The 288,358-nt window shown below is 43.4% G+C and overlaps 10 protein-coding genes and 2 long non-coding RNA genes across 16 annotated transcripts; 7 read left to right on the top strand and 5 right to left on the bottom strand.

The window, feature by feature from the left end:
* The first annotated feature begins 44,701 nt into the window (after positions 1–44,701).
* Positions 44,702–48,751, top strand: LOC112246762. Its single transcript, XR_002952970.2, has 6 exons — positions 44,702–45,492; positions 46,030–46,372; positions 46,669–46,722; positions 46,926–47,006; positions 47,161–47,235; positions 47,810–48,751. It is a non-coding gene; the product is annotated as an uncharacterized LOC112246762 (long non-coding RNA).
* Positions 48,752–51,887: 3,136 nt separating this feature from the next.
* acp1 (acid phosphatase 1) lies at positions 51,888–66,548 on the bottom strand. 2 transcript variants are annotated; one of them, XM_024415292.2, is made up of 6 exons: positions 66,360–66,548; positions 65,186–65,259; positions 62,420–62,533; positions 59,147–59,208; positions 57,092–57,197; positions 51,888–52,200 (listed from the first exon to the last, which is right to left on the bottom strand). In XM_024415292.2, the coding sequence occupies exons 1-6, from the start codon at positions 66,400–66,402 to the stop codon at positions 52,123–52,125; spliced, it is 477 nt and encodes a 158-aa protein (XP_024271060.1). In that variant the 5' UTR covers positions 66,403–66,548; the 3' UTR covers positions 51,888–52,122. The 2 variants fall into 2 exon arrangements, with proteins under 2 accessions (XP_024271060.1, XP_024271059.1); XM_024415291.2 differs by lacking the exon at positions 62,420–62,533 and adding an exon at positions 62,237–62,350 and having other exon boundaries at positions 66,360–66,500.
* A 26,906-nt stretch (positions 66,549–93,454) lies between these two features.
* LOC112246767 (putative GPI-anchored protein pfl2) lies at positions 93,455–94,326 on the top strand. Its single transcript, XM_024378699.2, has 2 exons — positions 93,455–93,848; positions 94,044–94,326. Exons 1-2 carry the CDS (start codon positions 93,501–93,503, stop codon positions 94,050–94,052), a joined length of 357 nt encoding a protein of 118 aa, XP_024234467.1. The 5' UTR covers positions 93,455–93,500; the 3' UTR covers positions 94,053–94,326.
* Positions 94,327–96,064: 1,738 nt separating this feature from the next.
* Positions 96,065–98,036, top strand: fam110c (family with sequence similarity 110 member C). The gene has a single exon (XM_024415296.2). The coding sequence runs from the start codon at positions 96,302–96,304 to the stop codon at positions 97,364–97,366; it is 1,065 nt and encodes a 354-aa protein (XP_024271064.1). The 5' UTR covers positions 96,065–96,301; the 3' UTR covers positions 97,367–98,036.
* Positions 98,037–118,162: 20,126 nt separating this feature from the next.
* Positions 118,163–139,090, top strand: fbxo25 (F-box protein 25). Of its 3 annotated transcripts, none has more exons than XM_042300840.1 (10): positions 118,163–118,257; positions 118,679–118,807; positions 127,955–128,058; positions 128,258–128,307; positions 128,502–128,594; positions 128,763–128,856; positions 129,835–130,019; positions 132,139–132,321; positions 132,607–132,750; positions 138,348–139,090. In XM_042300840.1, the coding sequence occupies exons 2-10, from the start codon at positions 118,680–118,682 to the stop codon at positions 138,435–138,437; spliced, it is 1,071 nt and encodes a 356-aa protein (XP_042156774.1). In that variant the 5' UTR covers positions 118,163–118,257; position 118,679; the 3' UTR covers positions 138,438–139,090. The 3 variants fall into 3 exon arrangements, with proteins under 3 accessions (XP_042156774.1, XP_042156773.1, XP_042156772.1); XM_042300839.1 differs by having other exon boundaries at positions 118,169–118,257; positions 118,618–118,807; XM_042300838.1 differs by having other exon boundaries at positions 118,169–118,257; positions 118,577–118,807.
* Positions 139,091–139,440: 350 nt separating this feature from the next.
* On the bottom strand, positions 139,441–161,793 carry si:ch211-225h24.2. Of its 2 annotated transcripts, XM_042300841.1 has the most exons (5): positions 161,424–161,793; positions 154,497–154,604; positions 151,281–151,334; positions 142,978–143,093; positions 139,441–141,725 (listed from the first exon to the last, which is right to left on the bottom strand). In XM_042300841.1, the coding sequence occupies exons 1-5, from the start codon at positions 161,508–161,510 to the stop codon at positions 141,296–141,298; spliced, it is 795 nt and encodes a 264-aa protein (XP_042156775.1). In that variant the 5' UTR covers positions 161,511–161,793; the 3' UTR covers positions 139,441–141,295. The 2 variants fall into 2 exon arrangements, with proteins under 2 accessions (XP_042156775.1, XP_024234000.1); XM_024378232.2 differs by lacking the exon at positions 154,497–154,604 and having other exon boundaries at positions 161,424–161,787.
* A 5,723-nt stretch (positions 161,794–167,516) lies between these two features.
* Positions 167,517–172,177, bottom strand: LOC112217737. Its single transcript, XR_002948502.2, has 2 exons — positions 171,831–172,177; positions 167,517–170,054 (listed from the first exon to the last, which is right to left on the bottom strand). It is a non-coding gene; the product is annotated as an uncharacterized LOC112217737 (long non-coding RNA).
* Positions 172,178–175,413: 3,236 nt separating this feature from the next.
* On the top strand, positions 175,414–194,343 carry cmtr1 (cap methyltransferase 1). The gene is made up of 24 exons (XM_024378234.2): positions 175,414–175,867; positions 176,352–176,459; positions 176,586–176,740; positions 176,881–177,039; positions 177,356–177,448; positions 177,539–177,610; positions 177,725–177,819; positions 182,860–182,932; positions 183,073–183,271; positions 183,379–183,497; positions 183,608–183,704; positions 183,777–183,909; positions 183,997–184,176; positions 184,250–184,306; positions 184,414–184,471; positions 184,626–184,694; positions 184,929–185,060; positions 185,194–185,319; positions 185,429–185,520; positions 186,708–186,776; positions 186,889–186,936; positions 187,043–187,155; positions 192,486–192,594; positions 192,933–194,343. The coding sequence occupies exons 2-24, from the start codon at positions 176,354–176,356 to the stop codon at positions 193,066–193,068; spliced, it is 2,490 nt and encodes an 829-aa protein (XP_024234002.1). The 5' UTR covers positions 175,414–175,867; positions 176,352–176,353; the 3' UTR covers positions 193,069–194,343.
* Positions 194,344–194,574: 231 nt separating this feature from the next.
* Positions 194,575–197,436, bottom strand: ccdc167 (coiled-coil domain containing 167). The gene is made up of 4 exons (XM_024378236.2): positions 197,039–197,436; positions 196,675–196,769; positions 196,552–196,604; positions 194,575–196,414 (listed from the first exon to the last, which is right to left on the bottom strand). The coding sequence occupies exons 1-4, from the start codon at positions 197,084–197,086 to the stop codon at positions 196,308–196,310; spliced, it is 303 nt and encodes a 100-aa protein (XP_024234004.1). The 5' UTR covers positions 197,087–197,436; the 3' UTR covers positions 194,575–196,307.
* On the top strand, positions 196,765–209,037 carry kif25 (kinesin family member 25). The gene is made up of 16 exons (XM_042300837.1): positions 196,765–196,895; positions 199,685–199,954; positions 200,221–200,286; positions 200,705–200,833; positions 202,063–202,204; positions 204,143–204,246; positions 204,377–204,462; positions 205,868–205,907; positions 206,018–206,085; positions 206,210–206,284; positions 206,628–206,771; positions 206,958–207,134; positions 207,308–207,462; positions 207,616–207,873; positions 208,018–208,172; positions 208,297–209,037. The coding sequence occupies exons 2-16, from the start codon at positions 199,886–199,888 to the stop codon at positions 208,447–208,449; spliced, it is 1,821 nt and encodes a 606-aa protein (XP_042156771.1). The 5' UTR covers positions 196,765–196,895; positions 199,685–199,885; the 3' UTR covers positions 208,450–209,037.
* Positions 209,038–209,960: 923 nt separating this feature from the next.
* hebp2 (heme binding protein 2) lies at positions 209,961–217,289 on the top strand. Its single transcript, XM_024378238.2, has 5 exons — positions 209,961–210,110; positions 210,288–210,423; positions 210,546–210,681; positions 216,408–216,588; positions 216,772–217,289. Exons 2-5 carry the CDS (start codon positions 210,346–210,348, stop codon positions 216,953–216,955), a joined length of 579 nt encoding a protein of 192 aa, XP_024234006.1. The 5' UTR covers positions 209,961–210,110; positions 210,288–210,345; the 3' UTR covers positions 216,956–217,289.
* Positions 217,290–222,386: 5,097 nt separating this feature from the next.
* nhsl1b (NHS-like 1b) lies at positions 222,387–257,174 on the bottom strand. The gene is given in 9 exon segments (XM_024415288.2): positions 222,387–225,058; positions 231,735–231,858; positions 234,516–235,444; positions 235,447–237,901; positions 239,932–240,063; positions 241,365–241,560; positions 243,727–243,851; positions 251,684–251,836; positions 256,747–257,174. Coding segments are annotated over 9 exon segments (4,836 nt in total). The 5' UTR covers positions 256,802–257,174; the 3' UTR covers positions 222,387–224,391.
* Positions 257,175–288,358: the final 31,184 nt, after the last annotated feature.

Below are 288,358 nucleotides of genomic sequence, written 5' to 3'. Positions count from 1 at the left end.
AAGGTGAGAAGAGGAGATTGCGTAGATGCGAGAAGGAATGCTACAAAGAGCAAAATTATATTGCTGTTTGTATGTGACTGCTATAAATGACTATCACCCCATAGCACTCACTTCTGTCATCATGAAGTGCTTTGAGAGACTAGTCAAGGATCATATCACCTCTAGCTTACCTGACACCCTTGACCCACTTCAATTCGCTTACTACCCCAATAGGTCCATGGCAATCGCCATCGCAGTGCATACTGCCCTATCCCATCTGGACAAGAGGAATACCTATGTAAGAATGCTGTTCATTGACCATAGCTCAGCATTAAACACCATAGTACCCTGCAAGCTCATCATTAAGCTTGAGACCCTGGGTCTGAACCCCGCCCTGTGCAACAGGGTCCTGGACTTCCTGACAGGCCGCCCCCAGGTGGAGAAGGTAGGAAACAACAACCTCACTACCCTGATCCTCAAGGGTGTGTGCTCCCTGTTTACCCATGACGCCTTCAACTCAATCATAAGGTTTGTAGATGACACAACTGTAGTAGGCCTGATTACCAAACAATGACAAGACAGCCCACAGGGAGGAGGTGGAGGCCCTGGGAGTGTGGTGCCAGGAAAACAACCTCTCGTCAACAAATCAAAGGAGCTGATTGTGGACTTCAGGAAACAGTAGAGGGAGCACCCCTCTATCCACATCGACGTGACCGCAGTGGAGAAGGTGGAAAGCTTCAAGTTCCTCTGCGTATACATCACTGACAAACTGAAATGGTCCACCCACACAGACAGTGTGGTGAAGGGACAACAGCGCCTCTTCAACCTCAGGAGGCTGAAGAAATGTGGCTTCGCACCTAAAACCCTCACAAACCTATACAGATGCACAATCGAGAGCATCCTGTCGGGCTGTATCACCGCCTGGTACGGCAACTGCTCCGCCCACAACCGCAAGGCTCTCCAGAGGGTAATGAGGTCTGCACAACGCATCACCGGGGGCAAACTACCTGCCCTCCAAGACACCTATACCACCCGATGTCACAGGAAGGCCAAAAAAATTAATCAAGGACAACAACCACCCAAACCCCGCTATCATCCAGAAGGCGAGGTCAGTACAGGTGCGTCAAAGCTGGGACCGAGAGACTGAAAAACAGCTTCTATCTCAAGGCCATCAGATTGTTAAACAGCCAGCACTCACATTGAGTGGCTGCTGCCAACATACTGACTCAAATCTCTAGATACTTTAATAATTAAAAATTGTATGTAATAAATGTATCACTAGTCAATTGAAACAATGCCACTTTATATAATGTTTACATACCCTACATTACTCATCTCATATGTATATACTGTACTCTATACCATCTACTGCATCTTGCCTATGCCGTTCGGCCATCACTCAACCATATATTTATATGTACATATTCTTATTCATTCCTTACACTTGTGTGTGTATAAGGTAGTTGTTGAGAAATTGTTAGATTACTTGTTAGATATTACTGTATAGCCGGAACCAGAAGCACAAGCATTCCGCCACACTTGCATTAACATCTGCTAACCATGTGTATGTGACCAATAAAATTTGACTTGATTTGATTTTGCCGCTCTGACTTTGTTCGTCCAAATATTTATATATTCTTAATTCCATTCCTTTACTTTAGATGTGTGTATTGTTGTGAAATTGTTAAGTATTACTTGTTAGATATTACTGCACTGTTGGAGCGTGAAACAACAAGCATTTCGCTACACCCGCAATAACATCTGTTTAACACATGTATGTTACCAATAACATATTATTTGATTTGATGAAAGTGAACTGTGTTTGGCGTGTGATCAGGGGTGTATTGATTCCGCCGATTCTGTTGAAAAGTGTTTCTTAAACGGAAGCAAACAGAACGAAACATGGATAAACATACCTGAATTTGTTTGGAACTGTTGGACTAATGATTACACCCCAGATCAGCTAGATGCAGGCAAGTGTGTGCAAGGCGGTATTGAATGTGTCAATGTCTGTCCCCTTGATTACTCTTAATTCTTCTCTCAGCCTGTGTGCACCTACGTTGTAAACTTTCATTCATAGGCTACGTTGTAACAAACTCATGATGGGTACAGGGAAATGTTAGTATCATGTAGTAGCCTAAACCTATCAATGTTGCATTGAGCTGGGTGAATGGAATATGAATGACTGTCATCCAATATGTTGTAATAGAAATAAGCCCATGCTCATAAAAAAAAACATTCTCTTAAACATCACTGACCGCCACAGCCGACCCCGCATAACTTATAAAGCAGAATCAAACTTGTAAATCAAACAGTAATTTTTGAATCCCAATGTCACGGTAGATGTACAGTATATGTAATGGGTAGGGCTGGAAGAAGCTGACCTATGGTATGACTTGTAATTCAAGTCTTATATTCAAGGTGCAAATGCAGGCACTTACACAGTCTCAGCAATCATTAGGTAATTGACACATATGCACATGTAATGACCCAGGCAACACAGTTCAAACCCTGTCAGTCACATTGGTGCCGGGACTCAGATCGGGTCAGTTGATGCCTATCAGCTGTAACAGGTGATAGGTTTTGCACTAATGAGAGCATTGAAGAGTGTACAGCATTGATGGGTGTTGCGGTATTAAAGTGGTGTTCAGAGAGAGGCCGTCTCGGTCTAATGGTCCAACGTGCAGCTGAAACATGTGAACTGATGAGATCTGTTACAGAGCTATGAGTATGAGTCATAGATCAGGGGAAGATGTGTGAGACAGTTCTGTGTGGGAGAGAGGGAGAGAGAATAGCCCATCATTATAGACTTCTCTGTTCCAAAGCAAGGAGGAAATGTTTAAAACTCCCTTTGATACTCTAACTCTTTCTTTCTCTCTTTTTCTATCCCATCTCTCTATTCCTCAAATTTCCTTCTGTCTTATTCTATCCCCATCACTCTATTCCTCAACATCTTTGTTTTTCTCTCTCTCAGGTACAGTGCTTTCAGAAAGGATTCATACCCCTTGACCTATTCCACATTTTGTTTGGTTTACCGCCTCAATTGAAAATTGATTACATGTATTTTTCTTCTCACCCATCTACACACAATACCCCATAATGACCAAGTAAAAAGATATGATACCCAGTGTACATAACATACATATACAGTGTCTATGGAAGGTCTACACCCCCCTTGGATTTCTTCATACAGACACACACACATAGACAAAGTGAAAACACACACACAGACAAAGTGAAAACATACACAATGACAAAGTGAGAACATATTTTTAGAAATGTTTGCAAATGTATTGAAAGTGAAATACACAAATATACCATTTACTAAGTACTCACGCTCCTGAGTCAGAATCCCATTTGGCAACGATTATAGCTCTGAGTGTTTCTGTGTAAGTCTCTAAGAGCTTTGCACACCTGGATTGTACAATATTTGCACATTATTCTTTTTTAAATGATTCAAGCTCTGCCAAGTTGGTTGTTGATCATTACTAGACAGACATTTTCAAGTCTTGCCATAGATTTTCAAGCCAATTTATGTCAAAACTGTAACTAGGCCACTCAGAAACATTCAATGTCGTCTTGGTAAGCAATTCCAGTGTATATTTGGCCTTGTGTTTTTGGTTATTGTCCTGCTGTAAAGTGAATTTGTCTCCTAGTGTCTGTTGGAAAGCAGACTGAACCAGGTTTTCCTCTAGGATTTTGCCTGTGCTTAGCTCCATTTCATGTATTTTTATACCAAAGAACTCCCTAGTCCTTGCTAATGACAAGCATACCCATAACATGATGCAGCCAACACCTTGCTTGAAAATATGAACAGTGTACTCAGTGATGTGTTGTGTTGAATTTTGCGTCAAACACAACGCTTTGTATTCAGGACATAAAGTAATTTTTTGCAGTTTTACTTCAGTGCAAACAGGATGCATGTTTTGGAATATTTTTATTCTGTACAGGCTTCCTTCTTTTCACTCTGCAATTTAGGTTGGAACTGTGGAGTAACTACAATGTTGTTGATCCATCCTCACTTTTCTCTTAACCTAGTTAGGAAGGACGCTTGTATCTTTGTAGTGATTGGGTGTATTGATACACCACCCAAAGTGTCATTAATAACTTTACCAGGCTCAAAGGGATATTCAATGTCTGCTTTTTGGGTTTTATTTTCACCCATCGACATTAGGTGCCCTCCTTTGTGAGCCATTGGAAAACCTCCCTGGTCTTTGGAGTTTAATCTGTGTTTGAAATATACATTGCTCTACAGGGACTTTACAGATAATTGTATGTGTGGGGTACAGAGATGAGCTAGTCATTCACAAATCATAGTAAACACTATTATCGCGCATAGAGGGAGCCCATGCAGCTCATTATGTGACTTGTTAAGCACATGTTTACTCCTGAATTTATTTAGGCTTGGCATAACAAAAGGGTTCAATAGTTATTGACTCAAGACATTTCAGATTTTCATTTTTTATTAAGTTGTAAAACTTTCTAAAAACATAATTCCACTTTTTATACCAAGTTGAATCCATTTTAAATTCCGGTTGTAACAACAATATGTGGAAAATGTCAAGAGGTGTGAATACTTTCTGAAGGCACTGTATCTCTAAATCTGTCTTTCTCTATGTTCCTTTATCCTCTCTATAATCCTTCAACCTGTCTCTGTCTCTCCCTCACCCTCTCACCATAAACCAGATGTTATTCTTTGTAAAATAATCAGCCATATGTCTGTTTCTAACATGTTCTGTAATGTATGTCGTGTAAGTGAGTGCAAATATGAACCGTGTGTGCTTTGGCTTGCATCTTGGTTAATGCTGATTTAATGATATTCAATTAAGTAATAACATGTGGATAGAGGTCTACTTTTCTCCCTCTCCAACCCCATTACTAGGCGATGGCTAGTTCCTCTCACTCAGAATAGGAGTGAAATACAGTGGATGTGTGAGTTATGTGAAGGACTTATTAAACTGCACAACATTTACAGCAGTTTAATCCCGAATCGTTAATTTTCCTGATTTCTTGACATGAGCTTGGTGAGAGAGTTGAAAGAGTCCAGAGGCGGGCCTGTCTGATTTAGAAAGTTGTTGACTCAAAGTTAAGCTGAATCATATTATAATTTCGTAGCCACATTCATTAATACTTTCCAGTATTAAGGTGTGTGAACCATGGTCACTGATGTTCAGCACGGCTGACTAGAATATTCTCACGAATCAGAACACGTTTCATCTCTCTTATTGCATACAGATCCAGGCAAATCTCTGTTTCCTCAGGACCATCATGATAGATAGAATAAGCTGTAATGTAGTCTCAGGGAGTCAGGAAGCAGGTGCAGTTAGTGAGTTTAACTTCTTATGGCTGGGGGGCAGTATTGAGTAGCTTGGATGAATAAGTTTCCCAAAGTAAACTGCCTGCTCCTCAGTCTCAGTTGCTAATATATGCATATTATTATTAGTATTGGATAGAAAACACTCTAAAGTTTCTAAAACTGTCTGATTGATGTCTGTGAGTATAACAGAACTCATATGGCAGGCAAAATCCTGAGTTGAAATCAAAACAGGAAGTGAGAAATCTGAGCTTTGTATGTATTCACCAGAGTCCCCAATGAAATCCCCTTGAGATAGTAATGATGTTGCACTGCCTAGGGGTTCCACTAGATGTCAACCATCAATATAAATGTTAATGAGACTTCTACGGTGTTGTGGGAGTGAATGATAGCAGAATCTATCAGATGTCTGGCAGTCAGCCATTTTCTGATCACGTGCATTCCTCCATGGTATTCACTTGCGTTCCATTGCTCATGAAGACAAGAAGGAATTCTCCGGTTGGAACTTTATTGAAGCTATATGTTAAAAACATCCTAACGATTGATTCTGTACTTAGTTTGAAATGTTTCTTCGACCTGTAATTTAATGATAACAAACAAAACAAGAAAAGCGTCTGACATGGAAACACAAACAATACTACCTGATGACTGACAAAACAGAGTGCTAGATAAATGGTAAGTAATGAAGCTAGTAATGAAGTCCAGGTGTGACTGATGATAGGGCCCGGGTGTGCGTAATGATGGTTGCCAGGTGTGCGTAAAGATGGGTTGCCAGGACCGGTGGTTAGTAGATCGATGATGTCAAGCACTGGAGCGGGAATAGGTCCCTCCCGAGGACCTTGAACAGCCCCACAAACTCATCTTCTTACAGGGCAGGCAGAGCGGAAGATTCCTGGTGGAGAACCAGTCTGCTCTTTCTGACGGTGGACGGCGCGCTGGAACCCAGCTCCTGGTTCATCCTCTCCACCTGCCGTTAGACTGAGGCCGGTACTCGGAAGTGAGGCTGACCGTGACCCCCTAGCTTCTCCAAAAATACCTTCCATAAACATGATGTGAATTGGGGGCCACGATCGGAGATGATATCCTCCGGAAGGCCATAGTGGCAGAAGACCTCCTGGAACAGTGCCTCAGTGACCTGGATAGCGGTCGGGAGACCAGAGAGAGGGATGAAATGGCATGATTTAGAGGATCTGTCCCCTATCACAAAAATGGTGATAAAACCATCAGAAAAGGGGAGATCGGTAACAAAATCAATGGACAGATGAGACCAGGGACGCTAAGGAATGGGAAGGGGAAAGAATTTCATAGAGACAGAACAGGGCATCGGCTTTGATGTATGTTTTAGCTGGGTGATAAGTCATTGTGAAATCGAATCTGGTGAAGAAAAGGGCCTACCTGGCTTGGTGCAGGTTCAGTCACATCGCTGTCCAAATGTACTCCAAGTTGAGTCCTGGGCACCCTACAGCCAGTGTCTCTTCACCGCCAGGAGCTCCCGATCGCCAACATCATAGTTCCTCTCTGCAGGAGACAGCTTTTTAGAGTAAATGGATACAATTCCTGTGCATTACCTTGACGTTGGGACAGGACAGCCCCCACACCTACTTCTGAAGTGTCCACACCTATTTCTGAAGTGCACACCTCCACCGCGAAGAGCAGTGTGGGATCTGTATGTTTGAGCAACGGGGCAGAGGTAATAAGACCCTTCAGTAGGTGGAAGGCTTCGTCAGCTGCAGGATTCGACCCCAACTTCCGGAGACCATCCTTGAGGAGATGCGATAGAGCTAAAGTTCTTATTGAATTAGCAGGTGGAAGTTGGCAAATCTCCAAAAATGCTGTAACCCCTTTATGATGGTTGGGACTGGCCATGACCTGACAGCATCCACCTTCTTCTCATCCATTATGACTATTTGCGTGCATATCTGGTAAACCAACATGGAGACATCCTCCTGAAGGAATTGGCATTTCCTCACTTTGACGTACAGGTGGTTGGCCAGGAGGGGGTTCCAGGAGTCCTCGGATGTGAGCAACGTGATCCTCCAAGGTAGTCGAGTAGACCAGGATGTCATCGATATACACGACCACCTGGCGTCCAAGCATGTCCCACCTGGCGTCCAAGCTAAGCGTCAGTATAGAGACAGAGTAGAATCGCAATTCAACAGCTCAGACACAAGAGGTATGTGGCAGGGTCTACAGTCAATCACGGATTACAAAAAGAAAACCAGCCCAGTCACGGACCAGGATGCGTTGCTCCCAGGCAGACTAAATAACTTTTTTGCCTGCTTTGAGGACAATACAGTGCCACTGACACGGCTCGCAACCAAAACATGCGGACTCTTCTTCACTGCAGCCGAGGTGAGTAAAACATTTAAACGTGTTAACCCTCGCAAGGCTGCAGGCCCAGACGGCATCCCCAGCCGCGCCCTCAGAGCATGCGCAGACCAGCTGGCTGGTGTGTTTACGGACATATTCAATCAATCCCTATCCCAGTCTGCTGTTCCCACATGCTTCATGAGGGCCACCATTGTTCCTGTTCCCAAGAAAGCTAAGGTAACTGAGCTAAACGACTACCGCCCCGTAGCACTCACTTCCGTCATCATGAAGTGCTTTGAGAGACTAGTCAAGGACCATATCACCTCCACCCTACCTGACACCCTAGACCCACTCCAATTTGCTTACCGCCCAAATAGGTCCACAGACGACGCAATCGCAACCACACTGCACACGGCCCTAACCCATCTGGACAAGAGGAATACCTATGTGAGAATGCTGTTCATCGACTACAGCTCAGCATTTAACACCATAGTACCCCCCAAACTCATCGTCAAGCTCGAGACCCTGGGTCTCGACCCCGCCCTGTGCAACTGGGTACTGGACTCCTGATGGGCCGCCCCCAGGTGGTGAGGGTAGGTAATACCATCTCCACCCCACTGATCCTCAACACTGGGGCCCCACAAGGGTGCGTTCTGAGCCCTCTCCTGTACTCCCTGTTCACCCACGACTGCGTGGCCACAAACGCCTCCAACTCAATCATCAAGTTTGCGGACGACACAACAGTGGTAGGCTTGATTACCAACAACGACGAGACGGCCTACAGGGAGGAGGTGAGGGCCCTCGGAGTGTGGTGTCAGGAAAATAACCTCACACTCAATGTCAACAAAACTAAGGAGATCAAATCAAATCAAATCAAATTTATTTATATAGCCCTTTGTACATCAGCTGATATCTCAAAGTGCTGTACAGAAACCCAGCCTAAAACCCCAAACAGCAAGCAATGCAGGTGTAGAAGCACGGTGGCTAGGAAAAACTCCCTAGAAAGGCCAAAACCTAGGAAGAAACCTAGAGAGGAACCAGGCTATGTGGGGTGGCCAGTCCTCTTCTGGCTGTGCCGGGTGGAGATTATAACAGAACATGGCCAAGATGTTCAAATGTTCATAAATGACCAGCATGGTCGTATAATAATAAGGCAGAACAGTTGAAACTGGAGCAGCAGCACGGTCAGATGGACTGGGGACAGCAGGGAGTCATCATGTCAGGTAGTCCTGGGGCATGGTCCTAGGGCTCAGGTCCTCCGCGAGAGAGAGAGAAAGAAAGAGAGAATTAGAGAGAGCATATGTGGGGTGGCCAGTCCTCTTCTGGCTGTGCCGGGTGGAGATTATAACAGAACATGGCCAAGATGTTCAAATGTTCATAAAGGACCAGCATGTTCGAATAATAATAATAATAATAGAGATGATTGTGGACTTCAGGAAACAGCAGAGGGAACACCCCCCTATCCACATCGATAGAACAGAAGTGGAGAGGGTAGTAAGTTTTAAGTTCCTCGGCATACACATCACAGACAAACTGAATTGGTCCACCCACACAGACAGCATCGTGAAGAAGGCGCAGCAGCGCCTCTTCAACCTCAGAAGGCTGAAGAAATTTGGCTTGTCACCAAAAGCACTCACAAACTTCTACAGATGCACAATCGAGAGCATCCTGTCGGGCTGTATCACCGCCTGGTACGCAACTGCTCCGCCTACAACCGTAAGGCTCTCCAGAGGGTAGTGAGGTCTGCACAACGCATCACCGGGGGCAAGCTACCTGCCCTCCAGGACACCTACACCACCCGATGTCACAGGAAGGCCAGAAAGATCATCAAGGACAACAACCACCCGAGCCACTGCCTGTTCACCCCGCTATCGTCCAGAAGGCGAGGTCAGTACAGGTGCATCAAAGCTGAGACCGAGAGACTGAAAAACAGCTTCTATCTCAAGGCCATCAGACTGTTAAACAGCTACCACTAACATTGAGTGTCTGCTGCCAACACACTGACTCAACTCCAATCTCTTTAATAATGGGAATTGATGGGAATTGATGTAAAATATATCACTAGCCACTTTAAACAATGCTACTTAATATAATGTTTACATACCCTACATTATTTATCTCATATGTATAGGTATATACTGTACATGTATGTAATACATGTATCACTAGCCACTTTAAACTATGCCACTTTGTTTACATACTCATCTCATATGTATATACTGTACTCGATACCATCTACTGCATCTTGCCTATGCCGCTCTGTACCATCACTCATTCATATATCTTTATGTACATATTCTTAATCCCTTTACACTTGTGTGTATAAGGTATTAGTTTTGGAATTGTTAGCTAGATTACTCGTTGGTTATTACTGCAATGTCGGAACTAGAAGCACAAGCATTTCACTACACTCGCATTAACATCTGCTAACCATGTGTATGTGACAAATAAGATTTGATTTGAGAAGACCTCATTGACGAATGCCTGGAAGACTGATGGAGCACCGGCTAATCCAAAAGGTATCACCATGTACAAGTAGTGACCTGACATTGTGCTGAAGGCCGTCTTCCATTCATCCCCCTCCCAGATGCGGATCAAATTGTAGGCACTCACCAGGTCCAACTTGGTAAAAAAAAAATATCCCAGCAGAGTTGTTTGATGGTGGCCGTCACCAACGGGAGAGGGTAACAGTACTTTGTGGTAATGGAATTAAGATTTCTGTCATTGATGTACGGTCGCAACCCTCCATCCTTCTTGGCCACGAAGGAGAAGCCTGCCGAAGCAGGGTAGGTATACGTGCAAATCAAATCATGTTGGAGAGTCTCCTCGATGTAGTCCTCCAGAGCCTTGGTTTCAGCCACCAACAGAGGGTAGATGCGGAGGCGGAGAGCCTGCAAGCAGGTAGATGGCACAATCCCAGGGGCGATGAGGAGGGAGACAGGTGGCACTGGTCTTGGGAAAAAAACTCCCGAAGAGCCTAGTATACCTCTGGGATGTTGGGCTGAAGCCCAACCACAGGACTCTCGACCGACGTGGAACCACAGGGAAAGGAAAAGACGTTCTTGCGGCATTCGGGTGCCCAGTCTGTGATTTACATCCTCGGCCATGAGATGGTGGGGATGATCTTATGTACGGGTGCACTGATGAAGAGGAAGGGAAGGCTTTCTTGATGTATGGATTCCACGGTGAGGGTGAGTGGAGCTGTGATGTATGTGATTGTCCTGGATCCTACTGGTTGACTATCCAGCGTTGATGATAGGGTGCAGGTGTGCGTAATGATGGTTGCCAGGTATGCGTAAAGGTGGGTTGCCAGGACCAGTGGTTAGTGGACAGGTGATGTGGAGCACCGGAGCGGGAGAGCAGGAGTAGACGTAACATAAGCTGTCTCTCATACACTGTTCTACTGTCCTGTTTGAACTTGACATCTTCCAGCTAGTGTCCAGTGAAAATCTAACTTTTAAAAGCTCATCATGTTAACTTACACCCAAATAATGTTGTTGACTCATCCTATACTTGTATTTGTGGCCAAAGCATACATTTCACTCATATTGTAATTAATTATAGGTTCAATTTCAAAGAAATCTGGAAACACTGGACAGTTACTTTAAGCTCCTGTCTTGTGCTCCCCTCTCATCCTGTATGGACCGTACTGTATTCAGTGCAACCAGGGTGGTGTTGTGTCTAGATCCAGCCCAAACAGCTGCAGGATGGAGGGGTCTCTATGTTTACCGTCTAACCCCCCTGTGGACATCACCTCTGGGTCTCCAACGTGATCGAAGAGCACCAACACCACCCTTCAAAACTTCCACCCATCCACTCATCGCAGCACAATAATCGCAGACTGTCCCCAGACAGGACCTGTTACAATGACATTTGCTCCCACTCAGGTTGGGCCTATGAATCATGGTGTATCCAGAAGACAAGCAGCTTGTGGAGTTAAAAACCAGTGTAATGTAGAAGATGTCTTGTTTTGCTCATTGGTAGTGTTTGTTTGAAATAATAGGGGTGTCACATTAATTGGTTGGAGAATGGTGCTACTGGTGTCTTGGCAGTGAGCTTGTTCTCTGTGGAGACTATGAGACTTGTAGGGACCTCGACACAAGCCTCTGCTAGCTAAATAACTCAAATACAATGAAAGTAGTAATGTCTTGCTTGCTTAAAAGGTTATTTGTTCAAACAAAGATAGATTGAATCATCCCTCAAAAACAAAAGTCAATATTTCAAACATCATCGTGACACCTAGATTGATGTATTATGCAGTATTATCAGTACCAGGGAGGGTACAGAGGGTAAGGAGAGATATGTCTAAAGTGAATGATATGGGCTTCTCTCACTCCCTCCACCTCTGACTGGACCATGAGGAAATGACACGCACAGAGAGGAAATTAGTCGTATCTGATCTGAACGGACAGGGTTCCATAATTCCTCACAATCTGAGGAATGAGTCGTGCGTTTCAGACACAAGCCCAAATTGGCATAAGTAGAGGCACAGACTCTCACTCTCAAGTAGACAAAGTGTCCAGACCGACACAAATGTGTTAGAATGGAGACTAACAAGCTTATTTCATTCAGCAAACCTGTCACTCTATTTTTTACTTTTCTGTCTTCCGGTTCCCTTAACTTAACCTTCATGCTTTTCAAACAAGCATGACTGGTGATACAATCGTTCACTGAGTTTCCCTGTTGAGAATCAACTCAGATAGACTTTAGAGTACACAATGTACAGCATTTAAATGTAAACTTACTAAGTATTCAGTTTGTCTCGTAACTTATTTGTCGCCATCTACAGTATTTAGTAAGAACAACAACTGGAGACCTGAACAGATTTAAGTGGGGTTGCTATAAATTAGTCAAGCAATTCTCCCAGGCAAGATAAAGGTAACGGATGAGCCCAGAGTCAGACATAATATTGTGTGAGGTAAGGGTGTAAGTGTCTGTGATTAATGGCTCACGCCTCACAGACATGTTTGATTCAGTGAGTTCTGTGATCTGATCTGGGTCGGAATTGAATACACTCCCTTTTGAAACACATCCAACACAAATGTTGATTTGTCTGCATCATTACGTGTCAGGGGCACTCTTTAACACCCAGGAGAAAACTTTTATTTGCTTTTGTATTTTGAAGTATTTAATTTATCATATTTTTACGCTGACTTCTGTTCTTATCGCCGACTTGATATGTATCACACAACCCAGCTATCCCTCCGTCTGTTTGTCTTCTGACCCATGGGAGATAGGAACCCGGCCAAATTCACATGGAGCTACGCAACTCTGTACGCATACCCGTCTGGGATTGTCCTGAAACCACACCCAGGCAAAAAAAAACACCCCATAGCACACCCTTAATTAAATGTAAAAAAATATTTTTTACCTCTCTCTTTCTCTATTCTCCTTTCTTTTTCTCTATTTCTCCTTTTCCATCGCTCTCTCTCTTCAGCTCTCCCTTATCCTTCTCTTTCTTTCAAGCCACCTCTTTTTCCATCTCTCTCCCTTCATCTCCCTCTCTTCCTCTTTTTCTCTACCTCTCATGATCTCTCTTTCCCTGTATACATCAATCTCCCCCTCTCTCTCCAACCATGACATATTTACCTCCCCTGCACTTCTTCTGAAGAGATCTATTTCTTGGCGTGAGACAACAGTGATCTTTCAGAACATTTTGTCCAGCCGTGATACAAACGTTTTTACAGATCTTATATGAGGAAACACTGGTTCTTCGAAAGCCAACCACATGAATTTGAAAGCCATCCACAAATGAAAAGAGAGGGAGACAATTATAGCAGTAATCATATCTTTTTAAAGCAGCACCATGGTAGACTTAATATAAAAATCAATTACTTGTTCCGTGGTGACACTTAATTGTTTGCATACAGCCCTCTTACCTTAGACATGAAAGCACTCAATACACTATAAGACTGGTCATCAGTGTTAGGACATTTCTAATTATTCTAAGTTTGATCTTTCACCTGCACCTATCAAACTAAGATGTGTACACTGTCACTGAAATGTGCACATTTCATAGAAAGACATCTCTATTAGACTAATGTGAATGAAACCAGTCTTGGAATCAATAGTTTGTGCGGCTCATCATCGCGTGACAGTGACTCAGTGAGGGACTATACAAACACGAAGACCTATCAGCAAGCTCGTCACTGACATCATCAACTTCTCAAAATGCCCCTCTCCTTGTCTGAGGGAAACCAGCTACTGCTGACCTTTAGGATCACAGGGGGAGAGGGGGCGTCACAATTAGTCACCCTGCAGTGCCATTGACGCTATCGTTCACACACGCACACACGCACACACACACACACACACACACACACACACACACACACACACACACACACACACACACACACACACACACACACACACACACACACACACACACACACACACACACACACACACACACACTATTACAAAGTGAAACCATGTTTTTAGACAACAATATCATATTTCCATAAGTAGTCACACCCCTGAGTCAATACATGTTGGAATCCCCTTTGGGTAAGTCTGGGTAAGTCATTAAGTGCTTTGCACACTTGGATTGTAAAATATTTGCACATGACTCTTTTTTAAATTCTTCAAGCTCTGCCAAGTTGGTTGTTGATCATTGTAAGACAGTCATTTTCAAGTCTTACCATAGATTTTCAAGCTGATTTATGTCAAAACTGTAACTAGGCCACTCAGGAATATTCAATGTCATCTTGGTAAGCAACTCCAGTGTATATTTGGCCTCATGTTTTAGGTTATTATCCTGCTGTGAGGTGAATTTGTCTCCCAGAGTCTGTTGGAAATCAGACTGAACCAGGTTTTCCTCTAGGATTTTGCCTGTGCTTAGCTCCATTCTGTTTATTTTTATCCCAGAAATATCCCTAGTCCTTGCTGATGACAAGCATACCCATAACATGATGCAGCCACCACCATGCTTGAAAATACATGTATGAACAGTGTACTTGTGTTGTGTGTATTTGCGCCAAATATTACACTTTGTATTTAGGACATAAAGTTCATTTTTTGCAGTTTTATTTAGTGCCTTATTGCAAACAGGACGCATATTTTGAAATATTTTTATTCTGTACAGTTTTCCTTCTTTTAACTCTGTCATTTAGGTTAGTATTGTGGAGTAACTACAATGTTGTTGATCCATCCTCAGTTTTCGCCTATCACAGCCATTAAACTCTGTAACTGTTTTAAAGTCACCAATGACCTCATGAGCGGTTTTCTTCCTCTCCGGCAACTGAGTTAGGAAGGACACTTGTATCTTTGTAGTGACTGGGTGTATTGATACACCACCCAACATGTCATTAATATTCAACGGTCTGCTTTTTTCTTTTTTGCCCTTCTTTGCGAGCCATTGGAAAACCTCCCTGATCTTTGGAGTTTAATCTGTGTTTGAAATTCACTGCTCTACAGGAACCTTGTATGTGTGGGGTACAGAGATGAGCTAGTCATTCAAAAATCATGGTAAACATTATTGTTGCACAAATAGTGAGTCCATGCAACTTATTATGTGACTTGGTAAGCACATTTTTACTCCTGAACTTATATAGGCTTGGCATAACAAAGGGGTTGAATACTTATTGACTCAAGACATTTCCCCTTGTCATTTTTTAGTCATTTGTAAAACTTTTTGTAAAAACACAATTCCACTTTGACAGTATGTAGGCCAGTGACACAAAATATCACATTTTATTCATTTTAAATTCAGGCTGTAACACAACTAAATGTAGAAAATGTCAAGGGGTGTGAATACTTTCTGAAGGCACTGTATCTCTAAATCGGTCTTTCTCTATTTTCCTTTATCCTCTCTATAATCCTTCAACCAGCTACTGCTGACCTTTAGGATCACAGGGGGAGAGGATGTCACAATTAGTCACCCCGCAATGCCATTGACGCTATCGTTCACACACACACACACACACTCACACACTAACACACAGACAAACACAAGTGGAAGTGTGAAAGGTTAAGGACATGAAGCATTTTAAAGTGGGCCGCAAAGGAAGGATAGGGTGCTAATGTTCTCACCTGATAATAGGTGTGTTAAGACTCAGTGACCGACTGACATGAGGTTTGTTGTGGTGGGTTCTACTGATGTTTATTCATATTGTCAGGAACCAACTTTGATCAAAGCTATTATTGATGATCTCTGGGGTCAGTGTTGATGTTGGTCACATCAGAGTCACAATGTGTTGTACTGTAGGTCATGCTATGATGTGCTTGTTTGTTATATTTTTACCTGAAGAATACAGCATTATACACTGAGTGTACAAAGCATTAGGAACACCCTCATCGGGGCATGGACTCAACAAGGTGTCAAAAGCGTTCCACAACGATGCTGGCCCATGTTGACTCTAATGCTTCCCACATTTCAAATCAAATCAAAATGTATTGGTCACATACACATATTTAGCAGATGTTATTGCGGGTGTAGCGAAATGCTTGTGTTCCTGCTGTAGCTCCAACAGTGCAGTAGTATCTAACAGTGCAGTAGTATCTAACAATTCACAACAATACACACAAAGCTAAACGTAAAAGAATGGAATTAAGAAATATATAAATATTAGGATGATCAATGTCAGAGTGGTATTGACTAAAATACAGTAGAATAGTAGAATGAGTAAAACAGTATGTAAGCATGAATAAAGTGACCAGAGATTCCATCTCTATGTACACAGGGCAGCAGCCTCTAAGGTGCAGGTTTGAGTAACTGGGTGGTAGCCGGCTAGTGAAGGCTATTTAACAGTCTGATGGCCTTGAGATAGAAGCTGTTTTTCAGTCTCTCGGTCCCAGCTTTGATGCACCTGTAGGGGATGAACAGGCCGTGGCTCGGGTGGTTGATGTCCTTGATTATCTTTTTGGCCTTCCTGTGACATCAGGTGCTGTAGGTGTCCTGGAGTGCAGGCAGTGTGCCCTGGTGATGTGTTGGGCAGTCCGCACCACCTTCTGGAGAGCCCTGCCATTGCAGGCTGTGCAGTTGCCGTACTAGGCGGTGATCTAGCCCGGCAAGATGCTCTCAATTGTGCATCTGTAAAAGTTTGTGAGGGTCTTAGGGGCCAAGCCACATTTCTTCAGCCTCCTGAGGTTGAAGAGGTGCTGTTGTGCCTTAACCACACTATCTGTGTGTGTGGACCATTTCAGATTGTGTACACCGAGGAACTTGAAGCTTTTCACCTTCTCCACTGCAGTCCCGTCGATGTGGATAGGGGAGTGCTGAAGTCCACAATCAGCTCCTTCACTTTGTTGACATTGAGGAAGAAGTTATTTTCCTGCCACCACTCCGCCAGGGTCATCACCTCCTCCCTGTAGGCTGTCTTGTCATTGTTGGTAATCAAGCCTACTACTGTTGTGTCATCTGCAAACTTAATGATTGAGTTGAAGGCATGCATAGCGACATGCTCATGGGGGAATAAGAAGTACAGGAGGGGGCTGAGCACGCACCCTTGTGGGACTCTGTGTTGAGGATCAGCGTAGTAGAGGTGTTGTTTCCTAACTTCACCACCTGGGGGCAGCCCATCAGGAAGTCCAAGACCCAGTTGCACAGTGCGGGGTTCAGACCCAGGGCCCCGAGCTTAATGATGAGCCTGGGGTGTACTATGGTGTTGAAGGTTGAGCTACAGTCAATAAACAGCATTCTTACATAGGTATTTCTCTTATCCAGATGGGATAGGGCAGTGTGCAGTGCGATGGCGATTGCATCATCTGTGGATCTATTGGGGTGGAGTCACGGTCGTCCTCCTCTTCATCTGAAGAGGAGAGGCGAGAAGGATCGGAGGACCAAAATGCGGCGTGGTATGTGTTCATCATTAATTTTAATAAAGAAAACACTGAAACACTATACAAAAACAGTAAACGAAATAACAACGGTGAAGCTAATGCGAACTGTGCTGAAACAAGCAATCAACAGACAATCACCCACAAACAAACAGTGCAACCCAGGCTACCTAAGTATGATTCTCAATCAGAGACAACACCTGCCTCTGATTGAGAACCATACTAGGCCGAAACATAGAAATCCCCAAATCATAGAAAATCAAACATAGACTGCCCACCCCAACTCACGCCCTGACCATACTAAATAATGAATACAAAACAAAGGAAATAAAGGTCAGAACGTGACAGTACCCCACCCCCCCCCAAAGGTGCGGACTCCGGCCGCAAAACCTTAACCTATAGGGGAGGGGCTGGGTGGGCTGGGTGGGCGTCTGTCCGCGGTGGCGGCTCTGGCGCGGGACGCGGACCCCACTTCACCATCGTCTTAGTCAGCCTCATTGTCCGCCTCCGTGGCTTCCTAAGCATGGCAACCCTTCTCAATGACCCTACTGAACAGAGGGGCAGCTCGGGACAGAGGGGCAGCTCGGGACAGAGGGGCAGCTCGGGACAGGCGGGAGCCTCCGGCAGCGCCAGACAGGTGGGAGACTCCGGCAGCGCCGGACAGGCGGGAGACTCCGGCAGTGCCGGACAGACAGGACCACCTGTAGGGAGGAGACAGAGAAACAGCCTGGTGCGTGGGGCTGCCACAGGACCCACCAGGCTGGGGAGACCTCCAGGAGGCCTGGTGTTAGGAGGAGGCACCTGAAGGACCGGGCTGTGGGGAGCACTGGAACTCTGGTGCGCAGCCTTGGCACCACTCCCCCAGGCTGGATCACTACTCTAGCCCGGACCCTCCAGAGTGCAGGCACAGGTTGAACCGGGCTGTGGGTAAGCATTGGAGATCTAGTGCCTACTACGTGCACCTCTCCCTTAGGCTCCACTCCCACATTTGCCCGGCACGAGCGGAGCGCAGGCATAGGACGCACTGCACCCTCCCAGCGCCCCGGAGACACAGTACGCAGAGCCGGCGCAGGATACCCTGGACCAAAACTGCGTACCGGCGACCAGACACGCTGAGCAGGCACCATACGCCCTGGCTCGATGCCCACACTCGCATGGCACTCTCGGGGTGGCTGCCCTATAGCGCACCGGACTATGGGCACGTACTGGCGACACCGTGCGCTTAACCACATAACATGGTGCCTGACCAGTAACGCGCTGCTTATAATAAGCACGAGGAGTGAGCTCAGGTCTGCTACCTGGCTTAGCCCCATACGTCGTCTGCCCTCCCCCCCCAAAATTTGGGGGCTGGCTCTCGTACCTGTCGCGCTGCGGTGCTGCCTCCTCATATCGCCGCTGCTCAGCTTTCGCTGCCTCAAGCTCTGCTTTGGGGCGGCGATATTCCCCAGCCTGTGCCCAGGGTCCCTCTCCGTTCAGTATCTCCTCCCATGTCCAGGAGTCCTGTGATGCTGGCCGCTGTTGTTGCTGCTGCTGCTGCTGTCGTCGCTGTCTTTTACCACGCCGCTTGGACCAGGATGTCTTGCTCCCAGGCAGACTAAATAACTTTTTTGCCCGCTTTGAGGACAATACAGTGCCACTGACACGGCCTGCAACGGAAACATGCGGTCTCTCCTTCACTGCAGCCGAAGTGAGTAAGACATTTAAACGTGTTAACCCTCGCAAGGCTGCAGGCCCAGACGGCATCCCCAGCCGCGCCCTCAGAGCATGCGCAGACCAGCTGGCCGGTGTGTTTACGGACATATTCAATCAATCCCTATACCAGTCTGCTGTTCCCACATGCTTCAAGAGGGCCACCATTGTTCCTGTTCCCAAGAAAGCTAAGGTAACTGAGCTAAACGACTACCGCCCGTAGCACTCACATCCGTCATCATGAAGTGCTTTGAGAGACTAGTCAAGGACCATATCACCTCCACCCTACCTGACACCCTTGACCCACTCCAATTTGCTTACCGCCCAAATAGGTCCACAGACGATGCAATCTCAACCACACTGCACACTGCCCTAACCCATCTGGACAAGAGGAATACCTATGTGAGAATGCTGTTCATCGACTACAGCTCGGCATTCAACACCATAGTACCCTCCAAGCTCGTCATCAAGCTCGAGACCCTGGGTCTCGACCCCGCCCTGTGCAACTGGGTACTGGACTTCCTGACGGGCCGCCCCCAGGTGGTGAGGGTAGGCAACAACATCTCCTCCCCGCTGATCCTCAACACTGGGGCCCCACAAGGGTGCGTTCTGAGCCCTCTCCTGTACTCCCTGTTCACCCACGACTGCGCACACGCCTCCAACTCAATCATCAAGTTTGCGGACGACACAACAGTGGTAGGCTTGATTACCAACAACGACGAGACGGCCTACAGGGAGGAGGTGAGGGCCCTCGGAGTGTGGTGTCAGGAAAATAACCTCACACTCAACGTCAACAAAACTAAGGAGATGATTGTGGACTTCAGGAAACAGCAGAGGGAACACCCCCCATCCACATCGATGGAACAGTAGTGGAGAGGGTAGCAAGTTTTAAGTTCCTCGGCATACACATCACAGACAAACTGAATTGGTCCACTCACACAGACAGCATCGTGAGGAAGGCGCAGCAGCGCCTCTTCAACCTCAGGAGGCTGAAGAAATTCGGCTTGTCACCAAAAGCACTCACAAACTTCTACAGATGCACAATCGAGCATCCTGGCGGGCTGTATCACCGCCTGGTATGGCAACTGCACCGCCCTCAACCGTAAGGCTCTCCAGAGGGTAGTGAGGTCTGCACAACGCATCACCGGGGGCAAACTACCTGCCCTCCAGGACACCTACACCACCCGATGCTACAGGAAGGCCATAAAGATCATCAAGGACATCAACCACCCGAGCCACTGCCTGTTCACCCCGCTGCCATCCAGAAGGCGAGGTCAGTACAGGTGCATCAAAGCTGGGACCGAGAGACTGAAAAACAGCTTCTATCTCAAGGCCATCAGACTGTTAAACAGCCACCACTAACATTGAGTGGCTACTGCCAACACACTGTCAATGTCACTGACTCTACTCCAGCCACTTTAATCATGGGAATCGATGGGAAATGATGTAAATATATCACTAGCCACTTTAAACAATGCTACCTTATATAATGTTACTTACCCTACATTGTTCATCTCATATGCATACGTTGATACTGTACTCTATATCATCGACTGCATCCTTATGTAATACATGTATCACTAGCCACTTTAACTATGCCACTTGGTTTACATACTTATCTCATATGTATATACTGTCCCGATATCATCTACTGTATCTTGCCTATGCTGCTCTGTACCATCACTCATTCATATATCCTTATGTACATATTCTTTATCCCCTTACACTGTGTATGACAGTAGTTTTTTTGGGAATTGTTAGTTAGATTACTTGCTCGTTATTACTGCATTGTCGGAACTAGAAGCACAAGCATTTCGCTACACTCGCATTAACATCTGCTAACCATGTGTATGTGACAAATAAAATTTGATTTGATTTGATTTGATTTGATTTGGTTGGTGGGTGATTCTGTCCGCGGTCTTCCTCCTCTTCATCTGAAGAGGAGAGGCGAGAAGGATCGGAGGACCAAAATGCGGCGTGGTATGTGTTCATCATTAATTTTAATAAAGAAAACACTGAACACTGAAACACTATACAAAAACAATAAACAAAATAACCATGAAGCTAATGCGAACTGCGCTGAAACAAGCAATCAACATAGACAATCACCCACAAACAAACAGTGCAACCCAGGCTACCTAAGTATGATTCTCAATCAGAGACAACTATTGACACCTGCCTCTGATTGAGAACCATACTAGGCCGAAACATAGAAATCCCCAAATCATAGAAAATCAAACATAGACTGCGCACCCCAACTCACGCCCTGACCATACTAAATAATGAATACAAAACAAAGGAAATAAAGGTCAGAACGTGACAGGCGGTATGCAAATTGAAGTGGGTCTAAGGTGTCTGTTTGGCCATAATGACCATTGTTATGTTTGGAGGGAAAAGGGGGAGGCTTGCAAGCCAAAGAACACCATCCCAACCGTGAAGCACGGGGGTGGTAGCATCATGTTGTGGGAGTGCTTTGCTGCAGGAGGGACTGGTGCATCATGAGATAGGAAAGTTATGTGGATATATTCAAGCAACATCTCAAGACATCAGTCAGGAAGTTAAAGCTTGGTTGCAAATGGGTCTTCCAAATGGACAATGACCCCAAGCATACTTCCAAAGTGGTGGCACAATGGCTTAAGGACAACAAAGTCAAGTTATTGGAGTGGCCAGCACAAAGCCCTGACCTCAATCCTATAAACATTTGTGGGTAGAACTGAAAAAGCGTGTGTGAGCATGGAGGCCTATAAACCTGAGTCAGTTACACCAGCTCTGTCAGGAGGAATGGGCCAAAATTCACCCAACTTATTGTGGGAAGCTTGTGGAAGGCTACCCGAAACGTTTGGCCCAAGCTAAACAATTTAAAGGCAATGCTACCAAATACTAATTGAGTGTATGTAAACTTCTGACCCACTGGGAATGTGATGAAAGAAATAAAAGCTGAAATAAATGATTCTCTCTACTATTATTTTGACTTTTCACATTCCGGTCAACTGTGTGATCACGCTCTCCGTAGCCGTTGTGAATAAGAACTTTAAACAGGTCATTCACATGGCCGCAGGGCCAGACAGATGACCAAACGTGTACTCATAGCACTGACCAACTAGCAAGTGCCTTCACTGATATTTTCAACATGTCCCTGACCATGTCTGTAATACCTACATGTTTCAAGCAGACCATCCTAGTCCCTGTGTCCAAGAACACCAAGGTAACATGCCTAAATGACTACTGACCTATGGCACTCACGTTTGTAGCCATGAAGTGCTTTGAAAGGCTGGTCATGGCTCACATCAACACCATCATCCAAGAAACCCTAGACCCACTCCAATTCGCATACCGCCCCAACAGATCCACAGATGACGCAATCTCTATTGCACTCCACACTGCCCTTTGCCGACAACACAACAGTAGTAGGCTTGAGACAGCCTATAGGAAGGAGGTCAGAGACCTGCAGTGTGGTGTCATGACAACAACCTCTCCCTCAATGAGATCAAGACAAAGGAGGGCCGAGCACACTCCCGTTCTCATCAACAGGGTTGTAGTGAAGCAGGTTGAGAGCTTCAAGTTCCTTGGTGTCCACATCATCAACAAACGCTCATGGTCCAAACACACCAAGACAGTCGTGAAGAGGGCACGACAACGCCTATTTCCCCTCAGGAGACTGAAAAGATTTGGCATGGGTCCTCAGATCTTCAAAAGGTTCTACAGCTGCACCATCGAGAGCATGACTGGTTGCATCACCACCTGGTATGGTAACTGCTCGGCCTCCGACCGCAAGGAACTACAGAGGGTAGTGCGTACAGCCCAGTACATCACTGGGGCCACGCTTCCTGCCATCAAGGACCTCTATACCAGGTGGTGTCAGAGGAAGGCCCTAAAAATGGCCAAAGATTCCAGCCACCCTAGTCATAGGGAGCTTCTACCTCCAAGCCATAAGACTGCTGAACAAGTAATCAAATGGCTATCAGGACTATCTGCAATGATTGACCCCTCCCTCCGTTTTTATGCTTCTGCTACCTGCTGTTTATTATCTATGCATAGTCACTTTACCCCTACCTACTGGTACATATTACCTCAATTACCTCAACTAATGTGTACCCCGGTACATTGACTCGGTACCGGTAACCCCTGTATATAGCCTTGTTCTTTTATTGTATTGTTCTTCTCACATTTATTTACTTTACTTTATTTAGTAAATATTTTCTTTACTGTCATTTTTCTTAAAACTGCATTGTTGGTTAAGGGCTTGTAAGTTAGAATTTCATGGTAATGTCTACACCTGTTGTAATCGACAAATGTGACAAATACATTTGATTTGATTTGGCTTATACCTATTTTTCTTAATGGACTATTAACTATTGGTGATGTCACCAGACAAGCCGACTCTCCATCCCACCAACAAAGGCAATATTTTCAAACAGCTCTTATACTAAAAGGGCTTTATCATCATTTTCACAATTTCACAGTATTATTCCAACCTCATAGTGTGGAAGAGCAAGAGATTGAAAAACAGCTTCTATCTCAAGGCCATCAGACTGTTGAACAGCCATCACTAACTCGGAGAGGCTGACCACATTGAGACTCGATCACTGGACACTTTAATAAATGGATCACTAGTCACTTTAAATAACGCCACTTTAAATAATGTTTACATATCTTACATTACTCATATCACATGTATATACTGTATTTTATACCATTTACTGCACCTTCCCTATGCCGCTCGGCCATTGCTCATCCATATATTTAGGTGCACATATTCTCATTCACCCCTTTAGATTTGTGTGTATTAGGTAGTTGTTGGGGAATTGTGAGATTACTTGTTAGATATTACTGCACTGTTTGAACTAAAAGCACAAGCGTTTCGCTACACTCGCATTAACATCTGCTAACCATGTGTATGTGACCAATACAATTTGATTTGATTTGACTTACCGGTAAGTCGTTTTTGGGGAGATTTGTATTTTACTTTACTAATTCATATTTTTGACTACTTTTACTCCACTAAAAATTACTGAAGAAAAGGCGTACTTTTTACTCCCATACATTTTCCTGACACCAAAAATGACTTGTTACATTTAGTATGTTTAGGCAGGACAGAATTATGGTCCAATTCACGCACCTATCAATATAACACATTGTCATCCCTACTGCCTCTGATCTGGCAGACTCACTAAACTCAAATAAATAGCATTGGAGTGTTCCCGTTTGTCCATTTACTCAAATAGTATTTTACTAGGTGACCTTTACTTTTACTTGAGTCATATTCTCTTAAGGTATCTTTACTTTTACTCAAGTATGACAATTGAGTACCTTTTCCACCATTACAAAACATTAAGAACACCTGCTCTTTCCATAATATAAACGGACCAGGTGAATCCAAGTGAAAGCTATGATCCCTTACTGATTTCACTCATTGAATCCACCTCAATCAGTGTAGATGAAGGGGAGCAGACAGGTTAAATAAGGATTTTTATGCCATGAGACAATTGAGACAGATTGTGTGTGTGTGCCATTCAGAGGATGAATGGGCAAGACAAAAGATTTAAGTGCCTTTAAACAGGGTTTGATAGTAGGTGCCAGGTGTACCGTTTTGTGTCAAGAACTGGAACGCTGCTGGGTTTATCACTCTCAACAGTTTCCTGTGTGTATCAGGAATGGTTCACTACCCAAAGGATATTCAGCCAACTAGACACAACTGTGGGAAGCATTGGAGTCAACATGGGCCAGCATCCCTGTGGAATGCTTTCAACACCTTTTAGATTCCATGCAACTCAATATTAGGAAGGTGTTCCTAATGTTTGGTACACTCAATGTATATAAAACACAGGTTTTTGACTGCACTTGTTCTTTAAAGAAATGTACAATGTAATTAATCTCTGAGTCAGAAAGTGTTCACTCAGCCTGAACGTTGACAGTGATGCTGCTGTATCATATCCCAACTCATCCCTCCCACCAAGCTAGCATTAAACAATGGCAGAACAAGGAAATGTTGGCTCAAGCACAAACAGACTGGCACCGAGAGAACCCCCAAGCAGTCCATAACAGATGGCGGAAACATTTGGTTGATATTCATTATTAAAGTACATGCTCATACAAAGGGGAATCATTGTAGTTTTCCACAACAAGTTCTTCCAAACCAGCTTCAATTTGAGGGTATTTTAATCCATATCAAGTGAACCGTTTTGTACATAGTCCGCATATTTTAGGGCACCAAAAGTATTGGGACAAATTCACTTATATGTTTATTAAAGTAGTAAAAAGTTTAATATTTTTGTCCCATATTCATAGCACGCAATGACTACATCATGCTTGTGACTCCACAAATGTGTTGGCACATTTGCTGTTTCATTTGGTTGGTTCAGATTATTTTGTGTCCAATAGAAATGTCTACACTTTAACCTTATAGTCATCGTTTGATTTCAAATCCCAACTTTTGAAGTATAGAGCCAAAAGAAGAAAAAATGCTTAATTGTCACAATAAATATTGAGGGCACTGTATACATATGTGTATTAAAGTCGTCAAAAGTTAAGTATTTGGTCCCATGTTCATACCACACAATGACTACATCAAGCTTGTTACTCATTTGTTGGATGCATATGCTGTTTGTTTTGGCTGTGTTTCAGATTATTTTCTGGCCAATAGAATAGAATTGTAAATAATGTATTATGATAAGTATTGTCCCAATTCGTTTGGAGCTCACTGTATGTTCAAATACTTTCAAACACTTCAGCTGTGCTTGAGTTGGTATGTTTGGTAAAATTGAACCAATGGAATAGTCCCAAAAGTGCAAAGTGCATGTACTTGACTCAGGTCTAGATACTGTTCTATGTACGGTTCAGGAAGAAACCCTTATTTGTGACTTCAGCATTCTTCCATAACTGTAGAATCTGGGGGAAGACAGTCAGAGGAATGTTCTTTTTATTGTCATGGTGATTTTGGAGTTCAAATCCAGCGTTGTGGAATGGAATGAAGGGGCTATTTCACTTCTGGCATCTCTCTTGCTCTCTGCTCTCTCTCTTTCTCTTGCTCTGTCTCTTGCTCATTCTTTCTCTCTCCCTCTCTCACACACACAAACACAGACACACTTTATCCCCACTTTGTTGCATGCTGTTTCCACCCTCTTTAGAGTCTGCGTCAGTGCTTATTTGGTAAGGGCAGCCAAATATTGTTCATGTTGGGGGGCTGAAAGCAGAGCTGGTAAGCCTCCTTAACCTCAACCCTTTAGCAACAGGAGACGGGCAAGACAGAGAAACTGTCTGGCCTCTAATCGACTGATCCAATTCTTCAGAACACACAGCATATAACAGCATCAGACAAAACAAACAGGAATCAGGTAAAACAGGTGCTTAGTGCTCACACACATAACTATGGCATAAACATGCTTCCAATGTCTGTAAGTTTTAGGAAAGGAAGACAGGACTTGACAGGGGTTAAGATCTGGTTTGATTTCCAAGGTTATTATCAAACCAGATTTTTATTTACAGTCAATCTGCTAAAAAAACAAAACAAAAAAACAAGGAGAAGATACAATTCAGACTTCACGTGGACTAAAGATTATTTTTAGACTAGGTAACGGCCTTTCACAACAGACAACTCATTTACTTATAACTCTTGGAATGTCTTAAGCTTTTGCTTGTCTTTTCATTTTCAGTAAACACCCAAGAGTGTAAACTTCCAAAACTTTTGGACAGGGAGACAAAATGACCAAAAACCAACAAATCCAGACTGTTGTCTGATTTGTTGCAGGATTGTTTTACTGCACCAATAACCAGTCTCCCCATTCAGCAACCCTTCATTCCTTACTCAGCTCCAACCACTGTCTCCATCTTCCATGCAGATGTGAGAAAAACTTCAAAGACTCCACAAAATAGCGTGCAAACACAAAAGATGTCCGCCAATGACTGCGTCCTAATCACGTCTTCTTCATCAAAGCTTGAGGAGGCTCTGACACCTGAGGCCCTGCATGACAGGCAACAATGTTCTGATGACTAACACATCTTAAGAGACATTATAAACAACACAGTCACATAATCATATTACCATGATCAAAAGATTTAGTCAGTTGATTTTGGGCAGTATGATGAAAAACAATGATGACTGAGTACACAGGCCCGATTTCCCAATATTTGAACGCACAGTTTCCTGTATAAAACATCATAAATGTGGTATGTGGTCTGTCTTTTAGCTTTTCGGGTGGAATTTCTATCCTTTAAGTTTTTCTTGCGTCTGCATTTCTGTTTCTCCGCACCCACTGTGTATTTATCATGGAGCCTAATGGACTCAGTTTTTGCAGTGTCATTTGTCCTCACATTTGCCAGTTGGGACAAGAAGACAATATTTAGGGGGGAAAGGCTGCCAAGGCTTTCTCACATCTATCTCTCTTTAAAAGCCTCATCATTGTTTTTCTTCGCTCAACACCAATGCTGAATTGAAATCCCTTTCATTCTTGTAAACAAAACTTTTTGTTTAGTCTTTGCGGCCGCCCCCAGTCTCTTAGATGGTAAGTGTCGAGTTGAATTGACAACATGCTGTCGTAACACATGTTTCCTTTTTAACTACACGCCTCTGTGTATGTTTCTGCACTTTCCAGGTCACTAAACTAAAGCCGCAAAGCCCTCAATAATGACAGTATCACAGCCTTTGTGTCCTGTGTGCATGCTGATGCTGTCAGTGGCTCATACCAGGTGAGTGACTGTGTGTGCATGTGTGTGCGTGTGTGTGTGTGTGTGTGTGTGTGTGCGTGCGTGCGTGCGTGCGTGTGTGTGTGTGTTAGGAATTGAAAACTGGTCAAGGTGTGGAGAATTGCTGAATGCAAGAGATAAGATGTAAACTTATACTAAACAAAGATGTGCACAGGGAGACAATCTGCCAGAGGAAGGGGCGGACCTAAATACTCATCTGTTTGTTGTTTCATCCTTCCGTGCCTAGTTCCAAAGCATTGAATCAAGGCTGAGACCTTGGGGTTAAATAGACTATACATTTGAAACATCTTAATCGCTTAAGGACACCCATGGACGATTTTATGGCTCAAGGGCCCAGATATCAGTTTCTAAGACCTGCTTTATGGTGATCTCTGGCCTTAGAGAGGGTACCTGGAGGCCAGAATTCCAATATCAAATCAAATCAAATCAAATCAAATTTTATTTGTCACATACACATGGTTAGCAGATGTTAATGCGAGTGTAGCGAAATGCTTGTGCTTCTAGTTCCGACAATGCAGTAATAACGGAATAACTAACAATTCCAAAAAAAAAAAACTACTGTCTTATACACAGTGTAAGGGGATAAAGAATATGTACATAAGGATATATGAATGAGTGATGGTACAGAGCAGCATAGGCAAGATACAGTAGATGATATCGAGTACAGTATATACATATGAGATAAGTATGTAAACCAAGTGGCATAGTTAAAGTGGCTAGTGATACATGTATTACATAAGGATGCAGTCGATGATATAGAGTACAGTATCAACGTATGCATATGAGATGAACAATGTAGGGTAAGTAACATTATATAAGGTAGCATTGTTTAAAGTGGCTAGTGATATATTTACATAATTTCCCATCAATTCCCATGATTAAAGTGGCTGGAGTAGAGTCAGTGTCATTGACAGTGTGTTGGCAGTAGCCACTCAATGTTGGTGGTGGCTGTTTAACAGTCTGATGGCCTTGAGATAGAAGCTGTTTTTCAGTCTCTCGGTCCCAGCTTTGATGCACCTGTACTGACCTCGCCTTCTGGATGACAGCGGGGTGAACAGGCAGTGGCTCGGTGGTTGATGTCCTTGATGATCTTTATGGCCTTCCTGTAGCATCGGGTTGTGTAGGTGTCCTGGAGGGCAGGTAGTTTGCCCCCGGTGATGCGTTGTGCAGACCTCACTACCCTCTGAGAGCCTTACGGTTGAGGGCGGTGCAGTTGCCATACCAGGCGGTGATACAGCCCGCCAGGATGCTCTCGATCTGTAGAAGTTTGTGAGTGCTTTTGGTGACAAGCCGACTAGCCTCCTGAGGTTGAAGAGGCGCTGCTGCGCCTTCCTCACGATGCTGTCTGTGTGAGTGGACCAATTCAGTTTGTCTGTGATGTGTATGCCGAGGAACTTAAAACTTGCTACCCTCTCCACTACTGTTCCATCGATGTGGATGGGGGTGTTCCCTCTGCTGTTTCCTGAAGTCCACAATCATCTCCTTAGTTTTGTTGACGTTGAGTGTGAGGTTATTTTCCTGACACCACACTCCGAGGGCCCTCACCTCCTCCCTGTAGGCCGTCTCGTCGTTGTTGGTAATCAAGCCAATAGGGAATAATCATCAGGAAATTATTCTTAACAGTATGTGTGAGGGGGTCGAGTTCACACAGGTTATAACCAGGAAGTGGTGAGAAAGTATCAGTGAGGACTGGTGTTGACAGGACCACTGAAGACCTCTGGAGTAACTGGTCTGTTAGACAGGTGTGTTATGGAGATGAGTTAAGCCTTGTTCACATTAGCAGTTTGAAGTGAATCCATTATTTTTGCATATCCTATTAGAATCGGTTATTTTTCCTGCAGTCTGAACTGCCAAAAAACACATTGAATTGGACATTTGAAGCCACATTTTAAACCACCTTCGTAGGTGGTTTGAATTCAGATACAAATCTAAGTCCTGGCCATACTACTTGTGTCTGAACAGTTAAATCTGATTAATTTGACCTCAAGTGGTTTTTAGACTGTTGACATATCTTGTTGCTTGATAGCTAGCTACTCTGTTGACAGTTTGACAAGAACATGTGGTAGCTAACTAGCTTTTTAATTGTTTACAAACAAATTAGTGAATGTGCTAGACAGCCAAACAGCTAGCTAGTTGACTGCTGCAACTAGCCAACGTTAAAAGTTGAATCATCCTTTGAGGCTTTAAAAGTATAATAAAACTATGATTTTGAGGTTCTCCCGGGTGGCGCAGTGGCACTGCATCGCAGTGCTAGCTGTGCCACCAGAGACTCTGGGTTCGAGCCCAGGCTCTGTTGCAGCCGGCCGCGACCGGGAGGTCCATAGGGCGACGCACAATTGGCCTAGCGTCATCTGAGTTAGGGAGGGTTTAGCCGGTAGGGGTATCCTTGTCATTGCGCAGTAGCGACTCCTGTGGCAGGCCGGACACAGTGCACGCTGACCAGGTCGCTAGGTGCACAGTGTTTCCTCTGACACTTTGGTGCGGCTGACTTCCGGGTTGGATGCGCGGCTTGGTTGGGTTGTGTTTCGGAGGACGCATGGCTCTCGACCTTCGTATCTCCCGAGCCCTACGGGAGTTGTAGCGATGAGGGGGATGAGACAGGACAGTAACTACTAACAATTGGATACTATGAAATTGGGGAGAAAAAGGGGGTAAAAAAACCCACAAAAAAACGAAGATTTTGAACATTCAAATCAACAGGGAAACATCCATGGTAGGCATTGGTGTCACCTCAGCTTGCGACATAACTTTTGAGTGATAGGAAACACAAGCACCACCACCAATCAGCCTACACCACTGCACACACAGCCACTGTTACAATGTTACTAGCGTAGCTAGTCTGAACTGCTGCTGTCTGAACACACACAAATCCGATTTGGTCAATTGTAACTTGATGTTTGGACAGTCAGTATTCCAAAACGAATTTGAAAAACAAAACTGATTTGAGCATTAAGGTCTGCATTGTGAACAAGGCTTTAGAGAAAGTTAGAGAGAGCATTAGATCACATTAATGTTACTTCACTTCTGAAGGAGTGACTGATGGTTAAACCATTCATTTAGATAAAGGAGATAGATATTTTTAGGAGTCTATATTTGACTTTGACTGGACTAGACTAGATTGAGAATAGAATAGAACGAAATAGAAATCTAGAAACCAACTGGAGAACTGTAAAAAAAAAAAAGACGTATGAAATAAAATCTTAATAATCATTTGTTTGCTGTGAAAGGGAGATCTGCTGTGATTGGTCAGACTTTTGTGGTATACACTGGCCTGTGGATTTCCCCATTGCAATTTAGGGAGGTACTCTCTTCACAGCTATTCCCCATATGCCTCTCTGTCATCATTAGAAACAGATAGAGAATCTGTCAAAGGGAAATAGTAAAAACACTCACAGAGAACATAGAAAGAAAGAGAGAGAGAGAGAGAGAGAGAGAGAGAGAGAGAGAGAGAGAGAGAGAGACCACCAACAGAGTGATTACACACACACACACATTTAGACAAACTGTCAGCCCTTCTCCTCAGTTTCTTCTAACAGAGCCGGTCGGTGCGATGGGAACAACTCAAAGCCAGTTCCCATTATATCTTCTTTCCTAAACACAAACCTCTGTTTTTGTCATGTAACATTTCCTCTAGATGACATTAATGTTGAAGATTTCTGTTGGGAACAAACCCTTCCAATCCAATGAAGAATAGCCAAGGAGTGTCATCATGCTAATACTGAGGAGCATGTTCTGAATCGGTCCAAGCTAACCGGGATCCAAGGGACGTCCCTACCCCATTGAAGTTGACATTTCAAATGTTTTAGGTAAGAGTTAAGGTTAGGGTTAGGTAAGGTTTCTGGTTAAGGTTAGGGTTAGGTAAGGTTTCTGGTTAAGGTTAGGGTGGTGGTTCAAGTTAGGGTTAAAGGTAGGGACATCCCAAGGATCCCAGATAGCACATAGAGTTCTGAATCCCATCGAGGCATTATGCTAACATGGGGATGATACAACCTTCAATAATAATACAACAGAGAGCTGGGACTGGCTGTATCTACACTACAGAATCATCTCAATCACTGTTCTGTTCTGGTTTCAAAGTGTACTGTCTGGAAACTATTACCTCCTTGAGTGTCATTTTAACTGGCGTTCACTGCTCCAAGTACAAGCCAAATAAAATGAAGCAAAGGATTTGGACTTGGATTTTGTTTAAAAGAAAAGCAGATACTAGTGGCATGCTCACTGAGGGAATTATCACCTGTCAAGGTGTAAGCCTGATGAATTTACATCTCAGAAATGACTTCCACTTTACTTTCTGAGAATTTGAACTGTTCACCTTTTAGCCCCAGGCCAGCCCTATCTTGGTTTGTGGGTTGCTTGTGTGGGAGAGGGATTGTGTGAGGTTGGTATGGGGGCGTTGAAACTGTGAATAACAGCAGATTTAATTTATCTCTGAGTAAATCGTGCTTTAGACAGGCTGCGGTGGGTTTCGTCGCCTGAAAACAAAGATGTCATGACCGAGTGAAGGCTGGTCTCCACCTCCTAAAGGTGCCAGAGGTCACCGCAGCCATTACAACGCACACAAATTCCAATTCTACTGACACTTACAGCCACAACACCATCTGTGATATGTGAGCTTGGTCGATTGGAGGAGAGATTGTAGTCGCTTCCACATTGATAACCTCTCTTTCTAAAAATCAGTAGCGCCTTTCATTACACATAAAAATCCCCCCAAAAGGATGGGCCATGATACTTTGTGTTTACAGCAGGATACTGCATGTGTTTACAGCAGGATACTGCATGTGTTTACAGCAGGATACTGCGTGTGTTTACAGCAGGATACTGCATGTGTTTACAGCAGGATACTGCGTGTGTTTACAGCAGGATACTGCATGTGTTTACAGCATGATACTGCGTGTGTTTACAGCAGGATACTGCATGTGTTTACAGCAGGATACTGCATGTGTTTACAGCAGGATACTGCATGTGTTTACAGCAGGATACTGCATGTGTTTACAGCAGGATACTGCATGTGTTTACAGCAGGATACTGCATGTGTTTACAGCAGGATACTGCATGTGTTTACAGCAGGATACTGCGTGTGTTTACAGCAGGATACTGCATGTGTTTACAGCAGGATACTGCGTGTGTTTACAGGGATACTGCCTTGTGTTTTTACACATACTGCATGTGTTTACAGCAGGATACTGCATGTGTTTACAGTACTGCGTGTGTTTACAGCAGGATACTGCGTGTGTTTACAGCAGGATACTGCATGTGTTTACAGCAGGATACTGCGTGTGTTTACAGCAGGATACTGCGTGTGTTTACAGCAGGATACTGCGTGTGTTTACAGCAGGATACTTTGTGTTTACAGCAGGATACTTTGTGTTTACAGCAGGATACTTTGTGTTTACAGCAGGATACTGCGTGTGTTTACAGCAGGATACTGCGTGTGTTTACAGCAGGATACTGCATGTGTTTACAGCAGGATACTGCATGTGTTTACAGCAGGATACTGCGTGTGTTTACAGCAGGATACTGCATGTGTTTACAGCAGGATACTGCGTGTGTTTACAGCAGGATACTGCGTGTGTTTACAGCAGGATACTTTGTGTTTACAGCAGGATACTTTGTGTTTACAGCAGGATACTGCGTGTGTTTACAGCAGGATACTTTGTGTTTACAGCAGGATACTTTGTGTTTACAGCAGGATACTTTGTGTTTACAGCAGGATACTGCATGTGTTTACAGCAGGATACTTTGTGTTTACAGCAGGATACTGCATGTGTTTACAGCAGGATACTTTGTGTTTACAGCAGGATACTGCGTGTGTTTACAGCAGGATACTGCGTGTGTTTACAGCAGGATACTGCGTGTGTTTACAGCAGGATACTGCATGTGTTTACAGCAGGATACTGCGTGTGTTTACAGCAGGATACTGCGTGTGTTTACAGCAGGATACTGCGTGTGTTTACAGCAGGATACTGCGTGTGTTTACAGCAGGATACTGCATGTGTTTACAGCAGGATACTGCGTGTGTTTACAGCAGGATACTGCGTGTGTTTACAGCAGGATACTGTTTACAGCAGGATACTTTGTGTTTACAGCAGGATACTGCGTGTGTTTACAGCAGGATACTTTGTGTTTACAGCAGGATGTGTTTTACAGCAGGATACTTTGTGTTTACAGCAGGATACTGTGTTTACAGCAGGATACTTTGTGTTTACAGCAGGATACTGCATGTGTTTACAGCAGGATACTTTGTGTTTACAGCAGGATACTGTGTTTTACAGCAGGATACTGCATGTGTTTACAGCAGGATACTACGTGTGTTTATACTGCATGTGTTTACAGCAGGATACTGCGTGTGTTTACAGCAGGATACTGCGTGTGTTTACAGCAGGATACTGCGTGTGTTTACAGCAGGATACTGCGTGTGTTTACAGCAGGATACTTTGTGTTTACAGCAGGATACTGCGTGTGTTTACAGCAGGATACTGCGTGTGTTTACAGCAGGATACTTTGTGTTTACAGCAGGATACTGCATGTGTTTACAGCATGATACTTTGTGTTTACAGCAGGATACTGCGTGTGTTTACAGCAGGATACTTTGTGTTTACAGCAGGATACTGCGTGTGTTTACAGCAGGATACTGTGTGTTTACAGCAGGATACTGACAGCAGGATACTGCGTGTGTTTACAGCAGGATACTGCGTGTGTTTACAGCAGGATACTGCGTGTGTTTACAGCAGGATACTTTGTGTTTACAGCATGATACTTTGTGTTTACAGCAGGATACTTTGTGTGTTTACAGCAGGATACTTTGTGTTTACAGCATGATACTTTGTGTTTACAGCAGGATACTGCGTGTGTTTACAGCAGGATACTTTGTGTTTACAGCAGGATACTGCATGTGTGCATGTGTTTACAGCATGATACTGCATGTGTGCATGTCTTTACAGCATGACTGTTTGCACAGTTTAATTTGTTCCATTTTGCATATGGTCTAATAAAAAGCATGAGCTGGCGCACACCCAGATACATTTATTTAGTGTAGAGGTACTGACTAACAGTGAATTAACTGTAAGCTACAAAAAATAAAGAGAGTTACACACTCTTTATATAAACTCCCAGTTATTTATTGTGTAAAACACCAACGTTTCGGCATCACTGTGCCCTGTCCAGGGTATTTTGCATATGGAACAGGCTATTGCACATCATATGAAATGCAGTTGTATAAAGTGTTTATCATTTACGTATGTTTCTCCTGAGGCTGTTTCCTTTTTGTTTTACACACGGGCAGAGTTAGTTCTGCATGGTGGATGAGAGGGTACAAGGCTGGATCCAGACAGAGGGGACTGTGGCTCATGGCATCCAGTCGCCCTAGCCTCCCGTGCAGGTTGCTGTGCCCGGGTTTGTATGAGGACACCAGGGCGCATGTGAAATGCATTATGGCCAATTCACCCGCATCCTACACTTTCTCTAGCTTTTTCTCTCCCGGTCTCCAAATCCTGATAACAAACATGTGTGTTTAACATGGAAGAAAAGCATTTGTTTCATGTCAAGTTTTCTTTTTTTTGGGGGTGTGGGGGGTGAAATATGTATTCCATTAATTCCTTATCGGATAGTAGTTAAACATTGATCATTCACTATATCCTATTGAGCATTATCCTTCGATTTCTTGAATTCTTCTCCCAGTGTATTATTCTCCAATATACACTACATTACCAAAAGTATGTGGACATTATATGCTGTAGTGTTAAGATTTCCCATCAGTGGAACTAAGGGGCCTAGCCCGAACCATGAGAAACAGCCCCAGACCATTATTCCTCCTACACCTAACTTTACAGTTGGCACTATGCATTGGGGCAGGCAGCGTTCACCTAACATCACCAAACACAGATTCGTCCGTCGGACTGCGGGATGGTGAAGTGGGATTCATCACTCCAAAGAATGTATTTCCACTGCTCCAGAGTCCAATGGCAGTGAGCTTTACACCACTCCAGCCGACGCTTGGTATTGCACACGGTGATCTTAGGCTTGTGTGCGGTTCCTCAGTCATGGAAACCCATTTCATGAAGCTCCCGATAAACAGTTCTTGTGATGACGTTGCTTCTAGAGGAAGTTTCGAACTCAGTAGTGAATGTTGCAACCAAGGACAGTTGATTTTTATGTATTTCAGCACTCGGAGGTCCCGTTCTGTTATCTTGTGTGGCCTACCACTTTGCGTTCCTAGACGTTTCCACTTCACAATAACAGCACTTAAAGTTAACCGTGGCAGCTCTAGCAGGGCAGAAATCTGATGAACTGACTGGTTGGAAAGGTGACGTCTTATGACCGACCGTGCCATGTAGAAAGTCACTGAGCTTTTCAGTAAGGCTATTCTACGTCCAATGTTGTCTATGGAGATTTCATGGCTGTGTGCTCAGATTTATACATCTGTCAGGAATGGGTGTGGCTGAAATAGCCAAATCCATATATTTTGAAGGGGTGTCCACATACTTTTCGTGATGTAGTGTATTAAAGTTAACATTATAAGTACTTATATGATCATACATGGAGAATATTGGATGTGACCTTTACAGCAGTGAAGTATGTCTAGAGAGAACATGCAGGGTCACAAGATTCTATAGTAATACTCAGGACCCAGTTAAAAAAAGTTATCAATCTGGATGTCGCCTATTGGATAGGATTAAATGCATATACATGTAATTAATAGAATGGGAGTCTCCATTCAGGACAATTATTTGTCCGTTCTATTCATACTATTTCTATGCATTTAATTCAATCGGATAATCTAACTTTGAAAAACTGGGCCCAGGTGATTGACTGTTCAAATGCCTAGTTGGGGAGCCCACTACCCCCTACCCTCAGCCTTCATGCACACTCATCTAGTACTCCTGCACATTGATCTGGTACTGGTACTTCCTGTATATAGCTCCATATTGATCTGGTACTGGTACTTCCTGTATATAGCTCCACATTGATCTGGTACTGGTACTTCCTGTATATAGCTCCATATTGATCTGGTACTGGAACTTCCTGTATATAGCTCCACATTGATCTGGTACTGGTACTTCCTGTATATAGCTCCATATTGATCTGGTACTAGTACTTCCTGTATATAGCTTCATTCTTGTGTATTTTATTCCTCTTGTGCTACTATATATATATATATATATATTTCATTGTAATTTTTAAACGCGTCATAACTGGAAAGGGCTGGTAAGCAAGCCCATTGTATACGGCACATGCGACAAATACAATTGGATATCTACGAATCTAATCCCCCCCACCCCCACTACCCTCATATATGTGATTCAACTGCTTAAGATGTGAAGAAAATGTACATCAGAGGAAAGCGTAAGAGTGACCGGTGTGCGTGTAAGCACACCTCACACACAAAAATCAAACTCCTAAATAGCCTGAGATGACAGTGCCAAAGACAAACCCTCCGGAAGAGTTACCTTCAGAGGAACTTCTTGACCCAAAAGAGAGGGCTTAGTTTCATTATATATTCAACCAGAGGTGTGGACTCGAGTCACATGACTTGGACTCGAGTCAGACTCGAGTCACAAATATGATGACTTGCAACTCTACTTTGACTTTAACACCAATGACTTTTGACTTGACTTGGACTTGAGCCTTATGACTCGACCTGACTTGATACCCTCCCCAAGCCCAAATATTAAAAATATGCTATTAAAAAAAGTGTGCAGTGCATCAAATCTTCATTTAAGGGATTACAGTTTGAATCGGACAGCAGCCAATCAAATTGTGCCACTGCGTGGCAGTGCAAAGGAATGTCGGCAGGTGAATTCAGATGGAGCCCTTGGAAAGATGATACCAAAAAGTATTATTTTCAGATATAAAGACGACGCTGTATCAACAAAAAACGGATTGTAACTTGCAAAACATGCGGGAAGAAAATGACAGACGGAGGCGCAACAATTTCCAACTTAGTTCGACATTTGAAGCTGCACAAAGAACAGTAAGTCGTGGCTAATACAGCCGACAGCTATATATTTATCAACTTAGTTCGACATTTGAAGCTGCATAAAGAACAGTATGTCGTGGCTAATACAGCCGACAGCTATATATTTATCAACTTTGTTTGACATTTGAAGCTGCACAAAGAACAGTAAGTCGTGGCTAATACAGCCGACAGCTATATATTTTATTACTTTACTAGTGTATCATGTAGGCTAACGTAATGTTAAATCAATGAGCCTCCACACAGTCAGTCAGTGCGGGAACGTGATCATTGCACCCAAGATTGAGCGGGAACTGGCTAGGCAGTTGGTAGCCTAAATCCTGCCTGATGTTACTGCTGTTCCTAAAACCATTGACATACGTTTGCCTACTGTAACCACACAGAGAGAGAGAGAGTGTGTGTGTGTGTTAAGATTGGGCGATTGTGTACAAGCCTACATCGCCCAATTGCGCCCCATAGCGATTATTGGGAGGGTCTTTCTCATGGCTACCCATGTATTTCCATGGAAATATAACGTTTATTTAAAAGCATTCATGATTTGCATAAATGTAATATACTAACTATTGATCTTGTTAAAAATATGAATAGGACTCGAAACTCAAAGTTTAGGACTTGAGACTTGACTTCATACTTGACGGCCTTGACTTGAGACTTGACTCGGACTGGCCTGTCTTGACTTGGGACTTGAGTGCTAAGACTTAATTGTGACTTGTAAAACAATGACTTGGTCCCATCTCTGTATTCAACATCTTCTCTACAACTTCTGTGAGTAACTGAACAGGGTTGATATATACATTCTTTTGCCTGTGTTTTGAGTGGACATAGCATTGAGTACATGTAAATAAGACCTTTCAACACAATTCCATATTTTCTTTTCAACGTTATTTTCATTTTGTTGGAGAATTTCTTTGCATAACCCCCATCCACGTCCCTGGAGTGAAAAGCACATTTTTTCATTGGCACGTTGGTGTGAACTCTGCAACTGAAAACCTGCAATTTTGCAATCAGGAAACATTTTTCATTTTCTCATCAGAAAACAAAGACGCCTCACAGTTGATTGATATTGAACAACACTTTATAAAGTATTAGGACAACTGCATGTTTGACAAGACCAGCGGTATTCTGCGAGAGGATGTGAGCTGAAGGATGAAGCTAATTGGTTGCGATGTATGGTTGTTGGTGTTTTATAGAGTCTGTTAACCATAAGTACAGTACACACTCAAAGCAGAAACATTTCAGCTCAAAGTATTGGTTTACTGTCATTTCTTCATCTGAAAAATATTGCATGGAACAAATCATATCCAGCATAACTGTGCCATGATTAGACATTATTGTTTTTCACAGGGGACCATAAACAATGAACAAAATCCAGAAACACTCAAGACAAAGTTGCTCACACTCTGTCTCCAACTCTTACCCAGCTCATACTATATTTTGATGTGAGAGGCCAGAGGCCCGATGTGACTCAGCTAAAAATTGTAAAACGTACAATCAATATGAAACAATTAACTCTCCTGTCAGACCACAAGAGGGACCAAGTTGGTAGGACTAATAGGGGATTTATTATTAGAGAAAAATCATGTCTCAGTGGTTCCCAAGTGTTTGTGTTGAGACCCACCAATATCCACTGCCCGGTCCCCTGGAGGGAACAAAATGCAATGAGAGACAGTGGAATTCTGAAGCTGGCAGCGGGAACAATTTGTTCCACCATACAACTGATGAAAATTGAAGAGGTGAAGGGAAAAGAGAGACAGAGATTAAGATACTGGCATGGAAACAAGAAGGGCATGTGTGTGTGTGTGTGTGTGTGTGTGTGTGTGTGTGTGTGTGTGTGTGTGTGTGTGTGTGTGTGTGTGTGTGTGTGTGTGTGTGTGTGTGTGTGTGTGTGTGTGTGAATGAGAGAGACAGAGAGAGACAGAGAGAGAGACAGACAGAGAGAGAGAGAGAGAGAGAGAGAGAGAGAGAGAGAGAGGGGGGGGGAGGGAGAGAGAGAGAGAGAGGGGGAGAGAGAGAGAGGGAGAGAGAGAGAGAGAGAGACTGCTGCACCTGGCCTCACCCTACTAGAATCTGAAGTCAAATGTCTACTGTTTGCTGATGATCTGGTGCTTCTCTCCCCATCCAAGGAGGTCCTACAGCAGCACCTAGATCTTCTGCACAAATTATGTCAGACCTGGGCCCTGAAAGTAAATCTCAGTAAAACATAAATAATGGTGTTCCAAAAACAGTCCAGTTGCCAGGACCACAAATACAAATTCCATCTAGATGCTGTTGCCATAGAGCACACAAAAGACTATACATATCTTGGCCTAAACATCAGCGCCACAGGTAACTTCCACAAACCTATGAATGATCTGAGAGACATGGCAAGAAAGGCCTTCTATGCCATCAAAAGGAACATAAAATTTAACATACCAATTAGGATTTGGCTAAAAATACTTCAATTAGTTATAGAACCTATTGCCTTGATGGTTGTGAGGTCTGTGGTCCGCTCACCAACCAAGAATTCACAAAATGGGACAAACACCAAATTGAGACTCTGCATGCAGAATTCTGCACAAATATCCTCAGTGTTCAACGTAAAACACCAAATAATGCATGCAGAGCAGAATTAGGCCGATACTAATTATCAAAATCCAGAAAAGAGAAGTTAAATTCTACAACCACCTAAAAGGAAGTGATTCCCAAACCTTCTATAATAAAGCCATCACCTACAGAGAGATGAACCTGGAGAAGAGACCACTAAGCAAGCTGGTTCTGGGACTCTGTTCACAAACACAAACACACCCCACAGAGCCCCAGGACAGCAACACAATTAGACGCAACCAAATCATGAAAAAAACTCAAAGATAATTACATTGGAAAGAATTTACAAACAAATTAGCAAACTAGAATGCTATTTGGCCCTAAACAGAGAATACACAGTGGCAGAATACCTGACCACTATGACTGATTCAAAATGAAGGAAATCTTGACCGTGTGCAGCTTGAGTGAGCATAGCCTTGCTATTGAGAAAGGCCACCGAAGGCAGACCTGGCTCTCAAGAGAAGACGGGCTATGTGCACACTGCTCACAAAATTAGGTGTAAACTGAGCTGCACTTCCTAACCTCCTGCCAAATGTATGGCCATATTAGAGACACATATTTACCTCAGATTACACAAACCCACAAAAATTCTAAAACAAATCCAATTTTGATAAACTCCCATATCTATTGGGTGAAATACCACAGTGTGCATCACAGCAGCAAGATTTGTGACCTGTTGTCACAAGAAAAGGGCAACAAGTGAAGAACAAACACCATTGTAAATATAATCTATATGTATGTTTATTTATTTTCCCTTTTGTACTTTAACTATTTGCACATCATTACAACACTGTGTATAGACATAATATGACATTTGAAATGCCTTTGTTCTTTTGGAACTTTTGTAAGTGTAGTGTTTACTGTGCATTTTTTATTGTGTATTACACTTTTGTTTATTATCTATTTCACTTGCTTTGGCAATGTAAACATATAATTCCCATGCCAATAAAGCCCATTCAATTGAAATGGAATTGAGAGAGAGAGAGAGAGAGAGAGAGAGAGAGAGAGATGGCTGGCTGGCCCAAAAAGATTTTCACCTAAGCAGAGGACCAAAGCAGGAATTAAGGAGAGATGATGGGATCCAGAAGGAGGAGTGGGAACGGTTATCACAGTAAGAAACCAACATCTGGGGGTTATGGATGATTTTAAGAGAGGATTACTAGTGTGAACAATGAGTGGAAAATGTATGAATAGATAAGATGTAATGAGAGACAGCGCGAGAAAGAGAGATTGAGAGAGAGCTGTATAGAGGGTGAGGAAGGGAGACAGAGTGTGAGGGAGGGAGGGAGGGAGGGAGGGAGGGAGGGAGGGAGGGAGGGAGGGAGGGAGGGAGGGAGGGAGGGAGGGAGGGAGGGAGGGAGGGAGGGAGGGAGGGAGGGAGGGAGGGAGGGAGGGAGGGAGGGAGGGAGGGAGGGAGGGAGGGAGGGAAAAGACACAGCAACAGGAGTCTGTATTATATCTGAACAAGATTAAGACTGACCAGAAACACATGCAGAGAAGGTCTTGTAATGGTTTACAATGGTGTGTACAGCAGTTTGTAATTTGGGATAGGAAATGGGGCTAATATTTAAGATAACAGGCGTACGTGTGGAAAGGGGGAGGAAGACATCCCAAAAGCACACATATGTTTTAGGGTGGATGCCATTCTCCTTCCTGCATTTATCAGAGCTTAAGAGCCCTATTCAATAAAAACGAGGGGGGGGCGACAGTTTCTTTTTTGCACTGAATTACTAAGAGGATGAATGTGTAATTTGTTATCTAGATTAATTTCTGAATTACTGTTTTGCTTTTGTAACAGTTTCGCTTCTGCCCTGAACCAGGGACCCTCTGCACACATCGACAACAGCCACCCTCGAAGCATCGTTACCCATCGCTCCACAAAAGCCGCAGCCTTTGCAGAGCAAGGGTTACAACTACTTCAAGGTCTCAGAGCGAGTGACGTCACCGATTTGAAACGCTATTAGAGCGCACCCCACTAACTAGCTAGCCATTTCACACCGGTTACACATTCACACGTTTTCAAATCAGCCTGGAAATCCAGTTACCGGTTTTTGAGTTGGGCCCTAACATAACAGTTAGTGGATTCCAAAAGCCAAAATCTAAAAAGTGTCACCAACCCGCACAACTGAAGATATTCCAACATTCCTGATTAGGACAACATTGGTTCCTTTGCTGTGGCGCCAAGTGCAGAGGACATCTCATTCATTATTCTGACAAAGAACAGAGAATCATCTCAAATATCACCTTGAGGAAGTAAAAATCAACTGATGGGACACCCTGAGGAGAACGGTGCATGACAGAGGTATAATGTATAATATCAAATGTATTATATCATCACCCAGGAAGAACACACACAGCACAGAAAAGGGAGAGGGGAAAAGGGAGAAGAAATTAGAGACCTCCCACAAAACCCACCAGACAGAAAATCAGGTGACCAGCAGAGGTCACATATTGTGAGAACGGAGGTTAATCATAGTGATTTATACATTCAGCATGTTCTGGACATGTAGGTCATCACTCTAAAAGAAGATATAAAAATCATTCATCACTGTGGTATGAGTATAAAAAAACAGATAAGTTGAGAAAGGGAACATTTGTGGGCAAGTAAGGTGAACAATGACTAATCCTCATGTGAATATGTTTGTTCAGGGTCACTAATTCCCAGGGGTGCAACTTTCCTTGGGACGGGAGGGACATGTCCCCCCCCACATTCTGAAATTACATTTTTGTCTCCCTGCATTTTTATCATTGGAATGTGATTTAAAAAATGAGGCAACAGTGTGCTTTAGGACCATGCGGATGCCTCTGGGCAGCCTACCGGAGGCTGTTTGGAGTGTTAATCAGACTGGATAAAATGCCTTTTTTTTTTACAATGCCCCCCACTTCTAAAACCAAAGTTGTGCCCCTGCTAATTCCTATGAGTCAGAAGAACGTTTAAGAGTTTAACCTTAACAGGGTTAAATAGGGTATTTCACTACAGGCAAACACTCCATGATAGGCTACTTTAATTCATTAAAATCATAGCAGACTGAGACACCAACTGCCTAAATTGACCTCTATATTCCATCTCTTTATGCATTGACAAAGGCCTTGTGACTGAGACATGGCATGTGGCTGGCTGTATGTGTCGTTTTTACTCCTTATCACTCACTCTTCATCAGGACAGGTAGTTGTCACATTGTGATATGTGGTGGGTCTGTCGCCTGGCCAAAAGTTCCAGCGGAATGTGACATGAGATGTGGTGTTATCAGCGCGTGTAAGGCATATTTGTGGAGGGAATATGAAGACGACATTTTGTTATAGGGAAAGGCACGAGGGCTCACACAGAGAAAGGCTAAACGCACTCTTCGATTGATTGAGTTGACTCGCTGTGGTTGTTGGTGGTGGTAGATACGCCCAGTATGCAAGGTGTTTCAGGATCGCATGAAAGCATTCAGCGTTTCTGTTTCAACGCCCGCCTTCGTTTATTATAGACCTCACTCGCTAGTCACAGACTTGACACAGCGTTCACAGCAGTAGATTTTAGTTTTAGTTTAGAACCGATTAACGTTATATATTAATGTTACCTCCACAGATGCACTCTCTATATCTCTGACACACACGCTCTCTCTTTCAGAACTCTCCTTCCCTCCCTAGTAGATCGATAGCCTGTATCTGTATGCCCAAAGAGATAATGCCGGTGTGTGTTAAAGGTATAGTGTTGATGTCATGCCAGTGAGTAAGCTATAGGGATGAAGACGAACGGAATGGACACTCAGACATGTTTGATTGATTTACATTGTTGATAATAGGCAGAAAGATTGAAAGTGATAAATTAAGTGAAATATAATAATAACAATATATTATTATACACAACCCTCTAGCCAATTGTATGATTACACACCAGTCCCCACTCCCTTCTGGTATAGCAGCAGCTACTCTCGAAGGTGCGCACTGCAGGTGAGCGCTGTCCTTTCAGCACCACACCGTCCTTATGCACGGCAGTAACGTTTAACCTGGGCGTTGCCTTTATCGAAAGACACCAGATATCGTGTCAATTATCGTTATATGGGCCTGCTATCATTTGAACATCCGATAAACGAAGGAGTCTTGGCAACATGTGTTACTGGCTGTCATGAAGACCCCATAAACACAAATAAAGAGACACATGGGGAAAGTTTCAAACAGGGGAAGGTTTTGCAGCAAGTTGATAAGTAGGCTATTGGTCATCATCTAACAGATCTCAAATTCCATCCAACAGATTGAAACCAATTATGAGCGTTCAGGGGGAGGCAGGTCAGTGAAACCAAGCCAATTACACAATGAGGCTTTACTTAGATGGAGTTGTACCAACGAAAGTAAACTAAACGAATCTTAAACCGGGCGAAGGCTTCAGTTCACTTGTTCCTCTCAGTCCGTTGACACCTATTCATGAATCGATGTTGGAATTACGCAAATAATATAATAATTACGAAAGCTTGTGTCATGGTGGGCAATTGTATTGTCTTTCAGTTTATTTGTTATTGATTTGTAAAGTGACGAGGTTATTGGAGGTTATTATGAGTATATTCAAGACGAGATGCGGTTATCTGCAAACGTTCACATCGGTCATTTGGAATTTCCGTTCAAGGAAACAATTTTAAAAAAGCTTCCTGGTAAGCGCGTATTGCAAATAGGCTATAAGTGGAGTGACGAAAAAGGGAGAGCGCAAAGAAATTGACAAGGCAGAGCGGATGATCGGGAAATTTGAGTGATATTTCCTATTTACGAGTGTTCATAACGCCATTCTAATTGAAGACATGGTGATCCTCGAGGGACAGCTCCTTACGTATGAGAGCGAGAATAAAAAGTGAGTGGCACCCTGGCAAACAACCTGAGACTTCATCAAGGCGCACACAGAAGTTAGCCTCTAGGCTATATGGAGCAGACCTTTTAATTACTTTTCCATTCTCTCCCATCAAGTCGGTCAAGGAAGGATCAGAAGATGACCGCACTTGCAGCCCAAATACACTTCTTATAAAAACTGATGATTCTCTCCTTTCCTATGTGGTCGTGTTTTAAATCGTGGAATGGTATGGGGCAGAACAGTGCCGAAGACTGAGTTATCCGGCGCGGTTCAATAGCGTTGACATTAAAACATCGACGGATTTACTGGAGGATATTAGAAACGGAGACAAAGCAGGTAATTTCACAGTTTTCCATCGGACATTTCTCTGACACTTTCTCAAGTGGACAGCATTCTGATTAACTATAGCACTTTATTTCATAAAGGCAACATTACTGTCCAACATAAGCAGAACTATTGGAATTGCTTTAAGGAATTGTAAGAAAAAGTGTTGTCAACTTGTTTGGAACTAACCTACAAAGTTGACCGTCTATTTTGTTTGAATTAACAAATATCGATCGATTTGATCAATGAAAGTTGGTTCGTCGCCTGTTAATCTCCTATAGAAAGTAGATATCGTATTGGCTTGCATGAATGGGTGTGAATAGGTCATATATAGTATAATACAATTGTAGTTTACATGCTTCTTCAACAACAGGTGTAGACTAACATTGAAATACTCTGTCTAAGAGGACAGGATATATAGGCATGGTAGATGTGGGGTTATATAATGTAATAATTTATGTTGGAGAAATGCTGAAGATAAGAACACAATGTAATGGTTCTGTGCGTCAGAGGGCTTCATTTATGACCCCCAAGTCTTAACTCTTGCAGGGGTCTCGTTAAACTCACCGCAGCGTCAGAGAGGGAGATCCCTTTCCTCAGCCCGCGGTAGCAATGAGCGGACTGTGCAAGCCTGTAGTTATGGGACTCATATTGCTGATCTGCAGTACTACCAGCCACTGTGAGGAGAGCGCGCCAGCCACGGCTCCCACGGTCGCGAGGAACGACAAGAGCCTACTCAGGCGGATTGCAGACATAGTGAGGCACGTGGAGGAGAGCCGCGGTGAGAACGGCACGAACGCAGCATCACAGTCGACTTCTAGGAGAGAATCCCCAGTTGAAACAAAAAGGGATTTACGAAACCTCAAAACAGATAGTGGCGATCAAATTATTGGTGAGTTCGCACATTGACAGCTGGGCGTTACCATGAACTCAAAAATATGTTGTATAACAGTCTTAAGTGGTGGAGTAAAAAGACCACCACGGAATGTAACGCGCTATGAGGGTACTGGGTGCACATCATTCAAATATGTTATGCCTGGGGAATTTTGAAGTTGCTGAATCTTAAGAAAGTGATTTACATTTGACATTTGAGTCATTTAGCAGATGCTCTTACCCAGAGCGAATTACAGTTAGAAACACACTTTGATCTCCTGTTCTCACCCCCTGCCTTCTTTTTTTGTCTTTCAGAAATATTTCCTAGAGATCTCAGAAAGAAAGAAAAGTTTTTAAAACACTTAACAGGTGAGATATACATCATATGATCTGTGTGTGTGTGTGTGTGTGAGAGAGAGAGAGAGAGAGGAGAGAGAGAGGAGAGAGGAGAGAGAGAGAGAGAGGAGAGATTTGAGTGCGGTGGGTCAGGATGTAAAGGACAAGAAAGGGAGAGAAAGGTGATAGTAGTTGGACTGCTCAGCTTTAATTCAAAGGCTTTCTCTGTCCCTCAGGTCCTCTGTATTTCAATCCCAAATGCAGGAAGCACGTATACAGACTATATCACAACACCAGAGACTGCACAATACCTGCATGTAAGTTCCTCAACCTCTTCATATGGCAAAGAATACATTTTCCCTGGATTTAAAGCAGTGTTTATAGGCACATCACGTGTTATGTATAAGGGGAGGCATAGTACTGTCTCCCAGGCATTCATTCATCCCTCTATTTCCTTTCTTTCCTTTTAAGACTTCAAAAGATGTGCACGGCTTCTCACACGCTTAGCAGGGAGCCCACGATGTACAGAAGGGTAGCAGAAATCAAGTAAGTGTGCATATCATTTTTTTAAGAGTTTTTCCTAGTCAGGTCACATGGTCTGGTAGAACGCAGGGCCCTAAATATTGTGTATGTTTGTTTATGGAGGTCCTTGTCTATTCAGTGAAACTAATAACAGTCTAATGGGCTTTACACAGGTCAAACAGAAAGTGTTAATCAAATACACCTGTTACATGTGTAATAATATGCATTGTTAAACCTGACACAAATCAATAGTACTTTTCCCACATAAAAAATACTTGTTGCAAAAGTGAAATGTAACCTAAAACACCTGGTAAAGGTGAACTGCACCTCACATGGTTTCAATTTACTGCGTAGAGTCATAGCATTAAGTTGAAAGGAAGAAGTTAAGTAATGTTAAAATGTATTTCTCAGCCTAATAGGTAGATCTAATCAGTGCCATGCACGGTGTCCACACAGTTTTTGGAGCACAGCATGAAATACAGATCTGTAACAAATCATGTTTCTTTCTCCATTTTTCATGGTACTTTTGGAGAGGAAAGAATTTCTGGGCGCTGCCAAGTACGAGAGAGCACTAAATTTCACTTCCTCTCTCTCGCAGGTTGAAGCCAAACCAGAGCTGTCCAGAAGACAGAGCCCTGAAAAAAAGTGCCTTAGACAACAACAGGGAAACCAAACAAAGTGGAACCAGTCACGTCCACCATTACGCAGTGTCCGTCACCAGAGTTCACTATTTTACAAAGGCATGGATTACCACCCACAGGCCTGCCTGGACCCGACAGTCTGTGGTCACTGCGGGTCTGGACAAGAGACTATACAGAAGATACAGAAGGTGAAGGGGGAAACATGGCAGCAACCACAGATTTCAGGGTTATTATTGTCCTGCTGGCTGGACAAACTCTACTTTCTTCTTTCTTTCTTGGTTTTTACCAAAAGAGAAAAGGGATTGCTTTTGTTTGTTTTTAACCCCCCCCAAAAAAAAAAAAAAACAACAACCAACAACAACAATTGAAATCAATCAAATCCTTTGGTTGGGTTGCGACATGCCTTTTTAGGTTGTATTTCTGTTGTGGTTCGGCGTCATACCTTTGTCAGCAGCACTACCTATTAGTGGATATAAGGCTATCTCGGACATTCTCTCACCGACCTGTGACCACACTGAAACGTATGATTCAATTATTAACTGCGTGACAATTTCCTTGCCTTTTGTCTTTGTAAGACATGTATTAAAACAAGAGACACTATATATTAGGCACTGGTTGCAGTCAGAAGTTGTGTGTAAGAAGAAACCCTCCTGTGAGTCTTGAGTGTGGTACATAGTATATTTATATATTCAAGTTGTCATATGTTTTCCTCTGTATACATACAGTATGTATAAACATTCTAACCTGAGTGCAATATGTACATATTGTAAAAAGCATAAAAGGAATCCACATAACAACCATAAATGAAAGTGTTTGACGTATATTAACTTGGTGTTAAAAAATATATATCAAAAACATGAAATATATTTAAATAAATTATAAGATTGGTACAAACATGAGCGGCCTCTCTCTGTTGTTTCTTAAAGTACGTGGTGTTGTTCATCACTGACTATAACAGGCAATATGATTCAATTGGAATCTATAGGAATCCAGTAGTTTGCACAGGTCTCTGGCTTCCTTACAGGTCTAGATTAATACACTGAACTCAAATATAAATGCAACATGTTAATTAAGTGTTGGTCCCATGTTTCATGAGCTGAAATAAAAGATCACAGAAATTGTTGTGCACAGATTTGTTTACATCCCTGTTAGTGTGCATTTTCTCCTTTGCCAAGATAATCCATCCACCTGACAGGTGCAGCATATCAAGAAGCTGATTAAACAGCATGATCATTACACAGGTACACCTTGTGCTGGGGACAATACAATTAAAAAATGTGCAGTTTTGTCACACAACACAATGCAACAGGTGCCTCAGGTTTTTAGGGAATTTGCATGCTGACTGCAGGAATGTCCACCAGAGAATTGATTGTTAATTTCTCAACCATAAGCCGCCTCCAAGATCATTTTTCAGAAATTGGCAGCATGTCCAACCGGCCTCAAAACCGCAGACCACCTGTAACCACGCCAGCCCAGGACCTCTACATCCCACTCCTTCACCTGCGGGATCGTCTGAGACCAGCCACCTGGACAGCTGAAGAAACTGTGGGTTTGCACAAACAAAGGATTTCTGCACAAACTGTCAAACCGTCTCAGCGAAGCTCATCTGCGTGCTCGTTGTCCTTGACCTGACTGCAATTTGGTGTCATAACTGACTTCAGTGGGCAAATACTCACCTTCGATGGCCACTGGCACGCTGGAGAACTGTGCTCTTCACAGATGAATCCCAGTTTGAACTGTACAGGGCAGATGGCAGACACCGCCATGTGGGCGAGCGGTTTGCTGATGTCAACGTTGTGAACAGAGTGCCCCATGAGGGCGGTAGGGTTATGGTGTGGGCAGGCATAAGCTACGGACAATGAATGCAATTGCATTTTATCTATGGCAATTTGAATGCAGAGATACTGGTGACGAGATCCTGAGGCTCGTGCCATTCATCCGCCACCATCACCTCATGTTTCAGCATGATAATGAAACAGCCCCATGTTGCAAGGATCTGTACACAATTCCTGGAAGCTGAAAATGGCCCAGTTCTTCCATGGCCTGCATACTCACCAGACATGTCACCTATTGAGCATGTTGGGATGCTGTGGTTCGACATGTACGTGTTCCAGTTCCCGCCAATATTTAGCAACTTCGCACAGCCATTGAAGAGGAGTGGGGGAAATAATCCACAGGCCACAGATAACAGCCTGATCAACTCTATGCGAAGGAGATGTGTCACGCTGCATGAGGCAAATGGTGGTCACACCCAATACTGAATGTTTTTTCTGATCATATTAAAATCTTTGAAATGCTTGCATTTATATTTTTGTTCACTGTAGATTAAAAGACAAATAAAACACTTTGCAAAGTCAGTTATCTAAAATTCACATTACTGTAATAGTAATGGACATTAAAGGGATAAAGGGATTTTGGCAATGAGGCCCTTTATATACTTCCCCAAAGTCAGATAACGTTGTGGATACTATTTTTTTTATGTCTCCGCGTCCAGTATGAAGGAAGTTAAATGTAGTTTCACAAGACAATGCTAACTAGCATTAGCATGCAAGTTCCTCTGGCTCTAGGGAATTTTTTTATTTTACCTTTATTTTACTAGGCAAGTCAGTTAAGAACAAATTCTTGTTTTCAATGACGGCCTAGGAACAGTGGGTTAACTGCCTGTTCAGGGGCAGAACGACAGATTTTGTACCTTGTCAGCTCTGGGATTTGAACTTGCAACCTTTCGGTTACTAGTCCAATGCTCTAACCACTAGGCTACCCTGCCTAAAGCCAAGTAGTTTTTGCTTAATGAGCATTGAGTGAACTTGCTGTCTGGGAAAATGTATTCTGTCAATGGAAGTTCTCTTTACCTAAGAGAGAGTAAATATTTGTCTGAAAATGTCTATTTGGTTAAGTTCAAATGACAAAGTCACCAAACAACCAACCATTTGTTGTACTGCAGGATTTATGCGTTGTGGATCCCATTCCCCCGTTCCAACATATGTTTGTACAAGCTAGCAGGCAAAGTGATCAACTCTAAGTAACACTTTTTTCTCAGCCTGATACCACAGTAAGAGTCCTACTCAATCAAAATCAGACGCTCAACTTTAGATTCATTCAAATACTCTCTTGTGCAATGCTGAATAAATAATTCACCATGCTTTGGCTTTACCCTAGTACGGCAAACTTCTGCTTGCTGGTTTGGATTGAGCACAGTCCTAAGAGGATAGACTGGACCACACTAGCAGGGAACAGTGTGTGGAGGGACATTCCTTTGGTCGTTCCACTCTAGCACGATATATCAATGCCTTCATCTACTTCATCTGGTTTATTATGTATTACCACTCCCAATTTCTGCCAATCACAGCCTAGGAACTAAATCCAGTGAAATACACCTGAAAACGTACAATTCAGGGTTATTTTCACGGGCAGCATTCTGCACTACCTTGGGCTGCCATGGTTTGGGATTTTAATCATATTTGACATAAGGACTATGTGAGGGTCCAAATCAGACTTAATGGTGGAGGTGCCAGTGGTAAGAGAAAGAGGCTAAGTAGCATCATTAGCTAGTTATGAGAACAAAATCACTGCAGACTATTTTTGTCCTCTCATTTCTCTAAAATACCAATAGCTGAGCCAAAGCAATTACTCATTAAAAGTGATTTTATAGGTTTTGTTTTATCAAAGCCCTGATGTTCGAATTAGGATGTCACGGGAGTACAAATGGAAGAATGACTCAATTTAAAAAAAACATTGTGACATGAAAGTAACTAACTAAACCCGTGTCAAATACCCAACAAGATTATCCTTTGGGCAAGCATTAACTTTGACCCTGGTCTCAACCTTTAACCCTTCCCCTCTGAACCCTAAAATGTCTGGTCATGCCATAATGCATCCATATTAATCTCTATAAACGTTGATGGCTATGTTAGACTAGATTAGACTAACAATTTACAAAATGTAAAAGAGAGAAATAAGATAAAGATAGAATAGTGCATTGTTAGTTCTGTTGAGTATGTATTGTTTATTTGAATGGACCAGACAATCTGCAAATTCCTCAAAAAAAGCATTTTATTTAGGACACAGTACAGTAAACCGTTTGTTTTACAGACATATTGTAGATTGTGACAATCAACTGATTGCTACACCATATTGACGGGAACTACTGTTAGTGTGACCTGGCAGATGTGTATTGTAACTGCACAACTATGGACGATAACGGAGGATCGTTTCTTTACTATCCATCTAGTGTTTGGGTAGATGTTCACCGGTCAGATCTTGGGTCTGGTTACGAGTTGTTTTCCAAAAACACTTTGCAGCATCTCACACATTGTTCGTACACATTTTCAAAGTCTTCCTCATGCCCCTATAAAACAGGAAAAAGGGAAATCAATTCATTTTGCCCCAAAATATTGTATGAATAAAAGAAAGCTATAAAATAAAAGTTGATGTGTTCACCAATATTGTTTTTATAAGGCATTTAAATAGTGCCATCAAACTAAGACAGCAGGAAAGAGCCTTTTCCTTGAGCAATGAAACAGTTAATCTTTCTCCAAATCTGGATCAGAAAGCCTCTAGTTACTAGCTCAATCATTTCCCAAACCAGTAGAATATAGAGCTGACATTGGATGGGGGGTTTCTTCAGTGACGTTTCCCCCCCCAAAACCCACACAGTTCTGGCTAATTGGCTCGTGATTACGTTAGCCAATAATAGAGAAGGAAACAGCCCAAGCCAACTTTCCAGGCCCACCATAAATAACGTTACACCTTTCAGAGACCTGTAACACCAATCCAAAGTGCCAAAAGGGCATGTTTTGTCCTTTGAATGTTCAGCATTTCTCTCTCCTGTTGTGTGGCAAACTAATTTAAAACTCAAATTTACACTGTGTGAATAGTAATGTTAAAACATCAAGAAGAGACTCTTTCCAGAAAAATATACCAAACAGAGAGAGATGCAATAAAAAACAACAATAGATGTAATATCTGTCCACATGCATTGGTAAAACACAGACAGTCCATTGTAGAGGCCGGTTGGGGACTCCTAAAGCGAAGATCTCATATTCATAAAAAATCATATCTGTAACAACCAGGGAAGATGGCCGACAACGGCATGTAACACTAACTTTAAAAACTTCATCCAAAAATGAAAGATATTTTCTTTCCTCAGAAATGGTCTAGGAGTAGAGTGCAAAGTGTTTTTTACTTGTTAAGGCCATTGTAAAAGGTAAAAGCCGTCTGAAAAATTTTATTGTTTTTTATAACGACTGCTCGTTTTATACCATACTGGAACTAAAATCAAAAGCAGAAACGTTCAGAAATGAGTCCCTGTGCAAAATGTACTTGGACACATTTGACAGTTAGCCTTTTAATATACTCCTTCGCTGGCAGGAGAACAGCCAACCACACCTGAAGACTCTTAACACCCACCCAGTTCCTCCACCCCCTCCAACCCCCAAACCCAGTCTCTGATCCAAACAAAAAGGCTCCAAACGAAGTCTTTGGAACCCCATTCAGCTACGTCCTCCTCAGAGCTTGTCATCGGCTCTAAGGTTGGACTGAATTTATGTCTCAATTTATTTAAAAAACAGCCGTCTGGCTCTAGTCCTTTACTGTGCTTCTCTGCCATGCGTTGTGGCGACGGATGACGGACCACAGCCCAGTGCTGTCAACACGCCAAAATATTTATTTACTCGCCTCTGAAACCATGTTTAAGGCTAAGCTCCCTCTGGCTACCACACACTCACAGCTGGTGTTAAAGGTCCACTGCAGAAATTTTCATCTCAATAGCAAATCATTTCTGGGTAACAATTAGATACCTTACTGTGACTTTCTAATTGAAATGATCAAAACAAAACAAAAATAGCTTCTTAGCAAAGAGTCATTTCTGAAGCAAGAATTTTTCTAGGGCTGTTGTAGTGGTCTAAGTGGGGAGGGGAAAACGGAAAACTAGCTGTTATTGGCAGAGAGGTTTAGAACTCTTATTGGTCTATTAACTCATTTACTGCCTGGTGAAGCCAAAACTCCATCCCACCAAAACAGGCTGAAATTCCAGGCGTTTTCTTTTTTTTTTCAAACAGCTCTTACACTAAAAGGATATTATCATTTTCACAATATTTTTACAACCTCAGTGTGGAAACATATATAAAACATAGGAAAATCACATTTTTGACAGCACTGAGATTTTAACACACAGGGACAGACAGCCAAGAAGAGGGACACACATGATTGAGCCAGAGTGCACACAGACACTTCATTTTGGTCAACCACAACCATCGCAACATTAATAATTTTACCGCCATTATTCTATCAAAAGGGTATTTCCTGAAACCCTAATAGAAACATCTCAATTACCCACACATAACATTATGCGATCAGAGGTCTACCCGCAACATGCATGTCCCTAGTCAAGACCACACAACAAATTAATTCATTTATTATTTTAACAAGAATATAGGACAGGGGATATGATTTATGTAGCATTCCTCATCAAACCAAACATGCAGTTTGCCTGCATTTTCACATTCCTGAAAACATTTCCCTCCTTTTTTCTAATTATCTTCCTTTGCGACCAACAGCAGAGACCGTAGTAGACCAACAGCAGAGACCGTAGTAGACCAACAGCAGAGACCGTAGTAGACCAACAGCAGAGACCGTAGTAGACCAACAGCAGAGACCGTAGTAGACCAACAGCAGAGACCGTAGTAGACCAACAGCAGAGACCGTAGTAGACCAACAGCAGAGACCGTAGTAGACCAACAGCAGAGACCGTAGTAGACCAACAGCAGAGACCGTAGTAGACCAACAGCAGAGACCGTAGTAGACCAACAGCAGAGACCGTAGTAGACCAACAGCAGAGACCGTAGTAGACCAACAGCAGAGACCGTAGTAGACCAACAGCAGAGACCGTAGTAGACCAACAGCAGAGACCGTAGTAGACCAACAGCAGAGACCGTAGTAGACCAACAGCAGAGACCGTAGTAGACCAACAGCAGAGACCGTAGTAGACCATCAGCAGAGACCGTAGTAGACCAACAGCAGAGACCGTAGTAGACCATCAGCAGAGACCGTAGTAGACCATCAGCAGAGACCGTAGTAGACCAACAGCAGAGACCGTAGTAGACCAACAGCAGAGACCGTAGTAGACCAACAGCAGAGACCGTAGTAGACCATCAGCAGAGACCGTAGTAGACCAACAGCAGAGACCGTAGTCCAACAGCAGAGACCGTGTAGACCAACAGCAGAGACCGTAGTAGACCAACAGCAGAGACCGTAGTAGACCATCAGCAGAGACCGTAGTCCAACAGCAGAGACCGTAGTAGACCAACAGCAGAGACCGTAGTAGACCAACAGCAGAGACCGTAGTAGACCAACAGCAGAGACCGTAGTAGACCAACAGCAGAGACCGTAGTAGACCATCAGCAGAGACCGTAGTAGACCATCAGCAGAGACCGTAGTAGACCATCAGCAGAGACCGTAGTAGACCATCAGCAGAGACCGTAGTAGACCAACAGCAGAGACCGTAGTAGACCAACAGCAGAGACCGTAGTAGACCAACAGCAGAGACCGTAGTAGACCAACAGCAGAGACCGTAGTAGACCAACAGCAGAGACAGTAGTAGACCAACAGCAGAGACCGTAGTAGACCAACAGCAGAGACCGTAGTAGACCAACAGCAGAGACCGTAGTAGACCAACAGCAGAGACCGTAGTAGACCAACAGCAGAGACCGTAGTAGACCAACAGCAGAGACCGTAGTAGACCAACAGCAGAGACCGTAGTAGACCAACAACTGGACTTCAACTATCAAACTAACTGTCCTTCTCCTCCCCCAGTATCAGTCCCCCCCTCCCTACCTCGCTCATCACATCCATGTACAATTCTATCTACTCTGCACAAACCAACTGGCCTCCACTTCCGATGCCATTTGGCAGGACTTACGAATGCATAGGAAGCATTTAAAGCTGGGAAAAGTTAACAAAGCCATTAAACATGTTGTGAGATGGTAAAGGAGGGGCTGTAGAGAGACTTGAGGACACAGGACATTAGTGATGGGGAACAAAAATCGATAGTTACAGTACCAGTCAAAAGTTTGGACATACCTACTCATTCCAGGGATTTTCTTGTCTCATTGTTTTGTTGAAAAACAAATGATACTCCCACTAAGCGCAAACCAGATGGGATGGCGTATCGCTGCTGAATGCTGTTTCCATATGTGTTATTTCATAGTGTTGATGTCTTCACCATTATTCTACAATGTAGAAAATAGTAAAAATAAAGAAAACCCCTTGAATGAGTAGGCGTCCAAACTTTTGACTCGTACTGTATATATCAGGATATTATTTTTGACAATATATTTGCGCTAGTTGGCTGTAACTGAACCAAAACTCCAGTATTTTTCCTTCATAGCTTGTTCTCCATGTTTTTAAGTAGGGAGACAATTTGTTTAACAGTTTTATTTCCTTAACTGATCAAAACTTTCTCATGGCTCTCTTGTCCCTCTGCAGCAGACATATGTGAGCAATAATGTTTGGAACATCAAATTGCAATAAAATAAAATGATTGAATCACAATACATCTAGAATTGTGAGAATCACAATATATATATCGTATCGGCACCAAAGTATAGTGATAATATCGTATCGTAATAATATTGTATCTCAGGACATGAGAGGAAGACAATATTTTGCTACTGTTTTCCCATCAGAAACCAATTGTTCCATACAGTGGTTTTAACTGGGGATGACTTTTTTACACGAGGCAAGTTAGTTAAAAACAAATGATTATTTACAATGACAGCCTACCGCGGCCAAACCTGGACGACGCTGGGCCAATTGTGCACAGCTCTATGGGACTCCCAATCAAGGCCGGATTTGAACCAGGGATTGTGACGCCTCTTGTACTGAGATGCAGTGCCTTAGAGCGCTGCGTCACTCGGGAGTCCAGAGTGAGGCTTAGGCATAGATAGTGCTGGTGTGAGGACACAATGACTCTGAATTATGGGAGTTAACATGGAAACTTACCCTGTAGAGATCAGGACATTGTTCTACTGAATGTGTTACCTTATCTCGCTGTAAGTGTATGGATTCATGTAGCCTACAGTACTTTAGAATAATGTTGGTGGGTTAAGCCATATGCAGTCATGTTGCTTTTTTATTCACAACGCGAGCAGCAGAATAGTTTTTTTGTCTAAACCTAGTAACCCAGTTGTGATAGGCTCCTTAGTACTGGTGGGAAAACGCTGTCAGTGCAGTAGACTTACGTAGTATGGGTCTTTGATGATCAGTTGTTTCTCTGGGTCGTACGAGCCCAGCAGCTCAATCTTGGCTTTGCTGTTTTTCACAGAGTTTGCCTTCTTTTTCAGGTCACTGTAAAGAGAGAGAAAAGTCAGAGACGGTTAGGATGTGTTCCTGTGACAATACTAAAATCAAATACCACCAGTGCTATTTTGGACCATATATCTGACAGACTTTTACAAATGTAACTACCCATTTCATAGAACAACTTTTATTGTTGTATAAATGGCCATCTGTCCATAACAAATGGAACCAAATAAAAAAGGTTTAATAAGTCTTAAACACCCATTTTGTTGGTTTGGTGTTTCTGTTACACGCATGAGCCTATCACAGACAACACATCTATTCTATTCCAAGTTTTCGAAATGGCTCACTGTGGTATACGCTATCAGTGCAAAACAAGTCGAACTCTGAAACCAAATATCAATATATGAGAATTTATTTGTGACTAAATCGTTTTGACAGTTACTTAAAGGCTACACAACTTCTTCAAACACGTCCTCACAATCCAACTGTGGAAATGAGTCTTTTATTGACTTTACTGGTTTCTTTTATTTTGATGCTTGGGTAATTGGGCTTAGAAATACAACAATACACTCAGACAGTAATAAAAGCAGCTAGGAAGGATCCATGCACCAAGCCTGGCTGGAAACCAGACCACAGGGGTTTAGAAATGTAGCGGATGGATATTAAAAAAAACTATTACTAACCCAGGCACTAAAACAAAGCGGTTGCCAGGTCCTTCCCATTGTAAGTAGTGTAACGGCTCAAATGAAATGGCCAGCCATACTGCTTGGACCGAGAGGGGACTGACTCCCCCACAGTGAGGGTATGGGGCCAAGCTGGGAAGCTTCCAATACTGGGAATGGGACTCAAAACAGGGAACTACCGCCCCACTGCCACCTCCCGTGCCTAACCCTGTGGTAGAGCAACGCCCCCTGACGCTTTCATTGGGGGGGGTTTAAGGTTAGTTCTATAGCACTGCATTGTAAATGTAGAATGCAGCGGAGCTGAAAGGGCTCCTGGTTCCCACTGACTAAACTGAAATGTAAAAGCACTATCATCCAACACAATAATAACACATGTAAAACCTAACCGGTGATGATTAATTAGGTCATTGGTAATAATTGGCGGGGAGTTAAGGTTAATCTCTTTCTCTCGCTAGCCAACCAAATACTTGGAGAGAGAAACAGAATGGAGGAAGGGAAAAGTCGCCCCCAAACAGAAAAGACGAGGCATCCAAAGACCTCAGTAAGCTGCTTACAGACCGCACCGCCTTAGGCATGTGATCTCTAAATGATCCCTGAACGTTCAAAGTAGCAAGAAATATCCCTCCCCCTGCCCAGGCTTCACATGCAAACAGCTTAGGGACACTCACTTGTTAGACAGACTTTACCCCTACACTTTACATAGACCTTGAGGTGTACATGTCTGCCTGTATGTCACGTGTGCATCTGTGTGTGTGTGTACACAATATACGTCTCCACAATCGCCAAGGCATCGCCTTACCTGACCCGTTGCAGGGAAAGCCTAACTTTAACATACAATGACATTTTGAATGGACAACAGCCATCCCGAGTTCCTGATATAAAGTTTGGATCTGACAATTACCTCGTTCCTATTGTACTTTTATTGCTCGGTCTGTTCTGTCTATCTCAATATCCCGGGCCATTTCTACACTCCGCATAAGCTCTTCTCTGACTTAGTTTGTGACCCCGTTAATCATGTTTGGGTAAGTGCCATAGGGTCATAGAACAAGTAAACCCCAGGATGTTACTTACTTAAACATTTTTCTTTTTACTCCAATAATTTTGAATGGCAGCCCGGAATAGAATAGACTTGTCATGATGTCATGGCACAGAACACCGTTCTGTGAGTCAAGAGTGTCCGTGCAGATGTTGCAAATTGTGTTCACCCCCCTCTTGAACAAAGGAAGCAGACCGAGCACACACACACACATATATACGCATGGACGGACACACATGCACTCACACATGAACATAGGGTTAAGATGCATATACCTCAAATTGCTCTCATCCATGCACAGAATGTAGTCAAATGACATAAAATCCTCCTTTGTCACCTAGAAGAAAAAAAACACAGAAGACAAAATGTTAACATTGGTACTGGTGTGTGTTGACAACAAAAGACTGGCTGTTGTGATTTCTCTATAAAGTTTAACTGTCAGGCACTAGGCCCTATATAACTTCTGCCTGGTATATGTGTTCCATTACAGTGGTAAAGACCTTTCCCTGGTTCTTGTTGAGTCAAATTGAGAGGTTCTAGAGAACTCAGAGAGAGAAGAGGAAGGAGAAAGAGAGGGGCAGCGAGAGAGAGATGGAGAGGAGCGGTGTCTGGGTACCTCCATGTTCAGGGTTATGAAAGGGATCAAAGCAGTACATCTTCCAAGTACAGTGCATTCAGAAAGTATTCAGACCCTTTCACCTTTCCACATTGTGTTACATTACAGCCTTATTCTCAAATTGATTAAATGAATCATTTTCAATCTACACTAAATACCCCATAATGATAAAGTGTAAACCAGTTTTACATTTTTTTGCAAAAGTATAAAAAATATAAAACAGAAATACCTTATTTACATAAGTATTCAGACCCTTTGTTATGAGACTTGAAATTAACCTCAGGTGCTTCCTTTTTTGGGACCATCCCTAAGGTGAAGCATGGTGGTGGCAGCATCATACTGCGGGGATGTTTTTCAGCGGCAGGGATTGTGAGACTAGTCAGGATTGAGGGAAAGATGAACGGAGCAAAGTACAGAGAGATCCTTGATGAAAACCTGCTCCAGAGCGCTCAGAACCGAAGGCAAAGGGTCGCCTTCCAACAGGACAATGACACAGCCAAGACAATGCAGGAGTGGCTTCGGGACAAGTCTCTGAATATCCTTGAGTGGCCCAGCCAAAGCCCGGACTTTAACCCGATCTAACATTCTGGAGAGACCCCATCCAACCTGACAAAGCTTGAGAGGATCTGCAGAGAAGAATGTGAGAAACTCCCCAAATACAGGTGTGCCAAGCTTGTAGCATCATAACCAAGAAGATTCGAGGCTGTAATCGCTGCTAAACATGCTTCAACAAAGTAATGAGTAAAGGGTCTGAATACTTATGTAAATTAAATATCTGTTTTTATAATTGTAATGCATTTTCACAAATTTCTGAAAACCTGTTTTTGCGTTGTCATTATGGGGTAGTGTGTGTGGATTGATGAGAAGAAAAAACGAATTTAATCAATTTTAGAATAAGGCTGAGCGTAACAAAATGTGGGGGGAAAAAAAAAATCAAGGGATCTGAATACTTTCTGAATGCACTGTATGTGAATCTTGCAACACTTACTCAGCAGCCATGACTCAGGAGAGAGTGAGGCCATGCCTCACTTATGGTTTGAAAGGGTTTCTAGGGTGGGACTTGGGAATGGAGAGGTTAAAAGAGTGAAGAGAAAGAAGTAGAGGGAGTAAAGACAGAAAGAGCAATTTACATGAAAGCTCGCCAAAACATGGCCATTCCAGATTTGTATAATAAGAGTATATAATAACTAGGTGTTGTGTATGTAGTATCCAAAAACCCTTGCAAAATCAAAGTTAAGTTGGCAAAATGTCAAATTCCATCCACTGCTATTTCAACTGTGTAGTTCCCCACTTGGGCTTTACAGCACAAACACACACAATATTTGTCTTCTCCCTTTGCAATAATCTCTGGTCAAAATCCTCATGTGAACCCCCTCCACAATGCAGCGATAGAGCCTAGTTGGATTTCTGGAATTTTTGACTGACAGTCAGGGAGGCTGTTATATGAGGAACGGGTAGGAAGGGAGAGATATAAGGAGAAATAAGGGAGAACGATGACCCGGTCTGAGGGCAGACAGATAAAAAGTTCAGAAACCGCGTGGAGTTGTTGAGTTATTGTATGACTCTTGGTGAGCAGTGAGTTTGAGCAGGGAACTGTCTGCTTACAAGAGCTCAGTCTAAAGCTACAGTAAGTAAAATGTGGTGATGGGAATTGGGATGACTGAACAAAAATTATGCTTGATTCTGACAACTTGCATTCATGGCAAAAAATCATATCGCTTCAAACCCCTTGCAGGGCCCTTTCCAATCAAATCAATTATCTGGGATTTCCAGTGTTAAGACTAAAATAACTTAATCTTTCTCTGTGACGATGCACTTATGGATTCATTAACTAAAAATGTTTTTAAAAACGAATAGTCCCCATTCTATCCCCTTGCGGTTATCTCTCAATAAAACAAAAACTCCCGTTTTTGATTAAACAGAGCACCCTTTGTCTCTAAACAGTATTTTCTGAGGCAAGCCGAGACATTACATTAGAGGCAAGAAACAGTGAGTTAAAGTTCACTGAAATTAGCAGGGAATGGGGGGAACAGAGAGCGAGAAACTCAGAGCTTGTCAAAGTTCATTGCGTGGAGACATGGGTGGCTCAGAGCCAGGGCAGCGTTGAGCTCCCATCCCTAATTTCTGGAGATTAGAACGGGGTTGGCCTCTATCCGTTATGAGAGACAAACCAACATGACGGCAGCTCCCCTTCCCAGCATTGGGTCAGGGAGGGCACCAGAGAGCTGGCAGGAGAGACAGGGAGAGCTGGAAAAACTTGAGAGAAAAAGACCAGCAAAACATGAGGCCCACTAACACAGTTGGCAAATATGGTTGGGGTGAAATCCATTTAAATTCCAGTCAATAAAAAAGTAAACCAAATTACACATTTTCCAAAATGAAAAAGGGTAGACAAGAATTGAAATTTCAGTGTACTTCCTAAATTGACTGGAATTGAAATGGAATTAACCCCAAGCTTGTCTCTTTCAATAGACTGAGTGGATTTGGAGAGCCTAGGTACCAGACTTCATAACATCTTGGTGTGATTTAGCAGCGTCTATCAGGATGCAATACTAAGCATTGGCAATAAAAGTTAGTACGGCTAGGAAAGTCATTGTGCTCGAGTGTTTTATTCATGGGATTTAGGCTAATACAGCCAACTCACACACACTCTCCCCCCCCACACACACACTATCCATGCCACACACATTTTTATACAGTCTCCAAAGTGACCCAGCAAGGACCCCAGGGTGACTGATGTATCATATACCTGTCGGGCCCTGTGTTTTGTTTCAATGCCATGTGTCCTCAGGCAGGCCAGACCACGGGCGTCCGGGGAGCTGCCTGTGTTCCAGTCAGTCGTGGCACCACTGTCTATGACCCACTGCAACAACAGAGAACACAAGAGCTAGCTAGCTAATGCTAACAGGAAGGATAAAGGGGTTGGTCGTACCTGCCTGGCTACATGCCTCATGGGCACCCCGTGTTTCTTCATGCAGGCTTGACCACGGTGGTCTGGAGGGTTGCCTATCTCATAGGTGGAGGTGGCAGCACTGTCTATCCTCCACTATGCAGAGCAGGAGAACAGCAACAACAAAGCAAAATGTATTCATATGCACACAATGACTCAGCACATGCAGCACATTAGAGCAATCTAATAATAGGTTGAAAGAGTTCAGTCTAATTTGTTTGTTTCCTTAGCCTATATGCATCTCCGTCTCTAGAAGCAGAAGACTACAGAGCTGGTCATCTCCGTATACCCGTCGCAAGATCCACTGGTTGATGCTGATTTGCAAAACCCTCTTAGGCCTCACTCCCCCTATCGGAGATATCTAATGCAGCCCTCATCCTGCACATACAACATCCGTTATGCCAGTCACATTCTGTAAAAGGTCCCCAAAGCACACACATCCCTGGGTCGCTCCTCTTTTCAGTTCACTGCAGCTAGCGACTGGAACAAGCTGCAACAAACACTCAAACTGGACAATTTCATCTCCATCTCTTCATTCAAAGACTCAATCATGGATACTCTGAGAGTTGTGGCTGCTTCGCGTGATGTATTGTCTCTACCTTCTTGCCCTTTGTGCTGTTGTCTGTGTCCAATAATGTCTGTACCCTGTTTTGTGCTGCTACCATGTTGCGTTGTTGTTATGTTGTGTTGCTGCCATGCTGTGTTGTTGTCTTAGGTCTCTCTTTATGTAGTGTTGTCTCTATTGTTGTGATGTGTGTTTTGCCCTATATTTGTATTTAATTCATTTTTATTTTGAATCCCAGCCCCAGCAGGAGGCCTTTTGGTAGGCCGTCATTGTAAATAAGAATTTGTTCTTAACTGACTTGCCAAGTTAAATAAAGTTTTTTAAATATATATATATATATTTTTTTAAACAGTTTGGAATATGATGCAGTAGGGGAACAAAAGTTTATCAATCAAAAGAGTACAGTAGCTCAACAAACGTGCAACATATGTGGAGCAAAGTCTACACAAAACAAGTTATATAATACAGTGCCTTGCGAAAGTATTCGGCCCCCTTGAACTTTGCGACCTTTTGCCACATTTCAGGCTTCAAACATAAAGATATAAAACTGTATTTTTTTGTGAAGAATCAACAACAAGTGGGACACAATCATGAAGTGGAACGACATTTATTGGATATTTCAAACTTTTTTAACAAATCAAAAACTGAAAAATTGGGCGTGCAAAATTATTCAGCCCCTTTACTTTCAGTGCAGCAAACTCTCTCCAGAAGTTCAGTGAGGATCTCTGAATGATCCAATGTTGACCTAAATGACTAATGATGATAAATACAATCCACCTGTGTGTAATCAAGTCTCCGTATAAATGCACCTGCACTGTGATAGTCTCAGAGGTCCGTTAAAAGCGCAGAGAGCATCATGAAGAACAAGGAACACACCAGGCAGGTCCGAGATACTGTTGTGAAGAAGTTTAAAGCCGGATTTGGATACATAAAGATTTCCCAAGCTTTAAACATCCCAAGGAGCACTGTGCAAGCGATAATATTGAAATGGAAGGAGTATCAGACCACTGCAAATCTACCAAGACCTGGCCGTCCCTCTAAACTTTCAGCTCATACAAGGAGAAGACCGATCAGAGATGCAGCCAAGAGGCCCATGATCACTCTGGATGAACTGCAGAGATCTACAGCTGAGGTGGTTGTCCATAGGACAACAATCAGTCGTATATTGCACAAATCTGGCCTTTATGGAAGAGTGGCAAGAAGAAAGCCATTTCTTAAAGATATCCATAAAAAGTGTCGTTTAAAGTTTGCCACAAGCCACCTGGGAGACACACCAAACATGTGGAAGAAGGTGCTCTGGTCAGATGAAACCAAAATTGAACTTTTTGGCAACAATGCAAAACGTTATGTTTGGCGTAAAAGCAACACAGCTCATCACCCTGAACCCACCATCCCCACTGTCAAACATGGTGGTGGCAGCATCATGGTTTGGGCCTGCTTTTCTTCAGCAGGGACAGGGAAGATGGTTAAAATTGATGGGAAGATGGATGGAGCCAAATACAGGACCATTCTGGAAGAAAACCTGATGGAGTCTGCAAAAGACCTGAGACTGGGACGGAGATTTGTCTTCCAACAAGACAATGATCCAAAACATAAAGCAAAATCTACAATGGAATGGTTCAAAAACAAACATATCCAGGTTTAGAATGGCCAAGTCAAAGTCCAGACTTGAATCCAATCGAGAATCTGTGGAAAGAACTGAAAACTGCTGTTCACAAATGCTCTCCATCCAACCTCACTGAGCTCGAGCTGTTTTGCAAGGAGGAATGGGAAAAAATGTCAGTCTCTCAATGTGCAAAACTGATAGAGACATACCCCAAGCGACTTACAGCTGTAATCGCAGCAAAAAGGTGGCGCTACAAAGTATTAACTTAAGGGGGCTGAATAATTTTGCACGCCCAATTTTTCAGTTTTTGATTTGTTAAAAAAGTTTGAAATATCCAATAAATGTCGTTCCACTTCATGATTGTGTCCCACTTGTTGTTGATTCTTCACAAAAAAATACAGTTTTATGTCTTTATGTTTGAAGCCTGAAATGTGGCAAAAGGTCGCAAAGTTCAAGGGGGCCGAATACTTTCGCAAGGCACTGTATATGCATTACTTTAACGCATTACTTCTATGTAACAGAGCTGTCAATATGTTCCTGTGAAGATCTACCCACACATATACATTTAAGTCTTTACCTTGTCAACAACACCAGCATCTGTCGCCATTTTCCTGAAGACGGCTTCGGCGATGGGGGACCTGCAAATGTTCCCTGTTCAAAAAAATGACACATAATAAGCTGACTACCATTAGAGTGCTTGGCTAAATTAGGTCACGCTGCTTGCTTCACCAGTACCACTTCCTCATAACTGAGCTCATACAGAGGCTCAAACCTAGGACCTCTGCCTCGCAAACACATATGACCACCCTCCTGAAGCGTCTTACCCAGTCGAGCCACAGAAAAGTTAGCTATTTGGCAGCGCTAGTGGAGATACCCATCTGCTACACTTGCATCAGCAAAAACTGATTATCTCACAATATCCCCTGGAGTCTTGGTGAATATCTAGCCTACATTTCTGAATGAAAAATAATAATTTAACTTGTTGAGACCCAATTGAGTCAGCTACAGTGTTTGATTGGAGGTATTACATGGCAATGTAGTCACGTTTTACATTATGCAATATGAACAATGGAACGTCGTTGAAATGAAATTTCAAATTAACAGTTCAATATAACATATTGGAAACATGAGAAACTTTTGATAGCTGGCTGTTGACTACAAAATTAATTCCCATAATCACATTAGCCTGCCTGGCTATGGCACATGATCTTCGTACATAATTTTACATTGGACTCTACTGTCCAAAGGTCTTACGCCGTGGTATAATCATTGAGCAACCTTTTCATTGCCTTTGCATTTCAGATAAAGAGAATCTGGTGATATAAGGGATATTAGGCAAGTTTGATGAGTAGTCACTAGTTTTTCAAAGATGTGAAAGATCTGCGTGGCCCAACTGTATGAACTAATGGACAGATTCCAAACTAAATCATGGCAGTGAATGTAAGGTTTTAGTATTGCAAGTTGGATACAGAAATTGATATGTGCAATTTAGTTAGCTGGCTAACTAACTACAATAGTGGTTGCAATAGTTATTGTACCAACGTTTTCAGTGGTTTAGCTAGCTAGTTACTCAGTAACTACTGGAGCTAGCATAGCATACCACCCGTTAGCATCACTTGCCATTCACGTACAAACTGCAATCAGTTCCAAGTGTATGACAATTTGTTGAATGTATTATCACCTTGACACACCATTGACTCGTTATGTGCATGAAATCAGAGACTATGGTCTTTTTCTTGGTCGTTTCTTACCCAGACACACGAACAGAACAGATTTTCCACTGCTGGCTGCCATTTTGCTTTTAGGGTCTTACGTCAGTATCACTCGATTTGTCTAGAAGGGATACAGTTTATGTCAGAATTGATATTTCGGAGCAGGTTAGGAGAATTTACGCGGCAGGTTTACGTAGCAGTTTGAGATAATTGGGTTAAGGTCAGAAAAATAGTTAGGGTTAAAATCAACTTTTGACGTTATTTTGACATAGAATGTATCCCATCTAGCCTTGTTCACATCACTAGCACGGTCTTCTTCTTCTTCTTCTAGTTTTCAGGCAGACAAGACGCTTTGTTGCATATTGCTGGCGTTTACAGGTTGGAGTGTGAATTTCACATTTGTTCACAAAAACGGGAAAAGGAGAATGGGAAAAATACATTGCACCGCCATCTAACCCTACTGTACATACATTTGAAATCGGAAGCTTACATACACTTAGGTTGGAGTCATTAAAACTTGTTTTTCAACCACTCCACAAATGTCTTGTTAACAAACAATAGTTTTGGTAAGTCGGTTAGGACATCAATTTTGTGCATGACACAAGTAATTTTTCCAACAATTGTTTACAGACAAATTATTTCACTTATAATTCACTGTATCACAATTCCAGTGGGTCAGAAGTTTACATACACTAAGTTGACTGTGCTTGGAGGTTGGAGGTGTACCTGTGGATATATTTTAAGGCCTACCTTCAAACTCACTGCCTCTTTGCTTGACATCATGGGAAAATCAAAAGAAATCAGCCAAGACCCCAAAAATTGTAGACCTCCTGGTTCATCCTTGGGAGCAATTTTCAAACGCCTGAAGGTACCAAGTTCATCTATACAAACAATAGTACACAAGTATAAACACCATGTGACCACGCATCCGTCATACCGCTCAGGAAGGAGACGCGTTCTGTCTCCTAGAGATTAACGTATTGTGGTGCGAAAAGTGCAAATCAATCCCAGAACAACAGCAAAGGACCTTGTGAAGATGCTGGAGGAAACAGGTACAAAAGTATCTATATCCACAGTAAAACGAGTCCTGTATCGACATAACCTGAAAGGCCACTCAGCAAGGAAGAAGCCACTGCTCCAAAACCTCCATAAAAAAGCCAGACTACGGTTTGCAACTGCACATGGGGACAAAGATCGTACTTTTTGGAGAAATGTCCTCTGGTCTGATGAAAGAAAAATATAACTGTTTGGCCATAATGACCATCATTATGTTTTGAGGAAAAGGGGGGAGGCTTGCAAGCCAAAGAACACCATCCCAACCGTGAAGCACGGGGGTGGCAGCATCATGTTGCGGGGATGCTTTGCTGCAGGAGGGACTGGTGCACTTCACAAAATAGATGGCATCCTGAGGAAGGAAAATGGTGTCGATATATTGAAGCAACATCTCAAGACATCAGTTAAAGCTTAGTCGCAAATGGGTCTTCCAAATGGACAATGACCGCAAGCATACTTCCAAAGTTGTGGCAAAATGGCCTAAGGACAACAAAGTCAAGGTATTGGAGTGGCCATCACAAATCCTGACCTCAATCCCATAGAAAATTTGTGGGCAGAACTGAAAAAGTGTGTGCGAACAAGGAGGCCTACAAACCTGACTCAGTTACACCAGCTCTGTCAGGAGGAATGGGCCAAAATTCATGGGCCCAACTTATTGTGGGAAGCTTGTGAATGGCTACCTCAAACGTTTGACCCAAGTTAAACAATTTAAAGGCAATGCTACCAAATATTAATTGAGTGTATGTAAACTTCTGACCCACTGGGATTGTGATGAAAGAAAGAAAAGCTGAAATAAATCATTCTCTACTATTATTCTGACATTTCACATTCTTAAAATAAAGTGGTGATCCTAACTAACCTAAAACAGTGAATTTTTACTTGGATTAAATTACAGGAATTGTGAAAAACTGAGTTTAAATGTATTTGGCTAAGGTGTATGTAAACTTTTGACTTCAACTGTATACGCCACTATCCCCAACAAACCCTACACCACTTCCCACTACTTTTGCCCTAACAGATCCTACACCAGGCTGTCGGCCCGGGAGGATGGAATCTCTTCTCTCAAAACCCCCTGTAGATCTTCTGCACTAAAATCTCTGAGACCCAAAAACTTCTCAGCTGCCACCAAACCAATCTTCTGGGATCTCCGTTCCATCTGTGCGGTACAATTAATGACCATAGCAATAAATGCCAAGATGCCAACCTTACTAAAGCACAAACTGTTTGGGTCACTCTGTACTGGCCTACTACTACTCATAGGGATCCTCTCAGGCTCTCTCACCCTTTGCCCATCATCCTCTACTTTCCACACTGCCTAGCATATCAAACTGTCTCTCTTGCACCCGACATTTCTGATCCCCAGCAACATCCCAGCTAACAACAAATGTTCCAACAACTGTATAACATTCCCTTAAGCGTCTAATTCGTTCAGTAGCTAAGATTTTTATAGGAATGTTCCCATGTGCATGGAATGTTTCCAAGAGACCATTCGGTTAATGTCAAATATAACTTACCCAGAACGTAGTTACCATGTTATCAGAACTTTAATGTTCTAGACATGTTTCGTGGGAACATTGCAAGACATTCATATGTCTGGTTTTGTTTGGGTTAGGAGAATATTCCATCAACGTCCCACCAAACATACACAGAACATGGTTGCCATGTTCTCAGAATATAAGATATTGTTGTAGACACGTTAAATTATAAAATAAATGTTTTTATTTAACCATGCAAGTCAGTTAGGATAAAATTCCCATTCACAATGACAGCCTACCCCAGCCAAACCTAGGCCAATTGTGCGCTGCCCTATGGGACTCCCAATCACAGCCAGATGTGATGCAGCCTGGATTCAAACCAAGGACTGCAGTGACATCTTTTGCACTCAGATGCAGTGCCTTAGACCACTGCGCCACTCGGGAGCCATTGCAACAACATTTACATGTTCAGTTTTCTGAGGATTAGGAGAATATTCCATCAACATCCCACCAAACATATGCAGAACATGGTTGGTATGTTCTTAGAACATAATATATTAATGTTCTAGACTCTTTTCATGGGAATGTTTGAAGAACATTGATGTGTCCAGTTTTCTGAGGGTTAGTAGAATATTCCATCATAGTCTCACCGAACATACACAGAACATGGTTGCCATGTTCTCAGAACATAAGATATTAATGTTGTAGACACGCTTCATGGGAACGTTGCAAGAATATATACAGTTGAAGTCGGAAGTTTACATACACTTAGGTTGGAGTCATTAAAACTTGTTTTTTAACCACTCCACAAATTTCTTGTTAACAAACTATAGTTTTGGCAAGTCGGTTAGGACATCTATTTTTTGTATGGCACAAGTAATATTTCCAACAATTGTTTACAGACAGATTATTTCTATATAAGGTAGGCCTTATTTCAACTAAGTTGACTGTGACTTTAAACAGCTTGGAAAATTCCTGAAAATGATGTCATGGCTTTAGAAGCTTCTGATAGGCTAATTGACATCATTTGAGTCAATTGGAGGTGTACCTGTGGATGTATTTCAAGGCCTACCTTCAAACTTCATGCCTCTTTGCTTGACATCATGGGAAAATCAAAAGAAATCAGCCAAGACCTCAGAAAGAAAATTGTAGACCTCCACAAGTCTGGTTCATCCTTAGGAGCAATTTCTAAATGCCTGACAGTACCACGTTCATCTGTACAAACAATAGTACGCAAGTATAAACACCATGTGACCATGCAGCCGTCATACCACTCAGGAAGGAGACGCGTTCTGTCTCCTAGAGATGAATGTACTTTGCTGCGAAAAGGGCAAATCAATCCCAGAACAACAGTAAAGGACCTTGTGAAGATGCTGGAGGAAACAGATACAAAAGTATCTATATCCACAGTAAAACAGTATGTGTCCAAAGAAAAAATAACTATATATTCATGTACATACTACTTCAATTGGCCCGACCAACCAGTACTCCCACACATTGGCTAACCGGGCTATCTGCATTGTGTCCCGCCACCCACCACCCCTCTTTTATGCTTCTGCTACTCTCTGTAACCGGTGTCTGTATGTAGCCTCACTACTTTTATAGCCTCGCTACTGTACAGTGCCTTGCGAAAGTATTCGGCCCCCTTGAACTTTGCGACCTTTTGCCACATTTCAGGCTTCAAACATAAAGATATAAAACTGTATTTTTTTGTGAAGAATCAACAACAAGTGGGACACAATCATGAAGTGGAACGACATTTATTGGATATTTCAAACTTTTTTAACAAATCAAAAACTGAAAAATTGGGCGTACAAAATTATTCAGCCCCTTTACTTTCAGTGCAGCAAACTCTCTCCAGAAGTTCAGTGAGGATCTCTGAATGATCCAATGTTGACCTAAATGACTAATGATGAGAAATACAATCCAACTGTGTGTAATCAAGTCTCCGTATAAATGCACCTGCACTGTGATAGTCTCAGAGGTCCGTTAAAAGCGCAGAGAGCATCATGAAGAACAAGGAACACACCAGGCAGGTCCGAGATACTGTTGTGAAGAAGTTTAAAGCCGGATTTGGATACATAAAGATTTCCCAAGCTTTAAACATCCCAAGGAGCACTGTGCAAGCGATAATATTGAAATGGAAGGAGTATCAGACCACTGCAAATCTACCAAGACCTGGCCGTCCCTCTAAACTTTCAGCTCATACAAGGAGAAGACTGATCAGAGATGCTGCCAAGAGGCCCATGATCATCACTCTGGATGAACTGCAGAGATCTACAGCTGAGGTGGGAGACTCTGTCCATAGGACAACAATCAGTCGTATATTGCACAAATCTGACCTTTATGGAAGAGTGGCAAGAAGAAAGCCATTTCTTAAAGATATCCATAAAAAGTGTCGTTTAAAGTTTGCCACAAGCCACCTGGGAGTCACACCAAACATGTGGAAGAAGGTGCTCTGGTCAGATGAAACCAAAATTGAACTTTTTGGCAACAATGCAAAACGTTATGTTTGGCGTAAAAGCAACACAGCTCATCACCCCGAACACACCATCCCCACTGTCAAACATGGTGGTGGCAGCATCATGGTTTGGGCCTGCTTTTCTTCAGCAGGGACAGGGAAGATGGTTAAAATTGATGGGAAGATGGATGGAGCCAAATACAGGACCATTCTGGAAGAAAACCTGATGGAGTCTGCAAAAGACCTGAGACTGGGACAGAGATTTGTCTTCCAACAAGACAATGATCCAAAACATAAAGCAAAATCTACAATGGAATGGTTCAAAAATAAACATATCCAGGTGTTAGAATGGCCAAGTCAAAGTCCAGACCTGAATCCAATCGAGAATCTGTGGAAAGAACTGAAAACTGCTGTTCACAAATGCTCTCCATCCAACCTCACTGAGCTTGAGCTGTTTTGCAAGGAGGAATGGGAAAAATTTCAGTCTCTCGATGTGTAAAACTGATAGAGACATACCCCAAGCAACTTACAGCTGTAATCGCAGCAAAAGGTGGCGCTACAAAGTATTAACTTAAGGGGGCTGAATAATTTTGCACGCCCAATTTTTCAGTTTTTGATTTGTTAAAAAAGTTTGAAATATCCAATAAATGTCGTTCCACTTCATGATTGTGTCCCACTTGTTGTTGATTCTTCATAAAGAAATACAGTTTTATATCTTTATGTTTGAAGCCTGAAATGTGGCAAAAGGTCGCAAAGTTCAAGGGGGCCGAATACTTTCGCAAGGCACTGTATATAGCCTGTCTTTTTAATGTTTTATTTCTTTATTTCTGAGGCTCATTGTCGTGCCATTCATCCGCCACCATCACCTCATGATCCAGCATGATAATGCATGGCCCTATGTCGCAAGGATCTGTACACAATTCCTGGAAGTTGAAAATGCCCCAGTTCTTCCATGCCCTGCATACTCACCAGACATGTCACCAATTGAGCATGTTGGGATGCTCTGGATCGACCTGTATGACGGCGTGTTCCAGTTCCCACAATATCCAGCAACTTTGCGCAGCCATTGAAGAGGAGTGGGACAACATTCCACATGCCACAATCAACAGCCTAATCAACTCTATGCAAAGGAGATGTGTCACTCTGCATGAAGCAAATGATGGTCACACCAGATACTGTTTGGTTTTCTGATTGGCGCTCCTACTTTTGTTTTAAAAGGTATCTGTGACCAGCGGATGCATATCTGTATTCCCAGTCATGGGGAATCCATAGATTAGGGCCTAATTCATTTATTTCAATTTCCTTATTTCCTTATATAAACTGTAACTCATTAAAATCTTTGAAATTGTTGTGTGTTGCATTATATTTTTGTTCAGTATGTGTGTAAAAAAGAAATACACATGTTACCGAGCCAAAGAAAGCCCTGATTGGTTAGCTCTTTGTCTGTTGGTAAGATTAGGGATATTCACACACAGTGTCCTCAACACATTTGACATGTTTAGTTATACAGTAATTATTATTCAACATGTCCTCACCTGGGTTTTGAACTCACAACCGCTTGGTTCATGGTACTCTGAACTTCCTGCTACACCACAATGTCAGGTATCAATTCATCTGAGTATTTTCATCATTTGAAAGAAATAACTTATTTCAGCAGCTGTGTAATGTTGGTGGGGTATATTAGCCTGTTTTAATGACAAGACACAACGTTATTAGTCCCCACGAGATGGAAATGTGTCTTCTGCTTTTAACACACACACACGCTGTGCAGTGCCCAATGAACAGTTTAGGTTGTTAAGTTCGTTAACCCTGGCACTTGAGGATTGATGCCAGCTCCCCTCCAGTTGCTGGCTCACTCCTCACCAATTTCTCCCCACCTGTCAGCACTGCTATTTGAATCACTATGTTCAATAAAATATTTTCTTGAATGTACTTTTAACAAAACTGAGATTTACTTCAAAATGCATTGACCCTATTGCTTACACCTACAATATCAAGTTGTTTCAGATTTACACAATTGCCTAGGAAGGAGGGTTAATGGTTTCTTCTGGACAGGGCTTAACTACATTGTCCCAATAAGCACATTCCCTAGGGATATCCCATATTGGGACAGTAGGTAGGGCGTTTGTCATTGGTGCTGGTGGCCTGGTTTCTAGACCTGTTAGGTGAGTCACCTTACTCTCACTGCCAGAATGTGTTGTCACTGAAAAATGCTGTTGCCTGCAACTGTGATACAGCAGGTTAAAACAATGTACAGTAAGTGTTTATTTTGCGTTTGTGAAATTATTTTGATGTGACATGAAAGTAAAGGGCTTTATGTTTATAGAACAGTGTGGCAATTGAGAATCGATTCACATTTAGATGGAGTATTTGGCCGTTTTAACTGTCAGAGCCAGTCTACCTCTGAAAATAACATAAGATCCTTGGACCTTAAGGAGTAAAAGTAGTCTCCTTAACTCTTAGAAAACTGGACACATTAATGTTCTTGCAACGTCCCATAAAAAGCATCTAGAACATTCATGTTGTATATTCTGAGGACATTGTAACCACGTTCTAGATAGGTTCTGCTTGACAATAAGGCAATGTTATCCTAACTTTAACACCAAATCATGCTAAAAATGTTTAATTTAATTCAATTTAATGTTCTGCTAACAAACTGAAAACTGGACACTCAAACATTAGGGGAACATTATGGGTAACATTACATAAATGTTCTCTCTACCTATAATTGTTAGCTGGGCTTGTATTTGGGAGATGTCGTTTTGTATGGTTTGTACTAATGGCAGGTTAACGTGCTAATCCGAACTAGGCAACTCCGAAATTTCCGATTTGCTAATTGGTTGTACAGTCGTGGCCAAAACTTTTGAGATTGACACAAATATACATTTTCACAAAGTCTGCTGCCTCAGTGTCTTTAGATATTTTTGTCAGATGTTACTATGGAATACAGAAGTATAATTACAAGCATTCTATAAGTGTCAAAGGCTTTTATTGACAATTACATGAAGTTGATGCAAAGAGTCAATATTTGCAGTGTTGACCCTTCTTTTTCAAGACCTCTGCAATCCGCCCTGACATGTTGTCAATTAACTTCTGGGCCACATCCTGACTGATGGCAGTCCATTCTTGCATAATCACTTCTTGGAGTTTGTCAGAATTTGTGGGTTTTTGTTTGTCCACCCGCCTCTTTGAGGATTGACCACAAGTTCTCAATGGGATTAAGGTCTGGGGAGTTTCCTGGCCATGGACCCAAAATATAAATGTTTTGTTCCCCGAGCCACTTAGTTATCACTTTTGCCTTATGGCAAGGTGCTCCATCATGCTGGAAAAGGCATTGTTCGTCACCAAACTGTACCTGGATGGTTGGGAGAAGTTGCTCTCGGAGGATGTGTTGGTACCATTCTTTATTCATGGCTGTGTTCTTAAGCAAAATTGTGAGTGAGCCCACACCCTTGGCTGAGAAGCAACCCCACACATGAATGGTCTGAGGATGCTTTACTGTTGGCATGACACAGGACTGACGGTAGCGCTCACCTTGTCTTCTCCGGACAAGCTTTTTTTCCGGATGCCCCAAACAATTGGAAAGGGGATTCATCAGAGAAAATGACTTTACCCCAGTCCTCTGTCCCTGATGTTTTTCCTGGAGAGAAGTGGCTTCTTTGCTGCCCTTCTTGACACCAGGCCATCCTCCAAAAGTCTTAGCCCTCACTGTGCGTGCAGATGCACTCACACCTGCCTGCTGTCATTCCTGAGTAAGCTCTGTACTGGTGGTGCCCTGATCCCACAGCTGAATCAACTTTAGGAGATGGTACTGGTGCTTGCTGGACTTTCTTGGGCGCCCTGAAGCCTTCTTCACAACAATTGAACTGCTCTCCTTGAAGTTCTTGGTGATCCAATAAATGGTTGATTTAGGTGCAGTCTTACTGGCAGAAATATCCTTGCTTGTGAAGCCCTTTTTGTGCAAAGCAATGATGAAGGCATGTGTTTCCTTGTAGGTAACCATGGTAGACAAGAGGAAGAACAATGATTCCAAGCACCACCCTCCTTTTGATGCTTCCAGTCTGTTATTCGAACTCAATCAGCATGCCAGAGTGATTTCCAGCCTTGTCCTCGTCAACACTCACACCTGTGTTAACGAGAGAATCACTGACATGATGTCAGCTGGTCCTTTTGTGGCAGGGTTGAAATGCAGTGGAAACTTTGCAATAATTGCAATTCATCTGATCACTCTTCATAACATTCTGGAGTATATGCAAATTGCCATAATCCAAACTGAGGCAGCAAACTTTGTGAAAATTAATATTTGTGTCATTGTCAAAACGTTTTGCCACGACTGTATACTGAACACAAATATATTTGTGTGGGGGGGGGGCATATGCCCACACACTTGGCAGTCAGGCTGGTACCCTGGCGCTTAGTGCGTTGGGCCAGAAACCGAAAGGTTGCTGGTTCGAATACCTGAGCTGATAAGGTGAAAAATCTGTCAATGTGTCTTTGAGCAAGGCACTCAACCCTAATTTGCTGTAGGTATGCTGTCATTGTGAATAAGAATTTGTTCTTAACTGACTTGCTTAGTTAAATAGAATGAGTTTGAGAATGAGTTTTTCCCCACAAAGGACTTTATTACAGACAGAAATACTCCTCAGCACCCCAGTCTGACATTTCCAAGATCCTAGTTCCGACTAGCACGTGAACACGGTATGTGTGCTATTCTTTCTGCCTCAAGTCATCCTCCCACCTCCCATTATGCTTCTGGCTCCTTCTGTCAATGTCACTTTCACTGGGTTGGAAAATATCATGCCTGATTGAAAATCTAGGAAATCCTGCTTGCTGTCACCCGTGGGTGTGTGCGTGTATCTGCAAATAAAGAGGCGCGCTCTTTTCCAGCGATATTCTTGTCATTTATGTTTATTTGGGAAATGTGCTTATGAGAAATGTAACCGGTTGAATTGTAAAGGCCCATTATAGTCAGGCCCATTATAGTCAACTCACATTAAAGCTATGGTTTAGCCGGTCATGTCTAGACGGGATACAGCTTTTCTCAAATTGAGAATTTTAGCTAACCCTAACTCTTTCCCTATTAACCTTAACCTAATTCTCCTAACCTGCTGCGTAAGTGACCTGCTATGAAAAGTCCTTCTGACCTGCTATGAAAAGTCAGTATCCCGTCTAGATAAAACCAGTTTAGCCCGGGGTGGTGCTAGGTGTATAAACACTGAGTATACAAAACATTAAGAACACCTTCCTAATATTGAGTTGCACCCCCCCTTTTGCCCCCATCGGAACAGCCTTAATTCATTGGGGCATTGACTCTACAAGGTGTCAAGCGACTCCAATGTTTCCCACAGTCGTGTCAAGTTGGTTGGATGGCCTTTTGGTGGTGGTCTATTCTTGATACACACGGGAAACTTTTGCGCGTGAAAAACCCAGCAGCGTTGCAGTTCTTGACACAAACCGGTGCGGCTGGTCACCTACTACCATACTCGTTCAACAGCACTTAAATCTTATGTCTTGCCCATTCACCATCTGAGTGGCACACATACACAATCCATGTCTCAAATGCCTCAAGGTTTAAAAATGACCTCCCCTTCATCTGATTTGAAGTAAGATCTGATCTGATTGAAGTAAGATTAATAAGGGATCATAGCTTTCACCTGGATGTACCTGGTCAGTGTATGTCATGGAAAGAGCAGGTGTTCTTAATGTTTCATTTACTCAATGTATACCTGTGTAATTACATTATTATGTAATCTGTAATTTGTACATTTAGTTTGAGATCATCTATGTGGGTAGGCAGCCCATTGACCACAGTGCCTGCAGCCTGATTGTAGGGCAGAACCACCTTGAATTCATTTGAAGATTTGATTTAGATTTTTGACCCTGTTTGGCTGTTTTGTGAGTAAATTATTGTCATTTTTGCCAGCCTTTTAATTATTACATACCCCTCCTACCACTACTTCTAGCCTACCTAATAAGTATTAACATTTTTGCACCTTAGGCTATACTTGGCCTTCCGTCCCAAGGTGGAAGTGGTGAAAGAGATTAGCTTTTTTATTGAATTCATCAACATTTTGTAGGTAAATAAAGTAAATGTAATGTGATGCTCAGAAAAGAGAGAATGTTGCTGCACCTGTTGTGGTTCTGAGTGCCGAGATTACACCTGTTGTGGTTCTGAGTGCCGAGATTACACCTGTTGTGGTTCTGAGTGCCGAGATTACACCTGTTGTGGTTCTGAGTGCCGAGATTACACCTGTTGCACCTTCTAGTGGACAGAGTGGACAGGGTATCAACTCAGTGAAACAAGAGGATATTACAGATGTAGGATCTTAACTTGATCGCCCGGTTGCAGGAGATTTTAAAAATGTGTACTGTATTTGAGGTTTTAAAAAGACTTCCGAAGTCTGTTATTTCCACTTTAAAAATTATAACTTGATTTTTCCTTAAGAAAAATGTACCAACCCCTAAATAAATGTAAATTAATTAAAATCCACATAATAATTCACATGTCCTGTTGCTGCAGGATTATTTTCTTGTTGTAGCAAACTGGCTCAAATTAAGATCCTGCATCCGTAACTAGCACATTTTTATTCAAGTCAAATCTATTTACAAACTAACCCAAATATTTTGAGTATGACTCAATCAAAAGTCACAGTGTTAAATGTTGATAGTGATAACAGAGGTGACTGAATCTGTTCAGTGGTAAAGAATGTGTTCAATAATGCATTTCCTGTGGCTGACTTTTGACTTGGTTCTATCCCAAGAATGTACTGTGAAGGAGTATAGGCGAGCCTACCTTTACTCCTTAACGTCCAAGGACCTTATAAATTATGTTGAGGTAGACTTGTTCTGGCTGCCAAAACAGCCAAATACTCCATCTAAACGTGAATCAATTCTCAATTGTAATACGGTTCTAGAAACACAAAGCCCTTTCATTTCATATCACGTCAAAATAATTTCCCACAAGCAAAATATACACTTACTGTAGACAGTTTTAACTGGTTTTGACACAGTTGCAGTCGACAGTCTTTTTCAGTTACAGCACTTTTCTGGCGTCCTTCTGTTACATATAAGTGTTCGGAGGATACTAGATAGATAATTAGCACAAGTGGGTGCCTCTGTCTCCCGTCTGTCTTCCGTAAACAAGCGATGTAATATGGAAATATGGCCTTGCGGGAAACCTAACCCTATAAAGGTGTGTAGTAATTTAGTATTTTGTTTTTTGAAGAAAACAAATCTCGTGATATGAAAGTTAAGTTCCAAATATTTCAAAAACCATATTGCAAGCGAGACGTATTGATGTTTAGACAGAGCTTCAGGACACCGTCGGAGTGTTGGGGCTCTGCCCTTTGTGAATAGACGTAAATGTCTAGCATCACCATCTATGAATGGGCAAACTTGGTTCATGACCCAATAGTAAGAGTGAGTCACTGTGATTATTCATATTCTATTGATAGATTAATAGGAGTATATCCCACTTCTCAAGAAAATAAGATGTTGCCAATGTAGTCTGGATGCTTACATTTTCACATGTAAAGAAACCTGTATAGGCCTACAGTAGGGTCAGAAAGGTCAGCTAGAGCAAATCATCTTTTGTCACCTCCTGTGAGTCTTGTTCGGCCAGCCTGTATAAGCTTTGCAAGACAACCAGGTTCCTTTCCTCTAAAAATCCATGTTTGCAAATATGAACCCAGTTTAAACACATTCCAGATCCGTATATGACGTTCAGCTCAAGCACAGACCAATCCCACTCTTCTCCTCAGGTTCACCCCAGATTGCAATCTCCTTTACCATACCTTTTTATTGTCCTATTTTTAACGCCACTATATTTCCCTGAAAAGTTATGCTTGCTTGAGGTACAGTATGAACTATGAAATCGGTATGAACCACCTGCAGTGTCCGCGGACCACAGGTTGGAAACCACTTGTAACGACTATCGTAGGTGGAAGAAGGAGAGGACCAAGGTGCAGCATGATACATGTTCATGATCTTTTAATTACACTGAACACTAGAGCAAAAAAATAACAAAACAAAACAGTCCTGTCTGGTACAGAGACAGAAAACAACTACCCACACCCATAGTGGGAAAACAGGCTGCCTAAGTATGGTTCTCAATCAGAGACAACGATAACCAGCTGCCTCTGATTGGGAACCATACCAGGCCTAAACATAGAAACACGACACCTAGACATACAACATAGAATACCCACCCACATCACACCCTGACCAAACGAAAAATAGAAACATACAAAGCAATCTACGGTCAGGGCGTGACACCACTGCCCTCGGCTGTACTTTGCCTGCCGTCTCAACGAGATGAGCTTTTCATACCCAAAGGTAGGCTATTTTATTGAATTCCTCAACGTTTTGTAGATAGCGTAAATGTAACGTGATGTTCAGACAAGAGAGACTGTTGCTCTGAGGTACAGTAGGAACTATGCAGGTCACAAGGAAATCCTAAGAAGTCCTGACTGAATATGGAGTTTATTTCAACAGGCTGTTGTTCTTTCTGGCTGTTGTACAACCTGTTTACCATGAACTTTCCTCTCACATGCAGATTAGACCTATAGGCCTACTCTGTGTTATTCCCCACACACTTATAACTGTCAGATAAAAAACTAAGAGCTCTGATTTCTGAGGAGTGACTTTTCCAAACTCTCTCTGACTCTGATACTCCATCAGGGAGTTGGACCGATACTGAATACAATGACCAGAATGGTTTTCAAGTCTTGTAATTGGTTGTCATGAGGTTCTACTAGACAAATGGGCTATCTTTAGGGCTCTGTGATTGGTTGAGGCCATTGGGGATCTCGCATCACCTCGTTTCTACCAGGCAGTCTTGTTCTGTTTGGATAGAGAGAAATACAGCATCAGAGCCAGGGTGAGTCAACCATTTCTGAGGCTGTGCAGAAAACCAATACTCAGTGATTCATGTCATGCTGCTTTGGAGAGCCACACATGCAAGAATCTTAATGGATAAAAGTAAATATGTGCATATTTTTAAAGGGATGTTTGGCTCTTGTTGAGAATTAGGTTCACAGCTTCTCTCCCTGACAGGATTTGGCCCTGTCTGACTTGGGCCAGTCATTTTCAACATGGTTTAAATGTTATTTACTTTGATTCGAACAAGGGAAAATAAAACAGGAAATAGACCCATAACTCAAGCTGCCCTTTGGTAATTTTTACAAAAAAATACACTGTATTTCCCATTAGTACTGGTTCACATAGATCAGCATTATCTTTTTCATGTTGTTCTAGAGAGCTCAGAGATTCATGTGGGAGAATACATTAAGGGATCGGTGTCCCTTCCACGGGACGGTTGAGCTAACGTAGGCTAATTCGATTAGCATGAGGTTGTAAGTAACAAGAACATTTCCCAGGACATAGACATATCTGATATTGGCAGAAAGTTTAAATTCTTGTTAATCTAACTGCACTGTCCAATTTACAGTAGCTATTTCAGTGAAATAATACCATGCTATTGTTTGAGGGGAGTGCACAATTTTGAACATGAAAAGTTATTAATTAACAAATTAGGCACATTTGGGCAGTCTTGATACAGATTTTTTTACAGAAATGCAATGGTTCATTGGATCATTCTAAAACTTTAGACGTACACTGGTGCCATCTAGTGGCCAAAATATTAATTGCACATGGGCTGGAATAATACATTATGGCCTTTCTCTTGCATTTCAAAGATGATGGTACAAAAACATATTTTACCAGATCTATTGTGTTATATTCTACTACATTCCTTTCACATTTCCACAAACTTCAAAGTGTTTCCTTTTAAATGGTACCAAGAATATGAATATCCTTGCTTCAGGGCCTGAGCTACAGGCAGTTAAATTTGGGTATGTCATTTTAGGAGAACATTTTAAAAAGGGGCTAATCCTTAAGAGGTTTTAATCTATAATGGTATTAATAAAACTCTAAGAACATAAATCTGAATTATCACATTTAGACCTTTCATCGCTTTTTAAAACATTTGACCAGGTGTTCATCCATCAGTTTGTCTGTTCAAGTGGAATAAAGAAAACATGTGTTCTTTCCACATATCTTCCAATGGTCTATGCCAGCCATGCGAAGATTATTATGCTTGGCACTGATCTGTACATTTCCTCAGCACATTCAAGTAATTATTGTTCAAGTGCATGATAATGATAGCTACCTCACTAAATTAGCTGTCTCCGGGACGTGGGCTAATTTACTGCAAAAAAAATTAAGTGTACTCGTCTGCCTGAAATGGCAGCCATTTTGAAAGGGAGAGTTATTCTCTTAGTTGATATTTGCTAAAGCAACAAAAGCCAAACTAAATAAAAAACACTATCCTCTGATCCAGTGTTTGGACTACAATGATTGGAGGGCAACAGGTGGTCAGAAGTCATAATTGACATTGTGCAATTGTCCTGGGGCATTTTTGTGTGAAAATGCTTTGCAAAGCCTAAAGGAAATGTTTAAATGTATGTTTTGCAACTTCTTACTTTGTTTTGCTACCGTAGGCCTACAATAAGAAACAAATAACCATTATAAATGACTGCACCTTACATTTCAACCGTTTTTTTGACAATTGTGTTGTTTTGCGTACATGCTCTTAAATTATTCCACTGATGATGTTATTAGTTGACAATTAGTGTAAGAAGATAAACAGTGTTTATCAGCTGCTGAATGACAAGGAAGTGACCTTAGGCCTGTTAATTAGTGCTGTATGCATAACGGCTCATTAAAGATGGGTTACACGCAAAGCTGCTTGTAGCAATTACATCTTGCAATTTGTGAGACGGTTTTAATGAATGACTCAAAGGGGTTCATTCATGCCTTAAAGAGTGCTGTTAATTGTTGTGAATGAATCACTAAAACCACAATTAATAGATGATGCACACAGACAGTAGCACATTAAAGGGTAGAATGTATTTTTATAACAAGCAGGTAGAGATATGATATTAATTGCAAGAAATATAATGTTCCAGGTCAGGAGGAGATAAGTGGTTTGGGTTGATAGACTAATATTTGTGCTCATGACCTTACTCTACCCCTATCTCTTTCTATCTACCCCTGTCTCTTTCTATCTACCCCTATCTCTTTCTCTCTACCCCTATCTCTTTCTCTCTACCCCTGTCTCTTTCTATCTACCCCTATCTCTTTCTCTCTACCCCTATCTCTTTCTCTTTACCCGTGTCTCTTTCTCTCTACCCCTGTCTCTTTCTCTCTACCCCTGTCTCTTTCTATCTACCCTTGTCTATCTACCCCTGTCTCTTTCTCTCTACCCCTGTCTCTTTCTCTCTGCCCCTGTCTCTTTCTATCTACCCTTGTCTATCTACCCCTGTCTCTTTCTCTCTACCCCTGTCTCTTTCTCTCTACCCCTGTCTCTTTCTCTCTACCCCTATCTCTTTCACTCTACCCCTATCTCTTTCTCTCTACCCCTATCTCTTTCTATCTACCCCTGTCTCTTTCACTCTACCGCTGTCTCTTTCTATCTACCCCTGTCTCTTTCTCTCTACCCTGTCTCTTTCTCTCTACCCTGTCTCTTTCTCTCTACCCCTGTCTCTTTCTCTCTACCCCTGTCTCTTTCTCTCTACCCCTGTCTCTTTCTCTCTACCCCTATCTCTTTCTCTCTACCCATGTCTCTTTCTCTCTACCCATGTCTCTTTCTAACTACCCCTATCTCTTTCTATCTACCCCTGTCTCTTTCTATCTACCCTTGTCTATCTACCCCTGTCTCTTTCTCTCTACCCCTGTCTCTTTATCTCTACCCCTGTCTATTTCTCTCTACCCCTATCTCTTTCACTCTACCCCTATCTCTTTCTCTCTACCCCTATCTCTTTCTCTCTACCCCATCTCTTTCTCTCTACCCCTATCTCTTTCTCTCTACCCCTATCTCTTTCTCTCTACCCCTGTCTCTTTCTCTCTACCCCTGTCTCTTTCTATCTACCCCTGTCTCTTTCTCTCTACCCCTGTCTCTTTCTCTCTCTACCCATGACTCTTTCTCTCTACCCCTGTCTCTTTCTATCTACCCTTGTCTATCTACCCCTGTCTCTTTCTATCTACCCCTGTCTCTTTCTCTCTACCCCTGTCTCTTTCTATCTACCCATGTCTCTTTCTATCTACCCCTGTCTCTTTCTCTCTACCCCTGTCTCTTTCTCTCTACCCCTGTCTCTTTCTCTCTACCCCTGTCTCTTTCTCTCTACCACTGTCTCTTTCTATCTACCCTTGTCTATCTACCCCTGTCTCTTTCTCTCTACCCCTGTCTCTTTCTCTCTACCCCTATCTCTTTCACTCTACCCCTATCTCTTTCTCTCTACCCCTATCTCTTTCTCTCTACCCCTATCTCTTTCTATCTACCCCTGTCTCTTTCACTCTACCCCTGTCTCTTTCTATCTACCCCTGTCTCTTTCTCTCTACCCTGTCTCTTTCTCTCTACCCCTGTCTCCTTCTCTCTACCCCTGTCTCTTTCTCTCTACCCCTGTCTCTTTTTATCTACCCCTGTCTCTTTCTATCTACCCCTGTCTCTTTCTATCTACCCATGTCTCTTTCTCTCTACCCCTGTCTCTTTCTTTCTACCCCTGTCTCTTTCTCTCTAACCCTGTCTCTTTCTCTCTACCCCTGTCTCTTTCTCTCTACCCCTGTCTCTTTCTCTCTACCCCTGTCTCTTTCTATCTACCCTTGTCTATCTACCCCTGTCTCTTTCTATCTACCCTTGTCTCTTTCTATCTACCCCTGTCTCTTTCTCTCTACCCCTGTCTCTTTCTCTCTACCCCTGTCCTTTCTCTCTACCCCTGATCTCTTTCTCTCTACCTCTGTCTCTTTCTATCTACCCCATCTCTTTCTATCTATCCCTGTCTCTTTCTATCTACCCTTCTCTATCTCTACCCCTGTCTCTTTCTATCTACCCTTGTCTATCTACCCCTGTCTCTTTATCTCTACCCCTGTCTCTTTCTCTCTACCCCTGTCTCTTTCTCTCTACCCATCTCTTTTCTCTCTACCCCTGTCTCTTTCTATCTACCCCTATCTACCCCTGTCTCTTCTATCTATCCCTATCTATCTTTCTCTTTCTCTACCCCTGTCTCTTTCTCTCTACCCCTGTCTCTTTCTCTCTACCCCTGTCTCTTTCTCTCTACCCCTGTCTCTTTCTCTCTACCCCTGTCTCTTTCTCTCTACCCTTGTGTCTTTCTCTCTACCCATGACTCTTTCTCTCTACCCCTGTCGCTTTCTATCTACCCTTGTCTATCTACCCCTGTCTCTTTCTATCTACCCCTGTCTCTTTCTCTCTACCCCTGTCTCTTTCTATCTACCCTTGTCTATCTACCCCTGTCTCTTTCTCTCTACCCCTGTCTCTTTCTCTCTACCCCTATCTCTTTCTCTATACCCCTATCTCTTTCTATCTACCCCTGTCTCTTTCTCTCTACCCTGTCTCTTTCTCTCTACCCCTGTCTCTTTCTCTCTCTACCCCTGTCTCTTTCTCTCTACCCTTGTGTCTTTCTACCCCTGTCTCTTTCTATCTACCCTTGTCTATCTACCCCTGTCTCTTTCTATCTACCCCTGTCTCTTTCTATCTACCCATGTCTCTTTCTCTCTACCCCTGTCTCTTTCTATCTACCCTTGTCTATCTACCCCTGTCTCTTTCTCTCTACCCCTGTCTCTTTCTCTCTACCCCTATCTCTTTCTCTATACCCCTATCTCTTTCTATCTACCCCTGTCTCTTTCTCTCTACCCCTGTCTCTTTCTCTCTACCCCTGTCTCTTTCTCTCTACCCCTGTCTCTTTCTATCTACCCATGTCATTTTCTATCTACCCCTGTCTCTTTCTATCTACCCTTGTCTATCTACCCCTGTCTCTTTCTATCTACCCTTGTCTATCTACCCCTGTCTCTCTACCCCTGTCTCTTTCTATCTACCCTTGTCTATCTACCCCTGTCTCTTTCTATCTACCCCTGTCTCTTTGTACATTATATATCTGTCTTGCCTCTATTTCTCATCTCTCCCTCTCTCTCTCTCACCATTAAGCTATTCTTGCTCATAATCACAAACAGACCTCAGAAATCTCTATTTCATGAATCAGAGACTACAATGTGAGCCAGTCTATGGCGGGTGCCAAGACTGCTATTATAGTGGGCTCCCATGCTGACAGGCCGTATGGAGGGGGAGTGGTGGTTGGCCCAGGGTGTGTGCCGGGGTCATCTTTCAGTGTGCCACCCATTTTCCTTTCACCAATATAACACACTAATGAGGTTGTGTGTCTGAATCTGTTGAATTCTTTGGACCCCTGTCCCCGAACCATTATGAGATCCAGAATGGAGGGAGTGAATGAGAGAGAGACGGAAAGAGAGGAAGAGAGAGAGCGTGTTAAAGGGAAAGGTGGACGGGCGTATAATCGGTTTGAATAGATACTTGTCACATCTGGATTTCACATTTAAGACACATCTGAGCCAAGGATCTGCTTAGGGTTCAGCAGACTGTGTCTGTACTTTGGCGCAGGTCACCCAACAAAGTGGGACCATCAGATATGATGTTCAATTCTCTTTATTTATTTAGGATACGCTCACAGTGCAACACATCCCTCATATGTTTCATCCACCCCTAAAAGCATTTTCTGTATATATCTATTGGCCTACGACAGTGCCAATGAGTGATGCATGGGATCTTGTTTTTTCATTAGGCCTTTCTTTTGAGATTTGTCAAATGTATTAACAGGAAGGATCGTCAGGGAAATATTGCCACGTACTGAACTTTTGTGGCTGTTGTGCAACAAAAATAGTAATTTCCAAAGAGATGAATCCCCAAAAGCCTGAATAAAACACTTTTCAATTTTCTTTTGAGTTCCAAATGCCCCCCTATTGTGGCCAAGATCCTCTATCATGTGAACCACATGTAAATCTATAGGCTTATGTCTCCTCGTGGCATGATAAACGGTTGACATACCAAGCCTAACAAAAATCTTATGGGGGGAAGGATGCGTTTGATTGATTGGTTATCATTTCTACTGACAGCACATCTGTGTGAGGAGGCAAGTTTAACTACATAGAGCCCATTATTATAGGGTGGTCTTATTACCAGTTTTTAGATTGGCAAGGAGGATGATGCTGTGGTCTGAGCTGCCTCCCTGCAACACGCTCAATATCCCTTTCTGGGCATCTTCACTCCAATGGCACGCGCTCATGTGGAATGTGCTTGGCTCCGCCAGTGTTAGCAGAGTGGCTAACCTCTCATCTTATCCTCTAGATTTCCAGTATTTTTTTATGTTTTAGAGGACATTGTTAAATTACAGTAGATTATGAACAGTTTTCACTCACTAAAGCTTTGTTTTTCTCCACAGGTTGTCTGGAAATTGAGGCGGTTTGTGGCTTTGCGATTGGTCTAGAACCAACCCTGTTAAATTATGTTGGGAGAGAAAGTGAGACATTTAATTTAGTTTTGCAAACATAAATAGGTTGAATACTACAGTAATTACCAACCAAAATAACTGTGCAGCTGAGTTTTCTGTGAAATCTCATTGCAGTAAATTGGGAGCTTTGATGTGGATCCATGGGCTTATTCAGTAGGGCGATAACATTACATACAAAGTGTTCAAATATTTAAATGACAGTAAAAACCGAAAAATTACATATGCTACATATCACAATGTCTCTATTGAAGAATACATTTTATATCAAAAAGAGAAGCCAGGAGAATATAGAACCATCTGGCTGTCAACACAAAGCCAAGAAACAACATTATCTTTTTTTAAATTATTATAAATGAAAGTGGATGTTATTATTTTATTCACAGTCATCACTGGATTCTAACTCTGTAATCCTCTAGATGGTGTGTGTGTGTGTGCGAGCATCTATAAGCATGTTTGTGTCATACTCTATGGAGTCTCTGGCCATTTAATTTGATGGTTAACTACTAAAACAACATTCAAAGAGTAATAGATTAAAGCCTTGTTATGAGGAGGCCCCTGTGAGAAATCACACACTTCTCATTGCTGTACATTGTCCTCGCCAAGGACTACATGTTCTTGGGGATTTCTTCAGGACAAGGTCATTATTCACGGGGAAAGTGAGGACACAGTACAGAGGAACACCAAAAACCTCCAATGAATAGTGAGTGAGAGTGAGGCTCTACAAGCCAAGACAGCCAATCAAGTGAAAGGGTGACTGTAATTGTAACCAATCAACTGCTAGCTAGAACATGTAGTACAAGTCAATAGACTTTTTGAGAAAACAATTATTTTACATTCAGTTTCTCTAATTGAATGAGTTGAATGAAATAACACCTTTACATTTTTTGATTGATTCCTCTCAATGACCCTGTGTGCAAACTGAGCAGGCAGCAATTTTGTAACAGGCTGTTACAACAATGACCTAATGCAAAATATACAGTAATGTGTTGTAAGCAGTTTATTATTGAAAGAAAATAGGAAAAATATGTGTCCTCCCTAATGTTGCTCTTGGGAAGGTATTCCGTCAGGTGAACAGCAAACAAACATTACATCCTGGCCAACATCAGATAATGTCTTTCAACTAATCATAATGCAACAACACATTAATGGTTTTCAAACTATGCAAACCATGAACATGCTGCCATCTACTGTTTTGACTGTTAATTCAAGTCTGACAGCCTATATCTCCAGCTTGACTCACACATACACATGTTTGTGGTTAAATTGATTGAATCCATGTTTTCAATTACAGGAGGGTGAAAGAGTTTTTGTCTCCTAACATAATGGATGTAATAGTGGATGTAAATGCCAATTTCCTTTTAAATGTCCAGACATTACATTTAGAGGGTGAAAGCAGGATTTATCACTCAGGGTACAGTGCTTCACTAGGCCTGTTTGTGTACCCACATAGGTCAGAGGTTAAACAAGCAGGGAAATCAGAAAGTAACAGTGATTCCTGGAAATACTTACTGCACATTACAAAATGAGTGAATCGTGTTCAGTTTTTATTACATTTTACAGGCAGGTTCTGGCGTGAATAGGATTATAAACGCAAACACACAAATACAGACAAAGAAACACACACTACAAACACACACACATACACACAGAGAGTTTCCAGATCTCCATAGGGAGTGCATGAAGGTTTACTGGCATCAAACAGACGTTCACTGGAATGGGTCAACGCCCAGAGAAAGAGAGCCAGAAAGAAGAACTCCATCTTGTCTAACAAGGGAGTGCTGAAATTCATCAGGGGGTTAGTCAGTCTGTTTTGGTGGCTCCCTCCTGGACTCGTTTGTTTTGACCTCAACAACGTTCCCATCGTATCATGGTGAGGTTTTGACCTCTAGAAGGGATGGGAAGAGATATGACCTATAGATGACCAGTCAGAACTATGCACTATTGTTGTACAGTACTCAGTAGTGGTGCATGGGTAAAATCACTAGGGAAGTCAAGGCAGTAAAAAAGCCATATTACAACCTATGTTGTGATAATTGCATTGTTTGCCCTATAACGCATTCGTTCATACGCCACCGTGATATACAATAAGGCAGAGACAACAAAAAGACAACAGTCACACAGTGGCGGAATAAATTCAACTACACATATGTCTGTTTCATCACAAAACCGCAAAGCAACATCTGGCCCCTTGAAGTCCACAAAGCAAATATTTCATACCAACAGTTAAATCATGCGTAAAAAATACACATTTTGACTCGCCCTACTTGTAGACTAGTTGAACTCCAATGCCATCCTCCTCTCTTTCATGTTGTCAAAACGATCTATGGCTCTGTCATACAGTACACTTTTAGTTTTTGTTGTCATAAGCTACCTAGCTAAAATGCTTGCTAGCCTGACTTCCTCGCATTGGCAACAATGAACCAGCTAAGCTAGCTAGCTACATATTGAACTTCAATCGTCTCAGGCCAGTGGCATAACATATTCATTTATGGTTCAGATCAGAATCGGCATCATAATCATTGGCCTGTACAGAGAATTAAGTCCAAATCCCCATCTCCATCCATGGCTTAGGAAAGGGCTGATTTAGCAAGCTAGCTACTGCAGGACATCAACACAAGCTAGCTACTGCAGGACATCAACACAAGCAGACCAGAAACAGATACGCTTTTCTGGAAATGACATTTTGCAAAGGAAGTGATTTGATTGGTATGCAGTCAATTCCAAACTGACCTCCCTTGGGGGGCGTTCTGCTGCAACCCAGGGACAACTGATTGGCTAATTATGTTTTATTTCTTGTATCAAGGGAGACAAATGCACGCTGGTATCAATCAATCAAATGCTACAGTGGCAACTCCTTTAGAGTCTCAGTATGTATTATGACACAAGATAATGGGAAAACATGCATAGGCATATGACATGAACGTTGTGTTCATCTGGAAAACATACTGTATTACTGCAATAGAAATACCTGTCATTAAATGTAGGCCTTTACTACTGGTAAACAGAAACGTTATTATAATATTTGGCCATCAAATTGTCATTGCATACTGTAACAAAGAGACTATACACTGTGTCAAAGTCCCAAGCTGTGATCTTGTCAACCAATAACAACAGGTTGAGGAAAGTTCCAGAGAGCGCTAGCGTTCATCAGCCCTTGACTTCCGATTTCAGGTGTTGGGGATGAGCTGTTTGAGTGGGCTGGGAGATGGTGCAGTCACCAGCAGGGGACTTCCTAACTCAGGCTTCCTTATGTACTGTTACAGATAGAGAATTGTACAATGCAGGTTCGTGGACAACTCTGCTAGGGGAGAAGCTTAAACAACATGTATTCTCTTTTCTGATTTACTGAAATTAGATACCATACTGTAGTGTTTGTTGTCTTTGTATTCCCCCACCCCTATATTTGAAGCACGACTCTACCAGGGGACCTGCTGGGCCAGCACCCACAGTTCTGCCAGCGCCTGCTTCTGGGTCTGCTGTTCAGACTACTCCATTGAGGACTGCATTCAACTTGTTGTCATTGGTAAATATAAACTTTGTCACAACATTTTCCTCAACTACAGTGGCTCTGCCGCAATGATAGAACACCGATTCCGAGAATCATTTTGACAGGGGACTTGGTTACCTCTGTTCATTGTGACTATGAGTTTTAAAAATATATATTTTGCAGTTCAAAAGGCAAAGTTTTGGGGGCTCTCATGTGACTGCAGCAAGAACAAACCTTAACTTGGCAAGGAAGCCTGCTCGGGTAAATTAAATGCAGGCTAACTTGTCAAAAGCTTGGTTTGTGGCCTCCCAAGTGGTGCAGCAGTCTAAGACACTGCATTATAGTGCTAAAGGTGTCACTACAAGCCCGGGTTCAATCCCTGGCTTTATCACAACCGGCTGTGATTGGGAGTCCCGTAGGGTGCCGCACAATTGGTAGAGTTGTCTACAAACTCTGTGAGTGCCTTAACCCATACTCTGGCCTCTGTGATTCTGATATTGTGCCTACTATATCTTGCACTGTTGTCATTTTAGAACTAATACCTAGAACTTACAGTGCCTTCAGAATGTATTCAGACACCTTGTCTTTTTCTCACTTTGTTACGTTAGTCTTATTCTAAAATGTATTAAACATATTTTTTTCCCTCATCAATCTACACACAATAACCCAGAATGACAAAGCAAAACAGTTTTTTAGAAATAATTTGTCACGTCCTGACCTTAGTTCCTTTTTTATGTCTCTATTTTAGTTTGGTCAGGGTGTGAGTTGGGGTGGGCATTCTATGTTTTTGTTCTATGTTTTGTATTTCTGGTTTTGGCCTGGTATGGTTCCCAATTAGAGGCAGCTGTCAATCGTTGTCTCTGATTGAGAACCATACTTAGGCAGCCTGTTTTCTCACTATGGGTTGTGGGTAGTTGTTTTCTGTCTTTGTATTAGTTACCAGAAGGAACTGTTTCGGTTGTTCTTTTAGTTGACTTTGTATTGTAGTGTTCAGTTCAGTTTAATAAAATGACGAACACTTACCACGCTGCATATTGGTCCGATCCTTCCCACTCTCCCTCAGAAGAGGAAGAAAACCGTTACATATTTGCTAATTTACGGATGGAAATATTACAATTACATAAGTTTTCAGACCCTTTACTCAGTACTTTGTTGAAGCACCTTTGGCAGCAATTACAGCCTCGAGTCTTTTTGGGTATGACGCTACAAGCTTGGCACACCTGCATTTGAGGACTTTCTCCCATTCTGCTCTGCAGATCCTCTCAAGCTCTTTCTATAAGGGCACAAGGCGAGACCCAGATGCAGACACGAGAGGCAGATGGTTTGAGTCTTGATATTTATTAAACAATCCAAAAGGGGTAGGCAAGAGAATGGTCGTGGACAGGCAAAAGGTCAAAACCAGTCCAAGAGGTACAGAGTGGCAGGCAGGCTCAAGGTCAGGGCAGGCAGAATGGTCAGGCAGGCGGGTCCAGAAAACAGGCAAGTGTCAAAACCGGGAAGACTACCAAAAGAGAATAGAAGCAGGAGTACGGGAAAAACGCTGGTTGACTTGAAAAACAAACCAGACGAACTGGCACAGAGAGACAGGAGAAACGGGGATACAATACACCAGGGATAATCAACGACACCTGGAGGGAGTGGAGACAATCAGAAGACAGGTGAAACAGATCAGGGTGTGACACTGTCAGGTTGGATGGGTAGTGTCGCTGCACAGCTATTTTCAGGTCTCTCCAGAGATGTTCAATCGAGTTCAAGTCCAAGCTCTGGCTGGGTCATTCAAGGACATTCAGAGACGTGTCCCGAAGCCACTCCTGAGTTGTCTTGGCTATGTGCTTAGGGTTTCCTGTTGGAAAGTGAACCTTTGGCCCAGTGTGAAGTCCTGAGTGCTCTGGAGTAGGTTTTCATCAAGGATCTCTCTGTACTTTGATCCGTTCATCTTTGCATCGATCCTGACTAGTCTCCCAGTCCCTGCCGCTGAAACACATCCCCACAGCATGATGCTACCACCACCATGCTTCACCGTAGGGATAGTGCCAGGTTTCCTCCAGATGTGACGCTTGGCATTCAGGCCGAAGAGTTCAATCTTGGTTGCCTTTCAACAAACTCCAAGCGGGCTATCATGTGCCTTTTACTGAGGAGTGGCTTCTATCTTGCCACTCTACGTTTAAGGCCTGATTGGTGGAGTGCTGCAGTGAAGGTTGTCCAGCTCCACAGAGGAACTCTAGAGCACTGTCAGAGTGATTATCAGGTTCTTGGTTACTTCCCTGACCAAGGCCCTTCTCCCCCGATTGCTCAGTTAGGCCGGGCGGCCAGCTCTAGGAAGAGTCTTGGTGGTTCTAAGCTTCTTCCATTTAAGAATGATGGTGGTCACTGTGTTCTTTGTGACCTTCAATGCTGCAGAAATGTTTTGGTACCCTTCCCCATATCTGTGCCTCAACACAATCCTGTTATGAGCTCTACGGACAGTTCCTTCGGCCTCATGGCTTGGTTTTTGCGCTGACATGCACTGTCAACTGTGGGACCTTATATAGACAGGTGTCTGCCTTTCCAAATCACGTCCAATTGCATTTATCATATGTGGACTCCAATCAGGTTGTAGAAACATCTCAAGGATGATCAATGGAAACAGGAAGCACCTGAGCTCAATTTCGAGTCTCATAGCAAAGGGTCTGAATACTTATGTAAATAAGGTATTTCTGTTTTATTGTTTATACATTTGCAAAAAAAAATCTATAAACCTGTTTTCACTTTGTCATTGTGGGGTATTGTAGATTGCTGAGGAAAAAGTTGTTTTTTTTAGCCTATTTTAGGGTAAGGCTTTAACGTAATAAATTGTGGGAAAAGACAAGGGGTCTGAATACTTTCCGAAGGCACTGTACATCAATCAAAACATGATGGAGAAAGAAAATTGTCGGTATTCATATCAATATTCTTCTGTATTTCCTTCATCATTTCAGCACGATGTGCCTAGAAAGCCTGTTCGTGTAAATGTTATATAGCTTAACCTGTCAATAGGGGGCGGCAGGTAGCCTAGTGGTTAGAGCATTGGACTAGTAACTGAAATGGTTGCAAGATCAAATCCCCGAGCTGACAAGATAAAAATCTGCTGTTCTTCCCCTGAACAAGGCAGTTAACCCACTGTTCCTAGGCTGTCATTGAAAATAAGAATTTGTTCTTAACTGACTTGCCTAGTTAAATAAAAATAGCTTTTTTGATTAACTATATATTTGTTTTTAATACTGTTTACTCATTTTTATATTAGGTTATATAATAATCAGCCATTTGCACTTTCTACCGGCCCCTCTCCAGCCCTGCTTACGGGCCTCTATGAAGACCACCTCACCTTTCTCCCAGACCCCCTCTGCTACAGCCTCTATGAAGACCACCTCACCTTTCTCCCAGACCTCCTCTGTTACAGCCTTTGTGAAGACCACCTCACCTTTCTCCCAGACCTCCTCTGTTACAGCCTTTGTGAAGACCACCTCATCTTTCTCCCAGACCTCCTCTGTTACAGCCTTTGTGAAGACCACCTCACCTTTCTCCCAGACCCCCTCTGTTACAGCCTTTGTGAAGACCACCTCACCTTTCTCCCAGACCCCCTCTGCTACAGCCTTTGTGAAGACCACCACTGTCTCTGCTGTCTCTCAGGGCACCGCCAGCTCTGGTAGAGCTTCTGTAAGTGCTCTCTTCTGCTATAGCCTTGAAGAGGAACCTCAGTACATAACACACTGTCATTTCTTAACGAATAGCATTACATCCATTAAAACATGGCAGAAACAAAACTATGTGTCAGTGTTTTGATGAAGATATTGTAATCATATTCATTTATTTTTGTCTCGTTTTGCATTCTGTTGTCTTTTTCATTTTCAGGAGAGCTAATTGGTGTATGGACTATCTGCTCAGGCAGACTGAGAAGGCCATGCAGGACATGGACCCTGACTCGGAGGAGACTGATTTTGAGTACTATGCAATGGACCCCACAGTTGGTAGTCTTCTGGATGACTTCACCACCACTACTGCCGACTTCTCAGCTGCAATCCCCACCCAGGCTGCTCCCACTGCAGTCCAACCTGCTTCCTCCAGTGCCAAGTCTGCTGCCACCAGTACCTGGCCTACTTCCCCCACAGCCCAGTCTGCTGCCACCAGTACCTGGCCTACTCTGCCCCCAGTACCTGGCCTACAGCCCAGTCTGCGCCACCAGTACCACCAGTCTGCTGCCACCTGGCCTACTTCCCCACAGCCCAGTCTGCTGCCACCAGTACCCAGTCTGCTGCCACCAGTACCTGGCCTGCCACCAGTTGGCCCCCCACAGCCCAGTCTGCTGCCACCAGTACCTGGCCTACCCCCACAGCCCAGTCTGCCCACCAGTACCTGGCCTACTTCCCCCACAGCCCAGTCTGCTGCCACCAGTCCTGGCCTGCCCAGTCCAGTACCCCCACAGCCCAGTCTGGCCACCAGTACCTGGCCTACTTCCCCCACAGCCCAGTCTGTACCTGGCCAGCCCAGTCTGCTGCCAACCTGGCCTACACCCCATCTGCAAAAACAGCCCAGTCTGCTGATTGGTTTTTGATCAGTGGCAACGCGTCACTAGTTTCCAGTTTCCTTTTAATCTTTCTAAAATTAGGGTCTTGATTCAATCAGATTGAGCGTTACCCCGCGGTTGCTCTTGTGTGTCACAAACCGCTCCCTTCCTTCCCACTTGGCACACACTGGTTGAATCAACGTTGTGTCCACATCAATTCAATAAAATTACGTTGAACCAACGTGGAATAGACGTTGAATTGAGGTCTGTGCCCAGTGGGTTATTATTCCTACCAAGTTAGAAGTTCAAAACGATGTTATGGGGGGGATTTAAAACCTGTCAATCTATAGCCTACAACAGAACATCACGCCTTCAAGTGTTTGAACTTGTAACATGGCTGCAGGAACTTCTAATGTCGCTGCATGGGATTTGCCGGATATAAAGTCGGGTGGTTTCATTGCATCCAATGGCAATGTAGGTGATAACATTTTCACAGAAAGAGTGAAATTGCTTTCAATACCTCATGCTAATTTGCATTGCGTAGCAGTGGGGGCAATAAAGCAGAGGCATCCTATTAGAAGAGTTGGAGGCGTGGCTTTCAGTGTGTGAATGTCATTACAGTTAAAGTGTTATGTTTTAATATTATCAAGCTTATACCTATACTCTGCCAGCACTGAATCCCAAATTATATTTGTATAAGTGCATGTGATATGAAAGACCATGGAAAGGTTTCCATTTGGTTACAATATTGTAGCCAGCAAATTTGAACTATTATAGAGAATGTATTTGGTAAATCGTGAAATTAGTTCATGTTATGGAACCAATTTAATATCTTTATTTACAGGAAATGTATCTAATTGCTTGCAACCCAATTAAAGAAATGTGGATAGGTAACTCCAAAGTGAAAAATCTACTTTTATTTGTTTTACTTTGATTTATTAACCGTTATTTAACTAGACAAGTCAGTTAAGAACAAATTCTTATTTACAATGAAGGCCTACCAAAAGGTCTCCTGCTGGGATTAAAAATAAAAATACATTTAAAAAATATTTTTAAAAATGGGTTGTATTAACATGAAATATTAGTTTGTATCTATGTTGTTAGTTAGGTTTAACCAAATGGGAAAGCAAGTTGAGTGTTGAAGGAATAGGTTGCAACATGAAATATAGATTTGTTAATAATAAAATACAGTTGGCATTTAATCATAAATTTGGTTTCAACAAATGTAGTTAGGTTTACTCAACAACAAAAAATAACTTATTTACTTGTAACCAGTTTTTTAAAAATTGGGGGGTACATATCAAAAACTCTGGTGATGATCAGGTGTACTTTGCATACCACTTGTTTGGTTGAACCTGGTCTTGCGCAAGACGGGATGGGGTTGTGTAATGTGCTTAAGCAGAAAGGTGAACACTCCCGCTTTAGTACGTGCTTGGACAAGGCACGAGCTTGTTTGTACAGTAGAACATTGAATTGTTCTTACTTCGAGCTTCTGGACATTTGAGGACTGCGCGAACATGGATTGGTAACGTGGGACCCATTTACATCCTGAATACAGTTTTGGAATGCCTGCTAGGGTAGTGTTTTGAAAGCAAAAACCAACAATATGACTAACAAAGGTGTAGATGCCACTAGAATTCTAGAGAAGGGTCCGGAATACCTTCGGAAACAGATGGAACTGGAGAGTGAAGAGACGGGACGCATGAGCGCAGTGGAGATGCTTGCCGCAAGTAAAAAACAGTATGTCAAAAGTCAACAGGTGTTCAACTCGATACAGGAGCCCGTGGTTAGTTTTGGATCTGCCTCTGTTAGTAGTAACGGATCGTCTAATCGGAGCTCCAACATGAACTGTAGGAACAGTGGGAGGAATTCGCCTGCGGGTACAAGCAGTGTGCAAGGAGGGCCTTCGCCGCCGGAGGACAAAAATACGGTGCATCGGACGAGCTCCAAAAGAAGAGACTCACTTTTACTGTACCGACAGAAATGTGAACTTGTGAAAGCATCGACGCGTGAGAAAAATAAACTGAATTTGGGGCGCAGGTTGTTTCTCAGCTCTCTGGATAAGGCAAGTTTACTACCTGAGGCATCAGGTAAGGAATGTGAGGCAGAGGAAATGTATACCAAATTTACGACACCCGAAGGACTTGCCAAGGAATGTGATTCAAAGGCTGGCTATTCGAAACCCATACAGCCAGAAACACAATCTCTATCCACAGATGAAGAATGGACGGACATAAAAGTGTCCCCAGGTGTGATGCAGAGACCCACTCACAAAAGAGTAGCGGAAGTTCAGAGGAGGACTCGCAAAGGGGTCGGCCGTTCTCACTCTGACATCAGCTCAAGATATTCCAAAAACTTTGCCGACTTTGATGCCTTCTTCAAATACTGCGGACTGAATGGCGAAGTCATAGAGTCCCTGGGCAAAGAGAACTTTTCCGCATGTTCGGATGAACGTGTCAATAAAATCCGAAGCGTCAGCATCTCGACGTCAGATGACGGGTTCACACGGAATAGTGGCGAGGACAGTAACGAAGGATTACTGGAAGAGGAGATGCATGAAACTGTTCGACAGGGGACATCGGTCATTGAGCGCAATGCCAGGATTATAAAATGGCTGTACAGCTGTAAAAATGCCAAAGAGTCTGGGAAGAAATTACGAGATCTAAACTGACATTTCTGTATTCAACGCCTACATATAGGCTTATTTAGCAGTGTAGGCCTCTCTATTAGGTTCTGCCTATAGGCTGCCTGTTTTAAGCCTAGTCCTACAACACAACCTTAGCTATTCCTTACCCACTAAAATGTTAAACTGCGTCTGCCTCTGAAATACTACATGACATTCCTAGCCTTCACACAATGTTTTCTTGGCTATTGCACAATAGGTTATATGTTTGTGTGTGTGTGTGTGTGTTTGTTTTACTATCCTTGTGCGGAACAGAAGTCCTCACAAGGATAGTAAAATAAGGACAATTCGGATAAGTGGAGGAAATGTTGCTTGTTCCCACAAGGAAAAAGGCCATTTTAGACATAGGTGTTTGGGTTACAATTAGGGTTAGGGAGAATCAATTGTTTGGTCCCACCACGGATAGTAAAAACAAACGTGTGTGTGATTTCACTGATCACTACTTCTCTGATAAAACACGTTTATTGGTTGTGTGTGAACACTTATGTGTTAGTACAAATGTTACAAGTCCAAATAGTCAACCAAGACAATCTGTGAGGTCTATCTTTGGACTAGGTTTTATTATTGCTGTTCTTTTTTATAGACATGACCTGTATTTCTGGTGGAAATAGACCTTTGTATAGTATGTGTTCTTATGTCAATTAAACCGTTAACCTCTTCCGGATTACAATTTCATGAACAGTTCTATTGGAATGCCAAAGCACATCTAGTTACTGCCACATTGTAGAATCATTAAACAGGTCACTCAATACTGGGCATAAATCTCATTGTCTGAGCTCGAGGCAACCGGAACAAAAGTTTCTTGTCTCTCGGCAGGTAGTCATGAAGCAGCCATGAGAGAGTGCACCTGGTCATTTGAAAATGTATTAGGTTAAAGGTCAATGATGGAATGTAACTGAATATCTCTTCCTTTTTTTCTTGCACATTCCGTCACTAGCACTCGTCTCAATTTCCCTCTCTGTTCTCCCCTCAACCCTACCTTCTTCACTCCCTGTAATTACAGCTCACAGGCAGTAACATGACAGGAAGAAAAGTGAGGGGGAGAGAGAACACAGAATCACACACTCCTGTGTGTATATGGATTATACATTCTTTATACACATGTCCATCTGTTAGCACACACATCCCACTGGGCACAAGCTGGTTGAATCAACGTTGTTTCAATGTAATTTGTCAATGTATTGTGATGTGGAATCCATGTGGAAAATACATTTGATTTAAAAAAAGTAATCCACGTTAACTGTTGTTTTGAGGGTGAAATTTCAACCACAGAATTATGTCATCATGGTAACCAATTTTTAACATAGACAAACCTTGTATTAAAATGTTGAAGGTGTACATTTGAAACAACATCAGATCTTCAACATTATATCCACTATCAAAAAACTAAACAATAGGCTGAGCAGTACCTCCTACTGGAGATTTGAGCTATCTACATCTATCCATTATGTCCCCCCTCCAGGGTTTTAACCAAGCCCTGCCCCACTTATCTTTGATATTTGTCACCCACTACTACCAATGTGCTATCGTGAGAATGATTATTGAGAGATCTCTTAATAAGTGGGCGACAGGTAGCCTATCGGTTAAGAACGTTGGGCCAGAAACTGAAAGGTTGCTGGTTCCAATACACCAGGTGAAAACTGTCAATGTGCCCTTAAGCAAGGCACTTAACCCTAACTGCTCTGATAAGTTACTTAGTCTGTTAAAGGACTAAAATGTAAATGTAGTGACTAGATTCACTGTAGCTATCAAAGTCATTCTAAAGGGAAGGCTTAACAGAGCAAATGAAGTGTAAGCAGACTTTACAAATCATCCAGTATATCATCAATGATACTATTTAGGCCTATATACTGTAGCATTTGCAAAGTCATCAACAGCTCTTGTTTTAAATTGAACCCCAGGGTTCAACTAAAAAGAAACAATACATATACAGTGCATTTGGAAAGTATTCCGACCCCTTGACTTTTTCCACATTTTTGTTACGTTACAGCCTTATTCTAAAATGGAATCAATTGGTTTTTTTCCTCATCAATCTACACACACATAATGACCAAGCAAAAACAGGGTTAGACATTTTAGCAAATTTATTACAAATGAAAAATAACACATTTACATATCACATTTACCCTTTTCTTTGTACTTTGTTGAAACACCCAAGATCTCTGGCTGGGCCACTCAAGGACATTCAGAGACTTGTCACTCCTGCGTTGTCAAACGGGCTTTCATGTGCCTTTTACTGAGGAGTGGCGTCCGTCAGACCACTCCACCATAAAGGCCGGATTGGTAGAGTGCTGCAGAGATGGTTGTCCTTCTCGAAGGTCCTCCCATCTCCACAGAGGAAATCTGGAGCTCTGTCAGAGTGACCATCGGGTTCTTGCTCACCTCATTGACCAAGGCTCTTCTGCCCTTATTGCTCAGTTTGGCCAGGCTGCCAACTCTAGAAAGAGTCTTGGTGGTTCCAAACGTCCTCCACTTAAGAATGATGAAGGCCACTGTGTTCTTGGGGACCTTCAATGCTGCAGAAATGTTTTGGTACCCTTCCACATATCTGTGCATTGACAAAATCCTGTCTCGGAACTCTACAGACAATTCCTTCGACCTCATGGCTTGGTTTTTGCTCTGATATGCACTGTCAACTGTGGGACCTTATATAGAAAGGTGTGTGCCTTTCCAAATCATGTCCAATCAATTGAATTTACCACAGGTGGACTCCAATCAGGTTGTAGAAAACATCTCAAGGATGATCAATGGAAACAGGATGCACCTGAGCTCAATTTCGAGTCTCATAGCAAACAGTCTGAATACTTATGTAAAATAAGGTATTTCTGGGGGTTTTCTTGTAATAAATTTGCTAACATTTCTAAAAACCTGTTTCGTTTTTTAATTATGGTGTATTGTGTGTAGATTGATGAAGATTGCATTTTATTTAATCAATTTTAGAATAAGGCTGTAATGTGGAAAAGATCAAGAGGTTTGAATACTTTCTGAATGCACTGTAAGCCTAGGGTTTTCATGCTTTGATTGATGTCAAATGTAATCCTCATGTTAATAATGAATATGTTGGATTCACATCTCCATTTCAACCAAAAATCTAAGTTAAAGAATAGGACTAAATCAATCAAACTTTATTTAAAATGCAGTTAAAGTTTGATTTGATTTATTCATATTCTTTAACTTAGATTTTTGGTTGAAATGGAGAATCCAACTTATCAAATATTATTTTGTAAACAAACTGGAATTAAAGTCAGACTAAGTCAGTGGCACATAATATACATCTTCTTCTTATGTTGATATTTGGTTGCGTTGACAACCAAACACAATTCAATATCCCTTTTGCAATTCAGTAAACAGCTTATTAACTTGTCAACAATTTAACAAATAATATGTTGGATTAACGGTCTCCAACTAAACCAAAAATAAAAGTGAAAGAATAGAATTAGGCCAGTGGCTCTGATGAAACTATTCAAGCATAAGATACATTGCCTTTAAATGTTGATATTTGGTTGTGTTGTAAACCTAGTGATAACACATTGGGAATTTTAAAAACTTCAGTCTTTTTGAGTGAGTGAATAAAGGTTTAAATCTTATTGATCAACATCTCAACCACAAATGACACACATTTTCACTTTAAAATAAAGTGGTGTGCCAAGTGGGATGTTATTACACACGTTTATTTGCCAATTGTCCTAATCAGGCCATCATTAACGCCCCCCCCTCCACTCACAAACGTGCTGTTTCCTGTCTGTTGTAGGCAGGTACACACTTTTCAGCCTCACCTATGTTATGGGCACACCCATGTCTCCTCCAGAGTTCCCTAGAAGGGGCTGACAGCAGCACAGGGACAAGTATCATCCTGCCTCTACACTCCCAAGCATTCAGAGGACTGCAACACTACTGTAAAAAACAATCCCACTTCCCTCCACTGTACCTGCACCCCACCATACCCCTGGCTGTACATTATGCCCTGAATCTATTCTACCACGCCCAGAAATCTGCTCATTTTATTCTCTGTCCCCAACCTCACTAGACGACCAGTTTTGATAGCCTTTAGCCGTACCCTCATCCTACTCCTCCTCTGTTCCTCGGGTGATGTGGAGGTTAACCCAGGCCCTGCGTGTCCCCAGGTACTCTCATTTGTTGACTTCTGTAACCCGAAAAAGCGTTCGTTTCATGCATGTTAACATCAGAAGCCTCCTCCCTAAGTTTATTTTACTCAATGCTTTATCACACTCCGCCAACCCTGATGTCCTTGCTGTGTCTGAATTCTGGTTTAGGAAGGCCACCAAAAATTTGGAGCTTTCCATAACTAACTACAACATTTTCCGTCCAAAAGAACTGCCAAAGGGGGAGGAGTTGCAATCTACTCCAGAGATAGCCTGCAAAGTTCTGTCATACTATCCAGGTCTATGCCCAAACAGTTCGAGCTTCTAATTTTAAAAATGAATCTCTCCAGAAATAAGTCTCTCACTTTGCCGCCTGTTATAGACCCCCCTCAACTCCCAGCTGTGCCCTGGACACCATATGTGAATTGTTTGCCCCCCATCTATCTTCAGAGTTTGTACTGTTAGGTGACCTAAACTGTTATATGCCCTAAACTGTTATATGCTTAACACCCCGGCAGTCCTACAATCTAAGCTAGATGCCCTCAATCTCACGCAAATGATCAAGGAACCCACCAGGTACAACCCTAAATCCGTAAACATGGGCACCCTCATAGATATTATCGTGACCAACTTCAAAATACTGTTTTCAATCAGGATCTCAGCGATCACTGCCTCATTGCTTGCATCCGCTATGGGTCCACGGTCAAACAACCACCCCTCATCACTGTCAAACGCTTCCTTAAACACTTCTGCGAGCAGGCCTTTCTAATCTACCTGGCCCGGGTATCCTGGAAGGATATTGACCAAATCCCGTCAGACGAGGATGCCTGGTCGTTCTTTAAAAGTAATTTCCTCACCATCTTAAATAAGCATGCCCTTTCAAAAAATGTAGACTAAGAACAGATCTAGCCCTTGGTTCACTCCAGACCTGACTGTCCTTGACCAGCACAAAAACATCCTGTGGCGAACTGCACTAGCATTGAATAGTCCACTGCGATATGCAACTTTTCAGGGAAGTCAGGAACCAATACACGCAGTCAGTCAGGAAAAGCAAAGACTAGCTTTTTCAAACCGAAATTTGCATCCTGTAGCTCTAACTCCAAAAAAGTTTTGGAACACTGTAAAGTCCATGGAGAATAAGAGGACCTCCTCCCAGCTGCCCACTGCACTGAGGCTAGGCAACACTGTCACCACCAATAAATCCACGATAATCGAGAATTTCAAGAAGCATTTCTCTACGGCTGGCCATGCTTTCCTCCTGGCTACCCCAACCCCAGCCAACAGCTCCGCACCCCCTGCAGCTACTTGCCCAAGTCTCGCCCGCTTCTCCTTCACCCAAATCCAGATAGCAGATGTTCTGAAAGAGCTGCAAAACCTGGACCCGTACAAATCAGCTGGGCTAGACAATCTGGACCCTCTCTTTCTAAAATTATCCGTCGGCATTGTTGCAACCCCTATTACCAGTCTGTTCAACCTCTCTTTTGTATCGTCCGAGATCCCTAAAGATTGGAAAACTGCCGTGGTCATCCCCCTCTTCAAAGAGGGTGACACTCTAGACCCAAACTGTTATAGACCTATATCCATCCTGCCCTGCCTTTCTAAAGTCTTCGAAAGCCAAGTTAATAAACAGATCACTGACCATTTCGAATCCCACCGTACCTTCTCCGCTGCTCAAACCGGTTTCTGAGCTGGTCACGGGTGCACCTCAGCCACGCTCAAGGTACTAAAAGATATCATAACCGCCATCGATAAAAGACAGTACTGTGCATCTGTCTTCATCGATCTGGCGAAGGCTTTTGACTCGGTCAATCAACGTATTCTTAACGGCAGACTCAACAGCCTTGGTTACTCAAATGACTGCCTCGCCTGGTTCACCAACTACTTCTGTAAAGTGTGGAACACACTCAAACCGGAGGGCCTGTTGTCCGCACCTCTGGCAGTCTCTATGGGGTACCACAGGGTTCAATTCTCGGGCCGACTCTTTTCTCTGTATATATCAACGATGTCGCTCTTGCTGCTGGTGATTCCCTGATCCATCTCTACGCAGACAACACCATTCTGTAGACATCTGGCCCTTCTTTGGACACTGTGTTAACTAACCTCCAGACGAGCTTCAATGCCATACAACACTCCTTCTGTGGCCTCCAACTGCTCTTAAACACGAGTAAAACCAAATGCATGCTTTTCAACCGTTCGCTGCCCGCACCCGCCCGCCCGATTAGCATCACTACTCTGGACGGTTCTGACTTAGAGCATGTGGACAACTACAAATACCTAGGTGTCTGGCTAGACTGTAAACTATCCTTCCAAACTCATATTAAACATCTCCAATCCAAAATGAAATGTATAATCGGCTTCCTATTTCGCAACAAAGCCTCCTTTACTCACGCCGTCAAACATACCCTCGTAAAACTGACTATCCTACCGATCCTCGACTTTGGCGATGTTATTTACAAAATAGCTTCCAATACTCTACTCAGCAAACTGGATACAGTCTATCACAGTGCCATCCGTTTTGTCACCAAAGCCCCTTACACCCCCCACCACTGCGACTTGTATGCTCTAGTCGGCTGGCCCTCGCTACATATTTGTCGCTAGACCCACTGGCTCCAGGTCATCTATAAGTCTATGCTAGGTAAAGCCCCGCCTTATCTCACCTCACTGGTCACGATAACAACACCCACCCATAGTACGCGCTCCAGCAGGTATATATCACTGGTCATCCCCAAAGCCAACACCTGCTTTAGCTGCCTTTCCTTCCAGTTCTCTGCTGCCAATGACTGGAACGAATTGCAAAAATCGCTGAAGCTGGAGACTTATATTTCCCTCACTAACTTTAAACATCAGCTATCTGAGCAGCTAACCGATTGCTGCAGTTGTACATAACCCATCTGTAAATGGCCCACCCAATCTACCTACCTCATCCCCATATTGTTTTTATTTACTTTTCTGCTCTTTTGCACACCCATATTTCTACTTGCACATCATCATCTGCTCATCTATCACTCCAGTGTTAATTTACTAAATTATAATTACTCCTTTACTATGGCCTGTTTATTACCTTACCTCCTCACGCCATTTGCACACACTATATATAGACTTTCTTTTTTTCCGATTGTGTTATTGACTGCACTCTTGTTTATTCCATGTGTAACTCTGTGTTGTTGTTTCTGTCGCACTGCTTTGCTTTATCTTGGCCAGGTCGCAGTTGTAAATGAGAACTTTTTCTCAACTAGCCTACCTGGTTAAATAAAGGTGAAATATATATATATATATATATATTAACTCCAGTTTAGAGCAAAGGCAGCACATTGCTACTAGTAGCAGCCTATTTGTGGTTTGATGTACATTTGAAGGTAGCCCCTAGGAGGCAGCATCAGATTGGAACTGTGTCTTGCTCTCCATAACAAACCTAAACAATATATGTGGCCAATGTCTTTCCTACTGTTTGAGCTGCTTATCTGCGTGAAGTTAGTTCTCATGATACATCCCATAGTAATATCTGATTTAAGAAAATCTGACTAAAACGAGATCACAAAACAAACATATATTATGTGAATTGCATCAGGACATGCTTGCGGTCCAATGTAGAATGTTACTCACTCTGTGGAAGTGCCCTTACAACAAGGTGCCTGCTTGTGATCTGCTTCTCTGTCTATCTCTCTCTCTCTCTCTCTCACAACCACGTAACCATGCACACACACACACACACACACACACACACACACACACACACACACACACACACACACACACACACACACACACACACACACACACACACACACACACACACACAGAGAGATAGGGCCATTCTTTTATGTATTTAAAAAGGCCCGGAGATTGTGTGTGCATGTGCCGACACCTAAAAAAAAGAGACAATGTTGATGTAGTTCATCAAAATATTTATTGATTTAAATGTGCAGTAGAAGAATAATACACTTTAAGGGGGCACGAAGCCCCCTTAAATCTGCAGGAATGAGTCTTAGACAGTTCCAGACGATGCCATAGGGTGGTACTGTGGTGTCATGTCAGAAGTCAACTCCCACTCGCAATGGGTCCTAGTGCTGTCTGATGTCTGGCAGCACTCTTCACCAAAGCTTACCAGCTTTTGTCCACTTTACTTACCTGGTAGAACTTTGTAGCGGAATCCCAAATGTACCTTAGGGAAGTAAACACCAACTTACTATTGGAGCAGCCTGGTCCCAGAACTGTTTGTGCTCTTGTCAACTCCAATGATGTCATTGTCAAGTGAGCCAAACATGCTTGGAATGACATTGAGAGACAAGGAGCTGGCATGATAACATAAACAGACTCTTAGGCTACTGTTGGAGACCCACATGAGAGTGAGTCTGCCGAGACAGTCGCAAACTGGCTGTTCATAATGTTAGGACGATGTACGTCATCTAAGCACAATGACGCAATCTACTGTGGCGTTTTGCTGTCGTCACATTGACACATGTTTTGACATCATAATCGTTTAATTTACTTGACAAAAAATGTTCACGTCCACAAAAAAATAACACATAATTTAAAGCTACTTAACTATAGCTTCACCAATGGTTACTACTTATTGGCAAATAAAAACATTCGAAAAGTATTCAGACCCCTTCCCTTTTTCCAATTTTTGTTACGTTACAGCCTTATTCTAAAATGGACTAAATAAAACAAATTCTCAACAATTTACACACAATACCCCATCGTGACAAAGCAAAAACAGGTTTTTAGAAATGTTAGCAAATTTATTCAAAATAAAAAACAGAAATACCTTATTTACATAAGTATTAGGACCCTTTGCTATGAGACTCAAAATTGAACTAAGGTGCATCCTGTTCCCAGTGATCATCCTTGAGATGTTTCTACAACTTGATTGGAGTCCACCTGTGGTAAATTCAATTGACTGGACATGATTTGGAAAGGCACACACTTGTTTATATAAGGTCCCACAGTTGACAGTGCATGTCAGAGCAAAAACCAAGCCATGAGGTCGAAAGAATTGTCCGTAGAGCTCCGAGACAGGATTGTGTCAAGGCACAGATCTGGGGAAGGGTACCAAAAAATGCCAGCAGCATTGAACACAGTGGCCTCCATCAGTCTTAATTGGAGGTTTGGAACCACCAAGACTCTTCCTAGGGCTGGCTGCCCAGCCAAACTGAGCAATCTGGGGAGAAGGGCCTTGGTCAGGTAGGGGGCCAAGAACCCAATGCTCACTCTGACAGACTTCCAGAGTTCCTCTGTGGAGATGGGATAACATTTCAGGCCTTTATGGTAGAGTGGCCTGATGGAAGCCACTCCTCAGTAAAAGGCACATGACAGCCTGCTTGGAGTTTGTCAAAAGGCACCTAAAGGACTCTCAGACCATGAGAAACAAGATTCTCTGGTCTGATGAAACCAAGATTGAACTCTTTGGCCTGAATGCAAAGCGTAACATCTGGACGAAACCTGGCACCATCCCTACGATGAAGCATGGTGGTGGCAGCATCATGATGTGGGGAAGTTCTTTCAACGGCAGCGACTGGGAGACTAGTACAGAGACATCCTTAATGAAAACCTGCTCCAGAGCGCTCAGGAATTCAGACTGGGGCGAAGGGTCACTTTCCAACAGGACAATGACCCTAAGCACACAGCAAGACAACACAGGAGTGGCTTTGGGATAAGTCTCTGAATGTCCTTGAGTGGCCCAGCCAGAGCCTGGACTTGAACCCGATCGAACATCTCTGGAGAGACATGAAAATAGCTGTGCAGCGACGCTCCCCATCTAACCTGTCAGAGCTTGAGAGTATCTGCATAGAAGAATAGGAGAAACTCCCCAAATACAGGTTTTCCAAGCTTGTAGCATCATACCCAAGAAGACTCAAGGCTGTAATCGCTGCTAAATGTGCTTCAACAAAGTCCTAAGCAAAGGGTCTGAATACTTATGTAAATGTCATATTTCCATTTTTGTTGAAATTGAAATTTGCTAAATATTTTTAAAAAACTGTTTTTGCTTTGTCATTATGGGGTATTGTGTGTAGATTGATGAGGATAAAAACTATTTAATCCATGTTAGAATAAGGCTGTAATGTAACAAAATTTTGAAAAAGTCAAGGGATCTGAATACTTTCTGAATGCACTGTAGCTGTCAAGCTGTTATTTTCATCCTATAGCTTACATTGGCTAGTTGTAATGGTTGGTAGGTTACTCAGAGTTAAAGATGCATTTGAAACAAAAGCCCAATGATGAGTGAGTGACACGAACTGTCCCACTTGGCAGTGTTGTGCATGATGCTATTGTTTGGTGATATCTCGCAGGTCCCCCCCATCCCCCCTACCCTCCTATGTCCTGTGTGTCCCGTGCCCGTGTCCCCTTCACAGATGCTGAGCCCACATAATGGGTCACTGTCCTCAGTGGTCACAAGCTGATGCTTCAAAACAACTCAGAACCGCCAAGTTAAAATTTGTGTTTGTTTTTTTCCCATAAAGCTTCCAATTGAGTCTGAAACTTTCCAAGTTGGAAAATCTGAGTTTATTGGTTCCTTCAAGACAACTCGTAAACCTGGGACCGCCGAGTTGAAATGTGGGTACGTTGTTTTGCGTAGAACTTCCTATTGGTTGATTCTGATACTTTTCAAGTGGGAAACTTGGAGCTCATATTTCTTCAACGATTTTCCAAATTGGATGCCGAGTTCAAGACCACTGGGAACTTGGAACTCTTGCGGCATCTGATATATGACTTCGTTCAATGGTGCTTTAAAGACAACAAAGAACCTCAGAGTTAAAATTTGCACATGTTTTTTGCGTAGAGCTTCCTATTGGTTGATTCTTATACCTTCCAAGTGGAGTAGTGTAGTACTGTAGTAGTAGTAGAATGTATTTGTTTCTCGCAGTCATAGACTGAATTATACAGCAATTTACAATCATAACACAAATCATAAATCATTTTCAAATAGTAAAATCCTAACTTAGCAAATCACTTTTAAGATAATACAATATTAAAATATGCAACATACACAGAGTGAACAAATCATTAATAACACCTTCCTAATATTGAGTTGCACACACATGATCCATGTCTCAAGGTTTAAAATCCTTCTTCAACATATTTCTTCTCCTTCATCTACACTTATTGAAGTGGATTTAAAAAGTGACCATAGCTTTCATCTGGTCAGTCTATGTCTACGACCTGAAGATCACTGACGTCACGATTTGACCTAGTTTCTTTTCGAGTTCACAGTTGTCTTGAACACAGCAACTGTCTATCCAAGGTCTCTCTCGGCACACAGGTTGCCATTTCGAGACCTTCGACTGTAAGATTCTATCTGCGCAAAGCATAGTTCTGAGATATTTGAGCATTGATGTTTTCATATCCCAGATCTCAGAATAGTTTTTTTGTAAATTATTATTTCATAAGATCCTCACCTTAAAGGTACCTAAAGTGCAGAGTTCCAAAATCCTAAGACATTTCTAAATCAGTCTTTTTGTTTTTTGTTTATGTTTAATTGTCACATACACCGGATAATTTTAGTGAATTGACTAGATTGACTAGATTATGCCAATATGTGCTGGACAATGAAAAAAAAAATGTTTACAAATAAACAATAGAACAGGAGAATGTACACTACAGGTCAAAAGTTTTAGAACACCTACTCCTTCAAAGGTTTTTCTTTATTTTTACAATTTTCTACATTGTAGAACACTAGTGAAGACCTTAAAACTATGAAATAACACATATGGAATCAAAAAGTAACCAAAAAGGTGTTTTAAAAAATCTAAATATAGTAGCCACCCTTTTCCTTGATGACGGCTTTGCACACTTGGCATTCTCTCAACCAGCTTCTGCTTTTCCAACAGTCTTGAAGGAGTTCCCACATATGCTGAGCACTTGTTGGCTGCTTTTCCTTCACTCTGCGGTAAGACTCATCCCAAACCATCTCAATTTGGTTGGGGTTGGTGATTGTGGAGGCCAAGTCATCTGATGCAGCACTCCATCACTTTCATTCTTGGTAAAATAGCCCTTACATTGTCTGGAGGTGTGTTGGGTCATTGTCATGTTGAAAAACAAATGATAGTCCCACTGAGCCCAAACCAGATGGGATGGCTTATCACTGTAGAATGATGTGGTAGCCTTGCTGGTTAAGTGTGCCTTGAATTCTAAATCAATCACTGACACTGTCACCAGCAAAGCACCTCCACACCATAACACCTCCTCCTCCATGCTTTATGGTGGGAAATACATATGGAGAGATGATCCGTTCACCCACACCGTGTCTCACAAAGACATGACAGTTGGAACCAAAAATCTCCAATTTGGACACCAGACCAAAGGACAGATTTCCACCGGTCTAATGTCTCCTCTGAACAGTTGATGTTGAGATGTGTCTCTTACTTGAACTCTGTGAAGCATTTATTTAGGCTGCAATTTCTGAGGCTGGTAACTCTAATGAACTTATCCTCTGCAGCAGAGGTAACTCTGGGTCTTCCATTCCTGTGGCAGTCCTTATGAGAGCCAGTTTCATCATAGCGCTTGATGGTTTTAGCGACTCCGCTTGAAGAAACTTTAAAAGTCCTTGAAAATAGTCTTAAAGTAGTGATGGACTGTCATTTCTCTTTGCTTATTTAAGCTGTTCTTGCCATAATATGGACTTGGTCTTTAATCAAATAGGGCTATCTTCTGCATACCACCCCTGGCCTAAAATCAAATTTTATTTGTCACATACACATGGTTAGCAGATGTTAATGCGAGTGTAGCGAAATGCTTGTGCTTCTAGTTCCGACAATGCAGTAATAACGAACAAGTAATCTAACTAACAATTCCAAAAAACTACTGTCTTATACACAGTGTAAGGGGATAAAGAATATGTACATAAGGATATATGAATGAGTGATGGTACAGAGCAGCATAGGCAAGATACAGTAGATGATATCGAGTACAGTATATACATATGAGATGAGTATGTAAACCAAGTGGCATAGTTAAAGTGGCTAGTGATACATGTATTACATAAGGATGCAGTCGATGATATAGAGTACAGTATCTACGTATGCATATGAGATGAATAATGTAGGGTAAGTAACATTATATAAGGTAGCATTGTTTAAAGTGGCTAGTGATATATTTACATCATTTCCCATCAATTCCCATTATTGAAGTGGCTGGAGTTGAGTCAGTGTCATTGACAGTGTGTTGGCAGCAGCCACTCAATGTTAGTGGTGGCTGTTTAACAGTCTGATGGCCTTGAGATAGAAGCTGTTTTTTAGTCTCTCGGTCCCAGCTTTGATGCACCTGTACTGACCTCGCCTTCTGGATGACAGCGGGGTGAACAGGCAGTGGCTCGGGTGGTTGATGTCCTTGATGATCTTTATGGCCTTCCTGTAGCATCGGGTGGTGTAGGTGTCCTGGAGGGCAGGTAGTTTGCCCCCGGTGATGCGTTGTGCAGACCTCACTACCCTCTGGAGAGCCTTACGGTTGAGGGCGGTGCAGTTGCCATACCAGGCGGTGGTACAGCCCGCCAGGATGCTCTTGATTGTGCATCTGTAGAAGTTTGTGAGTGCTTTTGGTGACAAGCCGAATTTCTTCAGCCTCCTGAGGTTGAAGAGGCGCTGCTGCGCCTTCTTCACGATGCTGTCTGTGTGAGTGGCCCAATTCAGTTTGTCTGTGATGTGTATGCCGAGGAACTTAAAACTTGCTACCCTCTCCACTACTGTTCCATCGATGTGGATGGGGGGTGTTCCCTCTGCTGTTTCCTGAAGTCCACAATCATCTCCTTAGTTTTGTTGACGTTGAGTGTGAGGTTATTTTCCTGACACCACACTCCGAGGGCCCTCACCTCCTCCCTGTAGGCCGTCTCGTCGTTGTTGGTAATCAAGCCTACCACTGTTGTGTCGTCCGCAAACTTGATGATTGAGTTGGAGGCGTGCGTGGCCACGCAGTCGTGGGTGAACAGGGAGTACAGGAGAGGGCTCAGAACGCACCCTTGTGGGGCCCCAGTGTTGAGGATCAGCGGGGAGGAGATGTTGTTGCCTACCCTCACCACCTGGGGGCGGCCCGTCAGGAAGTCCAGTACCCAGTTGCACAGGGCGGGGTCGAGACCAGGGTCTCGAGCTTGATGACGAGCTTGGAGGGTACTATGGTGTTGAATGCCGAGCTGTAGTCGATGAACAGCATTCTCACATAGGTATTCCTCTTGTCCAGATGGGTTAGGCAGTGTGCAGTGTGGTTGAGATTGCATCGTCTGTGGACCTATTTGGGCGGTAAGCAAATTGGAGTGGGTCTAGGCTGTCAGGTAGGGTGGAGGTGATATGGTCCTTGACTAGTCTCTCAAAGCACTTCATGATGACGGATGTGAGTGCTACGGGGCGGTAGTCGTTTAGCTCAGTTACCTTAGCTTTCTTGGGAACAGGAACAATGGTGGCCCTCTTGAAGCATGTGGGAACAGCAGACTGGTATAGGGATTGATTGAATATGTCCGTAAACACACCGGCCAGCTGGTCTGCGCATGCTCTGAGGGCGCGGCTGGGGATGCCATCTGGGCCTGCAGCCTTGCGAGGGTTAACACGTTTGAATGTCTTACTCACCTCGGCTGCAGTGAAGGAGAGACCGCATGTTTTCGTTGCAGGCCGTGTCAGTGGCACTGTATTGTCCTCAAAGCGGGCAAAAAAGTTATTTAGTCTGCCTGGGAGCAAGACATCCTGGTCCGTGACTGGGCTGGGTTTCTTCCTGTAGTCCGTGATTGACTGTAGACCCTGCCACATGCCTCTTGTGTCTGAGCCGTTGAATTGAGATTCTACTTTGTCTCTGTACTGGCGCTTAGCTTGTTTGATAGCCTTGCGGAGGGAATAGCTGCACTGTTTGTATTCAGTCATGTTACCAGACACCTTGCCCTGATTAAAAGCAGTGGTTCGCGCTTTTAGTTTCACATGAATGCTGCCATCAATCCACGGTTTCTGGTTAGGGAATGTTTTAATCGTTACTATGGGAACGACATCTTCAACGCACATTCTAATGAACTCGCACACCGAATCAGCGTATTCGTCAATGTTGTTGTCTGACGCAATACGAAACATCTCCCAGTCCACGTGATGGAAGCAGTCTTGGAGTGTGGAGTCAGCTTGGTCGGACCAGCGTTGGACAGACCTCAGCGTGGGAGCCTCTTGTTTTAGTTTCTGTCTGTAGGCAGGGATCAACAAAATGGAGTCGTGGTCAGCTTTTCCGAAAGGGGCGCGGGGCAGGGCCTCATATGCGTCGCGGAAGTTAGAGTAACAATGATCCAGGGTCTTTCCACCCCTGGTTGCGCAATCGATATGCTGATAAAATTTAGGGAGGCTTGTCACAACACAACTGATTGGCTCAAACGCATTAAGAAGGGAAAAGAAATTCCACAAATTAACTTTTAAGAAGGCACACCTGTTAATTAAAATGCCTTCCAGGTGACTACCTCATGAAGCTGGTTGAGAGAATGCCAAGAGTGTGCAAAACAGTCATCGGATAAGGATGGCTATTTGAAGAATCTCAAATATAAAATATATTTAGATTTGTTTAACACTTTTTTGGTTACTACATGATTCCGTATCTGTTATTTCATAGTTTTGATGTCTTCACTATTACTCTACAATGTAAAATAATTGTAAAAACTAAAGAAAAACCTTTGAATGAGTAGGTGTTATAAAACGTTTGACTGGTAGTGTATGAGGAAGTCTTCATAAAAAAATTGCCTTCACATTTCTAGGGTAGGATTTTGTCGATAGGCTACTTTGAAGCAAGGTAAGACATGCCTAATAATATGAAGTAAAACATCCAGGTTTCAAACAATGAAGGAACAGGAAAAATATAGTGATGCTAATGATAGGCCTAACCGTCTTCTGGTAGATGGAAAGGCTTTTTCCCAGAAACCTTCTTAATGTTAACAAAGTAGCCTACCTGGCAGAACGATATCATGATTATTTGCATCAATCCAGTGGCCATTTGTTTCACGAACTCCATCTCATGTGCTACTGAAATGCTAAACTAACAACAATTAAAGGGTAACTACACTCAAAAATCGAAATTGATGTCTCCTGATGTGTTCTAAGCATTTTTATGGACATCCAATTGTGTTGTTTCTAATAAAAAAGGTGTGACTTTGAGAGCATGACAGCCTTATTTATCTATATCAACAGTGTGTATACTATTAGCCTACTGCACAGTACAGCTTGGGTAGGCCTGACCAATATGGGATTTAGAGTTTTAGTGTTTTAGTTCAAAGTGTATATCACTGTTTCTCATAGAATTTTTCACACAGGGAGCCTTTCCTTCAACGAGCAGGTCATTTGGAAAATGTTTGGCAAAATTAGAGTATACCCACTTCTCCAGGCACCTCTACCATGGATAACTAGAAACATTGCTAAAGCATAGCTCTGGATGAGTAAACTGATATATTTTTCTGGTCTCTAACTCCCAAAGTCATTAAACTGCTTGCTAGTTATCAATAAAATGTGGTTTGTAATTTTTATGAAATTACCCTTTTCATCGAGGTTCTCATATTAATATAGATTTTAAAAAACAGTCACGGCTGGTTGTGACATAGCCTGAGGTTGAACCCCAGGCTGTAGTGACGCCGCAACACTGCACAACACTCCACTCAGGAGGCCCAATGTAGACATTTCTGACTGGTTGTAAATAGCTCTCTAAGGTATGTAATGACTAACACCGCAAGAGGAACTGATGATGCACTACCTTGTGCATTCTACTGTTACCTTTCAAAGAGTAACTTTAAAGCCCTCTCTTCTGACCCCTGGGCACGCCCCACAGTTTGAGAACCACTGCTCTAAGGCACCTGTATTTATTTGTTTTTACCATAAAGAGCTTACATTATGCCCAGTCTTCTGAAAAAGTGGTGATATAAAGTAATTTAAAAAGAGTACATTTGCCATCAATAATCAAGGACTTGAGACAATAAGGTTCTATTTGCTAAATGTATAGTTTTGAGATAATGAGTATTTTTCAAGTCCCAGATCTCAGAACTGTTTTGTGATGACTTCCTCTTTCATGACTCAAAAGGTACATTGCTTCCGGAAAGTTTTCAGACCACTTGACTTTTTCCACATTTTGTTACGTTACAGCTTTTTTCTAAAATGTATTAAATCATTTTTTCCCCCTCAGGGTGGCCTAGTGGTTAGAGCGTTGGACTAGTAACCGGAAGGTTGCAAGTTCAAACCCCCGAGCTGACAAGGTACAAATCTTTTCTTCTGCCCCTGAACAGGCAGTTAACACACTGTTCCTAGGCCGTCATTGAAAATAAGAATTTGTTCTTAACTGACTTGCCTGGTTAAATAAAGGTAAAATAAATGTTTCCCTCTCATCGATCTACACACATACCCCATAATGACAAAGCAAAAACAGGTTTTTAGAATTGTTTTCAAATGTATTACAAATAAAAAACAGCCTAGAGTCTTCTTGTGTATGATGCTACAAGCTTGGCAAACCTGTATTTTGGGAGTTTCTGCCATTTTTCTCTATCCTCTCAAGCTCTGTCAGATTGGATGGGGTGCATGGCTGCACAGCCATTTTCACATCTCTCCTGAGATGTTCGATCGGGTTCAAGTCCGGGCTCTGGCTGGGCCACTCAAGGACATTCAGAGACTTGTCCCGAAGCCACTCCTGCGTTGTCTTGGCTGTGTGCTTAGGGTCGTTGTCCTGTTGGAAGGTGAACCTTCGCCCCCAGTCTGGGGTCCTGAGCACACTGGAGCAGGTTTTCATCAAGGATCTCTCTGTACTTTGCTCTGTTCATCTTTCCCTTAATCCTGACTTGTCTCCCACTCTCTGCTGCTGAAAAACATCTCCACCACATAATGCTGCCACCACCATGCTTCACCGTAGGGATGGTGCCAGGTTTCTTCTAGACGTGACACTTGGCATTCAGGCCAAAGAGTTCAATCTCGGTTTCATCAGATCAGAGAATCTTGTTTCTCATGGTCTGAGAGTCATTTAGGTGCATTTTGCAAACTCCATGCGGGCTGTGCCTTTTACTGAGGAGTGGCTTCCTTCAGGACACTCTACCATAAAGGCATGATTGGTGGAGTGCTGCAGAGATGGTTGTCCTTCTCGAAGGTTCTCCCATCTCCACAGAGGAACTCTGGAGTTCTCTCAGAGTGACCATCATGTTCTTGGTCACCTCCCTACAAATGCCCTTTGATTGCTCAGTTAGGCCGGGCAGCCAGCTCTAAGAAGAGTGTTGGTGCTTCCAAACTTCTTCCATTTAAGAATTATGGAGGCCACTATGTTCTTGGGGACCTTCGATGCTGCAGAATTTCTTTGGTACCCTCCCCAGATCTGTGCCTCGACACAATCCTATCTCGGATCTCTACGGACAATTCCTTCAACCTCATGGCTTGGTTTTTGGTCTGACAAGCACTGTCAACTGTGGGACCTTATATAAACAGGTGTGCCTTTCCAAATAACGTCCAATCAATTGAATTTTCCACATGTGGAGTCCAGTAAAGTTGTAGAAACATCTCAAGGATGATCAATGGAAACAGGATGCACCTGAGCTCAATTTCGAATCTCATAGCAAAGGGTCTGAAAACATACAGTACCAGTCAAAAGTTTGGACACACCTACCTATTCAAAGGTTTTTCTTTATTTCACTATTTTCTACAATGTATAATAATAGTGAAGATATCAAAACTATGAAATAATACATATGGAATCACGTAGTAACCAAAAAAGTGTTACATTTTAGATTCTTCAAAGTAGTCACCCTTTGCCTTGATGACAGCTTTGCACATTCTTGGCATTCTCTCAACTAGCTTCATGAAGAATGCTTTTCCAACAGTCTTGAAGGAGTCCCCACATATGTTGAGCACTTGTTGGCTGCTTTTCCTTCACTCTGTGGTCCAACTCATCCCAAACCATCTCAATTGGGTTGAGGTTGGGTGATTGTGGAGGCCAGGTCATCTGATGGAGCACTCCATCACTCTCCTTGGTCAAATAGCCATTACACAGCCTGGAGGTGTGTTTTGGGTCATTGTCCTGTTTAAAAACAAATGTTAATCCCACTAAGCGCAAACCAGATGGGATGTCGTATTGCTACAGTAGCCATACTGGTTAAGTGTGCCTTGAATTCTAAATCAATCACTGACACTGTCACCAGCAAAAAACCTCCACACCATCACACCTCCTCCTCCATGCTTCACGGTGGGAACCAGACATGCAGAGATCATCCGTTCACCTACTCTGCGTCTCACAAAGACAGCGGTTGGAACCAAAAATCTAAAATTTGGACTCCATTTCCACCGGTCTAATGTCCATTGCTCGTGTTTCTTGACCCAAGCAAGTCTCTTCTCTTCTTATTGGTGTCCTTTAGTAGTGGTTTCTTTTCAGCAATTCATGCAGTCTCCTCTGAACAGTTGATGTTGAGATGTGTCTCTTACTTGAACTCTGTGAAGCATTTATTTGGGCTGCAATTTCTGAGTCTGGTAACTAATGAACGTATCATCTGCAGCAGAGGTAACTAACTCTATGTCTTCCTTTCCTGTGGCAGGCTTCATGAGAGCCAGTTTCCTCATAGCTATTGATGTTTTTTTTTTTTAAATAAACTTTTTCAGATTGACTGACCTTCATGTCTTAAAATAATGATTGACTGTCTTTTCTCTTTGCTTATTTGATTTGAGCTGTTCTTTCCATAATATGGACTTGGTATTTTACCAAATAGGGCTGTCTTCTGTATACCTTATACCTTATGTATACCTACCTTGTCACAACACAACTGATTCGCTCAAACGTATAAAGAAGGAAAGAAATTCAACAAGTTCACTTTTAACAAGGCACACCTGTTCATTGAAACTCGTTCCTGGTGGCTACCTCATGAAGCTGCTTGATAGAATGCCAAGAGTGTGCAAAGCTGTCATCAAGGCAAAAGGTGGCTACTTTAAAGAATCTCAAATATAAAATATATTTTGATTTGTTTAACACTTTTTTGCTTTCTATAAGATTCCATATGTGTTATTTCAATGTTTGATGTCTTCACTATTATTCTAAAATGTCGAAAATAGTCCAAATAAATAAAAACCCTTGAATGAGTAGCCATGTCCACACTCTTGACTGGTACTGTATGTAAATAAGGTATTTCTGCTTTTTATTTACGTTTTTAAATGTATTTTTTCATCCATTTTAGAATAAGGCTGTAAAGTAACAAAATATGGAAGAGTATAGGGGCCCGAATGCACTGTATATCACCTTACATACAATTATTTTTGATTGACAACCCAGAATTGTGCAATTGGATTGCTGATATAACCTTATAGCACCAAGTTAAAAGGTGTTTGCGCAGATATAACTTTCTGATTTAAAATTGTTTTATTGTCAATGTACTTTTTTTTAACCAAAATGTCAGATCGAACCTTATAGTCCCAAGGTCACGATTTGTAACTGGGATATCATGACAGAGCTAAATAGCCTATAGTGGTATCAAAATATTACATGTCTTAGAGCGAAGTCAACCCATACCGTTCAGTTTAGCAAGCTCGGCATTATATCCCTTCCCCATATCCAAACCAATACACTCGGATACATGTGCGAGGTTTCTATCACGTGTATACAAATTTCTTAGCAAAACACAGTAGATAAAAAAGATAATGATTGACAATAGTGACAGCCAATCAGCGATATAATTCCGGGTAGCAACAAGATAAAGAAAGCCAACACGTCCAATCACAGAAAGGCAGGAGGCGTGTCACATTCTATTGTACGATATGTTTACTTCCGTCAATATTTCCAGAGCAAAGCTGCGTTTCTCAATTCAACAACCTAATCGCTCTCTAAGTAAGTTTGGTTTGATTGTTTTATTGGGAAATATATGTTTAACTAAGAAACACAATAGTCCTCTGTCTCTATAGTCTGTTAATCTTTTTCCGGATAATCAGTTTGCGAGCTATCGTTAGCTGTCATTTGCTCTGCCTTTTTCTAACTCGGCTCAACCAGAGAACTGTGCTTGACAGATATCCGCAGTAGTAGTCAATATTTAACAATGACTTTATCTTTATTGTACATTCGACAGTGTTGACAACTGATGTTGATTTAAAAAAAATAAAAAAAATAAAAAAAACTAGAAATCGCTAAAATGTGTAATCTCTCCTCACAGCGATTTATTTTAACCGTGGCAATACAACAATACACACACAGGTACAGTAACTAACTAGCAGCTAGCTACACAAACATCTCCTTGCACATTCCCCGGGTGAAGGATGCCTTTCTTGGGCCAGGACTGGAGGTCGCCAGGATGGAGCTGGATCAAGACCGAGGATGGCTGGAAGAGGATCGAGTTCTATGGAAATGAATTGAGGGACAACAACAACGGAATAGACTTGGAAGAGTAAGTGCCGTTTACGTACGTGCCCTCATCGCTCTTAATAATTCACCTATTGATATATACATGCATACAGTACCAGTCAACATTTTGGACACACGAACTCATTCAAGGGTTTTTCTTTATTTTTACTATGTTCTACATTGGAGAATACTAGTGAAGACATCAAAACTATGAAATAACATATGGAATCATGTAGTAACTGAAAAAGTGTTAAACAAATCAAATGAAATTTTAGATTCTTCAAAGTAGCCTCCCCTTACCTTGATAACAGCTTTTCTACGCTCTTGGCATTCTCTCAACCAGCTACACCTGGAATGCTTTTCCAACAGTCTTGAAGGAGTTCCCATATATGCTGAGCACCTGTTTGCTGCTTTTCCTTCACTCTGCTGTCCAACTCATCCAAAGCCTTTTCAATTGGGTTGAGGTTGGGTGATTGTTGGAGGCCTGTTCATCTGATGCAGTGCTTTGATGCAGCACCTCTGATGCAGGGCTCTAGCATCTCAGTGCTAGAGGTGTCACTACAGACCATGGTTCGATTCCAGGCTGTATCACAACCGGCCGTGATTGGGAGTCCAACAGGGTGGCGCAAAATTGGCCCTGCGTTGTTACTGTTTGGCCGGAGTAGACCGTCATTGTAAATAATAATTTGTTCTACAAATGTACTTTTAACAAGACACACATGCTAATTGGAATGCATTCCAGGGAACTCCTTCAAGGCTGTTGGAAACGCATTCCATTCATTGAAACTCGTTCCTGGTGGCTGTTTGAGAGAATGCCAAGAGTATGCAAAGCAGTCATCAAGGCAAAGGGTGGCTACTTTGAAGAATCTCAAATATAAAATATATTTTGATTTGTTTAACACTTTCTTTTTTTTTTTTGGGGGGGGTTGGTTACTACATTATTCCATATGTGTTATTTCATAGTTTTGATGTCTTCACTAGTATTCTACAATGTAGAAAATCTTCCAAATTAAGAAGAACCCTTGAATGAGTAGGTGTCCAAACTTTTGACTTGTACTAGTGTGTGTGTGTGTATATATATATATATATATATATATATATATATATATATATATATATATATATATATATATATATATATATATATATATATATATATATATTACTCTGCCTGTTTCTCATGAGTTGCTGTATGCTTGAGTTGATTTGTAGAACACACAAGGTATGCCACCTTTAAAAAAAATTAAAAAAAAAAAAAACGTTCATACACATGTCAGTAATATAACCATGTGAAATGAATCTAGTTCATGTAAAGTCTTATCATTCAGATCGATGACAATTGACGTTGACTATGTTTTGATTGGTTAGTATTAAATCTAATAAAGTTGGCTATAGACTTTGCTTTTTGGCTCCATTGCAGATGAGAACTATACAATGAATCAACTGATGCTTGAAATGATCCTCATTAATAAAAGCCCTGTGTCATGTAAATTTCATCACAAAAATAAAAAATGCTCAAAATAATAGATATTTACATGACACCCTGCACCATCTATGATATTGTCTTGTATTAGCTGTTCTGTACAGTCAGGCAGCATCTGGTAGCCTTTCTGTATGAAGAATCTACCATTGTCACTCCCCACACTCTATTTCACCATTTGGATATTGGTTTCCATTGAAAAACAGGGTTTTGAGCAGAGATGTAGTCTGCCATTTATTACTGATCTAATGGCTTTCCTCACTGAAACGTGTGCAGTGGTGGGGAAAAGTAGCCAAGTGTCATAGATGCACATGACTAAAAGTAAAGATGCCTTTTAAAATAAAATGATTCAAGTGAAAGTCACCCAGTAAAATATTACTTGAGTAAAAGTATTTGGTTTTAAATATAGTTAAGTTTCAAAAGTAAATGTAATTGCTAAAATATTCTTAAGTGTCAAAAGTGAAAGTATAAATTAATTTCAAATTCCTTATATTAAGCAACCCAGATGGCACAATTGTCTTTATTTAAATGTAAGGATAGCCAGGGGGTACACTTCAACACTCAGACAATTTAACAACAAAGCATGTGTGTTTAGTGAGTCTACCAGATCAGAGGCAGTAGGGATGACCATGGATGTTCTCTTGAAAAGTGTGTGAATTATAAAATGTTCCTGTCCTGCTAATCATTCAAAATGTAACGAGTACTTTTTGGTGTCAGTGAAAAATGTAAGGCATAAAACGTTAATTATTTTCTTTAGGAATGTTGTGGAGTAAATGTTGTAGAAAAATATGAATAGTAAAGTACAAATACCCCAAAAAACTACTTAATTAAGTCCTTTACACCACTGAACTTGTGTGCGTGCATGGTTAGGAAACCCCTCTGAATCAGAGAGGTGTGGGGGGCTACCATAATCGACATTAGGGTTGGAAACTTTCCAGTAAATTTCAGGGATTTTTCTGGAAATTTTCCATGGGAAGTTAAGCCTGGGAATTTTGCTTAGGATACACAAGGCAATTCTAGGTCTTGTGACATATTTTGGTTAAACTATCCCCAATTCAATGGAATTGCAACCCTCTGCATGCACAATGCATTCTTCTATCACATGTGCAGCTGATTCTCAAGATCTTGCACACTAATGAGATGCTATTGAGCCCACACTATTACACTGTCTGAGCCAAGGACTACATGCTTTCTGGTAAGTTTTGATTATGGTACTGGGTGGGGTGAATATATTTTATATGACATAAATTATTTTTTGTTAACTGGTATATAGTAGCCTACAGCACAGTGTGTTTAAATCATTTATAACTTGATAACAATTTCTGCTAGTTAGTTTTTGCTACCATGTGGGGTTTAGCTTGCATGAGCCTGCTAACCGAGTGTAAATTCACCTGTTTCCATACAGGTTTCATTTTAAAACATGTATCTTACAAAGGAGTTGTTTAATCTAACTGCTTAACTATTTATCTGTACATGGAATTGTTTTTTAACTCATTTATTTCCTAATCTTTACAGGAAAATGCCACGGGCACCATCTGATGTGTCAGTGCAGCCAATGTATTAGGAAAAGCTGTGTACATTTGCATAAACTGTGCCAAATCAAATGTGAAGAATGCAACAAAAATGCACAATCAACTGGCCAAGTGCATACATTTCCCTCAGCGCTCACAACAAGCAATCTCTGACAAAAGTCCCTCTACTTCTATTGGAGGTGAAAATGATGAATCGGACACCTTATTGATAGCAACAACTCATGGTCCTGGAATCTGACGTTTTTTTGACTCAATGGAGGAACGTAGTCAGAGAAATGCTGATGAATGTCTTGTTCGAGCTGTGTGTGCAACTGGTTCATATCTGATGCTCACAGGCAATGTGTATTGGAAGAGATTTCTGAATGTTCTTTGCACAGCATACACCCCTCCAACCAGACATTTGTCAACTCATTTGCTGGATGCAGAGTTCAGTCTTCAAGTGAAGGTCAAGCAAATCATAGAGAAAGTAGACTGTATTGCAATCATCTGTGGTGGGTGGTCAACAGACACACTGATCTCTACATTGCAGATGAGCTGAAGGCAGTTATCAATGACTTTGGACCACAGAATGTATTTGCACTGGTGACAGACAATGCTGCGAATATGAAGGCTGTTTGGTCTAAAGTGGAGGGGTCCTACCCTCACATCACACCCATTGGCTGTGCTGCTCATGCATTGAATCTGCTCCTCAAGGACATAATGGCACTGAAAACAGTGGATACCCAACCATTTCCTTGGCTCTCTTGTAGAGTGTATGTGGAGGGTCATCAAGTTATAGCAGCAATCTACCTCACCAAGCAAAGAGAAGAATAAGAGCACCACATTGAAGCTGCCCAGCAACACCCGTTGGGGTGGTGTTGTCATCATGTTTGTCTCCTGGAGGGGAAGGAGTCTCCAAGAAATGGCCAGATCACAGTCTGCCGATATGGACAGCCCCATCAAAAGGATCCTCCTGGGTGATGTATTTTGGGAGAGAGTGGTAAACAGCCTGAAACTCCTGAAACCTATCCTATAGCAGTAGCCATTGCACTGATTGAGGGAGACAGTGCCATTCTGTCTGATGTTCAGACTTTGCTTGCAGATGTAAGAGAAGAAATCCGTACTGCCCTGCCCACTTCACTGTTGCTCCAAGCAGAGGAAACTGCAGTTCTGAAATGCATCAAAAAGCATGAAGACTTCTGCCTGAAGCCCATACACGCCGTGGCGTACATGTTGGACCCCAAGTATGCTGGCAAGAGCAGAGATCAGCGATCAACAAGGCCTATGGTGTCATCACTACTGTGTCTTGCACCTTGGCCTGGATGAGGGCAAGGTTCTTGGCAGTCTGGCGAAGTACACTTCCAAGCAATGGCTTTGGGATGGAGATGCAATACGGCAGTCGTGCCAACGTCTCATCAGCCACCTGGTGGAAGGGACTTTGTGGATCTGAGGCTCTTTCCCCTGTTGCCTCCATCCTCCAAACCCCCGCCTCAGAGCGTAACTGGTCCTTGTTTGGGAACACACACACCAAGGCACGCAACAGGCTGACCAATACAAGGGTTGAGGAATTGGTGGCCACCTGGGCAAATTTTTTGGCTTTTTGAGCCTGACAACGAGCCATCCTCAAGGTTGGAAAGTGACAGTGAAGATGAGGCCTCTGATTCTGATATTCAAGAGGTGGACATTGAGGAGGTCTAGGGAGAAGACATGGAAGACCACCAAAGCTTTAGTTTCTCGACTATCATTTTACAGATGTATGTTGAAAATGTTTTTGGGAGATGCGATGGATCATTGGGGATCTTTCAATATTCCCTTTTGTTGTTCAGTGAAATCCTCCCTTGTGAAGAGTCAACTAATTTAATCAAAGTTCAATTCGTAACTAAAGTGTTTTAAAATTTATATTGGAAGGATTTAATCATTTGCAATCAGTCTGACTTCTCTCAGCAGGAGTGCTGGCCTGTTATCTGCAGGAAACATGTCAATCATGTCTAAGGTTTATGATAAGGTTTATGTTTATGTCTCCATATGATATGGTAAATACATCAAATGCAAAAAACATCTACATTTTAAATGGTATTAATATGAATTCCCATGGAAAGTTTCCACCTCTGAATATTCCCCAAAATGTGAAACCCTAATCAACATCCACAGTGCCCGGGGAACAGTGGGTTAACTGCCTTACAGATTTTTTACCTCGTCAGCTTGGGGATTTGATCCAGCAACCTTTTGGTTACTGGCCTAACGCTCTAACCATTTAATGATAGGGTTGTTGAAGCAAGACTCAGAGTAAAGTCCCCTAATAAAACAGATCCAACTGGTGAAGATGTGCCATAGGATGAAGGTAAACTGAGAAAGATGTCTGTGTTATCATCATCAGTGTGGGTTAAGGACTTTTTTTTTTTTTACCCCTTTTTTTCTCCCCAATTTCATGGTATCCAATTGTTAGTAGCTACTATCTTGTCTCATCGCTACAACTCCCGTACGGGCTCAGGAGAGACGAAGGTTGAAAGTCATGCGTTCTCCGATACACAACCCAACCCAGCCGAACTGCTTCTTAACACAGCGCGCATACAACCCGGAAGCCAGCCGCACCAATGTATCAGAGGAAACACCGTGCACCTGGCAACCTTGGTTAGCGTGCACTGCGCCCGGCCCGCCACAAGAGTCGCTGGTGCGCGATGAGACAAGGATATCCCTACCGGCCAGGCCCTCCCTAATCCGGACAACGCTAGACCTCCCGGTCGCGGCCGTAACAACAGAGTCTGAGCGGGAACCCAGAGTCTCTGGTGGCACAGCTGGCGCTGCAGTACAGAGCCCTTAACCACTGCGCCACCCGGGAGGCCCTAGGACAGAGTGTTTTTAAACAGATGTGTCCGGTTCCTGTTTCTCCCACAGCCTGTCAGACAGTAAGTGTGAATACTGATAATAGTTGTTTGTTTGACTGATTGTCAGAGGGAACTGACTCCATACCCGCTAGCCGGAGGAGGATACCCAGGCACACACATCAATACAAACATGTCTAGTTTCTCTTAGGTTCCGTCCCCAGCTATGCAACCTGTGGAGAATTGTATTGTGAAATAGACATGACTGGCAGATTCATAAGTCAGTAGGGGAGAGTGGGGTATCTGGAGCCATTTTTTTATTTATTTTTTTATTATTTTTACCTTCATCACTACGTCAAGAGAATATAATATTCTTTCTAACAAAGATATCTACATATATTTCAGGATGTTGTGGTTCCCTGGAAATAATTTGCAATAATGTAAACATAGCTTGTCTAAAAAAGTGGTCTCATCTCTTGGCACAACTTACCCTGGGTGTGGGGTAGCCTAAATTGAGTATAAGGACAGGGTAAGTTAAGGTAAAAATGTTCCACATCTGTACTGAATGAAATATTAACACCCTCTCTCACATCTGTTCTGACATGTGGTTCAATTTAACATTCACTAGCAAACCTATTGAATAAAGTTGCCAGGATTTTTCCTACCCTCCTCTCTCTCAGGTTTTGTGGCTGATTCATATTTATGGAATGCTATAATTGGGTGCATGGGTTTGACCCTGCATTGTGTTGCCATATAAAGAGATGTAGAAGGATTTACTATGCAGGGAGTCCTTGTGTTCATCAAATCAGCATGGCCTTTTATGCTATAGCAGTGGCTACAAACAAGTTATTTTTGTCTGTCTCTTGTCAGTTAAAATGGGGTTTTGGGCAGTCTGACTTCTCTCAGCAGGAGTGCTGGCCTGTTATCTGCAGGAAACATGTTCTGTTATGTCCTGTGAACTGTGGTGATAGTGAATGATGAGGCTTTTAGACCAGGGGTTTTCCCATTCAGAGCTAGTTCTGTCTAACGCCTGTGGTGCTCCAGTCTAGACAAACAAAACAGATTTGGGAAAATAATAATCTTCTATTTTGACGTGGCAGAGTATTACATCTGATTGTTATGATTTGCTACACGTTTTTTGTTTGTTTGTTGTGGTGATGCAGTCGCTATTTATCTCAGATGGTTATAATAGTATAGGCTAGTCGCTGAGTACCTTTTAAAAAATTTTTTTTTTATGGTGTCATCAAATCTAGAGTTGGCCATCCAGTACCTCACAGTACAACAGTTGACAATAAACATCCTACAAATACCTCACAGAAAAACAGATGATGACATTGCACCACACAATAATCGATGACATAATTTCCTCTGTGACTCCTCCAAAAAACATCCCGACTCAAAGGCCAATGACATCATACAGTACACCCCCCCCCCCACAGTAGCCATTGACTGCTAAACAAACACTCCCACAGACCGACATCATTATGCCTGCTATTGTACTGATCCAAGTCCAACACAGTAGTTCAGCTCTCTCTCAGCCATTTAGCTGATGCCATGTAAAAGGTAAACATCGACTGTCAAAGCCCCACATTGACTGTACAGAGTATATTTCGAGTAGTTTGAGAGCCAACATTGCTCTGTTCCTCTTGTCTGTGGGTTTTTGTTTTTCCTTCTCTGTCCAGGCATGCTGCAGTGAGAATCCTCTGTGAAATGTTAGTTCATTGCATTCCTGACCTCTAATTCCCTGTTACTGATTGGTGTGTGCGCGCGTTCGTTCGTGCGTGCTTTAAGCAGTGGGACCAGTGCATAAAACGTCCTGAATTAGCCTCCAGCCTGGATAAGCTGCATGTGTCACATGCAAAAAAAAATGATCCACACCAATGAATTGCTTCATCTCCAGCCCCCTACCTGTGGTCAGTCTGTGTGGATCTGAGACAGGCTGGAGGGAGAGTCTCAGAGCTCTGCTCCTGAGATGGTCACGTGATAAAGCTGAGCACATGTATTACTAATGCATGGAGAACATCAGTGGACCACTCACTTTGATCTAGCAGCAAGTCCTCATTAAACCTGCTGATTGTCTGTGTAGAGCGAGAACGCAACACCCATAGAGATCAGAGCAAGGTGATGGTCAATGGTTCCAGATGCACTAAGTTCCAGATAACAGTAGCAACAACCACAACCATGTAGGAGCAACAACATGGACTAGGGGTTAAAGAGGTAGTTCACCCAAATGACTAAACTCATTTTATGGAGAACATGTGACTATTTAATCTGGGAAATAGTTTTTACAGTCTTTAAAATATATTTCAAAAGCCTGACTGATAGAGCCAATACATTTCCCTGTGTTACAGGTATGCTATTGGACTGAGGATTAAAGCCTGTTGCCATATATTTTAAATGTAATGAAGTCCAGTGGGAGTAATGAAAGCTCTGCTGATACAAAGAGGGCAAACCAATCTCTGTCAAGGGCAAGACCAGAAGTTTTATTTATTTAACCTATTTATTTTCAGTTCATTCCTTTGGCCTACGTGGCAGTGCAGGAATATTATCATATGGTCTGAGTTGGGCAAAAAAAAGTGCATTCATAATTTGTGTTTTAGTATACTGGAGCCCTCAGAGATACTGGCCTCGAGCCATACTTTCACAAACCTGTTTGAAGATGTAATCTGAAATTTGTCCGAGTACTGAAACGTCCCCTAAGGATAGCCCCAACAGAAGTATCACTATGAATTGTAGCCATGAATGCAAAACAAGACCTACTCTGCCACTCCACCCTACAGGCAGCTGTGTAGCCACGGGTACACACGGAACATAGACCTAAACAGGACTGTAGGAAGTTGATAGTTGCGGTATAATCTGGATGTTGAGATTAGCTGCCTGTGATGGGAAGTTGATTTGCTGCTAGATATCTTATGCTTGCCTCAATGATACAATGACAGTGATAGAACCTCATGGATACAAGCTGTGATCTGTGACCTATCGGCATACAGTCATATACACACCCTGGCATCAATGCAAGTCAGAGATTTTCGGAAATCTGAAGTTTATCTAGGAAACCACTTTCGGATAAACAATAAAGAGATTAGCAGATCTTGTCCAGCATTAGAGCTGATGTTATGGTCGGAAAATAGTCCCTGACCTTCTCCATGAGTCTTTCTGAGAAACAAGAGGTCAGCCAGGTCAGATCAGGGCTATGCCAGTCTTAATCACCTCAGGGGTAGTCAGGCAGTCATCTGGGCATGGCCAGGCTGTGGCCTTCTGCAGTGTGGACAGCCACTTAGTTTGTTACATAAATACACTGACGTCCAACATGCCAACGCTCATAAACAATGCTATTAACACACTCCTTTCATGTCTACCTTGTCTTTCTCAAACAGGCTCTGCGATGAAAACAAAGAGAATCTGTTTACTGGAAATGTGTGCGAGGTAGTTGCCAAAAAGAGGAAAAAAGACTTCTACAATAACAACACCAAATCACAGTGTGAGTAGCACTGACCGCAGCCATCTTATTCCCATTAAAGGTCTTTGGGGAAAATGGCCAACCACGAGCTATTAGGAATGCTAGCCAGCTAGCATGAGGTTTGGCAACTGTGGTTTAACAAAACAGTTCTGATAAATAGCATAAAAGATAAAAGTAAATCTCTCTCTTTGACTCAGTTTTCTTTTCTCTCTTTTCCCAGTTATTTACCAGGAGAAGTGGATCTATGTTCAGAAGGAGAGCACAAGAGAGGTGAGGAAAGTTTAGGTCAACCGCACCATATAACAGTGCGACCCAAGACCTGGAATGTGGATACACTGTTTATGCTAAATTTAATGGACAGTAAATAATACTGAGAATGTCCACTAGATTTTGTATATTGCCCATTCTACTCTTTACCATACATGGTATGTGTTTTGGTAATTAAGTTTGTCTTATTACCTTAGAGACATGGATACTGCACGCTAGGGGAAGCCTTCAACCGTCTAGATTTTTCCAGTGCCACTCAGGACATCCAGAGATTTACCTATGTGGCAAAAGTAAGCTGTTGGCTAACTATCTGAATTATAAGCAGGATTTAGCTTGATCACTAAAACTGCGTGTATCAATACTACTGGATATGTGTTGATACTAGTCCTTGGTTTGTGTCCTGTCCTCTCACTCTTTTACTTCCCTCTCTCTTACCCTCTCGCTCTCCCTCTGTGCAGCTCCTCCAGCTCATAGCCAGGTCTCAGCTGCCATCCCTCAGTGGAGCAGCTCAAAAGAACTACTTCAACGTGCTGGAAAAGATCGTACGGAAGGGTGAGCGAGACGGAGAGGGATATGTCCTCATCATGCTGTACCTCCCTGGTCTGTACTCAATGGCCTGTCAGAATAACACTGTGTAACCACAGCACATTGCCTAATGGCACAGCCCCTGGTTTTAGCTCTGAGCCATACTTACATTAGTGTTGGCACTGCTCCCTGGTTGGAGAAGTGAAATGCAGCCTCATGCTTTCTCTGAGAACAACACGTCTCTCTGTTCTCAATTCTATGCCCTCAAACTGACAGTCTAATACTGGGTTTCTTGGCATTGTTTGGTCTCGTCAGTGTGGCAGTAGAACCGGTCCCACTGCTGCTGTGTCAGAGTGATTGTCCCGCCACTAAACCACACAGCTGTAGTGCCCCGTCATTACTGAGCTGCTGTTGCCGGGCGGATCAAAGGAGCTTTAGGTCACACAACCACACGCCTCAGGAAGGAAAACATGAATTAGCTGCAGTATATAAAGACCTATTTTGCTTTGGCTTCATGCATGCCTTGAGAGTACAGTACGTTCTTCAAATGGTGGTTTTGCTTTGGGAGTAATGGTAAAATGCTTTGACTTTTGATAAAGATTTTCCTGTACAGTTAAAAAAAAAAATATATATATATATTTTTAGTCAAAGTCAAAACATAGTCAAATTCAATATATATATTTATATATATATATATATATAAATTTCAAAATGGATCCCATCTGACACACCAGTGGAGGATCCTGACTGTCCGTCTCTTAGCGCTGAAGATGGGTGGCCAAGCCAGGTGTGACGATCTCAGACAGGCTCCTTATGCTGTGATCTGTATATATATATATATATATATATATATATATATTGAATTTGACTATGTTTCTTCCATTACAAAAAACATAACATTTATCTCTCGAGAGACCTGGTATGAACGACAGTGAATATTGATGTAGTTATAGGGTGTTTTTTTTTTACACTGTTTTAACGTCTTTGTTCTCTCTTTGTGTCCAGTTCTGGAGGACCATCATAACCCTCGCCTTATCAAGGAGCTGCTGCAGGACCTGAGCTCCACCCTGTGCATCCTGACCCGAGGCATGGGCAAGTCTGTCCTGGTGGGCAACATCAACATCTGGGTCTGCAGGCTGGAGACCATCCTCAACTGGCAGCAGCAGCTCAACAACCTGCAGATACCCAAGGTAGAGTATGGGGGTCCTTTTTAAACGGCTGATTATGGGCCTAAAAGCCCTCACACCTTATAGTTCAGCCATGGCTCTATAAGGGAAGTCTACTGCTGACCTGGGTACTGACCTGGGTACAGTTCCCACATGCTTCAAGATGGCCACCATTGTTCCTGTACCCAAGAAGGCATAGGTAACTGAACTAAATCACTCGCCCCATAGCACTCACCTCTGTCATCTCGAAGTGCTTCGAGAGACTAGTCAAGGATCATATCGCCTCCACCTTACCTGCCACCCTAGACCCACTTCAATTTGCTTACCGCCCCAATAGATCCACAGACGATGCAAACGCCATCACTCTGCACACTGCCCTATCCCATCTGGACAAGAGGAATACCTATGTAAGAATGCTGTTTATTGACTATAGCTAAGCATTCAACACCATAGTACCCTCCAAGCTCATCATTAAGCTTGAGGCCCTGGGTCTGAACCCCGCACTGTGCAATTGGGTCCTGGACTTCCTGACAGGCAGCCCCCAGGTGGTGAAGGTAGGAAACATCCCCTCCAGTCCGCTGATCCTCAACACTGAGGCCCCACAAAGGTGCGTGCTTAGCCCCCTCCTGTACTCCCTGTTCATCCATGACTGCAGGGCCGAGCACGCATCCAACTCGATCATCAAGTTTGCAGACGACACAACCGTAGTGGGCTTGATTACCAACGATGACGAGACCGCCTACAGGGAGGAGATGAGGGCTCTGGGAGTGTGGTGCCTGGAAAACAACCTCTCACTCAACATCAATAAAACAAAGGAGATGATCGGGTGGCGCTGTCTGCCCAACGCATTACCGGGGGCAAACTACGCGCCCTCCAGGACACCTACAGCACCCCTTGTCACAGGAAGGCCAAAAAGATCATCAAGGACATTAACCACCCGAGCCACTGCCTGTTCACCCCGCTATCATCCAGAAGGCGAGGTCAGTACAGGTGCATCAAAGCTGGGACCGGGAGACTGAAAAACAGCTCCTGTCTCAAGGCCATCAGACTGTTAAACAGCCATCACTAGCACATTAGAGACTGCTGCCTATAGGCATAGACTAGGAATCACTGGCCACTTTAAGGAATGGAACACTAGTCACATTAATAATGTTTACATATCTTGCATTACTCATCTCATGTGTATATACTGTTTTCTATACTGTTCTACAGTATCTTAGTCCGTTCCGCCTTGAAATCGCTCGTCCATATGTATAGCGTCTTAATTCATTCCTATTTAGATTTGTGTGTATTGGGTATATGTTGTGTAATTTGTTAGATATTACTTGTTAGATATTACTGCACTGTCAGAGCTAGAAGCAAAAGAATTTAGCTACACCTGCAATATCTGCTAATTACGTGTGTGACCAATAACATCTGCTAATTACGTGTGTGACCAATAACATCTGCTAATTACGTGTGTGACCAATAACATCTGCTAATTACGTGTGTGACCAATAACATCTGCTAATTACGTGTGTGACCAATAACATCTGCTAATTACGTGTGTGACCAATAACATCTGCTAATTACGTGTGTGACCAATAACATCTGCTAATTACGTGTGTGACCAATAACATCTGCTAATTACGTGTGTGACCAATAACATCTGCTAATTACGTGTGTGACCAATAACATCTGCTAATTACGTGTGTGACCAATAACATCTGCTAATTATGTGTGTGACCAATAACATCTGCTAATTACGTGTGTGACCAATAACATTTGATATGATTTGGCACGGTGACAGTGTTCAGTCATCGCGTCCTCTCAGTGTTGTATTGTGTAGTGGAATGCTGCAGCCCCAGCCAGCCTGGGATATCCTTAACTAGGTCTCAATCTGGTTCTGCTTTAGCCAACTCTTGTTCTGATGTTTGGCTGAATCCAAATCAGACTGGCTAGGCTTCAGAGATAGACTGGTTCGTTTTCTGTCTCATTATCAAGGTGGTTAATGTTTGCTTTGTAAAATGTTGTAACTTCTGTACTTAGACGTGTGCCGTCTGTTTAGTTTCAAGAGACGAGAGACCCTCAGCTTGGAGGATAATTGACCTGGTAGTTGTGACAGTCTTGCCATCGTTTCAACATACGTATATTCCCCCCCCAGCAAATGTCCAATGGGATGACGCTGCGTGACCTGCCGCTAGACATGCAGAACAACATCCTGTACAAGTTCTCCGACGCCTGTGACATCATCAACCTGGGACAGGCCACGCCCACTCTTCACATGCTCAGTGAGGACCGGCACTTGTGGAAGAAGCTGTGCCAGTTTCACTTTGCAGAGAAACAGGTAGAAGTCACTGAGTATCTAAACATGACATTCAATGTAATCAGTGTCACAAACTGCTTGAATACAGGGTCATGTTCAGTGAGTAGTACACAGTGACCACCAGAGTGCAGTGTCGCCACATTTAATATAAGGGAGGCATTCTACATAAGGTCTATGGAGTTGAACATGAAATGGTGGTCATTTAGAAAATAACTCAGGAATTACCCTTCGGAGTTACCTTAGCATCTCTTTCTTTCCTTTCCCCCTGGTGTCAACCGTGTTTTCTCCGTGTGTGTGTGTGTGTAGTTCTGCAGGCATCTGATCTTGTCAGAGAGGGGCCATGTGGACTGGAAGGTCATGTACTACACCCTACAGAAATACTACCCCAAGAGAGAGCAGTACGGAGACACACTGCACTTCTGCAGACACTGTAGCATCCTCTTCTGGAAGGTAAGAACAAGAAGACACACTAGACAATATGACAGCATCTCAAATGGCACCCTATTCCCTACATAGTGCACTACTTTTGACCTGGGCCCATAGGGAATAGGGTGCCATTTCGGACACGTATTATGGGTTACATAGTTGCATATCAGGGGGGACTCCCATAATACATATGCCTATTTTTAGGTTGATATTAATAATAGATTTATTAAGCATTTTTCTAAGTTCGCAATGTGCTTATCAAGAAGGAAAAGTAAACTAAAATGTAAAATAAAGTTTCAAAGTGGAGAGTGAGTTTTTGAGTCAGGAGAAATCTTTGTATGCGATGTCATGGTGACCTTTGGCTGTGTTTTGGAGTTTGGGGTCAGCTCAGGACTGAGATTTGCCCTTTAGTAGACGGTAGCGCATTTCCATCGATTCACAAATGTTTCTGCCGTAAGAGGGAAATGCCCCGACCATCTGTGTTAATACGCCTCACTTGTGATACGGCTTTGGAAACATTTGGAACTTGACTTTCATATCAGCGAGACATTATTTTTCAAATCCAAAAGATACACTTACTGTATGCAGTTTTAGCACAGTTGCACATGACTGTGTTGTGAATAATACATGCTTCCAGAAAGACACTTCCTCCCTTCGCCATTGGAAATGTGAGAGCAAGGTGGGAGGATGTCGGCTGGAGGCTGTTATTGTGCTAAAACTGTGTACAGTAAGTATATTTTGTATTTGAAAGATTATTTCTCGCTGATATGAAATTAAAGTTCCAAAAGTTTCCAAAACTGTATCGCCAGCAAGGATTATTAATGTGTCTGGGTCTTTCTATGAACAATGGGGACAATGTGTGACATTGGGATCAACATTTCAAAATCGTATGAAACAAAAATCGAAAGGATTTTCATGTAGTTTCATGTGTTCTTAGAGGAATAAAAGTGAATATATGCAAATCGCCTCATATACAACAACCTATCAAATGTATTTATAAAGCCAAATGTCACAAAGTGCTATACAGAAACCTAGCCTAAAACCCCAAACAGCAAGCAAAGCAAATGTAGAAGCACGGTGGCTAGGAAAAACTCCCTAGAAAGACAGGAACCTAGGAAAAAACCTAGAGAGGAACCAGGCTCTGAGGGGGGGCCAGTCAGTCCTCTTCTGGCTGTGCCAGGTGGAGATTATAAGAGTACATTTAAAGCCAGATTGTTCTTCTAGATGTTCAAACATTCTTAGATGACCAGCAGGGTGAAATAATAATCCATGGTTGTAGAGGGTGCAACAGGTCAGCACCTCCAAGAGTAAATGTCAGTTGGCTTTTCGTAGCCGAGCAGTCAGAGGTCAAGACAGCCGGTCCAGGACAAGGCAGCACGTCCGGTGAACAGCTCAGTGTTCTATAGCCGCAGGCAGAACAGTTGAAACTGGAGCAGCAGTATGACCAGGTGGACTGGGGACAGCCAGGAGTCATCAGGCCAGGTAGTTCTGAGGCATGCTCCTGATGCTCCGTTCTCTCCTGGAGGAGAGGGAGAGCGAGAGAGAATTAGAGGGAGCATACTTAAATTCACACCGGACACCAGATGTGCCCGGAGAATTACACCAGATATAACAGACTGACCTTAGCCCCCCCCCCAGCACGTGTGCAGCATAGATACTGGAGACCGAGACTGGTGGGTCGGGGGACACTGTGGCCCCATCTGACGATACCCCCGGACAGGGCCGACCAGGCAGGATATAACCCCACCCACTTTGCAAAAGCACAGCCCCCACACCACTAGAGGGATATCAATAGACCGCCAACTTACTACCCTGAGACAAGGCTGAGTATAGTCTATGAAGATCTCCTCCAATGTTATACAATTGTTTAATGTGTATATAACTGTACATATAAGTCCTAATATACCCCCCCACACACACACACACACACACAAAAAAAGCATGCAAAAAGTGTTTAAAAAAAAAAGAAAAGTAGGCCATTACTACTTTAAGAATAATTATTTCTTTGAGTTTTTGGGCCCTGCCAATGCATTGATATTCGAAATATTTTAACATAACAGAATGTGAGAATGTGGACATTTCCTGACTAAATAGATTGGATGCATGCATGGAGATTTGTATGTGGCAGATGTAGGCACACGTCATGAATAGCGGTAGCATTAATCTCACCATCGCTGTTTTTATCATGAGTAAGTGACCGAAATCCAGGTCTCTTTTACAGTGTAGTAATTTAGTATACGCTCTTATCCAGAACGACTTACAGGATAATTAGATTTTAATTGCGGATTTGATTTTAATTGCATAATTTTTACTTAGTCAGCTCTGGGATTCAAACCTGCAACCTTTCGGTAACTGTTCCAACACTCTTAACTGCTAGGCTACCTGCTGCCCTTTTTTTCCCTTTTTTTTCTGGAAGAATTTCTACATTAGATGTTGTCGTGTTTCTACAACATTAGATGTTGTCGTCCTAATAAAAGTAAGAAAATGTAGGCACTCTGGATAAATGACTAAAATGTCTAAAATGTAAGTAATAATCATGGGTGAAAGTAAATGGGAGCAGGAGAACTTATAAATTGACTACAATAATTCCAATAACTTTTCAAACACAAAATTGCGGATTTGATTTTTTCCAAGGTAGGCCTATTCCAGTACTTGAATTTATGAGCAACAAATTCAAGTTCAAGTAGGCTACTTCAAGTAGGCTATAACATGTCATATACATTATTGTGAATAAGCCCACTAGGTTAAGTAATTTGTTGTCATTATATCCCAAATAATTAATAGGAATCGTGTTGGTTTTGCGCAATAGTCTATTCTACACAATTGCACACAGTAGACTCTGTGTCCAAGCCGAGGAACAAAAATATCTGAAAACACGAACTCATTGCCTTTTTGCTTTCTCTGTTAAATCTAACGACACCCTGCTGTAAGTCAAGCAGACAATGATAGATGGTAAACATCAATTCACTAGGGATATTAGATCCAACTGTCTTCACCACCGTAACCAATGAGACGCCATAATATTCTGGACATTAATTGCAAACACCTTTTTTACGGCACTTGGGCTATTGTTGCATCGCATGCGCCATCACAGCTGTCTATCGATTTTAAGTATAAAGGTAAGGTGACTTTTTTTTGTTAGAAGCATTTGATTTTGCAATGCATACATTATTTTAGATTTGTGTGCCCATAAACTGTTTTCACCCCTTAACATAAGGAGACACTAAACGTAGTTTCACATTTCTGAGATCTCTATACAAAAAACTCTTGACAGCTAGGTCCAGGATTCTTACAGGGTTCAAGTACAATGTCTAATTTCACTGATTTAATGATTAACATATGATATAACGACAGCTTACACTGCCATAAATGCAAGGAGAGAAGTAAGTTGTCACACGATTTTGGACAAATCCGTCAAGACACCAACCATGATTAAGGGTTAAACATAGGTTGGCTATATAGCTATGACACCCCCCCTATATTTAATGTAATGACATGAGAGAAAAAACTTCCTCACTGGCACCCTAGTTTATAGAAAGACCCTTCTAAGCGTTAAAACGGAGAGTCGGGAGTGTAGACCACATGTAGCCAGCGGTGGTCCATATACATTCACCTTAGAACCCTAGGGATGGCTGTATGTCCCCGTTGGGTTCTCGAGAGCTGGACAGGGATGTACTGTGAGCAAAATGTACAGCCAAAACAATCTTTATCAGTAATGTGTAGTCACAACCACCCCCAAAAATATTCAACATAGTCTCTCTGTGTATTGAGACTTGTTTATGCACTTTAAATAAATAAATTATCAACTTATGCTGTTAGAAGTGATTCATCATTTGGGTGGAGAAAACCAGCCTCTTTTCCAGAACCAACAAACTGCTTAACTGCCCCTCTCCTTTTTGCTAGCAGCATGTAACTTTAGCACATTCCTCTTACCTCAGCCCTTAGTAATTTTCATGATTTTGTTTTTTTGTTTAAATTTTTTTTTTTTAAGTCATTCGAAAACCAGATGTTTTAGGCTTAATTATAGTGAAGCAAGTCAATTCTGGTCTTCATATATACAGAACAAAAATATAAACGCAACATGTGAAGTGTTTGTCATGATTCATGAGATGAAATGAAATATAAGATTCCAGCAATGTTCCATATGCACAAAATATTATTTCTCTCAAATTCTGTGCACAAATGTGTTTCCATCCCTGTTACTGAGCATTTCTCTTTTGCCAAGATAATCCATCCACCTGACAGGTGTGTCATATCAAGAAGATGATTAAACAGCATGATCGTTTACTATGGTGCACCTTGTGCTGGGGACAATAAAAAGCCACTCTGAAATGTGCAGTTTTGTCACACAACACAATGCCACAGATTTCTCCAGCTTTGAGGGAGTGTGCAATTGGGATGCTGACTGCAGGAATTTCCACCAGAACTGTTGCCAGGGACTTGAATGTTAATTTATCTACCATAAGCTGCCTCCAACGTAATTTTAGAGATTTTGGCAGTACATCCAACTGGCCCCGCAACCGAAGACCACGTGTAACCACGCCAGCCCAGGACCTTTTTAAGTTTGAGTTACCCTTTTAAAAACCTTTTCAGTTGAACCCAGAACATGAATAATTAACGTTTTCTACACTATAAATGGACTATTCCCTGGGGATCTACAGGTTTAGCATATTGGTTGGGCTTTAGTTTGCTAACGTTAATGCTTATGACTGTGCTAATCCCGAACCTAAGGAGGAAACTAATCTGTGAAACCAGACAAATTATTCACATGCGGCTCAAAGATCAATCAATGAACTGACTAACCCTCATTGACAGATTTGACCTATTTTCTTTATAAGAAACCGACCACCCATTTCATTCAAAAGCATGGGTTATAGCAAGGTTATTGTTAATGACTGTTATGAATATTTGTTTCACCTTTATAGCCCCACTTATGATGCTCATGAATAGAAGGACTGGTCACACCATTGCTATTAAGACTCAAATGTGTGAGCAGGCTGAGCACATATGAGTACATCACCTTGCCAGCTCCTCTCACCACTAACTAGTGTTATGATGCAGTACTAGACTCTAAACAACCTGAGTATTGTTCTGGGCTCCTCCTGCAAGTACTGTAACTCTCCTAAATTTAAAACTCTCCGTCTATTTCTCCTCTGGCATTGTAGATTGACCCCTCTTTCCTCTCAGTGCCAACCAAGGCTTTGTTAGAACCAGACAGCCTCCCATCCTTCTGTTTCTAATCTTTTAACCTTTCTGCATCCCTCTCCATCCCTCTCTTGTTCCTTACTTCCTGCCTCTCTTCCTGACTCCCCATGTACTTGTCCCTGACCCCTAAAGGACTGCCACCTGGCCTTATTATTCAAGGTACTTTCCTTCCCCTCATGTCTGACTCTCTGGCCACCATTTTGTTTTCTGTTGTCCTGGTGATGAATTATGTTTTAGACTCGGCTTGTTGTCTTCTGGTTTGTTATGCTTTTTTGCTTTGAAAATGACTAAGGTTGTGATTTTTTATTTTATTTGAGAAAATGTATTTTAGGCACTGTTGTCCTGTCTGACATGGAACTCGTATGAATGTGTGATGCTATAGTATAGTAACAATGGCTCTCCCTCCTATCTCCTAGGACTCTGGACATCCTTGTACAGCCAACGATCCCAACAACTGCCTCGTGCCTGTTTCACCTCAGCACTTCATAGACCTCTTCAAATTCTAGACCTCCTTTTGATACTCCAGACCAGGAGAGGGGTGACTTACCCCCTCCTCGCCTTGCCTCTCCTCTCCGTGAATAGTGTGTGTAAAAACAAAGGGCTCAGAGGAAGAAGACATTTTGTTGTTTCATATTTTTCTGCATATTTTTGACTCTGACTGAAAACAACAGAGAGGAGATATGTTTTTGAGTGTGAGGCATGGATGGCATTAAAGAGAACTGCAGTGCTCATTATTGACACCTTGTTGGGAAATAACAACTGATTATTCCATGTGATGGCCTGGTGGCCATTTTGCCTACCGTTTTATTTTTTCCTTGGTGACAGAATGTATGTCCAATGTAGATGTAGGTCTCTGTTTATGTACAGTATATCTCCTCCTGTGTATTTTCGCCCTGCATATTCTAAAAATAAATGTACATGTTTGCTGTAACAATTACTTTTTACGATACACCTTTTGTCAGAACTTTCAAGTAGACAGTAATGAAATGTGAACATGACTTTATGGGGGGGGGGTTGTAATATTGCTTTAACATTCCAACTGAGATGTAACTTATAGTTGGCTACTCTTGTTGGTATAATCATTAATTTCCTGTGATGGAAGCGAACTAATTATATAATAAAGGCATTCATGGCTGTGGTTGCTATGGGAATCATCTGACCTTTGTCCTTTTAAAATCCACTACAATATGACATAGAGCCTTAACACCCATGCAGATCACAGCAGCACAGGAGACTGAGCAGAGTATGTTCGGCAACATTCACATGAACCCTCCATCTGAGGTTAAGGCCATGCATAGAGCATTCATAACAGGAGTCCTAAACAGTCATGACAGCCTATGTAAGCTAGTTGGCTAGCAAGCGGCTAGGCTGTATGAAGCAGAGTGTTCCTGCATGTTTCTCCACATTGTAAACTATTCTGTTGTTGAAGTCCGACACAATAAATCTGACCATGCATTTACCTAGGAGTGAACACAACGACACCTTGTTGAAATAAGCAGATCCAAACAATCCAGGCAGGGCAGGTCTTTATTCTTCTGAACAAATGTGACCCTTCTTTTTAGTAAATACAGAAGCTCTAACAGCCATCGTGGCAAGGAACCCATATCTGTGCACAAACGTGGCTGTGGAAGAAGGGACTAAGTAGATTTGAAAATAAAGGCACATATTTAAATGAAAGGATTGTCCAAGTCGAACCACCTACAAGTGGAAAGCCTGATTCTGTTTGGAATTAAAATATACAATTGCAATCACACACAAAACAATGTTTTTGCTATGAAAATGAAATAAAATGATTCTTCAATAACTCACTGCTATCCTACTAAAGCACCAACACACATTTACACAGGCACATACAACAGCAGATCTCATGTTAACAATGTCTGTTGAATTAGTTTCTGTCACAGTCCCAAAAGCACCTCGGCTGCTGGCAAAATTGTTGGAAACCATGAATACTGGAATACAGGAAGTTTCTCATGGCCATGAATGAGAAGGGAGGGGTGTGGCTAGATGGTATACTAGATGGTATATTTTCTAGTTGTATGTTCTAGTTGTATGTTCTAGTCGTATGTTCTAGTTGTATGTTCTAGTTGTATGTTCTAGTCGTGCCGGGAGTTTTTGCATTTTAGCTAACCCTAACCCTTTTCCTAACCTTAACCTAATTATCTTAACCTGCAGTGTGAGTTCTCCTAGCCTGCTACAAAAAGTCAAATCTCTCCGTAGCTGAAAACCATTTAGTCAAAACCAGGGAGGGGTGCAGCAGTGATGCATGCTGGGATTGCCCATCACATTATTTGATCCTCATGGTGAGCATGGTCCAGTAGTAGTCTATTCCAATATGGTGAGCAGAGAAGCATGCCATAACACATACTGTAGAGAAAGGCACATCACGGCTTTTTGTCTAATCGGGGAAACAGCACACAGACTGCATGCAGAAAATGGCGCTCAGTCCTCTTATTGCATGGAAAATGTTTCTTATCATTAGATTTGAATGTACAGTATTCATGACACTCCAACGGAGCGCCATCTGCTGGGCTTGTAACAACATTTAGATCATATCATTCATTAACAATACTCCAGATTCAGCAGCCTATATTCGCTAACACACATTTGCACTTATGGTTCAGAGCCTGAAAGGCTTATTACACATTATTGGACAAAGCATTTTAAGCCTTTTAGCTATGCTTATTAGGAGCTAAGACTTCTGACACATTCCTCTCCCAGTAGACATTTACTGCAGGGCCAGGGAAGGCAAACAACATGGAAAACGTATCATTAAATAAGGCCTACAGTAGCATAGTTGGTCTTGTTCTCAAACTACACTCTAGCATAAAACATGAATGCCTATGTTACCATACAAAATCTCCTTTGGAAATCATTCTCTTGGCTTGATAATATAAAATGGTCAAAGGTCAGTGGATACACAGTTTAAGGTAAGGCCTTCATGTGTTTGCTTTTTTACTTTCCAACCTCTTATCTATGACATCCTTTTCAAGATGGTGACCCTTTTCTCTACACTGCCAAACCAGTCCACTCAGATCAACCTAGCATAATGTGTTCCCAGGCTCAATGTCTCTGTAACATTAAAACACAGTTTCAACACAAAGTCAATAATAATAGATTTTAGTGACCTTGTCTGCTTTGTAAGTTCATCTGCTATGTTGTGGAGTGAACAGTCAGGGATATATGGGGTGTGTTCGTCTATGCTGTACGGAAAAGTCAGGACTGCACTCAGAATGTCAATGGAGGAATACCAAATCAGTTCTTTATGCAGCACAGAGACAGACAGGCATGTCTTTTTCCCCTCCTCTTAATTTGAGGAATGAGGTGAGGGGCAGGGATTGCTGGCAGGTAAGGGGTAAAGCTTTTATTTAAACCCCTCCCATGTCTCCGAAACACTCCCTCGGCTCCGCCTCCTGATTCCGGCCAGCTTGCCTTTGGCGCGGGCTGTCCACCTGACGGCCGTGGAATCCCGCGATTCTGACAGGTTGGCGTAGTGCGACGAGTCTTCCTCTAGACCCAGACCTGTCCAGGAGGGCAGCCCCAGTGGGAGCCCCAGGGCCTGGGGGAAGGACACAGGCGAGTCCCTGGTCCCACTCTGAGCCTCCATTGCCTCCTCGGTGGGTGTCTCGGTTTGGTCGGGCAACTGCGGCGGCTCCCAGCCCTCCAGCTTGTCCAGTTTCCTGGTGGGCGTGATCTGCCTCATCGTCATGGTGACGCTGTCCCAGAAGCAGTGGCCCTTCTCTGTGATTGGCTTGTTCTTCTCCTTCCCTTCCTCCTTGTTCTTCTTGTGGGACCTTGATCAAAGACAGAGAGAGGGGAGGATGAAGAGGACTATGAGTACAAAAAGCAGTAAGAACATACTACAATACATGTATCATTGTTCCTTGAAGTCCAATGTAGTTGTGTACATGTACGCTATGGTACTCCCCTGCCCACATCCTAAACACACTATTAGAAAAAAAGTGCTATCTAGAACCTAAAAGGGTTCTTTGGCTGTACCCATAGGGGAACCCTTTGAAGAACTATTTTTGGTTCCATGTAGAACCCTTTACACAGAGGGTTCTACATGGAAGACAAAAGTGTTCAACCTGGAACCAAAAAAGGTTATCCTATTGGGACAGCCGAAGAACCCTTTTGGAACCCTTTTTTCTAAGCGTGTAAACATGCAGGATACTAGGACATGAGGGTGTGGGATGGTAAAGTAGACATTTTTACCCCTACTTTATATTTACAGCTCTGCTTATCCAGTAGAAGTATGCATGACAACGGGGCATCCTAAGCACCCACACCTACTCCTTTAGAGACATATTTTCTTCCCCTCCCCCTCACTTCCCCTACTGCATCGGTAGGACATTAAAGTAGGAGTGTGGTGCGTTCCCCATTGAGAAGGGCATTGTATAGGGATACCAGAGGTATTGTGCTTCTGCCACTGAATGATGATTTACCCTCCATACATTCCACACCCTGTGGAGACAGGATGTTGACGTGAGCCAGACTGTCTGTCTCGCTATCTGACTCTCTCTCTCTTTGTCTGTCTGTCTCTCTCTCTGTCTCTCTCTCTGTCTGTCTGTCTGTCTGTCTGTCTGTCTGTCTGTCTGTCTGTCTGTCTGTCTGTCTGTCTGTCTGTCTGTCTGTCTGTCTGTCTGTCTGTCTGTCTGCATGTCTGTCTGCATGTCTGTCTGCATGTCTGTCTGCATGTCTGTCTGCATGTCTGTCTGCATGTCTGTGTTCAGGAGGCTCTATCCAGGATTAGGTGGTTTTGGGAGAGCAGCAGCGCCAGCAGAGCTTACTGTAGGACTCACCTTCTCAGAGAGGTCAAATGAGACAGGACATTCATCTCACTGAAGGAGGGAAGACAGAGTGCTCACCTCGCCCTCTCCCTCTGAGCCCAACTAAATGTTCTATGGGGCCAGTCCTATTGCACATTGTAGCTAATTGGGGAAATAAGAGTTATAGTGGGGCGAGGTAGCAAAAGTATGACATACAAATACTTGCCTGCACTTTGTTATATGTCATGATGGTAGTACAGTATATGATCAATCTCACCCTCTGCGGTCAGCCAGTGTGACCCCTGTCAGTAGGAAGTGCTCGTCATCCTGAGAAGAAAACATCTTCTTATCCCTCCTCTCCTTCTTGGACTTGACTTTCTTCACTTTCACCTCCTGGGAGACCAAAACAAACAGAGCATCACTGTAAACTACAGCCTGACCAATATGTTTTTTTGGGATCCAAAACAGATTAAAAACTTACCGGTACCAATATATCTGCCAATATAATATAATATATATCTGTTTACATCAGCAAAATTAAAAAGTGTCTTTCTTCCACACTGAATTCTCATAAATTGCCATCCAAAATAGCAATTTTCCAATAACTATGCTTCAACTGTTGATTTCCTAATTTCAATGACACATCATGAAAATGGCCGCAAACGTTCAGATAAGCATGAGATTCCCCTTTTCACTTATAGGTGGAGTTATCGGACGATGCCGATATAGCGCTTTAAAGGTCAATATCTGTGAACTGATATATTGGTTGGGCTCTACTGTAAACACGACTGTAAATACTAAATAGGTTTTCATAAGCTCTAGAATGAAAATCATAACAGTTCTGTGGTGTTTTATGACTATTGACTTCCACCACCAGAACAGTCTGTTTTTAAGTGATGAGATTAACTCAAATGTATGGATTCAATGGAGATTGAATACAGGTATTGGCCATTTATGTGTAAAATGCGGTAACAGTTACAGCACAGTCATCTCGGCTCCAGCCCTGGCACTGAGGAGAGAGAGAGCAGTCACTACTCGCTTGGCTGGTCAGTACATTCCAGTAGAATACCCTCCCACCTAACCCCCACTCATCTGTCACATCGGAATTCCAGCCTTATTATTTTCAAATAATGTGGCCGAATTCAACTACTTCTAATTTGAAGTATTTTCAAATAATGTCCTATAAATCTAGGCTATTTGAAACTATTTTCAAATGTTTCCAAATACATTATAAATACGCATAGGACCAAACAGACATGGATTCAAGTGCATGGAGCATTTAAATATTTATATTTGAAAACTGTATCTGTGTATGAGTATTTTCAAATACATGCCAATACTTTCCAAAGTGTATTTCCAACTACATTCCAGTATTCAACTACTTGTATTTTCAAAGAAAATGTGTTCAAATACTCACATTGAAATGTGAAAGTAATTGAAATACTTAAAATAGTATTTGAACGCAGGTCTGCTATCCGCACAGGGAACGCCCATCCTGATTCTGGCCCTTTAGCAGTAGTTGGCTCATGTCCCTCTTTTTGTTCTTGTCCCACTTTATTCCAATGTCAAATATCAAGGTCATATCGTTTACACCAACTCACATCTGACCTGTTCTTTTCACATTAGTATATTCCTGGCATTTCTGATAAATATTCAGAATTCTCGTAATAGACGTATTATTTGGACTCTAAATTATCTGTACCCTCGTAACGTTTGAGGTTACCTGTCAACAAGCCACTGTGTAAGAGGCTGTTTCTATGGAACTAAAACACACACACACCCTTTTCCCCAGTTCAGACCTTGTTGTTCTGGAACACAGGACAGAGAACACAGGACAACACAAACAAACAGAGGTCTGCAGACTAAAGAAGCCAACCAAAATATAAACAGAAACACAAAGGGCCATGAAAGCTCTTCTAATCCCAGATCGTTGAACCCAGAGACCTCCTTTTAATAAAGGCAGGGTCCTATTTGCCCTCTTTGCTGTGGAGTAGGCAACAGACAGGCACACTCTCTACAATGCCACACACACAGACATGAGCTCTCTAACACTGCATAGTTGGCTGCACCCCTCCACACTATATCCTCTGTTCACTTCACACACATAAACGCACACGCACACACACACACACACACACACACACACACACACACACACACACACACACACACACACACCACCGTGCACATGTTGTACAGTAAACCCATACACACTCTGTGTGATTTGTTAAGTCTATGGGGAATGCCATTGGTTGTATTTACAGTTTGATGAAGGTGTCATTAAAATACCTTACAGTCTAAAGACCCTAATAAAGTAGGGGGGTTAATAAATATCAGATATGATTACTTCTCATCCTCTCCTTCTTTCCTCCACATACCAGAGGGGTTGAGGTTGAGAGGGGTTGAGGTTGAGACATCCCAGCAAGCACATAACATTCTGAGAACCACATAACATTCTGAGCGTTTCAAACATTATCCATTTTTTGAAAGATGGGAAACAGCCCTTTAAAATGATACGACATGCAATAAAGAGTGTTAATCAGTGAACCCGGCAGATTCTAAGCCCTGTCTAAGCAGGGGTTCTACTAAGCTATATGAAATTATTTTAAGATGGTCACCAAGGATCATTTAGCTATTTGAGTTAGAATTTTAAGACCCCTTGAAGTATCAAAAATATATATATACACTACTGTTCAAAAGTTTGGGGTCACTTAGAAATGTCCTTGTTTTTTAAAGAAAAGCACATTTGTTGTCCATTAAAATAACATCAAATTGATCAGAAATACAGTGTAGACATTGTTAATGTTGTAAATTACTATTACTAAATATTCAGACCCTTTGCTAGTAGACTCAAAAATTAGCTCAGGTGCCTCCTGTTTCCATTGATCATACTTGAGATGTTTCTACAACTTGATTGGAGTCCACCTATGGTAAATTCAATTGATTGGACATGATCTGGAAAGGAACACACCTGTCTATATAAGGTCCCACAGTTGACTGTGCATGTCAGAGCAAAACCAAGCCATGAGGTCGAAGGAATTGTCTGTAGAGCTCCGAGACAGGATTGTGTCGAGGCAGAGATCTGGGGAAGGGTACCAAAAAATGTATGCAGCATTGAAGGTCCTCAAGAACACAGTGGCCTGCATCATTCTTAAATGGAAAATGTGTAGAACCACCAAGACTCTTCCTAGAGTTGGCCGCCCAGCCAAACTGACCAATCGGGGGAGAAGGGCCTTGGTCAGGGAGGTGACCAAGAACCTGATGGTCACTCTCACAGAGCTCCATAATTCCTCTGTGGAGAAGGAAGAACCTTTCAGAAGAACAACCATCTCTGCTGCACTCCACCAATCAGGCCTTTATGGTAGTGGCCAGACGGAAGCCGTGACAGAGGTACGTGACAGTGCGCTTGGAGTTTGCCAAAAAGCACCTAAAGGACTCTCAGACCATGAGAAACAAGATTTTCTGGTCTGATGAATCCAAGATTGAACTCTTTGGCCTGAATGCCAAGTGTCACGCATGGTGTTGGCAGCATCATGCTGTGGGGATGTTTATCAGTGGCAGGGACTGGGAGACAAGTCAGGTTCGAGGGAAAGATGAACGGAGCAAAGTACAGAGAGATACTTGATGAAAACCTGCTCCAGAGCACTCAGGAGCTCAGACTGGGGATAAGGTTCACCTTCCAACAGGACAACAACCCTAAGCACACACCCAAGACAACGCAGGAGTAGCGTCAGGAAAAGTCTCTGAATGTCCTTGAGTGGCCCAGCCAGAGCCCAGACTTCAACCCGATCTAACATCTCTAGAGAGACCTGAAAATAGCTGTGTAGCAATGCTTCCCATTAAACCTGACAAAGAGGGTCTGCTTGAGACGGTCTGCAGAGAAGAATGGGAGAACCTCCCCAAATACAGGTGTGCCAAGTTTGTAGTGTCATACCCAAGAAGACTCAAGGCTATAATCGCTGCCAAAGGTGCTTCAACAAAGTAGAGGGTCTGAATACTGATTCGATGAAAGATGGAGTTGAATTCGTCTTTCTGCCCATAATTTCATTTAAAGTACTCAAGTACTTTGAAGAATCTAAAATCTAAAAAATACTTTTATACTTTCATTTGTTTAACACTTTTTTGGTTATTACTTGATTCCATGTGTTATTTCATAGTTTTGATGTCTTCACTGCTTTTTTACAATGCAGAAAATACTACAAATAAAGAAAAACCCTTGAATGAGTAAACCTTTGACTTTTGACTGGTACTATAAATAAAGTATTTATGTTTTTTTATTTTTAATACATTTTCGCTTTGTCATTATGGGGTATTGTGTGTAGATTAATGAGGGAAAAAATGTATTCAATCTATTTTAGAATAAGACTGTAAAGTAACAAAATGTGGAAAAATTATTTCTGAATGCACTGTATGTGTACAGTACAGTATTGTAACTGATAGATGCACACACACACACCAGATGTTCATGTTTTTAAATGTATGTAAATTGTAAAGTATTTTGTCTGTAATGTCTTTTTCATTATGTGTCGGACCCAAGTAGCTGTCGTCGTTGGCGTTGGCTAATGGGGATCCTAATCAATGTCAATTTAATCCCATACCATCTCTCTCTCCCTCTCCCCACAAGGCTGTTCTCTTATTTATTGGTGTAGTCTCTCCCTGTGTTGTCTGGTGTAAACAGTGGATCAGGTTTACTACACTCCAAATCCATGCAGCAACACTGAGACCAGCAGTGACGCCAAAGCTTCGACCCTGACCCAGGTATGCAGCTGTGTGTGTGTGCGCGTGTACCATAGTATACAGTAAGCTACTCAGCGATCTCCTTAACCTTCACCTCCAGGACACCAAAGCCAGCATAGCAGCCACAGCCCAGTGTAATCTCCATGCAGCCCAGCAAGCAGGCTATTCACCTCAAGCAGGCTATTCACCTCACTAAGCTCTCTGTGTGTGAGATGGCAACTTTTCCCTCCATGCCACACAGAACAATGGACGTCTTATTGGAAAGAATTTCTTTCATCCATACCTTGGTATTACTGCAGTCTGCATGATCAAATGGGTATACATCAAGTTCTACAATTTAATATGTTTTTTTTTAGCATACAAAGTAATGAAGGCATTACACTGAAGCGTATAACTCTGTCTAAGCATAAAACTGACCCATGCTTTTGGCGATTCTAATCATGGCTTTCTATCCGGACAATTCTTGCTATTTTCAGCTTTGCTTTGTTTCACACCGATTACTCCCCACCAAATCCTGACTCCTCGAAAGAATGTTCGGCTTCCTTCCCCCTCGTACCAACCCAGCCATCCCCCATCCTCACTTACAAGCAGGTTATGAAATACCACCACGTCTTGTCCACTGAACAGTTACAGTAACAGTTAGCACAGCTCCTGGGGTATCTACGCACAAACACCACATGGTTAGGAAGTATGGTGGTTTAGCAAATTGTACACATTCCAGCAGCATCTCATCAAAACAGGTTATGAAATACCCCATGAGATCACACACACACACACACACACACACACACACACACACACACACACACACACACACACACACACACACACACACACACACACACACACACACACACACACACACACACACACACACACACACACACACACACAGTAGGGGAGAGCAACAAACTTTTGTTGACAGAAACCACAACGGACACCTGTTTATCGTACCACAACAAACAGATAACAAAAGCTAAGACACAAAAACACACCAAACACACACACAGAGATCTAATAACATCACCACAAACAGATATGAAGGTGACCTGGGCTGAGAAACAGAGCAGAGACACTAAGGGCTGAGGGATGATGAGGGTTGAAGGTGGAGGTGGACGGATATCCACTGTGTCATAATATCTGGCCAGTGGATGGGGGTTGAGGGGGTTTGATACAAGGGTATGATGTGTACATACACTCCCCTACGTATTTATTTGGACAGTGAAGCTACAACTAGGGCTGTTACGATGACCATATTACCGCCACGCCGGCAGTCATGAGTCATGACGGCAGTCAAATTCCATGTGACCGTTTGGTTACGGTAATTAGGCTTCTCCAAGCTCTGATGCTGCTGATGGTCATTAGTATCCTACTAAACTTGCTAACTGCCTGGTACTCAGCACTCTATTTTCCCTCTAATCACTCTGACATCAATGCAAATGTAATCAAAAATCTAATCAAACACTTCATGAGAGCCCATGAGCTCATGTTGCACAACATTTCTATAGGCTATGCAATTGCGTGAGAAAACAGTGATGGCCTCTATTAAAAAGAGGAGGATCACATCAGCTTTCTATAGGCTTACAATATTTATTTCTCAACTTTCCTAATATTAAGCACATTGATTCTCTTTAAAACAGGACTTCAGCCTACCTGGCTGGCATAAGAATTAACCACGGGATTTATGTGCATAAATAACATGTATTTTGTCCCCACTCCTGTTTCGAGACAGTGGCATGATAATGATAATTCTATATCAAAACAAATTTCACACATACAGTATGTTATTTAGTAAATGTAAAGACAAGATTAAATCAAGAACAGTCTAATGGGTGACAATATTCGCCTATCACTTGTGAATGATATATTATCATTTGTGAATGATGCCCAGTTTGTGTGCAGTAAGAAACAGTGCATGCCTTTTTTTGCAACTTTTTCAAATCATAGTCACATACCTCATGTAGCCGAGCCCATAAGGTGTGTATATCAACTAAAGTGGCCAAATAACTTCTTAAAATTAAGCACATTAATCCACTTTACAACAAGTGAAGAGTCTATCTGGCATCCATATGCAGTGTGTGAGTTTCAAGTTTGGAGAAGATAATTTTCACCATAAAAATGCACCTTCATAATAAAAGCATTACATGCATAATCACATTTGCAGTCACTTTTGAGAATGGTGTTTTCCCGCTAATTGATTGCATTTTGGAACATTCAGACTTATAGCCTATACAACCACTAGCATCAAAAAATCATTTTTAAGCAATGAGGCTGACACCACAGATGCTGTGTGCGTATTGCTGCGCTTATAATGTGAAGAAATAGCCTAACAGTTTATCAACATGTTAAGCTAAACGTTCTGATCTGTTGCGTCAGCCTCATTGCTTAAAAATGTTTTTTTTTATGCTAGTGGTTGTATTAATTTGGGATCTATCGCATCCCACAACTGTCCCAGACTATGTTTGGAATATTTATTTATCGCACAGAATAGAATAGGTTAAGTTTTGTACTATGGGGGATAGTACATTGACATAGGCTTTATCAAGAGCTTATCCAATTGTGAATGAGAGACTGATGAAGTGTGTGCAGCCTGTGCAAAGAACAAAGCAGAGCTCATTGCCTTTCATGCAATTTTTTTCAAATTAGAGTCGCATAATGCAGCCTTAGCATGTATTAAAAATCTAAACAAATAGCCCAACGTTGCATCACAAATAAGTTGCATAAATTACTCTAAATGAAGCATATAGGAGGACCTGTTTCTTTGTTAACCTCTCAACACAGAATAGTCGCATGTGCGCACTCCCTCATATCGTTTGGAGAAAATATACTTTCTATTTTATTCAGTTATGTTCAATTGTATTCTTCATACTATAAAATAATATAAAATAATGTCTCGGAATTCTAACCAAATCTTGTCTGCTAAATGAACTAGTGTAGCCCACTACCATATAGCATAGCCAGATCAGGGCCTAACATGACAACTCAGAGTATGCTGTTCTGTTCTATTATGTTTCTGAACACTTCTACATTCATGTAGATTCTACCATGATTACGGATAATCATGAATGAATCGTGATTAGGTTAGCATGTCTTGAAGGTATGGTATTTATGACACTAACTTTCTCACTCATCATTATTCACGATTCATTCATGATTATCCGAAATCATGGTAGAATCCACATGAATGTGGAGGAAGTGTTCAGAAACATACTGTATTATATTCTTATTTACAATAAAAGCGACTCAAAAATGACACAATGCATTAGTGACCATTCATTTCTATTAGGCACAACATAACCCAAAACACAACCAAAACAAAGTCACAAGCTTGATGTAGTCATTGAATGCTAGGAATATTGGACCAAATACTAAACTTTTGACTAAATGTAATACACTATAAGTGCATTTGTCCTTCAAATGGGGGGATCATACCTTCAAATGGGGGGGACTAGATACATTTCATTCTAAAACGGTAAAACATATATGAAAATACCCTCAATTAAAAGCAGACATTCTGTACTGTTGCCTCATATAAAACATTTGATCTCAAATCCAAAATGATGAAATATAGTTTTAGACTCACTGTCCAAAATATATATGTAGGGGGTGTACACGTGAAGGTAGAGTGAGTAAGAATAAGTTTTGAGCAAGAAGGGTTTGGAGTGAAGGGTGGAGTGGGGTTGTGGGAATGATGTGAAGATAAGGGGGAGAGATATAGGAAAGTAGGAATGAAAAGGGGTTGAGGTTGACACATAGAGGGTCTAGGGCTAGATACTGGAGGTGTGTGGGTCTGAGATGGAATAACTAAACAGTCGTGGTGTTTGGAGGGATTGGGCTGTTTACCTTGGATACAGGGCTCACTGCCTCTTCCTCGTCCTCCCCCTCTGGGTCCTTATCCTGAAAAGCAACAAACAGCAGGGTCAGTAACCAGAGGCAACACACACACACACACACACACACACACACACACACACACACACACACACACACACACACACACACACACACACACACACACACACACACACACACACACACACACACACACACACAGAGTTAACTAAAGAGATATAACATACACATAGTACACTGAGTGGAACATTATACAGCATACTCAGCATACCCTATTACTCTGGTCCCTGAGGCTGACAGCCACAAACTTACATCTCAGAGTTTGTACTACTCCTATACTACTCCCCCCCCACACACACACACACTGTTGTAGACATGTTCATAGACACACACCGGAGCTGAGTCTAGAGCAGTGTGTGCAGGCCTTCCTGTAAGGCAGAGGTATTTATGGAACAGTAACATCAACACTGCCTCGGGGGGAGAGGCCCTCAGATCTCTCCCTTTACTCAGAGAACAGAGAGACCACCTAGGGGAAGTGACACAGGAGAGGATAAAGACGACAAATAGGGGTCTTCTGTTCTGCTCTATACCATGTATCAGTCTGGACTTAAAAATAGATATGGTGATTGATAATAGTAATTTACATTGATCGAGTGTGAATGTTGCATTATAAAGTTGCATTGTAAATCTTGTTGATAATATATTTTTTGGTTTTACATGGCTGCCCCTAAGGACAGCTGACTGTGTGTAAGGTAAATGATTGGGTTTGGCAGTGGGGTGGGAGTGAGGCGGTGGTTTGACGTGTCAGGGCAAAGCCTTCTGGGACACAGCCACCTCAACAGATCAAAGACAACATAGTCACAACAGGCCCAGTCTAATTACTACTATTTATGGATGCAGAAAGCATTAACGACACACAGACAGAGAAGAGAGGGAGAGGAGGGGAGAGAAAGATGAGAGGTAGATGGACAGAGAGAGGGGGAGGGGAGAGGAGGGAGACAGAGGAAGAAAGAGAGAGTGAGATGTAGAAAGATGACAGGGAGACAGAGAGGGGGAGAGAGGGGGGGGACAGAAGAAAGAGAGTGAGATGTAGAAAGATGACAGGGAGACAGGGGGGGAGAGAGAGGGGGACAGAGAGGGAGACAGAGAGGGAGAGAGAGGGGGGACAGAGAGGGGGAGACAAAGAGGGGGAGAGAGAGGGGGACAGAAGAAAGAGAGTGAGATGTAGAAAGATGACAGGGAGACAGAGAGGGGGGAGAGAAGAAGAGAGGGAGACAGAGATGTGGAAAGATGACAGGGGACAGAGAGGGGAGAGAGAGACAGAGAGGGGGACAGAAGAAAGAGGGAGATGTGGAAAGATGACAGGGAGACAGAGAGGGGGAGAGAGAGGGGGGACAGAGAGGGGACAGAGAGGGGAGAGAGGGGGGACAGAGAGGGGGACAGAGAGGGGGAGAGAGAGGGGGACAGAGAGGGGGGGAGGACAGAGAGGGGGGACAGAAGAAAGAGAGTGAGATGTGGAAAGATGACAGGGAGACAGAGGGGAGAGAGAGAGGGGGGACAGAGAGGGGACAGAGAGGGGAGAGAGAGGGGGGACAGAGAGGGGGAGACAAAGAGGGGGAGAGAGAGGGGGGACAGAGAAAGGGGGATGAGAAAGGGACAGGGAGACAGAGAGGGGGAGAGGGGGACAGAAGAAAGAGAGTGAGATGTAGAAAGATGACAGGGAGACAGAGAGGGGGAGAGAGGGGGGACAGAGAGGGAGACAGAGAGGGGGAGAGAGGGGGGGGGACAGAGAGGGGAGACAAAGAGGGGGAGAGGGGGGGAGACAGAAGAAAGAGAGTGAGATGTAGAAAGATGACAGGGAGACAGAGAGGGGGAGAGAGAGGGGGAGAGAGAGGGGGACAGAGAGGGGGACAGAGAGGGGGGAGCAGAGAGGGGGACAGAGAGAAAGAGAGGTGGATGGAAAGATGACAGGGAGACAGAGAGGGGGAGAGAGGGGGGGACAGAGAGGAGAGTAGAAAGATGACAGAGACAGAGAGGGAGAGAGGGGGGGGACAGAGAGGGAGACAGAAGGGGGAGAGAGGGAGACAGAAGAAAGATGACAGAGATGTAGAAAGATGACAGGGGAGACAGAGAGGGGGAGAGAGAGGGGGGACAGAAGAAAGAGAGTGAGATGTAGAAAGATGACAGGGAGACAGAGAGGGGGAGAGAGGGGGGAAGAGAGAGGGGGACAGAGAGGGAGACAGAGAGGGGGAGCGAGAGGGGGGACAGAAGAAAGAGAGTGAGATGTAGAAAGATGACAGGGGGGGAGAGACAGAGAGGGGACAGAGAGGGGGAGGGGGGGGACAGAAGAAAGAGAGTGAGATGTAGAAAGATGACAGAGAGACAGAGAGGGGGAGAGAGAGGGGAGGACAGAGAGGGGGAGAGAGAGGGGGACAGAGAGGGAGACAGAGAGGGAGACAGAGAGGGGGAGAGAGAGGGAGAGATCGAGTGAGAGAGGAGAGAGAGTGGGGGGAGAGTTCGGGCGAGAGAGAGAGGAAAAGAGTAGAAGAGGGAGAAATAGAGGGAGAATGCTGTGATTAAGTAAAAATGTCCCAACAACAGGAGAGAGGCAGAGAGAGGTTGGTTGCCGTCCTCAGAGCTTTAATCTCTATCTATCTGCATCTCCCTCGCTCTGTGTCTCTGTCTCTTTAGGTGTTTGAAGCTTCCATTTTTGGCACTGAGTTGTTTGATGAAAGCCAGATATCCAGGCGAAGACACATACAACTGATTTTAGCACTGCAAGTTCAGAAAGTCACCTGTAATGATTTAGAGGCATCATTCAAGATAAATGCTCTTACAATCCTTCACTTCACTAAAATAATCAACATCATATTGCAATAGGGAACACATTACTGCAATATGCCGAATATTTTTTTTCTGTTTGTATCAAGGCATGATTATTACATTTGTATAATTGGGGCCTACGGGGCAGAGGCAGTGTTTGATCCTCAACAGCAGGATTAGCTCTCCTCTCCTTTATTTTCCTCCACCGTTCATGATTAAATGAGTAGAGGTGAAGTCCTCTGAAGTCAGTATTTAGATTCAAAATCTGGTAATCCTGCTTCACAGGGAGCAGTATTACAGTGGTATTACAGTAGTATTAAAGCAGTATGATAGTTTATACACTCAGTGCCCTGCAAACACTACCCCACCCCCCTCCTCTCTCACTCCGGTGAACCTTCCTCCCACGGTAACATCACAGAGACAGTCAGGACTAGGAGGATCTTGTTGCGAGGAGAGTGGAGGGAAAGCAAGCTGTAGCATGGCCCCGGAGCCCTAGAGCGCGGTGGAGAAAGAAGATATTAACTTCCAATCTATTCTCTCTCCTCCTTACCCCCTAAACACTCTCTCCTCCTTACCCCCTAAACACTCTCTCCTCCTTACCCCCTAAACACTCTCTCCTCCTTACCCCTAAACACTCTCTCCTCCTTACCCCTAAACACTCTCTCCCTGTCTACAAATATTTGTCTCTCCTTCTTTAATGCCTCTCTCACTTTTTCTCTAACTCCTTTCTCTCTACCTCTGTTTTCTCTACCTTCTTTCTGTCTCTTACTGAGTGCATCTCTCACTCTCTCCCTCCCTCTCTCCTTCCATTTGCCCTTCCCTCCCTCTCTCCTCCCATCTGCCCTTCCCTCCCTCCCTCTCTCCTTCCATCTGCCCTTCCCTCCCTCCCTCTCTCTGGGTGAGGCAGATCTGCCACCTGGCCCTCTCCCAATAGAACCTGTTTTGCCCAGGGACCTAAACTGAAGGAAGGAAAAAAGCTCTTCTCAGAGAAAATCAAGAACAGAACATTCAGAGACTCTCCTGTCAGACCTTGTTCTGGTATCCATTTTTCCCTGATACGAGGGGAGAAAGCTTCTGTAAGAACATTTTATGATTAGACCTCTGACCCTGGATGCACTTTAATGCCATGCATGGCTTCATGAGGAGACCTCTCTGATTACTTTCCCAGGCCCCAGGGATAGGTTATAACTAAACCTGGACTGGGATCAGTTTTACTCATAACATTCACCATCTGGAATGATAACATAAAACTAACCCTGAATCAGTTCTTATGGGTAACCTCCACATATAGACTTTCCCAGGGCAGCATCAGGGACCACCCAATAAGGCAGGGGCCATGATTTTCCTTTGGTGATTTACAATATTTAACAGACTCATGTGAGAGTGTTGGCCAACCGTTTCTCTCCACACGATCAATCCCACATTAGAGAACACTGAGATTGATGTTAGAACAAGTAGTGTAAATATGCCCCTGATGGTTAGAAAGCTTGGACACTGTTTTGAGAAAGCAGAAATGCCCTCTAAAGATAAGCCTTCAGATAGTGTACCTCAGTGGAGGCTCCTCAGAGGAAGAATGGGAGGACCATCCTCCTCAGTGAATTTCATAAAAATGTTGATTTTAAAACATTAAAAAAGTTATCCTTTCTAGATAAAACTATACTAAATATAATCACGTCACCAAAAACTGATGAAAACACTATTTGCAAAGGTCTACAGTAGTCTCAGCAGCACTCTGTAGGGTAGCACCATGGTGTAGCCAGAGGACAGCTAGCTTCCGTCCTCCTCTTGGTACATTAACTTCAATACAAAACCTAGGAGGCTCTTGGTTCTCACCCCCTTCCATAGACTCACACAGTAATTATGACCATTTCCGGAGGACTTTCTCCAGCCTATCAGAGCTCTTTCAGCATGAACTGACATGTTGTCCACCCAAAGGATCAGAGAATTAATCTTACTTATTACTGGAAGCATAAACTACAACTAGCTTAGCACTGCAGTGTATAAAATGTGGTGAGTAGTTGACTCAAAGAGAGAGAAAGACAAGAGTTGAACAGTTTTGAACAAATTCATTTCTTCTAAAATGAAGAAGAATCAAGAGAGAAATAAAGAGAGAGAGATTTCATAATTGTTTTCACTTACTTAGCCTACTGAAACACCCTGCTCAAACATAGGGATGCTATGTTAGTTAGCTGGCTATGACTTTCCAACACAACACTGGAACTCTTTCAAGTCAAGCTGAGCTTTAAGTATTACTAATTTATTGCCACCGAGGCCCGTGGGTGTAACTGCTTACTGACTGTACACAAACATTGCTGCATGATTGTAGCGGGCTTACTAGTGCTTTAGTTATATTATCTATGCTGACTATGACATTACTTTAATGGTGACAATGATCTAGGCTGTGTGTAGCGGTTTGGCTTGGAAAGTATTTTTTCGCCTGGTTACATACAACTGATATGTTGTGCATTGTATTCCACAAGCAAAGTGAAGAGAAGGAATACAACGTAACTGCTATGAAGGTTAACTCTATTTAAGCGTGATCAGGGGTGTACTCATTCCGGAGATTCTGTTGAAAAACGTTTCTTAAACGGAAGCAAACGGAACAGTGCAGTATTGGCCTCATCCTCACCGTAATAAGGCCCGAGTGTGTGTATGTGTGTGTGTGAGAAAGGGGGTGTTCTCTCATATCTGGGGCTCTCTCGCTGTCCCCAGCAGTCTGACAGAGGCCAGCTGCTTGGCAAATATGGGGGGTAGAAGAAGGACCTCTTAGGCCCCACAAATGTTGCTGGTACTCAGCTGGTAAATAGGCTAGAAGGGAGCAGAGTGTATCTGCATGTGTGTGTCTGCATGTGTGTGTCTGTGTGCGTGCGCGCGTGTGTGTGTGTGTGTGTGTGTGTGGCAGTTTTGTTAAGGGGATCTTAACTGAGCAGCTGATGTGCTATTTTATTTTTGTGTGTGAGGATCAGCTTATCTGTTCTTATCCGTTGTTTTCCATAACAGAGGGCTGACTCCATAGCTTCAAATTTGACCCCTAGAACACTTTCCATGCCGGTGTACAGATGTAGGATCTTATTTTGATACCCCTGTTGCAGGAGAACATTCCTACAAAGCAGGAAATATAAAAATGTGTAGTGTATTTAAGGTTTAAAAGGGCTTCTGAAGTTTGTAATTTCCACTTCGACATTTCAGACATGATTTTCCATTACAAAAAAATGTATCAACCCCTACAGAAATGTCCATTAATTATAATCCACATTTCCTGTTGCTGCAGGATTATTTTCCTGATATAGCAAACTGGCTCAAATTAAGATCGACACCTATATGATGATATTGAAGCTAGTGTAGGCTACAATTAAACTCTATGTAATTAATGTCAAGGAACTATATCAATAGTTAAAAAGGATTATGAAAAGGACTGAGATGAATTTCTTTGTGCTGGAAGGACATGCTTGACAGATATTGCATGACGTCACTTGAACACATTTTCATGTTCAATCAACAGGCTACACTGTAAAGGGGTTGCCATGCATTTGACAGTATCTTACTGGCAGCACGGCAGCGAGTAAAATTCAGTATTTCATATTACAGTACACCTACTGGTACCAGTCAAAAGGGTGGATACACCTACTCATTCAAGGGTTTTTCATTCTTTTTTACCATTTTCTACATTGTAGACTAATAGTGAAGACATCAAAACTATGAAATAACAAATAACACATATGGAATCGTGTAGTAACCATAAAAGGGCTCGATTTGATACACCTGTCAGTAACGGGTGTGGCTGAAATAGATGAATCCACTAACTTTTGGAAAAATAGTATATTGGAAACAATTTAAAAGTAGGCTACAGCCCACACTTCAATGCAAAGGACGAATTGTTGCTCAATATTTAGTTTATCAATAGATTATTGGGTTTCTGTGTCCTGCCTTGGTATTGGCTCAGATTAAATAGGCAATGATGTCGCACTCCTGTCGCACAGAAATACTGTCGCCTACACATTCTGTCACATATTTGACATAAGCTACCAGTCTATTTACTTTATTGGCAGGATGTTTACACTGTATCTGGCAAAGGACTGTGACAGAAAGAGAAAACAACAGCAAATAGTTGTGGACCTGTTAATTCAACAATGTTTTGCATCGACTTTTCCCCCAACCTAAATATGCTGGACTTCCCGCGAATACTGAAACATTGTTTAGGCTACTAACAACAAATCAAAATTACAGTAGGCTACATACTAGCATACATACAGTACCAGTCAAAAGTTTGGACACACTTACTCATTCAAGGGTTTGCCGTTAATGAGACGAGTGAAAATCAAGTGCTTTACTTTTGGAATCTAAACAATTAGACATAAGAATCTATTTCCTATTTATTTTTTATAACCATTGCAGAATATATTCCTCACCTTTTCTGTTTGTGATGTGTTCATATTCCTGAAGTAGCCATACAACAAATTACCATGCGCATCTCTCTTTTATTTGGGCCTATGTAATAGATAGGCTGTGTACTTCAATTTTTGTTGTATGTGATCCAATAGGCAGCGTGGTTTATAGCCTACATTTAACAGGTGAACATCAAGACAGTTGATCTTTTACTTTGAAGTACAATACCCGTCAAAAGTTTGGACACACTTACTCATTCAAGGGGTTTTCTATATTTTTACTATTTTCTACATTGTAGAATAATAGTGATGACATCAATACTATGAAATAACACATATGGAATCATGTAGTAACTAAAAAAAGAGTTAAAGAAATCCAAATATAATTTATATTTTGCACTCTTGGCATTTTCTCAACCAGCTTCACCTGGAATGTTTTTCCAACAGTTTTGAAGGAGTTCCCACATATGCTGAGCACTTGTTGGCTGCTTTTCCTTCACTCTGTGGTCCATGTCAACCAAGATCATCTCAATTGGGTTTAGGTTGGGTGATTGTGGAGGCCAAGTCATCTGATGCAGGACTGCATCACTATCCTCCAAACATTTGACTGGTACTGTAAATACTGTATCAAAGCAAGTACAGTGTAATGACACACAGTACAATATCGTAAAATGTACTGTATTATACTTAATCAGAACGAATTGATGAATTAATGGAGGAATGAATGAATGAGTTGTTTGCATTTCACAGTATTTTAATGTAATTACAGGGGGTTGGTCCAATCGGTAGTTAGTCTTGTCCCATCGCTGCAACTCCTCTACGGGAGAGAGAGAGAGAGAGCGAGACGAAGGTCGAGAGCCATGCGCCCTCCGAAACAGGACCCTGCCACGCCGCACTGCTTCTTGCACTATTATAGGCCTTAACAAAGGCTTCTAAACTGGCAGCGACTACAGGACCAAACCGACCACAATGACAAAATGTTAAAATGTTCAACCATTTAAGACTTGCTGCCACTCCAATCTATCCCCTATACATTTTACATTTCATGGGGCACTATAACCACATAGGAGCTAAATTGGTACATTATTCTCTCATAAGGGTGCAAAAAATATAGACTCTAACAAGGCACGCCTCAAAATATGTTAATAAGCTAGAAACAACAATACCACGCACCCAGTAGTGGTCAAAAGGTTTTTGGTGCTCCAAAGATATGGTACGGTACTGTATTCTGTGGGGTGGAATTTCCGCACCATTCAAAATACAGTAATTTCCACACAATGCACCATAATTTACAGTATGCTTCAATAAAACATGTTGCACAATTGGACAGCTTCAGTGATGACCTTAAGGGTTGTATATATTACTAAAGTGTATTGAAATCCACACTCCCCTTACGTATTTATTTGGACAGTGAAGCTTTTTTATTTGGCTCTTTACTCCAGCATTTTGGATTTGCGCTAAAATGTTTTTTATGAGGCAACATATTTTCATATATACTTTTGGGGGGTATGCTATTTATGCTTCTATAACTTTCTCACATCATTATTCACAATTAATTAATTATAATACATAATCATTTTCTGTAACCACGTTTAAGAATCGTTTTGCAACAGAATCGGCGGAATCACCAGCACACACAATTCACTTTCATCGTAGCCATCATCACTTTGCTCGTTGTATAATTCCTTCTCCTTCTCTCACCATTTCACTTTGCTTGCATTCCTCTCTGTTTGAGGTTGTTGACTAGGCTAAATTATCTGCATTCACTACCTAAGTAAGTGAAAGGTAAACTAAGAAGGAGAAAAAATACAACAAAATATAGCTAGCTCTCCCTCTCTGCTGCTTCTCCTTAATTTGTGAAGAAATGTATTTCTTTGCTTGGTAGCCATTTTGTTGCATTGAGCCATTACTCTAGCTTTCTACAATGATCATGAAATTATTTGAAATTATGAAATGATTTGCCTGAGACAGAATTAATTTGTTCAAAACTGTTCAACTATTGTCTTTCTCTCTCTTTGAGTCAACTACTCAACCAGACGTATGCACTGCAATGCTAGCTAGCTGTAGCGTATGCTTTCAGTGACAGTTCATGCTGCAAAAACTCTGATAGGTTGGAGGACGTCCTCCAGAAGTCATCATAATTACTATGTAAGTCTATTGAAGGGATTGAGAACCATCAACCTCCTAGGTGTTGTATTGAAGACACTAGCTATCCTCATTTTTCTTTTTCTGGAATTCACTGAGTAGGATGATCCTTCCCTTCCTCCTCTGAGGAGCCTCTACTGATCCACATTAACATATAACATTTCAGAAACATATTATATTCTTATTTACAATAAAAGTGACTCCAAAATGACACAATAGGCCAACATTATTTGCCCTTCATTTCTATTGGGCACAAAATAATACTGAACACAACCAAAACAAACTATCTAGAGTCAATCACAAGCTTGATGTAGTCATTGCGTGCTGGGAATATGGGACCAAATACTACACTTTCGACTAAATGTAATACTCTTTCGACACCTTCAAATGGGGGGACTACATACATAAAGTGCATTTATTTATAAACGGTAAAACAGATATGTACGAGAATATACCCTCTAAAGGTGACATTCTTTACTATCGACTCATATAAAACGTTTGATCTCAAATCCAAAATTCTAGAGTATAGAGCCAAATTAAAAGTTTTAGTATAACATATGATATAACCTAGTTACTATTCCGATAACAAATAAAATATTTAGGGCTGTGCTCTATGTGTGTTTCAGGGACAAATGATTTGGACCAGGCCTCAGATCTAACTGTTGATCATAAGTACACGAAACGAAAACACCGGCTAAAACAGCTACGTGAACCCCTGCATCCTATGTGCGCTATAATCCCTCTACTTTATTTGTGCCAGCTGCTTGGCTGCTCTCCTTACCTTGTAAGTGTGTTGATGATGCCAGGATATTTCGTCCTCCTCCGACACATAGTCCACCAACACTTTGCTTTTGCTTTTCTTGAACATCTTTCCAAATTGCTCTTTAATCAATCTGGACGCGCGCACATCAAAACGCAGCGAAGAGTTCGTTCTGTCAAACTTTTTTTTTCCGTTTCTCGAGAGATCGCAAATAAGCACCACCGCTGTGGTAACTACAACAGATCTTGGAGCCTTTCCATGAAAACAGCTTTTTAGGCAAGCGACTTTATGCAGCGCCAAACTCCAGTTCAAAGACGTTTTGGTGTAGGCCTATTTGATGTAGCCTATGTCTGTTTGCGGAATCTCGACCACCACCTGGATCTCCTCCCACGTCGCTCCTCCCATATCCCCCCACATGAGTCCCGTTTTATGGTTGCCATGGTACTTTGAGGAGTGTTGTATTTTCCACCTTTGAAGTCACTGGGCTGAGATTAGGCAGAAGTGTTGGAACTTTTTCTAAAGTTAAAACTAGGATTTGTAGAAATCTAGTATGGCAGTGCTTCTGAAACCTTATATTTAGATTCAAACCAACCAACCATTATATGCATTCATGTAATGATTTGGGAGCTTTAGGACTGATTTGGAAATGAATTGGGCATTGTGGCTTGGTTTAGTAGCCCATAGGCCTAGTTGAACAAATGAGGTGTCAAGACAGCACACAATGTTTTCCAACTGAGTGGACTATGCCCTATCATCTCTTGAACTAATTTGAATGTAAATGTAATATGCAAATACTTCTCATCATCTCAGAGATTATGTTCTGTGTTATCAGGGGTAGTGGTGGGGGTGCAGGTTGCATCACAATCATCCCTATTGGAAGATCAATAGATGTAAGGAAATGCAAATAAACCAACAAAAGCAATGTGATTTCATGACTCAGCATAACAGCCTATATGTAACTCAGAAAAACAATTGGAGTTCAGTTCAGTGGTGTGAGTATGCATGACACCAGGCAGTTCTGATTAAAGTTAGCCTTGTGGTTTAACAGAGTGGGCAAAAAACTGGGCTCCTGCTTCCCCCCTCTCCTTCCTTCCAGTCCTCCCTCCTCTCTGAATAAAGAAAGCCTGAGGCCTCGGGAACAAATTACACATTATGCTGCTGACTGGTCCCTAAAATAGCCTTGCTAACACTGTTCACCTGATCCTCAGGATCTGGATACATTTCTATGGCTGCAACTTCACAGCTAAATCAATTAGGATTGTAAGATTGTTGAATAACTATAACAATTAGGGTTTCAGAGTTTCTGCATCCTCTTTTAGATGTACCTCTAAACAATGTATGTTGTTCCTTTGATGACACACTCTACTAGGGATCTGTGATGGTTGAGCATGTGGAATTCACATCTAAAGCAATTCCATTTTTGATCACTTGTGTACATTATGGAAGCAACTTTCTAGATGTTGTTTGGTCTTTACAGAAAGAGGTACTGTGTATGTTGAGAAATTCCCTGAAAGTGGTGTATTGAGAGATGTCGTTATCTGGTCATGCATGCGTGGATTAATGGAAGTGCTTTCAAACCATACATGCAATCTTAACCTCTGACACTAACTTTAACCCCCCTAGCCCTAGATTAGGAACAAATAGCTCATGCGCTTGCTCAATGCCTTAGCTCTGACGACATCCCCACTTTTGTGAGTTCTGTATGGCAAGCTGGTGATGTGTTGTACTGTAAGTGAGGTTTAATGTCCAATCATTAAGGTCAGTGCCTCGCATACAAAGTGGTGTGTCCACAACAAAAGTGACCTATTAAATGAGGTAGATCATTTTTATTGACCTATCACTGTGGATCACAATAAGAGTAAGTTGCCACAAATTAACATTTCCAGGAGATGTATACATATGTAAATGAGGGTTTAGTGTTTCCCATGGACATGACCCAACTGGCCACTTGTAGAACAAGTGTCCATAATCGTCATCAGACAGTAGGGTAATTGTTTAATCGTCTCTGTCCATAGACAATGACGACTTTGTCAAAGGTCAGAGTTCTCACACCCCACCCAAACTACCAATCACACCATGATCTGCACTCAATGGCCTACTCTCACTCCATCCACTGGGAAGACCCCTGTACTGTGTGTGTGTGTGTGTGTGTGTGTGTGTGTGTGTGTGTGTGTGTGTGTGTGTGTGTGTGTGTGTGTGTGTGTGTGTGTGTGTGCGTGCGTGTGTGCGTGCGTGCGTGCGTGCATGCGTGTGCATGCGTGTGTGTGTGTGCGCGCGTGCATGTGTGTGTGTGGTTAATTATAGCTCTCTCCCACAACACTAATAATAATGATCTGTAACTGCTCCCAGGGTTTCAGGGTTAACACAATGTTAGAAGTCTGAAATGGGACTAACTCAGCATCTATCTGATTGGATTTTATTCACCATGATGACTTGAGGGACCACCATAAGTCTCTTTAGCCAAGACCTGGAAGGACAGTCGCTATGATGCGCTCTCACAACTGAGTAGGATCAAGTTCAAAACCCTTTTCCTTTTATTTTAAAATGTTTTTCCCTCATCCTCAAGTCAAAAACATCCATTCATCATAATAACCGCAGGAGAATGTCACAGAGAGATACTGCAGTTGTTGATTCTCTCAAGGGTTTTCCTCCTGCTCTCTCTCTCCCTCTCAGAGTCTCTGGCTCCCAACAATGGCTGTGTTTGTGAGGGGTGTTTGTCAAAGCAGATTGTTAGCGGCAGGCTTGTTAAAGAGTACCAAATAAAAAGGGACAGTGGGGAATGGAATGTGAGACTAACAGAAGGGGTCAAAGGTTAGAGATTGAAGGGGGAAAAGGGGATGTTCAAAACATGTTCAAATAACCTGTTTTTTTGAACTAGTCAGAGGGTCTAATGGTGCTGAACAAGCATTTGAGTGTAGTAGGGCAACCTGCCTGTTTTTGCAGCAACTGCATCATCAGTTACACTTTAACACTGAAACCAGCGGAAAATACGTGCCCTTCCTCAAAAATGAAGACATGGTGCTTTGAATGAAGCAGCTCAAGTTTTTATTTCCATCCCCACTTCTTGCCCCAGGGAAGGCGGTTGTGAATGGGGTTTGGGCTTCTGGCAATCCAGTGTACCAACCAAACTCATCTGTGTTAGAATCATCCTCTCTACCTACAGTATGACATCCTGTCAGTATCTGATTAACTCTTCCAATGAGGCCGGTCCATTACCATTCAGAACAAGATCCATTCAAGACATGTTGTCAAGTCTGTACCACCATAACCTGCATGCTAACAGAGCCCGAAAATAGCACGGATGTGTCTTTGCATGAAACCTATTTGTTAGTATGTAAAAGTGGTCAGCTATCTTCTGTCCAGAGATCAATAGCTGACCTTTCAGGTTACGATTATTCCTGTCCTTTCCTACTGTGTGTGGTGTATGGGTTCAGTGTATCAGCTCTCTCTCTCTCGCTCTGTGTGTGTGTGTGTGTGTGTGTGTGTGTGTGTGTGTGTGTGTGTGTGTGTGTGTGTGTGTGTGTGTGTGTGTGTGTGTGTGTGTGTGTGTGTGTGTGTGTGTGTGTGTGTGTGTGTGTGTGTGTGTGCTGCGTCTGTGGTCATATGTGTTCGTCTGTGTGCGTTTGTGTGCGTTTGTGTGCGTGTGTTATGGGGGGTTTGGAAAAAAGTCCTTACACAGGAGATAGGGTTTAATGAGATCAGAAGAAGAGGACACACTGAAACCAGGCTAAACCATTCCACAGTTAAAGAAGGACCACCACAGGAATGTGCTGCATCACACTGAGCACACACACACTCTTCAAAGAGTTTAAAAAAGTGTGATTCATTGTTTGAACCTTATGTCCTAACAAAAGCAGGGTACTGAACAGTGTACAATGCTGTCCTTACTAATGTGTAATTATTCCTGTGTTACAAGTGGCTATGGCTAAGGTTGGGGATGGGGTTGAGCCGGTGTATGGACTTGAAGTTAGAGTTAGGGTTTGGTTTAGGGTTGAGGCTAGGGTTATGGCTAATGTTAGTATTAGTGCTGTGAGCACAGTGTAATAATGAGTAATTACAATATTGTTACACTGTAATTACATGAGTATTGAGTAGATACACAGTAATAGGGGTACTGTAATGTAAAGTGTATCCATCTATTCTGTTGAACCTTAAATTCATCAGTTCACATTTTGAGACGGACAGAATTCAGAGTAACTCCATGTGGCATCAAATCAAATCCAGCCGATCTGTTTTATCTTACAGGCACCAACCAGGCAGACTCTACAGGTGTATGGGTTTTTAACAATTCAGTTTGTTTTTAAGGCTTTATGCTATTATATAAAATGGACTGATTCTCTACAGGCCCTTAGGTCCCATTGGACTGTATTAGCCCTTGTGTCTGTTCTCTTTTGACACAGGTATGTTGTGTACTGCAGTGTGATTAGGATAGCTCAGCTCAGGGGGATAGACTCACATACACGCACACACACACACAAACACACACAGTCTTGTGCAGCTAACCTTGTGGGGACAAACAGTCCCATTCAAAATCCTATTTTCCCTAACCCCTAACCCTAAATCTAAACCTAACACTAAACCTAGCTCCTAACCCAAACACTAAACCTAGCTCCTAACCCTAAAACTAACCCTAGATCCTACCCCTAACACTAATCCTAGCTCCTAACCCTAAAACTAAACCTAGCTCCTAACCCTAAAACTAACACTAGCTCCTAACCCTAAAACTAACCCGAGCTCCTAACCCTAAAACTAACCCTAGCTCCTAACCCTAAAACTAACCCTAGCTTCTAACCCTAAAACTAACCCTAGCTCCTAACCTTAAAACTAACCCGAGCTCCTAACCCTAAAACTAACCCTAGCTCCTAACCCTAAAACTAACCCTAGCTCCTAACCCTAAAACTAACCCTAGCTCCTAACCCTAAAACTAAACCTAGCTCCTAACCCTAAAACTAACACTAGCTCCTAACCCTAAAACTAACCCGAGCTCCTAACCCTAAAACGAACCCTTAACATAGTTCTAACTCTAACAGTAATTCTAACCTTAACCCTAAACCCCCTAGAAATAGCATTTGACCTCGTGGTTACTAACAAAATGTCCCCAGTTGGTCAAACCTTTGTTTGTTTACTAATAGTTAAACACACACACACACACACGCACAAACGGTCCTCAAAGACCTCAGGCATGGTATGGGAGGGATCGGCTAGATCTCATTCCCTCTCTCTTTCCTTCTCTCTTATCCCTGTCCTCAGTTGCAGAGACATTCATCTCTTTGTTACTGGCTGTAAGAGAGTGTAACAAGAGCCACCAAATACTGACACAGACACACAATGGAGTAGTGTGTGTGTGTGTGTGTGTGTGTGTGTGTGCATATGCATGTGTTTTTCAGTAGAGTAAGTGTTACAGCGAGTGTATGTATGAAGCTATGTAAAAGAGAGAGTATTAATGTGCGTCTGTCTCCTGTCCCTAAGACCCTGAGGCCTATAGTGACCTCATGAAAGCCCAGGCAAGCATGTGTGTCTCGCTGGTGTGTGTGTGTGTGTTTGTGAGTGTGGGTGCGGGTGCGTGCGTGCGTGTCTGTGTGTGTGCGTGGTACTTTGTCATTCCCTGTTTTTTTCGGTCCATTTCTTACTGGAAAGCTCCTCAGCTCTAAGCTGTTGTTTGTATGAAAGCCCTGGGCGGATGGCGTGTCGCCGTAACCTGTACTAGCCGTTACTGGGATGGATTTTGGAGCGGGCTGGGCCCCTAAAGGAGCTTACCGCTAACTGGGTCAGTTCTTAGCACCGGGCGGCCGTGCAGCCGTAGCCTTGACCGTGAACAGCGTTGTGCTAACCACCAGTCTGAGTCGGTGATCACTTTACTGGGACCGCAGCAATCTGCTTACGGAGCTCATTGTTCTTAAAATCTTAGCGGTACATGAAATGGGCTTGTCTAGTTAAATAAAGGTGAAATAAAACAATAATACATGAAATGGGAAATTGGGAAAAATGTGGGCCTGCAAAAGTAAAACCATTACTGACATCTAGTGAGTAGAATCAGCATTTCATTGTAATCTGTGCTTCTTCTTTTTACTGCCAAACATGACAAGAAAGGTGAAGAATAGAGGGACAATTTCATCCGTTTATAGGTTTTTATTCATAGTATTGATACATGCTGTATCATAACAATAAACATGAATAGATATTCAAGGGTGCTTTGTGAAGCAGTCATAATTCTTCAATTCACTATGGCATTCCTAAACAACATTGTTACATTTAGCAACAATACAAAGATAGGCCTATTGTAAGCCTTTTGGTATGAAATGTACCCGTGTAAAACAAACAGCACTGTAGTGTACTATAACTATTAAACAGCAATGACCCTTTACACTGTGTATAGAGATAACATCACTCCCCCATTGCAGCTTTCAATATCAATCATGTTCCGAATTGAATTCTTGTCAGTTCTTCACCAAGTTCATGTAACATTACATTGACTAAGATAAACTAGGGGTTTCAGAACTCCTACTATGTTCCTCTCACTGGTCTGGGTCTCTATAGCAGGGTCTCTATTTAGGGTCACTATTTAGGGTCACTATTTAGGGTCACTAACCCTTTATACTGGTGAAGCTGGACATAAAAGAGACACTTCTCCTAATTGGATCACTGGAAGACCACTGGATCACCGGAAGACCACTGGATCACTGGAAGACCACTGTATCACCGGAAGACCACTGGATCACCGAAAGAGTACTGGATCACCGGAAGACTACTGGATCACCAGAAGACTACTGGATCACCGGAAGACCACTGGATCACTGGACAACTACCAATGGCATGGTAATCTGTTCTATTGGAGAATCCAGTGTAAATCTAAGGTCTGGTTACATCCACTGTTTCCTCTAAACCAGACTAGTGGGATCCCATGGTTATGACACAGTAACCTACAGTACGTTCATGTTTACAATTACAGTATACCACTAAGAAACATTCATTGTGTCGGTGATACATTCCTATGCTGTCGTGTTAAAGTTATTTCCCTTATTACAAAGTGTGTACTGCATGTTCTGAATCTAAAGGAAATATAAATAGTATTTCATGCTAGCTATGTTAAGAGACCATATGGCCATTAATCTAAACATCCCAATTCTGACAAACATGGAGGACAACTTGGAGGAATCTCGGTGAATTCACACATACGGTGGCATTCGTCCAGTGAGGTCCATCCAGGGTGGCTGTCCTGGATGCCTGATACCAAACTGTGGTGCCGTGTGTGAATCCAGCTGGATTCCACCCAGACTAGTTCTCAAACCAATCTGGCGTCACTTTCCATGTCACTTAACCATCTACTAATCTCTTCAAGCTTCAATAATTCAGATATGTACATTATGTACATATTATGTACACACACATACATTATTAAAAAAGTGCAAAGTGTCAGAGTGTTTTGGTGAAAAGAATGTATGTAAAAATATCAATCTTTTCACTGTGCAAAATCAAAAAGGTTCAATGGAAAAAAGTTGGGCGTGACCAAATAAAAAAAGACATTAGAAAATACAATTGGAAGCATGTTGGTTGAGTACATTTTGAATCTTGGTCAAAGGATTTTTCCTGTATTTCTTTGCATGCAAACATAGCAGACAAAGAAAGTAAAGCAAGTACCAAATGAAGGAATCTTGTCTCCAGAATCAAGAGCATTGATGATAACAGACAAAAAAACATTTTTATAATCCCTATGACCAACTGGATTCTCTGAGTTCCAAGATGCTACCATTTTGATTTCGCTCTCCTTTCCTGCCACTCGTGACATTATTCAGGAAAACACTGGATAAGCCTAAAACAGAGGTGCTAATCTCTGTGTACATGCCTTGCCAAACACAGACAAGAGAATGGCAATAAACAGGCGGACTGGGGAATTTCGTCAGGTTTTGAAAAATATTTGACATATTTAATATTTCTCCATTGCGATGTCTTTATTTCTTGGGTTTTGGTCTTCTTGGGTTAGCGTGAGGTAACACCATTTGGTGTCTTAAACTGATTTTAATGGATCGCTCCCTTTAAGGCACAGAATTACAAAAAGAAAATGGGTGGTTAAAGTTGAGGATGTTACCAGCTCAAGAACAGAGCTCAATAAGAATGGATTGATGTATGTTGGGTGAATAACACTTTAACTGGTTTGAAAGGGAGAGGTAGTTTAAAAGAATATTGATTTTTTTAAATGGAGGGATAATCTTATATGGTCATAACTGCGCGTGTGGAACCTTAAAGTATCGATCTTCAATGTTAAACTTTTCAGAATAAGAATCTGAACTTGGTTCGTCCCAAACTTCAACCACAATGGGGGAAATCAAAGGTGCAAGGGTAACAAACAAAAACTCAACTAAAACAAAACCGTTTTAGGAAACAGAGACTAATTATTCTTGTAGTGTAAGTGGAATCCAGGGGTATTGGATATGCTCCAGTGATCAATCTTATCCATGTTGTCGTCTTCAGGGTGGAAGGTCAGAGGTGTTGTGTCTTGCCTCATCTCAGCAGGTTAGCGGAGGGCTTGCAGTGCAGGGTGAGCTGTCGTGAGCTGTACCCAGACATCCCAACTCCCATCAGCCCTAGCAGCATGGCCACCCTCGACATCATGGGGCCTTCCCGGCTCTGCAGCACGGTCTGGGCAGCTTGAGTCTGAAAGATCAAGAGAGAGGGGTCGTCACCATGGCGACAGCAGAGAAACCTTCCATCTGGCCTGTGCTGTTCTGGAGTCCTTAAACATGTGACAGTGGTCAAGCATATTTTTCATCCCCGTGATGGTCTTACCATGGGGAAGATCCGGGCTACTGGGGGGAGGAACATAACTACAAATCATTTGTAAACTGCAAATTGACTGCAAGAAGCCCAAACAGATATAATATTTGATTAAAACTTAATAATTTCAAACCTTGATTACATTTATATACGATCAGATATATCTCTCTATTATGGGTGGGAATACTTTGGAACAGATTTCAAAATTAAAATCACTTGGAGCTGATTTGCTGGTGTTTTTACAGTTTTATGTTCAACAATAAATAATAAAAAATGGTTCAAAAAAATATTTGCTCCGAAAACTTGGGGGGGCCAAATAAAATCAGATATAAATTGAGTTATTATTTTATCTTAGCTCTATGTTGTTAGATTATAGAAAAGAGCCTTAAAGTCAAATATATATATTTATTTTACGAGTAATTGCACATTTATGACACCACTCAGCTTCTGTGACTGAGAATGTTTATTTTAATCTAACCTGTGAGTTATCTAACTTAGCTAACTGGTGAGCTCCAAACAGTTAATCAGGCTTGACACTTCTCAACCTGAAAAACGAAATAGGCTTCTAAATCTAGCTGCATGGTCCTAAAATACCCTTGGGGCGATTGAGAGCATGGATCTCAGGTCATTTGACTGTAGATCTTACTAAGAGGACATTAACTTGACCCTGAAGCAGCTTGTGTCGTCAATGCAGATCCATTCAAAGGCTGCAGGGGGGACTAATCCTGCTTATCCTGCTCACCCGGAAACACACTGGACACCCGCTGGGCTCTGGACGGTGACACTGTCAAGACCCTTAACTAGTCTATACAATACAATACAGGATATGGCCAGATAGATGTACAGGTAACTGACAAAATAAAGGAAACATCAACATAAAGTGTCTCGGGCATTGGGCCAACACGAGCCGCAGAACAACTTCAATGCGCCTTGGCATAGATTCTACAAGTGTCTGGAACTCTAATGGAGGCATGCAAAACTCTTCTTCCACTTGAAATTCCATCATTTGGTGTTTTGTTGATGTTGGTGGAAAATGTTTTTTCTGATGCTGCTCCAGAATCTCTCATAAGTGGTCAATTGGGTTGGGATCTGGTGACTGAGACACACACACACACACACACACACACACACACACACACACACACACACACACACACACACACACACACACACACACACACACACACACACACACACACACACACACAGCCAAAACACCCTACGCTTCTTTAAGACCCCTCTTTCAAAGTCACTTCTAGCCATGATAGCTAAAATAATGGACAACAGGGCATTTGTATACATGACCCTAAGCATGATGGGATGTTAATTGCTTAATTAACTCAGGAACCACACCTGTGTGGAAGCACCTGCTTTCAATATACTTTGTATCCCTCATTTACTCAAGTGTCTCCTTTATTTTTGCAGTTACCTGTACATCGTAAAATAAGGTAAACATGCACTCAATATCAAACAGTTTTGCTTCCATTCCATATTGTTGAGTCACACAATATAGCAAAACAGTGTCAATTAATAGGTGATCAAATTATTTTGTTATTAATGTGTGAGAGTTCTATTTGATTGACAGGCTCTTCTAGACTGTGCTCTAAAGGCATATTTATCTAAGCATCTATTACCACACTCATGCTGCTTACGCACCTGCAAGTATCTGATGTATCCAGGGGTCAGTCGAGGGATGCGGAAAAACATCTTAGTGGTCTCTAGAACCTTTTCCCAGTAGAAACCAGATCAACTCTCCAACAACCCTGAGGAGTTTCTTTTTTAGCAACCTGGCTCTATGTCCCTTCTCTCTCCTTCTCTCACTCTGGCCTTGGTGTCCTCCACTGGGCTGAGTGCGGCGGTGGAAGCTCTCTCCTGTGTCCGAAGAACACACACGCCTGCTCAAAAACACCAACACACCTGCACTGTCAAGGGCTGTTTTGATCTCTCCTGAGAGACTCATCCCTACAGGTGATATATAAAGCCTGGGATTGGTTGTGTAAGGAGTCACATGGTTAATGTGTTGTGTGTGTGTTGCCATTTCTCTCCCTCCCTCCCTCTCTCTCAAAGAGAGCTTATTAGGCCATTGGCACAGAAGGAGAGAGCTAATATGGTGGGTTAATGTACCAAGAGGGATGTACCTTACCTTACTGTCCCTGGGCCACCCTCTGGGGATCAATGGGTCAGAAAACAATGCTGCAATGACGTTACTGGGAGAGCAGGTTAACAATTAGTGGCAAATTAGTGGCAATACAGATGATCCCATTGGGGCATGTTTTGCAGTTGTCGTTGTTGGGGAGATGACACGCATGGACATGTGATCTTCACTGTACTTGAGAAAAAATCTGAAGCAAAATATATACAGCACCAGTCAAACGTTTGGACACACATACTGCTTCAAGGGTTTTTCTTCATTTTTTACTATTTTCTACATTTTAGAATAAGAGTGAAGACATCAGAATGATGAAATAACACTTATGTAAATCATATAGTAACCAAAAAAGGACACCAACAAGAAGAACATACTTGCTTGGGCCAAGAAACATGAGCAATGGACATTAGACTGGTGGAAATCTGTCCTTTGGTCTGATGAGTCCGAATTTGAGATTTTGGGTTCCAACCACCGTGTCTTTGTGAGACGCAGAGTAGGTGAACGGATGATCTCTGCATGTGTGGTTCCCACCATGAAGCATGGAGGAGGTGGTGTGATGGTGTGGGGGTGCTTTGCTGGTGACACTGTCTGTGATTAATTTAGAAGTCAAGGCACACTTAACCAGCATGTCTACCACAGCATTTTGCAGTGATACGCCATCCCATCTGGTTTGAGCTTACTGGGACTATTATTTGTTTTTCAACTGGACAATGACCCTAAACACACCTCCAGGCTGTGCAAGGGCTATTTGATCAAGGAGAGTGATGGAGTGCTGCATTAGATAACCTGGCCTTCACAATCACCGGACCTCAACCCAATTGAGATGGTTTGGGATGAGTTGGACTGCAGAGTGAAGGAAAAACAGTCAACAAGTGCTCAGCATATGTGGGAATACCTTCAAGACTGTTGGAAAAGCATTACTCATGAAGCTGGTTGAGAGAATGCCAAGAGTGGGCAAAGCTGTCATCAAGGCAAAGGGTGGCTACTTTGAAGAATCTAAAATCTAAGATATATTTTGATTTGTTTGACACTTTTTCAGTTACTACTTTGTTATGAATCCATAAGTGTTATTTCATTGTTTTGATGTCTTTACTATTATTCTACAATGTAGGTGTGTCCAAACTGGTACTGTATGTCATTCACAGTTATTGATCTGAACTAGCCTACTGTTTCAGTTCATTTTTTGGGGGGATACAGACAGCCTTTGACAGTCAGTGATGCTGACAGTAGTTAGCAATAAGATCCCATCCACAGGGCATCGGCTGAGATTGTTTCCCACTTTTACCCACACCATTCAGAGCAGAGGTCGTTTGCCCTCTCATTTGGACTACCAGGGGTAGGCATCTAGATTAGCCATGGGTCGATTGGCTAAATCTAGATTGTGGATGGATAATCAAGGAATTTAGTTCCTTGATCACATTAAGACACAATCACAAAAGTATGTCTCTTTTTTTGTGTGTGTGAACACATGGGAGGAGTTTTCCTAAATTAAACACATTTTTAGTTGAATTCCTGGTTTCTTTTGACCCCCAAAAAATAAATAAAAATCACTCAAAATAAAATAAAATGTATTTGTCACATGCGCCGAATACAACAGGTATAGACTTTACCATGAAATGCTTGTTTACGAGTCCTTCCCAACAATGCCAATAATTATAAATATAACAATAGTAACACAAGAAGAACCTCTTAAGGATCGGACCCTTTTTTATTTGATTTTTGCCTAAAACGACATACCCAAATCTAACTGCCTATAGCTCAGGACCTGAAGCAAGGGTATGCATATTCTTGATACCATTTCAAACACTTTGAAGTTTGTGGAAATGTGAAATTAATGCAGAATATAACACATTAGATCTGGTAAAAGATAATACAAAGAAAATTTTATTTTTTTGTTTTGTTGTATTTTCTTTGATCCATCATCTTTGAAATGCAAGAGAAAGGTCATTATCTGATTTAGGACTATAGGCACAATTTATATTTTGGCAAGTAGATGGCAGCAGTGTACGTGCAACATTTTAGACTGTTCCAATGAACCATTGCATATTGATCTGGTACAGGTACTCCCTGTATATAGATTCATTCAGTATATAGATCAATTATTTTGTAATGTGGGCCAACTGTTGCCGACCCATGTTTTAGTAATTCCCTATGAACAAAATGAACAACTGAGAAGTGTTGACACGCTTTCATTTGATATGTATTATTAATTTTCAATAGATGTAAAAGCCTACAATAAAAATTATGTGTCACACAATTTCAATAGGCCTAAAAACCTCTGTGCAATGTGAATGGCCTGGTGTTGGATCACATTGGTAAATTCCAAGAAGAAAATAGTTACCTTCGTTTATTTTCACGTCACGGAGATAAGATGGACTAAATTCAGAAGTACAGGTTGAATGTCACCAAAACTCACGAGACATGCACTTCATCTTGGCCTGCTAAACTTCAGAGGAAAGGATTTCCTAAAGCGCACGAGGCCTACACGCTTGTTTACAGGACGGACACAAACGACATGGAATTGAATACAGGACATAAGTAATTCATCTTAAGGTCGGGACTCAGGAGTGCGCATTACAGTAGCTCACGAACGTGATGCCAGTAGGAGTATATTGAGAATCCCTATCTAAATTAGTTTATGACCTCGACGACGATGCAATTGACATGAACTCCATCAATAGCAAAACAATACAATTATTGCATTTGTTGACGTGGGTTCCCTATTATAAGAAACCAAACTATACTGACTGTATATAGAGATATATATTGTATTGTTTTCTTTCTTTCTATCAAAACAACACAAAACTAGATAGATTTGGATATTATTTTCAGAACATTGCGATTTAGCTGACAACCACAGAGGGGCGCTATTGATTGAGTGATGTGAACTGGGGTACTGTTTCTCCAGACTACAATAATACAACTATGAAGCGGGCATGGCTGTAAATGTTGTAACTATTTAATAAATAGTGTTGTTTAAATTAGTAATGCTTCAGCAGTTGTTGTCCGGTTGTTGTTTTGCACACTTCTGAATCAGGCACTTATTTTGAGCCCCATGCCACCAAAAGCGTCACTAACGTGCGTCATACATATTCGAAGGACCTTTACGATAAAACAGAAAACAGAAATTTGAACGCGCATTAACGTTGACCTCGTTTTATGCGACATTAATCACACTTTGTGCATGGAAATGAATTCTACGAAGACATAAAACGTTAATGGATATATTCTTAATAAAGTGTGTCGTTGCAATGACAGGTGGAGGTTCTCTAGCCGAGAAGAAAATATTTCACGTAGCTAGCTGGTAAACAACTAGCTAGCCCGCTCACTTACAGAGGGTGAAATCGACACTTTTCACGTCAGAGGGGTGTCGGACTCAGTTTCGTTTCAGATATTTATACCAGAAAAGTGGTGAATCTTCCCATTTGTCGTTGCTAGTAGCTAGCTTGGTGCTCGTGCTTAGTCGGCAAGCAGGAGCGTAACGTTAGGGCTGTGGAATGGTCCGACTTGTTAACGTTAGTTAGCCAAACACAGCAAACAAGAGGTAAATACCTACTTCTCTTAGAGCTACCTGTAATTGCCAAGGAATTACGTAGTATAATATCTCCAATGAGGTAGCATATTACTGCAAAATGAAAACAGATAAAATGCAAGCCAATGCATTTAATCATAATCAAGACAATACACGCTAGTGACTTCATGTTATTTGTATATGCATTTTATTTGATGGATAAGCCACATCATTGTGGCCCTATGTGATTCTATCATAGGAGAATCAAGCAATTGTTTTTTAGCGTCCAACGATATCTGGGCTATTGATGGAGAATAGGCATTTACACTGAATTACTTAATTAACTTCCCTTACATTTGAGTTTCCATCGTATTACAATGTCCAAGCAAATGTAATCAGTGGGTTTGAACTCTGTAGTGGATTACAATGAAGCAAATGCATCCCCACAGAATTGAATGAAGAAGTGTGTGAGCTATCTTTGTCTTTTCTTTGTCTTTGCCCCCCCCCTCCTCCTCAGCCATGATGAAGAGAAGGGGCGAGGCGGCCTCCGAACCGCTGAAACGGATTAAGAAACAACGTCTTGAGGAAGCCAGCTCAGATGAGGAGTCGCCGCTACTGACAACCAGTCAGTGAAATCACCATCACATTGCCTTGTATATAGTTCTCACTGTGCAATGAGATATCAGGATTTGGCAGAATGTCACAGGACATGACCTGTGTTTTTGTTTGTGTGTGTGCCGCCTCCTCTCAGACTCTAGTCAGAGTGACTCCCACAGTGACTCGGAGGACCATAGACCAGGGTTCTCTATGCCCATTGTATCCCAGAATGCATCGGCCACAGACGATGCCAAACAGAGCGACGCCAACAAGTTCACCATGTACAACACCGTGTCGCAGAAACTCATGGTAAGATGACACTCACGTGTCCCATTGACTTACAAAGATAAAACTACGAGGGATCATGGATCCCAGAATGTTCCATCCCTCTTCTCATCTCTTTATCCCACTCTCACATTTTTTTCTGTGTTCCCTTCTTCCACCTCCAGGCCAAAATGGGTTTCCGGGAAGGTGAGGGTCTAGGTAAGTTTGGCCAGGGGCGCAAGGAGATCATCGAGGCGTCCACTCAGAGAGGGAGGAGGGGTCTGGGACTCACGCTGCAGGGCTTCCAGGGAGAGCTCAACGTTGACTGGCAAGACGAAATTGAGGTATTACACAACAACATCATCACAGACATAAGCAAGCAGATAGCTTTGTCACACTGTCATCTCATCAGATTAAAATAGGCTGTTAGTATGGGATATTTCCCAATTCTATGTACAGTCTACAGGAGAAAAGAATGCGCTCACCAATGTAAACAACACCTTTTTCTGCCCCCTCCCTCATCCTCTATCTTCCCACTCTCTCTCTCCCCCTTTCTTCAATCCCACTCTCTCCTCTCTCTCCCCCTTTCTTCCATCCCACTCTCTCCTCTCTCTCCCCCCTCTATTCCCCCATCTCTCTGATCTCCCGCTCTCTCTCTAGCCCGGTGCTGTAGAAGAGCTGAAGTGGTTCCCAGAATGCTCCACAGAGATCCCAGATGCAGATGAGCTGAGGGGGTGGATGGCTGTGGGACCGGTACACACATCCGCGTGCACTCACTTTTAACACACATTCTTCTCGATCTGTCATTCTCACTTGTGCACTATATTTTTTGGTCTATCTCAGAGGAAACTGAGGATTGAGGATGAGACAGAGTTTTGCACAGAGGATCTTCTACACAGCCTTCTGAGGTGCAAGGTGAGACACCTAAAGAACAACCCTCTATTCAACTGCAAACAACTCATCATCAGGATATTGATTCTATAATGGCATAAGTAAGTTATGGCAGTAAAAAGTGTGTGTGGTCTGCAGACAGTGTTTGACGATCTGGAGGGGGAGGAGATGAGGCGAGCTCGAACACGCTCCAACCCCTACGAGACTATTAGAGGAGCCTTCTTCCTCAACAGGTAGCCAAACTTACTGAATAACCCACTGATGTTCTAGCATCACACAAACACATGCTTGCTCACACTGCTAATGAAGCACCTGGGGCCTCATTTATTAACTGCGTACAAAATATATCCCAAAATATGCATGTGATATTCAGTTTTCCCACATGGTAATTTGTTATATGGCTACTTCAGAAATATGAACACATCACAAACAGAAAAGGTGAGGAATATATTCTGCAATGGTTATAAAAAATAAATAGGAAATAGATTCTTATGTCTAATTGTTTAGATTCCAAAAGTAAAGCACTTGATTTTCACTCGTCTCATTAACGGCAAACCCTTGAATGAGTAGGTGTGTCCAAACTTTTGACTGGTACTGTATGTATGCTAGTATGTAGCCACTGTAATTTTGATTTGTTGTTAGTAGCCTAAACAATGTTTCAGTATTCGCGGGAAGTCCAGCATATTTAGGTTGGGGGAAAAGTTGATGCAAAACATTGTTGAATTAACAGGTCCACAACTATTTGCCGTTGTTTTCTCTTTCTGTCACAGTCCTTTGCCAGATACAGTGTAAACATCCTGCCAATAAAGTAAATAGACTGGTAGCTTATGTCAAATATGTGACAGAATGTGTAGGCGACAGTATTTCTGTGCGACAGGAGTGCGACATCATTGCCTATTTAATCAGAGCCAATACCAAGGCAGGACACAGAAACCCAATAATCTATTGATAAACTAAATATTGAGCAACAATTCGTCCTTTGCATTGAAGTGTGGACTGTAGCCTACTTTTAAATTGTTTCCAATATACTATTTTTCCAAAAGTTAGTGGATTCATCTATTTCAGCCACACCCGTTACTGACAGGTGTATCAAATCAAGCACACAGCCATGCAATCTCCAAAGATGAACATTGGCAGTAGAATGGTCTTACTGAAGAGCTCAGTGATTTTCAACTGGCACCGTCATAGCATGACACCTTTCCAACAAGTCAGTTCATCAAATTTCTGCCCTGCTAGAGCTGCCCCGGTCAACTGTTAAGTGCTGTTATTGTGAAGTGGAAACATCTAGGAGCAACAATGGCTCAGCCGCGAAGTGGTAGGCCACACAAGCTCACAGAATGGGACCAACGAGTGCTGAAGCGCATAGCGCGTAAAACTCATCTGTTCTTGGTTGCAACACTCACTACCAAGTTCCAAACTGCCTCTGAACGCAACGTCAACACAAGAACTGTTCTTCTGGAGTTTCATGAAATGGGTTTTTATGGCTGAGAAGCCACACACAAGCCTAAAATCGCAATGTGCAATACCATGCGTTGGTTGGAGTGGTGTAAAGCTCACCTGCCCGAATACATAGTTGCCAACTGTAAAGTTAGGTGGAGGAGGAATAATAGTCTGGGGCTGTTTTTAATGGTTTTGGGCTAGACTCCTTAGTTCCAGTGAAGGGAAATCTTAATGCTACAGGATACAATGACATTCTAGATGATTCTGTGCTTCCAACTTTATGGTAACAGTTTGGAGGAAGGCCCTTTCCTGTTTCAGCATTACAATTACAATGCCCCTCTGCACAAAGCGAGGTCCATACAGAAATGGTTTGTTGAGATCAGTGTGGATGAACTTGATTGTCCTACACAGAGCCCTGACCTCAACCCCATCGAACACCGTTGGGATAAATTGGAACGCGGACTGCGAGCCAGGCCTAATCACTCAACATCAGTGCCCGACCTCACTAATGCTCTTGTGGCTGAATGGAAGCAAATCCCTGTAGCAATGTTCCAACATCTAGTGGAAAGCCTTCCCAGAAGAGTGGAGGCTGTTTTAACAGAAAAGGGGGATCAACTCCATATTAATACCCATGATTTTGGAATGAGATGTTCAACGAGCAGGTGTCCAAATTAGAGGTCGACCGATTTATGATTTTTCAATGCCGATACTGATTATTGGAGGACCAAAAAAAGCAGATTAAATTATTTTTTTAATGGATTTGTAATAATGACAATTACAACAATACTGAATGAACACTTATTTTAACTTAATATAATACATCAATAAAATCAATTTAGCCTCAAATAAATAATGAAACATGTTCAATTTGGTTTAAATAATGCAAAAACACAAAGTGTTGGAGAAGAAAGTAAAAGTGCAATATGTGCTATGTAAGAAAGCTAACGTTTAAGTTCCTTGCTCAGAACATGAGAACATTTGAAAGCTGGTGGTTCCTTTCAACATTAGTCTTCAATATTCCCAGGTAAGAAGTTTTAGGTTGTAGTTCACATCGGTTACACCAGCCTAATCTCGGGAGTTGATAGGCTTGAAGTCATAAACAGCGCAATGCTTGAAGCATTGCGAAGAGCTGCTGGCAAAACGCACGAAAGAATGAATGATTATGAGCCTGCTGGTGCCTACCACCGCTCAGTCAGACTGCTCTATCAAATCATACTTAATTCTAACATAATAACACACAGAAATACGCCTTAGTTTCCAGATTCAACCATATTAATGACCTATCATCTCGAAAACAAGACGTTTATTCTTTCAGTGAAATACGGAACCGTTCTTTATTTTATCTAACGGGTGGCATCCATAAGTCTAAATATTCCTGTTACATTGCACAACCTTCAATGTTATGTCATAATTACGTAAAATTCTGGCAAATTAGGCGGCCCAAACTGTTGCATATACACTGACTCTGCGTGCAATGAACGCAAGAGAAGTGACACACTTTCACCTGGTTAATATTACCTGCTAACCTGGATTTCTTTTAGCGAAATATGCAGGTTTAAAAATATATACTTCTGTGTATTGATTTTAAGAAAGGCATGGATGTTTATGGTTAGGTACACATTGGAGCAACGGCAGTCCTTTTTCACGAATACGCACTGCATCGATTATATGCAACGCAGGACACGCTAGATAAACTAGTAATATCATCAACCATGTGTAGTTAACTAGTGATTATGATTGATTGATTTATTGTTTTTTATAAGATAAGTGTAATGCTAGCTAGCAACTTACCTTGGCTTACTGCATTCGCGTAACAGGCAGGCTCCTCTTGGAGTGCAATGTAATCAGGTGGTTAGAGCGTTGGACTAGTTAACTGTAAGGTTGCAAGATTGAATCCCCGAGCTGACAAGGTAAAAATCTGTCGTTCTGCCACTGAACAAGGCAGTTAACCCACCGTTCCTAGGCCGTCATTGAAAGTAAAAATGTGTTCTTAACTGACTTGCCTAGTTAAATAAAGATTAAATAAAAGTGTAAAAAAAAAAATGGCCAAATCGGTGTCCGAAAATAACGATTTCCGATTGTTATGAAAACTTGAAATCGGCCATTCCGATTAATCGGTCGACCTCTTGTCCAAATACTTTTGTTCATGTAGTGTACAGGCAATCTTGCAGACTGGCACTCGCTATAGGTAGCATGCATGTTTAGTTTGAAAAAGTCACTGCAAAAATATTCTGTCTGCACCGCTACAGAAATGTGATCAAATGTCATTGCTCTTTCTTTTACAAACTGGTGTGGCCTAATTCCAATAGTGACAAATTATACAGCAAATAAAGGGTGTTAGTATCACCATAAAATGTGAATGCAGGGTGTTTTCCAGGCAGAGCTTTATTGCTGCGTATGTACAGTCGTGGCCATAGGTATTGAGAATGACACAAATATTAATTTTCACCAAGTCTGCTGCCTCAGTTTGTATGATGGCAATTTGCATGTACTCCAGAATGTTATGAAGAGTGATTAGATGAATTGCAATTAATTGCAAAGTCCCTCATTGCCATGCAAATGAACTGAATCCCCCAAAAACACTTCCACTGCATTTCAGCCCTGCCACAAAAGTACCAGCTGACATCATGTCAGTGATTCTCTCGTTAACACAGGTGTGAGTGGAGATCACTCTGTCATGCTGATTGAGTTTAAAAAACAGACTGGAAGCTTCAAAAGGAGGGTGGTGCTTGGAATCATTGTTCTTCCTCTGTCAACCATGGCTACCTGCAAGGAAACACGTGCCGTCGTCATTGCTTTGCCCACAAAGGACTTCACAGGCAAGGATGTTGTTGCCAGTAAGATTGCACCTAAATCAACCATTTATCGGATCATCAAGAACTTCAAGGAGAGCGGTTCAATTGTTGTGAAGAAGGCTTCAGGGCACCCAAGAAAGTCCAGCAAGCTCCAGGACCGTCTCCTAAAGTTGATTCAGCTGTGGGATCAGGGCACCACCAGTACAGAGCTTGCTCAGGAATGGCAGCAGGCAGGTGTGAGTGCATCTGCACGCACAGTGAGGTGAAGACTTTTGGAGGATGGTGTCACAATTTTGCCTAAGAACACAGCCATGAATAAAGAATGGTACCAACACATCCTCCGAGAGCAACTTCTCCCAACCTTCCAGGAACAGTTTGGTGATGAACAATGCCTTTTCCAGCATGATGGAGCACCTTGCCATAAGGCAAAAGTGATAACTAAGTGGCTCGGGAACATCGATATTTTGGGTCCATGGCCAGGAAACTCCCCAGACCTTAATCCCATTGAGAACTTGTGGTCAATCCTCAAGAGGCGGGTGGACAAACAGAAACCCACAAATTCTGACAAACTCCAAGCATTGATTATGCAAGAATGGGCTGCCATCAGTCAGGATATGGCCCAGAAGTTAATTGACAGCATGCCAGGGAGGATTGCAGAGGTCTTGAAAATGAAGGGTCAACACTGCCAATTTTGACTCTTTGCAGCAACGTAATTGTCAGTAAAAGCCTTTGACACTTATGAAATGCTTGTAATTATACTTCAGTATTCCATAGTAACATCTGACAAAAATATCTAAAGACACTGAGGCAGCAAACTTTGTGAAAGTTAATATTTGTGTCATTCTCAAAACTTTTGGCCACGAGTGTATAGTGTGCGCCAAGTTTATAAATCTCAATATTTTTGGACGTACGTATTCTTTTCAGAAATGGCACACGCAGATATTAAGTGTCAAATTTACGCCAAGGTTCTAAATGAGGCCCCCGGCTTTTTACTTACAGTAGCTGATAATAATGACTGTCTGTCTGTTTTCTTTCTAGAGCGGCTATGAAGATGGCCAACATGGATCACGTCTTTGACGGCATGTTCACCAACCCAAAGGATTCACAAGGGGTGAGTGACCCTTTCCATTCACACTTGATCTAGTCAATGAAAGTGACATTTAGCAAATGCATATTTAGTAGATATTTGTGACTGGTGTCCAGGTGTTAGGTGATAAAGGTGTGTTTTTGTCCGTGTCTCTCCCCATGCAGAAGCCCCAGACGCGAGAGCGCGAGGGGGAGCTGCTGTATTTCGGGGATGTGTGTGCGGGGCCGGGGGGATTCTCAGAGTACATCCTGTGGCGGCGGCGCTGGCATGCCAAGGGATTCGGTATGACCCTCAAAGGACCCTGCGACTTCAAACTGGAAGACTTCTACGCCGCACCCAGCGAACTGTTTGAACCCTACTACGGTATGTACCATGATGGATCCCATGTGCTGATCGTCAAATATGGTTGGACAAATTGGAATAAGATCTTATGGTCATTGTCTTCGCTTTTCACCCTCCCTGTGGCTCAGGGGAAGGCGGGGTGGACGGGGATGGTGACATCACTCGTCCGGAGAACATCAGTGCCTTCCGGAATTTCATCATGGAGAGTACAGAGAGGAGAGGACTGCACTTCCTCATGGCTGACGGGGTGAGTTGGAGTCTTCATGGCACTGTGTCATCAATGGCCAAAGGCTTAGTGAGACGTGTTCTGATTGGTAGGGTGTGATGTTGAGCACATCTTTGTTTCCTGATTGGTAGGGGTTCTCAGTGGAGGGGCAGGAGAACATCCAGGAGATTCTGAGCAAACAACTACTGCTCTGTCAGTTCCTCACCGCAATGTCTGTGCTCCGGACAGGTACGTCTGTCTGTCTCTTACTATCCAGAAGTGTAAGGACAGTGAGTGACTTGTGTTCTCTGTCTCCCCCAGGTGGTCACTTTGTGTGTAAGACCTTTGACCTGTTCACACCGTTCAGTGTGGGGCTGGTGTACCTGCTCTACCTCTGCTTCGACCGGGTGTCCCTCTTCAAACCCATCACCAGCAGGCCCGCCAACTCCGAGAGGTGCGTGTAAATGCTGTTGAGGCCAATACTATTTACTTTGACCAATACCTATTAGCTATGTTCTGACATTATATCCTTGGTTTTCAGATACATTGTGTGTCGCGGTCTGAAGCCTGGTTCAGATCCGGTCAGGGAGTACATGTTCACTGTCAACCTGAAGCTCAACCACCTGAGGAACTCGGAGTCTGACGTCAACGAAGTGATGCCCATCGAACTCATCAAAGGAGACACTGAGTTCTACAACCACATGATCAACTCTAACGAGAGGTAGAAAGACACACACACACACACACACACACAAATAAACAAAGGCTTTATAATCATCCATGTCTCCCTGCAGCCACTGTGTAGTCCAGATCAAAGCCCTGGCTAAGATCCATGCCTATGTCTTAGACACGTGAGTTACCTACCCTCTTCCTTCTACTGTTCCAATCAGTGTAAACGTGTTGGAATGTAGTGTACCTGCATGTGCAAGTACAATCTGACTGTGTTGTGTATTGTCAGGACCCTGTCAGAGGCCAGGCAGGCTGATATCCGGAAGGAGTGTCTGAAGCTTTGGGGGGTGAGTAGTACTGAGGAGTTAGTGAGGGCTGGTCAGTGTGTATAGAGACTGGTATCTGAGCAATTCAATCATCTCGCTTCATAGCACTCACTAGTTATTTGTTTATTTATGTCTCTCTCTCTCTCTGTGTGTCTCTCTCTTTCTGTCTATTTAGATCCCTGATAAGGCCAGAGTCACTCATGTCTCTTCAGACCCCAATTCCAAATTCTATGAGCTGATGAAGGTGAGATTGTGGCCTCCCATCCCTTACCTAGTATCAAGGAAAGGGTGTGTTTGATACAGTAGTCTGTAGTACATAGTCACACTGAACTGTGTGCATTTAATTGTCTGTATGGTGATAGTGTTTTTATCACCATGTGTTTGATCATGTATTCGTAGAATTGAACGTTCTCTTTTTTTCTGTCTCACTCTCTCTTTATCTCTTATCTATGTCTCTCTCTTTGCCTATGTCTCTCAGGGTTCTGACATCGAGTTGTTGAACTCCAAGCCCACCCCTCTGAGCTCCACCACTCTGGATAAGGTGCACCATGTCCTGGACTACCGGTGTATTGTGGGAGGAGGGGAACAGCTCTTCCTGTTAGGTCTTGGGGTGAGAGAGAGCAGACACCGCTCTGGACTTTGGACCTGGGCCATGATCATCTCAGCAGAAGTTCTCGTTATTCACAAATAGACATGGGTATGCCACTCTTCTCATGCTTCTTTCTCTCTCTCTCTCTCTACAGAAGTCTCAGATCTACACCTGGGACGGCAAGCATCCTCTGCGCTGGAGGAAGCTGGAGAACTTCAAGCTGGAGCTGCCGAGAGAGACCCTGCTCAGTGTAGAGATTGTCCAGGAGCTGAAGGGAGAGGTGAGAGAGGAGAGGACGAGAGGGGGGAGGTTGAATAGGGGAAGGCAAAGGAAGAGAGTAAGTAATTACTATGGTTGTTTACCTTTTTTAAAATGTTTGTTGAACACAGGGTAAAGCCCAGCGCAGGATTAACGCGGTACATGTGCTAGATGCCCTGGTTCTCAACGGCACTGACGTTCGGGTCCAGCACTTCAACCAACGGTGAGGCAACAACCCTAACCTTCACCCAGGAGTGAAAGTAGATTTAACGGAGTGGCTACGGATCGGACTTTTCTGGACCCCTCTTTCCCACAGCTAAAGTCCTGAAGCTTCTGCACATGTGTGGGATTCTCTACTTTCTGACTCTGCTCTACTCGTAGAGAACCGGCAACTCTGCAATGGTGCTCATTTACTAAAGTTAGATCAGCACATACAACGTTACTGTAAAATTAAAAACACCACCTAATTTCTTATGAGATTATAGTATGATTGTGCGAATGGTGAAATGTTTCTCTCATGTGGCCTAAACTCAATAGCGCGCCACTAGGCAAAATGTGTGCTTACAGTTACTTTACTTTATCCACATGTTGTTACGTTACAGCCTTATTCTAAAAAAATACATCCTCATTAATCTACACACAATGCCCCGTAATGACAAAGTGGAAACAGATTTTTAGAAATGTTTGCAAATTTATTTTAAAAATTACTAAAACGGAAATACCTTATTTATGTAAGTATTCAGACCCTTTATTATGAGACTCGAAATTGAGTTCAGGTGCATCCTGTTTCCATTGATCATCCTTTAGATGTTTCTACAACTTGATTGGAGTCTACCTGTGGTAAATTGAATTGATTGGACATGATTTGGAAAGGCACACACCGGAACAAAATGTGGGAAAAGTCGAGACTTCGAATACTTTCAGAACGCGCTGTATATTTAAAATAAACCCAGGTAGGCTATGCTACAGTTTACCATCTGCTCTAAAATACTATCATTTTACATTATTCAAAACAACACTGGGCTACTTCTAATCAACACTGTATAACACAAGAAGATCTAAATGCATATCCCCATGAAACTGATTGAGATCAAATGGTTGGTATGCAGATGCTGCATGGACGTTTCACCAGTAAAACAGTGAACAATTATCTTTCACCATTGACATTGAGAAATGTAAAGGGAGGGTGAGCATACAAATGTGTGCTTAATGTAGTGTGTAAATGTGTAAAACGTGATTTGGATCTTCGGCTCAGGGATCCATGGAGCCGCAGCCTCTGCCTAGATTAACATTTTGGATAGAAGATTCTGGGCCTAATAGTACCAGACCGTACTGGCTTACTTCCACACCTGCCTTTACCTTATCTGGTGATTACATGTATTGTTGCTGAACTGTGGTCACTGTCTCCAGAATTCAGATGGCGGAGAAGTTTGTGAGGGCCGTGTCCAAGCCAAGCCGACCAGACATGAACCCTATCAGGTAACAACCCTACACTCTAACTTTTTTTTCTGCTTGAATAAGAATAAATATGAAGGGAAGATCTGGAGGAATTTTTTGGGAAGTCTTAATGTTTCTCTGCTTTTCTCCTCAGAGTGAAAGAGGTGTACAGGCTGGAGGAGATGGACAAGATCTTTGTCAGGTATGAGAAGGTTAATGCTATTGCCATAGTCCACATTTGAGAAGGAGAACTTTGCATTAGTCTAAGAATGTATAAATAAATGAATGAATATTCCTCAACCGCCTAGACTGGAAATGAAGGTGACTAAGAGTTCAGGAGGAGTCCCTCGTCTGTCCTACACTGGCCGGGACGACCGCCACTTCCTCCCGAATGGCCTATACATCATCAAAACTATCAACGGTATGTACTGTCGCTAAGGTGACATACATTGCATTCGGAAAGTATTAAGACCCCTTGGCTTTTTCCACATTTTGTTATGTTACTGGCTTATTCTAAAATGGATTAACAATTTGTTTTCTCATCAATCTACACACAATACCCCATAATGACAAAGCAAAAACAGGTTTAGAAATGTTAGCAATTTTTAGAAATATACTGATATCACATTTACATAAGTATTCAGACCCTTTACTCAGTACTTTGTTGAAGCACCTTTGGCAGCGATTACAGCCTCAAGTTTTCTTTGCTATGACGCTACAAGCTTGGCACACCGGTATTTGGGGAGTTTCTCCCATTCCTCTCTGCAGATCCTCTCAATCTCGTCAGGTTTGATGGGGAGCTTCGCTGCACAGCTATTTTCAGGTCTCTCCAGAGATGTTAGTTTGGGTTCAAGACCAGTCTCACGCTGGGGCAGTAAAGGACAAACATCCCCACAGCATGATGCTGCCACCAACATGCTTCACCGTACAGATGGTGCCAGGTTTCCTCCAGACATGACGCTTGCCATTCAGGCCAAAGATTTCAGTCTTGGGTTTCATTAGACCAGAGAATCTTGTTTCTCATGGTCTGAGAGTCCTTTAGGTGCCTTTTGGTAAACTCTAAGCAGACTGTCTTTTACTGAGGAGTGGCTTCCGTCTGGTCGCTCAACCATAAAGGCCTGATTGGTTGAGTGCTGCAGAGATAGTTGTCCTTCTGGAAAGTTGATTGCTCACTTTGGCCAGGCGGCCAGCTCTAAAACTAGTCTTGGTGGTTCCAAACTTCTTCCATTTAAGAATGATGCAGGCCTCTGTGTTCTTGGGGACCTTCAATGCTGTAGACACTTTTTGTGTCCTTCCCCAGTTCTGTGCCTCACCACAAACCTGTCTCTGAGCTCTACAGACCATTCCTTCGACCTCATGGCATGGTTTTTGCTCTGACATGCACTGTCAACTGTGGGACCTTTATATAGACAAGTGTGTGCCTTTCCAAATCATGTCCAGTCAATTGAATTTACCACAGGTGGACTCCAATCAAGTTGTAGAAACATCTCAAGGATGATCAATGGACATAGGATACACCTGAGCTCAATTTCGAGTCTCATGGCAAAGGGTCTGAATACTTAGTCAAAAGTTTGGACACACTTAATACATTTTATTTTTTACTATTTTCTACATTGTAGAATAATAGTGAAGACATCAAAACTATGAAATAACACATGCAATCATGTAGTAACCCAAAAAGTGTTAAACAAATTAAAATATATTTTTGATTCTTTGCCTTGATGACAACTTTGCACACTCTTGGCATTCTCTCAACCAGCTTCACCTGGAATGCTTTTCCAACAGTCTTGAAGGAGTTCCCACATATGCTGAGCACTTGTTGGCTGCTTTTCCTTCACTCTGTGGTCCAACTCATCCAAAACCATCTCAATTGGGTTGAGGTCAGTGATTGTGGAGGCCAGTTCATCTGATGCAGCACTCCATCACTCTCCTTGATCAAATAGCCCTTACCAGCAAAGCACCCCCACACCATCACACCACCTCCTCCATGCTTAAAGGTGGGAACCACACATGCGGAGATCGCCTACTCTGCGTCTCACAAAGACACAGCAGTTGGAACCAAAAATCTCATATTTGGACTCATCAGACCAAAGGACAAATTTCCACTGGTTTAGTGTCCAATGCTCGTGTTTCTTGTCCCAAGCAAGTCTCTTCTTATTATTGGTGTACATTAGTAGTGGTCTCATTGCAGCAATTCAACCATGAAGGCCTGATTCACGCAGTCTCCTCTGAACAGTTGCTGTTGAGATGTCTCTGTTACTTGAACTCTATGAAGCATTTATCATTTTCTGAGTCTAGTAACTCTCCTCTGCAGCAGAGGTAACTCGGGGTCTTCCTTTCCTGTGGCGGTCCTCATTAGAGCCAGTTTCATCATAGCGCTGGATGGTTTTTGTGACTGCACTTGAAGAAACTTTCAAAGTTCTTGAAATTTTCCGGATTGGATGACCTTCATGTCTTAAAGTAATGATGGACTGTTTTTTCTCTTTGCTTATTTGAGCTGTTCTTTCCATAATATGGACTTGGTCTTTTACCAAGTAGGGCTATCTTCTATATACCCTACCTACCTTGTCACAACACAACTGATTGGTTATCTTCTGTATACCCCACCTACCTTGTCACAACACAACTGATTGGTTATCTTCTGTATACCCCACCTACCTTGTCACAACACAACTGATTGGTTATCTTCTATATACCCCACCTACCTTGTCACAACACAACTGATTGGCTCAAACACATTAAGAAGGAAAGACATTTCACAAATGTATTTTTATCAAGGCAAACCTGTTAATTGAGAGAATACCAAGAGTATGTAAAGCTGTCATCAAGGCAAAGGGTGGCTACTTTGAAGAATCTCATATTAAATATATAGTTTTGATGTCTTCACTATTATTCTACAATGTAGGTATGTCCAAATGTTTGACTGATACTGTATGTATAAAAAATTATAAACAGAAGTACCTTATTTACATTAGCAAAAACGTTTAAAAAAAAAAAAGTTTTTGTTTGTTATTATGGGGTATTGTGTGTAGATTGAGTAATTTAAAAAAATTGTAATACATTTTAGAATAAGGCTGTAAAGTAAACAAATGTGGGAAATGGGAAGTAGTCTGAATACTTTGCAAATGCACTGTATATTATCAAAGAGCATCAATGGTAGGAGTGTGGATTTATGTACACTGAACAAAAATAAAAACGCAACATGTAAAGTCAAAGATGCCAGACAATTTCCATGTGCACAAAAAGGTTATTTCTCTAAAATGTTATGCCCAAATTTGTTTGTTATCCCTGTCAGTGACAATGTCTCCTTTGTCAAGATAATCCATTCACCTGACTGGTGTGGCATATCAGTAAGCTGATTAAACAGCATGGTCATTACACAGGTGCTCCTTATGCTGGAGACAATAAAATGCCACTCTAAAATGTGCAGTTTTGTCACACAACACAATGTCACAGATGTCTCATGTTTTGAGGGAGCGTGCAATTGGCATTCTGACTGCAGGAATGTCCACGAGAGCTATTGCCAGATAATTACATTTTAATTTCAAATCAAATCAAATTTTATTTGTCACATACACATGGTTAGCAGATGTTAATGCGAGTGTAGCGAAATGCTTGTGCTTCTAGTTCCGACAATGCAGTAATAACGAACAAGTAATCTAACTAACAATTCCAAAAAAACTACTGTCTTATAACACAGTGTAAGGGGATAAAGAATATGTACATAAGGATATATGAATGAGTGATGGTACAGAGCAGCATAGGCAAGATACAGTAGATGATATCGAGTACAGTATATACATATGAGATAAGTATGTAAACCAAGTGGCATAGTTAAAGTGGCTAGTGATACATGTATTACATAAGGATGCAGTCGATGATATAGAGTACAGTATCAACGTATGCATATGAGATGAATAATGTAGGGTAAGTAACATTATATAAGGTAGCATTGTTTAAAGTGGCTAGTGATATATTTACATCATTTTCCATCAATTCCCATGATTAAAGTGGCTGGAGTAGAGTCAGTGTCATTGACAGTGTGTTGGCAGTAGCCACTCAATGTTAGTGGTGGCTGTTTAACAGTCTGATGGCCTTGAGATAGAAGCTGTTTTTCAGTCTCTCGGTCCCAGCTTTGATGCACCTGTACTGACCTCGCCTTCTGGATGACAGCAGGGTGAACAGGCAGTGGCTCGGGTGGTTGATGTCCTTGATGATCTTTATGGCCTTCCTGTAGCATCGGGTGGTGTAGGTGTCCTGGAGGGCAGGTAGTTTGCCCCCGGTGATGCGTTGTGCAGACCTCACTACCCTCTGGAGAGCCTTACGGTTGAGGGCGGTGCAGTTGCCATACCAGGCGGTGATACAGCCCGCCAGGATGCTCTCGATTGTGCATCTGTAGAAGTTTGTGAGTGCTTTTGGTGACAAGCCGAATTTCTTCAGCCTCCTGAGGTTGAAGAGGCGCTGCTGCGCCTTCCTCACGATGCTGTCTGTGTGAGTGGACCAATTCAGTTTGTCTGTGATGTGTATGCCGAGGAACTTAAAACTTGCTACCCTCTCCACTACTGTTCCATCGATGTGGATGGGGGTGTTCCCTCTGCTGTTTCCTGAAGTCCACAATCATCTCCTTAGTTTTGTTGACGTTGAGTGTGAGGTTATTTTCCTGACACCACACTCCGAGGGCCCTCACCTCCTCCCTGTAGGCCGTCTCGTCGTTGTTGGTAATCAAGCCTACCACTGTTGTGTCGTCCGCAAACTTGATGATTGAGTTGGAGGCGTGCATGGCCACGCAGTCGTGGGTGAACAGGGAGTACAGGAGAGGGCTCAGAACGCACCCTTGTGGGGCCCCAGTGTTGAGGATCAGCGGGGAGGAGATGTTGTTGCCTACCCTCACCACCTGGGGGCGGCCCGTCAGGAAGTCCAGTACCCAGTTGCACAGGGCGGGGTCGAGACCCAGGGTCTCGAGCTTGATGACGAGCTTGGAGGGTACTATGTTGTTGAATGCCGAGCTGTAGTCGATGAACAGCATTCTCACATAGGTATTCCTCTTGTCCAGATGGGTTAGGGCAGTGTGCAGTGTGGTTGAGATTGCATCGTCTGTGGACCTATTTGGGCGGTAAGCAAATTGGAGTGGGTCAGGGGTGTCAGGTAGGGTGGAGGTGATGTGGTCCTTGACTAGTCTCTCAAAGCACTTCATGATGACGGATGTGAGTGCTACGGGCGGTAGTCGTTTAGCTCAGTTACCTTAGCTTTCTTGGGAACAGGAACAATGGTGGCCCTCTTGAAGCATGTGGGAACAGCAGACTGGTATAGGGATTGATTGAATATGTCCGTAAACACACCGGCCAGCTGGTCTGCGCATGCTCTGAGGGCGCGGCTGGGGATGCCGTCTGGGCCTGCAGCCTTGCGAGGGTTAACACGTTTAAATGTCTTACTCACTTCGGCTGCAGTGAAGGAGAGACCGCATGTTTCCGTTGCAATTTCTCTACCATATGCCGCCTCCAACATCGTTTTAGAGAATTTGGCAGCCTCACAACCACAGACCACATGTATGGAGTCGTGTGGGACCTAATTAATTTATTTCAATTGATTGATTTCCTTAAATTAACTGCAACTCAGTAAAGTCTTTGAAATGTTTGCATGTTGTGTTTATATTTGTGTGTGAGAGAGAGAAAAAGGTAGAGCATTTCTGCTCTTAGGATACAGGAGTCTGGATGTTCTTCTCACAGACATTTCTCTTCCTCTGACGTGCAGATCCCTGGACGATGGCGTACAGTAAGAACACCAAGAGGAAGTTTTTCTTCAACAAGATGACTAAACAGTCCACTTACGACCTGCCAGCCAACTCTGTGGCCCCGTTCCAGTGCGTACCACTATGCACCGGTCTCAAATCTGTGTGGTAGACTAGGATATGTGCGACAAGGAATTGGCTGCATGTTTTTGCATCTGAACCTAGTCTACTCTAGACAGGGGGTCTCAAACCTCTCCTCTGAGACCTCCAGACATTTCACAATTGTGTTGTAGCCCTGAACTACCCCAACTCAAGTGCTTGATGATTAGTTGAGAAGTTGGATCAGGTGTGCTAGCTTCCATCAAATACATGGAATGGCTGGACATCCCCAAGGAGCGGTATGAAATTGATTGAAAGGTTATTGAACTGAATATGTCGTTTCTAATTTGTGTGTGTCGGTGTCTCCTCAGCGTCTGCCATACAGAGCGTCTGTTCTGGGCGTGGGAGGACGGGGTCAGAGTTCACGACTCCCAGACGCGGGTTGACCCTGAGAAGCTGTCTAAGGACAATGTGCTTTCCTTCATCCACCAGCACTACCAGCCCTGAGCCACCAGGGGGAGCCCCCCAGACACATAGAATATTGCCATAGACAGATAACAGTACCCTGCACATGGTTTGGCAAACTGGCATTCACAAAATGTTCATGGGCGCTATTTTGGCTTGAAAAAAAATTGGCGGTTAGAAGTGGATTATAATAAAATGTTTGGTGCCAACATGAAGGACAGTTTGCCTAACTCTATGGCTCTTTGAGACGGCTCTCCCTGTAATTATGTTACAAAGACCACTCTCTCCTCTCTACTGCCCCAAGCTCTATGTATCAGATCAGATCCACTGTACAGAATGCAGCTTAGAAGTGATTTTAATACTTTATGAAAACCAACATTGACAAGCTGTCACATTACGTGTTGCATTGCATGCTCCTGTTTTTTCTATTGATTCCATGCCCCCCCGTCCCTTTGCTTGTATTCATGCCATGCCTCCATGATTTGCAGTGTGTTTGTGTACAAGATGCGGTGGTGTACTCTAATTTAGAACCTCTCCGAAGCTCAAGCACTACATATGTTTTTGTCTGAAACTGAAAACCTCCCATTGTGCCTTTTTTAAAGGGATACTTTGGGATTTTGGCAATGAGGTCCTTTTCTACTTCCAGAGTCAGATGAACTCATGGATACCATTTTTGTCTCTGTGTCCAGTATGAAGGAAGTTAGAGGTAGTTTCCCTTTAAGGCACTGCACTATACGTCCTGGTATGCCTGACTTTCAAAACGGAGTCCAATCATCTCACCCACCCAGCTTGTTTTTACCCTCCAAGATCTTTACTGGAGTGCCTAGCCAGTCAAGATCTACTTTCAGCAACAACTAAACCTTTGTACACATGGGGAGTGGTGAGATGTAGCATAACTAGTGCCCAGAGCAGGGTTGGGGTCCAATCCATTTCAATTCAGAAAGTAAACCAAATTCCAATTCCACATCAAAAATAATTGGAATTGCAGTGTACTTCCTGAATTGACTGGAATTTACCACAACCCTGGTCAGGGAAAAACTCCTGGCCTTCATTGAAAAACGGGGTTATATCAAATACAGCCTTCCATGCATTCTAGCCTGTCTGTCTAGGGGATTAATGGGGGTTTCAGGTTTTGGGCCTTACTTTCTACTCGTCGTCACCATGTTTATTATGTTGCATCCTGTTTCCTTGCTCCGCTGTCCTAGTTTTGTTTAGTTTGTGAAATTTTAAGGGGATGAGGTAAACATTTTCTTTGTTTCAAACCCTGTTGATGATAATGTAGTAATAAAAATAAGTTTGTTCTTCCCAGAAACCTTTTCCCCGGGCCCAGTTGTCCTTTACACACACAATCACTCCTGCCCTCTACCTTTACCATAACTTATGTTATGCCACAAAATGTCTGGATGCTACATATTGGCAGTGACTGAGTAATCCTACTATGCATCATGATACATAAATATGATCCATTATATCACAGGCTTGTAGAAGAGAGCTTTGCCTCTGTCATAGTTGATTCTGAGTAGCAATAGAATGGTCAACCAGAGAAAACAGATTTAGAGATGCATTTATTTTGTTTTTTGGATGTTCAGACATAATTACAAAATAACAATGTACATACATGCCAAGCATGTAATTATCTGAATTAATTTACAGTAAATATATATAAACTTGTTGCCTTGGGTGAGGGATCAAAATGATGTGAAGCTGTCTGCATGTAGGAAGGCCTTAATGCATGCATGAGTAATCAAACATTCTCAATGTAAACCATTTAGATGCACAGGCACTGCTAAAAATGCAATGCCTGAACAAAAAAAGGCCATGGGGAGATTCATTTTGGCACCAAAGGCTTGGAATTAATTAAGATGTGGACAAAAACACATATACACCCCTTCCTTATTCTAATGGTATACAGTATATGTAGCCCTGTGCCCATATTGACAAAGCATCTCTGAGAAGGAGTGCTCATACTCAAGATGCTTTGTAAATACAGACCCTTGCAAAATTATGTCAAGAGATAAAGCCCAGTCAAGTCTCAGTCTCAGGTGATTTAACTAACAGACAGGCGTAGTGGTTATTGACCACAATGAGCACTAAAGCATCATTTTGGCAACAGTCTGAGAACACAATCCCAAGGTGCACTATGCAAACCCATTGAGAAGTACAGTGTCTTCATACCCTCATCATAGCACCACGGAGCACAAATTGCAATGAAGTCAAAGGAAGAATTGTATACTATGTCACGCTTGAAGAGTTCATGATTTACATAAGCATTGTGCATGATTTTGCTTTCATGAGTGGTCCTTAAGAGCATCAGTAACCATTGAAGTGTAGTAAAAGTATACCACAGTCTGTATGAAGGGGAAAGCAAAGCTCAGCCCAGGAGTTAGTTGATGATGTGGATGACTTCACAACGAACATCCAATTTGTAGTGGCTCAACAAATTAGGCAATTTGAGTACCAAAGCTTGACAGAGCAGAGGTACCTATGAGCAGTGTGAATTACAAGTGGGGATAAACCCTGAAAGAGATATGAGTCCCCATAAATTAAACAAGTCATAACTTTGGGGGGGTCTCTAATAAATAATGCTAATTTACCCATTATCCTATTTGTTTAAAATGAAATGTGTACTGCTATAGTGGTAAATAAGAAAATAAAAGCTTATCCCACATGAAACGAACACCCCCACCTCTGTATTCTGTTTTTTTATCCCCCATGTGGCTGCACTTGTCATGCGGGACTGTTACATATTTCAGCCCCGTTTCAAGTGTCCCGACTTCTCTTTCTACAGAAAAGGTCATGTCAGCAAGACACATCAATTCAGGCTACAAGAGTGTAGACCCAATGACAACTGCCAAATGTCATTATACTTTTTGGTGTTTTGTAACAGATTTCGCTTTCCATTCATCAAATGACACGAGTGTACAGTGCACTGTTTGGATGCAGGAATTCTTTTGGAGTGGATGAACATGGGCAGGTAGCCTACTTTTTAAACTGATTTGTTTGACAATAAGATGACTTGTGTTCATGCCAAATTAAAAAGGTAATAAAAAAAATGACTGGTTAATGACATGTCTTTACTATTTGTCCCATGAAAAAAATGTAAACACTTGCATGCAGGTGCAAATATAGAAGGTTAAGTGAAAAAAAGAGAGACCCCAGAATGTTACCGTATAATTCACACAAATGGCTGCATTAAGGCTTTTAGCTGCCAAAGCAGTATTTGGTCCTGATGAAGATGTAACATAACCCAGTCAAATGTGCTAAAATGAGCTAATTCTTAATCAGTAGTGGATAAAGGCATAGTAGAAGAGAGCACTGACGGCCAATAGAGCAACAGAGAGCATCATATTCCTCCTGTTCTCTCCTCTCAACACCTCCAGCTCTTTATCTAAATGAGAGGGAACAAGCCGTAAGTCCACAATGTACCACACACATCATTCAGGATCCAGTTTCACAACACTTATACTACAATTCTACTATATGAATTGCGTACAACATTTTCCATGAAACAAACGTTTTCCTTACCATACTTTTGCATCCTATCGTTCATTATCGTCATTTCATCCTCCAGCGATTGTCTGTCGAATAGAGGGAGATTAGGAATTGTGCTTTCATCACCATTATCATCGTTGTCATCATAATCATCACCTGTCTTGATCCGAGAGCTCCTCGCGCCGCCGTCTGAACTCGGCCCTCTCGATACTATCGTGACATCGCAACCGTCGCTCCTCAACACGATCAATCTGTGTAGGGGACATATAAACTATGAAATATCTCTGGCAATAACATTGGGTGACACCTGTGAATTGTCGCAGACGTGGCTCCCTAACAGGGTAGCAATATACTTCGCCTCTTCCTCTCTGGCTAAGGTGAGCTCACGCATGGTATCCAACGTTTGAATGAAGCTTGTTAGTTAACATAGCTAGCTAAGCTAAACTTGCAAATTCCAGAGCAACGAAACATTATTCCACGTCACGTAAGAAACCTTCAAGTTACAGAGTTTGTGTCTTACCTCGCTAGCAACGCTGACTTTCTCTCGCTTGTCCTTAGATTTGGTCATTTTGTGAGAAAAAAACACACCAAAGTAAACGACCTGCTGAGGGTACAATAATTATTATTCTTGGGGTTACTGCGACTCTGTGTGAGGATCTAATCTCGGAAAATGCCACCCCTAGCTGTGTGGAGGCGATAGTGCACGAAGGTGAATGTTGTGCACATGCGATACAAACCATTATTTAATGTAAGCTACTATTGCACGTTTAATCTAGATTCTAGAGCTGCCGTGCCTATAAAATATCAAATAATATTGTTGCCAGTGATGCCCCTTGTGATATTGCCGTCAATTGAGCCGACACTCGTACAACACAGTCAGCCATTCGCGTGTTAGTTGCCTGAATTGGGATGCGCGAATACACCACACTTTACGGCAACGAGTAGCGACGCATTCTCAGCACAGATATATAGTTGTATGTCACATACACATGGTTGTATAGCAGATGTTCATGCGAGTTGCTTGTAGATAGAGACGATAGCTGCAAACAGTTTGAAGCACACTGATTCAATCTTCCACGATACCAAATAGTTTATTTAATTTTCTTGCTTTATCAAAAATCACTGATATCACGGGTAGAGTGAGACTGCAGAGGCAGCCAATCGGATGTGCTGTTTTAGCAAACGTTAAATTGTGCAAGCAAGACGTGTTTACGGTCATGACATACAATCACAGTACACACACAGCAAGATCTCAGTGAGCTTGATATGTTTTTCATTGTATTTCATTAGATGTTTTATATTTTTTGGAAAAAAAACAAGAAACCCGCGCACTGCTCTTGCTTGTATCACTGCTCTTTAATAAGCTTTACGTTTCGGCTTTTGTGAGTTTAAAAATAATTGCACCGTTATGTAGACATAGCTTCACCCACATCCGTTCAATGCATCGAATGAGGTTGGAGTCGAGGGAAAATAGGTAACACGGAACCCAAACCGGCTGCGCGCGTGCATACATTTATTTTTTCCCCCTACACCAAACGCAGGTTAAAATATCAAAACAAACTCTGAACCAATTACATTAATTTGGGGACAGGTCGAAAAACATTAAACATGTATGGCAATTTAGCTAGTTAGCTTGCACCTGCTAGCTAATTTGTCCTATTTAGGTAGGTAGCTTGCTGTTGCTAGCTAATTTGTCCTGGGAAATAAACATTGAGTTGTTATTTTACCTGAAATGCACAAGGTTCTCTACTCCAACAAATTAATCCACACATAAAACGGCCAACCGCATCGTTTCTAGTCATCTCTCCTCCTTCCAGGCTTTTTCATCGTTGAACTTATATGGTGATCCATCTAAACTTTCATAGTATTACTACGACTACCGGCAAAACAGTTAGTCTTTCAATCTCCTCATTGGGTATAACCAAGGAGGAGATGGCACGTGGGTACCTGCTTCTATAAACCAACAAGGAGATGGGAGAGGCAGGACTTGTAGCACGATCTGCGTCAGAAATAGAAAGGACTTCTATTTTAGCCCCTGGCATCGCAGAGTGCTCGTTGGTTCGCGCAATAATTGAATAACATGGATTTCTACATTTATTTTGCGAAGCACTCGACGTGTCTGGTCTGGTCAGCATGTTAGTGTTGCCGAATATAACAATGTGCGTTTCATGAATATTCGAATGAAGTGTGTACATAAAACGTATTAAACATGTCTGTAAAACCACAATGAGGACATGACCCATCAAGCAAGTTTTCATAAATCATTGGGTACAATGTTTTATGAAGCTGCCAGCCACAAAATAAAAAGTGCCAGGCTCTTTTACGCCCTCTTCCGAATGGTAGCTACAGTCAAAATGGCTGCCAAACATATTTTGAGATGTGTGCCGCTAGTAGATCAATAATCCATTGGCATGAATACTGCAAAGCATAACATGCCCATATTATGCCAGCTCCAATACACAGTATATCGTGTTTTTCCAATCTTGTAGCTGGTTTAATATGGGTATGTTATGCTTTGCAATGTTAATAATAATGGATTATTGATCTACTTGTAGCACACAAAGTGTTTACCATCCATTTTTACTGCATTAAAATTTAATTAGAATTCCTCAAATTTCACTATAATAGGACAAAACAAGTATGTATCTACTAGTGGCACATGTCACAACACATCTTTAAGATGGCATAATATGGGCATTTTATGGTATGCAATAGTCATCACGCTGGATTAACTAACTATTACTGGCACACATCAAAATAAAGTCCACCAGCTATTTTTAGTGATTGTATTATTTTTTACATAGGGGTCATCAATGTTCACTGTAATATAACTACTTTGTAGCTATCGTCTCGTATCTGTGCATGAGAGTGCATCCAACTCAGTTCCCCTACCCCCAAAAAAGTGTTGTGCATTTGCGCACCAAATTCTGGCGGAAAATGAAGTGCGGTGGCTTGACTTCGTTTTGAGAATGTCGGCTCAATTGACCGCAGTCCTTGAGATGCAGGATACAAGGCTCAATTGTGCTAGCAGGATTTAGGATTTAGGATTATCATTAATCCACAAATTCAGACTTTGACATGCGAGAGCAAAATGATCAAAACCAAGGGATATATACTACCCACCAAATGTTCACATTCAAATACTGTTGCTGATATTTCTCTCCAGCCTGTCAAAATCCCATGGCACCATTCCGAACGCACGTCTCAGGACAAGTGGACGACATCTAAATGCGCACGGATGGAGAGCTTCTTGGAAAGTGTTGTCCGTGCGTAATCGCATTATCTGACCTGCAAAAACGCAGGCTGACAACCCAGTCGCATAATATTCTTTACTGTACTTTTTTATTGTTTTCTCTCATTTATTAAAATGCCACTCTTCATTAACCGAGACCAGATATTTGCGCACCAAGTGCACCTTCTGGAGCACAAACTGCGGGTATGTCTATTTTTTCATTGATTGTAAATTCAAAAGGTATGACAGGTGAAGCTAAAACGACTGTCGTTTAGGTAGGTTTAGTTGTTACTTTGTGAGAATAATTGTTTATCGTTTAGTTAGTAAGCTATAATAACTATTCGATTAATTACAAGCCCCATTTTATTTATGTATCTTTAGTAAAGGAATTTAAATGGAATCAGATAAACATCACTGACTTTACAACGTCAAACTAGCAGCATTGGCTAATCTGTCCCGAACGTTTCTAGAGCAAAGAAGAACGCATTCTGGAGTTGGAGACTGAAAATGCCATTCTTCACCTGAGGCTCGCCGATGTGAGTTGAGTCATTGGATAATACATTTTAATGTACTGTGGTATTTTAACACCCCAGTCATTGCCCGCTGTGTCGGTAGCCAAGCAAAGGCCGTGGTACACAATTTAAGCACATCATTGGGTGCCACAGATGGATACGCTTACTGTCTGCAGAATTGAATTAGAATTAGTTAAAAGCAATATGTAAACATATTATTTTTGCTTGTTTAGCACGTTCCCTGTCAATGTTCACTTCATGGACAGCTCCAATTGGGCACAGTATGGAGGCATAAAATGAACACTGAGTTGCTGGTACATTTTTTTAAAAATCTACCACGTCCTTCCTGGACCAAAAAGTGGGTTTTGGATGTCAAAATGGTGACTTGTCACTGTATGTCTTGGTAATGGTGGTTCCCCCTTGCCCTGTTCTCCCTCTCCAGTGTCTGGGGAAACTTCGTCGGGATCATGCAGAAGAGGCAGAAGCAGAAGCCCAGAAGCGTTGGCAACACCAGAGAGTTGTGCAGCAAAGCACCCAGTCTGCCCTGGCCAAACTCCTGTCTGAAGTTCAGGTACACAGAGTTACACAGCTGTATTGTTTTGTTTAGTTCAGAGGAAGGCCAACATGGTGTCCATTGGGGTTTCGTATACCACACGGTCAAGCTGCTTCCACAACAGCTCAATAGGGTAGAGATCTGGTGACTGTGCTGTCCACTCCATTATAGACAGCAGAATACCAGCTGACTGCTTCTTCCCTAAATAGTTCTTGCATAGTTTGGAGCTGTGCTTTGGGTCATTGTCCTGTTGTAGGAGGAAATTGGCTCCAATTAAGCGCTGTCCACAGGGTGCATGGCAAAATGGAGTGATAGCCTTTCTTCTTCAAGATCCCTTTTACCCTGTACACAAATTTCCCACTTTACCACCACCAAAGCACCCCCAGACCATCACATTGCCTCCACCATGCTTGACAGATGGCGTCAAGATGGCGTCAATAAGGCTTTTTCTTTGCAACTCTGCCTAGAAGGCCAGCATCCAAGAGTCGCCTCTTTACTGTTGATGTTGAGACTGATGTTTTGCTGGTACTATTTAATGAAGCTGCCAGTTAAGGACGTGTGAGGTGTCTGTTTCTCAAACTAGACACTCTAATGAACTTGTCCTCTTTCTATTCTGGTCAGAACCAGTTTCCGCTGTTCTGTGAAGGGAGTAATACACAGCGTTGTATGAGATCTTCAGTTTTTTGGCAATTTCTCGCATGGAATAGCATTCATTTCTCAGAACAAGAATAGACTGATGAGTTTCAGAAGAACGCTCTTTGTTTCTGGCCATTTTGAGCCTGTAATGGAACCCACAAATGCTGATGCGGATGCTCTATTGCTTCTTTAATCAGTACAACAGTTTTCAATTGTGCTAACATAATTGCAAAAGGGTTTTATAATGATCAATTAGCCTTTTTAAATGATAAACTTGGATTAGCTAACACAACGTGCCATTGGAACACCGGAGTGATGGTTGCTGATAATGGGCCTCTGTACACATATGTAGATATTCCATAAAAAAATCTGACGTTTCCAGCTTCAATAGTCATTTACAACATTAACAATATCTACACTGTATTTATGATCAATTTGATGTTATTTTAACAGACAAAAAAATGTGCTTTTCTTTCAAAAACAAGGACATTTCTAAGTGACCCCAAACTTTTGTACGGTAGTGTGTATAGGTTGAAATACTGTACTAGAGTCATTGAGGACCTGAACACACATGACCACACATTCATGGTATTATTTGTGTGTTATTCTAGATTTTGAAGCAGGACCTGAGAGAGGTGTTTGCGGTGTATGTGAACTTCGCCACTGAGTTGGAGAACCAGAGCAGGCTGCTGCTGGAACAAGTCGGCCAAGCCAGCTTCGCCCTCCAGGGCCACCATGGCAATGATGTGCACAGTGAGTAGACTACCTGTGGTCGGATTTATGATTTCACTCAATCAATGTGTGTCACACTTATCCCCTTGTACTTCTGTTTCTCTCTGTCACTCCCTTTCTCTTGCCCCTCTCTCTCTCTCTCTCTCTCTCTCTCTCAATTCAATTCAATTCAAGGGCCTTTATTGGCATGGGAAACACATGTTAACATTGCCAAAGCAAGTGAGGTAGATAATATACAAAAGTGAAATAAACAATAAAAATGAACGGTAAACATTACACTCACAGAAGTTTCAAAAGAATAAAGACATTACAAATGTCATATTATGTATATATACAGTGTTGTAACGATGTACAAATGGTTGAAGTACAAAAGGGAAAGTAAATAAGCATAAATATGGGTTGTATTTACAATGGTGTTTGTTCTTCACTGGTTGACCTTTTCTTGTGGCAACAGGTGACAAATCTTGCTACAGTGATGGCACACGGTGGTATTTCACCCAGTAGATATGGGAGTTTATCAAAATCGGGTTTGTTTTCAAATTATTTGTGGATCTGTGTAAATATGTGTCTCTAATATGGTCATACATTGGGCAGGAGGTTAGGAAGTGCAGCTCAGTTTCCACCTCATTTTGTGGGCAGTGTGCATAGCTTAGCTTCTCTTGAGAGCCAGGTCTGCCTACGGCGGCCTTTCTTAATAGCAAGGCTATGCTCACTGAGTCTGTACATAGTCTCTCTATCTCTCCCTCTCTCTCTGTCTTTCTCCAATTCTCAAGTATCTTATTTACCGTGCCCCTAGGCCGTATGTTAAGAGGTTGTTTGCCTTGGGGATAATCCTCTCTCCCCCTCTAACTCCTCCTTCACCCAGCCCTCCAATATGACTTTGTCAGCGAGGTTTGGAAAGGTTGTGTGACCTGTCCTCTGCGTCACCTGGTCGCCATGGTGACAAGCTCGAGGAACTTATCCCTCGTCACTTGGTTAAACCTGGCTGTCTGTTGGGCCTGTGGGAAAAGCACCTAGCCTATATATACCTGACCCTATTGGCTTCGTTCCCCACAGGTTCAGGGTCAGTTTTGTTGTTTGGCTTGAAATAGTTCATGTATATGTAAGGCAGTAGCGCTGATCCCAAATCAGTCAGCTTTTGGAGAAAATCTCAATGTATTCACAAATATTGTATTTATGAACCAGTATGATTTATTGCAATTTATGAAGCATTATTCATATAATTTATAGATCATGGATTAATATTTTTATTTTGCTGTTTAAAAAATAAAGTGGACCCTGCAGTTGCATCTCGAGCTACCCTTCATTCAGTAAGGATGTCAGATGGTTGAGCAACCCAGCCTCCTATCAAAACAATGATTTAGATTAATCCATCAACTGTCCCTGTAAGTCCGGCACAATGAGCACACACATAACCCCTCGGGCTTAAGTCTTAGCTCATGAACAGGACAGGACAAATACAATAACCATCAGCAGCAGGAGAGGATCTCTTTCCTTAGCTATTACCCTGCTTGTTGTAGTTGTAGTTTGCATTCTCTAAGAGGAGGTTAGTTACATGTAATAGTAATGAATAGTGAGGAGGTCTGACTCTTGAGACTAGAGTTCACCATTGGCTTGTTTGATGTCAGGTTGTAAGTCATGTCGTCCAGAGGATTCCAGGAGTTCTTATATGGCTTTGATTGCTTCATTACAGCACGTGTGAGTGTATGAGTGGGTGTATCCATGTTTCCACTGAGATTAAGGACTTGGGTCTAAAGGTATTACCTGGACTAGGCACAATTATTTGTGTTTCTCATGGCATGACATTGCATTTAGTGTCTTAGCCTGGCACATGCATGATGTTACTGTCACGGTTTGTGTAACACCATTACAGCAACAACAAAAAAAGCCCTCATAATTTGGTTATTATATGTGATGGTGCTGTTATTATTATCCTGTTCTCTGTGTATCTGTCCTCAGGTTTGCAGGCTCAGATGGAGGCTCTAGAGCGCTCTCTACTGGAGGAGAAGGAGCGGAGCAGGACTGAGAGGGAGAGGAGGAAGATACTTCACAACACCTTGGTGGTGAGGATCTTGACTACATTTTAATAGTCTACAGTGACTGCCATTCTTTTTTGTCTCTGTCTCTGTTTCCGTCTCTGTCTCTCTCTCTTTCTCTCACTCTCTCTCTTTCTCTCTCATTGTTGCTCTTCAGGAGCTGCGGGGGAACATCAGGGTCCACTGCAGAGTGCGTCCAGTCCTTCCCTTTGACGATGGCCAGGGATCAACATTAGCAATAGGGTAAGTTTGTCAGATAATATATTTTTGAGCAGTACTGTACATTTTAAAGGGATACTTTGGGATTTTGGGAATGAGGCCCTTTATCTACTTCCCTGAAGTCAGATGAACTTGTGGATACCATTTGTATGTCTCTGTGTCCTGTATTAAGGAAGTTAGATGTAGTTTCTCGAGCCAATGCTAATTAGCGCTAGTGCAATGACTGGATGTCTATGGGTTTGTACTAGCATACTACCTTCATACTGGACACAGAGACATAAAAATGGTATCCACTAGTTCATCTGCCTCTGGGGAAGTAGATAAAGGGCCGGTTTCTGGTCACAGGTTCAGGAATGGTTAAAAAGTCATAACATGCACTTAAAATTAACCTTACAAATAGCAGTGTTGGGGAATTTGGAAAGCCATTATCAGTCAATAAATAATATAATAATACTCGTAGAAAAGGCTTTCATCTTTAGCTCACAATCTGTGGATAATGTATGATTAAAAAGGTTATAAAATGTTGTAAAACATCACAGCACAATTGAAAAATATATGGCACATGGAAACCAAAACAGGGTGGTCTATGGTGATAGATGGGATGGGCTGAGAGTGGCTGAGGGGTGGTCTATGGTGATAGGTTGAATGGGCTGAGAGTGGCTGAGGGTTGGGTTTAAAGAGCTGAGGTCTATGATGATAGGTGGGATGGGCTGAGAGTGGCTGAGGGTTGGGTTTAAAGAGCTGAGGTCTATGATGATAGGTGGGATGGGCTGAGAGTGGCTGAGGGTTGGGTTTAAAGAGCTGAGGTCTATGATGATAGGTGGGATGGGCTGAGAGTGGCTGAGGGTTGGGTTTAAAGAGCTGAGGTCTATGATGATAGGTGGGATGGGCTGAGAGTGGCTGAGGGTTGGGTTTAAAGAGCTGAGGTCTATGATGATAGGTGGGATGGGCTGAGAGTGGCTGAGGGGTGGGATTAAAGAGCTGAGGTCTATGGTGATAGGTGGGATGGGCTGAGAGTGGCTGAGGGGTGGGATTAAAGAGCTGAGGTCTATGGTGATAGGTGGGATGGGCTGAGTGGCTGAGGGGTGGGATTAAAGAGCCGAGGTCTATGGTGATAGGTGGGATGGGCTGAGAGTGGCTGAGGGGTGGGATTAAAGAGTTTGTTTGGTAATGTATTATTGTTATGTGACTGCTTTATTTAAAAGTACCATGTATCTAACATATATGTAACGTGTATGTATGTGTAGCAAAAAGTCTGTCAAAAAATTAAGATATCTGTCCTCCGAAGAGGGGGGGTGGTGGAGGGAGATAAAGGGCTTCATTGCCAAAATCCTGAAGTTTCACTTTAATTAGTGCATTTAACATCCTCTTAGTAACAACAATTTAGAACAGTACAGTTTTATAATAGTCATGATTGTTTTCTGTTCAGGCCTGCTACAACAGAAGAGGTGGTTCAGGCAGTCAATGATGTGAGTACATACAGTTTTAAGGTCTTATTTATTGTTAGGTCTGTGATTGGGTTGAATGAGTCATTCTGAAATCACCTGCCTGCCTCACTGTTGTTTTGCCTGTTTTCCAGGATACAGTTGTTGTGAATTGTACTAGAATGGGGAACCTGGGGCTGAACAAGATGTTTGAGTTTGAGAGGTAATATAACATGATAATAACTTTGATTATTGTTGCTATTCTATATTTACATTCTGTCAACAGTTGTATTGTAGTATGTGTCACAGCTTCAGATGTTTGAAGCTTATCAAGCATGTGTTTCCAGGGTGCATGGTCCTGAGGACTCCCAGGATGTCGTGTTTGAGGAAGTGAAGCCTCTCCTCACATCTCTGCTGGACGGGTGAGTTAATGTGACCTTGTGCTGCTAAGGGGAAACACTGATTGCTAATGTAATTCTATTGCCTTCCTCACAGCATCTCAGAACTTCTAAAATATCAAAAAAAGCCAACACTGTGTACCTCCTATTTACAGTAGAGATGATTGCCTCAGAGAATTAGTGTTGTGATTGAATGCTCCATTGGATCAGGACCAGAGGCAAAGCAGACCATGTGAAACGTTATTAAATAGAGCGAAGCAGAATGAGGAATTAAATCCAGTGAGACGACGTCTGAATAACAAACAGCTAAGTTAATAGAAACAGCAAGTCTGTATTTCACAGACTGATTCTCCTATTGTTCGGTCAGGTATAACGTGTGCATCATGGCGTACGGACAGACAGGCAGTGGGAAGACACACACCATGATTGGCGCCCAGGCTGAGGACCCCTCAGGACCACAGGGGGAGGCCCGGCAAGGCGTTATTCCCAAAGCAGCCACTGAACTCTTCAGGTGGGTGGGTGGGAGGGAGGGAAGGAGGGAAGGAGGGAAGGAGGGAAGGAGAGGGAGAGAGAATTAAAAGTTTGGTGTTCATACTAGGGTTAGGGTGATGAGAGAAGGAGCTATACTTGTACATGGATGCATGTTTATACTTGTTTTACCTTGTTTACTTTTGTATGTGTGTGTGCTATCTGACAGGATGATATCGGAGAAACCTGCTGAGAGTCACACGGTGGAGGTGTCTGTGGTGGAGGTGTACAACAACGAGGTGTTGGATCTGCTGGCTAAAGACGAGGACGGGGTTGCCATGGGCGCCAAGAGAGATGTCATCACTACCAGCACAGGGACCAGCGAGGTGCCCTTACTCTCCTACGTGTGAGTAGTTCTTTACTGTGTGTGTGCGTGCGTGCGTGGTGTGTATGTGAGTGATTAATTGAGTGAGTGTAGAGACATATCTATTGGATTGGTAATAGAATAGTGACTGTTTCTGTGTGTGTGGGATTTATGTGAGTTGAAGTACTGTATTGCTGACTGTGTTCTCCTCCCAGGTTGGTGAGAAGCTCAGCAGATGTGATGCAGCTGATCAGTTCTGTTCTGAGGTTGAGGGCTCGCTGCCCTACACTGGTCCACAGAGACTCCTCACGCTCTCATCTCATAGTCACCCTCACTGTCTCCTCCAAGAGCCCCAACGCACTGGCCCTGGGTGAGACACACACACACAAACATCTGATTACTGACAAATGAAAACTGACAAGCTTTACACAATGTCTTAGTGCTATAATTGATTGATTTCTTGTCATGATATCTTGCTGCTATATTCCTTTATTGACTGTGTCTGTGGTGCTGTGCTGTCCAGCTCGTAGGTTACAAAGTGTCAAGAAAGACATGCAGCGCAAGGCTCAGAAGGAGTGGTGGAGCCCCCGCTGTCGCCGTGCCAACCCAATGGCCCGCCAATCGGGGGACGAACGTTCCACTAGCTCCTCCTCCTCGCCCTACCACTCCCCCAGCCACTCCCCCATTCACTCCTCTTGCCCCTCCCCCAGAGCCAGCACCGCCCAGGCTCCCTTCAGGACCAAACTACAGCTGGTGGACCTTGCAGGTAGCGAGTGTGTGGGTGAGTCGTGAAAACAACACCAAACTCATCCACCATGGTCTGTGATTGTTGTGTAGCAATGGTGTTCTCTCCGATGGTGTAGGGGGGATGTCTATGTGTATGCTGTGTGTGTAACTGTTTGGACGGGTGTTTGTGTAATTGTAGGTATGTCAGGGGTGACTGGCGCTGCCCTGTGGGAGACGTCGTGTATAAATCGCAGTCTGTCTGCTCTGTCTGACGTACTGGGAGCTCTGGCAGAGCAACGGCCACATGTGCCCTACAGAAACAGCAAGCTCACACACCTACTGCAGGATGCCATCACAACACACACACACACACACACACACACACAGTTTGTTGTTTTCCTTGACTGCAGTTGATAATGACTAACCATTCTCCTCTCCCTCTCCCCTCTCTTCTCTATCCTCTTCTCCTTCTCCACTAGGTGGGGATGCGAAGCTGCTGGTGATGCTTTGTGTCTCTCCCACCCAGAGGTATATGACTGAGTCTCTACAGTCTCTGGGCTTTGGCACGCGGGCTCGTCAGGTCCAAAAAGATACCCCTCGCAGGAAGAATATTGCCCTAAAACTGAAGTAATGAGAGCAGAGCAGAGGAGTATAGAAGAGAGAAGGGAGAGAGGTCCCAGGCTGTGATGGCATGGTCAAAGGTAGAACAGAGGTCCCCCTCAATCAAGTGAAGGCTGAACAGAGTTACATGTGGCCTCTGTGGCATAAATGTTGTATATATGTAAATATTATTTAGTAACTTATGTTGTTGCTTTACTTATACATGTACAAATGTTTATCTAGCTATTTGAACACCAAATTGGGTTGGTTTAAAAAAAAAAATGTTTGACAACTGTTGAATAATTTTCATCTATCGGTATCAAACTCCATCTCCCCTCTTTATGTCCACCCAAATAGTATACAATATTTACTTGACCAACTATTTTATATTGTGGAATTGATTCTTAGATGCAGTATTTCCCTTTGTTTTTAAATAGATTGACAAATAATTTAGGCTAGTAATTTTTTGATTTGTGCTAAATCTTAGACTGATGGTAAATCACAGGCTTTAAGGCTTACTTATACTGAACAAAATATAAAACGCAACATGTAAAGTGTTGGTCCCATGTTTTATGAGCTGAAATAAAAGATCCCAGAAATGTTCCATACGCACAAAAAGCTTAATTCTCTCAAATTATGTGCACACATTTGTTTACCTCCCTGTTAGTCAGCATTCCTCTGCCAAGATAATCCATCCACCTGATGGGTGTGGCATATCAAGAAGCTGATTAAAAAGCATGATCATTACACAGGTGCACCTTGTGCTAGGGACAATAAACGGCCACTCTAAAATGTGCAGTTTTGTCACACAACACAATGTCACAGATGTCTCAAGTTTTGAGGGAGCGTGTAATTGGCATGCTGACTGCAGGAATGTCCACCAGATCTGTTGCCAGATAATTTAATGTTAATTTCTATACCAACATCGTTTTAGAGAATTTAGTTTTATGTCCAGCTGGCCTCACAACCGTAGACCTTGTGTAACCATGCCAGTCTAGGACCTCCACATCTGGCTTCTTCACCTGTGGGATCTTCTGAGACCAGCCACCCTGACAGCTGATGAAACTGAGGACTTTTCTGTTTGTAATAAACCCCTTTTGTGGGGAAAACTCATTCTGATTGGCTGGGCCTGGCTCCTATGTCCTCCAAGCCCACCCATGGCTGTGCCCCTGCCCCGTCATGTGAAATCCATAGATTAGGGCCTAATGAATTTATTTCAATTGATTGATTTCCTTATATGAACTGTAACTCAGTAACATTTTTTAAAATGTTGCATGTTGCATTTACATTTTTGTTCAGCATATATTTGTGATATAAATGTGTTATAATTGTGTGGGCTTGCTTTTAATGCCTTTCTTATAAACCATGCACTTATTTTAGTGTTTGGAAGCCTCAATATTTGTTACATGTATTTTTGTTACGTTCAAACTTTGAATAAACATGTTTTGTCCTTTTCTGTATTTTATGGCTTACAAAAACTCTGGGCAGCCAATCAGGATTCACGTTTTTCTGTCGTTGCTACGTAAATATCATGTGACCGAAGGGATTTTGTAACAACAAACGCACCACTCCCCCAATGACCTCGCCCTCCCTGTTATGAAACACCTAAATTTTGACCATTTTGTAATTTCTATCCAGGAAAAACGATAAATACATAGCTAGTACATTGACACACCAGTGATTTCGAAGAAGGTAAGGACTGTCGTTTTAGACTCTTTATCTCGCTAGCTACCTGTGGGGAGAGGCAAGTTGTTGTCGTGAACATGGCTATCTAGGAACAGGTTGTGAATGATTGATTTTAAGTTATAGTTGTTTTGTGGTATGATCAGCGAAGTTGTGTTTTATATTAGTTTGACCTTTTTTCTTTAGCTTTGAACATCAAGTATTGAATGAGAAGGACTTTAGGACTGGTCAGAAACCTCCCACAATGCTGAAAACAATTGGGCAAGCTATTTTTTCGACTACTTTGCAGAATCCAAAGTTTACACCTAACGAGGAGAATAAGGTTGGTGGTTCTTAGTACCCAGTCAGCTTAGATATGGATATACCTTTTCTGGATGAACAAGTACAAGTTTACAACGTGTGTGTGTGTGTGTGTGTGTGTGTGTGTGTGTGGGGGGGGTTCAGGCTCCTGACTATGAGGTCCGTACCTATCAGACAACCAACTGGATAAGCACTACTCTGACTGGTATGGAGCAGCAGGCTGCGATAAGCACTGGGTTCCGACGCCTGTTCAGCTACATCCAGGGCAACAACCACAACAGTAAGTCACACTTTCAGTCATTAGGTGTTAGGCTACACACTTAGAAACAAACATGCTTACAGGCACTTTAACTATTGCTCAGTTGGTAGAGCATGGCGCTTGCAATGTGAGGATAGTGAATTCGATTTCCAGGACCACCCATATGTAATATGTATGCAAGCATGACCAAGTCCCTTTGGATAAATTTACACTGAGTGTACAAAACATTAGGAACACCTTCCTAATATTGAGTTGCACCCCCTTTTGCCCTCAGAACAGCCTCAATCCGCTGGGGCATTGACTCTACAAGGCGTCGAAAGCATTCCACAGGGATGCTGGCCCATATTGACTCCAATGCTTCACACAGTTGTGTCCAGTTGGCTGGATGTCCTTTGCGCGGTGGACCATTATTGATTTGCACTGGAAACTGTTGAGCGTGAAAAACCCTGCAGCATTGCAGTTCTTGACACAAACCTGTGAGCCTGGCTAGGGCTGTGGCGGTAATTACATTTTGTCAGCCAATTATTGTCATGCAAAAGACTGCTGGTCTCACGGTAATTGACCATTAATTAACATAAACACGTTTAGCATCTCCAGGCCTCCACACATACAAGCTGCTATGTCTCCAACTTCAGCTATAGATATATATATATATATCTCAATTTAACATACACCATCACAATAAATCCATTATTTATTGTAGTCAGGTCTAAAGAAATATTATGATATGAAGAAAATATATTTCAGAATATCAGTTGGCCTACTCTATCTGGCTATGCTCCATGCCAACGGCTGTAGGCTAGTTAATTTGGCTGACAAGATATGCTTATAAATCCTGTGCATTTCTTTTATGAGTTTATAGTAAGAAGATTCTAATTGATCTTAGCTATAAAAAAAATTAAACAATATTTTTTTCCCCATTACTGAGTGAGTGCGCATATGGCATGGCTATATTGAGTGTATAAATGATCACTTGAAACAGGTCCTATATGCTAGATTTAGAGTTATTTGGCAACTTTAGTTGTGAATGAAACAAATCTTAGAATGTCTTAGAAATCAAATCATATATGGGCTCCCGAGTGGTGCAGCGGTCTAAGGCACTGCATCTTAGTGCTAGATACAGCCTGGTTCGAATCCAGGCTGTATCACAACCGGCTGCGATTGGGAGTCTCATAGGGCGGCACACAATTGGCCCAGCGTCGTCCGGGTTTGGCCGGTGTAGGCCGTCATTGTAAATAAGAATTTGTTCTTAACTGACTTGCCTAGTTAAATAAATGTAAAAAAAACTAATTGCATGGAGCAACTATAGGCTATTGATGATTTTGAGAAAGAAGCAGAAAAGCTTGTGCTCTGTTCCTTGCCTCAGGCTGCACAGCTGTTCTCTCATCAACTGATTTTCACCCATCACAGTATTCTCAATTTAATCTTGTCTTTACTGATATGTCAAATTAGTTTCGATTTAGAATGGCCCATTATTAAATAGGCAGGGGGAAAATGCCTTCTGTATGGACTCAAATAGGGAATTCTGTGTGTGATGTGTCACCCAATTAATTATGAAAATTATACAAATTCAAAACAATCCCTATTACTAGGCTGTTCAAAATCAAATACAAATTGTAGACTAACTGTAAGCCGCCCTGCACAATCAATTAATCAACAGCATGGTCTAAGGCTATACGTTCTGTCCAGACTCATGGAGATATATATATATATCACAGTTGAAGTCGGAAGTTTACATACACTTAGGTTGGAGTCATTAAAACTCGTTTTTCAACCACTCCACAAATTTCTTGTTAACAAACTATAGTTTTGGCAAGTCGGTTAGGACATCTACTATGTGTATGACACAAGTAATTTTTCCAACAATTGTTTACAGACACAGTGAATTATCTATCACAATTCCAGTGGGTCAGAAGATTACATAAGTTGACTGTGCCTTGAAACAGTTTGGAAAATTTCAGAAAATGATGTCACGGCTTTAGAAGCTTCTGAAAGGCTAATTGACATCATTTGAGTCCAATGGAGGTGTAACTGTGGATGTATTTCAAGGTCTACCTTCAAACTCATTGCCTCTTTGCTTGACATCATGGGAAAATCAAAAGTAATCAGCCAAGACCTCAGAAAACAAATTGTAGACCTCCACAAGTCTGGTTCATCCTTAGGAGCAATCTCCAAATGCCCGAAGGTACCATGTCCATCTGTACAAAATTTAATATGCAAGTATAAACACCATGGGACCACGCAGCCATTATACCGCTCAGGAAGGACACGCGTTCTGCCTCCTAGAGATGAACGTACTTACAATCCCAGAACATCAGCAAAGGACCTTGTGAAGATGTTGGAGGAAACGGGTACAAAAGTATCTATATCCACAGTAAAACGAGTCCTATATCGACATAATCTGAAAGGCCACTCAGCAAGGATTAAGCCACTGCTTCAAAAGCGCCATAAAATAGCCAGACTACGGTTTGCAACTGCACATGGGGACAAAGATCATACTTTTTGGAGAAATATCCTCTGGTATAATGAAACAAAAATATAACTGTTTGGCCATAATGACCATCGTTATGTTTGGAGGAAAAAGGGGGAGGCTTGCAAGCCGAAGAACACCATCCCAACCGTGAAGAACGGGGGTGGCAGCATCATGTTCTTAAAGCTTGGTCGCAAATAAATGGGTCTTCCAAATGGACAATGACCCCAAGAATACTTCTAAAGTTGTGGCAAAATGGCTTAAGGACAACAAAGTCAAGGTATCGGAGTGTCCATCACAAAGCCCAGTCCTCAATCCTATAGGAAATTTGTGGGTAGAAATGAAAAAGCGTGTGCGAGCAAGGAGGCCTACAAACCTGACTCAGTTACACCAGCTCTGTCAGGAGGAATGGGCCAAAATTGACCCAACTTATTGTGGGAAACTTGTGGAAGGCTACCCAAAACATTTGACCCAAGTTAAACAATTTAAAGGCAATGCTACCAAATACTAATTGAGTGAATGTAAACTTCTGACCCACTGGGAATGTGAAGAAAGAAATAAAAGCTGAAATAAATCGTTCTCTCTACTATTATTCTGACATTTCACATTCTTAAAATAAAGTGGTGATCCTAACTGACCTAAGACAGGGTATTTTTACGAGGATTAAATGTGTCAGGAATTGTGAAACTGGGTTTAAATGTATTTTGCTAATGTGTATGTAAACCTCCGACTTCAACTGTAGTTTGGAGCGTAGCGTAAGGTAACCAGTCCATCTAGTGTGCATAATATAGTCCACACTCAATTATGTATCAAAGAAATCTTACATCAGTTTAGTTGTTTTTCTGCAGTGCATAATATGCAGTAGACTATGTATTGTATAATGGCACAATCATAATTTTAATTTTTTTTTCTGGGCATCAGCTCTAACATACATGAATGTTTTTAATTAATCATCACCTTAGAAAGCGCTGTCCATTTCGTTTACGGTGTTTCAACCTGCTGTTTAACTAATTTCTTCAAATTTATAATCACAGTGAGGTGAGTTTATAAAGTACTAGAGGCTGTTTTGATGATGTGTGTGATTTGATACTCGATTGCATTTGCATCTCATAAGTTACGACAAATGTGATTATGCATGTAACGCTTTATTATAAAGGTGCATTATTATGGTGAAAATGATCTTCATCGACACTTTTGTTGTTATACAAAACTTATCAAACATATACAGTACCAGTCAAATGTTTGGACACCTACTCTTCAAGGGTTTTTCTTTATGTTTACTAGTTTCTACATTGTAGAATAATAGTGAAGACATCATCAAAACTATGAAATAACACATATGGAATCATGTAATAACCAAAGAAGTGTTAAACAAATGAAAATATATTTTAGATTCTTCAAAGTAGCCACCCTTTGCCCTGATGACAGCTTTGCACACTCTTGGCATTCTCTCAACCAGCTTCACCTGGAATGCTTTTCCAACAGTCATGAAGGAGTTCCCACATATGCTGAGCACTTGTTGACTGCTTTTCCTTTACTCTGCGGTCCAACGCACCCAAACCATCTCAATTTGGTTGTGGTCGGTGATTGAGGAGGCCAGGTCATCTGATGCAGCACTCCATCACCCTCATTCTTGGTCAAATAGCCCTTATACAGCCTGGAGGTGTTGGATTATTGTCCTGTTGAGAAACAAATGATAGTGCCACTAAGTGCAAACCAGATGGGATGGCGTATCTCTGCAGAATTATGTGGTAGCCATGCTGGTTAAGTGTGCCTTGAACTCGAAATAAATCACAGACCGTGTCACCAGCACACCACCTCCTCCATGCTTCATGGTGGGAACCACACATGCGGAGATCATCTGTTCACCTGCTCTGCATCTCACACAGACACGGCGGTTGGAACCAGAAATCTCACATTTGGACAGATTTCCACCGGTCTAATGTCCATTGCTCATGTTTCTTGGCCCAAGCAAGTCTTCTTATTATTGGTGTCCTTTAGTAGTGGTTTCTTTGCAGGAATTCGACCATGAAGGCATGATTCATGCAGTCTCCTCTGAACAGTTGATGTTGATGTCTGTTACTTGAACTCTGAAGCATTTATTTGGGCTGGTAACTCTAATAAACTTATCCTCTGCAGCAGAGGTAACTCTGGGTCTTCCTTTCCTGTGGTGGTCCTCATGAGAGCCAGTTTCATCATAGCGCTTGATGGTTTTTGCGACTGCACTTGAAGATACCTTCAAAATTCTTGACATTTTCCGGATTGAATGACCTTCATGTCTTAAAGTAATGATGGACTGTCGTTTCTCTTTGCTTATTTGAGCTGTTCTTGCCATAATATGGACTTATTTTACCAAATTGCCCTATCTTCTCTATACCACCCCTACTTTGTCACAACACAATTGATTGTCTCAAACCCATTTAAGATGGAAAGAAATTCCACAAGTTAACTTTTAACAAGGCACACCTGTTAATTGAAATGCATTCCAGGTGACTACCTCATGAAGATGGTTGAGAGAATGCCAAGAGGGTGCAAAACTGTCATCAAGGCAAAGGGTGGCTACTTAAAATAATCTCATTTAATCTCATTTAAAATATATTTTGATTTGTTTAACACTTTTTTGGTTACTACATGATTCCATATGTGTTATTTTATCGTTTTGATGTCTTCTATTGTTCTACAATGTAGAAACTAGTAAAATATGAATGAATAGGTGTGTCCAAACCATACTCCGTTCAAGGCTAAAAAATAATTATTTAACCTGTCTCCTCCCCTTCATCAACACTGATTGAAGTGGATTTAACAGGTGACATCAATAAGAGATCATAGCTTTCACCTAGTCAGTCAATCATGGAAAGAGCAGGTGTTCCTAATGTTTGGTACACTCAATGTATGTGACCCACGACCCTACAGTGAAGTAGGAACTAGTGCCAAACGAAAGAGGGCAAAGTGTGTCTCAAGTGATAGCAGGTGCACATATATTTTTTACGAGGGTGTTGTGCATCATATTTCTGTGTGTTTAGGGCATGTGACATATGGGCAGTAAGTACATAGGGCAGGTGTGTTGTCGTGGCTTTAGTGTCTGTTTAGAAAATGTGATATCCTTACCATCTAATGTCTGTATATCAGGGACACATCGCCAGTATTAAACTTAGGGAGTCACTATCTGTGTCACTGTGTGTGTCTATCATACCCACAGTCTAACTGCCTGGTCCTGGTTATGTGTTGCGTATCTGGCTATCTATCATTGGCTTGTGTGTGTGTATGTGTCTCCCAGAGGAGAACGTGGAGATGACAGCTCCAGTGACGTGTCTGGTGGACCCTGGGGCTGGCCCGGCCTGTGAGACCACCTTCACAGTGTCCTTCTATATCCCAGAGGAGCACCAGGCCGCCCCACCCCTGCCCAGCGACCCAGAAGTCTTCCTGGAGAACAGAAAGGAGTTCACTGTGTTTGTCAGGTAATGGACCAATACAGGTTTCGCTCACCTGCTGACGTTTGAAATGTGAGGCAGTATAGGGCCAGCAGTTAGTGTTCATGGACACATCTGTGAGTAGTAGACCATAGACCACGGCACCAGTATCCTTTCTTTCCTTTCCTCATAAAATATATCCTTCGTCATGCTCCCTGTCTTTCCATGCAGGACGTATGGGGGTTTCACCAACATGCAGAAGAGTCGTGAGGAGCTTCTGAATCTGCTAGAGAGCCTCCAGAGGGACGGGGCACGCTACAAGGACATGCCCTACTACGTCTGTGGCTATGACAGCCCCTTCAAACTAGTCAACCGCAGAAATGAGGTCTGGATCCTCCAGAAGACAGAGCCATAGTAACGGTTCAAAGGGGGTCCCTACCTTTCTCCTCGAAGTATGCACTTGAACACTCTTTTATTTAGAAGTATTGGATTGGTGTAGGCATGGACGACCAGATACACTTTATATCAGTGGAGGCTGCTGAGAGGAGGATGGCTCATAATAATGGGTTGATCAGAGCAAATGGAATGGCATCAAACACATGGAAACCATGATGTGTTTGACGTATTTGCAACTATTCCGCTCCAGCCACTACCATGAGCCCATCCTCCCCAATTAAGGTGCCAGCAACCTCCTGTGCTATATATACAAAAGTATGTGGACACCCCTTCAAATTAGTGGATTCAGCTATACCTGTTGCTGACAGGTGTATAAAATCGAGCACACAGCCATGCAATCTACAGAGACAAACATTGGCAGTAGAATGGCCTTACTGAAGAGCTCAGTTGACTTTCAATGTGGCACCGTCATAGGATGCCACCTTTCCAAGTCAGTTAGTCAAATGTCTTCCCTGCTAGAGCTGCCCCAGTCAACTGTAAATGCTGTTATTGTGAAGTGGAAACGTCTAGGAGCAACATGGCTCAGCTGCGAAGTGGTGGGCAACAAGCTCACAGAACGGGACCCCCGAGTGCTGAAGCGCGTAAAAATCATCTGTCCTCGGTTGCAAGACTCACTTACAAACAACCTCTGCAAGTAACGTCAGCACAAGAACTGTTTGTCGGGAGCTTTATGAAATGGGTTTCTGTGGCTGATCAACCGCACACAAGCCTAAGATCACCATGCGCAATACCAAGTGTCGGTTGGAGTGGTGTAAAGCTCACCGCCATTGGACTGGAGCAGTGGAAATGTGTTCTCTGGAGTAATGAATCACGCTTCACCATCTGATCCAACGGAATAATCTGGGTTTGGAGGATGTCAGGAGAACGCTACCTGCCCGAATGATAGTGCTAACTGTAAGGTTTGGTGGAGGGGATAATGGTCTGGGGCTGTTCTTCATGGTTTGGGCTAAGCCCCTTAGTTCCATTGAAGGGATGACGGGAAATCTTAACAAATAACAGCTACATCCTAGACAATTCTGTGCTTCCTACTTTGTGGCAACAGTTTTGGGAAGGCCCATTCCTGTTTCAGCAACAAAATGAGGTCCATACAGATGGTTTGTTGAGATCGATGTGGAAGAACTTGACTGGCCTGCACAAAGCCCTGACCTAAACCCCATCGAACACCTTTGGAATGAACTGGAATACCCACTGCGAGCCAGGCCTAATCTCCCAACATCAGTGCCCGACCTCACAAATGCTCTTGTGGCTGAATGGAAGTCCCCGCAGCAATATTCCAACGTCATGTGGAAATCCTTCCCAGAAGAGTGGAGGCTGATACAACAGCAAGAGGGGAGCAACTCTACTAATGCCCATGATTTTGGAATGAGATGATTGACGAGCAGGTGTCCACATACTTTTGGTCATGTAGTGTAGCTATCTTAAAACAGTCTATTAATTTTCATTCCGTGAGGGGGAGTCAACTGGTGCACACGTTGGGGAGGAAGGTAAGGAACTGAACAGAATAGCACCCATTCCCACTATGATTAGAAAAAGATATGCAGCTTTTTGAAGCATAATCACAAGTGCCTAAGCAATGTCTGTGACCTTTTGTAATAATGATAGTACAGTAATAACCTTTCCGTTGATACTTAAAGAAACTAAGAGACAGATGTCAAGGAGCTTTTTAGATGCTCTTAATATTCAGGTCACTGAAGGGACTGATGATATACTGTAGCTGCTATTTGAGACTCCTTTCTACTACATTGTATACTACAAGGGACTTCAAAAATAATTTAACTCCATTCTGTTAGATGCTGGCATGACAAGCACCTATATAAGCTAACATTAGCACTTCTTCAGAAAATTAAATGTACAGGGAAGACCTTTGAACTTTGACACTGAATTCCTGACTCACTTAACTTTTGTTTTAAGCTTCTCAACTTTTGTGCTCTTTTACTTTGTACTTTTCATTGTAGACGCCTTGCATATTCAAACTGCTAATTAATGGTGGCAACTATGTCCATTTTACAGAGGACTTGGCAGTGTGGCTTAGCTCTGAGGGCTGTGTTGTATGACTAGACATGCTTATGGACTATTGCGATTTGATTTGATTTGCTGAACTATGGATTACTGTGAGAAAGTATCAATGATGATGTGAAAATGTCATGTGTGTCTGCATCTTGTCGCCCCCAAAAAAAAAAAAAATGACACATTTGTTGGGATATTATGATGTAAACTGATATTAGGTTGTGAAAGGGACAGAAGCTGGATCAATGGAAAAATGCATTATACACTGTGTAGTAAACATTAGGAACACCTGCTCTTTCCTTGACAGACTGATCAAACTTTATTTGTCACATGCGCCGAATACGACAAGTATAGACTTTACCGTGAAATGCTTACTTACAAGCCCTTAACCAACAGTGTAGACCTTACCGTGAAATGCTTACTTACAAGCCCTTAACCAACAGTGTAGACCTTACCGTGAAATGCGTACTTACAAGCCCTTAACCAACAGTGTAGACCTTACCGTGAAATGCTTACTTACAAGCCCTTAACCAACAGTGTAGACCTTACCGTGAAATGCTTACTTACAAGCCCTTAACCAACAGTGTAGACCTTACCGTGAAATGCTTACTTACAAGCCCTTAACCAACAGTGTAGACTTTACCGTGAAATGCTTACTTACAAGCCCTTAACCAACAGTGTAGACCTTACCGTGAAATGCTTCCTTACAAGCCCTTAACCAACAGTGTAGACCTTACCGTGAAATGCGTACTTACAAGCCCTTAACCAACAGTGTAGACCTTACCGTGAAATGCGTACTTACAAGCCCTTAACCAACAGTGTAGACCTTACCGTGAAATGCGTACTTACAAGCCCTTAACCAACAGTGTAGACCTTACCGTGAAATGCTTACTTACAAGCCCTTAACCAACAGTGTAGACCTTACAGTGAAATGCTTACTTACAAGCCCTTAACCAACAGTGTAGACCTTACTGTGAAATGCTTACTTACAAGCCCTTAACCAACAGTGTAGACCTTACCGTGAAATGCTTACTTACAAGCCCTTAACCAACAGTGTAGACCTTACCGTGAAATGCTTACTTACAAGCCCTTAACCAACAGTTTAGACCTTACCGTGAAATGCTTACTTACAAGCCCTTAACCAACAGTTTAGACCTTACCGTGAAATGCTTACTTACAAGCCCTTAACCAACAGTGTAGACCTTACCGTGAAATGCTTACTTACAAGCCCTTAACCAACAGTGTAGACCTTACCGTGAAATGCTTTACTTACAAGCCCTTAACTCTTCTTGAAATTCACTGTTGGTTAAGAAAATATTGACCAAGTAGACTAAAATAAAAAGTAACACAATAAGAATAACAATAACGTGGCTATATACAGGGGGCACCGGTACCGAGTCAGTGTGCGGGGGTACACGTTAGTTGAGGTAATTTGCAGGTGGGGGTGAAGTGACTATGCATAGATAAACAGCGAGTAGCAGCAGTGTACAAAAAGGGAGGGGTTGATGTAAATTGTCCGGTGGTGATTTTAGTAATTGTTCAGCAGTCTTATAGCTTGGGGGTAGAAGCTGTTGAGCCTTTTGGTCCTAGATTTGGCGCTCTGGTACTGCTTGCTGTGCGGTAGAGAAGAAAGTCTCTGATCTGGTGAAAGCTAGGATTCCTTATTGATGTAACCTGTTAAATCCACTTCAAATAGTTTAGATGAAGGGGAGGAGATGGGTTAAAGAAGGCATTTTAAGACTTGAAATTGTATATGTGTGCCAATGAGGGTGAATGGGAAAGAAAAAATTTAAGTGCCTTTGAACGGGGTATGGTAGTAGATGTCAGGCGCACCGGTTTCTGTCAAGAACTGCAACGCTGCTGGTTTTTCATGCTCAACACTTTCCCCTGTGTCTCAAGAATGGTCCACCACCCAAAGGACATCCAGCCAACTTGACACAACTGTGGGAAGGATTGGAGTCAACATCCCTGCGAATTGAGGCAGGATGGTGTTTCTTGTACACAGTGTATATTGTGTTACATTCTTTACTATGATTTATTCAAAGAAGGAATACTTTTCACTATTACATGATTGTGGATGTATAATGTATTAATTTATGTACTATTTTACAATCAATGTATGTAAAACATGATAAATACATTTAAAATGTCTACTTTCATGGAATAGTCTGTGTTTTGGCTTTAGTTCCTGAGAGCAGTGCTTTTGGAGGTTGAAATCCTTAGGTACACAACAAATCTGTATGTCTTACAAACTGAAGGTCATGACTTCACAGCCAGCTGAAATCCTGTTTCATCCATACCTTTCACTCCCCCGATCTCTCTTTCCTATCCTCCTCTCACAGTCAGGTCAGTGTATGCGGACTATTTTTAGGAGAATTGTTCCCCATATCATGTTCAGACGGTCAGCAGAACCAGGGCAGGACACTGCTGTACTGTCTGCTGCTGCTTAGTCAGAAACATGTCTCCTGCCTTGTGGCTTTGTGAGACTTCAGATATTTCCAATCAAATTGTATTTGATACCATACATTGAGTATATTAATTAATTGCACAAGAAATTGCTTCCCACACAGTTTTGAATGACTTATGTACAATTAAATTATTGAACCGTTGAATAAATGATGCATATTGGAAAAAAACAGTAAAGATGTTGAGTCAAGGGTTTTATAATGAAGAGCATTACCAAGTCAATAGGAAATGTCCCAGTACCATGATCTTATATCTGAAGATAGGTTGGCTGACTAGGGTCTGTATGTGGCAGTGACACTTCAGTATTGGAAAGAGGGCAGATACAGCATGTCACTGGAATGATGATGGGAGGGAGAGAGGCGTCGCATTGATTGATGTGACAGTGAAATGTTGGGACTGCTGTCTGGAATATTAAAGGGGAGATGGAGTAACACAGTTAAATATTCAAGTGTTGCGGGGCTACCAGTCAGCCCAATAGTGGGTGGACTGCTAAAACTAAGGGTGCTTTGTTGTTCTATATAGCACCATTTCATATAGCAGTGTGTGGATTGGTGAATATGCCAAGCCAGTGTCCCTATGGAGATAACTTGGTCTCTATTACAGCAACCAACACGGTCTCTATCTTCATGGAATATTAGAAGAGGTGACATTTATGCAGTGTCACTATATGTCACACAGTTATGATGGCACAACAGTGGAATATTATGTGACACCCGGTGACGCAGAGTTCTAACGGGACGTCCAGAGGTGAGAGGCATAAGGGATGACCTGGAGGAGGAAGTGGGGGCTAAGTGATGGCCTCTGAAGTTTTCCGGATGACAGATGACAGTGGGTGCCATGGCAACGGTGCTAATGAGGCGGTGATTTGGGCGGCGGGCTGGCAGATGGTCGTGAATCACACAGAGGTAGAGACGAGACACTAAATATCAACATGTTTTATTACACAGACATACACAAGAGGTTAGCCTGCCTGCCTCCTTTACATCTACCTTTATTTCATTCTTCCCCTCCTCAGCGAGCTGAGATTGAGACTTCATAAACTCCCATCATGAGCCGAGCTCTGAATCATGGCTGGGTCTGAACTCTGCGAGACCCATTGGTCACATGTGATTAAACCTGGGTTGTTACAGGCTCTGAGAGTAGGAAGAGTCATGCTTGTCACCACCTATGATACATCAAGTCAGATTTACTGAGCTTTTGCACCAGGGTGGAATATTTTTGTTAACCACTGTTGTACCTCTTTAGGTTTTTAATACCACTATAAATGTTACAATATTTGCTCTAGCTTTGTAAACCTAGCCCGTGAACTGTGGTCCAGGCTCTCCACTTATTCCTGCACTTCCCGATCCCTCCCCGCCCCAAACCTTTCCTCACCTCCACCTGACTGCTGGTTGTCTGGGGCTGGAGTACTGACTGCTGGTTGGCTGGGTGTTGGGAGTACCTGACTGCTGGTTGACTGGGTGTTGGAGTACCACGTCACAACCTCACGATTTTAAAATAAATAGTCTACAAAAGAAAAACACTCCCTTTCAACAAGGGCTCAAAAAAATGACAAAGTCTTTGAAAACAAGTAATGCTACTTAAACTTTTTTTAAACAAAAAGAACCATATAAAACTGCGCATGAGAGAGAAACCTTAGAAACGTAAACTGCGTGATGGTAATCATAAGCCCTAGAAGGTTCTAGTAGGTCATGTCATCAAACTCCACAATACTGGACCTCAGTCAATAGGTCCGGTCCAGTACGGCTAATCACAGATTCAGATTGTATCCATATTAGCATAAACAGCAGGCTACATTTAATTGTTTAGCTCTTTGGTAACCAAAATGATCACAAATAAAAATGACAGTTTGCAGTTAATATTTTTCCATTTGACTTTTTTTTTTTAAGATGAATTCTTAATTTCCAAACATGAAGGAAAAGGAGGATACCTAAACACAGGCTTAATGATAAAACAATTCTAAACACATGGTTTTAAAATGACACAAAGAAAAAGAACACACATATGGACAGTGCAAATCTACAAACTAAAAATCCCAAAATCCAAGGTTTTCCAAACCTCCATATTAAATCCATCATATTGGCTGTGTCTTGTGTAGAATAGACGTAGCCATTGTCCATGTGCGTCTCTGCACCTGCCTGTCCCTATGGGGCAGTCACGAGCCCTCTGCACTTCCCCTTTACCACTGAAAGTTCCAGCCCCTGCAAACCACAGACTTCAAAGAGCAGAAAGAAAACTGGAGCTGTGTCCCGGAACCATTTGGTGTACCGTTCTGTTACTGTTTGCCACATGTTCTATATTGTTTTACCATACATACTCACAAGCAATGGTATGTTAAGACTCAAGATAACAGGAGATGAACAGCAAGCAGAGCAGAAATACACTGCATTTAAGCCACCTTCAAGTTCCATATTCCAACGCCTGACTAACTAATGGCACCACTGCAGCCAAAATAAAAACAACTTGTCACTTTTCAATACCTTCATATCACCTTAGCTTTTCCCTTAACCTTAGAGAAACCTAAAAACTACAGGAACCAACCCTGAATACAATCAGCACCTCTGAAGCTCTAACAGGAATATTTTTTTAATTAAAACGAGCCAGACTGGGAAAATCAGTCTTTGGAAAAAAAACGATAATGACTTTTTTTGTAACACAAACAATGGGTTATCAAAATGAAATGCAGGAAAATTAGTCTTGAAAAGCTGCAGCTGAGTCGGTCTCCACTTCAGACTGTCCGGTCGGTCTGAGGGCCAGTCAGGTCCGCTTCCTCAGAACCAGGTCCAAAATCTACAGGATCTGGAGCCAGGGGTGGGGCTCAGGGGGCACATGAGTCTCTAGAGGGCCCATCATTGGGCCCAACCCTCCCCGGCGACCATGAGTGAGTTCAAGTCCCTGTATCCAGGGGGCGGTCCCTTCTATCTAACTACTGCTCTCCTCAGATAAAGTGCCGTTGGAACCCTGGAGCGGGGGGAGGGGCAAGGGGCAGGGCTGGCTGTCAGGGACGTCTCCGCACTCTGCGTTCTCAGCTAACTCTCCCTCACGCTCGCAGATGACCGTCATAGGGCTGCTCAGAATGCGGTTGCGGGCGTTGTACTTGCTGCTGGCAGCAGAGGGCGGCGTGCGCGATCGCCCGTACTTCATGCCGCTCAGTGATGATGATGGGGAGGAGTAGGACAGGCCCTCGTTGCGGGCCCACTCCTCTGGCGCCCTCTTGCTGCGACCTGGGGAAGCGCAAGGGCTGTGTGGTGTTGTCGGCGATGATGGTGAGGAGGGCGGGTCCAGGGAGGACTCGGAGCGCGTCCTCTGGAAGCGCGGGTCTGTGCAACGCAGCATGTCGGCGGCCGACATTCGGAAGCTGGTCTCGGAGCGGCTTCCCTTCTTCAGGAGCAGAGCCTTGAAGGTGTCGCTGCTGGTGGCAGACTTACGCAGGTTGCGCTGAATGGAGCCTGTCTGCCTGCCCATGGACAGCGAGGATACTAGGCTGGGGGAGGCGCCCGTGGGGGTGACGGGGGGAGACGGACAGGGGGAGTGGCCCTGCGGCTTGTCCTCCTCAGACTCCTTACGACCCAGGACCTTCCGCTTGGACCTAAGGGTAGAGGAGGAAAGCCTGGTTAGGGACATGGTTGGTTAGAGACATTAAGCTGAGGTTGGAGTGATGGATATATAGGAGAACAGGGTTAGTGATATAGTGCAGGCTGGGTAGGAGGACAGCGGTTACAGGACATATACAGAGGGTGGAGGGGTAGAGAGGGAGCGCGTGGTTGGAGACTGTCCAGAGTCCAGACCAAAGCTTAGAAGCAATTCTTCAAACACATCTACTCAGATCAACACTCAATGAAACATTCTCTACTACTCTATGGCTCAACCAATGATGGAACATCAGTACTAACTTTTATTTTTAAAACAAAGCTTTCCTCTAATAAGACATGCCAGTTGGCATACACACCCCTTCTGAACATTGTCCCAATTCAGCCATATGTCAACAATGCCCCCAGCTATCCCAGGGTGCATTGCTTCAGAAGCCTAGAAGAAGCGAGGGTAATCTAACATAGAGGGGGTGATTGGAGCAGGGGCTGGGAAGCGGGGGAGGAGAGGGCTGGTGCTTTTAAATATTTTATTCAAAATGCGAAAACTGCACACATTGCAACTCTACGGGAACGCTAAGAGGTGGCACAATGGAATTCATCAACAACACTAACTGGGAAAAGTGCCCAGAGCTTTTTTTAAATCTAAAGACAGTTCAGCCTCCTTGCCAGCAGGGGCTGCCATTCTCCTCCTCCACGACACCATGTCTATCTACCATAGACTCACAAAAGTAGAAATGCGTTCCTTAGTCATAAGCGTTGTGCTAAAGCTGTGGCTTGCAGGGGAGATCAGATTAGCGCAGGGAAAAACAGCATAATTAATCTGAGTCCAGGGGTTGCTTGGGGATTATGGCGCTAATCCAGCGCTAGCGTTACCGCAGGGAAGATACAGGACCGGCCAATTACAGTAATGGGCTACTTGCCACGCCAAACCTCTCTAGGCAAGGGGCGCTCAAACGCTCACTCTGCATTCCCCCGCTGCACCAGGGAGGAAGAAGAAGAGGTGGAGCTAGAAGAGTGTGGAGGACAGACAGTGACAAAAGGGATTTAAATGACATAGAGGAAGGGTGAATGAGGCAGACAGACGCAACATTTAATCCTTCAGATCAGGTCCAAAGACAGAGAGGTTTAAGTAAATCAACGGTCTTTAACAGAGAACAAGAAATAAAGACAAGCACGATATATCCATGATGTAATATGGAGTCCCTGACAGACAGAGAGAGATCCGGGTATGAGAGAAGACTGGATAGGAGTCTGTTATTTGAGGCTGGGATGTTTGAGGGACGGCTGTGCCCCAAATGCAACCTCAATACTGTGGGGTCCCATGAGAGCTCCAGCAGTACATTAGCCCATAGGTTATAGCAGCAGGGTTACGTAACGTCTCTCTCTCTCTCTCTCACACCTGATTTAACCAGGCCCAGTCAACACCACATCTAACTCCCCGGACTGATGCTGATCTATTGACACACACAAACTTACAGAGATAAAGGATGCTGATCTATTGACACCCACAAACTTACAGAGATAAAGGACAAACACAACGAAGGTGGTAAGGTGAGAGAAAAGGAGCGGGGCGAGAGAAAATGAATATCAGAGAGACAGACAGAGCAAAGGGAATAAGAGAAAGACAGATGGAGAAAAAGGGAAATACTGATCCAAAGTATGAAGAAATACAAACACACACACACACACACACACACACACAACCATCACACAGGTTTTGAGTGGTGCATCGATTTTTTTCTTTCAATACAATGTTTGATTGTGAGAATCCCTCCAGCCAGTTTCATCCTACCCCGGCTGTGGTAACAATCCATTCAGGTTTTAATCATTCTCTCCCTCCATTTCTGATCAGTTACTGAGTAGTGAGAGGGAGAGAACGCAGAGAGGAGTAGAGTAGAGAGGGTAGAGGGAGCACAAGGCAAACAGTGCTGGGTTTACCTCTCGTCAGCAGTAACAGCTGGTGCCCTAAGGTCTACATATACACACTGTAGGCTTCCCTCCTTCACAAGGCCTAACTTGTCTTTGCCTCTAATATAGCCTACAAAGATATTAGAGTTAGGAGAAATCCACCAGGAAAAGTAAAGCCCGCAAAAACACACACACACACACACACAAAAGCCAGTAGAAATAAAATCCCCTGAAATGAAATCCTGGGATTCTCGGGAGCTCACTGACCATCATACCGCTGCACGTGACCAGGACACACACACACCGGTTGGCCGCGTGAGCAAATGATGTGCGTGTATGCTCCATTGAACACATGCACATGTGTGAGAACGTAGAGAGTACATGCAGACTGGAAGAGCAGAGTGTACCAGAGAGAGTGAGAGACAGAAAAGCTCTTAAGTGAAGCCTCTAACCTACATCAGGAATGTGGCTTCTGATTTAGGTTCAACTAGCTCAATAATGAATGAACCATCAGCTTTTCATTCACTAAGAAGAAGTAGCAACAGTCATCAAAATAAAAAAGTTAAAAGGTTTTAAAAAATAATGCAACAGTTGGACACTGGATGAAGATACTCCAAAACATATGGAATGTTTTTAATCCATCAGAGAATGACTGAATTATAGCACATAAAACATTTTACTGGCTCGGATAATGAATGAATGGAGTTCAGGGATTTTGGTGGGAATTCAGGTATAACATATATTGTTAAATGTAACTTTCTTTTTCTTCGAATGCACTTATACACTGAGTGTACAAAACATTAAGAACACCTGCTCTTTCCATGACAGAAAGACCAGGTGAAAGCTAAGATCCCTTATTGATGTCACTTAAATCCACTTCAATCAGTTAAATCCACTTCAATCAGTGTAGATGAAGGGGAAGAGACAGGTTAAAGAAGGATTTTTAAGCCTTGAGACATGGATTGTGTATGTGTGCTATTCAGAGGGTGAATGGGCAAGACAAAATATTTAAGTGCCTTTGAATGGGGGATGGTAGTAGGTGCCAGGCGCACCTGTTTGAGTATGTCAAGAACTGGAACGCTGCTGGGTTTTTCCACGCTCAACAGTTTCCATGTGTATCAAGAATGGTCCATCATCCAATGAACATCCAGCCAACTTGACACAATTGTGGGAAGCATTGGAGTCAACATGGGCCAGCATCCCTGTGGAATGCTTTAGACACCTTGAAGAGTCCATGCCCCGACAAATTGAGGCTGTTCTGAGGGCAGAAGGGGGGGTGCAACTCAATATTAGGAAGGTGTTCTTAATGTTTTGTACACTGTGTATATACATTTTCTAATGGTAGAAAATATTTTACAAATATTTTGTGATAAAATAAAGAAAATCATATGTGCCTCATTTGCATATACAAATATATTAACATAAAGGGATGAAACCACCAAAAACGAGTTCTTTCTATGCCTTTCTGCACTCACCTGCACTGTCTAGATGGACTCATGGATTACTATTGTTGCCAAGTTCTGTTGCATAATTCAATAAGTGTCAATAGCAGGATACCCTCGGATTAAAAATCAACACGCTTGGCTCTAAATTACATCCATCTATGCATACTTTATATTGGTTGCGAGATCAGACATAATATCACTATAATCCGAGTGTTCATTTGTAAAAATGTCAACTGTATTAAATTATTACTTTTTAAAAATTCTACAAAAAATGAACACCCATCAAAACAAAGTTATCTTCGTTCTCTTTTTTGTGATATACAGTGCATTCGGAATGTATTCAGACCACTCCCCCTTTTCCATATGTTGTTACGTTTACAGCAGGGGTGGGCAAACCTTTTGGCTCAAGGGCCACATCGTGATTTTGAAATTCAATCGGAGGGACGCATTTTTTGGGGGACCAATTGTTTGTTAAAATCAATTTGCGCAGGCCTCCCGAGTGGTGAAGCGGTCTAAGGCACTGCATCGCAGTGCTTGAGGCGTCACTACAGACCCGGGTTCGATTCCAGGCTGCGTCACAGACCCATGAGGCGGCGCACAATCTGCCCAGCGTTGTCTGGGTTAGGAGAGGGTTTGGCAGGCCGAGATGTTCTTGTCCCATCGAGCTCTAGCGACTCCTGTGGCGGGCCAGGTGCAATGCACGCTGGCCAGGTGTACTGTGTTTCTTCCAACACATTGGTGCAGCTGGCTTCCGAGTTAAGCAGGCATTGTGTCAAGAAGCAGTGTGGCTTGGCTGTGTCGTGTTTCGGAGGACGCATGGCTCTTGACCTTTGCCTCTCCTGAGTCCGTACGGCTGTTGCAACGATGGGACAAGACTATAACTACCAATTACATACAATGAAACTGGGGAGAAAGAATGTATACATAATTCTTTTTATCTTTATAATTTTTTTAAATGTCTCGCAGGCCGGATTGAAGTGCCCGGCGGGCCGGATGCGGCTCGTGGGCCGTACTTTGCCCTCCCTTGCTTTACAGCCTTATTCTAAAATGGATTAAAAGAAACATAATCCTCATCAATCTAAACACAATACCCCATAAATTATAAAGCAAAAACAGATTTTTAGATTCATGAAAAATAAAAAACGGAATACCTTAATTACATAAGTATTCAGACCCTTCGCTATGAGACTCGAACTGGAGTTTAGGTGCATCCTGTTTCCATTGATCATCCTTGAGATGTTTCTACAATTTGATTGGATTGATTGGACATGATCTGGAAAGGCACACACCTGTCAATATAAGGTCCCACAGTTGACAGTGCATGTCAGAGCAAAAGCCAAGCCATGAGGTCAAAGGAATTATCCGTAGAGCTCCGAGACAGGATTGTGTCGAGGCACAGATCTAGGGAAGGGTACCAACACATTTCTGCAGCATTGAAGGTCCCCAAGAACACAGTGGCCTCCATCATTCTTAAATGGAAGAAGTTTGGAACCACCAAGACTCTTCTTAGAGCAGGCTGCCCAGCTAAACTGAGCAATCGGGGGAGAAGAGAAGGGCCTTGGTCAGGGAGATGACCAATAACCGATGGTCACTTTGACAGAGCTCTAGAGTTTCTCTGTGGAGATGGGAGAACCTTCCAGAAGGACAACCATCTCTGCAGCTCTCCACCAATCACCATTTACTCTACCAATTATGGTAGAGTGGCCAGACGGAAGCCACTCCTCAGCAAAAAGCACATGACAGCCTGCTTGGAGTTTTCCAAAAAGGCACCTAAAGGACTCTCAGACCATGAGAAACAAAATTCTCTGGTCTGATGAAACCAAGTTTGAACTCTTTGGCCTGAATGACAAGCGTCATGTTTGGAGGAAACCTGGCACCATCCCTACGGTGACGCATGGTGGTGGAAGCATCGTACTGTGGGATGTTTTTCAGAGGCAGGGACTGGGAGACTAGTCAGGATCAAGGGAAAGATTAACAGAGCAAAGTACTGAGAGATTCTTGATGAAAACCTGCTCCAGAGCGCTCAGGACCTCAGACTGGTGCGAAGGTTCACCTTCCAAACGGACAACGACCCTAAGCACACAGCCAATACAACGCAGGAGTGGCTTTGGGACAAGTCTCTGAATGTCCTTGAGTGGCCCAGCCAGAGCCCGGACTTGAACCCGATCTAACATCTCTGGAGAGACCTGAAAATAGCTGTGCAGCGACTCTCCCCATCCAACCTGACAGAGCTTGGGAGGATCTGCAGAGAAGAATAGGAGAAACTCCCCAAATACAGGTGTGCCGAGCTTGTAGCGTCATACCCGAGGCTGTAATCGCTGCCCAAGGTGCTTCAACAAAGTACTGAGTAAAGGGTCTGAATCCTTATGTAAATAAGGTATCAGTTTGAATTTTTTATATATTTGCAAACATTTCAAAAAAACCTTTCTGCTTTGTCATTACGGGGTGTTGTGTGTAGATTTAGGAGGAAAGAAAAGTTGTTTCAAGTCAAGGAGTCTGAATACTTTCCCAATGCAATGTAAGTGTCGAGACAATGTGTTAAATCCCTGACGAAGCTTTAGTGTTCTTATAGATGCAACGGAAAGACAATATATTCCATTAAACCCATTTCAGCCATTACCAGGGTGTTTGCACTCCTCAAACACAGGAAATAGATGACTGAAAAACACAGATTCTCAGGTGGCGGCGGCATGCGCATTGCTAAATGAAGCTACTAGCTACCATCCCTTCAACAGCACCCATTAACCCCTACTGGGTTCCCTTCCCAGTGAGCCCGTCTCTAACAGACGTTACAGAGAAAAGCCCTCCATTGCCTGGCTGCCAGACCCAGAGACACCGCCTACCGCCTGACGAAAGTACAAATCAAATCCAATTGTATTTGTCACAAGCTTCATAAACAACAGGAGTAGACTAACAGTGAAATGCTTCATTATGGGTTCTTTGCCAACAATGCAGAGTTAAAGATAAAGATTTTTTTTTTAAATAAAAAAAGGACAGCCTGGCTAAACTTATGTGAGAGAGAGGATTGATGGGCTGAGGAGAATGGCAAGATGAAGGGGAGGTACAGGGGTTATGCTGCATTTAAGCAATGCGAGAGAGAGAGAGAGAGAGAGAGAGAGACGAAGATAGAAAGAACAGTAAGATAAAGCTATATTTCAGTGGGGTGGTTGAGGGGGATAGGAGAGGGATGAGAGTGTTGTGAATATGAGAGAGAGTTAGAGAGCGAGACAGAGAGAGCTGGGTGAGGAGGATAGAGCGGTATGGGGAGTAAATAAATGGAGAGTTGAGAGATGAACTGAGAGGAGACCGTGCCATTGCGTACCTGTGGATGGCAGCGAAGAGGTCCTCGGTAGTTCGGGGGCGTGTGGGGGTCACCATATCCCCCCGCCTGTGGATCCTGGGGGCCGGTGAAGACTCAGGAGTGCTGCTTGAATCAAACACCTCACCTAGGAGACACACACACATTAGAAACACGTTACACATGCTGATGAGAGAACACACACAAGACATACACACCGACTGAGGAACAAATACAAGCATTACACAGCCCTACAATAGTCAAACACTTCACCTGGTAAATGAAAACACATGCACACAGGACACACGTCACACGGACAGCAGCTGAGGAGCAAGCTAACACACACACATAACCGATGGTCGGATATCCCGCAACAGTAACCCGAGTGACTGGCTTCTTACATTCTCTCCCGCTCTCTCTTCTAGTTGAGCTTCTCTCCTCCTCCTCCCTCCCTCGCTCGCTCGTGTCTGCACTTCGACTGCCTGAGCCGCTGCAGGCGATCTCATGTTACGCTCTCCCCCTCCCCCTCCCTCCCTCCCTCCCTCCCCACATCTCCCCTCCCCTCCCCTCCTGTACAGTGGGTCCCTCCCCCTACTACTCTCCACATTCCCCCGCCTTCCTCCACTAAACAGACCTCCCACTAGGACAGATGCCCCCTACCTCCCAGAGAGAGAGAGGAAGAGAAGAAAGCGAGAGAGAAGAAAGCGAGAGAGAAGAAAGCGAGAGAAGAAAGCGAGAAGAAAGAGAGAGAGAGAAGAAAGAAGAAAGCGAGAGAGAGAGAAGAAAGAGAGAGAGAGAGAGAGAGAAGAAAGAGAGAGAGAGAAGAAAGCGAGAGAGAGAGAGAAGAAAGAGAGAGAGAGAAGAAAGCGGGAGAGAAAGAAGACAGAGAGAGAGAAAGAGGAGAGAGAGGAGAGAAGAAAGCGAGAGAGAGAGAGAGAGAGAGAGAGAGAAAAGAAAGAGAGAAAGCGAAAAGAAAGAGAGAAAGCGAGAGAGAGAAGAAAGCAAGACAGAGAGAGAGAGAGAAGGAAGAAAGTGAGAGAGAAAGAGAGGGAAGAGAGAAGAAAGCGAGAGAGAGCGGGAAGAGTAGAAAGCGAGAGAGAGAAGAAAGAGAGAGAGACAGAGAGAGAGAGAGAGAGAGGGGGGAGAGGGAGAGAAAAGAGAGAGAGAAGAAAGAGAGAGAGAGAGAAAGAAAGAGAGAGAGAGAGACAGAGACAGAGAGAGAGAGAGAGAGAGAGAGAGAGAGAGAGAGAAGAAAGAGAGAGAGACAGAGAGAGAGAGAGAGAGAGGGGGAGAGGGAGAGAAAAGAGAGAGAGAGAGAGAGAGAGAGAGAGAGAAGAAAGCGGGAGAGAAAGAGAAGAAAGAGAGAGAGAAAAGAAAGAGAGAGAGAGGGAGAGAGGGAGAGAAAAGAAAGAGAGAAAGCGAGAGAGAGAGAGAGAAGAAAGCAAGACAGAGAGAGAGAGAGAGAGAGAGGGAAGAAAGTGAGAGATAGAGAGAGGGAAGAGAAGAAAGCAAGAGTGAAAGAGAGGGAAGAGAGAAGAAAGCGAGAGAGAGCGGGAAGAGTAGAAAGCGAGTGAAGACAACCAGACAGAGGATGACAGGTGAAAAAAAGAGGAGTACAGTATAAAATAGATACTTGGACATAAGAATGGATGGGGTGGACAGAGGGAAGCAGACCAAGGGGGAAGCAGACACAAAAGGAGAGTCCAGTAATAGAAAGGAGATAGAGGAGACATAGATTAGAATGAGACAGCGACAGCATAAAACAAACCAGAACAAGAGAAGATGGAGTGAGGATGGAGATATTTTGTTGCGTTTATTCCACTTGCTTTGGCAATGTAAACATGTTTCTCATGTCAATAAAGCCCTTTGAATTGAATTGAGAGAGCTGATAAATCCAGGCATCTGCCGCAGTGCTGTCCCTCACTAAGCTGAGCTCTCACTTAGAGGAAGAGGCAGGCAGGTATGATGCCTCTCTGGCGAGCTCAATGACACAGAACAGACAACATCCAGGCGGCACCATGCTACATTAGCACTAAATGGGCAAACTATGTTTTGAGACCATTTGAGGGCACTGTTTGCAGAGACAATCAGACCCAATGATTATACTTAAAATCCCCAAATGTGATACAATTTAAAATCCCATAAAGTGGCCAGACTCCCGCCAGCCCCGATGGCAGCTTCTTCTAGATGTAATTCAACTCTCACAACAAGTTCAAGATCCAGTTAAAACCAGAGACCCAGGGAGGTCTTTCCCTGTGCATCCTTCCAGCAATATCCTAAACCTTTGATCACATTCAATAAAGGGAACCTTTATTGTGTTGCTAACCTTGCCTTCAGTCTAAACCTTTTCTATGCCTTCACAGTCAGAGAGACAGCAGGCAGTCTAAGACTAGCTTAAGGGAAGCTGTCCCCGATACCTGCCCTTTGTCCTGCCTTGAAGTGGGATTTGAAGAAGAACCAAGGGATAGCAAGAAACCCCAGCTAAAGCCCAGAGCCTTAAGCACAGCTAATGTCCAGCAATGTAACCTCCCCCAACTGCCTTTTACCTCAGCAAACGCAAACTGTCAGCACAGCTAACAAACACCTGCCACCAGTCAGCACTGAATTCAGTCAGCATCGAACAGCTGCCAATGATGAAAGACTAGACCTCGAACTCAGAAACCAAAAGTTTGATTGTAAGCTGCCTCAATGTCATTTACAAAACAGATGTCCCATTTTGTTTCTTCAAAACATTCAACTTTATGCAAGTTTATCTGAATTTAATTAGTCTTTTTTTGTTAATAATATAAATGAAATCTAACTCACCACTCTCGTCGTCCTTAGAGCTGACTGACCCAGTGGTACTACTGGTCCCATCTTCCTCATCTTCTTCCTCATCTTCCTCCTCTTCCTCCTCAGCATCTCTGTTGTTCGGCTCCTGCCCCTCAGCGAGGCTTGTCTCCTGCGTGACGGTGGCCGGAGGCTGGGTCTCCTCCTGGATCACCGTGGAGGTGGAAGGTTCACTACTCTCTGTCAGGGCTGAGGAACTCTCTGAAGCCTCATCTTCATCCTGCTCCTCATTTTCCTCCTCTTTTGTCTCTTCCTCTCTCACTTTAGCATCCACCTGGTCTTCTTCTGTGGTGGTTGACTCATCCTGGGGGCTCAGTGTGGTGGTAGTCTGGGCGGTCTCCTCTCCCACCACAGACTGGGGGGTGACGAGGGATAGTTTGGGCTTCTTGGAGGCCACTGAGGGTTTCTGTTTGACTGGGGAGCTTTTGATTGCCTCCTCCACGAGGCTTGGGAGGGGTGACGGTTCCCCCTCCTGATCTGGTTGGGCTGAGCTGTTGGATAGGCTCTGTACCTTGGGTTTAGCGTTGGTGATGGCGCCCCCTGGCAGCACCTCAGAATCACTGTAGTCTGAGCATAGTTCAGCGAAGAGCTTCTTCACAGCAGATGAGGCCTTGGTGATTTCCTCTGGACTGGTGCAGTTTATCAGGGGCAGCATGGTGGGATGCTCCTGCTGCTTAATCTTCTCCGGCGTATGGGGCTTGAGGGCCCAGGCCTGGTTGCCTCCCGTTTCCTGAGCTTTGGTATGTTCCGCCTTGCCGTTGACTTTCTCCTCTGGCTGCTTGACTGAGCGGAGGTGCACACTCTGCAGGGCGAATGGGGTGATCAGGGGCATGGGGGACTTGCCGGCCTCCTTGGCTGCTGGGCTGTTAGTGACCGTAGCTGGTTTTAGAGCGTTCTTTGCTGCCTTCAAGGTGAGAGGGGAGGCTGTGGGTGGAGCTGGGGCAGGTAGGGGGAGGTGGTGGAGGAGATGGGACCATGGAGGGGAATGGAGGGGGAGGAGGACTGAGGGTCCTGTTGAAGGAGAGGCTGGGGTGGATGAGGGAATCTGGAGGAGGAGGGGGAGGGAAGTCTGGAGAGGTGGAGTAAGGGGGCGGGCTCATGGGGGTGCCCTGAGGGGTTGTGGGTAACAGGGGTGCGAGGGGCAGAGGGGGAGAGCTGGGGTTGGATGGGGGAGAGGAGCAGGGAAAGGAGGTGGGGGCTGATGGGTGCTGAGGTGGGAGGCAGGGGAGGAGGGGGAGGAGGAGGAGGGCCAGAATTCCTGAGAGAGTCAGAGGCGTTTGAGGAGAGGGAGGTGGAGGAGGAGGAGATGGAAACAGATGACAGGAGTGAAGACTTCCTCTCCGGCACTTTGGGCTTGGGCCGTCCTGAGGGGGAGTGGGACCGCATGAAGGAGGGCACGGGGGTGCCGGCCGTGGGGGTGTTGGACTGGCTGGAGTAGCCGCTGGAGGGGGAGGTCAGTCTATGGATCCTGTCCGGGGAAGAGGTGGCCGTCTTAGGTTTGACTGCCACACCTCCCTCCTGGGCTGGAGGGGCCGAGGCCTGGATATTGATGTGATTGTGGAGACCCCCACTTCCATTCGACAGACCCCTCGGGTGTGTGCCCGCTACAATGTTAGCAGCAGGGAGTTGTTGGTGCGTGGAGGGGGACTGCGCCCCCTGGTCTCCATGGTTACGGGGGTAATCCATGTAGTAGCCCCAGGACTCTGCATAGTCGGACCGCAGGCTGCTGGTGTCGCTGTGAGCTGGCGTCACATGACAGAGCGAGTACACATTAGCCACTACGCCACTGTTAGTGTTGTTAGCCGCTAGCGACGTGGCGGAGCTGGTGGCGCTCACACTGCTCTGGCTCCGTGGTCGCAGCAACCAGGGGTCCTCGTAGTCGCTGCACGGGCTATGGGAGGGCGAGGAGGGGGACACGCCCTTCCCCTTTCGATCTCTCAACCCCATCTGGAGGCTCTGCTGCAGGCTAGCGATCAGTGTCTCGTTCAGCACTGATCCATTAGCACTCATGCTAACTGCACTAACTCCACCCAGGGGCTTCTTCGCGCCAGGCTTGCGGCGGAGGGAGTCAGTCCGGGCTGGGGGCAGCGGCGGCTTCTTGGCCTTGCGGAGAGAGATGCTGCGGGACAGTGAGCGATCGCTGTAAAGACTGTTAGAATCTTCCTCGTGGCTAGGTAGCTCACGGCACTCGTACATGCTGTGTCTGGCAGTCCGGCTGGCTACCACCCCGTGGCCCTGCCCGCTACCATGGCTCCTGGAGCGCAGGCCAGAGTCAAGGTGCATGGAGGTGTAGTAGCCGTCGTTGTCCTGGGAGTACAGGGAGCTGGAGTCGGTGCGGGACGACAGCTCCATGCTGCTGTTCAGATGGTTGATGGGAGTAGAGCAGCTAGAGGTCAGAGGACGCCGGGGCAGGACCACGTTCTCCGGTGTGTCATAGATTGACCACTGGTCTTCGGCCGAGGACGGAGTCGTCGCGGCGATGGTGCTTGTGTGGCTGTGCAGGCTGCCATCCGAGCAGCCCGATTCGCTGGGCGTTGCCGGGGCAGTCAACCCTCCGTCTTGGGGATGTGTATGTGTTGGTGTGGAGGTGGCCCGGGCAGGGCAGGTGGTCCTGTGGGTGAAGGAGGTGGAGCTCAGGGGGTCCATGCTGGTGCCCGTGGCCAGACTGAGAGGCCTGGAGATGGGGTAGGCCGTCCCGGGGGTCTGGGGGTGCTGGCTGGAGGATGTATGGAGGGTCACGACCTCGGCAGAGAAGGACATGGTGGCGTTGGGGATGAGGGATGTGGAGTAGGCAGCGTGGGGGGACACCACACATGCCGGACCACCACCCCAGTCCCCTGTCTGGGACCCTCGCACCTCCTGAGACTTGGGCCTCAGATTACCTGTCCTGGGGGCGTTTCTCAGATGCACCACGGTGCTGTCCACCTGCAGTTTGCCGATCTGCCTCTGAGGTGCATTGTGGTCTTCCAGCCTGATGGGGGTGCTGCTGTAGATGGGCTCAGCGCTGAGAGACACCCTTGGCCCGGGTCTGGGAAGACTATGGAAGCGCTGGGCATCTACATTCAGATGCGAGGGTAGGACCAGCATTCCGGAACAGCCGTCGCTACTGGAGACGGAGATGCTTCCTGTAGACGAGGAAGTGGAAATTCCGGCCATCTGGGCTGCGATTCCCTGTCCCCGTTGAGCCCGGATTCTCCGCATGGACGGTGGAACGATCTTCACCTCCTCAGTCTGGCAACCAGAGTCCCTTGTCTCGGAATGTCTGAGCGATGAGTTGACGCTCCCGACTCTTCCCAATGTGGAATACTGTCCCGGGATGAACATGGAATGTGGCCGGAGCTCGCCCCCACGTCCTTTCGCCACTGCAGAAGAGAAAGAGAGAGAGTTTTAACATATGAGCAATCAAAATACCTCCAGCTTCCGCCTCTCTCTCTCTAATTTCCTCTCCCTTGTTCCCCCGCTCTCTGTCAGGCTGTCGATCAGATTAGCTGTGTCTAAGAGGCTAATTAATTTGATTTTCTGCAGCCCTGTCTGATGCGCTAATAACCACTGGTCGTCTTCATTAGGACAGATATGGACAGAGTTAGAGAGAGAGAGATGGAGAGAGGAAGAGAGAAGAATAGTGGGACCGAGAGAGAAGAGGACAGACACCAGAAGGAAGACTCCCACTATGCTTTCCCTCCTACTCTGGCTCCGTCTGATCAGAAAGAGAATGGTCCTCAGGGTGTGGGCAGCTGGTAAGGCATTGGGCAGCTCTCACACACACACACACACACACACACACACACACACACACACACACACACACACACACACACACACACACACACACACACACACACACACACACACACACACACACACGTACATAAATAAACAAAGTGAAGGATCTGGTGTAAAATAGGAGAGGATATCTGATGTATCGGCCATCTGTGCTGGCTGCTTGTTGATGCTCATGCTCCCTAAACACGCTCACACACACACACACACACACACCTCCCCTCCCTAAGGCAGAGAGTGACAGCACTGCTGTATTAGATAGATTAAGCTGCAGGTTTCTACTTCACATACAGCCTGGGTATCTCACTCACTGAGGCAAGGACTTACCATCTAACAGTAATCAGGACTTCCAAGCCTGCTGTCTGGTCTTTCACACCGGTCTGTCTGTATAAGGCTTCAAAGCTCTGCCTATCAGCTCATCCTACAGCGAGGTGACATTCTCTTAACGCAAGGAGAGTCCCCAGTCACCCATACCTTAATAGAGTTAGCTTAACTTAGTGTAGCACATAGCTATTAGCAGGGGTGAGGAACCTTGACCCCTCTGCCTGTTCCTCAGCCCATCTGTTCTGGGGATTAGGGGTGAAAGATCAGGGGGTGTTAGAAGGGTGGGGCTATCATAACAACAGCTGACAATAAACGCACAGGGGCGGGAAATGGAAACATTCAGGCCCTCTTCGTCTGGCTTATCCCCTAAGTCTTGGGGAGACAGAGGAGAGGAGAGGTGGGTTCGGGTTAAGACCAATTTCACAGTGAAATCCACAATAGGACATGTGTGTTTGACTGTGTGTTTGTTTTGATTGTGACAGAAAACCAATATTGTCCATTCACCCCACATCATATACCCTTTCCTACTTAACCTCCCCCATCCTTCTCCCCCTCCCTCCATTGGCCTCAAACCAACCCCACTCCCCCATGATAGGCGAGTGTGCATTACACAGTTGTGGAAATATGAAGATAGAATGACATCTGTGGTAAGAATGCTGGGATTAGATGCAGGGTTTAGTGGTGGGATGTGTGGAACACACTGTGGCATGCTTAGATTATCAGTGTATCCCAGGGATTAACACATATGAATAAGTGCCCATTTAGATTCACTAGACTTGTTACCAGCGTCGTTCTCATAAGTCACCAGATATTACCTTTTTTTGTTGTGTTTACATTAGATCCACTTATCATGGCTAAAGGAGGAGGACAGTGCAGAGACCGGGCCCATGGGGGTCATGGGAAAAGGAGTGTTTTGGAGTGATGTCAGACTCTGGACTACTAGATTTGGGGAAGTAAAGGTCCTGCAATGACAGATGCCAGTAGAGATTTTACTATGAGGGGTGGGGGGGCTTATGAAGAGCTTCTAGAAGAGAGATGTCAAATGTCAAGATTCTAGCATGAGAAAGCAGATGTAGAAATTCTAGAATAGGGAAGAGAACATTGAGAATGAGCAATGGTGGTGGTTCTACGGTATACTTAACAATGAGGGGGAGTCAAACTAGTCACTAAACCAGCCAGAGGTGTGAGGCAGGCAGGTGGATGGACTAGCTGTCTGGGTCAGGGATGAGGGAAGGGTGGGAGGACTAGTGAGAGCGGGATGCAGAACAGCTCTGGGTATATACCATACCTAGTTCGGTGCAGATGTTGTCAGGCAGCCCTGATATAGTCTTTCTGCGTTTGACCTTCTTGGGCCGGCGGGAGACTGTGTCAGTGTTAATGAGGGAGCGGCGGATGCTGGCCTGCCGGTCAAACGTTGCCCCTAGTGGCCGGGAGGGCGAGAGCAGGCAGGCAGAACAACGGCAAACAAAAACCAGCCCGTTAGTGATACAAACACACGTGCAATTGTGTTCTTACATGCAGAGTTTAGAGACAGGCAGAGTGACAGAACAAGAGAGAGTAGACAGTCATATATATATAGAAAAGCATGCTGTATAACATAGACAGGGGGGGGTGACACACAGATAAACACAGAAACTAAAAGAGTGAGTATCCCACACAGCCATACAAGACCAAACATACAGACAGATCAGTGTCTTGCTCTAACTGTCTGAAACTAGTTCAGACTCTGTGAATCTGCTCTTTTTGATGGATGGTGAGAAAGTGATATGAAAACTGACATATAGACAGTCTAACACGCTCACATTTCAAACAGTCTTTTTTGATTTAATTTGATTAGATATGACGTTGACATTTTGTTAACTTGAAATACTGATTCTAAACCAATCCGCGTTAAGAAGCCTGCAGATTTAATAGGTCTCACAATTACATGTATTCAAATACATGTTAACACCAACTGACTATTGATACTGTTAGGAGCTGTCTGTGCTACTTTGCAGTGTTTTGTGGCAGGATCTAGCCTCAGACAGCTCTCTCTCTCTGCCCTGTAGCGTGTGTGTGCTAGCGACAAACTGAGTCAGAGGACAGGACAAACACCACTGAGCCAGAGCTGACAGAGATAGTTAGAGGGAAAGAAAGTGTGTGTGTATGTGGGGGGGGACCGACTGCTGAGTGACAGATGTCACTAGCAGGGCTGATGTATTAGTGGGTGGGAGATAGAGCAGTACGTTGTCTGTGTTGGGTCCTGAGATGACGTGTGTACTGGTGGTGGTGTGTGTATGTGTGTGCGTAAATATGTCTGTGTGTGTATGTAGTGTGTGTGTCGTAGGTGCCGGTCTCTGTCAGGCGCCCCATGGTTTGAGATACAGCCATGGAGCTGCTTTGACCTTTGACTGCCATCTCTCTCACTCTCTCTAACACTGGGATGGACTGAGCACGCTCACAAACACACACTTAGCAGGGGGGTGGTCAGAGAGCGAGATAATAATATGGAAGAAAAACAGGGGGCAGATAATACTACTGACAGACAGAAAACACAACGCTCTATGCATGTGGATGCAATTCCCAGTATGTCCATTCGAACACACAGAGGGGTTAAAAGTGAGGTGAAAAAAAGGATTGCTTCAAGACCAAGACTCCTATTTCATTGGTTGAATGGCATCGGTAATTGTGGGCATGTTCAACCTAGGACATACAACGGTCACTATTGGGGGTGTGGCCTACCTGTGACGTTGATAGGGATGACGTCAGTGGGCACGGCCTGAGCCTGCATCCTCATCTTCTCCTCAGGGGTGGGGAGGGGCGGGGCCTTGTAGCAGCGCACCTGTCCGTCACACTCATCTATCCCCTCCTCTTCCTGGGGGGTCTGGGGCCTCATGGGGTGCAGGGACTTGTCATCCTCCGCTGACGAGGCCATGGACTGGAGGAGAGGAGAGAGAGAAGTGAGAGGGAGGAAAAGAAGAGATGGGTACACAGGAATGAAAAGGAGTAGAGAGGAAGGGAGATAAAAGAGAGAGATGGGAAGGAGAGGGATAGAGGAGAGATGAGCTTCAGACTGAGCCTGAAGAAACACACCTGAGCCTGTAGGAGAAAAGGTGTGTGTGTGTGTGTGTGTGTGTGTGTGTGTGTGTGTGTGTGTGTGTGTGTGTGTGTGTGTGTGTGTGTGTGTGTGTGTGTGTGTGTGTGTGTGTTGCACCTGCCCCCACTTGGGTCTGCCATCCTTTGTATGAACGCTTTAAACCTCTTCCAGCATTGTGTTTATTATTGCCCAAACACCCACACACACACACACACCCACACACACACACACACCACTATGTTTACTGCAGCAATCTGACCTTTGAGCCAGAGAGTCTATAAACATGTTTCACGGTCAATCATACACACATTGACATGCACACCCTCACACCCCGACAAACTAACAGCAAGGAGGAGTGAGAGAATGAGATAACAAAAGGAGAGTAACAGAGAGATGCTCTCATGTGTTAAACTGACGGGCTGCGAGTTCTCAATCTGAGCGCATCACATCTACACTGCAGAGATACGAGAAGAGCAGCGCCACCAAACTTCTCACTGCAGCACCTGGGCTTTCTCTAGAACCCAGGGCATCAACCAAACAGGCCGGCACATATTTTAGACACATATCTACAATTATCAAAATCATATTCCAGAATTTTTTTTATTTTTTTTAAATACATTGGTTCCTTTTTCTGTCTCAAAACAACAGAAACCAACCTCTCCAACAGCATCGCAGCCTGACACACTTTGACCTGAACTTACTCGCCCAGTAAAAACATCTCAGGGAAAGTTTACTCTCTGTTATATCCCACCTATATCTCACTAACCTTCCACTATCATTCCAGAATGTTGCTGGGAAATTCTTCAAGCTCCCACCACACCACCATCACACTATTCCCAAATACAGAATTACAGGTAGATTCTGAGCGGGCATGCAGTCATGTTATCAGTCACAACAGCAGCTCAAACATGGGACAGTCAGAGGGAGGAGAGGTGGGCAGGGTGGAGAAGGAAGCCAGCCGTGTGTTATGTTGTAGCCTTCAGAGTTTCTCCCACCATTAGGGGCCATTGTGGGTCTAAACAGTAACCCAGTTTCCCCTTTGAGCTAGGGAGCTGCTGTCAACCAGAGTTAGGCTCACTGGCCTGGAGACAACAGAACAGGGGTGAGGAGAGACGGGCAACAAGAGAGGTGGGGGAAGGGGGTTAAGGTTGAGGGTGGCTTGGGCCAAAGGAAAAAGCAGGGGATGGATATGAGCGAAAGGAGGTGTGGAGGCAGGCCAGGGAAAAAGGGGATAGTTTGGATAGAGGGACAACAGAGAGCAAGGTTAGGGGGTGAGAGGCACCTCATTCTACCAAAGAAATACCCTCTTTAACAACCTCGCCTGACCCCATCAGGACCCCCACGATTGGACGAGTCAAGTGGAGGGAGGAGAGACTACAGAAGGAGTGGGAATATGGAGAAGAGAAAAGCGGACAAGAGTGGGGGTTGGAGATATGCAAGGAAAGTAAGCGTCCTGGAAAAGGCTTCTCTGACTATTTGGCCATTCATGTGTTAGTCCTAACGTTCCAGAACTGGAGCTGTCATACCACCTCACTCTACCACACAGGTTAGTTTTAAGATAATTGACAATGTCATACTGTCACTGTGTAAGTCAGTCACCTGCAATTCTCAAGTTGTCTATTGTCATTAGAGTGAAAACAGCTCCACCAAGTCTAAACCAATATCAAAACAATGCTATTCAGATATTTAGAATAAATCTCCCAAGTGTTCCCTATCAGGGCCTGCCAGATAAACAGTTCTAAGTGGCTGTACACGCATGAGAAACCAGCCATGGCAGGAACACAATGTAATGAGACAGAGTGGGGGGGTGCAGTCAATGTTAGAGGAAAATACAGAGAGGTGGTGCACTTCTGCTTCAAACCACTGGAGGGCAGACAGATACCAGTTTGGTGTGTGCAATTATATTTCTATGGGTGCTGAGTGTGTGTGTGTGTCTGTGTCTGTGTGTGTCTGTGTCTGTGTCTGTGCGCGCGCACGCGGGCTGTGTGTGTGTGTGCTGTGTGTTACCTTCTTGTCTGTGTCGTCCTCATCATCCTGCAGGCTGCTGTGGGACTCTGCCCTGCCAGAGAAGGTGGGGCCCTGAGAGTAGTACTGGGAGCTACGGAAACCATCCTTCCTTAACTTGTCACACTCTGGAAGAGAGAGGGAGGGAATGGGTTTCACAAACCTTAATACACACACACACAGAAGTGGTGTCTACACCCCCTGGTAGTGGTGTCTACACCCCCTGGTAGTGGTGTCTACACCCCCTGGTAGTGGTGTCTACACCCCCTGGTAGTGGTGTCTACACCCCCTGGTAGTGGTGTCTACACCCCCTGGTAGTGGTGTCTACACCCCCTGGTAGTAGTGTCTACACCCCCTGGTAGTAGTGTCTACACCCCCTGGTAGTGGTGTCTACACCCCCTGGTAGTGGTGTCTACACCCCCTGGTAGTGGTGTCTACACCCCCTGGTAGTGGTGTCTACACCTGTCGAGAGCTCAACACCTCAGGGAACACGCACAGCAGAGCTGACCTGTGCAATATTCCCGGGCAGCTGTTCAGAGACACACAGCATATAGACGAGCAGCCTGTGTGTGTGTGTGTGTGTGTGTGTGTGTGTGTGTGTGTGTGTGTGTGTGTGTGTGTGTGTGTGTGTGTGTAGCCCCTGCCTCAGCAGCAGCCCCTGACAGCTTCTCTCATTAGACCCTGCTGTGAGGGGTGAGATGTGTGTGTTCCTAATCTACGTGTGTGTGTGTGGTGTGTGTACATGCATGTGTGTGTGGGAGCTAGGAGGGGGTATCCCTTCCAGTCTGTCACACACAGATGGTGGAATCGTCCTCCTCTGTCAAATACCTCCTCCCTCCCTCAGTGGCTATTTACACTTCAGTCACTCTACTACCAGGGACTCCTTTGTCATATTTGCATGACTAACTAGATCAGCTACTAAATAACACATCTACTAACGAGATGTAGAAATATTATGTACTAGACTAATTATACATAACTTAATAATTTCTAATTAAATAATATTTATATATCCATGATTTAATAGTATATCTAAAATGCTATAGATAGTTCTATAGCTATATACATGTCCATATCAGAGCGATTTTCAAGCTACGGTTGAAGTCGGAGGTTTACATACACCTTAGCCAAATACATTTAAACTCAGTTTTTCACAATTCCTGACATTTAATCCTAGTAAAAAATTCCATGTCTTAGGTCAGTTAGGATCACCACTTTATTTTAAGAATGTGAAATGTCAGAATAATAGTAGAGAGAATGATTTATTTCAGCTTTTATTTCTTTCATCACATTCTCAGTGGGTCAGAAGTTTACATGCACTCAATTAGTATTTGGTAGCATTGCCTTTAAATTGTTTAACTTGGGCTAAACGTTTCGGGTAGCCTTCCACAAGCTTCCCACAATAAGTTGGGTGAATTTTGGCCCATTTCTCCTGACAGAGCTGGTGTAACTGAGTCAGCTTTGTAGGCCTCCTTGCTCACACACGCTTTTTCAGTTCTGCCCACATATTTTCTATAGGCTTGAGGTCAGGGGTTTGTGATGGCCACTCCAATACCTTGACTTTGTTGTCCTTAAGCCATTTTGGAAGTATGCTTGGGGTCATTGTCCATTTGGAAGACCCATTTGCGACCAAGCTTTAACTTCCGGACTGATGTCTTGAGATGTTGCTTCAATATATCCACATAATTTTCCTACCTCATGATGCCATCTATTTTGTGAAGTGCACCAGTCCCTCCTGCAGCAAAGCACCCCCACAACATGATGCTGCCACCCCCATGCTTCACAGTTGGGATGGTGTTCTTTGGCTTGCAAGCCTCGCCCTTTTCCTCCAAACATAACGATGGTCATTATCACCAAACAGTTCTACTTTTGTTTCATCAGACCAGAGGACATTTCTCCAAAAAGTACGATCTTTGTCCCCATGTGCAGTTGCAAACTGTAGTCTGGCTTTTTTTAATGGTGGTTTTAGAGCAGTGGCTTCTTCCTTGCTGAGCGGCCTTTCAGGTTATGTCGATATAGGACTTGTTTTACTGTGGATATAGATACTTTGTACTGGTTTCCTCCAACATCTTCACAAGGTCCTTTGCTATTGTTCTGGGATTGATTTGCACTTTTCGCACAAAAGTATGTTCATCACCAGGAGACAGAACGCGTCTCCTTCCTGAGTGGTATGGCGGCTGCGTGGTCCCATGGTGTTTATACTTGCGTACTATTGTTTGTACAGATGAACGTGGTACACTCAGGCGTTTTGAAATTGCTCCCAAGGATGAAGCATTGTGGAGGTCTACAATTATCTTTCTGGGGTCTTGGCTGAATTCTTTTGATTTTCCCATGATGTCAAGCAAAGAGGCACTGCGTTTGAAGGTAGGCCTTGAAATACATCCACAGGTACACCTCCAATTGATGTCAATTAGCCTATCAGAAGCTTCTAAAGCCATGATATAATTTTCTGGAATTTTCCAAGCTGTTTAAAGGCACAGTCAACTTAGTTTATGTAAACTTCTGACCCACTGGAATTGTGATACAGTGAATTATAAGTGAAATAATCTGTCTATGAACAACTGTTGTAAAAATGACTTGTGTCACGCACAAAGTAGATTTGCCAAAGTAGACTTGCCAAAACTATAGTTTGTTAACAAGAAATGTGTGGAGTGGTTAAAAAACGAGTTTAAACGAGTTTTAATGACTCCAACCTAAGTGTATGTAAACTTATGACTTCAACTGTTATATTAATTTTGTGTGTATACTTTCAAATTTGGGGCTCCTGCATCTCTGCGCTAGAGGTGTCACTACAGACCCTGGTTTGACCCCGGGTTGTATCACAACCGGCAGCGATTGAGAGTTCCATAGGGCGGCGCACAAATGGCCCAGCGTCGTCTGGGTTGGGGGAAGGTTTGGCCGGGGTAGGCCATCAGTTAAGAACAAATCCTTATTACAGTGAAGGCCTACCCCGGCCAAACCCTAACCCAGACGACGCTGGGCCAATGGTGCGCTGCCCTATGGAACTCTCAATCACTGCCGGTTGTGATACAGCCCGGGGTCGAACCTTGGGCTCCCGAGTGGTCAGCAGTCTAAATAAAGATTCAATTAAAAAAATATACATAGAATTTACACCGAATGCTCTTTACCACAGCGACCAAATAGGCCTATTCATTTCTCTAGTCTCTTCCATATCCATTTGATGTGTGTATAGCGACAAAGACATCCGCTACTCCTCTAGTCTTTTATGTGGAATACCCGCAACTAATTAGTCAAATCACTGATGTACAAATGTAAATCTGCCCATTGTCATATTCATGTGAAGGAGTGGTTTGATGTGTTCGTACCCTCTACGGAGCTACACCTTACAGACTACTTTCCTCTTTCATGTCCTAATGCCTACATAGCTCATTAGAGTAGGTCTCTTCAGGGACTGAGGCGCTGTCTGCATGTATAATACTGTCATTTAATGGAGCCTAATGGAGCAGCTAGTTACTGATGGCTGTTAGTGTTTGCGCCTGTGATCTGGAATAGAAGGGTTTTAGAAGCCAATTGAGATGATGAGGAGGACGGGAATAGGTTTTACACAGTTTCCGTTTCCAGGACTGTTGTCGAGCAGAACAGGGGCTGGAGTTTAGTTGAAGGGGAAATATGGAGGTTTATTGCTATGGTCACATGGCACCATCCCAGAATGATGTAGAAAGAGAACGAGGTACTAATCGATCCAAATCTTTCAAACACTGTTGACTATAATGTGTCTGATATTACGCAATATGTCTGTGCTTTCCCAACCAATCAGTCACCCTTGTGCGCACACGACCACAACCTGACACCAGAATGTGTTGACGAATGGCATTATGGGTAATGACCCTGTCCTAACTGTTGAGAGACTCGGGCGTTGTGCCGATGACACTAGCAGCTGATTACATATGGATTGCTTTGAGACCCAAGCAGGGTCTGATATTGAATTTTCCCTAACTTCTCTTTGTGTCTCTGTCCTGGTGATATGGCCGACGGGGGTGACATAGATTTAAGGGGGGTCTTCATAAGCACAGGAGCAGGGGCACGGTGGTGGATAGACCTTATGTGCTGCTCTCAGATAAGTTTCTCTGTACCAATTCATATCTTGACTCTAACCAGACTGGTCAGCCATAGAACAGTGCTTTGGGCAGTTTCTAGGTACCCTTGTGTTACAGCTTTGTACAGGGTTTAGTTTGAAAGTATACGTTGTGTACTGCTTCTATTGCCATCAGACTGTAGGCTGACCAGTTAAATGATGTAACAGAGCATCCCAGCAGCAGCTTCATGGGAAGAGAAGATGGGTTCAGCAGCTAAACACACACCACGACGTAACAGACTGACCGACACAAGCAGTCTCCCCGGACACCTGTTCGAAGGGCTCTTTCAGAAGGACGGTGGCAGGTGATCAAAGGATACCATTACCCATGCGGTGTGTAGCATGGCGGGTGTGTGTCATATTACATGGACAATAACCTCACATAGAACCAAGACAATGGGACAGAAGGACAAAGACAGTGTGTGTGTGGCATTATCTTAGTGGAGGTGAATTAATAACACACTCTATGCATTACCTCTTCTATTGTCTTCAGTCCCTCTCCTCCTATTCTCTCTCTCTGACCTCCTCTCCTTTACCCCCCTCTCTCTCTCTCTGACCTCCTCTCCTTTACCCCCCCCTCTCTCTCTCTCTGACCTCCTCTCCTTTACCCCCCTCTCTGACCTCCTCTCCTTTACCCCCCTCTCTCTCTCTGACCTCCTCTCCTTTACCCCCCTCTCTCTCTCTGACCTCCTCTCCTTTACCCCCTCTCTCTCTGACCTCCTCTCCTTTACCCCCCTCTCTCTCTGACCTCCTCTCCTTTACCCCCTCTCTCTCTCTGACCTCTCCTTTACCCCCTCTCTCTCTCTGACCTCCTCTCCTTTACCCCCCCTCTCTCTCTGACCTCCTCTCCTTTACCCCCTCTCTCTCTGACCTCCTCTCCTTTACCCCCTCTCTCTCTGACCTCCTCTCCTTTACCCCCCTCTCTCTCTCTGACCTCCTCTCCTTTACCCCCCCCTCTCTCTCTCTGACCTCCTCTCCTTTACCCCCCCTCTCTCTCTGACCTCCTCTCCTTTACCCCCCCTCTCTCTGACCTCCTCTCCTTTACCCCCCCTCTCTCTGACCTCCTCTCCTTTACCCCCCATCTCTCTCTCTCTGACCTCCTCTCCTTTACCCCCCTCTCTCTCTCTGACCTCCTCTCCTTTACCCCCTCTCTCTCTCTGACCTCCTCTCCTTTACCCCCTCTCTCTCTCTGACCTCCTCTCCTTTACCCCCCCTCTCTCTCTGACCTCCTCTCCTTTACCCCCTCTCTCTCTCTGACCTCCTCTCCTTTACCCCCTCTCTCTCTGACCTCCTCTCCTTTACCCCCCCTCTCTCTCTGACCTCCTCTCCTTTACCCCCCTCTCTCTCTCTGACCTCCTCTCCTTTACCCCCCTCTCTCTCTCTGACCTCCTCTTTACCCCCCTCTCTCTCTGACCTCCTCTCCTTTACCCCCCTCTCTCTGACCTCCTCTCCTTTACCCCCCTCTCTCTCTGACCTCCTCTCCTTTACCCCCCTCTCTCTCTGACCTCCTCTCCTTTACCCCCCTCTCTCTCTGACCTCCTCTCCTTTACCCCCCCTCTCTCTCTCTCTGACCTCCTCTCCTTTACCCCCTCTCTCTCTCTGACCTCCTCTCCTTTACCCCCTCTCTCTCTCTCTCTGACCTCCTCTCCTTTACCCCCTCTCTCTCTCTGACCTCCTCTCCTTTACCCCCCTCTCTCTCTCTGACCTCCTCTCCTTTACCCCCCTCTCTCTCTCTCTGACCTCCTCTCCTTTACCCCCTCTCTCTCTCTGACCTCCTCTCCTTTACCCCCCCTCTCTCTCTCTGACCTCCTCTCCTTTACCCCCCCCTCTCTCTCTCTGACCTCCTCTCCTTTACCCCCTCTCTCTCTGACCTCCTCTCCTTTACCCCCCTCTCTCTCTCTCTGACCTCCTCTCCTTTACCCCCTCTCTCTCTCTGACCTCCTCTCCTTTACCCCCTCTCTCTCTCTGACCTCCTCTCCTTTACCCCCCTCTCTCTCTGACCTCCTCTCCTTTACCCCCCTCTCTCTCTCTGACCTCCTCTCCTTTACCCCCTCTCTCTCTCTCTGACCTCCTCTCCTTTACCCCCCTCTCTCTCTCTGACCTCCTCTCCTTTACCCCCCCCTCTCTCTCTGACCTCCTCTCCTTTACCCCCTCTCTCTCTCTGACCTCCTCTCCTTTACCCCCTCTCTCTCTGACCTCCTCTCCTTTACCCCCCTCTCTCTCTCTGACCTCCTCTCCTTTACCCCCCTCTCTCTCTCTGACCTCCTCTCCTTTACCCCCCTCTCTCTCTGACCTCCTCTCCTTTACCCCCCTCTCTCTCTGACCTCCTCTCCTTTACCCCCCTCTCTCTCTCTGACCTCCTCTCCTTTACCCCCCTCTCTCTCTGACCTCCTCTCCTTTACCCCCTCTCTCTCTCTGACCTCCTCTCCTTTACCCCCCTCTCTCTCTGACCTCCTCTCCTTTACCCCCTCTCTCTCTGACCTCTCCTTTACCCCCTCTCTCTCTGACCTCCTCTCCTTTACCCCCCTCTCTCTCTCTGACCTCCTCTCCTTTACCCCCCTCTCTCTCTGACCCCCTCTCCTTTACCCCCCTCTCTCTCTGACCTCCTCTCCTTTACCCCCTCTCTCTCTCTCTGACCTCCTCTCCTTTATCCCCCTCTCTCTCTCTGACCTCCTCTCCTTTACCCCCCTCTCTCTCTCTGACCTCCTCTCCTTTACCCCCCTCTCTCTCTCTGACCTCCTCTCATTTACCCCCCCTCTCTCTCTCTCTGACCTCCTCTCCTTTACCCCCCTCTCTCTCCTCCTTTTTCTCCCTTTATCTTCTCCCTCTTTATCTGCTTGGCACACAAGCTCACCTAGCACATGAATAACAAGCCACCGCCCCACACTCACCTTCTCACACACCATCCTGCTACAGAACTTTGGTGACTACCAAGTATTTTTTGTAACCCTCCCGCTTTGGGCTGGATGTGCCAATGTGTAGTTCATACATGCATAATCTATGAGCTGAATGACAAGTCTTACCTCAATTAGCCATGAAATCCCTAGTTTGAATGCTACCGTTTACTGGCAGCGCCATTCTCCCTACATTTCCCCCACATGGGCCAGCTCCATAGCAATTTGAGTTCCAGGCAGCCAATGAGGTTCAGCCCCTCATCACTTGAGTGACAGTTAGCAAGACGCTCACACAGCAGAGCCAGGGAGAGAGCAACAACGTCGTGCACATATGTGACGTGGTACTTTTGTCTCATGAGTCAGTGCTACTTTCAGAATTACTGGCTAAAAAGTATACAGAAGTGCCAGAGAATCTCTCTAAAGGCACGGACACACCGATCACGTTTGCCGGCCGAGAGCCCTTAGCACCCCTGAACAGAATGTCAGACATATTTTGAAAACCGAGTGCAACCAGATTCTACATGTAGAATGGTCAAAAATGTTGGCAGTCAGACTATAACACCGTGCCGTCAGCAAGTGAACGAACGGCAGACCGCATGTCCTTTACACACCCACTCCAACTCAACTCCTCCCCCATGCCTTTTCCCACAACTGAACCATTCTCTTTGGGAACAGACCAGGAAGTGACTAGTTGTGGCTGTTTTCGGGGAACCTTTCATGTTCACCCCTCAAAGACACTGGACCCACCACAGGAGGGCTTAACACGGGTGTGTTGGTGTAGCTGGGCAAACAAACGCTTTGGACGCTTTTGTTGTTGTTTTTTTTACAACGTTGTCGTAACGTCGTGAACATCAATAAAGTATCAAGAGATATTGAGGGTGATGAAACGCAATGGGTGGTCGGTGGCATTCCAACAACACTGTATTTGTGTGTGTGTGGTCATGTTTGTAAGTGCGGTTGCGGTCCTTACCCCTCAGTGCGGTCTTGAGGTTGACCTTGGCCTGGTGGTGGAGGTCCTCTACGCAGGGCGGTCTGCTGCCGGGCAGGAACACGTTCTCCTGCTGGTGCCACGGGGCTGTGTAGTGGACTGTCCACTTGCTCTCCTCATCCAGGTTAGACACCGCTACGGAGGGAGGAGAGAGAGGGAAGGAAGTTAAACGATTTACAGTTTAAAAAGGCAGTCGTGTTGAACAAATATAGGCTACATGTGTTTTGCTACTGTTGTATGTCAGGGATAGGGACTGATGCTTTGAAATAAATAAGAACTTGGTGGATGCTGATATTTGTTCTATTTCATTGGAAATGGTTTTCTTCTTCTTCAATCAAGCCGTCAACTTCAGGACACACTGGTGCAATTCATGTTCCCTTTTTAAATAAAACGAGCAGAAACCCCCCCATGTTGTTTTACAATATATACTCTAGGGACAGCCGTTATCAAAAGCGACCCAGGAGCAATTAGGCCTTGCTCAAAAGGCACATCGACAGATTTTTCACCTTGTCAGCTCTGGGATATGAACTATCAACTTTTTGCTTACTGGCCCAATGCTCTAACCACTAGGCTACCTGCCACCTTACCCAGCCTACAGGCCAGCTGTTATTTATCTGGAAGTTGTAATGCTAATAAATCTTGTTTGAGTTGGAGTGGAAGGAGGGAGTGACGTTTGTATGAAGGTGTGACCCTACACACAAACAGCTTTAACACTCTACTGTGATGCATGGTCGCGTGTAGATCAGTTGGTAGATGGCGCTTGCAACACCAGGGTTGTGGGTTCAATTCCCACGGGGGACTAGTATGAAAATGTGTGCACGCACTACTGTAAGTCACTCTGGATAAGAGAGTCTGTTAAATGACTAAACTGTGAAGGGCACTTGTCAGGGAGGGCAGTGGAGGGAAGGTTAGTCAGAAGATCCAACTGAAAAACATTCCAATAGACACTGAGTGTACAAAACATTAGGAACACCTTCCTCATATTGAGTTGCGGACTTCAATCTTTTGTCTTGCACATTCACCCTCTGAATGGCACACATCCATGTCTCAATTGTCTCAAGGCTTAAAAATCCTTCTTTAACATGTCTCCTCCCCTTCATCTACACTGGTTGAAGTGGATTTAACAAGTGACATCAATAAGGGATCATAGCTTTCACCTGGTCAGTCTGTCATGGAAAGAGCAGGTGTTCCTAATGTTTTCTACACTCAATGTAGTCTTCAAAACAGCATGTTCTCCACTGAGAGACCAGGCTTCAACACAAAAACCCACAAAGAGCATTGTTTCAGACACTAGCCTACTGCCAATAGAACAAGCTAAGAAGAACCTCCAAAACATTGCTTCTCAAACAACTTCTCAAATGATTCAAACTATTTATTTAACTAGGCAAGTCAAATTCTTATTTACAATGACAGCCTACCCCGGCCAATGGGACTCTGGGCCAATTGTGCGCCCCCTTATGGGACTCCCGATCACTGTCGGTCGTGATACAGCCTGGGATCGAACCAGGGTCTGTAGTGACGCCTCTATGCAGTGCCTAAGACCACTGCGCCACTCGGGAGCCCAGACTAATCATTGTTCACACTGTTTGGTTATTTCTTGGTCATCCAATACTGTCCAAACAACACACAATCCTCAGGTTACATCCTGCACAACATCTCAACAATAAGGAAATAGAGAGGGTATAACAACACACAATCCTCAGGTTACATCCTGCACAACATCTCAACAATAAGGAAATAGAGAGGGTATAACAACACACAATCCTCAGGTTACATCCTGCACAACATCTCAACAGTAAGGAAATAGAGAGGGTATAACAACACACAATCCTCAGGTTACATCCTGCACAACATCTCAACAATAAGGAAATAGAGAGGGTATAACAACACACAACAAGTAGTGCCACCATCCGCTGTTTACTTTGCCCATTTCAAGAAGAAAAAAACACACACACACACACACACACACACACACACGACTTACCGAGCGATTGTATCCAGACTAAAATACTGTCTGGGATTGGGAGACCACGTATCTCCATTCCTCTAAACAAGCTCTCTAGCTCTGTGCCTGTACTGACTAACAACATGACCATCTATCTCAGGAAAAAGTCAGAACAGAAAGAGGAGAAGGTTGGGAGGATCCTGGGAAAGGGGCAGGCTAAGGAAGGAGGTGTGTGTGTGGGGATGCAGGGTGCATGAAGGAGTCTTTCCACAGGTGCAAATGAGCCATCTGAGGTAGTGTGTGTTTTTTGGGTTGAGGGGGGCAAAGGATCCCTTTGACTTGACCCTTATTCATTCCCACATGTGCTAATGGGCCATTAGAGGAAATGTGTGTCCTGTCCCTACAACTACCACCCTGTCCCCAACACAGCCTTTTGAGTGGCTGTGTTGGGAGCCCAAAAGGCCAAGGAAAGTCTAGGAAACATTTGGAAGCCAGCACTTGGAATCCCCTGGGGTGGATGGTGTTCAAATGTTGTACGTTTAAACAGGTTGACGTCCTCCATTAGAAGGCCCCGGGGCCAAATGTCAACAGTTGAACTGCCATTTGAACGGTGCAAAAGGCTTGAGGGAAAGGCAAATGAGACGAGGGACTTGGGGGGGGGGTGTTTGTGTAAGGCGGGGGTTATATGTTTCCACAGGTGTGAAGGCGCCATCCAGTGTGCCAGTCCCTAGGGACCACAGGTGGCAGGGCCGACCGTTGGAGTGTGATGAGACGTCTGTTAGGAGTTCCTCTCTTCAGCAGTTAAAGTTGACACCTCTTCAATGGCCGGTTAACTACCTCTTTGGCAGGGAGAGAGGAGCCTTTGTATTCCTTCATGACCCTTTGCTTACCAACTGTTCTTTACAAACAGCTAGGCATATCTCTCCAACATATCGCTCTCCGTTCTCCTCTTCAAAACACACACACAGCTAAACCTTCTCATGTAGGAAAAGTAAACCCTGAGAATACCGAGACCCACCACACCACGTGGTTGAGGAGTGGTAGAATCATCGGAGGGTGAATGGCACCCGTTGCTGCCACATGTCAGCCACATTGGCAGTGTGTGTGAGCTCTGTGTGTGTGTGAGCTTTCAGTGTGTGTGTGAGCTCTCAGTGTGTGTGTGAGCTCTCAGTGTGTGTGAGCTCTCAGTGTGTGTGAGCTCTCAGTGTGTGTGTGAGCTCTCAGTGTGTGTGTGAGCTCTCAGTGTGTGTGTGTGAGCTCTCAGTGTGTGACGGACTAAGTGTGTATAAGTATCCTTGCATATCACCATCACACAGTTGTGCCAGTGTGTAAGACCTTCGTAAAAAGGGTCAATCTCGCCGGACATCACCACACCACTTGCCAATGGACAACGCTGGACAGGAGGACAGAGCTAGAGGGAGGGAACGGGACACGCAAACGTGCACATGCACGCTCACACACTCCAAATATACACTCACATAAAGTGAAGGAGTTGACAACAGACACCCAAACATGCCTAACCACTCACATAAGGGCTACTGTTGCACCAGACTAACAGTGCATAGATAGGCCTACACAAAACAAATGAAGTTACACACAAATGAAGTTACACACTTGTATCCACTAGTCCCAAACAACCTAGTCTAAACACGTGATTGTCTAGCCTAATACTTGTCTCATACACAAACACAGCTCGGAGTATCCTCCAGCCCAGTCCATGCAGGTAGCTAGCTCTCCCCCACCCTGGGGCCTGATGTGGTGAATAGAGCCAGTCAAAGCCATAGAGCCAGACCAAGGCCACTGGGACTATGGACATAAAGCCTGTATTGTCCCACAGAATCAGCCTCCACATCGGGCCTTTCACTAGTACAATACCCCCAGACAACCCCATCACACTCGCCCAGAAACACACATGCTACCACAATGTCCACATCTTTTCACTTGTCACCTAACCCCCCCAAGCACACCTCCCTTACTACCAGCACACAATTATCTCAGAGAGGAAAGAAAGACAAAAGTTGCAGAAACACACTCAGAAACACAGTCCTCTTAGAATCTATATTTGAAAAGAATCCATGCATATTGACAACTTCTAATTAAGCAATAAGGCACGAGGGGGTGTGGTATATGACCAATATACCACGGCCATGGACTGTTCTTGGGCACGACGCGTTGCGGAGTGCCTGGACACAGCCCTTAGCTGTGGTATATTGGTCATATACCACAAACCTCAGAGGTGCCTTATTGCTATTATAAACTGGTTACCAACGTAATTAGTGCATTAAAAATACATGTTTTGTGGTATACAGCAGTCAGCCAATCAGCATTCAGGGCTCAAACCACCCAGTTTATAATCCTGTATATAGCACTATAACCTATCAATACAAACAGAGAAGCAATCACATGTGATGTGCAGGACCAGTGGAATAGAGAGGAGGTATGCAGCAGGGCCAGAGGCTGATATCATCTACTCCTGATGACTCTGCATCATCACAGTGACATAAAACATCCCACTGTAGTTTAGGTTACCTACTGTATCAGAGTGTTAACGCCTCCTCTTTTCTACCTTCACAGGTGTGTGGAAGGAGTCTGAAAACGCTGAGGTAAGGATTAACAATGTTGATCTGAGAATTACAGTACACACAGTGCTAATAGAGGATACACCTGAGATTAGGATGAGCACAAACGGCTTTCAGTGAGAGCATGTCACCTCTCGCACACTCTCACACGCACGTCCCCAATCCCCTTACACACAGACCCTACTATCCTAAATTCATTCAGAATTGCCCCAATTTCTACAAAATCCAAGAGAGCGCTTCAAATGAAAGAGAGGGCACTTTAATTCTAGCCGAGACGTTAACCGTTTAAACGCCACTCCCACTGGTTACTAGGTAACAGAGAACAACAGTACGTACTCCGTCAGATCACAGAACCCCCCCCCCCATGCCAATGTACTGTGTAACATTATCCACAACTACAACTCATTTTATGAAAAGTCCTCTCAAAGTGACACCTGATCTGTCGTTACTGGAAAATGAATGATATATTTAATAAAAGGGAAGGAACGGCAGAGCAAATGGAACCAGAGTGTCTCTCTTACCCTTCCTCTTGAAGTATTTAATGACAGATTTTAACGAGGTCCCGATAAACACCATTATTCCAGTCGGTCTTTATTTTCCTATAATAATATCAATAGAACGGCCTTGTAAAGGCACAAGCCACGCAGATGAGCGAGGGAACGAGGAGGAGGACAGGACAAACAAGTGCTGCCGCCGCTCTTCTCCACTCACTCTATATGGTGGCTCAGCTCTGTGTGTGTGTGTGTGTGTCTGCTGTGTTCACAATGAGCCTCTCCCCCTCACACACACTGCCCACCCCTTCCTAACTCAGGCGCTGCCCAGACCTTTGAGGAACACACGCACACACACACACAGCGGGAGGGGTGTAGAATCTGTTCCCTTGTGCTTTGGTTACCATGGAGTTCTCTCACCCTTTCTCTTCATTTCTCCCTATCCCTTTCTCGCTCTCTCTTCTTCCCTCTTTTGCTTTCTCTCTCTCTCTCTCTCCCTCTCTCTCTCTCCCTCTCTCCCTCTCTCTCCCTCTCTCTCTCTCTCTCTCTCTCTCTCTCTCCTCTCTCTCTACAGGACTCTAAAGATTAAAAGATTCAAACACGATGTAACAGTATGACCAGGAGTAATTATACTTAACTGTAAGGTATATGGATTTCATAAATACAGAATAAATAGGCTAGCCTACTCTCTTTCACTCCCTCACTCCCACTCTGGGACCTGCCAAAGCACGCTCTCTCTCTCATCTCATCTCTGCTGTGAGTTTCTCTTCACTTCCCCAGGAGGGCTATGCTGGTCTGATATTCCTTCTCCTGCAGTAGACTTTAGTAGTTAGGGACACCACCTGCTTTGTACTCTGATGCACAAAGAAAGGACTGTTGACTTTTCTTAGAGACCAACAACGATTCCTGACTGAATGTCTGTGTGTATGTCCCTTTTCATCTCACCACAACTCTGATCATTTTCTCCGTCATTCCCTCCCTCCCTCCCTCTCTCTGATCAGCCAGCAGGCTGTTAGCACACGGCCTCTAAATCTGGGCCACATGAATATAGATCACATACAATCCGCCTATTGTCCATTCTGTGCAGCTTCTATCAGACACACACACACACACGTACGCACACACACAAACACACATACATACAAAGCACTACGGAGATACACACACAAGTGTACACAGAAACTCAATTCTCTGCCTGCCCCTACTACTGCCCCGTATTCCTTTATGTCTTCCCAAATGGATGGGGGGGATGGAGATGGGAGGGGGCTGAAACTGGAGCTTGAATGGGATTGCAAATGATTGTTGAATTTGTGGGTAAAAGGTCCCCCCCTTCCAACCTTGTCTCCTCCTCTCCTGAACCTCTTTGCAGTGTACATTCACAATGCTGTGTGTGTGTGTGTGTGTGTGTGTGTGTGTGTTTGTGTATTTGACAGGTTCACTGCCACGCTCTAGTGTTCTGCAATGGCTGTGCCAGATTCACACAGAGAGGCATTCTGCAAGTTTCTCCTATCTCTCTCCTCAGCAAACCTTTCCCCCTCTCTCTCCCCCCAACCCCCTCTCTGACTGACCCCCCTCTCTCCCTCCCCCAACCCCCTCTCTCTCTGACCCCCCTCTCTCTCTCTCTCTCTCTCTGACTCCCCATGCTTGGTGTGGGGCTCCTGGCCTGTTCTGTGATTGGGGTGAGCATCACACCATCTGACACGCGTACAGTATTAAGATAACATGCAAACACAAGCCGGTCATGGCTGCAGTGATTACAGGACCTATTGTTCTGAACACAGAGGGACCAGTAGACACAGCCAATGGGTCTGCCATATGGAGGAGAAAACTAGGCATCTCCTGGATTAGGCTTATCCCCCCCATCTATCCACCCTTCATCCATGGCTTCATCCCTCTACCACAGACATGCTTTGAGGAGAGGAGACGCCCCAAAACAACACTAATATTAATCCTTCAAGCATTTCGATATGCCCGCATATCAGCTAAATGTGTACGCGGCCAATAAAATGAGATTGCTTTTGATACGCGGCTTGACAAACACACGGCATCAGGTAAGGACCTCCGACTGAGGTGATCAGACCCGGGAAAGACGCCTTCCAAAATGCTCAACATGTCAACCATTGACTGTACAATATTTCATTTGTCATTTTCTGTTGACTTCCTAACTGACTAAGTGTAGAACTTCAGTCTTTCTGAAAAGCCCTTAATAAAACCAGGGCTTCATTCATTAATATTATACTAAAAGCCAATATATAGGCGTACAGCAGCAAGATGTTGAGAAAGTAGGCTTATGGGAGAACAGACTTGCTTAAACAAACGATAAGGAACCATAGAGGATGTGAATGAGTGAGAGAGCGAGAGATAAACAGGTATTGTTGAATGAACCACAGTAATAAAGACGTGGATCTGACAGATGGATAATCAGCTGAAGTGAATGATGACCGTCTTCTGCTCTACTTTCTCTCGCTCCATTTCTCCCTCATTCCGTCCCATTTTCACACCTCGTTTGGATCTCCTTCGCAACCCGACAGACGTGGCTTCACAACTACCCAGCATGCACGCACGCACGCACGCACAGCAAGTAACGAGATGAAACCTCCAGCAACACACTCAATCTCTCTCTCTCTCTCTCTTCCTGCACCCCCTTGCTACCCAGACAAACTCGCAAACCTCAATCCCCGTCCCCTCCATTCCCAATTCTATCAGTCAACCCCTGAATCCAACCCCCCTCACCCCAAACTCCCCCTCTTCTTCCCATTCAATATTATAGACTATAAAACCTCCAGTAATATGCCCAAAGCACCCCTCAACACACCCTGCCCCCCAACACTGTCAGAGCGCAGATTTATTTCTGTAATTGGGCTAAAAGAGAAGAGGACCCACTGAGCCCTAAAACCACGAGGTAGCCTGGAGCCCCCACCCCAATCACCTAATGTAACATCTCATACCTTCTCTCCTTCCTTCTTTCAATCTCCACCTTCATGCATTCTCTCTCGCTCTCTCCTACTAAGGTCATCTATATATCGATTCCTTCCTCTCCTCTCTTCACCTCCTTTATTCTGTTCTCCTGCTCTAACCGTGACCTTGCATTCCCTCTTCAGCAAAACACAAACTCCATGAAAAATGGTGTGGGAAAAACAGACAAGCAAGAACATGTGAGGGGAAACTTGTGTTCATTTTACAACTCTTATCTCGTTTCTCTGAAACTACATGACCTTGATAAACCATAGAAAGTAGATCCCAGTATCAGACACATGACTCAAATGACACTAACTTTATGACGTATGGTATAATGTTTAACTCTGGGATAGGCCTACATTCAAAATCATACTTTGATATCTCTGAACAGTAACAAAACCAACGACCACTCTCCTCAGTCTCCCTCCTCAGTATCCCTCCTCCCTCTCTCTCCTCCCTCTCTCTGTGTGAATTATTTATAGTATGCCGGACGACCCCCCTTTTTGTCTGTGAATGAAAGTGTAGCTGTTAGTAAACAGGAACTTGATCTAGCCTGCAGTGCCTTCCAGCCCTTAGAGAAATGGACAACGTCATTTATAATCTATCAGCTAGAGACAGACAGATCAAGGGGGAGAGAGAGAAAGTGAAGAGGGGGAGAGAGAGAAAGAGAAGAGGGGAGAGAGAGAAAGAGAAGAGGGGAGAGAGAGAAAGAGAAGAGGGGGAGAGAGAGAAAGAGAAGAGGGGGAGAGAGAGAAAGAGAAGAGGGGGAGAGAGAGAAAGTGAAGAGGGGGAGAGAGAGAAAGAAAGAGAAGAGGGGAAGAGAGAGAGAAAAGTGAAGAAGAGAGAGAAAGTGAAGAGGGGGAGAGAGAAGAAAGAAGAGGGGGAGAGAGAGAAAGTGAAGAAGAGAGGGGAAGAGGGGGAGAGAGAGAAAGTGAAGAGGGGAGAGAGAGAAAGTGAAGAGGGGGAGAGAGAAAGTGAAGAGGGGGAGAGAGAGAAAGTGAAGAGGGGGAGAGAGAGAAAGTGAAGAGGGGGAGAAGAGGGGGGGAGAGAGAAAAGTGAAGAGGGGAGAGAGAAAGGGGAGAGAGAGAAAAGTGAAGAGGGGGAAAGAGAGAAAGTGAAGAGGGGAGAGAGAGAAAGAAGAGGGGAGAGAGAAAGAAGAGGGGGAGAGAGAAAGAGAAGAGGGGAGAGAGAAAAGTGAAGAGGGGGAGAGAGAAGAAGAGAAGAGGAGGGGAAGAGAGAGAGAAGAGAGAGAGGGAAGAGGGGAGAGAGAGAAAGAGAAGAGGGGGAGAGAGAAAGAGAAGAGGGGGAGAGAGAAAGAGAAGAGGGGGAGAGAGAGAAGAAGAGGGGGAGAGAGAAAGAGAAGAGGGGAGAGAGAAAGAGAAGAGGGGAGAGAGAAAGAGAAGAGGGGGAGAGAGAAAGAGAAGAGAGGAAAGGGAGAGAGAGAAAGAGAAGGGGGAGGGGAGAAGAGGGGGAGAGAGAAAAGAGAAGAGGGGGAGAGAGAGAGAAGAGGGGAGAGAAGAGGGGGGGAGAGAGAAAAGAGAAGAGGGGAAGAGGGGGAGAGAGAAAGAAGAAGAGGGGGAGAGAGAAGAGGGGGAGAGAGAAAGAGAAGAGGGGGAGAGAGAGAAAGAGAAGAGGGAGAAGAGGGGAGAGAGAGAAAGAGAGGGGAGAGAGAGAAAGAGAAGAGGGGGAGAGAGAGAGAAAGAGAAGAGGGGAAAGAGAGAGAGAGAAGAGAGAAGAGGGGGAGAGAGAGAAAGAGAAGGGGGAGAGAAAAGAGAAGAGGGGGAGAGAAGAGGGGGAAAGAGAAGAGGGGGAGAGAGAGAAGAGAGAAGAGGGGAGAGAGAGAGAAAGAGAAGAGGGGGAGAGAGAGAAAGAGAAGAGGGGGAGAGAGAGAAGAAAGAGAAGAGAAGAGGGGGGAGAAAGAGAAGAGGGGGAGAAAGAGAAGAGGGGGAGAGAGAGAAAGAGAAGAGGGGGAGAGAGAGAAAGAGAAGAGGGGGAGAGAGAAAGAGAAGAGGGGGAGAGAGAAAGAGAAGAGGGGGGGAGAGAGAGAAAGAGAAGGGGGGGAGAGAGAAAGAGAAGAGGGGGAGAGAGAGAAAGAAAGAGGGGGAGAGAGAGAGAAGAAGAGGGGGAGAGAAGAGGGGGAGAGAGAAAGAGAAGAGGGGGAGAGAGAGAAAGAGAAGAGGGGGAGAGAGAGAGAAGAGGGGGAGAGAGAGAAAGAGAAGAGAAAGAAAGAGAAGAAGAAGAGGGGAGAGAGAGAAAGAGAAGAGGGGGAGAGAGAGAAAGAGAAGAGGGGGAGAGAGAAAGAGAAGAGGGGGTGAGAGAGAAAGAACAAGAGAGAGGAGAGAAGGTTGCAATACAATTAGGCTACATTCTTTCGCATGTACACACACTTTGACGACACACACACACACACACACGAGACACACACAGACAAACACAGAGGCCAGGTAAATAAACATGCTGTTGCTCTCTGATGAGTCTTGTTCTCCTGTTAATGACTTTAGCATGGTGCAAGGTTCCCATGCATCCCCAACACACCCACACTCTCTCTTGGAAACACTCAACCATAATAAACACACAATTGAACATTTTTGGACGGTATTCACAAGAGAGAAACAGGCCTAACCAAAGAGGTAGAAAGCTATACCACCTCTCTCAAAGTCCATTTTGAGTGACATGTCCTTCTGTTCTCAGCAGGCCACTCAGACAGAGGTCAGCGAGCGACCCCTAGTCCATACTCTCCCCTCCGTCCCCACCACTCTTCTTTTCTTTCACCCCTTCTACTCCTTTCTCCCCCTTTTCTGGGCTTTCCAACTGACAAGCTCTTTTGTGCCGGCTGAGGTCAGCACTGGGATTCCATCACAGTCAGCACTCACACGTACACAAACATATGTGCACTGCACGCACGACACACTCACACTCACACGTACACAAACATATGTGCACTGCACGCACGACACACTCACACTCACACGTACACAAACATATGTGCACTGCACGCACGACACACTCACACGTACACAAACATGTGTGCACTGCACGCACGACACACTCACACGTACACAAACATATGTGCACTGCACGCACGACACACTCACACGTACACAAACATATGTGCACTGCACGCACGACACACTCACAAAACTTCAAAGGCTGGTTGTTGGACAAAAAGAGGGGAAACCAAAGAGAAACCAGGCTGGGACACAGTGAGTCAGGAGGACACAGACCGTATCCATGGGTGTCTGGGGATAGGATGATGACATCAAAGTGAGCCAGGGGGATCTGACATGAAATAAGGAGAAGAGGACATAGTGTAAGCAGTGCCGGGACGTTAGTATTGTGGCAAGGAAACAAAACACAAAGCGGATTGAACTTCTTTAGGAAAACAGCCCTAATGTTGGAAACAAACATCATTATGTTGTCATCCCCCCTCCATCCCCACAAACACCCCAACGTCACGCAAAACACCCAAACATGTTTACTAATCACAGTGGAGCCATTCTCTCCTCTGTGCCCGTATGTTTTTATAGCCCAGATCAAACTCTTCAGTGTTTACCATAGAAAAGATCAGGTATTTACACTGCATTACACCCATCTGTTATCACCACCTATTGAACACACCCATCTGTTATCACCACCTGCTGAACACACCCATCTGTTATCACCACCTATTGAACACACCCACCTATTGAACACACCCACCTGTTATCACCACCTATTGAACACACCCACCTGTTATCACCACCTATTGAACACACCCATCTGTTATCACCACCTATTGAACACACCCACCTGTTATCACCACCTACTTGAACACACCCACCTGTTATCACCACCTATGAACACACCCACCTGTTATCACCACCTATTGAACACACCCACTGTTATCACCACCTACTGTTATCACCACCTATTGAACACACCCATCTGTTATCACCACCTGTTATCACCACCTGAACACACCCATCTGTTATCACCACCTATTGAACACACCCATCTGTTATCACCACCTATTGAACACACCCACCTGTTATCACCACCTATTGAACACACCCATCTGTTATCACCACCTATTGAACACACCCACCTGTTATCACCACCTATTGAACACACCCACCTGTTATCACCACCTATTGAACACACCCACCTGTTATCACCACCTATTGAACACATCACCACCTACACACCCATCTGTTATACTGAACACACCAATCTGTTATCACCACCTACTGAACACACCCATCTGTTATCACCACCTACTGAACACACCCATCTGTTATCACCACCTACTGAACACACCCACTGTTATCACCACCTATTGAACACACCCACCTGCTGAACACACCCATCTGTTATCACCACCTGCTGAACACACCCATCTGTTATCACCACCTATTGAACACATCACCACCTATTGAACACACCCACCTGTTATCACCACCTATTGAACACACCCACCTATTGAACACACCCACCTGTTATCACCACCTATTGAACACACCCACCTGTTATCACCACCTATTGAACACACCCACCTGTTATCACCACCTATTGAACACACCCATCTGTTATCACCACCTACTGAACACACCAATCTGTTATCACCACCTATTGAACACACCCACCTATTGAACACACTCACCTGTTATCACCACCTACTGAACACACCCATCTGTTATCACCACCTATTGAACACACCCACCTGTTATCACCACCTGCTGAACACACCAATCTGTTATCACCACCTATTGAACACACCCACCTGTTGAACACACCAATCTGTTATCACCACCTATTGAACACACCCATCTGTTATCACCACCTATTGAACACACCCACCTATTGAACACACCCACCTATTGAACACACCCACCTATTGAACACACCCATCTGTAATCACCACCTATTGAACAACTATAGAGAGGGAGGTACTAGATGCCGGAAATAGCAGGCATTTGAAGAGGATGGATGCTGGGAGTGTGTGTGTGTGTGTGTGTGTGTGTATACTCTCAGCAAAAATCTACTTCAGACCACTTGAGTTGTTAACATTTCATTCCAGTGGAGGAGTTGTTTTGTGCGCTTAGGTTGATTAAGTAGGCCACATTGTGTGTGTGTGCGTCTGTGTGTTGCAACGCTAGAAGAAATTGAACATATTATCTGCTACTTGAGTTGGTACAAATGAAAGAGTTTTATGTGCATTCAAGTCAATAGTGGAGGCTGCATTGTGTGTATTATTCTCTATGAAAGGGAGAGGGGCCTCCCTCTATAGGCCTCCCCTCTATTGTACTCCATGAGAAAACCTTCCAGACAAGGACACCCTGCTTTGAGTGCAGCGTGAGACCAAAGACACCATCACTAACATATTCAGTCCCTCCATATGTGCGTCTGCATGTGAGGGGATTTCATCTAGCCTACAGAGAAAGCCATCGGTGCAGTGGAGATAAATGAGATGCATGTTTTGTCTCTTCAAACACAAAACTATTGACATATAGGTGAGCATGAACAGATGAAATGCTCCTTTGAAGGGTAAAAGAACAACATGAAACATAACATCAACTGTAAAGACGTAAAGAGTGAAAAGGAGAGATGGAATCAAAAGGGAAAAAAGAGTGAGGAAGAGACCAGAGGAAAGCTGTGCAAAATTGTTCAAACTTCAAAGCCAAAGTTCTCTTGATGTGGCAGAAAAGCACTCAGTGCTAAAAGAACAAAGGAGCCATGTGTACTGAGAGAAAGAGGTCAGAGGTCAGAGGAGAGGTAAGGCCTGTACAGAGAAGGACTGGAAGGAAGACAGACAGATAAACTTGGTCAAAGCTTGTCTGCATGAATGAGTGTGAAAAAGTCCCCACCTTAGTTAAATAGAGTTGGGTTCGCTCACCTGTAGCCTAAATGGTGAGAACTGGGTTACACACACAGCAGGGTCAGTGCTCATGACTCGTTGCTGTCCATCAATTCTTGACCCAAGCAGATCCTACAGACCCTTTGTAATTCAAGCTAGTGTGTGTGTGTGTGTGTGTGTGACCTGGTGGATGCCTGTGCAATGGGTGACTGCAGGGTATTTAAAAGGTCACCCTGGGTATTTAGTACACTTGGTGGATGGTCATCCATCCAGTCCAAAGCGGTTTGTCTCTCCAACAAGCTTCCTTCCCCCTCCTCATCAACCTCCATCTCTCTCTGGGGAGGCCCTGAACAAAGGATCTTCATCAGATCCCCTCATTCCCAAAAAAGGGGCTTTTATCTAACAACGGACCTTCTTTCAACTCTCCCGCTCCACTCCCAATGGAATGACTTCTGTACCTACAATCACTAGCTAGACATTCAGAGAATGGCTACTGTAACTCCTCTACTTCTCCTGGACAACAGTCTCCATTATGGAGCTAGGAACACAAGCACAAGCATTTCGCTACACCCACAATAACATCTGCTAAATATGTTTACGTGACCAATAACATTTAATTTGATTATTTTTTAAAACCTAGGTTGTACCACTCCACTATACCTGAGGGAGAGACCGTGACGCTCGTTAGTGTAATCAAGCAATGAGCTGAATCACATGAACACTCAAGGCTCCAAGGCCCTGAGTCTGGAAAAGAAAAGCACAAACAATGTCGACTCTCAACCAAGAGTAACAGGGAGGTGCACAACGCCTACATGGGTCCCCACACACATTCAAACCTGGGGACCTTTAAATGTTAGCATAGAGTAAAATAAAACAGGTGTTGCACTTAAAATGTGTCCCTGTGTAAAGCAGCCTCTCAAAATGTTATTTTATGAGCCGGCTGCTTTGTCCATCTGTAGTAATGGTCCCAGTGGAGAGGCTGGTAGCTCCCGGACCCCCGTCACCTGGTATTTGTGCATAGCTCTCCCCCTCTCTTTTAGAGAATGTAAATCTAACCCCATTTGCCTATTCCCTTCTTGACCCCAAAATGGATTGGTGGGAAACTCCTAATCCTACGAGTCCTTCTTCCACCATTTGTATTTCAGTCATTAGCGCTCCTTTCCAGGCCAATTACTATCACACGTGCAAGTAGCCTAGTCAAATAAGGAGGCTCTAAGGCTGCGTTTACACAAGCAGCACAATTCAGACATTTTTCCCACTAATTGTTCATTTGACCAATCATATCAGATTCTTTAACTTCGGCGCTGATCTGATTGGTCAAAAGACCAATTAGTGAAAGAAAATATGGTAATTGAGCTGCCTGTGTAAACGCAGCCTAATAGTCCTGCTCCAATGCAGTGTGGTCCATAGCCTCTGCAGTGGTTTAGAGCTGTATTTTACAAAGCAGTGTCCTTGGATGTCTTGAAGTGTGTCTTAAACCAAAATGCATCACTGTTATTATTCCGTAATGACCATTATCATAGTCCAATGGCCGTGTAATGTTGGCTAACACTGGTTTATTACATTAGAGCATCATCTAGTCCAATAAAGATATAGAAACCCCATAAAGAGGCCCAGTCTACATTACTGGCCAGCCAGTCTGGCTCCATAGATATTGATCTGAGAACCCTCAATATGACTACACTATCCTCTTAGGACTGATCACATCATGACAAGACAAGGTGTGTGTGTGTGTTTGTCTGTGGCAAGTTCTGTAATCTCCTTCATTTTCCGTTTCCACCGGCAACCCAGTCTTAACACGTCCTTGTCACTATGCAGAATCATACCAGATTCATCGCTCTTTTGGCTCCCTTTTGTCATAACACACACACACACACACACACACACACACACACACACACACACACACACACACCATCCTCTCCCTATTGGGGCGTATGCTGGCTGAAGTGCTGCTACACACACACACACACACACACACACACACACACACACACCATCCTCTCCCTATTGGGGCGTATGCTGGCTGAAGTGCTGCTGACCTACATCTCACACCAGCTCTGTCTATATGTAGTCGACTGCTGTCAACTCTACTCTCCACAGGGGAGGTGGGCCTCATAACAATATTAATTGAATTAACCTCACACACACCACAATACATTTGATCTGATACAAACACACAGATGTTAGTATGGGTCAACAGGGTCTAGAACATCATTTAGGGCGGCAGGTAGCCTAGCGTTTAAGAGCGTTGGGCCAGTAACCGAAAGGTTGCTGGATCGAATCCTCAGGCCGACTAGGTGAAAAATCTGTCTATGTGCCCTTGAGCAAGGCACTTAACTGCTCTTGTATGTCGCTCTGGATAAGAGTGTCTGCTAAATGATTAAAATGTATAGACAGAGTAATATACTGCATGCGTAAGAGTTGACACTGTCCAGTGCCCCATAGGTGATTATCATAGCTATCATTAGTGTGGTCAACAAGCTAGCTATAGATGACCTTGCTTAGACTACTGTATCCACGCAGGACACAGCAAGGTAGCCTGTTAGCTTTCATGGTTAACAGTGAGGCGTTTGTCTCATTCATACACTGAGCCAGACAGACTGGGTTACTTTAGGGTAAGTGCCTCCACTAGCTCAAGGGCACAGAGCGGCAAGCCACTTGGGGCTGCACGGCATTTCAACGTAGGAGGAAGAGAGAGGAAGGGAGATCCTGTGGGTGTGTCTACGTTAGGGGAGAACAGGCACTTTCATTTGGCCCAGTTTAACATGGCATCTCACCTCTCATCAGCCACAACAGGCGGTCATGGGAGACCGGGACTAACAACCAACCAACAATCCCCTTTACCACACGAGGACCAATCCACGCACGACCAGGAAGAGAGCTTGTCATTCAGATAATTTCCTACTTGTGTGATTCAACCAATCAGGGGTGATGGATGTTGGGTCTGGTGGCCCGGCAGTGAAAAGTGTTGATTTCCCATAATTCTCCATGTGCTTGATTGACTTTGGATTTGTCTTGCCAATCACATTGAACCCCTCTCTGCTGGATCTGTCTGTTACAGTCATCCTGTGTGTGTGACCTTGGATTTATCCAATCTATCACATTGACACCCCCCTGCTGATAGAGTGTGTGTGTGTGTGTGTGTGTGTGTGTGTATGTGTGTGGCCTATACAGCCAACAGGATATGACCCAAAACCAACCAATAATGATCACTTCCTACTAGAGGTCGACCGATTAATCGGAATGGCCGGTTAATGGTATTTTTGGACACCGATTTTTTGTTTGTTTATTTTTACACCTTTATTTCATCTTTATTTAACAAGGCAAGTCAGTTAAGAACACGTGCTTATTTACAATGACAGCCTAGGAACGGTGGGTTAACTGCCTTGTTCAGGGGCAGAACGACAGATTTTCACCTTGTCAGCTCGGGGGACCCAATCTTGCAACCTTACATTTAACTTGTCCAAAGCTCTAACCACCAGATTACATTGCACTCCACGCGGAGCCTACCTGTTACATGCTGACCAGACCGGACACGTCTCGTGCGCGAGCGTCGCAAAATAAATGTAGAAATCCATGTTATTCAATTATTGCACCCACACTGCTCGCGCACGCCAAGGCCTAAAATAGAAGTCGTTCCCATTTCTGACGCAGATCGCGCTGAAAGTCATCTCCTCATTGGTTTATAGAAGCAGGTACCCACGTGCCATCTCCTCATTGGTTATACCCACGTGGGTGATTGAAAGACGAACTTTGTTGCCGGTTGTCGTAGTAATACAATTAAAGTTTAGATGCGATCACTATATAAGTTAAAAAATGAAAAAGCCTGGAAGGAGGAGCGATGACTAGAAACGATTCGGTTGGCCATTTTATTTGTGGATTAATTGTCGGAGTAGAGGTCCTTGTGCATTTCAGGTAAAATAACAACTCAATGTTTATATCCCAGGACAAATTAGCTAGCAACAGCAAGCTAGCTAAATAGGACAAATTAACGTTAGCTAGCAAGTGCAAGCTAGCTAGCTAAATTGCCATACATGTTTAATGCTTTTCGACCTGTCCCCAAATTAATGTCATTGGTTCAGAGTTTGTTTTGATATTTTAACCTGCGTGTCGTGATCGCGTTTGGTGTGGCGGGGCAAAATAAATTAATGCACGATAGCGCACGTGTGCAGCTGGTTTGGGTTCCGTGTTACGCGAATGCAGTGAGAAGTTGCTAGCTAGCATTAAAAAACAATCAATCATAATCACTAGTTAACTACACATGGTTGATAATATTATTAGCGTGTCCTGCATTGCATATAATCTGACTGAACATACAAGTATCTTACTGAGCGGTGGTAGGCAGCAGCAGGCTCGTAAGCATTCATTCAAACAGCACTTTCGTGTGTTTTGCCAGCAGCTCTTCGTTGTGCATCAAGCCTTGTGCTGTTTATGACTTCAAGCCTATCAACTCCTGAGATCAGGCTGGTGTAACCGAAGTGAAATCGCTAGCTAGTTAGCGGGGTGCGCGCTAATAACGTTTCAAACATCACTCGCTCTGAGACTTGGAGTGGTTGTTCCCCTTGCTCTGCATGGGTAACGCCGCTTCGAGGGTGGCTGTTGTCGATGTGTTCCTGGTTCGAGCCCAGGGAGGAGCGAGGAGAGGGACGGAAGCTATACTGTTACACTGGCAATACTAAAGTGCCTATAAGAACATCCAATAGTCAAAGGTATAGGAAATACAAATGGTATAGAGGGAAATAGTCCTATAATTCCTATAATAACTACAACCTGAAACTTCTTACCTGGGAATATTGAAGACTCATGTTAAAAGGAACCACCAGCTTTCATATGTTCTCATGTTCTGAGCAAGGAACTTAAACATTAGCTTTCTTACATGGCACATATTGCACTTTTACTTCAACACTTTGTTTTTGCATTATTTAAACCAAATAGAACATGTTTCATTATTTATTTAAGGCTAAATTGATTTTATTGATGTATTATATTAAGTTAAAATAAGTGTTCATTCAGTGTTGTTGTAATTGTCATTATTACAAATAAATAAATAAAAATCGGCCGATTAATCGGCATCGGCTTTTTGGTCCTCCAATTATCGGTATTGGCGTTGAAAAATCATAATCGGCCGACCTCAACTTCCTACACAACAACCCAGTGCCCCAGTCCCCAAGCAGAGCCACCCCATCATATACAGTCCCCATACATAGCAAATAGGAACAGATTACACTGCCTCTGACGCCACTCACTTTATTAGGTAACATTATAGGACACAACAGCAGTAGCCGTCTAGCCAAACCCAGCCCACACTGTAAATACAGTATTGTATTGACTCTGTCTCTATACCCAGCTCTGTGTGTGTGAATCTGACAGGAACCTAACCAGGTCAGCCTGATGTTAGGACCATAGGGGTTGAGATTATGTGTAATAGTCACAGTAACAGCCCATATAAGACTATAGGGCCCATTACCTGTATAGTAACATACTGTACCACAGGTTTAGTACCAGCAGGCTGTAACATAGTGAGGTCAGTGAGTGTTTCTGTCCAGAGACAGATTAGAGCTCCTGGGACCACATCGACATGGAATCCGAATCACTGAACATGCACACTAAAAGCATTCTGTGATCGCTGGTGTCATCTGTCCAAAATGACAGGGGGATCTATGTCTGGGTGCTCTGTGTGTGTGTGTGTGTGTGTGTGATGCGGGGGAGGGGATCCTTAGACCTTGTCTGAGAAACAGGCAGCCCCTAAAATCCACTTAACCCCTCCCTCCCTTTCGCTCTCCATATTCAACCCCCAAATTGCTTAATAAAAAACCTCTCACCCTTTGCTCCCTCCCTCACACCCCACTGTCACATCTAAGTCATTATGGATGGAAGGATTAATAGAGAGAGGCACCATTCAAATACAATGAGTGTGCCCCCATAATGGTCCCACAGGGAAACAAGGGTAATTCACTGATCAAACATCCCAAATTAAAGACCCTGTTGTTTTGAAATAAAATTTGACACCAAATTTCTGTGTGGGGTTAAATGATAAAAACCTGTAGTTCTATTTGATAGAAAATTAGCATTGGATTAATTACCTAAGGTAGTTAACATAATGCTATGAATATGTTCATTCAATTATATTAATAATTTCTGTGAATTACAGGGGCTTTCCAAATGCTTTATTGCTACACATGGTTAGCCCATCAGCCCTATAATCATGGGACAACAGTGGTCTACTATCCCTACACAAGAGCAGTCTACAGTGATGCTGCTGGTTGGTTATGTAGTGCCACCATGTGGTAGAAACATGCAACTGCAGACCCAATGGAACACAATTCCATTGTTTATAATCAAGTGGGACAAAATGGGAAAGTTTAAAGTTACCTAAAAACATTTAAAAGTAGTTTAATTAAACTACAGCCATTTCACCAACTTCAGTCATGTAAACTGAGTCCCCTGTAGTTTCATGGCCATAATAACGTGCGCCTATACCTCTGTACTGACAACCAAATGTGCTATTCCTTCTTACCCCAACGATTTTCACCATAATCAATTTACACATGAGGTGTGGAAGCTCTCAAAAGAGGGTTGCCATGGTGAGGATGGCTCATTAGCACGGTGGAATTAAAAGAGCCTCTTAAAAACACAGCAGCATCTTTACTCTCCTCCTTCCCCGCTCTCCTCTGTTCTAATGAGTCTCTACAGCATATTCAGGATGCTTGGCTTAATGGAGCCTCCAGTTGATTCACTCATAAAGGGCGTGGGGCTGAGGATAAGACTGGGGGCATGTTTGTGGCCTAGGGCTGGGGTTTGAAACAAGGGTAGGGGGTTCAGTATTGATGGGTGGGGGGAAATCGATAGTTTCATATCACTATATTATTTTGGGACAATATTATATCGATATTTGACTCCAAGTGTCTCTTTTGTATTGTTTTTGCTACTGTAAGTAGAGGTAGCTGGCACTAGTCTGCTGTACCTAAGCCAAAACTCTATAGCTCGTTGTCCATCTTCTATAGCGTGTTCTCCAGCCAAGACGTTTCCGCTCATTTATTTCTCTGACTGATTAAAACTTGTTTTCTCATGCTCTCTTGTCTCTTTGCAGCAGATATATGGTGAGAAATATGTTTGGAACATCAAATCACAGTATCGACCCGCAAGAATCGCAATATATTTCTTATCGGCACCTAAGTGTTGTGATAATATTGTATCGTGAGGTCCCTGGCAACTCCCAGCCCTAGGGTCCAGGGTCTATGGCTGGGGTTTGAAACAAGGGTACAGGGGATCCAGGTTCTAAGGCTTGGGATGGGGCTAGGACTCTATGACTGAGGACTAGGGCTCTATGACTGAGGACATAAGACTAGGGCTCTATGACTGAGGACATAAGACTAGGGCTCTATGACTGAGGACTAGGGCTCTATGACTGAGGACTAGGGCTCTATGACTGAGGACCTAGGACTAGGGCTGGGGCTCTATGACTGAGGACCTAGGACTATGACTGAGGACCTAGGACTAGGGCTCTATGACTGAGGACCTAGGACTAAGACTGAGGGCCTAGGACTAGGACTCTGACTGAGGACCTAGGACTGACTGAGGACCTAGGACTAAGACTGAGGACCTAGGGCTCTATGACTGAGGACCTAGGACTATGACTGAGGACCTAGGACTATGACTAAGGACCTAGGATAAGGGCTGGGCTCTATGGGACCGGGGTTGAGAATGAAGAATAATATTAATATAAGAATAATATAAGGATAATATTATGCTATTCAACCCCCTTATTAAAGGACAATGCGCAACTGTGAATAATCATGCAACTCTACTCTGAAAGCAATTGTAGCCACTAAAACATGCAGTACCCAATCTGATTGTATGAGGGGTAGGATTGGGAGCAACCCAGAAAGACCTCAGTGGAAGCAGCTTGGAGCTGATAAAAGCCCAATCTGATCAGAGAAGTAATTAAATAAATGAGTTTGAGCCAGGCCATTTAGTGCTTAAACACCGTTATCCTGTACTAGGCATAAATGAAACAGGGTAACACACAGCACTACGGTTGAATTAAATATGGCTCGGGCTGTAGTGAGGACATGGAACTGCACGAATGACTCCATCCTATCAGCCTAATATCCTACTAGCCTCCTGGAAATTAATCTCCAAAAAGCACACTACAGGCCTAAAACAGGACTGCATGCTTGAGCGCGCACACACACACACACATACGCACACACTCAGAATTAACTCACACAAGCAGTAAACAGGCTTCTCCACCTAGCTACACATATTCAGGCTGTTAATACTATTAGACAGCAGGTCAGTACAGATTAACTCTGTATGGCCTTTCAACTCAACCCTCTCTGCAATGTGTCAGCGCTGGGCAGAATGGAATGTCGCCTCACACACATCTGTACAACATCCCCACGTAACACAAGACAGGTGACAGGGGCACAGCCCATGAGAGGGAGAGGGGGATGAAAGAGGTAGAGGGAGACCCCAAGAGGTACGGGTGTCCTTTGTAGTTCAGTTGGTAGAGAGCATGGCACTTGTAACACCAGGGTAGAGGGTTCAATTCCCGGGACCACCCATACGTAAAATGAATGCACTCGTGACTAACTCGCTTTGGATGAAAACGTCTCCTAAATGGCATATATTATTATATTATACCAATACGGACTGACTTACCCAAAGCCCTTTGTATGTCCTCATGGCCGTCTTAATCTAATTCATAAGATCAGGCTCCAGCCATACACACACTATACCACTAGGGGGTTCTCCATCCTTTACAGGGGCATCAGCCAAGCTCAGAAAATAAACCACAGGTTTATCCCTAATAATGTAATCAACTCCTTAAGTAAAAGTCACACAGATGTGACAGTGTGCAGCCCCACTACCTGTCACAGACCGACAGGAGGACTCAGGTCTTAGCCACACATGATGGAACTGTCACCTATTAGAGCTTAACAAGGCAGGCGTCCCTCCATTACTCACAGAACTAACCATGCAGCACCAATTACTGCTTCATTCAATGCCGAGGGGCAGAGCCAGGGTAACTGAATTAGGCTTGGGGTTGGTGAGGCACACAGGCGAGTTAACACACACACACACACACACACACACACACACTTCATCAGAGACATGTAAGCTTGGGGAAATGATCAGCGTTTATAAACAAACATCTTTCATGATGGGTCACTCGTGACTCTGTAGTCAAGATTGTTTGTGTTTGTGTGTGTGTGTGTGTGTGTGGGGGGGGGAGAAACAGAGACAGACACAAAGACAAAGAGCAAGAGAGAATGAGAGGGGGGGAGAGCGAGAGAGAAAAATAAACTGTTTGGGATAAATCCTCTATCCCACCAAGATCAGCTATCACACTTTCTCAAACTTTGTCTTCAACCCGCCAATGGTGGGATTCAGGGAAACTGTGTGTGTGTCTGTAGGGGGTGGGACTAATGTGTAACAATGTGTCTTTGTGACTGTTCCTGTTCAAATCCCACAGTTAATCAGGCAGAGGAAGGACTTCTTTTGTGTTCCCCTCCCTCAGCAGGGGCCATATAAACACACACACACACACACACACACACACACACACACACACACACACACACACACACACACACACACACACACACACACACACACACACACACACACACACACACACACTTCTGGGGCATGGGTTGACACCATTGTCTAGTTTTCAACGATGAAATAAATCCTCTTATCCTTCATCTCAACCTCTGTTTCCATCTCCTCAGCGATCCCCTCTCCTATAGCTGTGTATGTATAGCTATAAACCATGCTAATCCATGACTGGATAAAGGAGAGGTGCTTGACCAAACGGGTAATGCGGTCTGATGTAAGGTGTGCTGCCGACAGTGTTTAAGGCGTCAGCCTCAGTCATGTCACAGAGATATGACCAAGGAGGTCAAGGTAAATGGAACTCTACAGTCTTGACCAGATCAGAGAGAGAAGGAGAGAAAGAGCTTCATGTACAGTGCAGGGAAAAGTACTTGCCCCCTTTCTGATTTTCTCTATTTTTTTTGCATATTTGTGATACTGAATGTTATCAGATCTTCAACCAAAACCTAATATTAGATAAAGAGAACATGAGTTTACAAATACCCCCCAAAATTATACTTATTTTATGTATTGAATTAACAAAGTTACGCAACATCCCTGTTTGAAAAGTATTTGCCTCCTTCCACTCAACGGGAGCTGAATCGCAGCTGGGTCATGCAGTTTATGCTTGAAAACCCACAAATATCGCTGAGTTAAAGCAGTTCTGCATGGACAAGTTGGCCAAAATTCCTCCACTGCGATGTGAGAGACTGATCAAACACTACAGGAAGTGTTTGGTTGGAGTCATTGCAGCTAAAGGTGGAACAACCAGTTATTGAGTGTAAGGGGGCAATGACTTTTTCACACAGGGGCATTGGGTGTTGCGTAACATTGTTTATGAAATAAATACGGAATTGTTGTGTTATTTGTTCACTCGGGTTCCCTTTATCTAATATCAGGTTTTGGTTGAAGATCTGACAACATTCCGTATCAAAAATTGAACATTTGAAAGGGGGCAAAAAGTTTTCCGGAGTTACGTGATGTATATGTAAGGCTTGATACAAGACAAACACTCTCATTTACACTAACCGCAGTCAAATTCCCCATGCAGGTTTCCCTCACCTCCCTCTCGTTCTCAAAAAAGCCCACTGATTTCATTAGGGCCTATTTCCATTTCCCATTACTATTCCAGAAGGAAGCCTGCTCCTCTGCCACTCAGAGGTCCTCTGGGCCCCCGGGGGAGCTGTTGGCTGTGATTGGTCAAACCCTGGACCTGCGTGTGTATGCCCACTGGGGGGCTTATGGAGGATCTGGAGAACACCTGCTACACATCTAAACTGGTAACTAAAGAAGATGAGAGAGGAGGGAGAAGAGAGACAAGACAGATAGAATGGGTAGAGAACGGATACTGTGAGACAGGAAGGAAAACGGTGAATGAAGTGGAAGCTGTATAGAGAGAAGAAGAGCATAGAGGAAGAGAGATGTACAAGAGAGACAGGAAGGAATTACACCTAGCCTCAAAGCTCTGTCAGCTGCCGTCTGTTCACCGTAGCGTAAATACAGCGTGACTAGAGCGTTAATACAACGTACAGCGCAGGCACAATACTGTACCAATGTGGGCAACATCTTGAGCTGTCACGGCGCATTAACCAGAACAGGCCTGAGCAGGGACGCTAGTCTGGCTCGCATTGTTACGCTAAACACATAAGAATAAGTGATTCATCACACACACACACACACACACACACACACACACACACACACACACACACACACAATATCATTAAGACTCAGTACAGTATTAGTCTCGCAACATTTTGTTTATTGACCAATGACTATAAAAACCTCTCTCCTCACCCCATTCGGTGGGTTCTTTATTAACTCTCCAAGGTGAAAGTCAGTCACCTCTGTTACCTACTACTGTCCCCCACGTCACCACATCCTGTCATCTCTGTCACAGTCCAACACAGGGATGTCCCATCACCCCCAGCTGCCGGCTATGGTTCAGGGTTCCTCTTTATTTGTGTATCTTACTGCTCTTTCTGATGTCCGGTGTCTGCACTCAGCATGCATTGACATGTTCGGACACACACTCAAATACACACACACGGCACCCATACATTACAGTAACTGCAAAACATTCAGCATATTTCTAGAATTTAGGAAGAGAAAGAAAGAAAAATACTAAAGACTGACTTTTATCATGGATGGGTTGTTTATGTGCTATCAATTAATGGTAATATCTGGGCTCTGCTCCCAGAGGTCGTGTAACTAACTCCCTGATGCCCTCAGCTCGGCCGCCAGAACCTCTGCCACCACTCACAGGTCAAAGGTTAGAGGTCACCACAGCACACCCTGATGGCACAACAAATGACCCCCAACGAAGGAGTCACACACTCGCTCTGACTCACACACACACACACAAAAAAACAAGGACAGACGGCACAGATCAAACAATTACAACTACTGCAAATCACATAATGGGAGGAGACAAAGCACCGGCTTGAGAGTGGCTGTACCACATGTCTCCCATAGAAACACACTAACACTGTTCCAACAGGATAGTCTAAAACAACATTACTGACAAGGCCTGTTCACAACAACAGATTTGTCTCTGTCTGCAGCAAAGCCACTATGAGCATTCCAGTGTTTCCCCTAGGATTCTTTCAGCAGCAGTGGCAAAGTTAGCATAGGGTATGGGGAGGGGTTGTAGAAGTGGGCGTGGCCAATGGGCGGTCTCCGACCCAACATTTTAGAGGCCCTTCTCTTGGCCGCAGAAACAAAACGTTGCTGTTTTAAAGCTACTTTCCTGCAATTCTACACATTTTGCAATGGCTTATGCTACCTGAGTTACAATTTCTTTGGGGGAACATTACCTTGTTGGAATTGTAGATTCTCCCAAACTGTCTAGTTTTTATTTGGTGATTGTTAGTTCTCTCTTATTAAAAATATATAACTTTACAATATTTTCTACACACTTTATATCTGGTTTCAGTAGTTAAAGTTTACACTGAAAATGTTTTACCATCCCAATTTTTGGGAGTGGCAGCAATGATTTAGCAGCGGTGGAATATAGGGGAAACGCTGCATTCACACTATAGTATAGATTAGAATATAAAGCAATCTACCATTGCAGTCCAACAGTTCCAGCCACGTGTGTCTCAACAGCACACAACTGCCTGAACCCAACAAAACACTACTGTCCCTGTCACACAACCAGTAAAACGCTCATTCTAAAGCCGACCGACTCCAGTCTTAGTAGTGTGTTCTGTTCTACCTTGGTGAGAAGTTCTACCTTGGCCATCCTGGTAGGTGTGTGTGTGTCCCAAGGAGCCCTTGGTCTCGGGTCCTAGCAGTCCCGGTTTGGGCGTCCACAAAGAGTCCTGTCTCTGGTGGACCTTGGTGGAGAGCAGGCGGCGTCGCAGGCTGCCCTCTGACCTACGGATGGGCCCTGAAGCATGGGGCTGGACTGGTAGGTTGTTGCCCATCTCGGAGGTGTTGTGGAAAGCCTTCTTCCCTCCCGAGTCCTCATAGCAGGCGGCCTTGTGCCAGCAGCTGACCACCGGCTTGGAGGAGAGGCACTGCACATATGCGATCATCCTCTCTCTGTCTCTAAGACCCTCGAGCCCCCCCTCACTGCCCTCCCACTTGGTACAGGGGCTTGTGTGTGCATGTGTGTCACCCTCCTATTTTCTCTCTCTAGCCCCTAGACCCTCAATAGGACTCCCCCTTCTCTCACCCCCCTCTCTCCAGGAAGGATGAAGGGATGGGAGGGGCTGGTTTTCATGGTTTTAAGTTTTTGCAACCCGCAGGGGACACTCTCCTCCCTCCAGACCACAATCTCCAAAAGGCAGCCTCTCCCCCTCCCAATCTCCTCCTCTCTTTTTGTTCTGTCTTTCTCTCCCTCTCTCAGGGGCTTCTATTGACTTGCATTGGATTTGCCTGACAAAAGGGAGGAATATGCAGTGTCAGATTACAAGCTCTATTTCCAAAACAAATACGGTGAATCTTTCAAAATCCAGCACACCTCAAAAATATCAACACCAAATCCGACTTAGCAAAAACCCCAAATCGGAAGTTTCGGTGAAAAAAAAAAAGTTGGATTCCAATTCCGAAAAGACCAGGAGAAATGTGGTGAAATATTCTGAGAATGTGTAAAACTGTTTAAACAAAGGTCTCCACCCCCAGCAGGAAATAGCTGAGGTTACAATATGATTCTTCTCACGTCACAATTTTAACTTTCTCCAAAATGCTCCTCACTGGTTTTCAATACTCCAACGAAGTGTGTAGAACTCAAGAGGAACACAGTCAGGGTGTATGTGGGACGGAGACACCCTCTAGAACAAATGCAAGAGGTGATGAAAAGAGATACCCCTGGTGAATAGGTGAGTAGCAACTCTCCAGCACAAAGTGTGTGAAGGATGAGTATCGTGAGGTGAGTTTCTCCCCCTCCTTTTCTTCTCTCTCTCCAACTGACCATCAGCTTTGCCCCTTGGCCTCTCCTCCTCTCCCCCCTCCTTTATAGGTCTAATCTGTAATTCCAGATTATCTAGTCCTAGTCCCTTTACAGAGACAGCAGACACGGAGAGCACTACAGATGGACGCCATCCTGCTGCTAATTAACCCTGGTGTAACGGTCAGCCTGCCAGCGTGTGTGGTACCTTAGATGACAACTGCCAGTCATTACAGGTGTGACCTGGAGGATGCAAATAGAACCAGACAAATAGACAGATAGACAAAAATTGACAGAAACAGACAAAGAGACACACAGACACATCTAGACAACAGTTAAAGGTTTCGCCTCTTCTGCAACAACGGTCCACCTGTGTGTTATTCTAGACTAGGCCACTACATATAGAGTTGTGTGTTATTCTAGACTAGGCCACTACATATAGAGTTGTGTGTTATTCTAGACTAGGCCACTACATATAGAGTTGTGTGTTATTCTAGACTAGGCCATTACATATAGAGTTGTGTGTTATTCTAGACTAGGCCATTACATATAGAGTTGTCTGTTATTCTAGACTAGGCCACTACATATAGAGTTGTGTGTTATTCTAGACTAGGCCACTACATATAGAGCTGTGTGTTATTCTAGACTAGGCCACTACATATAGAGTTGTGTGTTATTCTAGACTAGGCCACTACATATAGAGTTGTGTGTTATTCTAGACTAGGCCATTACATATAGAGTTGTGTGTTATTCTAGACTAGGCCACTACATATAGAGTTGTGTGTTATTCTAGAGTAGGCCATTACATATAGAGTTGTGTGTTATTCTAGAGTAGGCCACTACATATAGAGCTGTGTGTTATTCTAGACTAGGCCACTACATATAGAGCTGTGTGTTATTCTAGACTAGGCCACTACATATAGAGCTGTGTGTTATTCTAGACTAGGCCACTACATATAGAGTTGTGTGTTATTCTAGACTAGGCCACTACATATAGAGTTGTGTGTTATTCTAGACTAGGCCACTACATATAGAGTTGTGTGTTATTCTAGACTAGGCCACTACATATAGAGTTGTGTGTTATTCTAGACTAGGCCACTACATTTAGAGTTGTGTGTTATTCTAGACTAGGCCATTACATATAGAGCTGTGTGTTATTCTAGACTAGGCCATTACATATAGAGTTGTGTGTTATTCTAGACTAGGCCATTACATATAGAGTTGTGTGTTATTCTAGACTAGGCCATTACATATAGAGCTGTGTGTTATTCTAGACTAGGCCACTACATATAGAGTTGTGTGTTATTCTAGAGTAGGCCATTACATATAGAGTTGTGTGTTATTCTAGACTAGGCCATTACATATAGAGCTGTGTGTTATTCTAGACTAGGCCACTACATATAGAGCTGTGTGTTATTCTAGACTAGGCCACTACATATAGAGCTGTGTGTTATTCTAGACTAGGCCATTACATATAGAGTTGTGTGTTATTCTAGACTAGGCCATTACATATAGAGCTGTGTGTTATTCTAGACTAGGCCATTACATATAGAGTTGTGTGTTATTCTAGACTAGGCCATTACATATAGAGCTGTGTGTTATTCTAGACTAGGCCACTACATTTAGAGTTGTGTGTTATTCTAGACTAGGCCACTACATTTAGAGTTGTGTGTTATTCTAGACTAGGCCATTACATATAGAGCTGTGTGTTATTCTAGACTAGGCCATTACATATAGAGCTGTGTGTTATTCTAGACTAGGCCACTACATATAGAGCTGTGTGTTATTCTAGACTAGGCCACTACATATAGAGCTGTGTGTTATTCTAGACTAGGCCATTACATATAGAGTTGTGTGTTATTCTAGACTGGGCCCGACAAGTACCTCTGGCCATTACATATAGAGCTGTGTGTTATTCTAGACTAGGCCATTACATATAGAGTTGTGTGTTATTCTAGACTAGGCCACTACATATAGAGTTGTGTGTTATTCTAGACTAGGCCACTACATTTAGAGTTGTGTGTTATTCTAGACTAGGCCACTACATTTAGAGTTGTGTGTTATTCTAGACTAGGCCATTACATATAGAGCTGTGTGTTATTCTAGACTAGGCCACTACATATAGAGTTGTGTGTTATTCTAGACTAGGCCACTACATATAGAGCTGTGTGTATCATATGGATCAATCATCACTAATCAGATTGTTGGGGGCATTGGAGCTTAGAGCAGTGACAGAGCTGCTGACCAGCAGAGGGGGAGAGGAGATAGAATGATTGGCCAGGGAAACACACAGGCTTTATTTCATTTACACCACAGCAATGATGACTAAGCAGATTATAGAACATATAAAAGCATAGACAAACGCATGCACACACACACCAAAATGTTGCGGGTAGGAGCCTCTTCAAAAAGACTACTGACAACCCTGAACTGATGCAAGGCAGAAAAGGCAGATAGAAACAGAAATGCAGAGGAAGGGAGGGATTCACAGTAGTAACTAAATGAGAAAAAACAAACACCACACAGCAGCTCCATCTAGTGGTACAATATCATCACTTCAAGTGACATCGTCACTTCAAGGATCCATGTATGGAGTACTGTGGTAGAGAAACCAGACACTGAAAGTAACTCCACTATAATCTAATCTAGCAGAGTGTGTTTAATGGGCACTCCCGACAGTACCTCTGTCTGTCTTTATAAGGTACAGGAAAGTAAGGGTGAGGTGAGGTTCTGAGAAGACATACAGACACTGATACATACATACAGACACTGATACATACATACAGACACTGATACATACATACAGACACTGATACATACATACAGACACTGATACATACGGACGGACGGACAGAGAGAGAGACAGAGAGAGAGAGAGACAGAGAGAGAGACAGACAGAGAGAGAGAGAGACAGAGAGAGACAGACAGAGAGAGAGAGAGACAGAGAGAGACAGACAGACAGACAGACAGACAGACAGACAGACAGACAGACAGACAGACAGACAGACAGACAGACAGACAGACAGACAGACAGACAGACAGACAGACAGACAGACAGACAGAGACAGACAGAGAGACAGACAGACAGAGACAGACAGAGAGACAGAGAGACAGAGAGACAGAGAGACAGAGAGAGAGACAGAGAGACAGACAGACAGAGAGACAGACAGACAGACATGGTTTTAGCTCCAGGACAATGAACAGGAAACCAGTGTTCTTACATTGTCAAAGGATCTGATTAGCTTGTAAAGACACACAAACAAGCAGACTGAACAGTAACAAATATAGAGAGGAGTGAAATGATAGATAAAGGTCAAATACCATATGGAAGTAGGGTCAGTGTGTGCCCTGCCAAAGCCACAGCAGATAGCCGGGTTCACAGAGCCATTAACAGAGGTTATCATTTCCATATGGAAGCCACACTGACAACACTAATACCAGGGCCAAACACCAAACCCACACACGCAATGCAGGCAGAGCCAAAAGGCTTTTAACACAGGCACATCTGACTGTGTACTTAACCCCTCCCTCTGTTCCCATTCTAAACATGTAAGTACAGAACAAACACAGATACAGTTTCATCAACACAGAGGGGTGTTGGAAAACACATATACAGTTTCATCAACACAGAGGGGTGTTGGGAAACACATATACAGTTTCATCAACACAGAGGGGTGTTGGAAAACACATACTCTCTCCCTCGGTCATATAGCTACATATCTGAGAGATACACAATCACTCTCTCTGCGTGCATTAGATTCAACATTTTCACATGCCCAGCGGGGGGTATAGAGTGATGCGGACAGTGGACACACTCACACATACATTAGTGGTAGCATCAGCACAATAGGGGTCGCTTGGACCAACACACAGACACATTAGCAGCCTTGCCTTTGACAGAACTAACTAAACAGTGGGGGGTTCAAACTGACACAGTGACCGGCACACACACACACACACCACACACACACACACACACACACACACACACACACACACAGTGTGTGAGTCAGTCAGGGTTCAGTACTGCATGGGTAGATAACCCCCCCGGCCCAACATGCAGTGTGGCCAGTCTTTCTCAGCCCACTGGTTCTGAATGGGGATTATGGGTAGTCAGTCAGGTGTGTGTGTGGTGTGTGTGACTACACCTCCCAGACAATTCTGTTGATGCCCACGCGGGTCCACACTGGGAAGTGTGGACCACTGTGTGTGTGTGTGTGTGTGTAAGCACACTTGCGTGGGCCTGTGCGTGCCTTTGTGTGTGCTTGTACAGGGGGATATTACGGAAGGCTCAGAGAAAATGGTTTCCAGGGAGACCCAGGGGGGCTACATGTGGGGAGAGTGGGAAACCACCTGCATGCTGTGTTCTGTTTGTCTGAAGAATCATCATGTTGGAGTCAGCTATTGTCTAAGGAGCTCTGGCTAACAAAACTCATCCATTGTCTACAGGAGGACTATGGAAAATTCCATCCATTGTCTACAGGAGGACTATGGAAAATTCCATCCATTGTCTACAGGAGGACTATTGAAAAAAAAAACGAAATATATTGTCTACAGGAGGACTATGGAAAACTTAGCCATTGTCTCAAACCAACTGTAGCGAACAGAACTCGTCCATTATCTAGAACTCCTGCTTGTCAACAGAACTCATTCGTAGTCTACAGGACTCATCCATAGTGAGAACTTGTTCTACAGAACTCAGGAGTCATCCATTGTCTTTGGGACTTCACCTCCGTAGTCTAACCTACTTTCTGTAGCATCTTAAATGGTGAACTGAAAGTGAATAAGCTAAATAAAAACAAAGTCAAAGCTTATCAACACGTAGGGTCACTAATAGCTCTAAAATTCATCCCTCATCCTCTAAAACTCATCCCTCATCCTCTAAAACTCATCCCTCATCCTCTAAAACTCATCCCTCATCCTCTAAAACTCATCCCTCCTCCTCTAAAACTCATCCCTCTAATAACTCTAGTAGCTCTAAAACTCAGATCAGACTGGCCTGGTCCTACATACAGGCTGTGATGAGGGTGTTAAATGCTATCACAGGTTATACATAGGTCTGGACCCAGCCACTAACATGGAGAGACAACACCTGACCCCCAGCTATCCCAAGAGTGTATGGAACTCACAGACACATTGCTTAAATTCACACTCACATACACACTCTCACGTAAAACATGACCATCCCCAAATGTGTTACTTTATATCAATGAGCAAACTTGTGCATGAGCTCATCATTACACACCCCCACACTCATGCACACACCTCCATAACACATGTTTGCTACACACGCCTGAGATTCACAATGGACACCAGAGGGAGAAGTTGACAGACTTTACACTGTTTTAGCTTCACACTGTAATCAGTCACGGCGTGAATCTCCATACATGACCATCTATCTACTGCTCTACACCTAACCCACTGCCATCAACTTCTACACAGACAACTCAGTTACAGCAGAGTCAATCTATTCTAAACCCAAAACAACAGTTGTATCATGAAGTACAGTGCCTTCAGAAAATATTCATACCTCTTGACTTACTGCACATTTTGTTGTTACAGCCTAAAATGTCCTCACCCATTTATACACAATTCCGCATAATGACAAAGTGAAAACATGGTTTTAGATTTTTTTAGCAAAATGTATTGAAAATGAAATATGAAAAATGTTGTGTTGATTTGCCACAAACACAACACTTTGTATTCAGGACATAAAGTGTATTTCTTTGCTACATGTTGCAGTTTTACTTTAGTGCCTTGTTGCAAACAGGATGCATGTTTACGAACATTTTTATTCTGTACAGGCTTCCTTATTTCCACTCTGTCATTTAGGGTAGTATTGTGGAGTAACTACAATGTTGTAGATCCATCCTCAGTTTTCTCCAATCACAGCCATTACACACTGTGTAACTGTTATAAAGTCACCATTGGCCTCATGGTAAAATCCCTGAGTGGTTTCCTTCCTCTCCGGCAACTGGGTTAGGAATTACACCTGCATCTTTGCAGTAACTGGGTGTATTGATTAGAGGTCGACTGATTGTGATTTTTCAACGCCGATACTGATTATTGGAGGACCAAAAAAAGCCGATACCGATTAATCGGCCGATTTTTGTATATTTTATTTGTAATAATGACAATTACAACAATACTGAATGAACACTTATAGTTTAACATAATACATCAATAAAATCAATTTAGCCTCAAATAAATAATCAAACATGTTCAATTTAGTTTAAATAATGCAAAAACAAAGTGTTGGAGAAGTAAAAGTGCAATATGTGCTATGTAAAACAGCTAACATTTGAGTTCCTTGCTCAGAACATCAGAACATATGAAAGCTGGTGGTTCCTTTTAACATGAGACTTCAATATTCCAAGGTAAGAGGTTTTAGGTTGTAGTTAATATAGTATTTATAGGACTATTTCTCTCTATACCATTTGTATTTCCTATACCTTTGACTATTGGATGTTCTTATATGCACTTTAGTATTGCCAGTGTAACAGTATAGCTTCCGTCCTTCTCCTCGCCCCTACCTGGGCTCGAACCAGGAACACATTGACAACAACCACACTCGAAGCAGCGTTACCCACCGCTCCACAAAAGCCGCGGCCCTTGCAGAGCTTGGGGAACAACTACTTCAAGACTCAGAGCGAGTGACGTTTGAAACGCTATTAGCACGCACCCCGCTAACTAGCTAGCCATTTCACATCGGTTACACCAGCCATTAGGCTGATAGGCTTGAAGTCATAAACAGTGCTGTGCTTGTGAAGAGCTGCTGGCAAAACACACGAAAGTGCTGTTTGAATGAATGCTTACGAGCCTGCTGGTGCCTACCATCGCTCAGTCAGACTGCTCTATCAAATCATAGACTTAATTATAACATAACACACAGAAATACGAGCCTTTGGTCATCAATATGGTCAAATCCGGAAACTATCATTTCAAAAACAAAACGTTTATTATTTCAGTGAAATACAGAGCCGTTCGGTATTTTATCTAACGGGTGGCATCCCTAAGTCTAAATATTCTTGTTACATTGCACAACCTTCAATGTTATGTCATAATTACGTAAAATTGTGGCAAATTAGTTCGCAATGAGCCAGGCGGCCCAAACTGTTGCATATACCCTGATTCTGCGTGCAATGACGCAAGAGAAGTGACACAATTTCACCTGGTTAATATTGCCTGCTAACCTGGATTTCTTTTAGCTAAATATGCAGGTTTAAAAATATATACTTCTATGTATTGATTTTAAGAAAGGCATTGGTGTTTATGGTTAGGTACAGTCGTCCAACGATTGTGCTTTTTTGGCAAATGCGCTTCTGTTAAATCATCCCCCAGCGTTGCATCGATTATATGCAACGCAGGACACGCTAGATAAACTAGTAATATCATCAACCATGTGTAGTTAACTAGTGATTATGATTGATTGATAGTTAAAAAAATATATAAGATAAGTTTAATGCTAGCTAGCAACTTACCTTGGCTTCTTATTGCATTCGCGTAACAGGCAGTCTCTCGTGGAGTGCAACGAGAGGCAGGTGGTTATAGCATTGGACTAGTTAACTGTAAAGTTGCAAGATTGGATCCCCCGAGCTGACAAGGTGAAAATCTGTCGTTCTGCCCCTGAACAAGGCAGTTCCTAGGCCGTCATTGAAAATAAGAACGTGTTCTTAACGGATTTTGTTGGTGGTTTTTTGTTGTTGAATTTGACCCCTTTTTCTCCCCAATTTTGTGGAATCCAATTGTTTTAGTAGCTCCTATCTTGTCTCATCGCTACAACTCCCGTACGGCTCGGGAGAGACGAAGATTGAAAGTCATGCGTCCTCCGATACACAACCCAAACAAGCCGCACTGCTTCTTAACACAGCGCCATCCAACCCGGAAGCACCATGTGTCGGAGGAAACACCGTGCACCTGGCAACCTTGGTTAGCACGCACTGCGCCCGGCCCGCCACAGGAGTCGCTGGTGCGCGATGAGACAAGGATATCCCTGCCGGCCAAACCCTCCCTAACCCGGACGACGCTAGGCCAATTGTGCGTCGCCCCACGGACCTCCTGGTCGCGGCCGGTTATGACAGAGCCTGGGCGCGAATCCAGAGTCTCTGGTGGTACAGCTGGGGCTGCAGTACAGCGCCCTTAACCACTGCGCCACCCGGGAGGCCCGTTCTTAACTGACTTGCCTAGTTAAATAAAGGTTAAATAAAGGTATAAAACGATCGTCAAATAATAAAATGTAAAAAACATTTTTTTTTTAAATCGGCAAAACCGTTGCCCAAAAATAGAGATTTCCGATTGGTAAGAAAACTTGAAATCGGCCCTAATTAATCGGCCATTCCGATCAATCGGTCGACCTCTAGTATTGATACACCATTCAAAGTGTAATTAATAGCTTCACCATGCTCAAATGGATATTCAATGTCTGTTGTTTTTTAACCCATCTACCAATAGGTGCCCTTGTTTGCAAGGGATTGGGAAACCCTCCCTGGTCTTTGTGATTGAATCTGTGTTTGACATTCACTGCTCGACTGAGGGACTCTACAGAGAATTGTATGTGTGGGGTACAGAGATGAGGTAGTCATTCAAATATCACGTTAAACACCAATACTGCACACAGAGCCAGTCCATGCAACTTATTATGCAAATGTTTACTCCTGAACTTATTTAGGCTTGCCATAACAAAGAGGTTGAACACTAGTGGTTAGAGCGTTGGGGCAGTAACCGGAAGGTTGCTGAATCGAATCTCCGAGCTGACAAAGTAAAAAAAATCTGTCGTTCTGCCGCTGAGCAAGGCAGTAACCCACTGTTCCACGAAGACATGGATGTCGATTAAGGCAGCCCCCCCTGCTTCAGAG

Source organism: Oncorhynchus tshawytscha, linkage group LG18, assembly GCF_018296145.1.
Source record: "Oncorhynchus tshawytscha isolate Ot180627B linkage group LG18, Otsh_v2.0, whole genome shotgun sequence".
Classification (NCBI taxonomy): domain Eukaryota; kingdom Metazoa; phylum Chordata; class Actinopteri; order Salmoniformes; family Salmonidae; genus Oncorhynchus; species Oncorhynchus tshawytscha.
Note: the sequence above shows the minus strand (reverse complement) of the source record. Positions and strands in the feature narration are given on the sequence as shown.

Coding starts and splice junctions, on each gene's coding strand:
- acp1 (XM_024415292.2), bottom strand. CDS start 66,402: ATGGCAGCCAGCAGTGGAAAATCTGTTCTGTTCGTGTGTCTGG. Junction 65,260..66,359: donor TGTTCTGTTCGTGTGTCTGG/GTAAGAAACGAC, acceptor TTTTTTGAACAG/GGAACATTTGCAGGTCCCCC. Junction 59,209..62,419: donor TGAGGCATGTAGCCAGGCAG/GTACGACCAACC, acceptor TTTTTCTTCTAG/GTGACAAAGGAGGATTTTAT.
- LOC112246767 (XM_024378699.2), top strand. CDS start 93,501: ATGAAGACCACCTCACCTTTCTCCCAGACCCCCTCTGCTACAGCCTCT.
- fam110c (XM_024415296.2), top strand. CDS start 96,302: ATGACTAACAAAGGTGTAGATGCCACTAGAATTCTAGAGAAGGGTCCG.
- fbxo25 (XM_042300840.1), top strand. CDS start 118,680: ATGCCTTTCTTGGGCCAGGACTGGAGGTCGCCAGGATGGAGCTGGATC. Junction 128,059..128,257: donor TAACAACACCAAATCACAGT/GTGAGTAGCACT, acceptor CTCTTTTCCCAG/TTATTTACCAGGAGAAGTGG. Junction 128,857..129,834: donor GGAAAAGATCGTACGGAAGG/GTGAGCGAGACG, acceptor CTTTGTGTCCAG/TTCTGGAGGACCATCATAAC.
- si:ch211-225h24.2 (XM_042300841.1), bottom strand. CDS start 161,510: ATGTTCAAGAAAAGCAAAAGCAAAGTGTTGGTGGACTATGTGTCGGAG. Junction 151,335..154,496: donor TGGGAGGAAGGTTCACCGGA/GTGAGAGAGGAG, acceptor GTTGCTTTTCAG/GATAAGGACCCAGAGGGGGA. Junction 141,726..142,977: donor ACACTGGCTGACCGCAGAGG/GTGAGATTGATC, acceptor TCTTTGATCAAG/GTCCCACAAGAAGAACAAGG.
- cmtr1 (XM_024378234.2), top strand. CDS start 176,354: ATGATGAAGAGAAGGGGCGAGGCGGCCTCCGAACCGCTGAAACGGATT. Junction 183,705..183,776: donor AATGTCTGTGCTCCGGACAG/GTACGTCTGTCT, acceptor TGTCTCCCCCAG/GTGGTCACTTTGTGTGTAAG. Junction 184,177..184,249: donor ATGATCAACTCTAACGAGAG/GTAGAAAGACAC, acceptor GTCTCCCTGCAG/CCACTGTGTAGTCCAGATCA.
- ccdc167 (XM_024378236.2), bottom strand. CDS start 197,086: ATGACCAAATCTAAGGACAAGCGAGAGAAAGTCAGCGTTGCTAGCGAG. Junction 196,770..197,038: donor AAGTCAGCGTTGCTAGCGAG/GTAAGACACAAA, acceptor TCCCCTACACAG/ATTGATCGTGTTGAGGAGCG. Junction 196,415..196,551: donor CGATAGGATGCAAAAGTATG/GTAAGGAAAACG, acceptor CCTCTCATTTAG/ATAAAGAGCTGGAGGTGTTG.
- kif25 (XM_042300837.1), top strand. CDS start 199,886: ATGCCACTCTTCATTAACCGAGACCAGATATTTGCGCACCAAGTGCAC. Junction 206,772..206,957: donor GCAGCCACTGAACTCTTCAG/GTGGGTGGGTGG, acceptor GCTATCTGACAG/GATGATATCGGAGAAACCTG. Junction 208,173..208,296: donor ACCTACTGCAGGATGCCATC/ACAACACACACA, acceptor CCTTCTCCACTA/GGTGGGGATGCGAAGCTGCT.
- hebp2 (XM_024378238.2), top strand. CDS start 210,346: ATGCTGAAAACAATTGGGCAAGCTATTTTTTCGACTACTTTGCAGAAT. Junction 210,682..216,407: donor CCAGGGCAACAACCACAACA/GTAAGTCACACT, acceptor TGTGTCTCCCAG/AGGAGAACGTGGAGATGACA. Junction 216,589..216,771: donor GAGTTCACTGTGTTTGTCAG/GTAATGGACCAA, acceptor CTTTCCATGCAG/GACGTATGGGGGTTTCACCA.